The sequence below is a fragment of the Anas acuta genome, chromosome 2 (assembly GCF_963932015.1).
Source record: "Anas acuta chromosome 2, bAnaAcu1.1, whole genome shotgun sequence".
Lineage (NCBI taxonomy): Eukaryota > Metazoa > Chordata > Aves > Anseriformes > Anatidae > Anas > Anas acuta.
The window spans coordinates 25866165-26106886 of record NC_088980.1 but is presented as its reverse complement, the minus strand read 5'-3'; the positions used below and the strand labels follow the sequence as shown (position 1 = coordinate 26106886).

General features: G+C 41.3%; 4 protein-coding genes across 6 annotated transcripts; 2 read left to right on the top strand and 2 right to left on the bottom strand.

Annotated features, from left to right (window-relative positions):
* Window positions 1-9107: 9107 nt before the first annotated feature.
* PDK4 (pyruvate dehydrogenase kinase 4) lies at window positions 9108-18979 on the top strand. The gene is made up of 11 exons (XM_068673987.1): window positions 9108-9371; window positions 9895-10036; window positions 11020-11091; window positions 11641-11825; window positions 12300-12389; window positions 12895-12972; window positions 13580-13656; window positions 14365-14463; window positions 14752-14862; window positions 15484-15597; window positions 16471-18979. The coding sequence occupies exons 1-11, from the start codon at window positions 9203-9205 to the stop codon at window positions 16600-16602; spliced, it is 1269 nt and encodes a 422-aa protein (XP_068530088.1). The 5' UTR covers window positions 9108-9202; the 3' UTR covers window positions 16603-18979.
* Window positions 18980-28259: 9280 nt separating this feature from the next.
* ASB4 (ankyrin repeat and SOCS box containing 4) lies at window positions 28260-44508 on the bottom strand. Its single transcript, XM_068673986.1, has 5 exons — window positions 44125-44508; window positions 40638-40937; window positions 37503-37993; window positions 36154-36267; window positions 28260-34709 (listed from the first exon to the last, which is right to left on the bottom strand). Exons 1-5 carry the CDS (start codon window positions 44336-44338, stop codon window positions 34521-34523), a joined length of 1308 nt encoding a protein of 435 aa, XP_068530087.1. The 5' UTR covers window positions 44339-44508; the 3' UTR covers window positions 28260-34520.
* A 16315-nt stretch (window positions 44509-60823) lies between these two features.
* LOC137852348 (serum paraoxonase/arylesterase 2) lies at window positions 60824-75509 on the top strand. 3 transcript variants are annotated; one of them, XM_068673990.1, is made up of 10 exons: window positions 60824-60981; window positions 63518-63588; window positions 67403-67458; window positions 68412-68577; window positions 69633-69759; window positions 70435-70635; window positions 71290-71371; window positions 71888-72016; window positions 72743-72911; window positions 75260-75509. In XM_068673990.1, the coding sequence occupies exons 1-9, from the start codon at window positions 60908-60910 to the stop codon at window positions 72899-72901; spliced, it is 1065 nt and encodes a 354-aa protein (XP_068530091.1). In that variant the 5' UTR covers window positions 60824-60907; the 3' UTR covers window positions 72902-72911; window positions 75260-75509. The 3 variants fall into 3 exon arrangements, with proteins under 3 accessions (XP_068530091.1, XP_068530092.1, XP_068530089.1); XM_068673991.1 differs by lacking the exon at window positions 75260-75509 and adding an exon at window positions 73034-73871; XM_068673988.1 differs by lacking the exon at window positions 75260-75509 and having other exon boundaries at window positions 72743-73871.
* PPP1R9A (protein phosphatase 1 regulatory subunit 9A) lies at window positions 75490-222598 on the bottom strand. Its single transcript, XM_068673984.1, is given in 22 exon segments — window positions 75490-80856; window positions 81842-81904; window positions 81907-81947; window positions 81950-82025; window positions 83187-83210; window positions 85145-85264; window positions 87900-88098; window positions 91175-91252; window positions 91351-91438; window positions 95569-95869; window positions 96445-96602; window positions 103510-103681; window positions 103789-103885; window positions 105224-105453; window positions 107821-107874; window positions 113067-113222; window positions 121144-121279; window positions 135810-135914; window positions 141256-141376; window positions 141860-141992; window positions 220369-222026; window positions 222388-222598. Coding segments are annotated over 21 exon segments (4020 nt in total). The 5' UTR covers window positions 221824-222026; window positions 222388-222598; the 3' UTR covers window positions 75490-80643.
* Between the last annotated feature and the right edge of the window lie 18124 nt (window positions 222599-240722).

Genomic DNA, 240722 nt, shown 5'->3' with positions numbered 1-240722 from the left:
GCAATGTCTCTGCATCATTCATAATGCTATTCACAGACAGCAAGATTTCGTGCCACCCTGATGAAAATCGTACACTTTGCTCGTACATGAACACGTCAGTTATTATCTGAACCCCGCCTGGTACAGAACATTACAGCAGGCTCTTCAGCAATGCAGCAGATAGCGAGCACATCCAGCCTGTCCTTTGCTGTAAACAACTTTCCTTTAACCTATTTTCAGACACACAGCTGTCAGGTCCACAAGTACTTAGAAAAGCATTTGAAAGGCTGGGCTGAACATTGTTGGTGACAGCTCAGTTTCACTCGTAGCATAGAATAAATCTGTTCTACAGGCATAAAAACTTTATTTTAGGCTAAAGCAAGGCTATGTAGCAGGTACACACAACAGTTGGGATCAGACATTCCACATATTTCTACTGGAGCTGGAAGACACAACATTTTGGCCATGCTGTAAACTGTATATCAGGTGTGAAATTCATTTTTGAAAATGTACAAATGAGAAACTTTCCTAAAGGAAAGAATTGGAAGAATAAGGCAATGATATATTAAAAACACTGGTCACGTTGGTCAGCGTATTTCCAGAAAACATTTGTTGAAATTAAAAGAGTAGGAGAGGGTAGGACAGAAACAGGGAAGGAGCTGTGGAAAAAAATAACTCAGCTGACATGATTGCAAGGAAATTGTTATGGGGCTATTTAAATCGAGAAAGGTGATGCTTTCCTGGCTCTGGCCTGGACCCTCCACCAGTTCCCAGCATCTAGCACACACACAGGCAGTGTCTGGGTCATGGGACATATCCAAAGGCATGCTACTGCATTTTTGGTCCCTTATCAAGATGCTGAGTGACACACTTCAAATGCCACCCTCGTAACGCTGTGGTAATTGGCATGCTGAGTGCAGAACTGTGAGAGAAGCTCCTGAGGGGAGTCCAAAGGTCACCTGCATAGCTGATGCATCTGCAATGCTACCTGCTATAGACTGACGGAGTACCAGGAACTATCCTGTCTTCTTACCATGTCTTCTTGCAAGCTGCTCAATGCAAGTGTAAATTTGGCAATGCTGACAGGTGTTTAAATTAATACAAGCAGTAAACAAAAAGCACCCATAAAGATATTCAAAAGTAGAAAAGATAGCGAGGCACGTGGTTCCTATCGCGGTGCTTAAAAAAGTGCAGGAGAAAAAGCTTTGGATAACCTGCATCTGTGCCCTCATCCATTTCTTTGAAATGTTGGAATGTGTTTCTTTGCACTGGAGGAGAAAGGTAATGGCAGAGGCAGCGGATGGATGGAAATAACCTGAAGTGATTTGTGTTCGGATGAGGATGCCATGGCTCCCTGGAACAGGAGCATTTAGTCTCTAAGGTATATAAATAACATCCTTGGAAAACTGCAAGTTGCGGGTTGTAGCCTTGTTTTATTTGGCTGTCCTAACTTTTAACTGGGGTTCAATAGATCCAATTTTTCAATTTCAGACCATTAAAGAGAAGAAGAAAAAGAAGCTGTAATTTTTTTGTCTTGACTACCTCATGATCTTTTCAGCACATAAAGGTCACCTACAGCAGATATCAATAATCACACTCTTTATAGTTGCCTTAAAGTTCATCATTTTAGCGAACCACTTCACAGGTTACTAAACCAAACCAAATTACTGCTCAGCGCGAGTGAATTGGTGCCTTTCCTATATAATTTTATATGTTCCCTCTGGGTCTTCTCTACTCCAAGGTCTTCAAGCATTTGGCACAAGATTTGAAACATGAACTGACTATAAAGGGCTAGAATTATCTGGATGTTTCAAAAGTACAATTTTAGATAGATTTCTCCAGGAATGGTTAAACATGGAACACCCCCTTTTTACTTGAATGAGAAAACTCTGGGAGTCAAAGTGCTGTAATCCATCTGTCTGTGGGACCGGGGGCAGAAATTTTTCCCACATTTTCAAAAGTACAATGAAATTCAGGATGTTGGTCAGACCTAGCACCTAATTTTCCAAGGCTAAATGGGTTCACAAATCTGACCCAAGTCTCTCAGAGTTGCAGAGTCTCACGGCCTTTAGTAGGCAGCCACAGCGGAGTCACACAAATTACAGACTGCTTTTTGAGATGCAGCCCACCACTTCTCTGAGTCGTTCTCATGGGAAGTGTGGATAACATTTCCATACACTGAAGAAGAAGAGAAAAAAATGTAATGAAGGTTTGACTAAGGTTTTTGGTTTGTTTGTTTGTTTAATGGAAAACATGATAGAGTGTTTCTATTAGTTTACTTTCACAAAATCTGATTGTTTCCAAGGCCTCAGAGAAGGTCACCTTCAATAAAATCACATCCCAATTAGGATTCTTGAATCCATCAAGGATTCCATGTTTGGATTTAATACCTACAATTAAAAGATGCTATGTCTCCATGTATGAGAAGAGATTCACATAGACATCACTTTACATTCATACTCTATCCTAGGACAGCCTAAAATACCCACAGGATTAAATGCAGATAACACCCCTTCAGTGTCACAACACCCATGCAATAGCAGTGTATCTTACTGAGATGATTACTCTCTTCTGGCTGGAGCTACATCTGTATTTTTTGATAAATTCATTTTCACTGTTCCTTAAGATTCAGCGTTTAAGGAGCTGCAAACAAGGAACAGGTTTTCAGGCTTCCACAACAGCAGCAGAGGGAAGACTGCTGTTCCAACAGCGAGCCCAGGGGAAGCACTGCCCTCCCTTTCAGTTGCTGAAAGCCAGCAAGACCTCTGGTGCTGTTCACCAAGTTTTCTCTTTGCTAGTTTATCATCCAGCAATTTAAAGTAGATTTATTAATTGATTTGATTATTAAAATGTCATAACTTCCCTCCAATGCTGAATGAACCAGAGTGTAAGCTTATATTTCTTTCTAGGAATGAAGAAATCCCCAAGTATTCAAACCTACTTAAGTACGTATTAATAATGACTAGCTGTGAAATGGAAGGCTTGACAATTCACACATCAACAGCAGCAGTGTGACTGTATGAAGAGAAATTATAATGTTTCCTATCAGGTGTAAGTAGAGATCTTGAACATTTCAGATAAATCTATTTTTGTGCACTGAAAACCTATATTGTTATCAATGCATCTTTTTCCATTTAAGTTCGTAATTCAATTGGTTTCACAGGAGAGAAAGACATTTCTCACCTCTATTTCACAGACTGTGTTCTCCTGCTAGTATGACTAGCATATTGTAACATACTGCTATTATATGTTACTATTTTTTTTTCCCAAAAAAGGCTTCATGAAACCAATGCCTGCAAATGTGTCGTTGGTTTTATTATTTGTATTAATGTATTAGTTTCCAAACAGGAGGGAATCAAGATTTGCATCTGTGCATATTTCAAACATTTTTAAAACAAATGAACATGCTGATTAAAAACCTACTTTCAGTGTTTTTGAATGTCTAGGGGTCTTTTCCCATACAGAAACTAAATGACTTATGTTTGTGAATGCTTGCATAGAAACATAACCACCGCAATGCATTTAGCATACTGGTGTCATTTAAACCAGTGAAATGAAGAAAAATTAAACTAGTATGTCATTTTATGTCACTTTACATGTATTGAAATCCTGAAAACCAAATACCAGCATAGCTCTGGTTATTTTATTTTTCATTTCCGTGACTATTGGATGCACTACATTGAAAATTTAATTTGAAAATGCCAATGTGGGTAGAGTAATAAAGGACATAAAGGAATTACAGCAAGAATAAAACATACTAATACTGCATAGTGAAACTCTGTCTATTTTGTTAGAGTCTAGTATACCACAAGATTCAAACAATCCTACAACTAATGGAAAGCTTCCCTTGTTTAGGCTTTTCTTAATGTTCCAGCAATGTTGCAGTCAATGATTTACCCATAATTAGAGGCCTGTTAGTCATATGACAGACAAACATTGCAGTACTATTTCAGAACCAGTGGCAAACAATCTTAATTGTGCTGTGCAACATTTTTTTATTATCCTGTTTCTTTACCAGGACTCTTAACACACAAACTTCATTTTCGTATTTAACCGCAGCTATTATGATGTAGCCTGAGGTTATGCATTTCATCAGATAAGAAAAATTTCATTAGCTTACTGTGTGGATACCTTCTGTCATGTGTATTATAGAAATTCAGTCTTTGAATATCTGCAAGTTCACACTTCAGTAATAACACTCATGATGTTGCAAACAGGAAACAAACTTCCTTTGGGTAACCTGAAACACGAGGAGCAGGCAGCATTCCAGTAATACCCATGAACTCACATCTCTTGGGAAAAGATGGCCAGAGAGCAACGCAGCAAGTCCTCTTCTAGATGATGTCTCTCGTCTTGTCTCAGTACTTCCTGGACTACATTTCTCAATTGAGTTCCTAACTTGGACATTAAAAGAAAATAAATTCTTACAGATCTGATGAAAGGGATGCGGAGAGGCAACAACTGTGGAAATAGAATGCTTGCTAAGAGCAGCCTCAGACAACAGCATCAAGGCCAGCAGATACAAAAGAATTAGCAAAAGCATCTCATCTTCACCCAGAACGGCTCATGCTGAAAAGGAAAAGCAGAATGTGTGCCAGTACAAAGCCCAAGACTAGTGTAAGGGGTACAGGTGAAGGTGGAGCTTCTTACTCTAATGGTGTGGTGCTCTTAAGATGTGTTATCCAAAACTTTTAAACCAAACCATTTGGTTTTATTAAATAATAATCTGTTTTCTAATTCTGCTGAAACATATTTGGGGCTTAAAAGCTGTATTCCCCTGCCATCATTCATATTTTCTGACTTAGCTCATGCTGTCCACCTTTCCCCAGGAGCTCTTCTTTAGGGCAGGGCTGTTCAGAGAAAAGGCAGCCTCATCCCATACCAGTAGCTGTCCTGATGGTGCCTTTCCTCCTTTTTTTCCTTCATCATAGAGGATGGCACATGTTCTTCCACAGGAACTGCTAAGGTAGCCAGCTGAGGCTAGAGAAGGGCATTTTTTGTCTAACTACATACTTTAGGTCATCCCCAGCCCACCTGACAATTCACCTGCCTTCCCTCTGCGGTGGGTTCTTGGCTGAGGGTTGCTATTCTCTCACCTAGTCTGCAGCCTCCTGAATTCAGCGCGCCCTAGTGACAAGCTTTTCAGCATAAATACTTGGAGTGAGTCATGTTTTATTGCTGTTTGTGTCCTGGACTTTTTCCTGGAGGTACAGCTACCCTCCCGATTGGTTTTCTCCCTCTTTTTGCTATGCTTACACTCACCGACGGCTTGTCTCATGCGAGTCCCTAGCTACGTTTCCCAAATGCTAATTTGGAAAATCCGCTGCCCTTCCCCCTGATTTTTGAAGCGGTGAACACAACATTTCAGACACGAACGACGACCAGAAGTCAGGGTGTCTCCCACTTGGGGCCGCCCAGCTGCCACGGGCGTGCTGAAGGCTGTTTACAGCTGCGGGCAGGCTGCCGGCCAGCGCCGCGGCAGGAAAGCGATCCAGCTACTGTACTCTTGACTTTTGGGAGATATGAGGCGGCGCAAGCGCCCGAGCAGCACGACCTTTCCCTCACTGAACTCGGCAGCAGGGCCTGGCCCGGCAGCCTGTTTGTGTGCCGCGCCGCAAACTTTCACCTACTTCTGCTATTTCTGTCGGGCCGGGAGCCCTGGGCAGCTCCCGGCGGCAGATAGAAAGACGAGAACAGGAAGATATGACCCTTGTTTGCGGGCTATTTCTGACTTTTTTTTCCACCCGCAGGAATGCATAAATATTTAGAACACAAACGTGTTGCCGGATTAAAGTATCGATCCCACCGCGTAAGTGCAGGGGGGGGAGCCCTTTGCCCGCGGTGCTGCTGGAAATTTCTTTGAGTGCTGAGGTACAACTCACACCCCTCAGTCACCAGACCGCTGCTTCCATTTACATTCAGAACTTCCCAGTGGTACTGTTAGTTTCCACCCTGACATACCGCTCACGCTGGGTCACTGTTTACCCCTATTTTAAAACGCTGACTTGGAAGCTGTCTCCATCCCTAGAAGATGTGGGGAGGTTCCCCTGGTTCCCTGAGGGGAAGAACTTCAGCGCTGCCTGTTGACCTGTTTGGCCAACCAGCCCTGCTAACCACTGCCCCGCCACAGCCAAATCTGACCGGATAATTGCCTTCCCACTAACTGTGCAAACTGGCAGAGGGTTTAGGGAGGAGGGATTCATATTTTGGTCCACATTGAGGAAAAGGCAAGAGAAACTCATCCAAAGCTCATTCCACTACAGAGCAGCAACCCCGCCAGCTGTCATCACACATATCCTGGCTGGTCAGGAGAGGTGTCACCCCAGAACAGCACGTTGTGCTTCTAGCACTCGTTGGCAGCTGGGTGAGGGAGAAGAGCCTTAAATTTGTGTCCCCACAGAGGAAAAGGTAAGGTAAAAACAGCCAAGAGACCTTCTGTCAGACACCAGCAGCACAGCCACTTGTCACGTATCCTGGCTTGCCAGGAACACTGCTCTGACCTCAGTGCAGCACGATGTGTCTCCGGCACCCGGATGGCATACGGAAAATCAAGGAGGAACATAGCTGAGTGCAGAGGATGGCATTTAGGGGGAAAACAGACAGGAATCCACGCGTCAATCATTTGACTGGTCTGGACCTCGCTGTTGTGCTAAAAAAGCAGTGTTCACATAGCTCCATTTCCTTAGGGACAGTCAGCAACACTGCCTAGGCTGTGACTGAGTGACGGAGAGCATTATTATTGCCTTTCAAAACATGCCCCAGGGCAGTTCAGGACAACAAAATATTGAAATAGCAGAAATTAGACCATATCCAATGAATGCTGCAGTTAGGAACCTGACACTGTTCTTCACTATCAAAATGCTGTTCCCTGACACCAGCACTTAGAGCTGTCACGTGCACAGGGGCTTCATGAGGAGAGGGAAATGGTGGTTTAGAGAGGAAAGAAAGCGGGAACAAACAGTACTTTAGCTGGGACAGATGGTAGAGTTATTTGAACTGGTTCAGCTTTCACAGCCTAGTCTTCTTGACATGCAGCTTGGCTGACAGTGAATCCCCATATAGTGTTAACTTCACATATAAAACTTATCTTTCTTGGCCATTACTCAACCAATTGTGTCCCAAATGTATTGTTTCTGTTTACATGAGTGAAAAGTTATATTGCTCAGAAGCTACTGCAAGGTATTACTTATCATATACATTGAGAAGCATTATGAAGGAGACACAGTTCTTCCAGAGCAATAAAACTCTTAGTTGCTGGGTTGTGGATATATAACATTCTTGTAGAAGTTTGCTTTGTTTTGAAAAGCTTCCAAGTTTTGAATTACTGGAGCCTTGCCCTTTCACTAATTGAGGAAGGCAACATGTTTCCTATATTTCCTGCAACTACAGTTGTACGGTTTGTTATGAGCTAAACTGAGCATGCAAGATTTTTGTTCATCCCTTATGGCATTTAACTACCAGAAAAACTATGAGAAAACAAGTTCTGGTAATTAAAAAAAATATGCAAACAACAGGAATTATTTCTAATAAACATTCTTCTGTTCAGAATAGAGAGTGTAGTAAGTCTACTCACAAAGGTAATACAAGTTACTTATACTAAACAGGGTCACCAGCCAGTAAATTAAAATAAAGTATCTCAATAGGAACAGAAACAGTGACATTATAACTTAGAATAACTGCATACTGTAGAAGACTTCTTGACACAGATTTTATTGCAAAATGTTGATTGTGAGATTCTTGCTTTGCCTTCGTTAGTAGCTTTAGGAACAAACTAAAGCAAAAGAAGAGCTGTCATACCCATGCTCCATAATTAAAACAACTGTGTTGGATATTTGCACTTCCAAGAGTCATCTGCAACTTGCAGGTAAGCAAAGTTAAACCAGTCAAAAGCAAACCCCATCATCCTTTCCCAGATTTTCAACTTCAGAAAAACACAAGAAAAATCAGAAAGGTTATGTTTGCTATCATAAGGCGCCTGCATTTTGCTTTATTTCACATTTCATACGCCAATATTCTACCGCTGTGGTAAAACCTGATCTATCTGTTGGAACAATAACAGAGCAATAAAATAATAAACCAGCAAGTACTAGGAAGTAGAACACTAGGCAGTGATAATAGATTAATGACTAGGAAGACAAAAACAAGATAAAGCTTCAAAAACATATCCAATGATAAGCTGAAGTGTTTTCCACTGAGTATCAAAGTATGTAGATTTCTTTTTAGGAATATATCTTGCTTCCCATGAAAAAGCATAAATATTTGTGTATATGTATACAAACGTGTACAGCACTGTCTGTAAACATGTATATATTACATTTGGACTGAAGTTATATGTATGTATTAAAGCTAGGTTATTTTGTAGTGTGGATTTGTATTTTGTATTGTTGTTTTATCGTGGTCATGCTGTTGATGACCGAGATTCAGGATGTCAGGAACTCCTCTGCTGGAAGTTACGCTCTGCAAACTCTGTCTTTGGTGACGTAGACCCAACAGCCTGGGAAAATCCCAGGCAACGCTGGACTTCCAGGTTCTCTCTCCACTAAAGAGGAAAGTTGTTGAGACTTTTCCCAGCACATCTGTGACCCTGGAAGATAAGCTAATAGTGAAAGAGCGGTTCAGCCGATCAATTATTAGGTCAGCTCCAGAAAGAGTAAGTAAGGGTCACTTGGCGATTTGCAGCCAGTGCGTCACTGAAGCAGCTGTCTGGAGGTATTTGGTCACCGTTAACCCAGGTTATGGCAATGACCTACATGTCAAACTGTGTGCTTAGGATCCACTTTTGCTCCCTTTGTGCTTCAGTGTACTCTCCACACAAAGCTTGGGCTTTCAACAACCGCAGTACCCCCTGCATTTAGCGCAGGGAAGAAGCCTGCACACCTCATAGCGGCTCCCCGTTTGGATATCCCCTCCACCAGCGTGCCCTCAGGACCGACAGCAGGACACCACCCCCTCGCTGCCCCTCGGGGGCCTCCCGGAGCACACCCAAGGTCAGCGGCCGGGGCTCGATGCCAGGTGCCGGGGGCGCCCCGCCAGCGGCCGTCACGAGCCGCCTGTGAGGCGAGGCCCCGTCATGGGCGGCGGGGCCGGGCCTGAGGGAGCCCCGCCCGCCGCGGGCTCTACTTAGGGGCGGCGGTGCCGCCGCTCGCCACAGGGCAGCTATAGCCCGACCGATCCCAAAAGATCCTCGGAGACCCCTCAAGACCCTCAGCGACCCCTGGCAGCGATGAAGGCGGCTCGCATCGCCCTGCGCAGCGCGGCTCCCCTGGCGGGGGCTGGCAGCAGCAGCGCCGGCCGTGGCGGCAGCAGCAGCAGCAGCCGGCTGCCGCGGGAGGTGGAGCAGTTCTCCCGCTTCTCCCCCTCGCCGCTCTCTATCAAGCAGCTGCTGGACTTCGGTGAGAGCCACGGAGCCGCTCCGGGCTCACCCTGGGGCCGGGGGGTGGCCGGGGGGGGTGTTTTGGGTGAGGGGAGGCGCCGCCGCCCCTCTCCTCAGGCGCCCTCTGAGGGCTGCGCAGCGGTTGCCGGGCTCTGTGCTGGGCCCTTGATGGGGTTTGGGGCATGGGGGCGGCAGCAGCGAGCACAGAACAGCCTGTACCCGACTGCAGTGCCCTGCTGGCAGCCGCCCAGCCTGCCCTTAGCGGCGCTGGCCTGGAGGAGCCCGTGTTTACAGGGCTGCGGAGGCTCTCCCGGAGGATTACGGAGCCCCACTGGCAAAATGGGAAACCTACAAACGTGCCTCCCTTGGGTGGGCAGCGTGCTGCTGCCCTGCAAACCCACACGCAGGAGAACTGGCCAGCATTGCCATGATGATTGCAAAGGATTATAGTCCTCAAGTCTGCAGAGAGACAGAAATTTATGTTGTGATTTCTCTCTTTCCCCCAACACACAACATTTTCTTTGGTTGGATTTGCTTTGTAGGCTCAACGAATGGATGCGAGAGAACTTCCTTTGCCTTTCTGAGACAAGAGCTTCCTGTGAGGTTTGCAAACATACTGAGGGAAATCGATCTTCTTCCTGACAGATTGCTAAGCACACCATCGGTGCAGTTAGTAAAAAGCTGGTAAGTAAGAACTGCTTGAACTGGGCCTGCAGAATAACACAGCTCCAACAACTTTGTTGTTGTAGACTCTTTTTTGAATAACAGAAGACACTAACAAAATAAACTAGAAATGCAGTTCATTCATCAAAGCTTAAGTGCAAGCTGTTCTACACTTGAGTGGTGTGCTAAAATTAAACTGAAATCGCAATGTGGTCATGTTGTTGTTTTTAAAACATTGCTTAACAGTTTAGAATTTGCTGTTAGAACACAACTCTGCTTTTTAAGTGAGAAGACAGTGCTCTCTTCTCTCATAACATGCACAGACCCTCAGAGTTACATGGAAATGGAAGAGCTGGCTCTATTTTTGTTTGGATCTCTCACTGATGGAACTGTAGCAGAACAGCCATTCTGCAGCAAATCACCTTGGCCCATGCATCTTAGAATTCAGTTAACATTCACCTTGTGGTTGACAGGGTGATTGGATCTGATTTAACCTTGCTCTACTGGCACAACTGCAGCACTTGCAAAGAAGGCTGACACAAAGGGCAAAAGCATTAGAGTAAGATCCAGAAACGTTCATAATCTAGCAAACTACAGTTGCGCCTTTGCAATATGCGTCAAGGCTGTCAGACATCAGCAAAGAGGCTCAAGTGCTTAGCTTGTGACAAAGCTGATTAGACTTGGAAAAACTTTTGCTCAGGTGGCTTCCATTATTATTCATTATTTTGATCTTCTTTTGAAATGCCCCTCTTCTCTAAAACTGTAAGAGGAGCCGATGTTAAAGTGATGTTTTAAATTCTTGTCCGGGTGGCAGGCATGAGAAAACTTGCATGACTTCTAGGGTTCAGGCAGAAGTGACTGTTTCCATGCTTAGATGGAATTTAGATACTTCAAAGATATTTCAGACTCTTAGCTGACTTGTTAAGGGTAATAACTTGGACAATACTGTGTCTTTACTGTTCCTAGACTAATGAAATATCCTATTCATTTTATTTTTTTAATAGGTACATCCAAAGTCTAATGGAGCTGGTTGAGTTCCATCAAAAAAGCCCAGATGACCAGAAAGTATTATCTGAGTAAGTTTTCCATTTGTTTCATTGAGCTTTCAATCATATGCTCTATTTTTCATATTGTCGCTTCAGAAAGATCACTGTCCTGAACTGAGTTTAGTAATTTAGCATGAATTGCTGAGCATCTCACAAACAATATGTTGAGCAATACTGCACATAGATGACCTTTGGCAGCTTGGTTCTGAGGGTGTAGTGCCTCCTGAACTGTCTAACAAAGATCAACAAAAAATATACTTGATGTCGTGTCCCTGCTTCTTTCCAAGCTGTCAGCTAGGGGTCATCTTAACTCCCTGCATTCTCCTGCTTAAACTCTTATGCATGAGGAAGCAGGCAATAAATTTGACATGAGTAATGATTACACTGTTTATATTAAAAATATCCTATTTCTGGTGTAGGTCAATGTAGGTCAATTTAAAAATACAGTCTATTTTTCATTCTCTGAACATTAAGGCTACTTTACTTATCTGTGTTGCTGGATTAGATAAGGACTTTCGTACACAGCTTGCCTTTATGTAGTCTTAGAACAAAGTTCTAATGAGATTTTTTTTTACTTAGCTTTATAGATACACTAATTAGAGTCCGAAACAGACATCATGATGTGGTCCCTACAATGGCACAAGGAGTAATTGAATACAAAGATATGTTTAAAGTAGATCCTGTCACCAATCAAAACATTCAGTATTTCTTGGATCGCTTTTATATGAGCCGTATTTCCACCCGGATGCTCATGAACCAACACAGTAAGTAGAAATTCTTAACTGAGGAAACACTTCATAGAATCATAGAATGCTTTGGGTTGGAAGGGACCTTAAAGATCATCTAGTTCCAATCCACTGCCTTCAATTTAGTGAAAAACATTTTAATGCAAATGTTTCTTAGAACTGTTGGAGATCTGCATCGGATAACTGATGCTGAAAAGTTAAAGTGCATGACTTAAAGTAATGGGAGAACTTACTGTAATTAGACTGTAGTCTAGAAAATAAGTTTTATGGAAAATGCAGGGATCTCCTTTACATCTGAAAAGTCTTTGTATCTACACAGATACTACCACTGTAGTGCTATCTATGCCTTTTTAGATATTAAAAAGGCAATCCACTGCCAGCAAACCATCTTATGTGACTACATGATATGATTGCACTGTTTTAATATAAACTTAATTTTCAAATAGTACAGTATTTGTGATTAAATACAATATTTGTTTTCATCCAAAACAGCACTTCTTTTTGATGATAAATCCAGCTCAGGGCACCCAAGGCACATTGGAAGTATTGATCCTTGCTGTGATGTTGTTGAAGTAGTGAATGGTAAGTGTTCTGATGCCGTAATTTTTATGTGATCAGTATTTATCTGCTTGCAAGCAGACTGGGTAACCAGCAAGTGTAATAGGATGCTGACTGTTTCTTGTTGAAAGAGCTGAAAGCAGTCTATCAAAACATGAGTTTTTGTAGGACAGAATCTAAAATACAAAGCAGCAGTAAAAAATGTCTGAATAAGGCCTAGTAAGTAACAGATGAAGAAGGAATTAAACCTCTGGTGTTGAAATCAGCATTATTTGCTCTTAATCCATACCCCAGATGCATCTGTTTTTACAGAATCACCAAATAGTGCTGAAGACTTCCCCATACTGTTATAATTGCCTACTTAGTCTCAGTTCCAGTGCATACAGTGTAGGTGCAATATTATCATCCCCTGTGAAACACAGGCTTAGTCCGTGTCATGTTAGCAGCTATTGCAGTTAGAAATCGTATTTTGCTATGCATTGGTTCTACAGCATTTAATACTTCATTTCATGTATTTTAAATATTTCAGATGCTTTTGAAAGTTCCAAGATGCTATGTGACCAGTATTACTTAACATCTCCAGAGCTAAAACTTAAACAAGTGAATGGTAAGATGAGGGCTTCTATGTCTCTCTTCCTATTGTGATCAAATTGCTGTGTTTACTCAATCAAAAGGCTCCCACTTCTATAGCCATGATGGTACATACCGGTTGACTTCTTGTGTGGTGGTTCCTCTTCCCTTTGTTCTAAGTGCCTCATTTAATCTACTGTGTTTGAACTCAGATGTCACTGTATCTCTAACACTACATGTCCTGAGGTGGTATTTACAAAGTTGAGATGAGGAAGACTAGGCTGTAACAGTAAAATAGGTTGCTAGAGAGGAGTTCTACTCCTCAGGTGGGAAAGGGAGTCTACTGTGAAACCTTGGTTCTAGTCTAAGCTGCCTGCATGTATCTGATCTTGGGCAGTCTTCTGAATCTCTATTTACTGATGAAACTGAACTTTACTTGAAACTAAACTGTTACTAAGCATGTGTTGATTACCACCTAAGCATTGTTGTGAGTATACAAACTCCTTCGTTTGGTGGTGGTGGGGATATACCCCCAAATTAAGACTTTTTCTTGTTTTCTTGTTTGCTTATTGTAAAAATTGTTGGTATTGTATCCAAATTTTATCTCCCTGCTAAGTATTGCTTGTCTCTTTCTCTTCATCTAGGAAAATTTCCAGGAGAGCCAATTAACATTGTGTATGTTCCATCTCATCTCTTTCACATGCTTTTTGAGCTCTTTAAGGTATGTCAGTATATGCTGTTTCTTCCTTCAGTATTCTGAGCAGGAGCATCAATATTTAAAATATCTAGCTAGACCTGAGTGAAATAGAGCTGTGCATAGGACAGATCTCGAAAAATTTCTAATGTGGGGGGATTGCTTTGGCAATTGGGAAAACAATGACTGCAGTTTGTTGGAGGATATTTGGACACTTTGATGTAGTGGTAACTGGGGGAAGAGGAAGGGAGAGAAGGAGTAAAAGTGGGACATGAGGCTGTGACAACCACTCTGAAAGCCTTTTGCTTTTAGACTACACTTATAGAGCAGTTTTGCTGTAGTGCCTTCCTGTGGAGTAGGAAATGCATTGAATGGGGCTGAACTATGTGCTGCCAACAAGGGATGTGGAGTTCTGACAGTTTTTAGCAACTGTTGAGCTCAACTCTTTTTTTTCCTAGAGACCTGCTGACACTTCATGGATTTAGTTTATTTAAGAGATATTAGCCTAGTTTGGTGTTCATCAAAACAATGTAATCTCTGAAGTGGAGTGGAGTCTTAAGTGTGAGACTTTGGTTCTTGTTATGCTTAGTTGCTAAGCGTCTCTTCTTGAAGCTAGGCAGTGGTAGAAGTGGATGGTAAATGCTCAGCCTCTGCATAATAACAGGAGTATTAAAGTGATGTGATTAAGTGCACAGATTGAATGCTTTCTGATGATGGTAACCTTCATTTCCACAGAACTCAATGAGGGCAACAGTTGAATTTCAAGAAAACAGTCCTTCCCTCTCTCCAATTGAAGTAACAGTTGTTCTAGGACAAGAAGACTTGGCAATTAAGGTATCTTCTTGGCCAGCTACAATATGGGCTTTATGTAATCTTTGGTTTCACATGTCGCAGCAAATTTTATTAGAGTAACTTGCTACAAGTTCTGTGACAACAGATCAAAGATACAAGGCATAAGCTTTCTGCTGATAGCCTACATATAGAGCAATTATCTAACTGGAAAATAATCTGGTGTGAAACAAATAGCACTTCTTACTGCTGGAGGGTTTGTTTAAATACCAACGCTTTAAATATCAGTTTTAGTACGTGATCATAGTTAATTTTTATTTCCTCTTAAATCAGATCTCTGACAGAGGCGGTGGTGTTCCAGTGAGGAAAATTGAGCAGCTGTTCAGCTACATGTATTCCACAGCACCAAGGCCAAGGATGGATGATGGCCGAAATACTCCTCTTGTAAGTTTACTCTAATGCTCATGTTGCTAATGAGGTTACCATAAATATGGGGCAGATTGATAGGTTAATAACAAATACTGAAACCCTATATCTGCCCTACTGCTCTGTGGAGTATATTAAGACCCAGTGTCATAGATCTTAGATCTCTTTAGCATTAACTCTTGCTTAATGGACAAAATGAGTTTTTAAAGGTATAAATGGAAGCATAGTCCTACCTGAGCCTCATTTCTTTTACTCCAATGACAATAATTTACTTGTTCTTCACTTCCTCTCAGTTATTGAACTTAAAAGAAATACTATATTTGCAGAGGCAAGCACTACTGGAATAGGTATAGAATATAGTTACACTCTAGTAATAACCTTCCAGTAATCAAGATGTGCTAGCAAAAACTAGTCAGGGAAATACAGAAGTTTAATGTGTAAAAGTGACACCTGTATATGTACCTTTCCTCCTCAATAGAGATTCTTTTCAAATAGTCAATTTGCATGTGAAACTGATTAGAAAACTCCTTTCTTTTAAGAGAATTACAAAAGACTTTAACAGTCTAAAGTCTCTGAACATTTTCCAGCTGTCTTAAGTCCTAAGAGCTAGTAAATAATTTTGTTTTAATTTCTTTTTAGGCTGGCTTTGGGTATGGCTTGCCAATCTCCCGTCTATATGCTAAATACTTTCAAGGAGACCTAAATCTCTACTCCATATGTGGCTATGGAACAGATGCTATTATCTACTTGAAGGTATGTGTTTTGATTTGGTTTAATAAAATAAATACTGATAAATTCCACTAATGCAGTGAGGTGACTACTTCAGTATCATGAAGTGAACAAATTCTCTGCTTATAAGTAGAAAATGACTTCATTTTCATTAAGAAATGCCAGTAAACTTTCTAACTGGTCCTTAGAAGTAAAAAACAAAAAACAAACAAACAAAAAAAAACAGCTATAACAAGTCTACTTGAATGCATACTGCTAAGAGCTTTAAATCAAATTCAGGGGGTTCCCTGTATTGATAGATTTCATATTTACCGATTCACGGAATATAAAATACCAGGGAAAAGTGAAGTAACAGAAATAGAAAGATGTGAGAAACAGATCCATTTTCTTTACTGTGCTTTTTTTTACTCTGACAACCAGGCATTTTTAGTATTAGTTCATACAGACTTTCCTATTCAGCATCTGCCATATAGCCCATATATGCGACTTGGTTATTAGTAATATTGAATCATAGTCTGGCACATATCACTCCCTAATAAACACAAGCTATTCTTTTAGCAGAAGAATACGGAAGTAGGAAGGGATCACATCTTGAAGCTTCTTTGTACTTCTGTAAAGTTCTTATACATTGCTTTCAGCATTATATTGAAAATAGCTTACAGAATATCTTCTAAGGCCTATAAAAATGCATAAACGTGATTTGAAGTCACGACATTTGTCCTGCCGAAGTACTCATTGCAATCTTAGATGCTATAGTTAACTTGCTTCGGTATCTATTACAGAAACGTTTGTGTAAACAACTTTGTCACTGACTTGGCAGTTGAAGCATACTGTGTCAACTTTTGTAAAGTGGTATTACTGAGAGGGGAAAAACTGAGTAACTCTTCTTGTTTTTAGGCCCTATCAACAGAATCAGTAGAAAAACTCCCAGTCTTCAACAAGTCTGCTTCTAAGCATTACCAAGCTACATCAGAGGCAGATGACTGGTGTGTGCCAAGCAGAGGCCCAAAACAGAGTGCAGCTCTCTGAAGAAGTTGGTATCTGAGGCACCCAACGGGATCAAGCTGGCTTCTCAAGGACTAGTGTTTGGAAGTACTTAGCTACCTTCAAACAGGCAAATTCTTCAGTTTCAGGACTGGCAAAAGAGTAAGAAGCTAAGGATGTTATAGCCTAGGCTGTATGCATTAAATGTGAAATGCTTCTGTGTACTTCGGGCTGAAGAAAATTCAAGTACATATGTCTTTTAAGAAGAGGTGTGTATAGAGGAAATTCAGGCTATTCCTGTGATCAAACATTTGATGTGGTAGAAGCGTGCAATTGAGTCCTGTCTAATGCTTGAATTCTGGATACTGATAAATATCAGTTAGGCTGGTATATATATTTCTCCTAGAATAGATATCAGCAGTTCATCTTATTACAGAACTCCTCAGGTAGATAGTTGCACTCATACTTTATAGCTGTATTTATAACATTTGGAAAATAGCCACTTACCTTGCCTACAAGACTGCTGTTTTATAAACAGTATCCAAATACAGCCTGAATGGGAAAGAGGGGGTGAACCCTTGCCAGGTAGGGAGAGAGTGTTTTCCATGTATAAGGAAGTCCCATTTTAACAAAAGAAGCAATCCTGTATTCCAGTAATAGTTCTTATGTGAAGCCTTGCTCAGAGTTATATTTTAAGCTGTTCATGGAAAGGCAAGTGAAACAAGGCTACTGTGCATAAGGAAATCAGGATTTTTTTAGGGACAAATTGGAAAGCCGCTTATTTGTAACATCCATAAAGTTAGCCTATATCTCAGCACTCTGGAAAACAAGTGCCAAGTAGATTAGAATTTTCTGGGAACTGAAGTGAGACATGCAAGTTGTACTGAAAGGTTTTGGTGGTCTGTGTTATGCAAGCATGGCATGGGGAACAGTATACTTAAAGTGTTGTCCTGTGATTCCCTTTTGTCATGATGTTAGATGACTAGTGGGCTCGATACACGAAACCAAAATCTGCCTACTACCATGTCTGCCAAATATATATCGTACCACACTATCATGTGGTACATGGGGAATTCTCAGCCTTGAGAGCTGGGAGCACTGAAGGTCTGTTTGAAAGTTTTTTAGGAGCAGTGGTGGTGGAGTAGAATGCTGTTCTGAGAACTGTTCTATGTCATGGAAAGGGCTTGTGAAGTGAAGATTTAAAATATCAACAACACTGAAAACTGTAGAGAACAGCAAAATGGGGAATTGCCATAGGAACAGTGCTAGTGGGAGAGAGCCGTTGAGAAAATACTCCATTTTTAGTAAGCTCTTCTCCCTATCCCATCTTTAGATTTTTCCCCTCCTTGTAAGCAAGGTAAGCTGAATGCCAGGATAAAGTGAAGCTAATGGAGGTTACCCAGCCGTACAGTCAAAGTTCATTGGGGCTGTGTAATACTATGTGAATTTTTGTTGACTGATCAGCATTATTATCTTAAGTGTATACAATCCTTGGAAAGAAGTTGCAAATACAGTATTTAAAGCATCTTGTTCAGTTGTATGACAGATTAGTATTTACTGGGCAGAAAGCCACTCCCACTCCATACTATACTGTGAATCTTGAATTTTTAATAGCAATAAGAAAGCAAGAACTAACTTTATTCTAAAAGTTCTTGCTTGGGGTAAACTTCTCAGTGGAAGATACTATTCTGTTATGATGTATTTCTTTCAAAAACTAAACCTTGAAGTGTTGGTGATAATTACTGAGCATGATGACTTAAGTACTGCATTGGGGCCACTCTTATCCCAGTGAATAAGCTGCAATCACCAAAGGTCACCAATTCAGGTATATTTTAGTTCAGCTTACTGAGTAAAATGGATAACAAAAGTGAAATATCTTTGTTTAGAAGATACAGGTGTGAAAAAGCTGCTTTCACTGCCATAATATACTTGAATACTTTGACTTTGTATTGAATACAAGGTCACAAAAAATGCCTAGGTAGTTGTTGTTAAACACAAACAATACTGTCTGCACCCGGGAACGCTTGAATGTGAGTTGTGATCTCATGATATACTGTATATATGTACCATAGCTGCAGCTACCCCAGGTTGGAGCTGTAACTATTTTTAAGCAGCCAAAGCACATGAGTGTTGTAAACAAATGTGTATTAGAGCTTACAAATAGAAGCTTTCTGGATAAGTGTAATTTTCAATCTGTATATGCAGAACACATTCACAAAGCAGACAGATGTGTGTAGTACTTAAGGAACCTATGTGGAATCTCTTTAGTATTAAAAAATACTTAAGGGCTATCAACCTAGATACAATGGTGTCTTTCAACACTTATTGAATTCTTATTCCTGACTTGTAGTTTTGAGCCTTTTACTGGTTTGTAGATATTTAAATAATTTTATAATAAAATCTTTTTAATGGTTGTCTAGTATCTTTCTCTTTTTTCTTTAAAGTCTACTGCAAGCATGGGCTTTTAAATATTAAGTATTAATCAGCAAGTTTAATTATGGCTTTTAGTGTGAGTGAGGTCTGGATTTGGTGTGTCTGTTTTTTTGGGGGGGCGGTCCTCTTTGGTTGGGGGGAGAATTCTTCTAGTAGGTAACTTCTGATATTGGTGATCTTTCTAGTGGAGCTCACTTGTTTCAGGGGGTCCTAAACATCAAAAGTAGATTGAATCCTGCGTTGCTCCTAATTCCAGGAAGTATTTAAGGGGAGATAGGATCTGAGCAATGAGTTTCAATGGGCTTCTTTGAACAACTTTCTTCTAAAAGCTTCAATGACAAAATTACTTGGACCCTTATGTTTCCGCTAGTGAGCTTGTATGAGTGAAGGCAATTTGCTGCCTTTCACCCAACATCCTAAAGGTGGTGGGGTGCAGGAGGATTGCCGACACATCACAGTCACCTTGCTAAAATTAACTGGCTTATGATGCAAGAAGCTTGCAGTGCTTGGCTGTAGTTGTCTTACCAAGCTACTAGGTAACAGCTCAAAATCTGATCTTGACGCTCAGAAGTTTTGAGAGGCATCAGACACAGCACAAGTCATGCGTTTTGTGGTTGCTAAGAAATCTGCCTCCAAGAAAACTGGCTTAGACCTCAATTGTGTCATCAAAAAAACCTTTCAGGTTCACTGGCACAAAGCTGAGGGGCAAACACACTGCTAAGTGACTTGCTTAAGCAATTCTCTTAATGCGAACATCATATTTCTCATCATATAGCATTTGATGTTAATTCCTGATAGTTGATTTGCCCAACCTCAAGGCTGTGATCAGGAATACATATTTAATAATTGCTTCCACAAACATTTTGCTTCCAAAAATGCATCCTGCCCCCACGGAGTCCTAGCTGCAGAATAGAAATAGACAGGTCTTCCTGAAGTTTTGAAGGAGAAACAAACATGTTGTCTAACATAAATCAGTGGTAGTCCCAAAATGAGTGGTTTCAGAGGCCAAGTTGGTAAGCGGATTTTCTGTCTGTCATCACCCACGGCTGCTACTGTAGAAAGGATCAAACTTACTGCCAATGGGAGACTCTTAACAGCATGCACTGGTTCTAACTGTCCAGACTTCCAGTGGGATTCAGTCCTTAACTTCTTCCATATGATGACAAAAAAAAAGTCTGTTTCAGCTCTGGAATAATAGGACAACGGGCTTTTAATAGCTAGTTTGCAATACAATGATGAATACAACGATGGTTAGTGGGCAGAACAGGCTGTACCATAATAAACAGGTCCTGTACAAGTGGTGCTCTAAGAGGCTTGTGTTTTCCCAGGAATATGCTGCATCCCAGATTTTTTAAAAGACAGAGTAACTGTAAAAGTACCTACAAGTGTTTAGCCTGAGAGTCAAGAGGTGAAAAATATCCAAACCCTGGGTGTCTAGCAGTAAATCTACAACTTACAGACTTACAGCTTTGTGTGCTGTTTCCATTTCTTAATTTTTTATCCCACCACCCCTACTGCCAGTGAAGTAGATCAGATGGTGTGAACTTCAAGTATTTTGGAATTACGGAAAAGCACCACCCTGACATACATCAATCAGTACAGGTGTGTTAGAAGAAACAACCCACAACTTAATTGCACCTGGGACTTTAGTAAGAGCAAAGAAAACAAAACAGGCCTGTTTTCCCCATCCACCTTTACCGTGTTACTAACCCTAGAGATAGGACTAGCAGCTTTCCCCTCCTTTTTTTCCAAGCAGAAATGCATGTGCCTGCTCTGTACACCAGCAGTGGCAGGTTCAGGGGATGCACGCGGTGCATGCATGAGCCAGGCACGCTGTGGATGTGGCAGCAGCCCCTTTCTGCAGCGTGCAGCCCAGATCCCCCATGAGCCAGACGAGCACGTGGCCCAGCAGGCAGTGCACGGTGTCCCCCAGGCAGGCTGCACGCAGGCTGTTAGTTCCAGACAACCTCCTGCTGTCCAGAAGGCTCCAGAAGTTGTAATGTTTTTCGTTTTTTTTTTTTTCTTCCTCTGCATAAACTCATTGAGTGGAAGAGGCCAACTCCTGATTCAGCAAAGCTCCGGAGGTACAGCAATTGGCTTGCTTTGAGTACGTCAGAGGTTCACTGAAATCAGCAAATTTGCCCATGGCTGGAAGACATTCTGGTTTCACAGAAGATAAGCAGATGTTGCACTTCCCCCCTTTGCCCCCTGATCTGGACCTTACAAAGGTTCCTGAAGTCAACAGAAACCACACAAAAGCATCCAGTGTTTTCTCTTCCAGCTCGTTAACTAAAATGCTTACACTGATTTTGTTACTAGTGCCTTGGGCACACCTCCAAATTAATCTCCCCGGCGCCTGATAAGGGCTTGTTCGTTATCATCTCTTTCCTATCATTTAACCAAGCTTTCAAATACACCAGACTTTGCCCTTAGTGGGCGATAACGTCCTTCCCATAGCGTTATTACAATATAAGCTTTGATACCTTTGATAAGAAACACTACCAGACTGGAAAAACAATTTTTTTTTTCCCCTTACAGCGGGTGACGGTGGCTTGAGTCATCAGGTTATAGCCCCCAGTAACGCTCTGCCATGAAACCCCAAAGTAATTTTGGCAAACAGAAGGTAGAAGTTGGCAGTTTTTGACATTTCTTGGCTCATCTGATTTTGGGGCTGGGGGGTAAAGGCGGTGGGAGAAGGAGCTGTGGTGTAAAGAGGAGGGAGCGCTTTTCTGTTAACGTCTTTGATTTTGCATTCCCTAGAAGCTGGCAACACAATTTTAAATGCCCATATCCCAGTCCTGTATTACGGGACATAAAGTGGCTTTGCGTGTCTGTGCTGGCATGCGTGCTCGTGACAGAATGACTTACTCAGCACCTGGCCAGGTGCTGCTCCTCCGCTCAGTCAACAGAGAGTGAGCAGGACACCCTGCCGGCACTGCGGCAGGCAGTTTCCATCAGCCCTGCTTCTCTCCACTCACCTTAGAGGGATGAAGGGGCAGAAAAGCCCTGCAGGGAGTCTGAATTACAGAATCACAGAATCACAGAATTTCTAGGTTGGAAGAGACCTCAAGATCATCGAGTCCAACCTCTGACCTAACGCTAACAGTCCCCACTAAACCATATCCCTAAGCTCTACATCTAAAAGTCTTTTAAAGACCTCCAGGGATGGTGACTCCACCACCTCCCTGGGCAGCCTGTTCCAGTGCCTAACAACCCTTTCAGTAAAGAAGTTCTTCCTAACATCTAACCTAAAACTCCCCTGGCGCAACTTTAGCCCATTCCCCCTCGTCCTGTCACTAGGCACATGGGAGAACAGGCCAACCCCCACCTCGCTACAGCCTCCTTTAATGTACTTATAAAGGGCAATAAGGTCGCCTCTGAGCCTCCTCTTCTCCAGGCTGAACAAGCCCAGCTCCCTCAGCCGCTCCTTGTAGGACTTGTTCTCCAGGCCCCTCACCAGCTTCGTCGCCCTTCTCTGGACAAATTCTTTGCTCTCAAATGCTGGATGGCATAACAAGAGGCTGGAACACAGTCCTGTGGGTTTGGAACATTCTCATAACTCTTAATGATTTTTTTTTTTTTTAATAAAGTAGAATAATATGTATAAGTTATCAGTAGCTGCTCCTCTTCACCTCTCCTACATATTCCTTGAAAGAAAGAAAGAAAGAAAGAAAGAAAGAAAGAAAGAAAGAAAGAAAGAAAGAAAGAAAGAAAGAAAGAAAGAAAGAAAGAAAGAAAAAGAAAGAAAGAAAGAAAGAAAGAAGGAAAGAAAGAAAGAAGGAAAGAAAGAGAGAGAGAGAGAGAAAGGATGCCAAGCATCCTCATGGAGCTGAGGGAGAGCTTGGGCTGCCACACCTTAAGTTATGTGAATGTGATACATCCAGATAGGCCCTGCCTGGGAGGCTCAAATAAGACAAGCCAGTAAAAATAAATAAATAAATAATCTTTGTTTACACATTGGGCTTTCCGTGCTGTGTCATCCTAGTTGTCCGGGCCTGAAACTGAGAACGTTGACCTAGGATTCAGCACACCAGGTATAACATCTTGTCATGATACCACATAAATGTTAGTATGTATGTGCCTACGTGTATGTGCCTATGCGAAAGTCCAGCTCCCACTCTAGTGACTAGAGATGATCTATCCAGAGGACCTCTGAAGGCTTTCAGCTCCTCCCAAAGCAGACACCTCCATTTAGCCAGCTCATAGCTCTCCTGGCTTCAGCGGCTGAGCTCAACTGCCTGTGGTGGGACCATGGATACTGGGGGCACATGTAGGCACCTGCATTTAGACGGCTTCAGCTGTGAGCTGACTCCCAGCCAATTCAGTTGCCTAAAAATAGTCACCCGATGCTATGTGAGAAGGCCTGCCTCTCATTTGTCCCTCCCTACGAGGAGAGATCTGCTGCAAGTCCTTTGTCACGTCCGCCAGGCCCATGCACATGCCTTGTATGGATGCCCTCAGCTTTCTCAAGTGTCGGTGAACGTGTATGTTTAGGTAGATGACTCAGGCCCCCTTGCTAATTCTGGGAGGCTGTGGGAGGCTGCAGATACACCGAGTTCAAAACAACATCACCGCTGCCATTGCTGGCCACAGTGGATAGATAATGGAAAATCCCAGGCAATATTTATGCCAGCGGGAACATTGCAGAGGAACCCCACAGGCTGCCTGCACAAGCTGTGTCAGCCTGGAGATGCCTCTGTGAAGCTCATCACCACTGCACTGCATTTCCCATCACAGCTCTGTCTGGGTTTGGGGCTGGATGTGGTGCCACACAGCAGCAGAAGACAGCGAGGCTCATCACCTGGGGCCCTGCACCCTGCGTGGCAGCAATGCAGGCACCTGAGAGCTCTGTCTGAGCTCACACAGCCTGTGGGAGCAACGCTCACTCTGCATGGGACACCCGATTACTTGCTAGCCTGACAGAAAATTAGGAGTTAACTGCATCTGGTACTGACTATTAAACAGTATTAGGCATATCAAGAACCCAGTTGCATTGAAAGCCCTTTTTTGAGTGCTTGCAGCTTTCTCTTTTCTAGCAGCACCGCCATCCACAACACTACTGGTTGATTTTTAACAAATTTGCTGGTAAACAGTCCGGGATACCTGGCAGGGATACTTGTCCTTTCCTCCAATCAGTGTAGCGTGCAGCTCAAACCATAGCACGCATGGCAAAGGATATTGGTGGCACACTGCCACTCCCCTGCTTACAAGAGGTATTATTGGAGGAATTCAACCTTCGTGCTGGGGTGGATCGGATGGTTTATGCCACTCTGGATATTAACGTGCCATTGCTTCACAGACCATAGGAAGCTGTTTGCTCAGGCATAAAACTTAGATTTGGTTTGTTGACACAGAAGAACTTGTTTGTGCGTAGTTAGGACCTGATATAAAATTGTCTAACTCTCCCTTGTTTCTAATCAACTTCACCTCAGGTTTTACATAAACACATGATGAAGAAAGCTTCATTTTGAAAATGTGACCAGGGACACTCTTAAGTTTTCATAATTTGTATTATTTGTGGAGATGACCAGAAAATTTCCACTGGTCCAAATAACTTCATGTGCTTTGCCTCTATGGCCTTGCCCTCCTGTTCCTCTGCTATTCCCATTCCTGCTCTCGTGCCAGTCTGTGCACACTCTGAGTTTATCTTTTGTGGCAGAACGATGGGGACAGTGCATGTCACACTTCCAAAAGCTTTTGATGATTTTTCAAGGCCACTGGATGATCAGTTCACTTAAGCAAAAAAAATCTTATCACCTTCTGCATATTCTCTTGAATGACAACATCCATGCTAAAACAGCTGGAGAAATGGCAAAACTGTTCACTGGAGCACCACAAATTGCTGCAGGGAGACCTTGGAAATTATATTACAGAGATTAGCATTTAGCAGTGACTGAAAGAGATGTTTTTATCCTTCTCCAAAGAGTTGTCCTTGCCTTCTCCTTTCCTCTACAGCAGAATCATATTCTCCACCTGAGAGTATTGATGCTAAGGGAGAGGATGTGCCTTGACTTTAAATCTACACCACTGCAGTCAAACAGAGCAGCAAAGAACCACGGATCCTCCCATTTCCTCCCAGGAATGAACACAGCCACTGCTATAGGAAATGAGAGTCTGGGGGGAAGTTCTGTCCTCAACAGCATGTTCTGTCAGAGGGAGGTCATTTCATTTCATAAGAACAGGGAGGAGGTTCAGCAAAGCTGTTGACAATGAAAAGCTAAAATATATGCTCTTCTTTACTTTTTTTTTTGATGTACGTTAACGCTGGAAGTTTGAGTTTTCTTTTTTTAGGCCAATATTTCTAGCAGAACCAAAATACATTAGTGTACAATATATTAAGTTTTCACTTTTAAAAGTCTTTTTGTAAGGTAATAGCTTTCAGAAGCAGTTATTGTTCTCATTTTTATAGAATATAACTAATATAGCAATAGGGTGTCTATAAGCAGATCCAAGAACTTCTGCTGCTGTGACTATACTTTCCATAGTGAACACTGTTCTCTGTAACATGCTTCTAACCTATGATAAACCTTTATCTTTTCTTTGTCAGGCAGTACAAAGTGTACTATAAATTGTGATCAACTTACTAAGCAATGTAAATTATGAACATTAGAGCAATAATCATTCATTTTTAGACCTCACACTACGCCCACTGAAATCTATGAAAAGCTTCCAGTTGACACCAGTGAACTGTGAACAGAGCCAAAATGGTTTGAGCAGCTGGTCAACAGGGAGACATATCCACTCCTGGAGGCCTCTAGAAGACAAACAACATACTCATTTTTAACTCCTTCAGAGCGTAGGATCAGAGAAGAGGATCACAGTGTTACCTGCCATGTGGGTGGCAAGATGGCATATGCTGGAGGAATTTACAGCTGAATGACACACCTAGGGGGAGAAGAGGAGAATGTGATGTACATTTAGACATTCAAGATACATTGACCAGAAACATGTATGCACAAATGGCCAATTTAAAGGATCGAGCTGGCTGACATCTCGTTTCAGCTTTGTCCCGCTAATCCAATGTGGTGCAACTGGTAAACCACCAAGCTTTGATCTTGAGCCTCTCTATTCAAGCCAGGTGAGATCAAAAGCCCAGGTCCGTGCTGGGAAAGCTTGAGAGCAGAGCTGCTGCTGGCTCTGAGGTGTTAGTGTGTCCCTGCCCAGAAAAACAGTCAGTTTGTCCTTGTGGCTGTGCCACCATGATAAAAGGGCATGCCTGCGCCTGGAGGCAGCACACAGCAGTGACCAGCCACAGCTTGTGCTCATTTCACACAGTTGAGGCTTTTTTAGAAAAAAAAGGATTAAGAATGTCCAAAACCTGAACAATGTGAGGGCCTGCTTCAATAAGGCTAGAAGATTATTCCAGCTGTTTGGGGCTGGGAGCCTAAAAAAGCTAAGCATGCCTCCCATAGGCAGCATAGCCCCAGACACTTGCAAGTGAATGGGCTGGTTTAAGCAGAGGGCAGATCTGCAGCCAGTGCTAGATAAAAGGACACAGAACAGTACTGTAAATAAGGAGAGAACGATTATAAACCTTAAAAATAGCCTTCAGGAAACGCGTGGCTGCTGTTCAGCTGCTGGCTCCTTTGTTCTGCTTACAGTTCTCCATCCTTTTTTTTTTTTTTCTCCCCTTTTTTGGTTTCCAGGACAAACACTGGGGCCGTGGGAGGCAGCGGTGCCTCTCTTGGCATTGCTCTCATACTCTCCAGAGCGAGAAGCTGCGAAACGGCAGGGACAGCATGTTCCCTGCTGGCTGCTCCGGGGACTTGAAAACATGTTTGTGTCAAGTCAGCGAGAGGCCGCCCGGGCCGGTCACGCCACCTCATTCCCTCCTTCCCTGCCTCCCTCTCAAGGCTGCTCGAAGGAGCCGTGCCGAAGTCCAAGCCTGTGTTGGAGGCTGCTCCAGGTGCTGCTGGCAGTGGCATGGAGCCACTTGCCCCAGCCTGGCCAGTACACCCAGCTCACCTGAAATCGAGCCAGGGCTGCAAAGGGCAGCTCCGGCGGGTGCCAGCCACCAGGCAGGACCAGCTGCCACTTAATAGCAAACCCAGCAGCACGGCCAGGCGACACTGGTTTATGTGTCCTGGTCAGCTAAAAAAGGAGCCTTCCTCCTTGTCATCTCCAGCCAGAAAACCTCTGCCAAAGCTCGTGAGAGGATGGAAGAGGGACAAGGACATTAAGGGGACACAGGGTGCACAGCTCAGTGCTGGCCAGGCAGGGCTGGGTATGGCCTGCAGCAAGGAGAGGTGTGTGGGTGCTACACGGAGGGGAACAGTGTCAGCCAGGTGTTGATGCAGTCTCAAACAGCTGGAAAGAGATGAAAGAAGAGAGCTGCCTGCCCCCCAAATCTGCCCACCCACCCTATGAGCAAGGGACTTTGTCTGAGGGCTTGGAAATGCAGGCCTGGCTCTGGGTGGCACAGGCCTGCAGAGAGGTGCAGTGGCTCCAGGCCCCAGCAGGGCTTCCCACCTCCCTTGCTAGAAGAGGGAGCAGGCACATTTTCTGCTCAGAGAAAACCACAAAACCGCTCTGAAACTCATATTAAAAGTATGAGCCCTGGGAGGCTGTAGGCTGCCACAGGGAATGCAGGTTGAAAGTCATGAGTACCAAACATCACCCCCAAACGTGCAGAAGCCAACACGTGCAGGGAGGGGGTGGCATGCTGCTCTCTCCATCTCCATCCTCAAGGAAATTCAGCCCCTGAATGCTGGAGCATGGAGTCACATAAACACTGAAATAATACATAAATGCTGTCTTAAACAACAGGTCTGGGAAGACCTTAATGTTCCTGTGTTAAGCCCTCTAAATAATTTCTTAACTAATCCAGCAAAAATAATTAAGCAATTGTCTCTCAGCTTTATACTGGAATGCTGCACAACCTGAAGGTCACACCAGGTTTGACTGCATTACGTACCTTTAAGACAGGAATAATGCTGTGGCACGTAATGTACTGCGTCTACCCAACAGCTGCAGATTGCACAGTCAGTGTCCTGACATCTGCACAAACAAATGTAAATATAAAAGTTTACTACTTCTCTTTCCAGCTGGTCAAAATTCCTTTAGTTTAGAGGAGTCTGACTTTGTTGATGGCTCATTACTGTCTGTGTGTGCATGTGTATGCGTAATTCATTACAGATTATTTTTAACTGTACCTTCAGTGTTCCAAAAAGCTGCCCCAAACAAAAGCTATCCAAAAATAAAATAAAATAAAATAAAACAAAACAAAACAAAACAACAACAACAACAACAACAACAAAACACATAACAACAACAAAAACAACAACAACAACAAGCAAACCACTATAAGGTGGGAGAGAAAGAAATCACTGAAATTCTGTGGATTTACAGTACACGGAAGGGCAGGGCTAAGGGAGAAATGAACCCAGGTGACAGACTGGGATCCAGATTTCCAGCAGGAAAATGAGAGCTGCTGGCAGTGAGAGGTTTGTTCAGCACTGACACAGGCAGACGACAGAGTGCCCTTGAGTTCAAGGGAGCCATGCACATTTGGAAACAACAGGAGTGACTCAGCTTTGGCAGGTAGATGTAATTCGATGGGTCTCACTGCAGCTGGGACTTCAGGGTCAGTTTTGCTCTGCGTGGATGTTAAAATACCTATGTTACTTTCTGTCAGCTTTGCCCTGACCACAGTGTCATCTCCTCGCCTGGGCTCTCCAACATGCTGTGTGCTTGTAGCCTGCCAAGGCTCTGCCCTGCCCTTCAGCAGCACCTGCGTTATTGTACTGCATGAACCAGTGTCCATGTATTTATAGGTCACACGATTCTGTTCCCTCTTTTAAAGAGCATTATTCTTCAGTAGACTTTCTGCAAGTGTTGCTACTCTTTTGTTCCTGTGTATTTTTCCTCAAATATTAATTGTTATTTGTTCTTTGTCCCTGACCAACTAGTTGTTTTTGTGGGGTTATCAGGAACAGGTAAAGGTTCATTTCATTGACCAAACTTGTCTGCATTCAACACCCTCTCCCCAAAAATAGTAGGCTTATTGCTGTACTCGGGCAGTGCAGCTCCCCATTGATAGTTACTACTGACATCACCTAGCTCAGTGCTAATTGCAGTACAAATAGGCTAAGCAGCTGTATCCATTACGTTGATACAAGGATGAAATGCAGAGGTGTTCTGGCACTAAGCAGAAGGCATCACTAGCCATCCCTTGCTGGAAATGACAGAACACAACAGTGTGCTAGTGGTGTAAAAATCATCATGTGCCCTGCTGTCCTCTTTTCAAATACCTTAATTGTAATTTAGCAGCACATAGAGTGCCTGTGCAAGGTAAAGGGCTAAGAAAATGTTAGCTGTGTATTAAAATCAAGCAGGTCATTGGAATGCATAATGTACATAGTCACCTTTCCACTTCATGTGTTACGAAGCTTAAGACGCATTTGGAGAAATAGTCAGAAACAAATTTCTGAGCCGCCAACCAATTTCGTCTGACAGCTGCTGTATATAGCAATCTTTTCTGACCCACTCATCTGCTGTAGCAGAAGTCCCTGCCGTTCTTCAAATAGAGACTGTGGTAGATCTTTCCACTACTTTAATATAATTCGTAGGGAGGTTAAGGTGTCAGATGCTAGCTAGGCTTTGGCATCTCTGCTAATAGCATGTTCTGCACTGTCATTTAGTAGAAGAGCAAACCCTAGGGAGTACAGGGAAATGCTACTTCCATATCCTGAAAGTAAATGGAAATATTGCTGTGTCCGACCCATCTGTATCTTGCAGCGTCTCAGAAAAGCAGCAGCAGCCCATCAAGAGCCCTGCAAACCTTCCAGCACACTGAAAAGCTGGCATGCCTCTTCGGCTTCTATGAGTTTAATAAAGGTATATAATAGCACAGGCCACCCCAGACCATTTCAATCTTCCTTCCAATCTTAAAGACTGAACTCTTCTATGTTTAATTTACAGGCATTTATCCCTTGGGATAAATGTGATGCCAAAAGTCTTAGCACATTCTGAAAAAAAAAATAAAATCCTATATATGAATGAGCTGAGCCTCTGTGATCATTTTAATTGGTCCAGCAGTGCTTGCAGCTAAAAGTAAAGCTGCCGCCTTTCATGGCAGACCAGACTTTTTCTCCTACCCCCTAATAATTCTATTTCAGATATTTTATAAAAATAGTGCTCAGTCTCACTCTGTTTGGGATATATATATAAGTTCATGTTCGCAACAGTTAATTTGATTCCATCAAAAGTAGTGTATGGGCTGTAACATATTGTCCTATGGAAAGGAGGTGATCTTTCAAGATGGTAAGTGGTTCTGAATAAATAAAATTTCAGTGATGCTAAAACACTTACGGGAATGTATTGGTTTATGTCCTGATACTCTGACTTGGGTTGAAAAACTGTTCTGAATCGGAGCAAAGATTCGACTGGGATCTATCCCCAAGTCTCCTCACACATGAACGCATACACATGCCAATGTGCATGCAGACCTGTGCAGAGTTTGCTCTCTTGTAGTCAGGAGTTTTAGTCCTAACTCTTTCAAGATGATTCAGGCAGCAGCAGCATCTTCCACACAGCCCCAATGACAAGGCCATGTAAGATCATGAAGAAGGATGCAGGCAACCCATCTCCTTCCCCTGATGGCTTTTCAGCTGCTAAGGGCAGAAAGAGATGGAGATCCTGCCTGCCTATGCCATGGGGCCCCTGGGCCCTATATCTGTGATCTGGGCTTTGAACCTTTTCCTCTTTATAATCCAATCTCATCTTACTGCAGTTCACTGAGAGAGGAGCAAGGGATGCGGAACTAATTTGTGCTGGAAGTCCCTTGTGCTGGAGGTCCCAAGGCAGAGTATTGCTGCCTTTCAGCCAAACTGAAAGGCAGCAAAAACTGACTGTTAACAGGTAGCTTGTGTCTGGAGGAGGGCTGGATGGTGCTGACTGTTGAGTATTGCCTTGAAGGACTAGCAATGAATGCATTAACAAAATGCATCATGCTTTAGGACCATTCTGTATGCAGACAATTGTTGATACTCAGCCAAAGTCACCTTTGCAGAGAGAAAACCCACTTGCCATATCTTTAAGCCTTGTGCAAACCATGAGGTCTTGATAGCTCTGCACACAGTAGGAGGCAACAGAGGAAATAACTCTCCTCACCTTTTACCAGCAACAGTGGAAAACTAGCCTGTCTCGATGATAAATGGTTGGCTGGAGGCTGAGCAGGAGCTGATCAAGATGTGCTGCTTCCTTTTCCAATGTCCCGAGTTGCCACTTTGCGGTCTCTGGCTCCTCTTCTTGGCATTAGGCTGGCATGACTAGCAGCAGCAGCGCTGTAGGCTGTGCTGTCTGGGGCTCGTTCCAGCATTTAAAGACAGACCAACTACAAGCAGATGTTTAAAGATTTTGAAGGAAAATACAGTCCTTAACAGTGTTAGGCTGATTTTTTCTTTAGTTTCACCTACATGCTCTCTCCGTGGATAAATCAGTAGGGTTTTCAGTCAAGCTGGATCCCATCATAAATCAGGGTATAGGTTTAAAATTGTTATAAGAGCAATTTAAAAAGTGGATGTCTGTATTTCCATGAACTTCTGAATTATCGCTCTTTACTGGCCACAGAAACATGCAAAGCATCTCTGTGTTTGTAGGTGGCACCTTTTATAAAGCAAGAGGGGTAAAAAATGTAATCTGGTTGATGGCTGTTGGCAAGTCATTGAGGGAACAGTGAGAAGGGGTTGCCAGTGGGAAAGGGCGGTTCAGTCTTTGTGCCCATGTGTGCTTTAAATATTCTAACAGGCTGTGAAGTGCAGTGAAAATTTGCCAGATATGGCTACATCTCTACTGAGAGGCCAAATGGCAAAAAACAATTCATTTCACAGAAAACACCAGGCAACCTTGAAACCATTTTTATCCTATTATTGATCAAGTTCAGACTTTCAGATATTACAACCCAGTGTCTCCTTATTGCCATTTGCAGACATCCAATATGTTGAAGCTTTGAAAATGTAAAAGCATGATCAGGAATTATATGACAACATGAAATTTCAAGGAATCTGCACTACGAGTAATAATATATGTACCTCATAAACCTAAGAAATGATGAGGTACCCCCATGCCTCACATGGGCAGCTCCATCTAGTGCATGGAAATAGAGTACAGTAAGATTAAAAAAGAAAGAACTCTTAAAAAGTAACAAATAATAAGGTTTGCTTACTGTTGTTCTTTCTAACTCCAACAACAGAAGCAATTAAAGTGCATCAATCGGGTCTTTTTTTCTGCGATGGGGATGTTCTCCAGCGTTTTTAACGGCTTGCAAATTCCTATGACTATAATCAGCCTGATCCCACTGTGCTCCCTGTCAGATACCACAATGGCAGTAATCTGGCACCTGCTTGGGTACAAAGCTTGGAAGTGAGGCTGGGTGCCCACAGAATAAAAATTAAGTGTGTTCACTGCAAAGAGGGAGGATCAGAGGGAATTTAGGAACACTGGTGACAGCCTTTTTTCTTCTCTCTCAGCAAGAGAGTCCTCACTACGACAGGTCAAAAAACGCTGCTATTGTTCTGCCTTAAACCTCCCTCTTCCAGATGCAGAATTTCATTTCCAGAAGCAGCCAGTGTGGGGATGTCTTCCAAATAAAGCCAGCTACCTCCATCTGTCTCTTCTGGGCTGCCCAGCTTGCCTCACTGTCAGACTGTTCAAAAAGCAACAAACATTTTCTTGCCTTGTTTTGGTTGAAAATCCTCTTCCCCATTCTTGACTTACACAGATACAGTGCCTAGAGAAGCAGTGGATTTAGATAACTCAAGCTTTCCCTGTCCTTCAAAATTCACTTTAGAAAAATTTCATCATTTTAGTAAAGTACAAGGACCTATGTCACAACTTTATTCATATCAGGAGGCATTTTCTCATGGCCTGTGCTGACTTTGAAATACTCTGTTAGGACTGAAAACAGTTAAATAACTATTGACATTGCTGTCTAACTTAAACATAGACCTGTGAACTAGCATTCAGCATACAAGCTTTGATTCATGAAAACTGAGATGGAAGGAAAGTGATTCAGATAAGGGCTTGATTAAAAATATTGGGCTACATTAGAACTAAATTTAATCTCAGGAATCAAGAGGATGGGTTTGACTAGATATTTGTGATATTGATAGAACACTTGTTAGGCCTCTTACTGCTAATAAGAACTCTTATCACTGTTCTTTCTGCCAACAGATTGATGTGTAATACTAAATAATCTGTACATTTCTTCAAGTGCTATTATTGCCACTTGCAAGACACAGAGGCACTGAACAGCTTGGCCTCTCCTGTGTGTCTGGGAAGAGCCTAATGTGCTCAATAAAATGGGTTTTATCTGCAGGTCAAATCACACATTTGCCCTTGCTGCAGGATACCTAGTGTGTGCCCCTGCATCTCACCCCGTGAACAGGAGACAACAGCTTGGTAAGAACCAAATATTTCCTGCTGAGCAGGGAACCAGCACGGACAGGTCTGAAAGCACAGAGCATCTGGCAGGACTGGTACAACTTGGCCAGCATCTCTTCAGTGTGGAAACACCTTTCAGTTAAGGTGGGATTCTTCTCTCCTGTGCCTAGCTACCAAAATAAAAACAAAAGCAAAACAAAACAAAAACGTGGAATATAAGTGGAATATAGTCTGTGTTAATAGGCTAGGAATATTTTATATTAAATGGACAGAAATGTTTGTGTTCTTCACATATCCCATCCAACACCATCCTGAGGGATGCACGTGTGTAAGCACAGCTGTTCAGCTTACATGAACAAGTCCAGTCCCTCTGCCTTTCTCAACACCAGGATGCAAATTTAATGTAGGTCACACTTAGGGTGGAAACAGGGACAGTTTCTCACTAAGACCTACCCAGGCATAAATATGAATGCTCAGAAATTTCAGTGCTGCAGATTTTGATCCTGTTCGCATACAATGACTGATAGTGGGAGAAAAAAAATAATCTTACAATTAAAAATGATATTATTATGACAAAGCTTTATAAGGTACAGACAGGTGTAGTGAAGACTGAACTAAGACTGAATTCAGCATCAATCCGTAGGCAACTACTGAACTCCTGTCTGTGGTCATGATTCAAAGCAGTTCCCCCATTTCCTTCTGGGAAAGCATTTCTACGACTATTGAATGTACTACTTTTTGACAGTACCCTTTCTTTTACTCCTAAAATGACAGCTGAAGAAAATTACAGTGAAACGGTACCAAAGGTTGCTTGGATTGAATCTAATGATATCTAGCAGGCAGTGGAATAAATACCCAAAGAAATGGAAGCATCACTGACAGGGTCATTGAAGCTAGACTGAACAAAGCATCCAAACGCACAGCCCTGTGTTCGTCTGGAGGGGGCTGCTCCAGCTCTGCCTCCCCACCCCGCTCTGTGGACTGCAGCCCCGAAAAGGGCCATAAATGCCAGCCCAGCTGCTAGCTGGCCTGAGACCATACAGAAGCGAAGGTCTGTGTGAGCGTGGAGCCTGGACCTCCAGCACCACGCAGAGGTGTGTGGATCTGGGAAGAGGCAGGCTGGGGCGCGCAGCCAGCTCTGCTGCAGCTCAGTAGATTATCCCCTCTGGCTCCAGCAGCAAGTACTTCTTCATGGACAAGGGGATGGAGAGTAAGGGGACGCCTCGGTGGCATCTTTCTGACAACATCACCCGAATAGCACATCTGCACAAGTGCATGAGCGACCGCGGTGAGTTGCTGCACACAGTGAACAATGAGTCGTAGAAATCCTGGTACCGCTGCAAAACACGAAAAAAAAAACACAAGAGTATTTTAGGGCACTAAAGCTTCTTTCCTGTCCTCCCTTTCCCCTCCCAACACACGGTTCTTAGCAAGGGTAAAAACCTGTAGAGCTGCCCTGTCACCTTGAGCCGCTCACCGCGGTGGGAATTTGGTTTAGCCAAAATTATGCTTGCCTCAAATACGTCGTGTTTATTATTACGCTTTATTATTACTATTTAGGAGAAAAAGGTCCTTAATGTTTCATTCTGTGTTCACATGATTATTTTTTTTTCCTGAATAAAACTGACCTGAAAAAAACAGTTAGTCTTGCAGTTCCTCTGGCTGCATAGCTCTGCATTAATAATAAAGATGATGTTCCCTAAGCATCACTGACAATGTAAAGCAGACATTGGTATACTTAACTTCAGCACTGAGTTGAACATCCTGAAAAACCCTGGTATTAATCAAGAACTAGTTTTAAAATGGAATATTGGGACTATGCAGATTTCTGAAGTAATAGGATAATTATGTCAAAACCCATCCCCCAATTTGGCACTTTGACAACATCTCTTCCCTCTTTGACCTCATTTTTCATTTAAATTCTCCCTTGTATTTGCAGCTAACCAGTCCTATGGTTAGAAACAGAAACTACAGAAACTTAACCCATGCAACAGAACCTAAATGTCTACCTAAATATATACCTTGTAATATGGTGCTTTTAAGACAATCGCTGACCTGAAAAATATATAAATACACTCACTGGCAGATCTGAAGATACACCAGTCACAGCCAGAATATTTTGCACTTGCTGAGTGCAGGGATATCTGAGCTTCTGCAGCACCCCTGACAGGGAGTGCAGCAAAGGATAATGTCACTATGACACTTTCTCAAAAAAAAAAAAAAAAAAAGTCTATTGAAATCTCCAGGTGACATAGAGATCCATTTATCTTCATTTTATTGAAGGAGATTCAATTTAAAATCAAAAACTTTTTACCCAACATAGCTGGAAAAGCAATATTTTTATTGGAAATAACTTTTTCTGAGAAACTGTATTCAACTAAACTGTGTGAAAACATTTCACAAAATAAATAAATAAACAGCTTGTATGTCCAGACTGTTCTGAACTCTCTTATTCTCTCTTACAAAGATAAACTATTACTTAAAGCCACAGCGTGACCCTGAACATCCCACATCACTGAAATTCCCACTGTCACCAGGACAACACAGAACAATCTGTATTTCTTGAGTGTTTTCAGCAGATTTGGATATGGTACCTATCTCAAAAGAAAAAATCCCCAGTTTTGGGCCAGCTTGTGTGAAGTGAATAATATTAAATGGAGAAGTCCAAATCCTCTGGTGTGTCCAAATCCTTTCAAAAGCATTCTCAGTTTTCTGTGGCCAGGTACAGAGAAAAAATAATAAGCCTGGATTTTACTCAGTTACAACTCATTAAGAGCTTACCTCAAAGACATCATCAGGTATGGCTGCTTTCCACTTAGATGTTGATTTGATGTGCTCGTAGGAGTTGACAACAATCTCCACAGCTCTGGGGTGGGAATGACAGGCCTGTAGCACCTGCAGTCAGGACATACAGAGACCATGAGCACCACCAAGAGGCACTGGGGCTAGCCTGGCTGTGAGGACACACAGGGATGGACGCATCTAAAATCAGCTCTGCCTACTAACTTTAGCTCAGAAGAAAGAAATTGTTGCTCACACCCATGGAATAACACTTTGCATTCACGCTGTAGGATGTGCATTTCTGACCCACACAGCAGACAGGCTTTCACAGACAAAGCTGCAGAGCATCTCTCTGGGATAAACATCATCCTACACATTTTGCAGATGGGAAATGATAGATTGGAACCGAGCCCCACTCCGTGCAATGGGGAAAGGTGGAGGCAGGAAGAGGAGACCCCAGGCCTGGCTCTCAAATACACTCTAGAAAGATGAGTTGTTTTGTTACAGACAGGACCAGTTCATCCTCAGCTCAGGAGGGCAAAAACAAAGGTTTAACATTTTTTTCCAAAGGTTCTGGTTGCTTGGACTGATAAAATTTTATATATACAGTGGAGGGACTGCAAAATTATGCTGAAGGCAAAGGATGAGAGAAAACGAGCCCTGACTAGAGCAAGCTTACCTCATTGCTTGATATAAGAAGGCTACCAGCTACAGTGCTTTGGGCTTTGAAGAGCTGCTCTAATTCTTTGGGAGGGATTTTGCAATTATTATTATTATTATTATTATTATTATCATTATTGTTATTAATCAGCTATGAACCCAGGCCCAGCATTTCCCCTTTTTTCTCACATTTCCTGAAAACAAGCCCAAACTTCAGTGAGATCCATTTCAGTTTGAATGGATTTGTATTTCTAAAGGTCAGATAGTGGCAAACTGAATCATATCAGCTGACCTCCAGTCTTTGGTTGAGGCCATAAAATATGCATTTTGTACAACCCAGTTCAGCATATTGGAGCCAGGTTTGATGAAGGCATGTAGGTTTTCTGAAATGAGAATGTGAATCAGCTCTGAAAAATTAGGCTCGAGCCAGCATTTAGAATTTGGGGTTTCAGGCTGATTAAGAGTGAATTTGGGACCTGCATCTGGTTTCTGGCATTAGCAATGGCAATTTTGCTTCAGGTAAATGATATCAACCTTATAACAGATTTTGGGCATTCTGAGTCCATAGTTGACCGGACTTCTGCAAATCCTGGTACCACCAAACCCTGAAGTTTGGGTCTGTCACCCCCCTCCTGTTTCAGACTTCCCCTCTCTCTATACCCCTGCGCTGTACAAAGCCACCCATTAACCTTGTGGAATTGCAGAGGATATATCCTGGCTGCTCCGTGGTTCAGCAGCAGCTGGTAGCAGATGTCAGGCTGGGCAGCTGGCCGTACAGACGTCACTTTTATGATGTACTGCAGGGGCGCACAGCCGTTGACATCCATGATGTTTGCCTCTGCCCCTGCCTCCAGCAGCATGTGCAGCAGCACGTGGTCACAGTTCCAGGCAGCTTTGTGGAGCGGTGACTTGAAATCCTCATCTCGGCTGTTCACCTCGGCTTTGTAGTCTAAGAGCATGCGGCAGATGAGGTGGTGGTCTGGGCTGTACGTCTGGTCCTTGTAGTGCAGGGCCCAGTAGGCTGCGCAGGCCAGCGGGGTCTCCAAGTGGGCATTGAGGGCATCCACCTGCGCCCCTTGTTCCACGTAAAAGGCCACGAGCTCAGGGATACCCAAACGTGCGACAGTGTGCAGAGGGGTCTCCTCATCCTGGTTGTTTGTTTTTATGTTCACGTTTGCTCCTGCCAAGGAAAGATGATGGGAAAAAAAAATAATCAAGGGAACAGAATCCCAGTTCGGTCAGCTCTCTGCTAGAGCCCTGATACCCAAGGAGATGGTAAAGGATTGCAAATCCTTTTTTTTTTTTTTTTTTTTTTTCCACATCAAAATGCAATTAGCAAGGGTCAAGGATTCTGCATTGCTTAGGCCTCTGGGAAACCCTCAGAAACTTCACATTCTTGGATCCAGTTTCTGGTGTCATAGCTTGGCCCTTGAGCTGATAGAGGGCCTTATCTGAACACTGCTTTGGAGCAGCATTCAGGTCCAAATCTCTGTGTGAAGTGCTTTTTCCTATAAATTAAGAACTGAAGGAAAAAGGAGGTCTTTATTTGTACTCCAGAAAATAGCTCTGCTCAAATCTGTACCCTGAAAAAGCTTCCTGCAGCACCTCATTGACTGTGAGCCTAGAAGGACATTTTATGATAGATCCGTAGATGATTAAAATGAAGTGAAATAAAATAAAATAAAATAAAATAAAATAAAATAAAATAAAATAAAATAAAATAAAATAAAATAAAATAAAATAAAATAAAATAAAATAAAATAATAAAGAAAGTCTCCAACTGAGGATCTAGATCCTGTTTCCAAGCTGTTAGCAGGACTGCTATAACAGCTCTATTTGTGCCGAATTTATTTTCCAGTTGAAGCAACAGCACCATCTACTGTGCACTGAAGTACAGCTGCTGCAGGACAGACGGACAGGAGCCCGGCCCCTGCCTTCTGCCAAAATAGTGCCAGGGCTCCGGATCCTGCAGCCCTGGGACTTCCCGGCTGCCTCCTTCCTTTCCAGCTACCAGCAAAGAAATGCAAATTGCTGGAGGAATAGTTCTTAACACTGATTATTAGAGGAAAGATCGGCGAGAGCCTGTTCCCGAAAGCAAAGCAGAACTGCAGTATAGTATATATCGTGTATACAATGTATATAGTTTGTGTGTATAGTTATATAATTTTATTTACATATAAATAAATAAATACATAAATAAATAAATAAATAAAATTGTTCTCTCCAGCCTCACGAAGCCATAACATGGCCAAAGTTACACTAAAACCGAGCTGTACTGACGGAGAGGGAGAAAGAGGCGTGAGAAATTACCTCTGGGCTGAGTGCTAATCCCACTAAACCACGCTGAGCGTTACTCACGTTACACGGCCCTGAGAGGATCAGCAGCACAGGTCTGGAGGTGGTAAGCAAACCCGGGCACAGATCTGCCCAGCTGGCCACTTGCCCAGCTGAGAAATGGTTAAAGTGCGTTTACCTGAGCTGACCCGTGTGAAAGCACCAGTGCTGAAAGCAGGGTGGGAGATGCCAGTGGGAATCCTTGGGACAGGGACAGAAACAAAACCCTGTCTTTGGCTTTTGGGTGTGTGCACACCTGCCATGCTCTGCTCCAGACCTTGCCCACCTTGAATCTCTGTTTCACGTGGAGATTTGTGTTTGCAGGGTGCTTAGGGATGAAGGCTGGCTTGCACAGTGCTATTATTCACTCACTGATGGGTGGGTGGAGGAAGCCTGCAGAATACAACCTTTCATTTGCAGCATTTTATAAGAGTACATTCGACTTTTAAGCTTTTCCATGGTAGCAAATTCAACTCCTGCTGTCAGGACTGCTTGCTTTGGGCAGGAGACAACTGGCAGTATTTATTTTCCTTTCTAACAAACAAAATAATATGTATCTTTCCAGCAGAAGAAAAGCGATGTGGTTATTCATTTGGGACTTCAGATTGCCTTGCCCACAAATCATGCCTGGGCTCTACATCTCAAGAAAAACCTTCAAAACATGTAGCCAAAAAACAACAACACATGTTTGTATTTGCCATGGCACAGTGTGACAAATAGGGGAATCTGTCTACTTGTAACTTAGGGCTTTTGAACTGCCTGACTTTGCTGTACCCCTTGATATCTGTCTTTTATTAGGTCCTGAGACATTTTCCTGTGTAAAGAACACAGTGGAAGGAACAGCAATTTGTTTATCCATGAGTTATATCTATTCATAACTTCATTTGTTACAGATGATCAACCACATAACGTACATGTATCTTACTCCAGGAAAATTAAATTTTATATAACCACATTTTTTCCCCAGTAGGTGCAGGAGTTTGGTAGCTGGCAATTAAGAGACTGTATGAAAAACTGTATGTTTTTTTCAGGGACTAGTCAAATACAAATGAATAGAATAATTTATTGAGATCAAGGAAATGTGAGCAGCAAAGACAAGGGTAGGGGTGCACTTTCATGTGAAAACTTTTCAATAGTAAATCTAGATGAAGAAGACAGAAACAAAAATAGAGAAGAAACTCATTCAGAGGAGCTCTTCTGCTGAAGGACTGTCTGGGCAGCAGGCTGGAAGCACTGAAATGGGAAACATCCCTGGAGTAAGGGCCGGTGGCCAGGGTGAGGGGAGGTCAGATGGGGTGAGGAATCAGGGCAGGAGAAACTTCAGCTGATCAAAGAGATGGGGAAAAGAAGTCTGGGATGAAGAGGCGAGTCAGCTGGGGATGGGACAGATAAATATACGTACTTTGGCATCTCGCCTCCTAAGGCAAGCCACAAGTCATGCCCACCATCTCTAGTCACGCCACGAGAGACTCTCCAGAGTTTTACCTTACCTCTCCAAATCAGCTGCTGGGCGCAAGGCATGGAGGTTCGTGTCGTACAGAAGTGCAGGGGCGCCTGCCCACTCATTGAAAAGCAGTTCAGCTTAGCTCCATGGTTGCAAAGGATCTTGAGGCACTCGACATTTGCTGTTTCACACGCTATGTGGATTGCAGCTTTTCCATTGGGCCGGCAGTTGATTGTAGCTTTGTGATTGAGCAGGACCAAAAGACTCTCCAGATGCCCATACATGACAGCCAGATGAAGCCCAGTTGCCCAGGATATTTTTAATTTGTAGCTAGGTAGCCAATACCCTGTACGAAATGAAAAAGCGTTACCATCCTTGGCTAAGATTTTCCTTTGGATTATCCACCTACTGAGAACAACAGAGGAGGAAGAAAAGGCTGGAGTTTTGGCTTAATTTGCAATAATTTCACCAGCTAGAGTTTAGTGCACACGTAGTTCTCTCAAGCATAACTTGATTTTCATTAGGTACTTTTTTATGTGCGCTGAATAGCCTGACTTTTGGAGAGATAATTCCCATGTAGATGTACTCCAAAGGCAGCTTTTGTTTTTCTGGTGACCTCTGAAGACTGAATGATGATGATGATAATAATAACAATATTATTATAACAATAATAACAATGCAAATATAATAATATTTATATAATAATAATAACAATAATTATAAAGGTTTAGTGCATTTGAAATGCCACTAGCTAAAAATATGGGGGAAATGGGCTCTTCAGTCTGCCAACAGCTAAACAAGTAAGAATAAAAAGGAGTAAGTTGGAATAAGAAGGCAGTATTTACTCAGGCCAGTGACTCAACAGACAGCTTATCCTGCTGTTTCTGCATGGGAGACTGCAGGATCATGCATGTCAGGAGCTGGATTCAGACTCCTAGTGATGCATTGCACATAGATGACCCCTGGCAATGTGGCTGCAGCTGTATCACACACCTTCTGCCAACTACAGCCCCTGAGGAGCACGGAGTGAGGAGTTTTGATGTTGATGTAAACTTGGTGGAAGAGCCAAATAGAAGCAGGGGCAGCTTAGTATGAAATTTGGCTCCAAAATGTTCAGATTTTTCACGGATTTTTTTTTTAAACTTATAAACAGGTGTAAGACCAATATTTGTTCCCAAGATAAGACTACATGTTTAATGCAGTCTCTGAAGTGATTACTATAATAATTTGTTAAAAAAAATAAATAAATAAATAAATAAATCTGTGCAGAAGAGCAGGATAAATCTGAAACTTTTCTTTCTCCTTTTTTTTTTTTTTTTTTTTTTTTTAAGGTACAGCAGCTGCTTCTTAGCTAGAACGTGCCTATAAAATTTTCTGGGTTTGATTTATTTATATCTACTTGGACAAATGCCTGGTTAAATACTGTTATCAAGAAAAAGACAGAAAAATGCTGCAGATGTGTAATGAGGCCAAATTAATTCAGACCTTTGTTTTTGAGTCTTTAGTTTTATACAGTTTTTCCACCTTAATTTCGCATAGATACAATTTTTGCTGGACTCATATGTACTGCATTAGACAGGAAGAGAGATGGAGAGGAAGGAAGGAGACAGAAACAAACCACTGGTGGCAGAGGGAAACACTTTTTTCATCATTTGTCCCAAAACTGGGTGCCAGGTAGGTGGGCTGTATCCCAGAGTCTATGCACGCAGCACAGCAGGCTGCTGAAACTGGATCCCCAACTGAACTCACATTTGGTGTTCCCCCTTGTTACCAGCCTGATCCCACACTGGGGTGGGCCTGAAGGTATGTAGATGCCAGCCATAAATTACGTGAACAGCAGGACAGTGATCCTTAAAAGCCAAGTTACCCCTTTATACAGCCACAGCTTTCCTGCCTGAGACCACCCTTTATTTCCTTTGCTTGTGGTGCTGCAGGTGAGCATCTCCTACATCCCCTGCCCAAACCCACAGACATCCCTGAGCCCAAGGGGATGGGACCTGGCACTGAGCAGGAAGCAGACACAGGCTTTGCAGGAGGCCTCTTTAAGCTCATCTGTTTCTTGGGGTGGAAACTAGCAATGGTGCATGAAAGGTCAGTGTCCTTGGCAGCTCTCAGCCTCTTTTGCAAGAGAGGAAGCCCCTCTGACACCCACGGCATCTCCTTCCCACTGCATTGCTTACGGCAGAGCTCAAGTTGTTTGAATGGTGGAGCTTAATTTTTCTCCCCTCTCCCTCCCCAAGGAAATCCTCCTCTTAAATCATGGTTATCTGGGATTCAGAACAAAAGCAAAATTTGCATTGTAGCTGATAGGGTGCCTTCTGCCTTTCAGAAAGACACAGCAGGTATACTGCTGTGATTTAGGCCATAGGGTGCATTTATCTCTTTCTCCAAAAGAAACGAGTTAATTCTGGCTGCCAAATGATCTACAATTAAAAATCCCATAGTCTTAAACTACAACCAGAACACATTTTAGCCCGCTGAGGGCAGAAGAGCAGATATTTTAGGATACACTCATCATTGTGTGGGTTAGCTCAGATGCTGTCCCCAAGGGAAATAAGTCATGACTGCATCATCCTCACCCTTATGGAACCAAAAGAACAGCAGCTGTTCATTAAATAGGAGGTAAACACAGAAAAGGGGAAGGGGTGGGATGTCCCTCCCTTATGCCACAGGTGAAAAAAAAAAAAAAAAAAAAAAAAAGTGCATTTGCTGTGATGCTGAGACTGGAGGTGTTTATCTCCACGTATGCCTAACTTCTGGCGAAAGTTGGTCATTGCTGCTTTTCAGATACTCACGAGGAATCTGTTAGCAAGTAGGTATTGAAGTCTGTTTATTTCACCAGACAGCAAACTTGTTTCATTGTTTTGAACTGTAAATTTCTGGAAACTCAGTATCTGGCTGACAGCTGGTTTGGATTTTCTACCTTCCAGAACAGCTGAAATGTCTTCTCTGTTTTTGTTTTTTAATTATAATTTTTAATTTTAATCCAAAATATTTTGATAAACCAGCAAATCCTCACTTTCTGTGAGCTTGAAAAATACAGCTCCTCCTATCCAGTAACATTCAAGGTCCATAGGTTTTCTTTAGCACTCCTAAGCCAAGAATTCACTGTACTATATTGTAAACTGCAAATGGAAAAGACTGAATATTTTGTTTCTGAACTGTCTGTTAATGTGTTGGGGAACATGCAAGACATTTGTACACCACACTTAGCCTGCGTGTGTCTATTCTGGGCTTTGCACTCTAATTCTCTGCAAGGAAATGGCAAAGGACCCCTCTTTCTGGACTTCCCTAAAGCTACAGCAGCTGCCCTGGTGGCGTGGAGGCTGGTGCTGGTGTCTGGCCTGCCCTGCACCAAGCCCTGCAGCACAGCTGATAAGCTCCCCTCCGGTGACCGCGGCCGTATGAGCCTCCTGACATTGCTGCCCATGAGTCAACTTCGGCTGCAGCTTTAGGAGGGGCACGAGGCCACGGTTCCTGGAAAACTACCTGAACCCATCTAATTCCTGGCTTGTGAGTGCTGCCACGTTTACCTTGTTTATAGGATGCCAGGATCAGGTTTTCATCTTCCACTTCAAACACCGTGTCCACGTCTATTTTCTTTTGGTTCAAGAGCTCTTCCAGTGTCTCATAGTCATTGGACTTCAGGGCTTCGAGGAAAGCCTTTTTCACCAACTTTGCAGCTGCATTTCGAGTCATTTTCCTCTCCGTGTTCTCTCCTTCTTTGCATGTCTCCTCCAGATCCATTTCCAAATGTATTTATTTGTGCTGTGAAGAGGGGTACACTGAGGTCCCTATAGCGCAGTTACATGCTGAAGTTCCTGAAGACCAGAAGGTAATTTTATCACTTGGTCATGCTGATCTGCTTGTTCTATTTATATGAGGAGCATTTCAGGCATTGAAATACCACTCTTAGATATCACCACACTCTTTTTGTGAAAGCGAGGACAGACACACTAGCAATAAAACCAGAATAAGAGATATCTCTACAGGCTTTATACACATAAAGCTTCACTAACCACGTGGCCGCCCTCTGCTCCTGCTATTCACTCACATTAAAAGACACTACGTCCTTGGTGCTGTTTCTCAGCTGGAGAAATACTTATATTTCCTTTCATAGTTACCATTAGTGATTTATTGACTAAAGAGGGATGTGGTGCTCACTCTGCAGAAGCCTTTTAGCTAATGCATTTCAGAAAGAAAAAAATAAAAATCCAAGGCACTCTTCCTGTGGGACAGCATTCATCCTGTTGGTGCTGCTTGCATTCCTCCAGCCACCAGGCAGGCCTCCACAAGACCTCCCCACCACGCAGGTCTCACAGATGCCCTGATACATAAAGCCCCAAGGATGGCTGTGTTGATCCAGCCGTGTCTGCTGCTGTACAATGCCCTGAGCAGCAGGAGTTCCCCAGTTTACTCAGGGACCACAGGTGGCAGGTGGAAGTGCACCCAGGAAGGAGAAATGCAAGGATGAAAGGGCTGCAGAGCTGTATGGCCACATTATGGGACAGGGGAGCTCTCTATACACTCACACTCCCTCCTGTGTGACTGCCTCCCTCTTAATTTCATCCTCTCAATAGTGGATGCCTCCACTCCATCCTTTAGGAGAAGAATGCTTGTCTGGCACGAGCAGAGGGACAAGATGTGAACTTCACATCCTATGTCACATCCTTGTTACTCGCATGGCTTTTTTAAACCACGATATTCCTGAGAAGTCATGGGTGAACAGAGCGCCGATATCTGGCTGTCCTCAACAGTTCACCTCAGCTACACTTTCCAGTTTGAAATGGACTTTTGTCTGTCTTTCATAAATATTATCGGATGGCACAAAGACACTCAATCTAGCTGTATAAAGGACCATGCCAGTACATCTCCATACTGCTCTGCCATCTCACCAAGGCTGAGGTGAACAGACAAGCATGTGGCTGTGACAGACTGCTGTGCATCTGCTGAGCCATCATGCTTGCTCTTGGTTGACAACCAAGGTGAAGTAATTTATGGTAGCTTGGCCCATGGTGAAAGAGAAGGCTGATCACAATTACCTCATAGTTGTCGTGGTCCAAGAGGGTGCACAGAGAGTGCACTTCAGAGGCACTACAACTTGCTCGCCTTCAGTACTTTGTGTGGCTCTGCTCTGATTCTCATAAAAATCTTCATTAACTCTAATGAGCTTAACATAGAGAAAGGGAACAATTACAGATACCTCTTGCCTTTATATTTACTCTTTTCCTGTAAGCTGCATTTGGGTCTAACCTTGACAAACCTACTCCCATAAGTACACCGGTTGTTTCAGTACCCTGGTGCTTTCAGCACAATTATATACAAGAATAAGGAAATAATATTATAAAAATAATAACAAAAGATTATTTTTTCACAGGAAGTCAAAATAACTTCTATTTATTAACTTAAAGTGTAGTAAAAACACATTTAAGAATATAAAAATAAGGTAAGCTATTGGTGGAGTAAAAGGAGCAATTTTTACTGTGTCAATATTTGTGCAATATATCTAACTTCCTACTGACTTCTCCGTCACCATACCACAAGGTGGCAGTTTGATTTTGAAAGTCAAAACTGATGTCAACCAAGCCCCAAAGCTGCCAAATATTCTGAACATCTCACTGTGAAACAATGGCTCATTACTTGCTTAAAATAAATAACAGTACTGGTATTAATAGTATTTGTAGGATAGACTTGAGGCCACTGTGATGGGCACTGCAGACACACACATTATATCCTCTAAGAAATGTAGTTTTGGTATTTAGGATCAATTGTCCGAATTACACAGTTAACACAAAAGCAGGTTTTTAGAGGAAAGGCAGCTCCTGCCTCCATCTCCCAAGCCCTCCTTCTGCCCCACAGCTCACCCCTCCTCGTATGAACCACAGGCACACAAACACCTGCACCTCACTGGGGCTGCATCTGTCCCTTGTAAGTGACTGCAGCAGGTCAGAAGAACCAGGTGTGAAGGGTTGCAGAAAGAAGAAAAAGGGCAAACAACACTTCTGGGGCACATGCTGCTTTCCACCTCAGGCAATGGGAGCGTCATCACAGACTTCAGATGGGCTGCGAGGACCCTCTTGGTCAAACAAAGCAGGTTATCACAGGCTTGCTCCAAAGTCCACTGAAGTCAAGGGAAATATTTACACTGATTTCAGTGGTTCATGTTCTTTATTAGGCTGGGCACTGGGCAGCAGAACTGAGCCAGGGAGAGCTGCCTGAAGGCGAGTGCATGAAGGTAACATTGGGGTGATATTATGAGATGTGTGAGTGGTGGCAGAGGAGTTCATGTGAAAGCCAGAGATGTGATGGCTAATAAAAGACAAAGACAGCCTTAAGGAGAAAATGAGAAAAGATATACTGGTAGGCTGTGTGGAGTGTGTCTCCTGGGGAGACTGAAGGAGCCAGGGCCCCCTCATTAGCACCTGCTGATGCAGAGCAATGATATATTGGCAGCTCTACAACCCACACCTCCACAGCAGTGTTGGAACAGCTCTAGCACCACAGAGCTTTGGAGGTGAAGATCAACATCATGAACTCTATGCTGGGGCAGGCAGAAAGCCAGCAAAAGGGAAAAATGCTCCAAAAGAAGAGTTGTGATGCAGCTGGAGTAGTGGAAGAGAAAATACAGGATATACAGGAATATAGAAACCCATCTTAGCTGAGATCCAAGGTGAGCACAGCTCCCCATCAGCCTCTGTACAGCACCGCTGTCCCAGTGGCAATGACAGTAGCGGGGACCTTGAAGCATTGTGTGCACCCCACAGCTCTGAACCTTGCAGCAGTGTGAGCACACTTGGCCGGTGAGGCTTCAACTCTGCCCTTTCTTTGCCTCAGCAGATCGCTGGCTAAAGCAGGTTACTTAGGCAGTAATACTGCAGCCTCCATGCGAAGCCATCTGTGCTGCTCAGGAGCCTGGCATGTTAAGGAGGAAAATGTACTGACGTTCAGGTCTGTGTCCCTGAAGCAAGAAACAGATCATTGAGCTAATCCCACGCTTTCATCTCTTCTGAACAGTGCATGCTCTTAAAAATGCTGCTGCAGTAGTGATCGCAATCCGCTCGCTTTGCTGTGGCTCTTACAGCACCTGCAGTACCAGGCCAAATCCGCCACCCCACTGCCCATGCTGCTTACAAATCCCTTGTTTCTCCCTGGCTGCTCTCAGTTCCCAAACTGGATAAAGCATGATCCTTTTATCTATTTGTATCACACTTCTTTTGGCAATATTTGCACTGATTTTTTTCCTTGTTGTACATCCTTCTGCCTGCTTTAGCCATTGTTATATTTGATCTGATTTTATTCTTCCAGGGTGCTGGCTCTGAGTGTGAAGATAACAAAAATCTTTTCTATGTTCCTTGTTTTATTTCTCAGTAGAATAAAAATAATACAAAAATCTCTTCAGCTGTGCCAGGTGCAAACTATTTTCTCCAGGTGCTCAGCTTGTAAATCATCTTTTGAGAAAAGCCCTCTCTGTAAAATCACCCCTGTGGCTGCTTAACCTGAAACCACCTAAATATCATCAGTTTGGAATCCTCCTCTTGTTCTTTGATGCATTGTTTCACTCTTGTTCTTGTTTGCTAGGGATGGTGGGGGAAAAAAAATAAAAAAAAAAATGACACAGATTCCTCAAAGGCATTCAAACATCAGATTACTGAGTCCCTGGAAGTCAAAATCCCAGAAGTGAGGCACCTTCCAGAGCCTGGGCATTCTAGTTTTGTCTTCAGTAAAGCAAGTATAATTTAGAAACATGTGTCAACAGAGGTGCTTTGTCTTAGGGACACGTGTGTTACAAAACCAAATGTTGACACCAGCAAGCCTGAGTTGTGCTCTCATGGAGCTTCATGACTGAAAACTTCGTGACAAAAGCTTAGCCTATTCTTCCATGGGTTGCTTTGTGGTTTTCATGAGTGCTATTTCCATCTTCAGCTCCAAGGATCTGCTTCGTTTCTGCAGATTGTTCCAGCTTCTACTATCAATGTATTTATTAGGATATCCAGAAGCTACAGGGGGTTAGGGTTGCCTTAGCTACTGATGTTAGGATCTTAGCTCTTGAATTAAGGGTGTTTCAAAACTAAGAAATAATCTCTAAAAAATGACCACAAACAATATAATCAATAGTTTGTTGACCTGTATAAAGTATGAACCAGACCCAATTCCTTTGCGAAACAGTTAAAACAGATTCCACCTTTACCCACACACAAGGCTTCTAGGCTCTCTTTGCTTCAAAGAACAGGAATATTGTAAACAAGATACATCTATATAAAGACAAATTAAAATCTTATGATGAACAGCAATTTCAATGACTGGGAAAAAATCTTACCTAGCTATGTTTAATGGATTTTTTTTCTTTTAGCTTTGTATTGTAGTATCTTACAATATTTAAACCAGCAGGATTTTGTAACCAAACTGACATGAATCTCTTACACTTCTTTCCTCCTGCTGAAATGAAGCAAGGACTATTGGATTTAAACGAAGCCTGTGGAAAGCGTTTCTTTAAAGACAAGTGTTGCTTCACAACAGCGAGACAAAAATAATTCATTGCACACAGAAAGAGCCCCGCAGGTGGCTGTGTCTCTCCCACTCTCTTCCAGAGCTGACTGCGGCTTGGCCACGCTCCCTGGCAGGGCTGGCTCTTGCTGAACTCTGACAGTTGTTGGCTGAAGACGAGACATTCTCATCAGGCTGTTCCCAGCCACTTCTGCCTTGTCTGCTGAAGGGAAATCTGTGCAGAGCTGAGCTGTTGTGTGTGAGATGTTTCCTATATATGTTTTGCAAGTGTGGCAAGGCTCTATAATGCCAGACTTTGGGGGTCAACATACTGATGCATGAAGGAGTATTAATACATTCAGCAGAAGCAGTATGGAATGACTATTCCTGCTCTCAAAGACTAAATTTGAACTGATGTTGAAATAAAGCATGTGGAATAATCTGCCAAAAGGGTGGAATGTGTGAAGAGGGAAGATGAGCTATCGCCAAATAAGCAGTGCATAACCACCAAGGCTAGATGCAGCAGAGATGCAGATAGGGACAGTGCAAGCCTGTGGTGGCTCAATAGTCATCATGCACTTGGGTGAAGGTGCCAAGGGTTTGGTGTATATTTTCAGTCTCCTGTGTTCTCTGTATTTCCCACTGTTCCCTGATAAATCAGTCTGATAAACAGCAGTTTGTTTGTTGCATTTCTAAGCAACAGAAGCTGTTAAGCTTGCTTCTTTCTAGTGTTAACACCTACCTTCCCTGAATGTGACAGACCAAATCATTAGTTGAGTAAGTAATAATACAGCTATGTTAGTCTAAGTAAGAACGTGCATATTAGATGGGGTTTTTATCAGTACGGCACTGGATAAATCTTGCTTACACTGCAGGAATCCCAGCTCTTATTCACAGATATCAGAAATTTACATGAGTGATGCAAGGCTGGCGTGGCCTTGGTGGTATTGTAAGGGATGTAAAGCAAAGGGAATGAGAAGAGAATCCTTACTCTCCCACTGACCATCACAGTGGAGGCTCTATGAAAAAAATTCTTATGTTGTATCGAAAGAATTAAATATGTTGATTCACCATTCTGAGTCCTTTAGCACAAAAGCAGAGAAAACAAAAGCAAATATTTCTCCTTTAAGTTTACAGTAGCCATGATTTACACCAGTTATTATAAGATTCCCTAAGGAAAGAAAATAACTAATGCTACCATTTATCTCCTGAGCTTCTGAATGACTGAACCATTAATATGCTAAAAACATCAACATCTTCTAGTTTATATTTTGAGTCTCCACGTATGGGTGTCACTAATGTTATATGGAATATCTATTGTAAAATTATATTCACTTTAATGAGGTCTAAATGCATTTACTAGACCTGTATAGAAAAATGTGCTTGCAGTATTAAAATAATTTTATTTTCATTTAAAATCTGTTACCATAGTGACCAACCACAATTTCCTCAGTAGCCTTGTCTAAGAATTGTTTGTAGGCTTTATTTTTGCTTTGTTTTATTTTCTCTCCTGCAATCTGTGGGCCAAGTACTCATTTAAGTAATTTTTATTCTTTTTATGACCTGTCCTTTTCCAACCATATTCTCAGTTAAGTCAGTAAGAGTTCAGACTGAGTTTAAAACAAAGGTCATGACTTTGGCTCTTCCTTTTCAATAATTACTTAAGAAATAAAAAGATACAACGCTGCACGCTGTGTGCTTAATTTTATCACCAACAGAGCATGCTAACCTAACATAAGAAAGAGTCCTGAAGTATCAAAAGCCTTGGGAGGCTGGTACCTTTTAGTATCAATATAATAGTCATGTCAAAGATATGCTGAATTGCATCTAAAGCTGAAAAGCACTTGGAGAAAAGCCTCACTATTTCAAGAAGGTTCTTTGTAACCAAGCCTTTTAAAAAATCAACCCACTTATCACTCAGCTGCAGTCCTAATCTTTTCAATAATGTACTTCCTTTTGAGAAATGATAACTTGAAGTGGTGTTTATATTCCTGCTTGAGGCATGTGTCTTCTTCCAGGGAAGAACAGTCTAAGGAGCCTGCATACCACCCTGTTCTCTCCTCGTGAGGCTGCTGGAAAGTTGTTGCACTGGGGAGGCAGTGAGAATGTTTCTGAAGCAACAGTCAGTAGGCAGGAGAGATGCAGTTACTCTTTTTTTGCCATCACCTTTCTCAAGACCAGCCTTTTTATTCTTTTTTTTTTTTTCTTTTTTCTTCATGCACAGAGAAGCATAAGAAAACTATGCAAAGATAGACAGATATATCTTCATGCTCTCAAGTCTGGTGCTGGTACTTCTCCCCACCAGCTGGCTCTGGCTGTCATCTTGGCTCCTTCTCATTCACATCAGTGATGTTTAATGGCTAAATGGGAAAGATCAGCGTGACCTGAGCAAATCCCTCACACCAAATCCCTCTGTAGCCAGAAGAAATATCCTCATCACCATAATCTGTTCTGCTTTTTTTTTTTTTTTATTATTAAATTCAGACAACACCAATTTTTCAACACAGTTTTCTCTTCCGGTCAGAGTCCAGCTACACTGTAACTGAATATCTGTTTTTGGAGATCTGTGCTCTCATGGGAGGGCTGTCCTAACCTGCATAAAGCCTGAGCAGATAGCCTTCAGCAACACGTAAACCACTGCCAGACAGAAGCAACTAGCAAGAAGGTGAAGTTTGCCAAAAGAATGGGCAGATAATATATTACCTGCACTATTAATGAATAAACCAAACAAGTTGTACTCTGCAAAAGCCATCAAAGAAATAGAAGTGACGAGCAATGAAACTGAGGCAGCAACAGATAGGGTTCAACAGAGCCCTTGTGAGAGGGTAGCTACTAAGTGGCATAATGTAAAATATTCCACAACCTCCTATGTCAGTAGCATGTTCTCCCGTGTTTGCAGTAAATGGAAACAGCAATCTGGTTGCTTCAGTGGTTGAATCTGTAAAGGCAAGCCAATCGTGAAAGTGATGGGAAAGACTTAATAGCAGTAATGATTTATGTGAGGTTAACGATAATCCAAACACACTGCTCTCAGCATGGCTGCGTGTGCAAAAAAATATAATTGATTGATACGAAGAAGATTAGAAGCATACAATCTCTCTCTCTATTTATTTTTTTTTTTTTCTTTAGAAACCAGTTCTTGCCAGCTCTACAAAGGAGACTGTGAGGGAAAACAGAATTAACCCTCTGTGTTTCAAACAGCAGGTTCTGCTTCCTGTGTATTGCCAGACAGAATTTCAGCTGGTCTCTGGGCTAGTTTATCCCTTTCTCCGTGAGGTGGCCCATGGTTTTGTGGTATAGTTTCAGTCCTGACTACCGAGAGCTGCACTTACTTTAAGTCACTTAATGTAGATTCCTGGCTGAGTTCCTCATTTTCTAGAGAGTGGGATAGTGGGATGTGTTGTAGCATAATTTTTGAAAAACATACAGGTGTTTTAAAAATATTTAATAACTTTTAATTCTCTTGAGAATGCCTAATATTTAAAGATGACAATGCAAGACTGGTACCTGCTGACTGTTTTAACCAGCTTTGACTAGGCATACACGATGCACAACTCAATAATACCTTTTCTAGAGGCATAGTTTTTAAAGTTCACTACTATTTTAATAGTTTGCTAGCTCTGAGAGGGTAATTTTTTTTTCTTCTTCTATACGTGCAGAACTTAGTGCAGCATCATAGGGGTTTGTTACTAGGACTTCCAGATACAAGAGTAATATAAACATTTACAAGTCCTATAAAGAAATTTCCAACCTTCTTTTAAAAGTAAATTACAGATTTTTCAAAACGCAGTATTTTCATCAATACTTAGTTAAGCCAGCTGATTTTTAGAATGCTTAGTAAAAATACACAGAAATAAAAGTTAATTAGTAAATAAGGAATGTGTCGTGGTCATACTAGAGACTACTTTCAAATCCTGTGAAGAAATAGAACATTATTTTTCTTTTATTATTTATATGTCTTATTTGTCTAACACCCATATCAAACTTGTGATGAAAACAACTGCTGTGCTGTTCAACAGAACAAAATGAATTAAGTTCATCTAACTGCTCGTCACTGAGTAAAGGGAAAGTGCAGTGAAAGAACTAGTTATCCTGCAAATATACCTGATTCTTGGAGGATAGGTCTGCTATAAAAAATCTGTATCAAAGTCAAAATCAAGCAGTGTCTCCTAAAAAGCTGTTGGCAGCCAAATCCTAATACTTTAAACTACACGATACCACGCTGCTCATGCTGTACACCTGCTGAAGGGCTGCTAGGACCAGCCACCCAGGGTACTCAAAGCAGATGAAGAGAAATATCAGTGTTTCTGGGTATCAAGGGTCCAACACCCCGCTCTGTGCACCTTCTAGCTCTTTTTTGTGTTTTCCTTGTGGTGACATTAGGAAGAAAAGGCAAAGTCTAGTTTCTTTTCTAGAAAGTCCGTCATGGCCTGATGCAATTCAACCTGCTGTTGAGCTGAATGAGGTTGAGAGCAGGGTGGAAGTTCACATCAGGCAGTGCTCTGCAGCACCCCATGGATGCCTTCTCAGTCTGCCACTCGTATTTCACCTCCTGCAGAAAGGCAGAGTGCAGAAGGGGTGTTTTTGGACTCTGCAAAGGCTCTGGCTCCACCAAGGCCGCATTCTTTGCTCCTTGGCACATGTTTGCATGCAAGAGGCTCTGATGTAGCAACTCAGCGATTTCAGTGAGAGTTGGATCAGATCCTAGATTTTCCCCACATTATCTGTTCACGCTTTATGCTTAAAAGAGTAAAATAGCTTATGAGTCCACATGAATTATACCTTTACATGTACATACGCTGTTACAACAGTGTATATCTGTATATATCTGTATAACATTATATCTGAATGAAAGTATTATGAGAGCTAAATAACAAGAGCGTTACCATAAATAGGTAAACTATCTTGTATTTAGCAGTGTAACTACAGGAATCTGTTTGCTTTTTCAGACTTACAGTGAGTATAATTTAAATGGACTCTTCCATGGGGCTAGTATTGGTTTTGTTTGCCCTTCTAGCTTAAGTAAATCTTAGCTGAAAGATTTTACACATTATTTTCATCTTAATTCTAGTGGAGGGCGGGTAATCATCCTGTATGTAGGGACCAGATGTTACTTGCATACTCTATATTTAGTTGTCTGTCTCACCCTGTATACCCTGAGGATTAGATATCAGTATGTTTTCAAGTCATTGCTTTATGACAGTATATTTAGTTTTCACATCAGTTGTACCAGAAGGGTTTGAAATTTCAGAAAACAAATCTAGACACAGACAAAAACAATAAAGCAATACCTGCGTAAAGTTCTTCCCACTGAAAGCAGCACTAAGAATGTGTCATTCTGCTTGCTGGTGCTTAGGCAAGCTCGTGGGCTGGGTTTGCAATAACCCAGTGTAACTGCCAAATATCTTTTAAGACTATTATTCAAAATTGCCAGAAAATACGAGCAGAATTGATTCTGTTACTTCTCATGCACTGACTCCTCTGTCTTGCTGTCTTGGCCTCCAGACTGCTTTGCCTGCTTCTAGGTATGCTTCCCATGCTAAAGGCAATAGCTGCTCATTGCAATGCTGCTCTCAGGTTTGTAAACACTTTGCCCAGTACACCAATAACAAAATGAATGATGAAGGGTTATGGGTATGTGTTTACCCATATAAACAATCTCCCTACCACAGCAACTCTGTCTTCTCTGAATCTGTGATTCTCTCACTTCTAAGAGAAGGCCCTTCGCTGGAGCTCCCTGAGCACCCTGCCAACAGCCCCTGCCTCTCCCTGCACATCTCCTGCCTGCAGCTGTACACGAATCTCTGCCTGCCCGATAAGAGAGTGGCTCAGCCAGCTCACTGCACACTGGGTGATCAGGCCAAACAGGTCCATCGAAGACTTGTTGCCATCTCACCTGGAGGTGAGGATGTTAATTTTGGTCTCTGCTGGTCCTGGCTCTCTGAATATTCCAGCCATACACTGCCTGTAGTCTTGATTCACTTGTAGAGTTTCAGGGTGTGTCTGCCATCCCTCCAATTAAGGAGTACGAAGTACTTTCCATGACACAGAATTGATGATAATACTATTATAACATTCTGCTTTGAAGGTTTCCTTACCTTTGAGTCATGTAAAACCTACACAGGCAACACCTACACTTACGTATTTGAAGCAACTCTGGTAATGCAAGAGTAACCAGGACTTGGAGCTGCGAGATTAAAGCAATCTTGGTGGTGTTAAACTGGATTTACATTGATGTAAATCTGAAAGTAGTCTTTGGTAAACGTGGGACAGTCGAGAAAGTGAGGAACCAGGTGTAGGAACCATAGTTCATGAAGAAACAAACACTTCTGTATTTATTCTTCATTTCCGTTTCATCCTTTTCTTTATGCTGCATGGTGCCAATACAATTAAAGAACCCCACATTTTATAAATAAGCTTTGTATACTAAAACCCCTAACCAAAAAGTATCTATTTTAGCACAAAACATCTGAGCACAGTGTGTATAATAGCTTTTCTTGTTTGTTACAAGGTATATGTGTCAAGGCTAACTCCTTCCTTTCTTTGTCTTGAAATATTTTAAAAGCTGCAGAATTTTAACATCTCACTTTGTATCTTTTTACTGGCATGTTGTACTCTGAAAATTCAAAGCTTGAATTTTCTTTCCTGAGCAACTTGCCTGTTACTTGCAACGCATAAAAAAAATCATGGTAGCACAGAAATAATGCTTAATTAGGCATTTCCCTCTCGTTCCTTTTCTGTGTCATTGGGTTGTTCCACTTCAGTGAGCGGCTGTGATGGCATCAATACATCATCGCTATCACAGCAGACAGCAGCGAGCCTCCTGCATTGTGGATGTCTTCTCATAAGGCTGGGCTGGACTTTACCTTACCTTCCAGCTCAGCACACAACTATGTGCTGTGCCTTGAATGCTGCATGCACTGGTGCTCACACCAGTGCAGCCAAGCCTCCAAGAGACACTGACAGTGGTTAATATTTGACAGTGCTTCGAATCTGACTGTTCAGTGTTGTCCTGACTGCATTTTTATCTGAAAGAGCATGAAAGTAGTGCTCACAGAATGGGCTGATACTCTCAGTAGAATGCTTTTGTATTGCCTGAGACCCCGAATGAGCAGAAGAGTGATAACGACAGGAACATGACTCACCTTTACTTGCATTTGAAGTAAAGTGGCTCCTTTATTTCACACACAGCTTTAATCTTTCAAAAGCTGCATGACCCTCTCCCTCCTTTGCATGACTGTTATCAGTCGTGGTGTTTGTTCGAGGCAGCTTGCAGCCAAGACAGCGGGATTTCACCTGTAAGTCTTCAGTATTGTATTGCAAGGCACACTACTAGTTCAGCATGCTTCTGCCTGGAAAAAGGCAGCATTATTTGCTTTATGCTTGTGACAAGGCTGAGCCATGGCAGCGCGATCAAAGCCATCAGTAATACCCTGCACACCCAGTGCTCTGTCAGCAGCAAAGGGCAGATTGCCTGGGAGGACCTCTTTGACTTTTGATTTAGCCTGGCATCTCTCCAGCTTAGCAATTCTGCCACCTATAAAATAATTAAAGCATCTCCCTTCGCTGCTGCTTCCAGATGCAGCAAGAAGTAGTGCTGCACAGCAGACAGTAAACAAGAGCTGTGCTAGGACATAGCCTTGCTTGGGGCTGTTTTTGACAGTGACAGGCTTTGACATCTTGTCATCACCAAGAGCCACTGCATTACCCCGTGCCATCACGAAATAAGCAAAATATGTTCACAAACGTATTTGGACATCCAAATTTATGCATATGCCTCCGGGCTGCTTGTGGCTGGCAGTGCTGGAGTCTTTGGTTGGCTCTGCAAAGGCCAGGTAGAGACCTTGACTCTGCTCTCCTCAAACTAGGGCGAGGATGAAAGCCAGACGGTTTCTGCAAAAGCCTTTTCAACAGCCTCCCGAACAAATCTGTTGATGTCATTTTGACATGGATTTTTCTCAGCAGTTGAGAAAATCGATATACCTTGGTGTCACTACAGGAATGTTTTTTACCTTTTTCTTTGCAAAGATACTAAGAATCTGTATTCCTGAACCCCTTGGGATGCCAACTCTTCAGCAGGTAATTATCATAAATTCCAGCTTTCAAACTAATTGGTGCCACCACATTTACATATAACAGCAAGGTGTGAGCAGGGACTTTGCCTTGCTCTGTGACAGCTGCCCAACAGCTGTAGGAATCTGTGCTCCTTGCTCTTGAATGGGGAGCAGAGAAGTATTATTATTTTTTTTATAGCTCCAGCAAAAACGAAGAACGCAGGGCTTAAGAAATTGCTGAGATCTTTGAGTAAGCAATCTGCAATTTCCCTTTGATCAGCTAACGGGGTTAAAATGGTTTTAGGCCATAGCCTTTGCAGAGATTTTTGTATTTTTTTTTATGATTGGCAGCTTTTGAAGCTCTTTCCCTCATTTTTATCTTTCAGTATGCAAGCCACAGGCTTTGCTTGTGCTTTCTGCCTGATTTCATGGTAAGCAGTTTGCTTGCTTGCCAGATTTTATTTTTACCTGAAGCTGGTGCAGCACCTGCATGTCAGCAACCATCTGCTGGATTTGCCCTTGTCGTTAGTCCACTTCTATGATCTGTGTTCAGCAAAACTGATGGGTTCAGTTTAAGATTTCAGCAGTCTGTCCTCGAGACATTCCACTCTGTGCTGCCATGTTCAGCTTGTTTCTAAAGTTAAGCTGTAGCAGCATCAAGGTTGGTCTCTGGTTGCTTCCTCATGTCTGCCTTGTCTTCATGCCCACATGTCCTCTTCCAAATTTGACTCAGTATTTGTAAAGTAGCTCTCAGACAGTGGCTGCTGTCTGACTCCTCACTGGTTATGGATCAGACTTGCTTTCAATGCCCTCCATAGCTTGGGAATTATTGCTCTACAATCAGTGCAATAATGATCTATTCCTAAATGTTTTTGCAAGCCTCTTCCATCTAACAGTGAGATAACACATTAGGAAGATTTCTAAATTATTAGTTACTTATCATAGAATCATAGAACAATATGGGTTGGAAGGGACCTTAAAGATCACCTGGTTCAAACCCCTGCCATGGGCAGGGACACCTCCCACCACACCAGGTTGCCCAAAGCCCCATCCAGCCTGGTCTTAAAACACCTCCAGGGATGGGGCATCCACAGCTTCTCCAGGCAGCCTGTGCCAGCGCCTCACCACCCTCATTGTGGAGAATGTCCTCCTAACATCTAATCTAAATCTCCCCTCTTTTAGTTTAAAACCATTACCACTTGTCCTATCACTACACCCCCCGACACAGAGTCCCTTCCCAGCATTCCTGTAGCCCCCTTTTGGTACTCACAGGCCGCTATAAAGTCTGCCCAGAGCCTTCTCTTCTCCAGGCTGAAGAACCCCAACTCCCTCAGCCTGTCTTCATGGGAGAGGTGCTCCAGTCTCTTAATCATCCTCATGGCCTTCTTCTGGACTCATCCTAACAGGCCCATGCCCTTCCTGTGCTGGGTGCCCCAGGGCTGAAGGCAGCACTCCAGCTGGGGTCTCAGGAGAGCAGAGCAGAGGGGCAGAATCCCCTCCTTCGCCCTGCTGGCCACGCTGCTTTTGATGCAGCCCGGCAAACAGTTGGTTTTCAGGGCTGTAAGCACGCATTGCCAGCTCACATTGAGCTTCTCATCCACCAACACCCCCAGGTCCTTCTCCTCAGGGCTGCTCTCAATGCCTTTGTTGCCCAGCCTGTATTTGTGCTTGGGATTGCCCCAGCCCAGGTGCAGGACCTTGCACTTGGCCTTGTTGAACCTCATGAGGTGTGCATGGGCCCATTTTGTGTTGATACATCCTGAAATAATCTGAAGAGTCTGGTTAAGTTTGTCACGTCTGTGTTGTAAAAAATGCCATTAAAAATGTTTTAGCTTTTTAAAAGTTGCTCTGGTAACACACATTGTGTTTCATTAATGATTCAAACACGATGCATTTTGAAATAGTTTGTTGTGAAATCCAAATCTGTGTGGACACAGCTTCTGTATCTTATCTCCCAAAAAAGATGATACGTGATAGAGAAGCAGGCATAAAGGGCATATCTTCCACAAGTGAGACATTTAAGGCTTCCACAGGTTTTAGTAGAAATGATTTCCTTTACCTTTAGCCATGTGACTGTTACCTTGTGTTTACTCAGTGAGCTGTCTAATGTCCTTCTACTGTGAGCAGAGAGAGGAAGACTAGACATCTACGGAGTGCTACTCACCTGGTTCTCCACATGAAATGAATCTCCCCCAACATGTTTACAGGGGGCCTCTCTGCTTTCCTTGTCTCTAGAGGAGTCTAAGTGATTAAATCAGAAGAATACATCCCACCTCCCTGCCCTGCTCACTTCCTCCGCTCCCCAGCTTTTTAGATTTTCCCCTGACATGAACTCTACAGCTGATTATGTGCACACAACTCATTTCAGCTTTCAGACATCATTCTACACAGCAGGAGGTCACTCCCAGGTCTCTCCCGTATTTCCCAAAGGCAAAGAGCTCAGGGGAAATTGTAACAGACCAAAGAGCAACAGGGGGTTTCCAGCATTGCTGCAGCTGCTCAGCCAGCCAAGGGGGTGCTGGGGAGGGGGTTGCTTGGGGGCTGACAGTGCCGAGGGGCAGATCCTGGGTTATGTTGAGGAGGTAAGCTGGAGGTAAGCTGCTGAGACAGCCAGGCTCTTCTCTCAGTCAAGGAGGACCTGATGGGCAGAGAGTTCAAGGGAGATTCACTCCCCCAGGCATCTAGAGAGTAGAGTTTTGTGCTTGGAGTAGTGACCGGAGGCTCCTTGTCTAATGAACGCAGAGAAATGGCCACTTTTTCGGGAAGACGTCCCAATCACAAAGTTTTATACTCCTTTCATTGGAATTACTACCTCCATGTAACTGTTTTCCTGCCCTGACTATGCAGACTGCCTAGGTGGTGTGATAACAGCAAAGAAAGCGATAAAAGCACCACTCACTTCAAGAGGAGACAGGGAACTACTTGAAAGAGATCTACCGAGAGTCACTAAACAGGCAAAGCTCATCGAACTGAGCTGAAAAAAAATTAGAAGCTGGGAAAGAGACTTGGGGGATTAATCCAACTCGCCCCTCGTTTTCTTATGCTTCCTTAAGCCCCTGGCTACAGCCGCTGCTGGCTGTCGAGGCAGACACTTGGCACATTATGACCAGCTCTGGTGTCTACTCTTCATCTCCCCTGTGGATATCCACATTTTTTCAGATGAATGGCACCCACTTTTGGGACACTACAGGCAGTAAGTAGTATGTGCTTTTTCAAATTTAACTGCGGTGTCAATAACTAAATGAAAAATAACATGCCAACAAAGTGGTGCTGCAGCGGGCTGAAATACAGAAGAGCTCTGGTGTAAGCCTTTTCACTCTATTGAACAATATGCTCCCAACTGGTCACAGTATGTTTTGTGATCTTACATTGCAATATTTTTGAACATATATAAGCAATATACCCTGCAAGGTGTGCACCCCCAAAGCTCTGCAAGAGCAGCCTGCTGCGTGGGGACCCCGGGGGAGAAAGATGCTGGTGGGAGTGGGGTGAGCATCACCCTTTGGGGGAAAATGGGAGGTGGGGTCACTTTTGAGGAAAACACTGAGACATGGAGTCACTTTAGGAGGGAAAAAGGGACGTGGGTGCTCAGGGATCCCCGCGAGGCCCGAGGGCAGGGGCTCCCCACCCGGGGCAGCGCCGCGCTGCGAGGGGCGGCCCGGGGCGGAGCGGGGCAGCCAGGCCCGGCCCGGCCCGTCCCGGGGCGGAGCGGAGCGGGGCTGGGAGGCGGCCGGGGCTCGGGGCTCGGGGCTCGGGGCTCTGGGCTCGGGGAGCGGCCATGGGGAAGCTGCTGGCGGTGGCTGTGCTCGGGATGGCGGCGGCCCTGGCGGCGGAGCGGCTGCTGGCCTTTCGGTGAGGGCCGGGCGGGGGCGCGGGGGGCGGCCCCGCAGCGGGGGCAGCGGGAGCGGGGCTGAAGGGAAGGGAGCCCCCGAGATGTTTTCCCCTGGTTTTGACACAGCCCCTGCGTGGGTGAGGTCTCCTCTGACCTCTGCGGACCGCTGTGGTCCTGAGGTTGGAGTTGGGTGGTCTGAGAGGTCCCTTCCAGCCCATTGTATCTATGCTGCTCTTCCCTCCAGCTCTCTGAGCTGTACACCTCCAGTAATTGACGCTAATTGCAGAAGGAGGTGAGCACAGCCTGCAGCCAGCCCCAAAAAGCTCAGGACCCCCCAGGCACAGGTGTGTGTGCACCTTGCTCCCGGCCCCAAGAACAAATGCAGTGTTGGAAATTGGGTAAAGCCGCCTCTCCTGCTAAAAGCAGGGTCCCCCAGCATCTGTAGCGCTCGGTGGGTTTTCCTGCAAGTGGTGTTTTCAGCCCTAAGACGGGCAGGGAGCTGCGGCTGCTGATAACAGCGTGCCCTGCAATCGTGGAGGCACAGCCCTCAGAGGAGAGCTGTGGGAATCCCAAATTCCCCTGCTGCCCACCCCCACCCAGGAGGCAGGAATCCAGCAAAGCCTTTTTGCTCTTTGGCTGCGTTTGGTGTATTGTGTCTACGTGGTGTGACACAAAAATCCCTGAAATGCTCAAAAGATAAGGCTTGGAGAACTGTTACAAGTCCTACAGACCTAATTCTTCCAGAACCGGGTTTGTTTATGCATCTGTTGTGTTGCTGGTAGCTGCAGACTGGACTTGAGTAAGACTCGCGCAGCGGGAAAGAAATTCTTGTGTGTTACTGACACGGATTCTGCTGTCGACGACTTGGAGTTGCTAATTCTTCCTTGAAGAAAGCCCTTACCAAATTTATAAAACCCGAGCATGAGTTATACTGTGTTACTGGTTTCCTCAGAAGAATACACATATATGACAGTGTTCATATATACACGAACACAGTGTTCCTATATGTATGGGCATATATGGATTGTATATATGTGAACAATATCTATACGACCAGTATTTATTGTTCATATAAGTACACAGCGTTATCATTTGATAACACTCCGTGCTGATACAGCCCTCAGCTCGCGTCCTGCTCAACGCAGCAGCGTGCTTGCAGAAAGATGCTGGCGGTTTGGAGAGAACTGGGAGCAAAACCAGCAATTGGAGGTGATTCTCAGTCCTGTCAGGAAGAGGAAAGTTCTGGGACTGCTTAGTCGAGAGAAGAGGAGAAGTGAAAGAGAGAGAGGGCTTTGAATGTGTAACAGGCTGCTGCCCAAGGAGGGGGAATGCCCGCTGTGTGTGTCTCACAAAGCGGGACAGGAGGTGGAGGACTGGAACTGGAACAAGGAGGTGGCTGGGGAGAGGTGCCAAGCACTGGGGTGGCACCAGCTGGCAGAACTCCTGCTTTTCTTGAAGCTGCATCCCCCCCAAGTCTGCACGTCCGATGTGTTTTTGGAAGGCCAGCTCGCTATCTAGGCCATCTGGCTTAGTAGCCAGGGCTGCCCGAGCTAGATAAACTGACACATTTTGAAAAAGCCTCTGTGTGTGCTGTAGGCTTGTGACCAGCGTCCTTTCGAATTACTCTCATTCCAGTTCACAAAGTGTTTCCCTGGGAATGCCGTCGGGATATCATCAGCTCTGCTTGGCTGCTGGCTGCGGTCCTGCTGTGCTTTGGGCGCTGCGGGGCTCGCAGACCGCTTGGGGAAAACTCTTGCAAATGGGAAAGGGAAAAGTCCCAGGCAAGCAGCAGTGCAAATGCTCAGCCCAAGGCAGGGAGGGCTGTGCAGGGGACACCGAGGGCAAATGTGGCTAGATTTTGCTGTGGGATCTTTGCATTCAGAGTGTCCTGTGCTTGCAGCAAGTACATCCTCAAGAGGACCGCAGAGTAGGCATGCAAAGAAGGGTGCATTATTAGATGTTAGCCTAAAAGGTTTTTAAGATGAAGGGACAGGGAAATGATTCTTGAGAATCCTACTTGTTAGGATTCAACTCCCACTTGTTAGGACATGAGCAGTCCTGCCTTGCAACAGCACTGCTGCTGCTTTTGGGTGTAGAATAAGAAATGGAGCGAGTAGCTGCTGGTGGCCTGGCCACCAGACGTAGCTGGAGGTTGGGGCAGAAGGTTGCCCTCTCCTCATCGGAAACACTGATCCTAACTGCAGGCTGCTGCCGTGCTTAGGTGGCGGAAACCTGAAGAAAGCGTGGCCGACCCTTGAGTTATTTTGTCATTCTAGCTGTGGTGGGTGGCACAAGCTCCTGAAAGCTTGTGAAACTCCTGAAGTGGGTCAAGCTCCTGGAGATACTCCGTTCAGGAGAATCATTTCATCTCTGGACGCCTGTAACCACAGTGGTGGTTTGGAGCAATTGTTGTTGTCAGGTCTGGGTTTTGCTTATTCAGTAATTTACATCTGATTCATCGCTGAGATATGGCAGGCAATAAACTAAAGACACACAAGGAGTGTTGCTTTTTTTAGAAGTGGCTGTGTGCTGTCAACCTACCCTTTTCTCTTGCAGGAACAGACTCAATGCTGCACGGGAAATCGACCCCGTAACCCTCCCGAATTGCCAGCTCATAAAAGGGATTGGTATGTATTCAGAAACGCCGAGTCCACTGCTTTTGTCTGGTTTTATTCTGAAGCAGGTTGTTAAAGCCAGCTTCTCAGCCTGATCCTGAAAGCGCATTTGACTTTCAGACACACTTTGCTGCTTGGGCTTTCAAGCTAGGGAGAAGCCACAGGGAGAAAATTATACTGAAAAACTAGTTTGTTTGGCATCCTACTTTCTGTCATCGGTATTTAAAGCTTCTGTTCCTTTTTTTTTATTATTTTATTTTTTGGATAACAAGTACCTTGCACACACGGCTCCTCTGCTAAGTCACTGAGTTTATTTGGCATTCAGATGAGGGGGAGCTGGCTGGTGGGGCAGGTGCCTTCAGGTGGCTGTCAGCTGGTGACAGTTCTAAGACGGGTGGAAGCCTTCAAACAACGCCACAGGCATGTGGTGAAGGAGCTGCCCGGCGGCTCCATGCCACCCCCTGGCTCAGCTCCTCATTTTGGGGACGTTTAGGAGAGGACTGGTACGGCTCAGTGCAAACGGCAGAGCTCAGCGCAGTCACACAAAGTGTCTGTGTGGTTTCAAAGACCAAGGGGTCATATTTGTCATCTTAGTCTGGTTTGTGAAGAGGTTCAACAGAGCAGCTGAAATGTTGACTTTGTCCTTCGGGTCACGTGTTTAACACATGAAAATGCTTCTAACTTTTTTTTCCTTCTCCCTTTTGGACAAACCCGAGTATAAAACTGACAGCTTTAAACACACCGTCCGTCTCCCTTCCCCCCAGATTCTACTTTTTGAACTTAACAGAGCCTAAATGGCTTCTTTTTCCCCCTTCCTTACTATTTTCAGAAATGTCTTATATTCTGTTGAAATTTCCATGTATTTTGCATGGGTAATAAAGTCTTTGGATGAGGCTTAAGAGCCTCACCTTTCAGCTTGCCGAGTCACTGTGTTGATTTCGTCAATCTTGCTTCTTCCTCACGTCAGGAACATCTTCGTAAAGTCACATTACTGCAACGAGTGAGTGTGTACAGAGTCCCTTTGCCTGGGGTTACATGCAGAAGAAATCCTTAGAAATTGCAATTGAAAAAAACTTTCCAAGTCTTCAAGACTGAGCTGTAATTTACTCAAACAAGACTCAGGATAGTGCTTGTTTGGTGGTGATCTGTATATACATCACTTCTGAGTAATTATTTTAAGTACATCACTATCTCTATTTTACAAGACCTTTGCAAAATGCTCTGTTGAGGAAAGAAATAGAGCTGGAAATCACAGCCGTAGTTCAGTTTAATTTCCAAACAATATCTCATTTTTGGTGCCTGACATTTACATGGGGATTAGGTGAATTCTGAGAACCCAGCCCTCCTTGGAGGCTGCAGCAGATCAATTTACAGAGCTCCATTTCTGCTTCTCTCTGGGCTCCTAAAACACCAGCCCTTCACACGGAGCTGTGTGCCACGCCTTGGCTCCACTCTGTCGTTTGCTGCTCTGAGAAAAATCAAAAGACAAAGCTAGCTTGGCAGGTCCGGTGTGGTGGAAATAGAAACAACAAAGGGTTGCTGCAGATTTACAGGTTTGCATGTCCGTGCAAACATCTTCGGCAATTCATTTCATGTGACTGGGAGGGCTGAATTACTCAGGGACACTGAGGAGCCCTAGCATCAAGATGCTGCACAGGTAGCACAACTCAAACCAGGGCTTTTGCCCAGATCTGTAAGTTTGCTCACGTGGATGGCTTTGTTTAAGTTGTCTTTGTACCTCTGCATCTTGGTCCTCCTGGGCCATTTTCCTTTAAAATTCTATGATACATTGAATAAACAGCCTGTCTTTATTTTATTCTTTAAAATAGTCCTCGTGGCCTCTTATTTGGGACATAGGTAATGAGCTGGGTCAGCTCTGAGCAAAACAATCGTCAACTATCCACCCTGTGCATGGAAACAGAGGCATCCGGTGCAGTCTATCGTAATTACTCGAAAAGCAATGTGTCAGTAGTAAGGGAAGCAATGAAAAAATTCTCTAGTGGACCCTTTTATTTCTGCACAACTTCATCCTGCTTTCTCTCTCTTTTTTAAGATTTCGATCTGTTCAGCTTTTCAAATATTGTGCAATCTAAGCAAAGATGCAAACATTGAGCAAAGAAACAAAAAAAAACCACCTTGTAGCTCATCCTAAATCTCATTCACAAATACGCAGAAAAGGATGGATTTGTTGAATAAACACTGTCTTCTGAATTTTATGGGTGTCTAATCATGTTGCTGGTTTATAGTAAGCTAACCATATGCCCTGAAGTAATTCCTGAAGTTCAAGAAGTGACTGCATAAATTGCTGGAGAAACGTGCATTTTGGAAGGATTCCTGGGACGCAGGCATGCTGGTCGCTTCCTTTGGGACACAACACTCATTTTTTGTTAGATGCATCAGCAGAACACCACGTACTGAGATAAAGAATGGAATAAATAGTGCTTCTAGGATAGACAGCAACTTTTCGTGGAATCTTGATTAAAAAAACACAAAACCCTACCTATTCCGATATTGTGGTGGACAAGCCCTCGGCGTGGCACTGTTGCCCAGCTGTGTTGCCCAAACTCCATCTGTTTTTGCCACCTAACAAGTCAGTTCCTCTCCCTTCTGCCGCAGGTGCTGGTGAGGGCAGAGCCCTCCCATCACATCCCCCAGGGTCCCCGCAGCTCCATCTCTCTCTCCAGCTCCTGCAGGATGCTGCTGAGCGAACTTTTTCCTGCTTTTCCAACCGTGCTCTCCCTCTGCCACACGCGCCAGGAGCCCAGGAGTGCCCAAAATTTGCTTTGCTCTGCAGTTCCCAGGCAGCAGTGAGTGCTTCTGCAATTTGTAAGCAGTGGGGCAGCGCTCTCGCTTTGCTCCTCTCCCGTCCCGAATTTGTGCTTTTTAACCATCCACTGCCAGTGGGCTCTCTTCTCTCCTTCAGAGGAAGTAAATAACACCTCACACTATTTGCTGGCTCACCAGCGTGGTCTGCCAGCAAACGCTGTCTGTCTAGCTCATGTCGCCACGAGCCTCTTGACATTTATCCGTGTTATCTTTGCAGCAATCCCAGCAAGTGGGGAATTGCCACGAGCCCCATTTTATAAACGGGTCCAGGCTTGTGGAGCCCAAGAGCTGGGGCAAAGAAAAGGAGCTTGTTGCTTAAACCAGCACGTCAGGTAGAGCTGAAAATTCAGAATTTTAGTTGGGAAATGCAGGCTCTAAACTCTGTGCCCGCTGCCTCCAAAGCCCCATTGTGTCACCAACCCTGGTGTCTCACTCCACTGCAGGCAGCCCCAGGATGTGGTTTGGGAAGTCACCAGGCTGGGGTGGCCCCGGTGTGTCGGGATAATGTGGGGCAGTGGAGGTGTGATGGTGTGACCCACGGGGTGCTGCTGATTTGGTGGGAGCACTGAAAGGAGGGGATGGCAAACGTGCTCCTGAGTCAGACTAAAGCTCTGTGGAGAGCACTTGATCAAAGCCTGAAATTGCTGTAGTGCTCTTACTGAAGGGCTTTTATTTTATTTTTTTTTTCTTAGCAGGGAGAAATATTGCAGGGGCTGCGGGAACTGGCGATACTGGAAGCAATTACCCAGTTAAAATGCGGTCTGACTATTCAAGTCCTCAGCTGTTAGAGCAGGTCCTCAGCCAGTCGAGAGCTTTAACTAAATATTTGGCTGTTCATCTTAACGAAGGGTCCCAGCCCAGCCCCAAGGATCAGCGTGCACAATTCCCTTTCGCCAGAAAGTGGCATTCGTGTGAGCTGGGATTGCACTAAATGGGAGTTGTTGTGTTTTGTTTTTTTTTCAGCGGAGAATGTTTAGGTTGTTTTATCTCTTTCTTGCAGAAAGGGGCTCGGAAGACATCGACATCCTTCCTAATGGCCTGGCTTTCATCAGCTCCGTAAGTGCCCACGCTCCCTCTCTGTGCAGGGGCTGTCTGCAGAGGGCAGAGGTGAAACCCGCAGCATGGGCTCCTCTTCTGCCCGCCTGGCTGGCTCCTTGGGATCAGCCCGGTCTTGAGTCGGCTTCACCACCCTTTCCTTCTGCTTGAGCAAGTGCATTTCTCAACACAGAAGTGCTGGTGGCAGCTCTCACACCTGTATCCCACTGCACTTGTGTAACCTTGAGTTTCTTTCATGCTGCTCGCTTGAAATGTTGAAATGCCAACCTCCCCCTCGTTGAAAAGGTGTGTCAGCTCCCCGTCATCTTTAAAAAGCCCACACGAAACAGAGATTTCGTGTGCTGATTGTGTTGTTCCTGATTGTTTCTTTTGGCCTCTAGGCTATAGTTTCTCAAGCTTTTCTTCGGAATCAGGAGGCCTAGGGATTATTTTCTAAAACAAAAGCTGTTTATTTTTGATTTATGTGCTCTGGGGACATGCAGAGAACGATATCATTACAAAATGCATGGCAGAAATTGTGAGCTGCCACAGCACTGCCACGCACCACGGCTTTAGTTCGTTTCTGCTGGATGCGTTTGGCCACGCTGGGCGCCTCTGTCCCCGGTGCTGTGCTTGGTGCTGGCTGATGGGGACACTTGAGGTCTGGCGCAGCCTTTGGGCACCGTGGTGGGGCTGGTGGCACCTCGGTGGTGGCAGGAGGACATTGGGAGCTGGAAGGAGTGGTGAGGGGAAGGCTGTCCCAGCCAGGATGGGTGCCACCACAGGGTAGAAGCTGGTGCCTTGTCCCCAGCAGCGTGGATCCCTCGGCCCTGTGACTTCAGGGTGCACGGGGGGAGCAGAAGGCAAGGCTGATGCACGCTTGCAAAGCCCGAACAAGGCTGCAGTGTTTTCAGTCTTGCGGTGCTCCTGTTACTCTTCATCCAGAAACAACTTCTTATATTTTGATTTTACAGGGCTTGAAGTACCCAGGACTAAAGAGCTTCGCACCAGACAAACCAGGTGAAATATTTTTGATGGATTTGAATGAAGAGAAGCCCAGAGCAGTTGAACTGAGGATCAGCCGTGGGTTTGACCTGGCGTCGTTTAACCCTCATGGGATCAGCACTTACATAGACAAAGGTAAAGAGAGCTTTGACCAGAGATGGTATTAAATCTCAGCCTAAAGGGCAACAGGAATCCCTTTGGGGTCTTGCATTGGAGTCCCAATAGCCTGCGTGCACTTGGTGGGGGAGAAAAAGGTTTCCAGCCATTTGGTCTTTTTGGGTTCTTTTCTAGAGGTTGGCTGCTGAAGCAACCACCTTTGCACGTGGTCTCAGCCTGTCTGAGACAGAAAGCTGCCCTGTATATTGAAAGGGAAGGAAACATGAGAGATGTTTGAAGAGTTGAAAGCCACACAAGGTTTATTTTGCCAGTATACATCCGTCTCAACCTCGGGTTCAAGGGCTTTCAGGAGACACATGCTTCACAGACTAGCAGTGAGCAGACAAGAGGCAGTGAGTGCTCTCCAGTGACAGGTCATGGCCACCACTAAAAGATCCTTATGCTCTCCGTCCTTCCCCTTTTTCCCCTGTCCTTTCACTGAGGCTTTTAGCAAGGCAATAAAAGTCCTGCAAATGCTAAGAAAAAGAGACTCATTCCTGCAGCTTCACCTGCATCCAAAGGCAGGTACCCACCCCCCCCCCCTTTTAGAGAAGTTGGTTGGCAGATAATTTAGGGTCTCACCTGCAGAGGGACTGCAGCTTTACAGGGAGTACAAGAGAAGGCTTGAGGGCAGTTTTCTCAGGTGACATAAATAAACCAAAGTGCCCAAATTTGCTAGGGTTCCAGCCCTCCTTCCCAGCAAGCTGTGGCTATTTCATGTACCCACTCACTGTAGGGCATCAGATTGCAAAACCCAGTGGTCTGGGCACAGAGATGGTGCCCTTACTTCATTTCTCTATTGGTAAAAATTGTAAAAATCTAGTTTATATGGCTGTGCTCCACAGGGTGAGCCCAGTCAAAGCGTAGCTGGAGATGTGGATCCAGTTGCAGAGGCATCCTGTTTTGCTTTGTTACTCGTCATTCAGCTTCTGAAGAGCCAGCGGGGAAATGCACCAAAACCAAGCCCAAAGTGTCCCATGCTAGTGTTGCAGAGATCTAGTGAAATTCATCCTTTTTCCATTTTTCCTTTTAAGATGACACCGTTTACCTCTTTGTTGTGAATCACCCGCACCAGAAGAGCACAGTAGAAGTGTTTAAATTTGTAGAAGATGACAATTCTCTTGTGCATCTGAAAACCATTCGGCATGACCTTCTGATAAGGTACTGGAGCCAAATAGAGTCTTCCCCCAGAAGAACAGTAAAATCCAATGTAGGATGATTTTGGTATTAGAGCCTTATTAATACGAAATATTTTCTCTCTAATCAGCTTTCTGGTTTCTCTTATTGATTACTTCTTATCCTTACCATTATAAACTGTGTTCCTCAGTCTCTTCTATAATGAGATTTTTAATAGTTGTACCACTAAATCACTCGTCAGCTCCACTGCGACTGATGCCAGTGAATTAGCTTGGTTTGGCACTCACTTCATCTCTCATGTAACCCAGTCTCAGCTGATTGCAGATATCAATCTTCAGATACTTTATTAGTCTGAATTTGCGGTGTTGTAAAAATAAGCATGCTTTTAGCTATTTCTTTTTTCATTTTTGCATACAGAGTTTTGTTGGTCTGCACTAATGCAAAATGACTGTAAGATAAAGGCAGCCTGAAAGATAAAGTTGTCACAACTCCTACTGTTTTTTTTTCTGGTTTCCAGCTGAATGTAATAAAAAGAGAAAAATTTCGATGGGCTTGTAGACAGGTAGCCAGATCTCCAGTTTATGTCCTACTATCCTGGTCAGGTTTCACCACTGCATAGTTCTGGACCTGTTTACCTTTCCCTCTCCCTCTTTTCATTTTCTCATTTTCCCTCTTTTTTTTTTTTCATTTTTTTTTCAGTGTGAATGACATAGTGGCTATGGGGCCAGACAGCTTCTATGCCACCAACGATCACTACTTCTCTGACTTCATCTTGATGTTCTTGGAGATGTTCTTGGGTTTAACCTGGTCAAATGTTGTTTACTACAGTCCAAAAGAAGTTAAAGAAGTAGCAGCTGGCTTTTATTCAGCCAATGGAATTAACATTTCACCTGACAAAAAGTAAGTTTCTCCTTGCCTCAGATTTTGTTCCATCAGACACAAGAGTCCTGAAATCCTACTCTGGGCACACAGGAGCTCTGTGGTCAGTGGCTAAACCGGCTCATATAAGGCAAGGTGCTACCTGCAAAACATAAGTGATGCAGAGGGTTTGTAGAACAGAAGCCAAATGTCTTTAACTGCAGGCAGTGTTTCCTGCTCTGCGTGGTGGTTTGTGTACAACTGGAGCAAAAGCTGTTTCATTTTAACCAGCTGATACAGAAGGTTGTGCATATTGCTTGCAAGGATCAGTGTGGCAAAAATTTCTGAAAGCGAGGAAATGCTCTACAGTCCTCAAGTTTGTACCCCTGTGCTAGCCAGTCGTCTGGCTTAGACAGGTGGCCTTAAATTAAAAAAAAAAATAGATCTGGGGATATGACAAACCAAGGCCTGCTTCAGTGTCATAATGGAAGAATTGGCACAGTGTGAAGCTCCATTAGTGTCTCAGCAGGCTGGCTTTGGTTCAGTGCACTCTGGCCTGCTTGAAATTTCTATTACTATGCGAGGACTGTGAGCTGGCATTCCTTGCAGGAAGAGCCAGGCTTACACGTGAGGAACTGACTGTTTTTGGGGGTCTGCTTACTTGTGCACATTGCTAAGAGGTGCTTTCTTTTGAAGGTACATCTATGTTGCAGATGTATTAGATCATAAAGTCCATGTTATGGAAAAGCATGCTAATTGGAATTTAACCCATGTGAAGGTAAGGTGCTGCTGTTCCCCAAAAAGGACTACGTGCAGGTTTCAGACAGATTAGTCCCCGTGAGGCTTCACCTCTCAGCTTGCTCACGTGTGAAGTTCTGATCTGGAACAGCTCCTGCCGTGGGTTGGTGCCACACTGCAGAGCTGCAGGTCTTCACCAGCAGCAGAGAGGGATCCTGAGCGATGTTGGAGCCATGGTGGAAGGCTGCCTCGGCCAGCATGGGTGAACCCACCAAGCACAGATAAAACCAACATGAGCATGGCTTGAAGGCAGCTGAAGGGGGAAGCCCAGACCAGCGAGCAGGCTCCCAGCTCAGAGGAGGGGATAAAATACACTGGGTGGGGGGAGATGGCCCTAGGGGAGGAGAGAATGAAAAGAAATCGGGTTATGTGCAATGAGAGTCGTGGATAAGCCTATTGATAATGACTGCAAATAAGACAGGTTTATACTTTGCTTCCAGGACTTCTGATAGATTTACCGTCTCTCTTTTTCTTGCTTTCTCTCTGTGTTGGATAGACGCTGCAGCTGGACACGCTCGTCGATAACTTGTCTGTCGACCCTGACACTGGGGACATCTGGACAGGCTGTCATCCCAATGGGATGAAGCTGTTCTACAGTGATCCAGAAAATCTGCCTGCCTCTGAGGTGCCTTTTGGGAGATGTCACTGGTCTCTGGGCTATGTCTGTTCCAGGAAGTGGCATTGTCCAAATCATCCTGGTTTAACTTAACATAGAAACAGTGCCTGGCTGGCCTCTCTGAAGGCAAAGACCACGCTGGCTCCCAGCTGAGAGCTTCTGCCCTCACATGGGAAACCTGAGCAGCACTCGCTCAGTTAACAAAACACCAATTCAGACCCTTTGGAGACAACAGAATAATTTCCACTTAGCAGTTCAGTCCGTCTGGACTCCTTAGGCTGCTTTCTGTGCAGCTGTGGCGGCGCAATCAGGTTTTGATGAACTGTGTTAATTACTGAGCCAGCACCTCTTTGCCAAACGAAAGCACTGACTGAGTGCAGAGCAGGGCCAGAAGCGTTCTCTCTGGAACGATTTGTCTGTGCAAGCGCTGCTCATCAGCAGGTGACACTGCAGTCCTCCTTCCCTCTGCACCCAGCGAGGCCCTGCAGACGTTTGGTTTTAGAGCTGTCTGAAGCTCCCCATAAGAATCTTGTCAGAATTATCCCATTTGGTAGCAGCAGATTTAGGATAGTGGGCAGGTGTTTATCTGGAAAAAAAACACAGGGTGAAACTGCTGCAGTATGCAGCAGCTGATCCAGCTAATTCATTTAAATTAAGGTCTGGATGTTCCCTCTGCCCTCGGGGGGGATTTCCACGCGCAGCACTCTCAGTAGACGTCTCCCCCTCCTCCGGCAGGTCCTGCGTATCCAGAACATCCTCTCGGAGGAGCCAGTGGTGACGCGTGTGTATGCAGATGATGGCTCCGTGCTGCAGGGCAGCTCAGTGGCGTCCGTCCACGGTGGAAAGCTGCTCATCGGCACCGTCTTCCACAGAGCCCTGTACTGTGAGCTATAGCTGGTCCCGGGTAAGAGCCGCGGCAGGGGGAAGGATTTTAGTTCCTCGTGGACTCACCTAGATTGTGCTAGATTTCCTAAGGATGAGACTGTTCCAATAAACGTTAACCAGAGCCATGGAAATGCATTGTAGCCTTCCTCTCCAGACTGAGAGATTTACCTAGCGGTAAAGGAGGCGGAACTGAAGGTGAGAAACCAGCTTCTCTTTAGAGTGGAGTGCCTGACGACAGTAACAGAGGGTAAAGCAGAAGTTTGGATGACAAATGACTGAAACCGTCAGACTCCGAATTGTCTGTTGTGACTGGACTTCTGGGTTTTGTCTGAGAAAATTGGTTTTGTTAATGAGAATTACTAACGACCAGTCTGGTGTGCTTTCTTGGCACTGACCCTGGCCTTTCCTAGGGACTGTGCTAGGGGTTCTTTTTCTAAGCCTTCCTGATCCGGGCTTTCCCTAACACTTCAGAAATCAGTGGAAGGAGAATAAATGATATTTTAGGCTCACTTCTTTCCTCTTCCCCTTTTAAACCATTTCCTAACATTACTTCACTTTCATGAGTCTTAATCCTGCTGAGAAAAGAGGGGGCATCGCTCTGGAGTGGTTTCTTACTGAGCCTTCTGGAGGGGGCTTAAAGAAGGCTGTTTTTTTCTTAAGGAGCAGGAAACCAGTCCCAGAGACCTCCAGTGAAAAGCGCAGTAGCTTTTATTGTCTGTCACAGCACAGGGAGCCTTCGAGGGCGCTTTGCCACAGTGACTGGCACCCGGAGTGGCTCCTGCCTGTCCTGTGCTGAGCTCCAGGCGGTGCGGAGCTGATTTCGGTGCATGCTGGGCTCCCACTTCACAGTCACCCATCGGCACTTACCAGCAGCGTTGTACTCTACCATTAAAGGACCTAGCTGGGCTTCCATCCACTGATGTTTTTGGGGTGCTGGTTGCTCATCCTTTTCAATAAACAGAGTTAAGTGTCCTCTGAAGCTGGAAATCACTTCTGTGCTTTGCAGCGCACGCTGCAGGACACCGGTCCTGGCAAAGCAGCCATCTGAACCACCACTTGCCTGCCTGCCCCTGAGCGAGCTCTGCTTGCCTTAGCTTGCCTTTGCTTACAGTCTCCTGGTGCACAGACTGTGCCCACAGATCCTCTCCAGCAATGCCCGGCCCTAACCCAGGGAGCCGGGTGCTGCCCAGGGGCTGCTGTCTGCCTGTGGAGGCTTCGGTAAACCAGGGACTCATCCAGCTGCAGCAGGGGTTCAAGTGGTTTGCTCGCCACAGCATGCAGACGGCTGATCAAGTGCCCCTCCACCGCACAGAACGGGCCCCAGATGAGGACAGCTTCTGTCTCGCTCTTTGCAGAACTCGGCTTTAGCACCAGCCAGCAGCACCACGTGCTCAGCAATGCCATTTACCACAGCTCTGCCTTTGCTGCGCCTTCCTTTGCGATTGCTCTCCCCGCAGGATATTTTCAGTTTCCCTGGGAAGCGGTGTGCTTTCCTTCCAGCGCTGAGGAACACACGGTGTTCCCAAAGCAAAGCAGCAAGACTGATCCGAAGGAAGGGCTCACAATAACGAGAGGCTGGGCTATTAACTCACTAGTGATTAGCCACCAGCATCCTGAGCTAACTCTAAAAAAATTACTTTGTTTGTGTCACTCTTTGTTCTCAAGTTTGAAGCAGTGGTGGTAACAGAGCTGAAACACCGACTAGTCACTGTTTTGGGACTACATTTATGCTAACCCTAACAACCCCAAACCCAACCCTGCAGGCTCAGGATGCAGGCTCAGGATGCTGCTGAGCAGATGCAAGTTTTGGACTTAGAGCCTCAGTGCTGTAATGTACCTATTTTAACTAAGTTCATCTGGTTCATGGGTTGGGGATGCTTTTATCTTCCTGCAGGTGGTGGCCGTATCAGCAGAAGGAAACATTTGTGATTTAGCCACGGGGAAACCCAGCCTGGGTTAGGAGGCTTCCCATCAGATTAAGGGCTGAGTACTTGGCCTAGATTCGGCCAGATGCAAATCCCAGGGACTGGAGTCACTAGACAGATTGGACAGTCAGTGCCCTCCTAATTTAATGCTTTAATAAAATAGAATAAATAAAATAACAGACTTGTTACCATGTCCAGCAGATGAGCTGTACTTTGGCTATGTAGAACGTCCACTACAGCCAACCTACACTTGAGAGTAACACGCTCAATAAACCAAAACTAACGCAGGTTTAAAGACAAACATCGGCCAGCATCAGCATGAAGGCAGCCTATTTGTATATCCACCTGCAAGACTGGATGTACATTTCATCTGCATATTCAGAAAAAAAGGCCGTTACCTTTCCCTACCCTATTTTTTTAACCTAATTTAACATAATTACAGACTGTACACGATCCAAGCTGATGCCTGGGAACCACAGCCCTCTGGCCAGGAGCTGAGATTAAAGCGATCTTCGGCAGCGAGCAGAAGGGAGGAAGGAGCGAGTGGGGCAAGGCTCCCCCCGCTGCCAACCCGGCACGTGCAGCAGCAGCTGCCCCCCGTGCCTACCAGTGATCGTGTCCCGAAACGGCCAACAGCAGGGCAGGGAAGTGAGGACTCGGCACAAATTCTAATAAAGATTCAGGATTTCTCATTTTATTGCATTCGTTGTCTAACAACAATAATACTCATTGGCAAGAAATTTATTTACACTAACAAATTAACTTCAAACCACAAGGCTTTGTTGTTGGTATTTAAACTGTAAGAAAACAAAGGGCCACCATGATGTTTTGTTTTGATGTCTCCAAATAACAAAATATTAAAGAAAATTGTTTTCGGGGAAAACTCAACAATCTATAGAAGTTCGTATTAACCAAGCACAAGGGAACAAGCTCAGACATGGCACTACTGCGTCTTTCATGCAGATGATTAGACACCAAGATGTACAAACGAAAAGTTCAGGATCAACATGCACTTCATATACATTTAACCTCTTTAAAAAACAACAGAAAAAGGAAAAAATCTGAAGCGCAACCACCTCTTCAACCATAGAAAAGGAAACAATGTAAGAAGCCAATTTTTACAGTGAGCACAGTGCATTTTTAGACCCACCTCTGTCAAACCATCTCCTAACGCCTGTGGCAGAAGCACCGGTCCCACTGCCCCTTAGGGACAGAAAACGCATTTTTGTAATGAGGGATTGGAGGGCTTAGTGTCACGGTGGTGGTGTCACAGCTGTGAAAAATCACAGTCCTACAGGTGGAGAAGCTACAGTGAGACACGCGGAGGAGGTCAACGAAAGGAACCGTGCCATCCCGCCGTCAACTGCGATGCCTGGGCATGTCACGGTGGGGGTCATGCACAGCCCCGCTCAGAAACGAGCTGCCGAAAGCGCGCCAACAGAACCCAAAGTCAGGTTTAGAAAATACAAAAATGGGTTTTTCTTCCCAGAATAGTAACACGGACACATCGGTCCTGCCAAGCTCCCCCTCACCACAAAACCACCCCGAGGCCGACACATGGGAAGACCTCCAGAGGAGCACCGTGGGGATGGTTTTAACAGAACTCCAAAATCTCTCCATCTGCAAAATCCTGGAGACCCTACAAAAAACACAAGGGAAGCTCAGGGCGAGGGCTTCACTCCTCCACATCTCCCCCAGCCCCACGGCTCCCAGGCAGCCGCTGCCGACCTCCATGCGGCAGGGCCTGCATGGATAGTGATGGAAGGACTGGTGCCTACACACACAACCCCACGTGCACCTATTTCAAGAGGAATCAAGCCACAAACAACCTGAACGTTTCATTTCTAGAAAGACCAATTAGTTTCCTTATTTTCAGCCGGTACCAAAACGAAACTGAAGCCAAACTGTTCAGCTCCTCTGTGCACTTTGCCCAACTCACCTGATAACGACTTACAAGTTAATTAAGCATGTGCCTGCTTCTTTCAGACGTTTATTTACTTATTTATTTTCAGCATTTTGGCCCACGGCACAGGTTTCCTGAGGTTTTACAGTGAGGGAGAGCGTGGAATGAGGGAACTGCAACCAAAAGGGTCAGCCCCTCCGCCACTGGGTTTGATGATACCGCAGGGGAAGTGGCCACACCTAGAAAGAGCCAGGTCGGGTTTTGCTTTTCCTCTGTAAACACATGGCTAAACAATTAACACACGACTTCATTCCTGCAAGCTTCCCTTAATTTTCAGCACTGATAAACAGTACGGGCTGCACTGCAGGGTCTTTAAGGAGCTACGCCTGTGTGCAAAGCCTTCGTTCTGGTTCTCGGTGACGTGATGGTGCCCACAGTGGCACTTCTTGGCCACGCACAACTAAGTAATGATCCTTCTCCTTCCTACTGTACAACTGGCTTCTGCACTAGTAACAACTGGCATTTCTTTCCCTGGCTTTACATGGAGCTGAATGAACTCTCCAAAATCGCTACACAACATCGCCCACTTCTTGCCTGCCCGCACATGAGCCAGAAGGTGGAGGGGGAGCAGCTCAGGAGGCTCCTTTCCAAAGCTCCCTGTCCAGCTAACTCCCTTCTGCACTGCGGGCTGTGCCAGCTCCCTGCCAGGCTCTGTCCATGCACGTTTGCAGACCAGCAAGGTGCAGCAAGGTAAGCACAGCCAGAGCTCACAGAGGTGGCTTCACCTTGCAGAATCCAACTTCTCCGGGCAGCTGCGTCACCCCCCTGGGCAGCTGACCCAGGGACACGGCTAACGCCAAGCTGCCTGCACAGCTCTCTAAAGTCAGCACATCCAGAGCGGCTCTAACTCCAGAAATAAACAGGCAAAAGTAGGCTACAGTTACATCTGCAGGTGGTGAGCCCAGAGAAAAACTCTTTCCAGTCATTTAGCGTGGAGCATTTGTCTCTTCTTATTACACACACACACAAACCATTAGGCTGACTTAGCACTGGTGTACAGGAAATTAAGTTGATGTGACAGTGATGAGACATCCTCATCTTCTGCTTCGTGTATGTCATTACACAACAAAAGGGGAGAGAATGCAATGCAACTTCAACGATCCTAGAGAACAGGAATACAAGTTTCAAACTGCACCGGTGTTCATGTCTGTAATCTGGTGACATTTCCTTATGTCCCCAAAATGTTACCATACTTAATAAAAGGAACCGCATAAATCTATTAGCACAGAAAGAGGAACAAACTCTTGACATTGCTTGGTTTGTTTTTTATGTGTTGATCAATATGCATTTTATGGTTTTATTTTAAATTAAAGCTACTGCTTTTTAAGTTAGATTTTTTTTTTTAATCAGAGACTAGCAAAGTGAAATTAGCACAAAGCAATAAAACCCACCGAATACCTAAAGGACTTAAGTCAAATTAGTTGTTCTGCAGAATAAGAGCTTGATTTACAAAGAAATTAATGAGAGACTGTTCTAGGCAGCAAGAGGGAAAACTCAAAGTGTGTAATGCCGAGCAGTCTGCTCAGGTTCCTAGGAAAACAGAGAACACAGAACAGGAACACCACCACAGATTACCGCATACAACCACTTAAACATTATAACGTAAACATAATTTAAAATCATCAAATGCATTTTATCAACATTGTATTTAAAATATTAAATTTCCAGTTTCTTCCAGATAACTTCTCTTGAATATAAATTCAAAACCTCCTAAAATAACAGAATGTGAGTTTTATGAGGCTATTAAACATCTGTATATTTTTTCTCCAACGAAGAGTGCAGAAAGATTCATTTCAACATGGAATTCTTGTTAGCAGGTGTATTTTTTTGCCAGTGGTTTATCTCAAGAAAAATATCACAAGCCTTTAGAAATATTATGAAGTATCTCTTACGGTAATTTCATTTTTGTATTTGAATAGAGCATACATCAGAAACTTGTAGAAATTGGATTTGGAAGGAAAAATAAAGCTAAGACTAAATAGATCTGTTGTGTATTAGTTTTGAATGAACTAGGCTCTGTCAGTTGACAGAGCATTTTACACATCATAGAAATTATTACGATCAAAGACATTTAACTCTAAACATTGCACCCCAACTGTTTCAAATCTGAACTTCAGAGAACTCGACAGACACAGATCTGAATGTCATAAAGTACAGAGCAGAAGAGAAGCCAAACTAAACAAACATTTTCTTCCAAAGAATTCAATGTTGGCATTTTTTAGGCCAGCAATTGTTATGTTCAAATTTGTAAGTGTGCATCGACGTCTTAAACAATTCACATGTTAACATGACTAACTAGATGGAGACTGCAACTTGCAGGATGCACAAAAGGAAAGTGATGCTTTTCAAATACAGACACTGCTGCATCCTTAGCTTTGACTAAGAGCAGTAATATAACACCTTCAGCTCCTTGCTGTAGATATTTGCTGGTTCTCTTTCCATTCCTTTCAAGAAATACAGAATATTTTAATGCTGCTCTTAAGAGGCAGTAACATTATCCACTGCTTCTGTCATAGTCAAAACTACTCAGCAGGCTTGGCCAATGGACTCACAGACTGGGATAATAGAAACCTCTGACAGATGTAACAAGACCACTGTTAAACCATCCAAATACTCTACAGCCTACGCTTCAAAATTCTTGTTTCATTAGGGATATTCTTTAAACACGTTAATAAAAACAGTTAATACATGGCAGCTTTGGATTTAGTAACCTTCACCTCCAGGGCAGCATTGATCCTAACAGCAATGTACTGAATTTAATTTTAGCCAGAATCCCTCTTCTTCCTCTTCTTAAAGTGCACTTCTGTAAAAACTGAAAGTCTTTAGCAGACTCTGAAAATGTTTCCAATGACAGCTTCATAACAGCACAGCACAAAACTTACACTTCCAATACTTATTGGAGAATGCATCTGATAATGTGGTGTTTTTCTTGGAAAAAAATACAAAACAAAACAAAATAAGCCCAGTTTCCTGTTCAAAATACATGAAAAAGAAAGCGGAGTGTGCTATAAGAAAGTTGCCTACACACTGGGAGCACAAAGAAATTTATACAGATCTATATGCTGTGCTCTAGTTAGAAATTCATCCTTGCTCAGATACCTAAAGGATAAATGTTATCCTCAGATTTCTGTGTAAACCCACATAATCATTTAAGGCTTTGCCTCCTTCCTGGATTAACTATTGTACAGTTAACAGAAAGAGTTTCACCTCCTGTCTTTTACCCAGGGGGGATGTCAACTCTCCTGTCTTTATCTCCAGTGTATATTAAGAAGTCACTGAACAGTTGTGTTTCCAGAGCAGCGTCGCTTCAAGGTACTGATGCAAGCTGAAACTTACTCCAGTAGACGGAACTGAGTATCCAAACCCAGCAGAGAAGCTGAAGTTCCAGTCAGAAAGTCAGGTCAGCTCCTACCAGGCAGAGGACGGCTCCTTGTACCCAGCTGAAGAAGCGTTCACTGACCGCTTTGACTGGCCATCCTGTTCAGAAGAGGGGAAGCAGTGGACCATGCTCCTCAGCATCATGCTGGTTATTGAAGTGACCAAACACACAGAGCTCAATAGAAAAGAGTAGTTTGGAAGGAAACACCGCCACACGAATATGGAATCTGTTAGTTGTCCACAACAACGAAACGAACCGAGGGGCTGGGGCTGTTTAACATGGCAACAACAACGCGCGTGAGCTGGATATGGGGGAAAATAAAACTACACGATATAAAGTTCCCTAGTCGTCCTATTTATAGCCCCGTTTCTCTGTGCACACTCATGTCATGGATGCAAGAAAGCTGAAGGGGCAACAGAGTGGATAGGAGTTTCTCTTCCCCCGAAGTGCCTCCAGGTTACTAACTCAGCAGCACTTCTGCTCATCACTGCTCATTAGTGCCCTCTGTTGCATCTGATGAACACTTGTCTGTTTTCTTCGATTTCCTCTGCAGTTGCTCTTGTTCCTTCTTCCGAAGCTTTTCCCTTTGCTTTTCCATTTTCTCTTGAGCTTTGCGAGCTTTCTCCAGGGACGCTTTCATTTCCTTTAGCTTTTTTTTAATGATTGCTCTGTCCTGGGAAGATGTCATACCAAGAGCCTGAGATGGGGAAAACAAAATTAAAAAAGAAAGATATATTCATATTGTTTAATTTATCACCAAATTTATCATATTCCAATAATAAATCTTCTCAGGTAGAAGACTGTCACAACTAAGCAAATTTGAGATATAGTCAGATACATTACTGAAGTGAAAGTAATAACTTTTTACACCTGTACTACTTTCCATGCTTTCCACTTGTACAATATTAAAAAATTAGATCTCATTGTAACCAAAATTCTGTTATACTTGTTCCTTTGATCAAACGAGACAAAGAAATATTAAAGCTTTTGCCTGAAGCCATCAAAGTCTACGCAGAACAAGATTTCCCAATTCTCATGGCTATGTCTTACTCAGAAGTTCTCTTGCTGCCTTCTAAAAACCCTGGAGTTAGTGAAATTTCAGAAACACCAAACTTTGACTCTCAGATATGCTGAGCCTCCCACAACTCCTTCCTACAGTTATTCCAGACACCACTAAGCTCATATTTTCACTACAAGAACCAATGCATACTTTATACATCAGAACTGTATTTAGCTCCAAGAGAGTACAATTGGTACCCAGCGTTTGCCTCCAGTATCACAGTAAAACATTTTACAGCTGCTACTCCTGCTGCATTTCTATTCACAATCTTCTCTGAATTGCCTTTTTGTAGAACAGAGCTGGATGAGAAATACACGCATGCAAATACCACTTATACATGCTACCATATGATTCGTGCATGCAAGTATGTGTTCATGACACAAACCCAGAGTTTTCACTCAGCAAATGCCCCCTGTTTCTGGAGCTTCTGAACCTACGTGCATATGGGAATTTCTCGAAGTGCTGCTGCAGCTTTCTACTCCTTGTTTATTATTCTATCTATCACCACTTCACAGATGGGGTCCTCTGCTTTCTGGATTCTTCCTTTTCTCTGAATTCTTGCTTCCTTTAAGATTATCTCCAGTGACAATAAATAATACAGTTACCCCTTGAGTCCAGTTACCTTGAGCTTACTCCCATCCAGCTGAAGAAGATGCTCCCCATTAATGTTTTGGGCACTGAACTCAGGGACACATACTGTTCAAGGTTGAGGCTCATTAACCAGTGGAAACCTGCTGCACGCTCCACTCCTGAACAGCCCGGTTCTGGCAGTGACTGTGTTTTGGAGACTGTCCATCGTCCAGGATCTGTGACAAAAACATGCTGCGTTATTATTAAGGAGGGTAACACCGACTAGAGACAGCATTTTTCTGTACAAACCACCAATGTCAGAGCAGAGGTGCCTGTGCTATCTTTATACTGGCTATAATAACAACTTCATGCCACTGTGTTACCTCTGTACCTAACCAGATACCAGAATTGATGCATGGTACCTAACAAGTTTTTTATTTATAAATAGAACAAGAAAAAGGAACTGGCATTCCCTTTAACCCAAGCAGGGACCAAACTGTCCAGGTGGCAGAGTTTAAAACAGGTACGCTCCTACGCCATCTCGAGACTTTGATTCCCCAAATTACAAGGTTTCTAACGGACGCAGTGAATTCTGCATCCCACATTCACTGATCTTTGTGCTGTGTTTACGCTATAAAACTGGAAATTCAGGAAAAAAGAAAAAGAAAACAACTCAGAAAAACCATTCTAAAAGTTCAAAGCAGTGACACCGAACAGCCAGCGAGACCGATGCTACCCATGGAGGACTATGGGATGACACAGAGGGGTGGAAAGGAACACACAGCGATCCCCACAGCCCTGCCTGTGCTGCAGAGGAGAGCACAGACAAGGCACCAGGAAGGGCAGGTGGGTTTCAGCTGCTTTAGCCCCCCCCATGCCTCCTCTCTGCCACTTTCTTCACCCAGGGGTATGACGGTGGGGCCTGAGACAAAAAGCTGCTCTGTTCGAGCCCCGGTCAGCAAAGCAGCTGCTCCGGGCTGCAGCAGCTGCCTCCTGTTCCTGCAGCTTTCCACTGGGTTAGACGATGTTGGGAGCTCCTGCAGCTTCTGGCCACCCATCTCACAGGGACAGGAAGATGAGGGGTTTAAGCTCTGTCTTTTCCTCCTTGTGTAGCCAGCGGAAGCTCGGTGCTGCTGATGCTAGGCCTGGAGGATGTGCTCTGACACGGACCCTCCTCCCCCTTCCAACACACACAAAAACTGCACTTTGCCATGGCCGTGAGAGGAGAGAGGAACTGAAGAGGACGCGAGAAGAGGCAGTGACAACTGCGTGTTGTGCTGGAACGAGGGGCTTTGCACACACGACACGGTAAAACAAGAATGCAAATCTGCAAATGAGACGACACATTGCCACGCGATGGTCACACAGTTCACCACAACAGCACACTGGTATCTCACCTCATCATCAATCATATCCAGGCTCTGAGTGAGGGAGCAACAAAGAAATGGGAAAGAAAGCATTATAGAAACAAAATACAGAACATGTAACAGCATGTAAAAGTTTGGCAAGGGCAGCACCAAGATTTGCAAACAGATATGGCTACTCAAAAAACAAAGAGATTTCTTTAAAAGAAAATTATTTCCAGAAGCAGAGAGATTATGTTGAAAGCTCAGCACACACATGGTTTGGCAGCTAAGCCTTAAGCCTGAGATTGTGCCCGTGAAACCCCTTGAGCTCCTGGTCTTGACACACTGGAATCAATGGGCCCTTGCCTGATGGCTCCGATTGCAAGAGCAAAAACTCCTTAGTGAGAGGACAACAAACCACAGGCCCAGGGCTCCTCTTGACCCCTCTCCTTTAGTTGTTTTGTCTCCTTCAAATAATTATGTCAATCCGCCCAAGAAGCCTGAGCAAAGGAGTGCTGTCAGCAATGCACCACAGGCGGGTTCAAGAGCAATGGCAGCCTAATCCCTGCGAGGGTGGCTGCACAGCTTTCCCCCTTGCAGCTCTCACTGACCTTGCTGCCTTATTCACAGGCTGCAACTTGGGACAACTGCAGAAGATGGAGAAAACAAATTTGTTTATACAGACCTGTTCGGACTTGGAATTTTAGAAATGTCCAAGTAGAAAATCGAACAAGCCAAATGAAAGCATTCTCCAGTTTTTAATTCAACACTACTGGGAACGAGGGCACTATCACAATCAAATGCATAATATAACTCGAGGAAAAATGATAAAAGAATGAATTGTATTATCACGATAGTATTAATACTAAAGAAAGTGTCAATGATCTCTTTGCTCTTTTCAGTAATTCGAAGAATATACAGATTCCTGTCTACCACTCTCCTGTGATTCTTAAAAACTGTTGCCCTTTATTATCTGCAGTAAGTAACCTCTACAGAACGGTTGGTCTTGCAGACTTCCATTTTGGCAATGATGTTGGCATGGAATGGCTTTCGTTCTTTAAACCTATGCAAAGCATGCCAGCAGTAATAGCACGACTTAACTACTGTCATTAAGGAAAAAAAAAAAAGGCAGAGATGCTTAAAGTTCCTCCTCTCTAGAGAAAACCCTGCTTCAAATCTCAAGTGGGAAATATTAAGTTCGTAATGAGTGTTTATAAGAGAACGAAAGAGCAGGTTTCTCGAGTCCACAGGACACACTGTCAGCTACTGTCAAATTGCACAGCTTCACTGACAATTGAGATAAAAAACAGAATCACAGAAATGTGTTTTCAATATATTATATTCCATTCAAGTCTGTTACCAATTTATGGAGATAGGAATGCTTTTTTGCATTATCACTGTTCAAACATCTAGTTTGATGAACTGAGCTCAAATCCACTGTGTATGTGCAGAGCAAGCACAAAGAGAAGGCAAACTGGATTAACACATACACATTCTAATCACTGCATACACAGGCAGGTACAGGAATACACAATAGCTGCATGTACAGGTCATTAGTATTTTAATGTATTAGGGTAAAATTAGTCTAGGTGAAGGTACCATACATTTCAACCGTATTTATCCAGTGATACTGTATCTTTATTATCTCAAAACTGTCTCAACTATGTCTTTTTTAGTATATGTATATATAGGTCCACATATACATATTCAGTATGTAGGGAAAGTGCATTGAAATACGTGAGGATGGAACATCTCTTAGGAAACCAACTGCATTTTACAATACCGCATAACAATCCTATGATAAAGCCATAGGACCTTAATTTAAAATAATCATTATAGCAACAACAAAATATAATCTATATAAAATATAATCTAGAAACCAAGATTAATTTCCTTCTCCCCTTCTACTGCCTAAAAACATCCCTTCATTATTTCATCAATTATCAAGAAAAATGCCACAGGACAAAGAAAATGACTATTTCCCATCTTAAACAATTTCATCAACATACCTCATCCGATGACAGTGCTAAGGAGTGTGAGAAACCTGGGGTTTTAGGCTCTGCTCCTAAACCACTCAGATCAGCTGAACTTGTGCTGCTGGGGCTGAAGTCGTCGTTGAACGCGAAATTCTGTGGAGAAAAAAGAGGAGTTAGAATGACCAAACAATCTCAAACGTGTAGCTAAAAGGGAAATTTGCTTTCTGTCTTCCAGGTTGGCATAGGTCAGGAGTGATATCAATTATTTATCAGAACAGTAACAATACACGTGAGGAAGCCTAATCTTTTGTATTGTTAATGATTTATAGAATACATAGAATATTTTTTGCCACTGTGTATTTCAAGAGACATCTTTGCCAGCTTAATGTCTCAGTGAGCAGCAAAATGGCCTGAAAGCAATTTATAGACTTCCTCTTAAGATAATGTCTATCATCATGGAGCTGTATTATTGCTTCTGCCGGTTAATCGATAGCATTTTGCTGTCCTCCAAATATTTAGGACAAGCATGGCGCACGCAGGAGTACAAAGAATAGGACAGAGGATTAATTAGCAGAGAGAAGTGAAAACTGCTACTGAAAGAGCAATGAGAATATCCTGTGAACCCACTTCTGATTCTTCCCTCCTTGCCTAAACCTTTAGGAAAAAAAAAAAAAAGGAAATTGAAAATAAAAGAGATCTTCAGATACTGTATTGAATGTTATTGACTGGAATAATAACCATAAAACATTTTTTTCTTAAGAATGACAAATACCACACCTTTTAGCAAAGAATAGCAGAAGTGTGCACATTTTTTCAGAAATGCAGTAGAATTACCATCAGAAGAATACAAAAACTAACACGTTAGACTGGGAAAGCTTGACTTGGGAACCATAAAAAAAATCTAAAAAAGCAACAATGTAATATTCCACTTACATCAAATATATAGTTGATGATACAGACCTCTATTCTCTTTTGAGACCTCTAATTTCTACCCTATCACCTAAATGAGTATCAAACTTGATTTATCTTTGACAATCAGTTTTAAAAAAATGATCCAAACATCAAAACTAAAAAGAACAACTAAAAATGATTCTTTTATCCCCCCAAAAGACAGTTGACCTATTTTATATGAATAAAAAAAAAACAAGCCTTCCAAAACACCATGTCTTGATCCTCTTCAGTTTGCTGGAAATCCATCTAAATAAGTGGTATCATGCTGTGCTTTAAGTCCTAAGTAACAGCATAGATACTGTTAATTTAAGAACTTGCAACCTTAACACAGAACACCAAAAAGCTTTCCTGTTCAGACTTCTCACACCTACTTTTAGAATTAATGTCCTGCTTTTCCTATTTCTTTGCAGTAGATGATAAGAAAATCTGAGCAGGTTTCTCAATATGGAAACTTTTAGACCACACAGCACTCTTGGGCCAGGAGTTCAACAACTCTAACTCCTGCTGTGTGAAGAACATTTTTTTTCCTTTTAAGTACTCTGATTTTTCTTTTAACTCTATTTTGTGTTTCACTTCTACAATGAATTTTAGTGTTTTTAATTGTCTGTGGGAAAAACACAAGATAGCCAAGGCCTGCTAGTAATAATAATGAGAGAGCAGGATGAAGAAAAATTGAACGCAACAACCTTCACAGCCTCACAGTAACTGTAAGAGGGTACGTTTTTTTCCCAAATTGAAAATTATCTTTACATGTTTGTTTAACAACACAAACAAGATTTACATGTCTAATCCTCAAATTTCTTTTAAAAAGAAACCAGGTAGCTGATTATTATTATTATTTTTTATCTTGAGACTTCATCTGTGGTCTTCTCTGTCAATCTGACTTGCATGGGCCAACCTGGTGCTGTTCTCCCTTCCATATGGCAAAACCCCAAGTGTGACCTCGCATGGCTTTGTGCACAGCACAAGTAAGGTATCACAAGCTTATGGCACCAAAAGAAAAAGAAATACCCGTGGAAGTAGCTATTAGGTATGTGCATATGCATGCCTCTGCAGCAGACAGAGAAATTAGATTTCTGATTCAAATTCCTGTATATACAGTTGAGAACCACATCTGTTCCTTCCTACCAGACCGATATAAAAAGTAAATTGCTACAAGTTAAGAGAATACAGGCAGAGAAATATTTTCCAGAAGTGAAAATAAACATGAAAAAGCTAAGTACAGTACTAGAACTAAGGGTTATTTAATGAGTTATCATGCTGAAACATTCATGCACATAGAAGGGAATCACACAGATGTATTAAATCGCAATAGTTTGTATTTGTAGTTCAAGCATCTTCATATAGAATTAAATCCAACATCCAGCATGCATGACGAGCAGATTTCATTATTGGGGGAGAAAAAGGCAAATGATTGACAGCATACAACATTTCTTCACTTGCAAACATCTCATTTGAATACGTTAAGAATGGGTAGGTATTCCCACAATCAGTCCTGGAGAATGCAGAAAATATCTACAACTGAATACACAAGTCTAGCATTTGTTCAGTGGATCCAAATGCTAATTTCCACTGGCACCACTTGTTTTTGTTACAGTACAGCACACCACAGTTAGTTTACTGAATTAATGTACATTAGGAGAAAGACAGAGTAAAAAAGGTAGAATGTGGAATGGTACAATGATGGAGATGCTCTGCTCAGATGAACTGTTACCGTACAATGAACACCATGCACTGTTTATTGTAGTACTAACATATTGGCCTGTTCTTTTTCCAGAAACATGAAGCCAATTATGCCACTCAACACAGTGGGAATAAGGTAGTTTTTATTTTCTACCTTTGACCCTTTTTTAGCTGGACTTATATTTTCAGAGGAAGGTTCGGTTGAGCTGGTAGGTGATGGCAGGTTGCTGGAAGAATTGGATCCCTTGCCACTCTCTCCATACCATGTGAATGGTACACAGTGTGGGAGAGAGGAGGATCGCTCTGATAAAGATTTAGTGTTTGCTGATTTCTGCAGCATCTCTCTGGTGTTCCTGTTTAAGAGAAAGGAGCAGGAATTTGTGTTAGAGTAGAAAATATGAAAAAAAATGCTACAGAGGTAGTTAATTGTAAAAAGAGTGACATTCCATGTAACTGTGACTAATCACCAGAGGGGCATGCAGCTGGTAATGGCATTCTTGAAATCTCTCTTTTAACAGAAGAAGAAAAAAGTGTGTTCTGATTTTTTTCTAACTCAAGCTCTCTTAGACAACATGTATCCAGAGAATGGGAAAGATGCCAACCCAAAAGACCTGTGTTTTGTTGTGAACCAGCTCTAGTCAAGAAGCCACACGTTGTGCTGGTGCCTTTCCAAGCCCTGGTGGTATCTCAGCATGATTAAATAGATCAGAGAGCACTGTCCCAAGCAGGCTCTGGTTCCCAGACAGGTCTGGCTCAGATTTGGACAACAGGCAGAATGAACCAGGTGTGCCTGTAACCACTACGTAGATGTACCTTGGTTACAACACCTAAATACTGATAAGAGATCTAGATTTAAAAATTATTAAATATTAAAAATACTAATATAGAAACTCCTATGCAGTATTAGTTGCTTCTCTCTTTGTACTAACAAATGTTACAATGGATAATGTGATCAAAGCAAATGTAACAGTTATGAAATAAAATGCCTGAATTATTGGCATTTTATAAATATTTATATCATGTCAACAACATAGTATGCAAATTGAAGTTATCTATTCCAAGTGCCTACATCAAAGAACTTATGCGTATGTAATGTTCTCACATTATCTGTATCAACTTCTGTATTAATGTTAACTAAGCCTGCTTCAGAGCTTGAAATTTGCACTGCCCTTAGCAGCCACCAGTAAACTGCAATCATATAAATCTCCCCTCAGCTTCCACCTTCTGGACAGCTTCTAAATCACGATGAACATAATCCCTAGCTCTGTGTATTGTGAAACCTCTTCTCTGTATGGATGAAATGGAAGTTGTCAGAAGGCCCCCAGGCAGCGAAGCAGAACAAGAATCCTCTCTCCCTTTTGCTATATAAAGGTAGATGTGTCTGACACAGTCCTGTGCTCCTTCCTCATGCTCAGATATTGTTTGAGAAAAGAAAGAAAAAAACAATGATGTTGCTTGAAACACCTACTGCCAGTGTGGGGATTATGCATTTTCTACTTAAGTGGGAGATTTTTTAAATATATTTAACATTAGTGGTAGTCTTAGGAAATAATTCAGGATTTTGAGTGCTACTTTTTAGCAATAGCAAAATAATGCTTGCAATATGCATCTGACAGCATGATTAATCCTATGACAATCAGTTGCTCTAAGTAATTATAACAGGATGCTGTTTTTTAATCATCTTCCCTGTTTCAAAGATCTTATACAGCTTTGGAACGTAAAGAAAACATCCTCACATTTTTCTCAGGCAAATTCTGTGGAGTTACTAACAAAGCAAGTGACAAATGCTGTTTAAGAAGTTATACTGAAATAATAAAATTTCAGCTTACAGAGGCACAGTGAGGATTAAAAACGCTTATGAATTTTGAGTGTGAAAGCAGCATTAAACTCTGTTTTTGGTAACTGTATCCAAACTCAGAAATATTCAGTAACAAACAATACAAATAACTGATTTATCAGATGGTCTAATAAGCAGCTGATCGTCCTGTGCTGTGATCTGCTTCCTCCAAGGAAGATAACTATTGGATCTCACAAGCATCCGTAACATACCATGCTGGCATTAGGAACACACTAAGTTCTGTGGGGTGTGCTTCCTACAAACAAGCGTGTATTCCTTTCTCCCACGCCGTGCTTGGTATGTAAATGCTACCCGGTGTTTAAAGCCCTCCTAAAGGCGCTACCTGCCTTGCAGCTATGCACAGGTGCAGAGAATTTGGTTTAACAATCTCTCTTTCCCTCTCTTCCACTAAGGAAATAATGAGCATTAACTGCAGGGCACACTGCAAGCACTTTATGCCAGTGGAATTTCGACTGCAACAGTTTTTCTGACACTCGTGTAGAGGTGGTGACTGCTCTAAGTTCTCTGAAGATCCTGCCAGACCCGTGCAGAACACGGACGTGTGCTGCGTTACAACACTGACAATTCAGTACAGTGTGCCTAAGGGGTAACTCCAGAGTCTAATGTTTCTTCTGCTGCTGTGATTTATGGAGACTTGTCACTGGGTCTCCATGTGTTAGACTGTCAGCAAAACTCCACAAACTGTTACATACTGATTTTCAACTGCATACATTTTCTGAGGAGCATTTGAACTTTGCTTTCTTTAGCTAGCTCTTCTACCATGTAGGTTTTCTTTTGCATTATTTCCTGTTCAGAGAGTTTTTGAGTTGCTATGTCCTTTGGACTTTCAGAATGCATTGTGTTTGCTCAGCATTCCCAACATTTAACTGAATGCTTGCCTCTCATCCCTGGAACCAGGTACCTGGGACTGTGTCAGATTCATCAGTATACAAGGAGAGGCCTTCAGTAAAAATCCACACTAGCTTTTTCAGAAAAGATTGCTTCCTGCCATTGAATGTTCATTTATTTATTCATTCAGAGTCTGGATGCCGATGATGTGGTCTCATCAGATCTCACAATTCCTTGCCTGAGAGCTGGGGACACAGCCAATGCAGTCAGCATTTTTCCTATCTACTTTCAACTTACGATGTTTACCTTCAGAAACAAACTCTTCTGAAAGCATTCCTGAAGTGAGTGCAGTGAAGCTGTAGTGAATATCTGCTGCTCATCCTTGCTCTGGGGGCTTTTGCCAAAAAACAAGTGGAACTGTGTTAAGATTTCTGAATCAATGGTATTAACTTATTCTGAGTGTGTATGCATCTTGTAGGCCAGCTCTAATAATGTATTTCTGCAAATCCTATCAGTGGATGCAATGGCAGAAGTGATGCAAGCCTCCAAAGTGTTTTTAGATTATTGGTTAGTCTTCTCTTAGTTAAGAGATCTAGGTTTCTAAGCTCAGAAGGTTGTCTCAAAGTTTAAAACATATTATCTGAAGGCAGTGAGACTGTTAACACTCCCAACAGCCAGGATGATTAGGCTTTCCCAGTATTTCTGGCATACCATTTCTTACATACTCCATCTTTTACCCATACCTACTGCCACAGGTCACCCTAACAGCTTCTTTCTCTTTCCGCTTCTTGCCCTTGTTTGAACTCCTTCTCAAGGGAGCCCTACAACAATATTAGAAAACATTAGGAAATGTTTTTTTTTCAAATTTTACTTTAATTCCTTTTATTAAATAGTATATTTTAAGTAACAAAATGCTTACCCAAGATCTGCAAGTTTTCGCTTTAGTTTTTCTGCATGCCCTATAGTAGGGAGAGTTGATCTTGCTGCCTGGGCACATGTGGCACCATCTAGGATACATTCGTACATGGGAGAATGTACATTATTATTTTTAATTGCTACTGATAGCTATTCCACTTTCCATCCATCCAGAACAGTTTGTATATCTGTTCACAATTAGATATGCATACATGTACACAATTTAAAGATGTGCATTCTTCTCATTTTTAAGAAGATAGTGTGAAAAGGAATTACAAGCATAGTTTCACAACTTGAAAATACACATGAAGAAATCTTATTTTAATCAAAGAAAATGAAAAAAAAAGTTAATTTGGTTGAGCTTTAGTGAATATGTAGCAAGACAAACAACAAAAAGGATTTACAGGTAAATGTTACAGCAAATCCATTTTTGAACTCAGCTGTTCTCATTTTACAGAAATCATGTGGTATGTGCACTCCAAAAATGATTGCTGAAATCCTTTCTTGAACTTTGGAGCAGAGGGTACTTCTTATGATGGATAAGCTAGGTGATACTTATCTGTTAACTACACAGCTTAAATGAGTATTTAACTTGAAATCCAACCAGTTCTATTAATAATAATAATAAAAAAAGTATTTTAGTCAATAAATTTGCCCTAAGACCTCTACCAATTTCTGATGGTTTCTGCATAAACTGTTAAAACCTAGAGGAAACTCCCTGCAGTACCCATAAAGCAAAAACAATGACTCTAAGTATGCAAAACACCCTGTGAAATCTACGCGGCAGCTAAAACGCAGCAGCTGAAAAAATCAGACACAGTTTCTGTGATTCTTAAGCACAAAGAGTGCTCCCAACTCTTCTAGAGGGAGCAAATGAAGGTCAGTTATTCGTGTCACTTGCGATTTGGTGACTTTACAACGCGACCTCAGATTTACAGTGGCTTTTAACCGAAAACACTGCTAGGTTTGTGGATGTCTCAGAAGTTAAGCCCTCAGAATCAACCCAAAATACCACAGGACAGTGTATGTTGCTTTGTGGATAATATTTGGCTAAGTTTTCATTCAAGTACAAAATCCAGTGTGCAAGTGACTCATAAATCATTATGGAAAAAGCAGGAAAACAAGCCTCTTGAGACATCCATGCTCCAAAGGCCATACTATTTCTACTAGCAAATGTTACCTTATGTTAACAAAAGCACTCAAGAACAACTGACAAGTATCCTCATGTCAAGAAAAGAAAACAAATAAAAGTTCCCCATGAGGAAAAAAAACAACAGAGTAATACAAAATGACAAGAGGTCAACATCTCTTGAGAAGAAACCCACCCCACGGCGGGTGTGGAGAACCTTAGGCAAGGTGCTCTTTGCACCAACTCTACACTGTGCACACTCCTCTCTTTCTCCTCAAAGATCTGCTCATGGTTCCTCTTTCATCTTTAAGGTATACTTTTCATTTAACCACTGTCAAAATTGCCACTTTGGGGGCTAAAAGATCACAATGCCTCTTTTCACACTGTACTCACAGCCAAGTGGAGTTTGGGAGCTGGGGGGTGGTGGGCTTTTGGTGAAACATCTTAATGAAAGTAAATGAAACTATAAGATGCCCTGCTTTAGTGGGGGGCAAATAATAAAAACATTTAGTAACTGGAGGTTTTGCTTCTGTAGTAGAGGAAAAAATCTGTAGAGCTCGGCAGGGACACATAGCAGCTACCAGCTCCAGCCAGCTCCTGTCAGGCTTTTACATCACTCTGCTCCCACTCACACACAGCTTGGCCCAGCTGGAGTGCTTTGAATTGTGAGGATTTGCTGGGAAAAGCATTTATGATGGCTGTGAGATACAGGGGAAGGTGGATGAGCTAGGCACCTGTAACAGCTTTGGCACTGGTTTAAACCTACAGGAGCTTGCATATGTGGAGGTATATATACATGTACTCATGGCACAGGCCACGGAGCAGGACTGCAGGGCCTAGGCAGGAGGGACATTTGACCACCCTGGAAGGCTGCACCTTCCCTGACTCCTTCAAGTTCTTCAGAGAGGGTGACAGAGAGCTGGTTCTTCAGCATAAATCACACAGAAGCCATTTAATCTATCACTTTTGGCCTTCGAGAGCTGGTGTAAGTGATCTGCAGATGATGGATGTGAACGGAGCCTAGCCCTAACTTCTTGTCTCAAGGTCACAACACAGCTGAAGTCAGCCTCACATCGGCAGAGGATTGCCCACAGCGGTCACTTCAGCTGCCTTGTAAACAAGGTTGCACAAAGCAAGCAGAAGTGAAGAAAAAAGAATCAATCACACTTGTACATGAAAAAGTCGTGCTTAAAAGACAAAAGCAAGATTTTCACCATTTTGCAACAGAAGTGATCTCCTGACATTTCAGCTTGTCTACAACATTCAAGATCTCATAAGAAAAAAAAATATGATCTTGCTAAAGCTCACATTTGCTAATCAGAGATTAATCAGTGGACATGCATGTGTTCTCTTTCTATCTCTGAAAAAAAAAAACAACAACAAAACAAAACAAAAAAAACAACTAGCTAAACACACAGAACAAACAGAATGACTCTTCATTTTCTGCAATGTTAGAGTTTGACAGCCCAATTAATAATCAATGAAAACAGTAACACTACAACACTTGTTGCAAAACAACTGCTTTAGGATATAGTTTGTAAAATTTATTAAGTGATTATTTTTTTTTTAATTTGAAAGAAAATTGTTCTGCTTTAGTTTTCACATACCCATTAGAATCTGGGTACAATACTCAGTAGAATCTGGATACAACCAAAACCACTGGTTGTTTATGTAATGATCACAGTGGGGAAGGCATAAAACCCTTCCTTATTTAGACATGGGTTATTTTTCAAACCTAAACTGGGAAGGAAAAAGCAACACACCAGGTGGAGTATAACACCCTATTCCTTACACTATAAGGCTAATCTCCACCAAATTCTTATCAAGATATTTTTTATACATCAGATGTAAATGCGGGAGTTATGTCCCCATTGATAGAATAATTGCATGCTTACAATGAGGAGTCAGGAAAGTCATGTTCTTATGTTCACACCCTTATTTTTCACTTGCAAAATTCAGGCTCAGAATGTAACCCTGATCATGAAGAAGCACACAATTAGTAACTATACAATAGACTAGCAATTTCAGATCCCATCTAAAAACGCCAGCATATATTAACCTATTCTATATTAGTCAAAACTTCATTAATCTGTCTTTAAAGAATTGGTATGAGAGCCCTGTATGACAATGAAGAAAACATAGGTTGTAAATAAATGGCAAGTCTTTTCATTTACACGGACAAACAAAAATCCTCATTGGGTTCTTCTTTTCAGTTAATTCCACTTAGTCAAAAACTATTCTGAATCTATCCAGGCCTATTCCTGCAGCTCTTACTCACAAACAATTTTATCATGTATTTTAGCTGATGTTACAGTTAGAGAATGCAATGTGCATAGGCAAGAATACTAATGTGCTGTAAATTGCTAATTCTGACTTCTCAAGACATCTGAAACAGAGGGCTCAGCATTCTGTGCAATATTGTATTGTTAATGCACTGAATAAACAAGTATTTGAGAAATGTACCTCAACTAGGTATGACTGCATTGTGTTACATCCAGCTTATATTCAAAGAATCTGAATGAAATAACTAGCAATGTGGCCAACTTGTCTAACAAATCACTCTTTCTTTCTATAAATGCAGAGTCCCCAGCCACTGACCTCTCGTTTTATCTAGAGTCTGTTGCCTCTCTGCAATTAAAAGCTACAATCTGTTATTCTTGCTTTACACTCTTTCTGACCCTCCAAAAAAAGCATCTAGCAGTGCCAAAGTCACATCATTCAAATAAGTACAATATGTTAATCATGTTTCTAACACAAAGATGTCCTGAGGCCCAATAATTTTATGTTTTGAAAAAAACAGAGAAGATTTTCTTAAAGGCAACTTCCCCATATCTTTTTTCAGAGTCCTAAGGAAAAAAAAAAAAAAAAGAAAAGAAAAGAAGAAAGATAGCTGTTCCTGAACTCATTTTAACTTTGTCCTTTTCTTATACCATTATACGAGGTCAACTGCAATTTTCTGACTTCCAGGTAGACAAAAGAAGTTATGAGAAGGTGGCCTTCTAGTTGCTATGGTTGTAGTACAAAATAGAAGTTCATAAATTAGATGTAAGTGAGCAAACTGATGCACCAATTTATTGTAAAAAATAATAATACCTTTATCTTGTAAAACATTCCTGCCAGATGGGTGATGCAAAGGAGATGCTTCAGAGCTGTGCCCAGATTTTGAAGGAGAGGAAAGTGGAGTGTGTCCCCGAGCATACAGGGAGAGGACACCTCCTTTGTGCTGCTGTCCTTCTTCTTGGTTTTCAGTTAGGTTGTCAAGTGAGATTGCTGCACTGCTAGCCACTGGGGAGAGGGAGGAAGCACCAGAATCTGATGCTGGTGAGGATGCTCTCATACAAATGGGCAGTGGTGATTTTGAAATGTGCATGGGACTACTGTAACTGTTTGACGGCTGTTGGTATAAGAGATTATAAAGCAGGTTATACCATTTAGTAACCAATCAGAGCAAGGTTTACTTTGAACATGCACTTCTTTTATTCTTTATTCTTCTATTTGTAAGAAACACTTTAGCAATTCATGTCATTCATTACCTTTTAATACCACATAGTGTTGTTTATTGATATTTGCTTTCAGGTAGAAGTCAGAATCAGATAAAACAGTGAGTAAATATCATATCAATTGTGTTAACAAATTAACAAACAGAGAAATGTAGGACTTAAGTTCGTTTCACCTCCTGCATAAATTAAAGAACCCACTTTGCATTATAAAGCACACATAAATCAAGAAGGCCAGGATTCCTGTTAAAAACAGAAAAAAAAAACAAAAACACAACCAAAAAACCCAGGTGTGCTGACTCAAAGGAGACTGGACTCACACATCACTCAAGGGCATTCATAGTGAACTGGCCACAGAGGAATGCATACTGCCTGTGCTACAATGCAAGGACAAAGACAGGGGATGAAAGACTTACAGGGGCAATCTAGCATTCCAAAGGAAGCCTGAGAGAGAGGGCAGAGTCCTTCTCACCTTTCGTTCAAGACTGTCCTCTCCATCAGTTGAACTGATGCTGTCATAGAGCCTTGTTCTCGTTGGCCTCTGCCGCTTGTTCTTCACAGAAAGCTGAGCTCGAGTTTTCAGAGCTTTGGAGTCCAGTCTCTCTGTTTCTGGTACTGCTTCATTGAAATCTGTATGAGAACATGATTTAAAGCTGTTTGTAAAATATGTATCTTTTGGAATTAAACTAGTTTCTCCTAGGATATGGCCTGCAGCTGCTAACACATGCACTTTGCGTGTTTTACTCACATGTGTTTTTGGAATTGCTAGCAGACACACAAAAACCTAAACCTAAACCACTGACAGATCCATATCTAGTAGCTGCATCACAAAGAATCACCTGCAGATTTTAAAATTTAATTGATTTTTCCCATTGTTACATGGTTCCACAGCAAAACAATGTAGTTGTTCAGCACAGCTGCACTAGCCCAGAAAGCAGGTCCAAGATACTCCCCCAGTCCTACTTAAAAGCGCTTGGTCTACAGAGTGCTCCCCAATCACATCTTTAAGCAAAGGAATCCTCATCTCACTGCTGTTCAACAGACATTTTCCAGCATCTGGATGAATATATCACTTGAGACCTAGTAGGCCTAGTCATTTATTCCCAATCCTGCCTTTTTAAGCCACCCGAAGAGGACATACTGGACTGCCACTTCCTTGCACAGCTGCCTCACTAAGCGTCTCCCTTACAACTTCACCAGTTTTGCAGGCCGCTTGTTGAATTACAACAGAAATACCCAGAGCCATCCTCAGGCTGCTCTATATGTTATCATAACCAGAATGGCTGACAAATTTGGAGAACATGACTTGCTCTCTCCTGTACCAAGCGCCCCACAAATAGCCTTGTACAGTATGTGCAAATTATAGACGAGCAACGTCTGTAGTCAGCAGCACACAAGGCGTGATACAACTAGTATCCAAATAATCAGATAACCATTCGGAATTGGACTGATTTACAGGCAGCCTTTCTCAGGATTACGAAACAAGTGCTAAACTCACTCCTTTGGACCTCTGGACAGTGAAACAGCTTGCCTGCTCTGTCACAATATCCTTCACAGGAGGGGAAAGCAGAGAGAAATCTCATCTTCTGGATGCTGAGGTAGTCCATTGTTCAAAGTTATATGTGACAATGCAAATAAGGTGCCCAACTGTTTGCTCCAACCCTTTTGCAAGCAAAACCACATTTTTATTAGTACTGAATCTCATTTGTTATTTCCTCCCTTATTGCTCTGTCCTCAGAACCATCATCTCCTCGTGCAGATTCTTCTCTGCTTTATTCAGAGTTCCTTCGAACTCCAAAAACTTAAGTAAACTTAGCTAAGAAAAATGTCACTGTCAGCACCATGCCTCATGGTCCCTAATACAAACCAATTAATACGAGCCACCTGACACCAATACAGCCCTGCCTCACTTGCTCTAAGACCACATCAGAAGCTACTTTGTCAGGCTCCTTTCCTTAGTGGGAGTCTAGAGGCCACGACTATTATTGTGATTATCACCATGTACTGTAGTTGTCTGTTTCCAACCTTCCAACAGCAACATATTTTGGCAAAATCATTAGCGAAGTAGTGTTACAGTTTTGCAGAAAGACCCCAAGAGAGCTGAAATAAATTTTCACTGCAGGCAACTGCCAGAGATGTTCAGTGAAGTTTATCATGACAATTGAAATGAAATGAAATTAATCCATCCAGAAGAGCTATGAAAGACACCCTGAATTACAGTCATTCAAGACAGGAATGGGATAGCCATATGCCGTATGTGTACATGACAGAAGGGGCTCAATTTCTACCTGATCAGCTAGACAAACAACTATACTGTGTTGAGCAGGACATGGACTGTTAAGTCTGTTATTATGCTGATCTAATAGCTCAAAACCCTCTGAGAGATTTACAACAAGCAGTAATTATCCCAACAAAAATTAACAAGACAGTCATCAGAAGACCTGTGTGAAAGCTGGGAGATGTACTCTGCAATCCTGTTTCTTAACCCCTACAGAGTTGCTGTACTTTCTGAACAGCTGGGGTTTGTGTAGGAGATGTTGTACTCCACCACATGTACTTTAAAAGATTAAAATGCAAAGGAAATCCAAAGCTGCATTATTTTTTATATCATCATAAAAGAGCTGGACACTGACACTCTCACTCTTACTCCCTGTTGTCTTCATACATCTAACTTTCTGCTGGAAAACACAAGAAATTCTGTTTCATCAGTTTTGAAGACAAAGTAGGATTACATATTTCCCCTTTCATCTGCTGCTCAAACACCATTATGTGATGCACAGAAGTTGGAGAAATATTTCATATAAAAAATGGAACTGAGAAGCCAACTCATCTGCCTAGTTTCAAAGTCGCCCCATTCAAGAATGCCTCGTGAGGAAAAGCATACTAAACACTTCATCTACGACTTGCCTCTACAAATAGAGCTGACATCACTGCTGTTTGCTTAGCTGTCAATCATCTATTCAAATGAAATCTGAGTATTTCGGCAAAATTAACATTTTATAAGGCCGCAATAAGGCAAAACTTTTTTTTCACATTTTATGCCAGACAAGAAATAGATTATTTATGGTTTCAGCCTTCTTTTTCGTTTGGCAATCCTCAAACTACAAATCAAATCAGAATCCGTTACGCTAATTTACTTGTCTAAGTACTGCATTCCTAACACACTAATTAATTAGCAGCCAATCTTACTGACATCTTTGCTTTAAACAAAGACATTTAGCTTTAAACAGAGACATCTTAGCCTTGCTGAATCCATCAACTTTCATAAAGCAGAAAATTTCCCAATGCTTTCCATGGCATGATGACCATCTCTCAGAGAATATGATCCAGCCATGGGTGGAAACAGCTCGGTGACTTAACACCGCCACCAAAATGCAGAGTTCTTGCTCTCTCCTCTGTATCCACAGCCCCTAGCTCCCAGTGACACCCTTCCAGCCCCCCAGAAGATTTGGACCTCAGCTCGTCTGCAAGCTGATTGAAATGAGGGAACCAGAAGAAACTATCTGATTTTAGTCTGACATTCCAACTTCTTCCCTTCTTAAGTCAGTTTTCTGTTGTTCTGGTGAATCGAATGAGTGCACCAAGTGTCCTAGTGCTACAGCAGGACAGTGGATGAGGCAGAACCATGTGGTCAGACAAAGGGATGCTGTGGGGTCTCCCAGTTCAACACTGATGAGCTGTCAGTTTAGCTCAAACTGCCTCTTGAAATCAGAGCCACAGATTGACTTAGTAAAGTCCATTACATAGCTGAAGAGTTAGACTCCTTCAAAACTCAAGTCTTTTTGCAGATCCATGTTGTCTTAAAGCACCGCAAGACTTCCAGCAGGGTGTCTCGCTTTTCTTCTTTGTGTAAGAGTTAAACTCTAGATACAGATGAAACTAGAAAATCGTGTAAAATTATGTTTCTGACATTATTTGATAGGATACCTATTGTCATGATTTGAACTTCTCATGTTTTTTCTGTCAGGTGCACACAATCCCGTATACTCATTCTGCTGATAGCCCAAATTATGCAAACCATCAACGTGGCACTGCAAACACTTATTTAACTAAGTGGTCACATTGGCCTTGTTTAAGTGAACCACCCCCTGGGCCTGCAGGTTGCTGCTCCCTCCATGCCGGAGCCGGGCTGTGAGCTCTCAGGGCCAGCTCTGAACTTAACCTTGGTTCAGCCTGCTGCAAAAAAAAATTGCTCAAAAGCATCAGGAAGGGTATTTTCCTAGGAATCTTCTAGCACACTAGGGAGCATGATAAATATCTCAGAAGAATGCTATAACAGGTTCGATATTGCTTGTAGAGACAATCTAATTGGACTTTCTTTCAGAGGGCCTTGAACCACTTCCCTGCAGAGGGCTTCCCTCTGCGTTATTTCAGTACCATTGTGGAGTGGGAAGCAGACCACGTGTCCTCCCACTGTGTTTCCATTCTACATGTACAGGCTGATACATTTCAAAACCTCCTTCTGTGAACTGATGCTGAGCATCCCAGGACACCCAACACAACCATCAAAGATGCTCAAAGGGGCATTTGCACAGTTATCAGCAAGGACTGTCCAAGCTGGTGTCAACACTGAACTGTCCAGGTTTCAAATCCTTGGCTCCTTCCAGATCATCCGTGAATAGCTTGATTCTCTGCCATGGACACAGCTCGTGACCACTAGAACTGAAGGCTTCATCAGCTTTTCTGTAATCTCAGAATAAATCAAATATTTGTAAAAGAAACACAACCCACAGGCTTCTGGTATTCCAATGCAAAACAAAGGACTCTGGGCTGTAACATTTTTGCTTTCTCTCTGTAGCTTCCACTGATGTTCCTGGAAGCCTCTCACTATCAGGTTATGTTACAGCCCGAGGAGCCAGGCAGTCTGACACGATGTCCTCACGGCCAGACCACCTACGGGCAGGGACAGCCGTGCTCCTGTGGGCATGGCAGGCCAGTGCATCTGTTGGCTAGACCCAAATGTATTACAGCACAAGAATATGATAAACATCTCAGTTCACCCTGAAGCAAAAAAAAAAAAAAATGGTATGTGCTTGTATCATTTTAATTTAAGGGATACATAAAATATGTATTTTTACATGAGCTGACTTTTAGGGAAGACAGACACAAGCTTCAGAATAAAAATGACAGGATGTGTCTGCGCACATGCAGTCTCATCCTACAAACCTAAAGCTGAGGCTGAACAAGAAGCGTGCATTATATTGTTTGAATAAAAACTAGAAAAGAGACAGCAGTGCATGTGTCAATGTCACGAAGATGCACAACGCACTGTGCACTTAGGGAATCCTGATCAGCCTCCAGAGACATCATGGGCTTCTCCTCCTGCTCTCAATAGCTCCTCTGCAAGAACGCATGGGGTGATTAGTTATTACACATATTGCCAGACAATGGTAAGTCCTTTTCTTAAAAGGCTTTCATGGGAACAATACGAAGATATAGGCTCTGTCTGTAAATACCAAGTATCACTGCATTACAGACCAACACAGACTTCAGACACTCTGATATAGAATTTACCGGCAAAAGTATAAGGAAGTCAAAGAGTGCCGCAGCATGTTTAGGTATCTCTTTTTTCTAAAGAAGTCCTTTTTCTCTTGTTAAAAGCATGAATTCAGCCTGGAATCTAAGATCTAACTATGGCTTTTCTACTTCCAAAATATCATTGATGATTATCTGTTTTTTCTATCAAAGAATTTGTTTTTTGTATTCAGGTGGTTAAATTTGAGCAGTTTTAAATTCACAGATTGCCCGTTCTAACTCTCAGAAGCACTAACACTGGTCAACATCTTCCCAGGGGAATGTTGTCCTGGCAGCTCTTAGAAATAGAAAATTTTCATGCAAATATGAGTTGAAAAATATGATTAAGAAGTACTGACATAGAGTTTTAATGCTTTAAAAAGATGCTTTTTGATTTTTTTTTTACATGTAGAAATTCCTTTCAAATTGTATACAAAAAATAAAAAGTCTTATCAGCATTGAATTTTGCAGTCTTAGTGAAACAGAACATTCCACTGAACCACGCAAGGTACATATTGAAGAGGATGTCTGACAATGCATTTCAGCTCCTGAGCTGTGGATGTGTGCTGACACTGCTAAAAATGTAAACATGATTTCTGGGAGGCAGGTAAACAAAATACACTTTCCTTCCCTGATGCGATCTACTTGTAACGCCTACTGAGTCTCTATGCAGAAATACAGACTTGTCACCCTGAGTGCTTTCCTGAACTTCAGAGACTTCAGGATAATAAACACTTGCTTTTAAGAAAAAGCTATGTGGAGATTTGTGGAAACCAATTCCACAAGGTCTGTGTATCACACAGTATCACACAGATACTGTTTCAGAAGGACAAGCCCTTTTTTATGTACATACATTATGTTAAAATATAATTCACATTGATTTGTCTGCAGAGCAATACTCAATTTGTTACTCCACACATGAGCTAACTGCTAAAATAGCAATTTTAATAAAACACTCCTGTGATTGCTAGAAATCAATTTAATTGGTAGCGCAATGCATTTTTCTTCATCAGAAAAATAAATAATATAGATCATTGAAAACGAAAATATTTCTAGGAATGAACTCCGGTGCTCCCTTGTCAAAATCCCAGAACCTGATTTCACAGAGTGTCACTAAATACAGAATAAGTATTGCTCCTGCACCAAACGATTTGATTCCAATGCTGTGAATCTAACGTTGGCTTCAATTCTGCATATACCTCAACAGTAAGGAAACACTTGCAGTTGCAGAACTTAAAACTCTAACTGAAGCTATGAAAGTTATGTGTGTATTCTCACTGGCACAGTCTGAAAAAATAACAATTATCTTTTCTATGCAAAACAAGTAAAGGTTACAGTTTCCCTGCCAATAGAATCATAGAATCATAGCACCTATCCACAGCTTACCATTACCGTAAGTTGTTTTGTCTCTTCGATAATGTAGAACAAAGTCTAACAGTTCTAATGCTGTAAATCAGGCTGTGCTGTAGACTACTATTATTTTAATGAACGAACCAGGAAAGATTTTGCATTTTGTTCACAGAAGGCCCCATCCTGAGAAACGGTGAGCTCTACCTACACAGCTGCTTTTGATGTTAGTACCAAGGTGAGATCAGAACCTTGAAAAGATCCATTCAAAATGCTAAATTTAAGCTTGTTTTTGTAATTCTGGTAACTTCGTTCTTACTTGATCTTTGGTGATCGGGTAATTAAGGATGAGTTTAGGAATGCAAGAAAGCACAATTTTCTCCTATTTTATTAACACAACAGAAATTGTGGAATTAAACCTAAATGTTGATGGCATGTCACTGAAAATTCATTTAAGCTTTATGAAATCAACAATGGTCTTTATTAAAACATGCTAGTCACTTCCACTTCTTAATGAATATTCATTGTATAGTTATTCTGGAACTCTTTATTGTCATTATTTGATGAACTCTGGAAAAACAACAGCATTCCTGTGTTAGTATTTCCTTTAAATCCTAAATGATAACCATACTATTTATGTACACATTACAAGAGTTATGAATAGGTTCAAACAAACCTTGACTTAAGCCATCCAGACATGACACTTGCTTAGTATCTAGATTTTCCACTGGATCTCCTCTAGAAACTTCTCCAAAAGATGTCTGCCTTTCAAATATGTTGTTGTTATTGTTAACCTGGCTCCCATTTTGCTTCAGTAGCCTGAAAACTTCTGCTTCCAAGTCTCGTATCTGGAAGAAATACAACACATTTTTAACTATAGCACACACACATCTGTATTTTTTTTCTGTATTATCAGACAGAATTGTCACCAAACCAATGAGTAAATAATACTCACACGAGCTTGTAAGCCTTGAACCTCTGCAAGATGTGCTTTCTCCAAATCTTCTATTTTCTTTCGTTCAGCTTCCTGGCGTTTGATGAAGTCAAGTTCTCTTAGGGAAAAAAAAAAAAAAAAAAGAAAAAGAAAAAGATGTTCTTGCTGTCATCAAAAAGCAATCACATTCAAACAGAAAATAAGATTGTTCTGGTGTACTAGATGTTGGACTACGCATCAGAAAATTCTGTCCTTAACAAATATTTTACTATTAACCTAGAAATAAGTATGAAACTGCAATTAAGACAAAATGTAAGCAATTATTTATCATTCTACATCAATATGCTATGTGAAAATACAAAAAATAAAAAAGTAAAAGTCTCCATTCTGCTGTGGGAAATGGGATAGAATCTCTGTTTTATGAGAGTGCGAGTGTACTTTTTCAGTGAAAGGACAGCCAGAAGTTTTCAGGTACAAATTTAATTTTCTAGTAAGTTTTAAGGAAATCTGTTAGGTGTTTTTAGGAGTCTAAGATAGTTAAAAACCATGGACTACATCTTTTACTAATATAAAGTGGAATAGCAACAGAAAAGCTATACAAGGTCAATCTATCTATTTTTCTTACTTCCTTTTACTTTGAAAATCAAAGGCACTTATGATAAAAAGCACACGACATAACAGTTAGTTCTGGAACAGTCACGAAATTCCAATACAGGTAATGACATTTTGAATATCTTTTTTTTTTTTTTTAAATTGGACAGGGTATTTACTTCTACGCTTCCAGTTTTCACTTGACATTGCTGTACATTTTTGAGTTTTCTTTTTTAAATGACCACACTTCAGCATTAATTAAAAAAATGCTGCACAAAAGAACATTTGGGGAATGGAAACCATTATAGAAATATAAGATGTTATTATTCTTGCTAGCCATCAGGGAAAGAGACCACATGAAACAGAAGGGGGCAGGTAACCATCAGTTAGCTCAACAGCTCAAATAATCGTGGCATCTACAGGAGGAAGAAAAATAAGATGGAAAATGTAACAAAACAAATTGCTTTTGCGTGTTACATTAGTACAAAGCAGGAGTGAATCCAGCTGATATGTCACTATAAATTGCAGCAAACATTTCTAATCAAATGCTCTACTATGATTACTTCTGGTTGTTTGCAACCGCATTTAGTTATCTACTAATCCTGAAACATTCCAATGTGGAATAAAACAGAATATATCTTTATGTAGTTATATTTTTTTTCAGCAATATTAAACTAATACTTGAATAATACTAACGTTTTTGTTTTCAATGAAGACCTTGTGGTTTTCATGATAAAAAAAGTGAAAAATGTTGTTTACCTTACAGGGATTTAATAGTGGGTTGGTTTCATATATCAAAATATATCACATACATGTTTCCTATCTGGCCACTAATTCATTTGCTGAGCCTGGCGTAGCTGCTTACTTTTGCTGAAAATCCTTGATTAATTTCTTTGCCTTGTTATATTTCTTCTCCAGAGCCTGATACTGGCTTTGCGTCTCCTTGAGGTGCTCATTCACTGTGTGACACAGGGTTTGTGCCTCAATCCAGTAACTCTCTAATTTCATCATCCTCTCCTTATTCTCCTCGATGTTCTGCTGCAGTTGGGTCTTCTCCAGCTCCCACCTCACCTTCTCATTCTCAGCTGCCTGCAGCTGAACAAAACAGTATAGATGCCAGTCAGTAAAAAGGTGCAAAGTGCAGCCGAATAGATTAGGATGAGTTCAAACAACAGGAATAATGAAAATCACTGATTAACTATAAAAGTAATATGCCAGCAGAGAAAAGAGCATTTCAAGACTAATACATACACTGATGCATACCATACTCTTTCTCCTAAAATGAGGTAGAACTTTTGCTCTGTGTTACAGTGCAGCCTCATTGATTCTCTGAGATACACTAACACATTTTAAAACGTCAATAGTGGAGTATTTATGTAAACTGCAGGGTTAATCAGCCAGCACTGCAAACGAATTTTGCTCTGTGTATCTTGCTCAGGAGTCTGAAAGCTTTCATACCCTTTCAGACAATGAGAAACATCATATCTGAAGAGGAATTCCAGATTCTATATTTAAGAACAATTTGAAAAACAATAGAAAAAAAGCCAATTGCATTTAATCTATCTGTTTTTTCCCCCAAATTGGAAATCCTATTGAAATCTTACAATGCCTTTTTTCATATCATAATCTTGCTTAATCTAGAAAGCCAAACAAACGAGGCTGGAAGTAGAATAGAAAATTTAACATCAGGTCATAACCTAGGATTATTTTCTGTTTAAGCAGGCATTGAGTTTTGCATCTAAGACTGAAACTACGCCAGAATTATTATGAGGACAAAGAGAACCTGTTATATTTCTCTTGTTTTCTTTAAACTTGCTTACCACATTATAGGGAGCTAATATTAAAAGGAAAACATATCCTTGCTGTTGTAGATTCCTGCCCTTAAAGGTGCTAATTCTGCCAGACATATCAGCACTGTTTAACTTTCTGATCAGTGCGGTTCCACTGCTATGTCCACTATTTGGCAACAGTGAAGTCCAGTGTTTTTTTCCAAGTGACCTCAAAGAAGCCTGAATATTACTGCTGAATTTATAATAATCCTTAGTGCCCGTGTATTATTTTTTTTTTGTTAATTTTTGTTGTAGTTAGGTTTCTTAATTTCCAAAAGCTAGTTGCAAGTTTCAGCATTTGGCACCAAATAATGTTAGGGTTCAGGGTAGGGTATTTTTGCTGCCAGAATTTATGGAAGGAAACCCTGTCTTACACATCCCTGTTTACTTATCAAGACTGCTTCATTTGCTCTTGGCAGTTCTGCTAGCACCACGGACGATGCACACAAAACCAGAATAGGTTGTTTGCAATTTTAGTAGTAACACACATATAAACTAGCCACATTTTCTTTGGCTCTATTCAAAACACCATGTAAAGAAAGAAGTCCAACACAAAAAGATGTATTAACCCTAATCTTGCAAATGGATTTGCACAGATGAATGTTTACACCCACGCCATGAAGTCAGTGGGGCTTGGCACAACCCCAAGGGATTGACCAAGCAGCTCCAATTGTTAGATTGGAACTGGAAAGTAGACGGGAGAAAAGATTTTTGACTTTTTGAACTGAAATAATACAACAGAAATTGTTATTACAGAAAATAGTTGCATTCAGAATTTGATTTTAACAATACTTAATGCAAATTTGATAAACGCTATACAAAATGCATGGTGAGTGCAAATGGTTACTAGAAAGAAACAATCATCTAAAATATTTTTCTGAAGTACAATTTTCTCTTTGTCTTCCTTTATTTCCTTTATAATGTACTCAAACTGAAAAAGAAGGATGTTATTATAAAACCTAATTTTACTCAACAACAGAATTATCAGTTGACTTCCCATAAAGCTTATCCTAATACAAAAATACAATTTCTTTTTATTGCTATTGCAAATTCAATCTAATAACTAGCAACCAATTGTGAGATGTTTTCTGTTAAGCTGGTAAGAACATCTAGAACATCTATTAAAGAGAACTGCAACAGTAAGAAACAGCTTTTATTTTTTTTCCTGTATAAAAAAAAAATAATATTTTAAATCTAAAACCTTTAAATATTTTTTTAAATGTTGAAAAAAGGAAACTAACATAAACAAGATATCTTAACATCACTAGCAAATAAAAAATCTATGAACTTAGGCTTGAATATTCAATCCAAATATAATCTAAAAACCTGAGAAAATGCATTAGAATTGTAAAGCTAGAAATCTGCTATTTAGCCATTATGATATTCCTTAAAATGTATGTTTAATTGAAGCTACACAAGTTGGCAGTTTCTCTTAATAGCAGCACTTAAGATTTTACTTGAAACTTTGAATAGAGAATATACAGCAAGACAAGATTTAGCTGAGCCACTGTGTTTCTTAATCTGCCTTTAATAAGGACGTTGATTTCTCCACCCACATAAAGATACATGTCTTCAGATCTGATTTTGCATGAGGAAAAAAATCAGCGTGTATTAACTGCATATTGATTCTTACCTTCGTCTTCAGCTTCTGAATTTCAGCTTCTGTAACTGCATGTTTGATTTGCAACTAAAATTGAAATATAAAATAAACAAGTGAAGTCACAGAGTACTCCAGTATTTTTAAAGCCTGTGCTGCAAGTTGAATACCTTATTACATAGCAGAAGGCCTTGAAGAGTGCTGCAGTGCAGTAGATTGTAAATTAAAATGTCTAGCTTGCAAAATGACTCAGACTGTGCAATCTAATTAAAGATAGGATGCCATCTAACCACTCATAATTTCAAATCAGAACATCCAATCTGTTTAGCAAAACCAAATGTCTTCTGCTTAAAAAAAAAAAAAAAAAAGAAAAAAGAAAAAAAAAAAAAGATGTTATCCTGCTGGGCTTTGCTCTCCTCTGATGTGAAAGTGAAATATGTCCCAGTGCTGTCAGAAAGTCCCTCGATACTGATTAAAGCAGGCATATTACAAAAGAGCAAATACAGGAATAAGTGATTTAACAACTAAGGGAGTCGGAAAACCTTCAGGGGATGACTCCATGTGTTTGCTCCATGCAAGAGAAAAGGTAAATTGATGCTATCCTTCCCCGCCATTAACTTGAGTTACTCCGCTCAAGCTAGCTAATTTCAAGGGAGAGCAGTTACACCAGGAAACAGTAAAATAACAGGAAACAGCATACAGGCACACAAAATGACTGCAAGTAGATTAACAGCCCTGGCATTGTGCTAAAGGTTGTATTTGCATTGCCAAGCACCGTGCCACAATAACAGGGGCTCTGTGCCGGGAAATGGTGGGTGCTGAGCACCTGGCACCCAGCTGCACGCCTTCCAGGGGATTTCTTTTGGATTAACCTACATCGGTCTGCTCCCCCCGAAACATCTTTGAGTTTGGTTTCCCCCCAGAGGATTAATATTTGCCTGTTTCAGGAATACTCTGAAGTAGAAACTGAAGCACAGCTTCCAAAGCGTAACCACAATCCCAATGGCTATGATCATATGTACGCGTGTGTCCGACAGCGGCCTGCACCCAAATCCCCACTGCTTTGCTGCTTAAGGCACATGATGCTGACAAACTGCTGGCAGGCTCCAAAACCCTACATCTACACGACCATTTAATGTGAACCAGTGACTTGTGTGTTGTTGGGTGAGGAGCAAGGGCACGGGCAAAACCCGAATTTAGCTTGAGCTAACACTGCAGGGAAGACAAAACCTTAGTTCATTATTTATGAATACCAGGAATAGTTACGGAAAAGCATGTTTTACACGGTGGTTACTACTCTTACAAGACTAAAGGAAGCCTTTGGGAACAGTTTATGTTGAGCTAGTGGTGCGCATGAGGGACTTGCACTGCATCACAAATTATCACCTCTTATGAAGCAGCGGTTACATTCTCAAAGGCCAGGCTGTTATAAAAAAATAAATAAATAAAAGAAGGTACAAACAATTCAAAAGAGAAATTCTTTTGGAGAAGAGGAATAATTTTCGAAATAGCAGGAGTTATCACAGAGCTGATCAGTACAACCATCCTTGAGAAAGGCCTAGCTGCTTTTGAAGTTCCATTTTCAGGGCACCTCTTGAACCCTTTTCTTGTGGCAATGCAGGACACACATCCAGTTTGGTTTGCAAATCAGCCTCAACTGATCTAGTGGATAAGCCTAGTCCCTGTTGCTGGAACATTACTGAATTTATTAGGGGAGGAATAAAGGAGGCACTCATGCAACTGGTTCCACCTGAGGAACTGTTCAGGCATCTTCTCCTTCCACCAGTCATCTCTTGCTTACTGTCTCTACAGGAGAATGTGAGCACTTCTAGTCCCTAGGGTTGTCAGCTGTCACTTAAATTGACCTCCCAACTTTGCACTAAAAAGCATTATGAATATTCTGGTGCAAGAGGTTAGTTGCTATTTTTGAGCTCACTCAAGCCAACCTCTGATCTGTAACTTGCACAGACATTGATAACTAATTTTTATAATTTTTCAATTTCTGTTGGTAGTGAAAGACAATGACAAAAAATTATGAAAGAACAATCTCAAAATGTTACGGTGTTTATACAATGCCCAGACCTTTGCTTAGTTCAGGTCATTGAACCTCGCATTCAAAACCTCATTGTTTTGGAGTGAGGTAAAATCAGGGGAAGGATGGACGCGATAGACTTTGCCCTTTGCAGAGTTAATAATGAAATCAAAAAGCCAAGACTTAAAGCCTTAGGCTACCTGCTCACAATCCATTCCCATCTCTAAAAATCCCACAAACCAGTAAGCAGCATTTATACAGCTTATTATGACATACAAATAAACTCCAAATTGTTGCATAAATGGCAATCTGCTCAGGTACAGATGGTTTTAACAGTTATTTTTACACTCTCTGTTATTATGTTAAAAAAATGAATACTGAGCACCCAGTTGGATCATTGAATCTGTACATGGTACAGCAGATCCCACTGAGGCAGAAGAAAAAAGACACTTTCCTGTCAAACAGGCAAATGTGTAAGGTGGACAACTAATTATGCCTGCAGAATACATGAGAAATACTAACACATTGTGGGTTAGACTGAATAGTGGGCAAGGTGAAGGATTTGACAAGCAGATTTGGACTCCACAGTAAAAAATATTGAAGCAAGTTTTCTAATAGGAGAACAAATATACTTTATTCCATGTCCTATATAAAGCCAGACAAATCCTTGGCAGATACTATTTTGCATTTTTGTTTCCTAAGTCAACATAAATCTGTGAAGGCTTCATTTTAACAAAAGATATTTTGAATAATTTTTGGCAAATTAATTTTCAAAGATGTCTTAAAAGCTGATTTTCTTCAAAACAATACAACTTTTTTTAATATACTGAAAGAGAGTATCTTGAATTCATCTAAGACTGTGAGAGGTAGAATGTAATGAAAAGCTAGTAAATGTTAAATACCTGGAGTACAATGGGAATGAAAGCACCCAATAGAAACAAATAATATACATAAATTATTTTGTATAATCATGGCATATAATCATGCTATATATATACATGATACATTATAAATAATTTGCATATAATAATCTCTTTTTCTATAGATTTATAGATTTCTATAGATGTGTGAAATATAACATCTAATTCTTAGTAAGATGTCCCTTCTCCCTACAGATCTTGTCCTTCTTTAACCACCATAGCTAAAATAAAGCTTCCAGCTCTTTCTATAAAAGAAGTTAGAAAAAATGAGACTGATTTTCCTTGTTGTACAGCCAGGAAAACAAGACACGCCAAAGTAGGGTGATTCACCCAGGAATGCCCACCTCTATTCTGACTTCCATTCCAAAAGCAAAGCATTTTCGAAGTATTTGAGCATATTTTTCTTTGCAAATACTGAATTCAACTAATTAGGTCAAACTATTATGTTTAAAGATTATGTCCAACCTACTTGTTTAATACTTTCATTAATCTCCACAGTAAGAACAAGAAAGAACAGTTATTCTTTAAATACAATTCCAGAAAACACTGTGTGGGCTTGTGCAGTGTGATCATGAACAAGTCCTCTAGTGTTGAAGAAATTCAGGGCAAATACCAAGAAAAATACATGCACTCACTCTGCAAGAGCCAACAAAACGCAGCTGTGTACTGTTAAATACAATCAGCAAAACAAAAGTGGCATGCTCCTACCAGCGATAACTGTGTGGGTTAGTGAAAAAGAGTCCACTCTTACGCAGGAACATTTAATGTTTTCTTCTCAGGCTCTTATCTGCATTTAATCTGGAGGATTCCAGAGTCCCTTAGTCCAAATTTAATTCCTTACATCTGCATTTTAAGGCCATTAAGCCAGACAGGTCTACAGATAGCTGCATATCAGTTTGGACATGCTCAAGTACCTCAGTAGCCCAAGTTGATGGAAACTGTTTTCAAGCATAGCTGTATAGGTAAATTATTCAAAGCTCAGTGTCTTGTCCATCACAGCACCTCTGCTTTCCATAGCCCTGTTGCACTGGCACGGTCAGAATGGCAGCATCTTACCACCGCATTGAGAAAATCATTATGCACGATGCAAAGTATTAGAAAATGAAGTCAACTGTCCTGCTAATTTGCATAAAAGCCTGGACTTCAAAGTATGGAGTGAGAAAATTATCAGATAACTAAACTAAAAAACTTTTAGGAAACAATTATGAAAAAACAGTAAGTATCCAGAAGGTACAGAGAACAACACCAGAGAAAGGAAAGTCTGGTTGCTCAGTGACTGATTACTTTTTACATATTACTCTCACTGGAGGCGAGTAACAATATACATTACACTTCTATAAAACACTGGTTTTGAGTGGAAGGAAAGGAAGAAGAGAGGACAGGGGAAGAAGAACAAAAAGTGAGCCTCTCTCTTTTCAAACTTCTGTCTGGGCCCAGCTAGCTTATGCTGCCCAAATCTCCTATGACATTCTGGCTCCTTAGAGCATCTTCACTGCATTTAGAAAGAAAGATGATCTTTACTGTCATTTATTGTCTTTATTACTCTGGGTTTGGAGAAATCCACCTGTTCCATGTCTATTTGCATCATGGTTCAGGAAAGTTCAGCAATAAACCACATTAAAAGTACAACCTAAAATGAGGAAATGTTTCTCAGAACTTTGGTATGCTACACGAGCTCAGTGACTGTGATAAACATCACTGATAAAAGCTTCCGTTAGTGCCAGTGGATGCTATACAAACTCTACAACCACAGAGGTTTGGTAAAATGCCAACTTGAAGCAGGTCTGCTTCCCCTGTATAGCATCTTTTTAAACACATAACTAAATATATAATACTGTGTACACTGATGAGTGCTGCATAATGATGCAGGAACTATGCAGAGTGCTGCATTTTCACTGAAATTTAGTATTCATTATTTGATTTTCATGATCACTTTTGATTGGAATCGTACCAGAAAAAAAAAAAAAAAAAAAAAAAGAAAGAATAAAAAAGCAACCTGCTGGTAATGAATTAACTTACACTTTGTCTTCCTGGTCAAAAAATGCAAACTAAGTGCTGAAGTAGAATAACTTTTTGTTCTGAAAATTAAATTATAAATTATCCTCCATCAACACAACAGTCCTTGAAAACTGATGTTAAAAAAATCAGTAAAACAGTTCTTTCTACTTCTTTTAAGCAGAACTTTTACAGCCCTTCAACAGCACCAGCTAGACAAACAGCTAGAAATCAATGCTAGTATTTAAGAGAAATAACAAGCACTGGGCAATAGGATTGCTAGAAATCTAATTCCAGTAAGACATTTCAGAAATATTTTCTGATCTATAACTTACCTCTTTGAACTTGTGAGCTAGCTTGCTTGTGTCCACATCACTGGGGGAGAACATGTCATCATTTTCTGGAAGATCAAACACTTCGATAGCCATGTCACCTCCTGGAAGGACAGGTCCCATGTCTTCATCTTCTTCATCTGTAGCATATTCCCCTGTCTTAATTTTATAGCATTTAAGAAATTCTAGTTATCATCTTATTAGGCAGACTATTTAAAGACTAATAAAGCTAGCGGGCAAATACAGCATACTGAATACAGGAAAGGTTATATTTTTGTTCAGATATAATGCAAGCAGTTACAAATTCTATCAGATAAACTATAATTTCACAGTAGTATTTCAGAACATTAAGAGAGAGGAGAAAAGCATATCTTAAGCACTACACATTTCTAGGGGCCAATTACTGGTAATACAGTTTTCATCCTTTTACAGATGAAGCTTTCTTTTCCATAGAAAGAACTCTCCCAATTCATTTCAAACTTAACAAGGAATCTTTTCCAAACAGAAATGGAAGCCAAATAGGATGGATAAGATTTTGACTGGCCTTTTTAAAGCCATCTGGAGGTAGAAATTCTCCAGTGATATTCCACACTGAATTTGAAAATCCATTGGTTTGTTCTTTATAAACAAATTCATGATATGAAAGTGACACCCACACAAAAAGACAACAGCAGAAAAAAGAAACCAAGTGTCAGAGACAAGTTTAGAGACAAGTTAAAGTTTACAGAATTTCCACTCTGAGTAAGGAGCTGCTTTAGGTAGCTTTAAACAGGAAATGGGGGTGCCTCTTGGGCTAGTAAACCACAAGATGTGAACAATTTGCTGACAAAACTCTAAAAAAATCATAACCCATAATCAGTATCTCCAGATTAGACAAAAACAGTAATATTGAAGAGAAAATCTTGCAATCTTAAAACCCAAGTTGCCTAGACAATCTTTCACACATACACCTGTACTCATCTCTTCCTGTACCTGATGTGGCTGGATACCTCTCTGCTGCAGCGGGGCTCCCTCTGTAAGCTGCAGTACATTGCATACGAATCACAAATACTCTGCTGGCTATGCAAGTGTGTATAAACATATTATAAAGCAAACACTTCCTTCAGGGCTACATCTATAAAGCATGGGAATAAATAAGCACATGGAAAAGGAAGGGTGGGAGAAACGGTGCAGTCCTTCATAGGTTAATGTAGTAATGCTTATAACACTGAGGTTTTGACAGAATTAGACACGTGTTTCTTCATGCCCTTTCGGCTCCTGATGTGAAGGTAAATAAAAAATAGTATCAGAACTGTATTCCCAGTAGTGCTCAAATTATTGATTAGTGCCATTTTTGTCAAAACAACTCTTCAAGAGGCAAGAAGTCAGATGTCCGAACAGTTCAAATCTCAACTTCCTACCTTCCCAGCTGTCATTTAAGCTTCTGTCTCTGTCATTTAAAAACTCATGCACAATGAGTGTAGATGTGTAAGTTAAAAAAAAAAAACCAACAAAACACAAACAAACACAAAGCACACAGAAAATACAGAATGATTTGGTAAAGTAAGTGTTAAAAGAACTGACATAAAGAAGGCAAACCACCAACATGTATGACCCAGCTGTACTTTAAATATGTCACTGATAAAGCGAGCAATTTCTTAGGAGAGTTATCTCAGTCTGTATACATAAGTGGATATATATTCTGCAACTGCATATACACTAACCATTTATTTTATGCATTGTACGTGCACTAAGAATCTTTCTCTTAACCCCCCCCCCCCCCCCCCCCCCCCCCCCAAATGGCTATATGCAGTTTCTGTCTAAACAAAATTATACAACTAACTTTCCTTGCTTTTTCCAGGAACATGCAACACCACCTTCACGTACTACCAGGGAGGCAAGAAGCCTCTAAAGAACTCTAAAATCTCAATGAGATTTCTATTAAATGAGTTACTGTGGGGACAAAATACTAGCTAAACTCATGTACTGTCAATTTTGCAGTCACTGTCTCTGAAAAGTATCTAAGGTGATATGCAACTATCATTTCTCCATGAAAACAAACAAACAACAAAGCATCTTGGCTAGTCCATCTGCAGTGGCGAGGAAATATCTGAAGCATGCAAAGAGGAGGCATCTTGGCTCAGCTCTGTGTGCTTTTTAAAGCAATATATTAATTTCATGCAAAATGCGTTTTTAGTAAAAGAATAAAACAAATGGGTTTAGTTAAAAATGATGTCTCCAGAGACTTAAACTAAAAAGGAATATTTCACAGAAAAAGAAGAAAAGAACATTTAAAATGGACTAAGTTATACTGGGGAAAAAATCAAGAACAGGCAATATTCTACTGGTCTCAGGAGCCCCAGTGTTTGGGGAGGGACATCAGGCACATTAGAATGAGCACAAAGGAAAATCTTGCTGTACAGACTGAGTGTTGATGGGCACAGTCATTTTTGCTCCAATTAATACAAAAAGTAGTAATCAAAGCCAAACTCTGCAATTTGGTGGAGTAAACAAGACAGTGGGATGACACAAACGCATTAGAGAGCACAGAAATAAATGAGACTTCGGCTCTTGTCTTCAAACGATGTTCCCATCTTACAATCACACGAAGCACAAATAACAGGTTCAAAAGAAGTGATGTGTGCTTTACAGAAACAGAAGTTGTAAACTACAAAAAACATACTTTCCCTAAACGAATTCTCGCTTTTACCTGACATGAACCTACTAACAGGTTGTTCAGACCCACTGCCAGTAAGCTAGAATAAGAAATTTAGTGTTTTACAAAAGCAGACAGACAAAAGTTATTTAACTCAAAAATAACAAAGGGAACAGCAACTGCTTGAGGTTCCTCACAATTCGTTATGGTTTTGTAGTTGACAACAATATTTTTTGTACAGTAGCTAATGAAAACCCATGTGCTCTTTAAACAAAACCTCAGTCTCTTTAGTCTCTACAGGTGAGCAAAATTCATCCATGGAAAACAGGTGAGCAGAGGTCTATTTATTGTTTCAAAAGTACATAGGCCTCAAGGTTTCCCCATCCGCAGGAGTAGCTTCTGCTCCTAGCCATCTAATTTTGCTATACACTGTCACAGCAAGCAGCATGAAATTATCTTTATGAACATGAACTGCGTTTCCCACTTTAAAGGGGAAAATACATTATTCACATTGTTTAACTGTGTTGTAAATTCTTGAAACAGGCCGAGCCCCCACAAGCAGAAAGGAGCAGCAGCACAAGCCAAGAAAAGGCAGACAGACCTTCCCAAATCACCATAACAAAGGGTGCATCAAGCTAAATGTTGTATTGAAACTCCCCACAGTCAGGAAATGCCATTTGAAGAATTATAAAAATAGCTCGAACCCATCTCTTCATTTGATATTTCTGAGAGTTTACACTAAATTCTTTCAGAAGAGCTATATAATGCTACTGTATCAATCCTGGCTTTTACAGAAGTAATTCATATTAATGATGGAAAAATTGCACTCTGAGAGGCCTTGTCTCACAGAAGTATTCTTTACATTTTAAGACATTTAGGCACACCGTACCATTCTTCTTTTTGCCTGTTTTGTGATATTCTCCAATGGTTTTAATGTTGTTTTCCTCTCAGAATATCTTGATAAATAAGAATTAAAAATGAAAAAGTACTCAAATGACTATTAGTGTCATTCAAATACATAAAGATGTTGTTTCAAAGATGCCCTACAACCACTCGTCCATGGCCAGAGTGAACAGGATTTGTCAATATGATAATAATTTCACATCCTGCATCACTTCAGGGCAGCAGGTCATCTGCTTCATGTGACTTTCGTCTTTCCGTGTTGAACACAAAGAAGATGGTTTCATGTTCAAACTAAAATTCCAAGAAATGTCATAATTTGACTACAGCATGCCCAGAACACTGTGTTAACACAGCAAAGTCAAGAGGTTTCAGTCAAGGATACAGATTCGGGTTTTATTTAGCAGGCTAGCTAGGTGATACAATGACAGTGCCTATTTGAAAGCCTTCAGGTCTTGTTTTTTGACAGGATACAACAAATTAGAATGATGTGGGATTTTAGGAAGCCAGAGGAACTGGTGATGAGTAAAGTTTGCAGCAGGCTACCTAGCGGCAGCACCTGAAATGCCATACTGTCCAATATTTGAGCTATCAGCAGCTCAGAGGGAAATGCCATTTACTGCACGTACTGCTAGCACTGCCAGACCTAAGTAGTACATGAAAAATTACAGATACTGCTGGTTCTGCTTCGCTCATAGGAACATACCAACAAATTGTGAGCTGCTGCACATTTATCCTGCTTGCCTTTGCATGGATCCCACTATGCATACCTTCTTTTTTTTTTTTTTTGAAAGTGTTTGTCACTTCTGCCCAAGTTCTTGTGTTTCCGTGCAAAGACATGAATGACGCAGCATTTGAAAGCATCTTACAAGCTGTGACAATGTGCAAATCATTGTAGTAACAGATTCTCAAGTATATGCAGGACACTTCAGGGTTCGCACTACTTTTACGGTAAATGATGCTTCTTTGAGAAACACAGTGTTAGCATCAATCTTCCCCACCAAATAACAGACATGCAACATTCCTGCAAGGTGAATGAGAAATTACAGCAGGCAAACAAATATCTAATTCAGCACATGACTGAAATCCAATGCATGCTGGCTGACAGAAGTCAAAATTTTCTCAGTATTGCTGCTATATTACATAACTATGATCCTTCCAGAATAATTAGATGAAGTTTGGGTTACAATGAGGACTATTAACCCTCAAACCAGAAGAATGCCAGCCAGCTGGTGACACAGCAGAATACCAGGACCTGAACGTGCCTGGAACATGCTCTCTTCCTGTGATTTGGTCAGCTCACGACTTTAAAAAACACAGTCATGTGTAGTGACTCTAGGACTCAAACCCAGATTGCTGATTTCCTGCTCAGGAAACCTGATAAGCTTTTGCTGTCTTTGAGGCTCAGAATCTGACAGCTGCAATGGAGGGTTGATAATGATCATTTTCTTGTATATTTATGTAGTGGTGTCGTTGGATATCCATGTCACCACATTTTAAGAACTGTATGAAAATGAATGGGATGGTTTCATAGCTCTGAGACTGAGCAACTCTTGTATAATTCTTTGTCATCTCAGCATGTCACATCTTACACTGGCAATCCACATTTTCCTGAGCTTCATACAGTCAGAATCACTATCACTGTGAGCAGATAGACTTGAAAGTGTAAGTTTTTTGGTACATTTGTGGATGCACATTCATTCAGACAATGTAAACTGGCATTTTCTTGCACCAAAGATGCCTTGCATAACAGAGCCAAAAAATGCAAGGCAGTGGAGTCTGACATACAGCCACATTTGCCCTAGCAGAGTAAGGTAAGATCAAGTACTGATGTTCATATTTTACAGTAAATAGAGCAGAAGTGTTTGTGGTGACCAAAAATGTCTTTGTACTGTGTGGAATGTGCATTAGATCACATTACTACTTCCAATGTGACAATTGCCTGGTTGCAAATTAGATGAGTTTACTTGCAAGGCAGTCAGGTGACAAAAAAATAAACCACACTGAGGACTGCTGCAGGTTCCCAATACTTCTTTATAATACTGTTAATTAAGAAGGAAAACATGACCTACTGCATACTTCAGCAACTACACTCCATCCATTTATTCTGTGAATAAGGCTTACCACCCATCTCCCATACACCATCATGTGGGAAATGGGTATTAAACTTTGGTGATCCCAACATTGTTTGTATTTGAGAACTGATGCACTCCTGCATTTGTTCTGAAGCCTAATTCCTTCTCCTACCAAAAGCGATTTTTGATGACACTGGATCTCCTGCAGCAGATGTCTCTTCCTTTCTTCCTCCCCCTTCCCTCACATACTACATAGAAGTCCCATTTGCACTGCATAAACTAATGGGCAAAACATACAGATCATAGTCACAGATGTGGCCATCACCCCCTGTGTAACGCTATAATAAGAAAATCATGCCTTTAAGCCTGTTAATTATTTGTACTACCTTCATTTCTCTATGAATAGAAAACGCTTCTTGCATTTAACATTTTTCATGTTAAAAATTTATGTGGGGAATGAAGCTTAAGAGTTTTTAACTTCTGAATTGCAAAAAGGACAAGAAGACACATCACAGAAAGTATCTGATACCTAGTTACTCCTGTCCTGTTTCACTGCTGTGCTGAGAAACCTTTGCATGGTCACCTGTATGAAAGTGTCACTGTTAGCATCAACACAGCAACAATACCTACTGAAGGCTGAGGTACCACCACGATCAATATTGATCCACACAGATTTAACAAGGTTTTCTTTATTGTCAGATGCTGAGTTCTGACATTTGCCTGGAGCATGAGGGCCAGCAAACCAAACCTTTGAGATTTTTGCAGGTGGATGTGTTCTCTAAGTAAAAGGCTTAATGCATCAGCTGCCCGTGTAGGTCTGCCTTCAGCTACACATCCCTTTATGTGTACATCAGATATCTAGGACACACCTCTCCTGCCAACACAAAAGCCACCAGACTATGTTTAAGACAAAAACGATGTCATGGGTCTTCAAACCCTGATGTCAACGGCATGCTGTGATGAGTTGTCTAATGTTCCAAAGGCTGGAGGGAATTGTCTCTTTTTTATTTCTGAGGCAAGGATAGATTTCCTTCAAGAAACTAATCAAGATCTTGAATTTTAATTCTAGGTTAAGCAGGAGTTAGAATAATAGCATTTTTCTATTGGTTGAGGAGGGAACAGAGAGGATATGGACTTTCTAGCCTTCATGGTCTTGCACAAGCACATGTACATATTCATCCCTAATACATACAACTTTCACTTATATGAGTTAATTATGCACCTATGATGGGATTCATTCTAACACATATTGAAAAATTTTTATTTTTAGCATCAGTGGAAACTGAAGTAACTGAAAGCATCACTGGGGCTAGATAGGATTTTACTAAGTTTTCTGGAACACTTCTTATGATCCTGACCTATTGCTAGGTTAACAGTGTGTTTCAAAATACTCTCAGCCAAGCATATCCTTATTTTACTTCAGACTATTTTTCTTCCACTTCACTGCTTAGAAGCCTTCTCTCAGGACCTAAAAGAATACTAAACTGAATTAAATGCATTGCATAAACTCTCTATCCTATCTCTCCTTCTCTATCTTCTCCTTCCCCAAATAAAAGAAAACAAAATTTTGGCCTGGGAAAAAACACAGTAATACATGAAGTCTGAGATTGCAAGTAATATTGTTCAAGATAATGTGAAAGGAAGGTGGTATGCTTGAGCTATGTGGAAGTGATTGGTTACACCAACTGCCTTTTATCCTAACTCAACCTAGCAGCTAATTTAGGGGTAGCATAGCCGTCTCTGAAAAAGATCTCTCATTAATCTTTCTAAGTATCTTGACACTCAGGCATACTGGGAATTTTAAGAGAGCTGGAAGAATTTATGAAAAATAACCGAATAAAGCTGATAGCTTTAGAACCTTTGTATTGGAACATCAGGCACTAATCATGAAGATCAATAAATGCTTCAGACAAGGTAGATTAATTCTGCATTGTGCAGAATAGCTGTTCACACGGAAACAATAAACAGTGCATGGAAGGAGGAGTCTTACTGGGAATTTTCAGAACATTTCTTAATGTTCTGAATAAAGACAAACATTAATTATTCTAGGAAAAAATGAAAGGTCTAAATCTTTCCCAACCCTGTAGAAGTTAGAAGGTGACTTTTACCAGTTTTCACAAACATACAAAAAAAAAAAAAAAAGGCTTCAGAACATGCACAAGCAGATCAGTTTTTTTCCCTGATCTCAAACAAAGCAGGCACCTTCAGAAGAGCACTGATTACAGAAGCATCAACCAATTTGATATTTGCTTTTATGGAACAAAAGAAATCTTCTAAGTCCATGCTGAAAAGCTTTGCAGTAACTTTGTTCTTGAAATCAGATTGACTGCCAAACCCTAAAACTCAGCAGCAGGGGTAATTGACGGGTGCATAGTTGACCTCTGTGTGACAATTAAAAAGCAGAAACCAGGAAAATAGAAAACAGAACATTAAAAACCACTGCATAATGAAACACTAGAAAGCGAGTTACCTCATCATCATCTGCATCATATTGTGCATAATGCTGTTCCAGGAGCTCTCTCTGGCGGCGTTCTTGTTCTAGAGTTTGGCTGATCAGCTGTGCAACCTCACTCACTTGTCCTGGTTTTTCTCGTCCAATTACGAACCTATAAAAAAAAATTTGAAAAAAATGATTATTCCTATTGTTTTACCAAAGTTCTTGATTTTTGCCTGTTTTTAGTCTAGGGAGTGGCCTTTTTCTTCACAGACACATGGATGTGATCGCTTTAAACGTGCTCCGTGGACTCCTGTTTGCCAGAAGGGCACCGCGTGCCAGACACTGAGTGATCAGACCATCACGGTATTTATGGGATGAAAAAACAAAAGTGACGGTGACCACTAAAGCATTCACTCCAAATTTCTGTAGAAAAGATTTACTGAGGTTGAACTCCACAGATACAGACCTAGAGCAGGGCAATTTTTTTAAAACAGTATCAGCTCTTCCAGTCCCCTAAGAGCAGCACATTTCTTGGAGGCCTATGGCGGTGCAGAGGCACAGTACCGGTATGGACAAACTTCTGACAGCTCGCAGTGAAAGGAACATGTGCTAGGGTAACTTCTTTCTCCATCTTCTCGTACAAGACATTTCTGAGCTTTTCTATTTGCCTTTCTATTTGCTGTCTATAACAGAGAATCTATTTCCACATTTTTAAACCTGACAGATACAGCCTCCCTAACTTTAAACTGAATTTAAGCTTTTATTTCATGAACTTCAGTTGCTAGGGAGCATTTTTCTCCACTGTGAGCTATCATTGAACACTGGAAGTGTATTTCCTTGGCGTAACAAAAGACAATGAAAGTTACCTCTTTTTCTGGCTGAGACTTAAAATTCTGCTTCTCAGTTTTGCTTTCCACAACTGAAATTCAGAGTTGGCTTTGACTGTAACCCTTTTTTAAGCACAATGGCGTAACCACAGTTAGGCATTTTGCTACCTGTAGCATTAATTATAAAAATACATGCTACGGTACTAACACTGTAAAATACTGAACAAAAGCACTATTTAAAAACATCAAGTTCAAGGAGTACTTTCTTAGCAGGCTAGAAAGACAATTAGGCAATTACAGATGAAAGAGTTATTATGCAGAGCTGAAAACCATAATCAAGTGACATACTGCATATGATAAACTATTTGTTTCCACAACATCTGGCTCAAAATGATATATTTAATTTATTATTGGTAGAAGTGTGCATTATATCCCGTGTTAAGAAAATGATTTTGATTAGTACGGCCTCTTGCTGTCAATGTCATTTGGGATTTGGCATCCATGAATAAGCCAAGTTCCTGTGAGTGGATGAACCTGAATCCATTTTGTATGCCAAATGATTTGTCAGACTCTATGAAGTCAGGCACTATAGAAAGGAACACAACATGGAGAATATTTCAACATCACCAAAATACGCAAGTCAATAATTACTTCCAAAAGGTGAGAATGAGTGACTCTCTTTGAAATGACACAAGGTGCTCTGAAAATAATTTGCACGAAGGTGTCTTAGTTTAAAAACATTAATAAAAAGTAGAGAAGAAAACAGAAAAAAAAAAAAAACACTCAAGTAAATAACATCATTTTAATCTTGATCATAGCAGATCACAGTCTGGCACTCACATGCTACAATTACAAAACATGACAGCAATGATAAAGACCTGGGGCTGAAAGAAAAAGAATGTTTCTTCATGGCCTCTGTTCTTCATCTGTTCTGCACACTGACTCATAGTCGGATCCTGTTCCCTCTGAATTTTAATTTTACAGCCAAGTATTACAAAGACTAAAACAGCCACGCTTTCAGTCTCAAATGGGAGGAACAATGAACTTTCAATATTACTACATGCAGTAAAAAAGGATCCAACCCATACTTGCCATGTATTTCTCTCCTCTATGTAAAAAGAAATTAAAAGAGAATATGGAAAAAAAAATCTTCTACTTTAAATAAACATCTTAAGCAAGGTTATGCATGAGCGTATTATTTGTACGCAGTAGAGATAGCATGTTTGTAAACACACAAGGGAGATCACAGATATGGTAAATTATGGAACTACAAAAAATAGTAAAAATATCATATTCCTTCCTGCCCTCTGCCTGGTAACTTCACCTCCCTTGGAAAATAAGATACTCAAAATACTTCACACAATCATTTTTTATACTGAAGCCCTAGGACAGACAATATGTAATGGAACTGAAGTTTGATAACGCCTGATGATTTGGGATTAATTCATGAGGACTTTGGAGTTCTTACACTAGAAAAGGAAATTTTTCTGGTTTCCAGCTGAACTCCATTTGCATATTAGGAATGACTTTGACCCTGTAGACTGTATTACAATAATATTTTCATATAGACAAGGAAGTTCAGGTAACAAATAAAGCTTTTTTTTTCCTCTCATCCCAAAGACATAGACAGTTTATAATGATTTTCAAGACTTGAATCACATGTCAGAATGAAGTTCCTCAATGACACCTGAAGCTGTTAGATGACATGAATAAAAGCCTCAAAGCAATGACAAAATATACAACAAATGCTTTCCAAAACAGAAATATGCAAGGAATCTTTTATTTTCCTATAATTTATTGCTTTAAAGTGAAACGTTTCCAAAGTGTCTGAAAATAAATATTTAGAAGCATTGAATCTGTGATTGATGTGAGTTCTAGGTACAGGATAGCAAACTTGTGAAATGGAGTATAAGGTTGCAAACAATTACAATTTTTACATACAAAATCAAATCTTTTGATATGTTACATTCCATGACCTTAATAATACTAAACCATATATTACTTAATGAAACTATACTATATATTATAATGATGTTTAACCTACAGCTAAAATAACCCATAAAGTATAAATTTGGAAATGAAAGAGAGAAGAATAAATATCCTTCTCCTAGAAGGAGAAGCAGTTATTAAAATGCTAAGCATGAATTAGATCTTTAAGCCCAGAATGGCTTTAAATACAACTATCATAATCTGAAGTGCTTAAGTATGCAAAAGAGACATAAGGTTGTGATTCACTGACCAGAAAATTAGTCACTGAACCATAATATGCACACTTCAGCGAAGTGGCTAATTATGTATTTCCCATCACTCCGCCTCACCAAAATTAAGCGCATGCATTTCAGACTTGATTAATTAGTCTCAAGGGCCACAAGTATTATAACAAAGACCTATAAATTCTATCAGCAATAATGTCTTTAAGAAGCTGGTTATGTTTCTGGATATGAGACAAATGAGGGTTTTCAAACCTTTAAACCTCATCATGACAATATTCCCCTTAATTATTAAAGTCAGGAAATGCAAAATCCAGCAAATCTGCAAAGCTGTGCTACAAGCCACAACTATACTAAATCTCAGACCATTACAGATTATTTCTGATGCCCACAAAACTGGAAGAGAGGAGAGAATGACACTGAGAGGCAGGGCATAAGCTGACCTTGATACTCACAGTTGCACATGGTATAGCTGAATTACCAGCTGTGAAATATTCTCTGTGGTCATGGTGTTAAGATAAACAGGGATAAGGCTGGGAACATAATTAGTATTTGACTCTATTTCAGAAATAAGAATATCTAAAAAATACAAAATCTGGAGAAATTGAAAATTAAAATGTAGTATTGGTAGTTAAGAAAAACATTCTACTGAAAGTGGCAGCAACACCAACATATCCTGCAATCCAGTCAGGATTTAATGATTTTAAAGCAGACCCAGTATATGGCTTTCTGCATATATGCAGCTTTTATTAAATAAGGATCTGCAGACCTGTGCTTCTTGAAATAACAAGTGTATATATATATATATATATATATATAAAACTAGCCATGGGAAACAGAAACATCGTTGTAAGAATTAATTTAATTAAATAACATTTCCATTCTCCTAAGTACTTTCATACTAGCAAATGTGTAGAGCCAGCAGCTCTGTGACACAAACCTGAAGCTCTATAGCATGGATTTTTAGTGACTTATTCTCAATGAATGATTTCTCCTAAAAATACTTCAAGCATTATGTGCTCAGTTAAAAATAATTTAGCTTCGATTACTTAAATATAACAAAAATTAATTAATTAAGAATAAAACAAATTCACTTCAAGAAATAAAGAACAGGTTTTTACTGCAACAGGATTCACAGTGACATTTTATCTTCTAACCCTTCCTAAAATATAGTTTAGTCAATAAAAAAAACTTAGTAAATTTCATTGAATTTTTTTTTACAGATTTTTTCTGAAGACTGGTTTAAAAAATGGCTTCCCTCTGAGCTCTAAAGCACAAAGCTGCTTCTGCTACCATTTATCTAATTTATTTCAAGATGTCTTTAATTACCTACCCTGGCTGCTTCCATTACGATAATAACCATATAATTAATCCAAAGAGCTAGAAGTGGTATGAACCCTGTAAGAAGGCAGTTTTATTTAGTTTCAGCAGTGCAAGCTGGAACTCGTCACTTCTTCACAAGATGGCAGCCTGCGACATGTAGGTCACAGACTGGGCATCAGGAATTCACCAACTGTGAGGTGCAATTACAGTTGTTCAAATAAAATGCTCTGAAACTTCAGAATCATTCAGGCTCTTGGAGGCACTGAATGGTTTGGGATGTATGGGAGCTCTGGGCCACCCCAGCCCTCCCCAGCTCAAAGCAGGGCCATCTCAGCCGGTCGGTCTGGAGCGGTTTTGAAGCCAGGGACGGAAAAATTCTGCTGCCTTGTTGGGGAACCGGTCCCAGTGTTTGAGTTACCTCATAGTGCATTTTATTTTTGGATAATATGGAGTCAGAATTTCCCTTGCTGCAACTTCTGTTCACTGAACAAAGACTCTGGGTTCACCCTTTCTACTGCTTCAGCCTGCACAGGTCCCTCTGTACAGCAGCTCTGCCCATTAGCCTACTGACCACTCTTCCCAGTTTCTATCACCTGCAAGCTCCTAAGAGGCTTTCTGTCTTACGTCTGCCAGTCCACGCAGCCTGCCCTTGCATCAGAGACAGGCACACATGCAGCAACCTGTAAAGCTGTTAGCTGGAACAAAGGGGAACTGAGGGCGAATGGCAGGAGGAAGTAAATGAGGTTTGCCTGGAGATTAGTGATGGCAGTGCCTCGAAATGAGCACAAGCAAGTGAACAACTCTGCCTGGAGATCAGCACCCAAAGTAACATGAGGAAGTAACCACCATCGGGAGGTGAAAGGGGCAACGACTGAATGAAGTCACCCAAGGTCATGTAAGAAACATCTGATGCAGCAACCCCTGCAATGCCCAGCTCAGGATGTTGACATGAAAAGCCAGCACAAAAGAGAGAACTATGGTGAAGATCCTCCACAGAGCCTGGAGAAACAGCTGCCAGCACGCTGAACTGCTGCGCAGAAACTCTGTAGAGCCTCCGTCCCTGACCCCACAGCCAGGATGAAGTAGGCTATGTGCTGTACCTCAAATGTGACGATGCATAGCAGCACCCTAAGTTACCAGTCATTTCAGCCAGTTGGGTGTCCTTTTGCCCAGTCAGCACTCAGGACAGGTGTATGGGAACACAACTTGGTGTGGCCATGGCAGGAGCTGTGGGTAATGTGTAACAGTGATGAACCAAGAATGAGATGTGCGTGCAGTATGTGCTGCCAATTGCTGTTGTTGTTGAAACATTATTTTACTAACTTTGCTTATTTTTGAATTAATTTTAATTTTTAAGTATTTCAATCGAACAAGGGATTATCGATTTCACTTGCATAACCATACTCACAACGACTGATCTGCTGCCACAGCACACGGTGACAAATCTGGTATATGGTGCATGGGCAGCTGGCACTAAAGGTACAGAGAACCACATATGAACCCTTGCAGGAAACGTGGAAATGGCCCTGCAAGAATGTCCACGTCATTAATAAAGATATTAAATAGTACTGACCCCAGTATTCATCCCTGAAAGAATGCTACAAGTAACTGTCTGCCAGGCTTTATAATACTGTCCATAAATAGACCTCTAACACTCTGGACCAGAAGTCCAGTCGACTTTCCACTCATCTTACAGACACTCTCCAGTCCCAATTTCATCAGATAGAAGGATACTTAAGGGGATCACGCCAAAAGCCTTGCTAAAGCCAACTTAAAATCTACTGCTCTCCCCTCATCCAGAGTCAGTCAGTGGAAAAACTGAGGCAATCACTAATTTATCTCCAACTTTTCTGCATCCATGGTTTCCTACTTCTGTTGCTTGAAACCCATCTTGTCGCCCTTCACATTCTCCACTAGTTTCAACTCTGGCTGAACTTCCACGTTCCTAATTCCGTTCCTACATGCTCAACAACACTGCTATGCTCTTCTCAGGTAGCTTACCCCTGCTTCCACTTTCTGTGAACTTTGCTTTGAACCTTATCTGAGACAGCAGTTCCCTGTTCATTCATACTCTTCTGTCACACTTGCTCAAAACTATTGCACTACTTTTATGGTCCAAGGAGGGTGTCTCTTGGGCTCTTTTACCTTCCAGGTCAGTGTCCCACAGCATCCCGCCAAACAGATCCCTGAAGGAAGACAAAATTGCTCACCTGAAGTCCAGAGTTGTAATTCTAATATTTATCTTCATTCCTTTCCACTTTTTATACTCCGTTATTTCATAGTTAATGCTGCTAAAGCTGCCATCAACCTTCACTGAAGAACTCAACAGTCCTTCCCTATTTGTTAGTAAGATTTAGCACACTGCTCACCTCAGTTGTCCCACTGAACACTTGTGTCAAGAAGTTGTTTTTGATACACTCCACAGGTACCCTGGATTAATTGCACCCAACCATGCTGCCCTCGTGGTAGATGTTGGAGTAGTGTAAATCCCCTGTAAGTCTCTAACCATAACCTCTGAAATCACACGTCCACAGAGCCTTGTGACATATTCAGGATCTTCTTCAGCGGTATCAGTGGTGCTGGTGGAAGAGCAGCAAAATAACAGCTTAAGGGCCAGAAAAGACTCAGCAGTCTCTCCACAACATCTTGGATATGAGTCCCTGACAAACTATGCTACTATCAACACTAAATGGTTATTAGAGTTAGACAATTAGAAAGTCATGTAAAAAAAACAGCAATATTAATGCACTTAGATTAATTATTTCCCCTAGAAATCAATTCTAGGCCAGGGCCTCACTGACACATTAGCTTTATTCAGAACAACTTCAAAATTAGCCAATGGATTCAATATTTTGGCACCTCTCCAGGTTCTGGTCCTTACACTGCTCTGTGCTTCTGAGAGCCCTGCCAGGGAGCGTTCTCTTCCATCTCCTCCATCCAGCCTGACAGTTTCCCAACACATCGATCGTATAACAGTTTTTCTTGTATACACGATAATCATTTAATCAGCATTCTCTATAGCACCATGCAAGCCTTACAGGAACGTCCTCAAAGAAACAAACTTGTAAGTCTATGCTTTACCTTTCCTGAATGTAAGTGAAGCACATGTGCCAACTCTGTTCAAAAGGTGCAAGTCCCATCTGGGAATGTTTCTACAACTGGACTGCATTTTGGGGTGAGATCTGCCTTTCCTCATCCTTACCCTCGCTGGTATCTGTGGGAAGCCAATCCAGGAAGGAACTGTGTATGGGTCAGAAGTAAGCTGCTGAGTTAGGACCACATCCACAGTCCACATAATTCCATGGCCCAGATTCTAGCCAAGCTGAACCACACTCATAGCACAATCCAGGTGCAGCCAAATGCTCTTATAACACCATCTTTGTGGTTTGCTGAGTTACCCTGCAAGGATGAATGTTGGGTATTTCTGCCCAGCTGTCACAATGTTATATCAGATTTATCAAGGTGCACCAAAACTTGCTAGTAACTTCCACAGCAAAACATATTTCACTTAGAAGGATGGAAGAAATTAGCTTAACAAACATTTATGGTGGCATTTTGGTTGCAGTGGTATGTTACTATGTTTAGATTCAAGCGACTTGAGGATAAAGTGATTCAAAACCTGTCAAGTTGTTCCTTTTTGCAAAAAAAGGAAAAGAAAACCCGTTCCTTATGAAATCCAGCCCGATTAAATCTTATTATTTCATGTTACATGCATTTTAAAAACAATGCTCTAGATACCTAGCAAAATAGTTTATATCTCAGCTAAAATGTTTGCGTGAAGATGTATTTATATATTTCATGCTTAAACAGAGAATATCCTGTCCAAATGTGCAAATATTCCAGTAAGTAACTTACCATAAAATTCAAACTAGCTAGATCTCGGGACACAGGGGCTATGCTTATGCCAGTAAATTTATCAGTGCCAGGAAGGGCTCCCAAGCATTAGTTATTGGTCATCTATGCTGTTAAATGACTGGAACGATCTCTGGAACTATTTGGCCCGAGTTAACTAGTACTCTACAAAATAATATTCAGACACAGTCCAGGAGGTAGCCCAGGCTAGGAGCTAGCTTGGATGTTTCCAACAGACAGTTTGGACATGGCCACTCTGCTCTGCAAGGTAAAAACGCTGAACAGTGTGAACACAGAGCACTCTGGTGCCAGCTGGCTTCGGTGCCCACGGGCAGTCTGAGGCACGCTGCACCTACTCGAACAGGCTCAGCCAAGAAATACAAACAGCACTGCTGCACATCCAGCAAAGCACTGATGAGTGCAGTCTTACCTCCCCAGTGCTAAGGGGTTCACAGTGTTCATGAGTAATTTTTCACGTTACGTTCAGCATGCTATGCCTAGTAGTCTTGTAGCATGGTTACCAGTCCTGATAGGTTTTATATGATGTAATTCTTTGTAATACTACACCAAAATCAACAGGAGAAATTCACGTTGTTTTGGTACGAGGCACCACAAATTAAGTTTCTACTGGGTGCCTAATTCAGGTTTATCAAAGACTTAACAATCTGCTCAAGAATCAGAACATCCACCAAGCACAAATGGCTTCTTAAGCAGCTCTTTATAAAGTCCCAGCACGACACGCAGCACCGCAGAGTAAAGGACTTTTCTTTCCTTCTTTCTCTCTCCTTGGCTCCAGTACTTGGATTCAAGGAAACAGATAATGGCAAAAAAAGGAAGAACAAAAACATCACCTCCAGCCAGAAGGAAAAAAAAAAAAAAAAAAAAAAAAAAAGGACAATTTAATCCAGCTCTCTGATTCAGACACAGAGGTAGCATCTTTTGCTTTTGGCTGCTGTGTCATTACCCGGGACTGGAAAGAAACAGAAATCTCTCCTGTGTCTTCCGCAGCATGGATCTGCATGGAGTATGGAGAATGCCAGCAAAAGTTTAAAGGACACAGTTGTTTCACAGGACAAGAGCAAAGGCAGAGAAATTAAGAAAGAACAAGAGAAAATCTGCACAGGCAGGCACACTGAAGAAAGAAAAGATGATTATCTAGGGAAAGGATTCACAGAAATAAAGCAATGCTGTTCATGCTTACCGTGAGCAAATATTGTTCCCCACAGGGGTAGACGGCTGTTGGCTAGATCCTGCTGTTGACTTCATCTGTCCTCTATACTGTCTGATTGCTTGCAAAGACACAACTATTTAAATTACCTTTCCAGATGTTATGATGTTAAACAAAAGTAACAACAGGCATGCAAATTACTGTTTTCTGAGATAGTATATTCTCCAGAAAGAAATCAGTTCAATGTTGGGGGAGAAACAGGCTGAAGAAAGAATAAATGATTTATCAAGTTTGTATTAATTAAGAAGTGAATATTTTAACTTTCTGCCCTTCAATTGCTCCCTGTGTAAGAGCTATCTAAAAAAGTAAAAACTTCATTCTTGCATTTCAGATTCCATTTGCACTACAGTAAGAGATAAAGAAATTAGGCTATGAACTGGGAATATGGGCTGAGACAAAGTCCTACTTTGAATTAAAACTGTCCAGAGAGGAACAGGCACAAAATGGTAATAAATGATTCTTTATGAGAACAGAGAATAATTAATAGTAGAGAGCCTCAGGGTTTGACTGCTATTGTTGGAACCTCTTCTTCAATGGTCTAGATTAATTAAACAGCAACACAGCAAAATTTGCTAACTAATTATTTAGCTTCTTAACATCGGAAGATTTTGAGACATTTCAGAGGAGTTTAATTAAACAAGAGTTGTTAAATTCACTGCTGGGTCAGAATTAATACAATTAACTTCAAGGTGGCGCCTATCAAGAGAACTGTTACAGGTTTTACCCAGGTTCTGTGGGGCTCCCTGAGAACTCAGGAGCTGACTAGGAAAGCACCATGAGAGCAACCGCTCAGTGCCTAGCAACAGTTTGGGAAGCTGAGAAAATGCTTAGTGGCATTCAGAAGACAGGATATGGAAAGGAGGACACGGAATTTAAAATTTGCCTCTCTAATAAGACTCTGAATTTGCTTAAATCTCTTAACAGAAACCTTCAGAGGAAAGCAGTAATGATAAAAACATACAAGCAGCATATGAAGGACTGGGATTTTCAGACGAATCACTCTCATACAATCCCCTTTCTTCTTATCAACCCAGTAAGACTTTCGGGCACCCTGACCTCCTTTCCTGGGACCCTGTGCTTCCCACATCTGCATAGGCATGAATCTTTGTCTTCGGTGAGGCTGCAAAGTGAAGTCACATCCCCCCAGTAATTGTTCCTTCATTTTCCAGACCCTACTGAAAACACCCACTTTTGTACTAGGAAGGACTGAGACTAGGCACATATAATAAAAAGCTGAAATTTTCTTTGTAAAAGAACTAACTTTTCTCTCTTGTAGGTGTGTTGAAGAAAAAACAAAAATCCCTGGAGGCATACAACTTTCCATGTGAACTTTCTCTGACAAGGACATTAGGGTCCCTGGCATCCTTGCATTATGATGAAGAATCATCAGAGGGATGAGTGAGGTCATCCAGGCTCAAGATCACCCAAGCAACTTCAAAGAACTTTAGGTCTGCTACTCAGCACCACAGTCCATGAGGAAACAGCAAGCTAGGAAACAAAAGAATCCAGAGAAGCTCCACGACAGGATGGGATTCCCACTGTCAAGTTGCCTCCTTACCCTGTATTTCATGAAAGGAGGCACTGCTTGCAAGCTTCATGTTGATGGATTAGGTCCTAAATGGGTCAGAAGACGCACTGACCAATTAGTCACACTAGTCTGGTGCTGCCCTCTGACTGTTCCATGAACCCTATTAGAGAAGGACGACGCTCAATGAAACAGAAAAACAACACAAATTTCGAAAGAAAATTCCTCCTTTACACAATCAAAGATAAGATGTTAGTAAACTAAACAGTTAAGCAAAATTACAAAGAAGACTTGATATTTACGTGAATTAAAATAGCATTCATAGTTGCATTTGCCAGATTAGAGTCATGGGGATACTAATTCTTAGCCCTAAAGACAGAAGCTGATTGCCAGCTGGGATTATGGAAGAATTCCCTCTCCTTCCTTCGTCTCATAGGTTACCAGACTCCCATCTGGTGGGTGCTGATTATCTCTCTATAAAACACTGTAAGAAAGAGTTGATGAATTTGTTATTGGAGAAGCCAAATTGGTTTGGCCAATGATCTTCTATTATGGTATGATAACTCTTCCAAATAGTTCAGTGCTGGACGAGGTAATAATAGATGCTTATATTTGCTCCTTTTCCCCCTCCCCCTCAACTAGAACAGTTCAAAAGGTAAAAGTCATGTTTTCATTTTCACAGATTCCTTACTATGTCAGCTACAGACAGTTTGGATACATTTTTCTGGCAGAAACATTGCAAAATCTATTCTAGGTCAATGACTTCCACTGTCAGGATAATTCAAAATGTTCAGAAAGCTCAAAGGAGAAAAATAAATCACTCACTATTGGCATTACGCAAGCTTCCTGAAGAGGTATTGACTGCATTTATTGTAAAGAATTAAGAAGTGGCTTTAGTGTCATTCCGTTCATGAATGTCCTTTCCTTGCAGCTGATCCCATATCAGGGACACCAGGCAGGACACCATGATCCCATGCAGGACACCAGGCAGAAGAAAGGCACACACATGTATGCGATAATCACTAAGATAACTATGCTTACTATAGCAATTCTATAAAACTCACTGAACTGACATCGTTGAATAGCACACGTGAGTTAAGTATGTGTGCAAATTCTCCAGTGAGGGACGGACTCATGAAGATGCCTTGTCTTGAACTGGGCAGGGTGTGAGTGTGAGTACGTTGCCTAGCCACTCGTACTTCAGAGGAGACACCACCATCAGGAAAGGCAGCAGGTATTTGTACAGCAGGTCATCTGGAGATGCAAACAACCTTTTCCAGTACTCTCCTGCTTCCCCCAGTGACATGGATTATTAATGGCAGCTGCCAAGGGAAGACTGCACTCAGAGGTCACTAGAACTGCTCTTCACACTTCCAGCAGGCAGCAACTAATGGCTGGGGGTGTGTGAGTGAGGGAACCTGCCCAAAAGATCCCCTTATATTGCTCCCAAGGCTCCAGTTCAAAGAGAGTGGACATCAACAATTTTTCCATCTCAGCTCTACGAGTGTACCTGGGAAAGCGCATCTGACAAAAAATAACCATTCTCTCCACAAAACATGCAGAAGGCAGGGCCCTGGTATCATACAGGAAAGGAAAACAGTCAGCAAGATATAAATGCATTATTTCCTTTCATATCTAAATTCATCAATATTAGCTGTAGCTTACTTAACAAGCAAATGTTTAAACCTACAATAAGAACAAAACCATCAAACCATCCTGAAATCTCCATCTCCAAAAATAAAAGCTTTCTGGAACCATTTCTAATTTTGAACAGCTAAAAATCAACACAGCCCATTAGTGTCAGCGGAGCATCTGACAGCACGGCCCTCAGGATCTGACCAGAACCTGGGCAGGACACTGATGCCACACAATGCTTGGCAACATCATCAAATCTTGTTCCCAGTTTATAGGAAACCAGGAAAAAAATCATGCATTTCTCAGCCAGTCTGTGTAAAACAGAAGAGTGATCTTTCTGTTTTTTTCTCCCATTAAGTTTTAAATGAAGCAAAAATAGAGGCAGTTGCACCACACTCTAGCCATTTCTTTCCTCTAATTATGTATACATTAGTAAGAGGCTGCTAACCAGACAGTATGCCAGTATGCACACAGATCCTTACACATCTATTTTAGTTAATAATATATAAGTATAATTTTTACTTTAATACTAAAGTGATTTTTTTTTTAAATCTGGTTGTGATACTAATGCACACGGTCATTTTTCCTGTGAAAATAGAGTATCTTAAGCTTACTTATGAGGAAAATACAGAAGCTCACACATCTCTCCTTGATAAACGAGACCTGTCAGAAACCAGCTATCCTTGCACACAGGATGCCTACCTAGTATTCTTGACAATGTGAGATCTACAGCAATGGAGAAACACTTTTTGCAGTGTATTGTTTTATGACAAAGGGGGGTCTAGATTACAACCAGTCTGACTGTAATTCATACACCATGAGAAGATTCTGGGAGCACTCTGTGTGAAAATCACTTCACTTTTCTTCCTTCCTCCAAACCCGTTATTTTTCCATAGAAGCAAGTATTCTATTCTGTAACTTAATCAATAATAATTTCACAGACCAAGCTGATTATGCTAGTACTTACCTTTTTCTTTTTGTTCTTTTTTTGAGTTAAAACATCAAACAGAAATTACATATAACGTTTGCTTTGTGTACTGAAACACAGAAGACATTATTCTCTGTCATAAGGATTTTATGTTCAGACGTCCCAGCTCTGCAGAAACCTAATAAAGTTGATACTCATTTTTATAGCCAACTTGGTAGGAACACTCACAGCATGTGTGTCTTCACAGATATATGACCCATGTAGCTACAACTGCAAATGTTATACAAAAATATATTCACCTGTAATTATGCTATAATTTTTAAGATTTTTTTCCTAAATAATCTCTTTTAATAAAAACCTTGATCAACCACCCCCACAACACTTTGCAGAATACACATTCCAGTATTATTCCTTAATGTTGTGCCGGAACAGGCATGGGATTTCTGTAGAAACCTTCATATAACATCACTGGCTGGGGGAAACTGCACATCTTACATCCAGTAGTTTAGTCATGGTTCAAAAGAAGTCAGCCCCAAACTCATCAATTAAATGATTCAGCTGTACTCAATAGAGAGGATTTGGAGAGCAAGCTGAAGGGTGCCTACAGAACGGTTGCTGCTTTGCAATATGCCAAAGATACTCCTGGAATTATTTTGTAGAGTTAAATGTTTGCTGAAATTAACAAGCTATTAAGCAGAAAAGCTATGTGACAGAACATGTTTTTAAATGGCAAAACAGTTCATTTCTCAGGAAACACTGTTCTTATTCATTTACAAACATTTTACAGTCTTGTATTTACATTCAGTTTCTAGGCTACTAATTATTTTACAGATGCTTGCAGTGATGCCTTTCAGTTAACCACAGCCTAGGATCAGACAGTCAGAATCCCAGAGAGGGTGTAGGGACATGGGGAACTCAGTGAAAGAATACTGGGCTGTTAATCAAGCCAGTACTCGCCACACTACAGTGCCCAGTGCCCTCCTCCCTCAGAGGCTGCACTGGGGAACCCTGGTGGGCTCACTACCTTACTCCTCCAGCCCTGGGGCTGTAGTGTGGCCAGCAGAGAAGGGACAAAAACCTCTGCTTCTACCAAAATAGACCGACTCTCCTATTAGAGAAACCCGGTAATCTTAAGTACTTAACCACCACTTCTTACTTCCGAAATACTCACCTGACTTTTCCTTTGGTGTTTCTAAGAACAGTCGCGGCAAAATTTTGTGTAACACCAACCAAACTGATGCCATCAACTTCCACAATTTGGTCATTCACTTGGATCCTTTCAGAGGAAAAACAAATATATAAATAAGTTAAGGAGTTCCTGGTGAATTCTCAGCAAAACTCAGCATACAGATTTTTTTAAAAAAATTGATTTTAAACAAAGACTTTAAACACAAAGTCATTCATAAAATGACTGAGGTAAATATCACACACGCAAATCAAAAGACTTTCTTCCCTGAATTGAGCCTGTGCCTTCCAACATAATATTGGCAAGTGCTAGGAAACATCATCAAGGGAGCAATGAAGAATGTATCTGTCTGCCCTTGCACATATCATAAATCCAGGTTCAAAGTTACCACTACAATTAACTGCATCAATCATCCAGTCATTTTCCGTGTATATAAATACAGCAATACAAATTCTTGCATTTGTCATATGACTTAAATTAAATGAGATACTTGAACAATTCTTATATCATTCTTTCCAAAGCCAATTTTGAAAAACAGCATAAGACATAGCTCTGGTATTTCACGCTAATGGAAAAAAATGTGGTATTTAACTAAAACAACCTGCTCATCTGTAGAGAAAAGAGCTTGTGCATCAGACTTAATTGTGACCTACTCTCTTAAAATATTTCATCTAACTTGCTTCAAAAAGATGACTTCCCAGTGTAAAAGAGATCATGGAGCACACAACGATAAGATCTAGGGCTGTTTTAACAAGGACTATCTGTTTGAAACCAAATGCCAATTTCCAGTTGATACACTGTTCGATGCAGGAAAAGTTAGGAGGAATATAAAAAGCGCTGCTTTATCTGAAACAGGCATAGCTCTGAAGTCCCTAGGGCTGGCATAAGAATCATCTGGATTACAAATATTTGGAAGGAGTACTACTATATTAAACTGTCCTCTAGAGATACACAAACTCCTACAGCTTCAAAAATGAAAAACAAACAAACAAACAAACAAACAAAAAAAAGCATTCAGAACTAGTCAAAATGAGCAATTTTCAAGTACTTACATAGATGTTACTGATCCAAACAATACGGTTTATAAAGCAACCAAGAAACAGCTTTGAAAATTTTCCATTTTAATTATATGAAACTAACTAAATAAAGCAATTTAATTTCTTAGGATATCTTAGTGATAAGATTTCTTTTCAAAAACAAATTTTCACAGTAGAGGCCTTGAAAGAAGATGAAGCATTTTGACTTGGGGAACACATTTCACTGTAAAGTCTGAGCCGATGCTTTGCAGTTGTACATGTGTTCAAGCAGTGTCTTCAGTTCTTGGGACTCTGCTGATGAGTAAGAATTACAGAATTTATTCTTTGGCAGCCTCACAACACAGAATGTCACTGTGTTCTGGAAGGGTTCTCCCTTCTGTACATAAGGAACTCCTATCTTGAAAATCACATCAGGCATTTAAATCTCAATTTTTATTTTTATTTTTTGTGAAGCATTTAATAAATACACCTATCACACTGGTATCTATTGTATTTGGATACTGTAAAAATTAGTATTTTTACTGTAATTTAGCAAACACGAGGAGCAGTCAGATGGCAGCAGGTGTTCCAGGAAAGGAAGTTTAAGAAGCTGGTGCCCACTGAGGGGGAAGCTGTCACTTTCTTGGCAGAAAACTATATGGTGGAAGAAGAGATTCCTTTGTAATGGCAGCTTAGCTCCAAAACTTTACAAACTTCACTATGCAATGCTAGTACTGTTCACACAGATACACAGCACACTATTTCAGGTGAGGAAATGTCATCGTAGAGAACTGTTGTCTGCAGCTTTGTCCATAGACTGCAACTGACTGATTCCATTTCTCTTTCAGATTTTGTTTCTCCTTTCTTGCCTGTACGGCTCCTAAATTCATTTCCAGCTCTTATTTTTATGACCATTGTCTTCTGAACCTCTCCTTTGGTGCATACACATATTTTAATTATACATAAGCATGCATATATATCACACAACATGCAATTAACATAATTAGCATTCAAATTATATAATTATGTTTAATTCAAAAAGAAGTTCCCTGTCTCTTGCTGTGTACTTTGCTGCATTGCCCAGACCAAAACACTCTCACAGCCACGTTCTCCTGGTGGTCTCCCTCTGCTGCGGGCGGCCCCTCTCCAGCCCCCTCCCAGTGCAGCTCCGGACTTTCCCTGTATCCGAACCCCAGCCCTAACCCCCACCGCGGGAAGAGCACCAAATAAGCCACTCCACCCACCCTCTAACCAAAATTGTGAGGAGCCTTCCCTTTTTTTGTTGGAAAGCCCCTTTACAGCCCCCTCCACCTGGGGCTCTAGGCTTCCTCTGTCTCTCAAATCTAATTTCCAACATGAAAGAAGAATTGGACTCAGCTTGGCAAAGCCTCAATTGTAAAGGCTTAACTGATTTTACCACTAATGACATTGGTAATTTTTCTGATAATTATTTTCTAATGGCCATGACTTAAACCTCTGCCTATGTAAAGCAGCACTTCAATAAACTAGCAACTACAGAAGTAAACCAACTAAAATAAAATAAATACTCTCCTAATTCTGTATGATGAACTTGCCTTGCTCTGTATGATGAACTGAAAAATTTAACCTGTGCAGACGCGAAGTCCAGAGTATTTTTCAAGTTAGTAACTATCTAATGTTTCAAAACAGTTGTTCTTGATGTTCTCAAAATACTCTGAAATGACTCATCACCATATTCGCTTGAAAGAAAAAGCTATTAAATTAGTCAAGAAAAATTTTTTCTTATTCGCTCTAAGGACTGATGTTCTATTTTACACACTATTAATAATCACTCTTATTACTTACTAACGTGCTTCCATTTGAATTTATCTCAAAGCACCCTCCTTGGTTAAAGACTGCCACAAAATGCCTTTTAATATGCCAACTACACACTTACTACCTGTTTGTTTTTATCAACTTGGATCAAGCCTGTGCTTCCCAAATATTGAGAAACCTTTTTGTACAGATTCCAGGTCTCCAAGTAGTTTCTATCATGAGTTGATGGGTCTTGCAATACACGATCGAAATTATCCTACAGGTATTAGAATTGTAGAATCAGTTAGGTTGGAAAAGACCTCTCAGATCATCTAGTCCAACCTCTAACCTAGCACTGCCAAGACCACCACTAAACCACGTCCCTAAGGACCACAACCACACGTCTTTTTAATACCTCCAGGGATGGTGACTCTACCACTTCCCTGGGCAGCCTGTTTCAATGCCTCATAACCCTTTCAGTGAAGAAATTCTTCCTAATATCCAACCTAAACCTCCCCTGGTGCAACTTAAGGCCATTTACTGTAATTTATTTATTGCAATTTATTTTAATAATAATAATTTATGTATTGCCATTTATCGCAATTTATCATAATACTTAAAATGATAGCTTCAGAGAGGCTGCTTGAAGATTGCTCTTCAATTATTCAGAGTATCTGATCCAACCACTGAAATACAGTTTCATTTCCTGTTTGGAGACTTTGATTTGCTATCAGTGTTAATGATTAACTGGGCTTTTCACAAAGATGAAGTTAACAGGACCCTTTACAGTTGATGCACTTTATTACAGCACCGGCTGCTCCTGACTGAGAGGATTACATATCCCCTTCTCAAGTGAATGATCAGTCAGGCTCTCAAAGAAAATGAGAGGGCTATTTCTCAGCTGACTGAACATTCAGCCAGTTGAAAACCAACACAAATATTAGAATAGACGAAGAAACATATATTTTTTTTTTCTCAGCTGACAAGCTCCTTTCAGAAGCCATCTAGGGAAATGAAAGAAGAGCCTTGTAATTGAACATTAACTTCTGCAGCCCACTCAAACATGTGAATAATGAGCGGAGCAGAAAATACAGATCATCACAGACCAGGTGTGAGCTACTCTGATTTTCAACCATAGATTTTCACACAGAATGCCAGTAGTGAGCTTAATGCCTTTTGGCTGAGCTGGAGCATACCTTTCAGAAAAACTTTAACTTAAATTTAAAGTAATGAATGAATCTATGACATCTTAAGGTGTCAGCTTCTCTACTTCCTTTCCTGATTTTTTAAACCTGTGATAAATCAGTACTTGGCATTCAAGCTGGGGTCTTATTGCCAAAATCTGTTAAGATACCTGCAAGCCCAGTCTGGAAAAAGCTATGCTTTAATAGTTTCAGAGCAATGTTATTAAACTCTGCAGACCCCTGACAGGTACAGTCTTCTGATTTAATTTGTGTAGGGCTTCCACAGCAGAACAACCTTCTGGCTGGCATTTTAAGTACACAGAATGGGTAACGCACACCACTTCCATACTTTGCACAGGATGAAAAGTTGTATCAGTAAGGAAAGTATTATTGCAATATAGTTTTTAGAAGACAGCATAGACTTTAATTTAGAGTTTATTCTGACTCTCTTTACCTGTTATTGTGGTTAGTATTACTTGTAACTACCATTACTAAACATTATATTAGTCCATTTTTACATAAGTAGAGAATGCATAATTGCTAATATATCAGTTAAGTAATATTTTAATTGTATGCAAATTTTCAAAGGAATAAAGCAATGAATTACATGGATTGGAAGATGTTTAAGAATACCTTTTATCATTAAATGATTACACAGTAAAGTGCTTTTCTAACTTATAATGAGAAATTATGGCCTGATTGTGGCACGTACTGTTTAATACAGAGACAACTCTACCCCATATGGTAAGACATACTGTATATTCAAAAGAAATTCTTTGAACTGCATGTACTAAGTAAACAATTCTACAAGCAGACAGGTTTTCCATGAGCACTGTAGAAGACTACAAAACCCAACCCATTCCTTTAATGGGCAAGATTTATGGTGCAGCTTCCTACTGCAATCAAGTAACGCAGTTTCAGTGCTGCAGGGGTGAAAACTGAACTTTGGAGAAGCATGCATATTTAGAAATACAAAGTAGCAATCTGTATTAGTAAGCTTAAAAGGGAGGTACACTTAATAAAAGTTAATAGCTCAGAAACACCAAACTATTTTCCTAATCACATGTTGAGCAGAACTCTTTTTCATAAGTACTGATTATTTAAAGCTGGTTTGAAGCCAAAAGAACGTGGGACCTCAAAACCTTTGAAAACTAAACTACCTTCAAAAGAAATGTACAATTTGGAATCTCCAGCTTTACTCACATTAAGGAATCTTGCTTTTCAGGCAGTCACAAACACATATTGGCAAATCTGTTCTCCTTTAACCATTTAAATTTTGCATCAAACTAGTGTATTTTCAGATGTAACTTCAGGTACTTGAACCATACCAATAAAGTCTCAGAATTTTACAGCTTTCAGTTACCATGATATACATTAAACTAACAACTCTTTCTGAAGAAAAACATAAAACATAATAATTATTGCCGGGAAAGTTTCCAAATATTGAGTCTAGTTTACCTGCCATCTCTTTCTGCTGCTCCACCTTCTGTTACTGTTTTGACAAATATTCCCAGTTTTTCAAGGCCTGCATCTGCTCCGACTCCCATTCCAATAATGCTTATGCCAAGTCCATCTTCATCTGTGAAAAAGGTAAGCAAAGGCAGAAACTTCTTACATTTGATTTATACAGTTACCTTGTAGGTAGATATTTGTGCTTTGGTTCATCTTGTTTTTCCATGTAAACAATGTTAATTCCTTTTGATTCCCCTTCAACGACTTGTTATTCTAGTGTATTAATTGCACACAAAAGTATTGCCTTTGCTGTATGAGGAGCTTAGAACAACAATCAAGATTTTTATTCTGCCAGTGGAGAATGAAAACATCACATAAACCTCTGTGTGCCATCATGTGTTAGGGCATGAAACAATTTTCTTAAGAAAATACAGAATTCCACATTTCTTAACTTCTTAATTCCTTATTAAAAAATTCTTAAACTCCAAAAAGCCCAGGTCATTAAAATGGATTCATGGAAATTCACGATAGGCTGTGTAAGCACAAGTGGACTTCCTCAGACCTGCAGATAGGTTTCACATGAACAGGAACTGACACTCAGACTACATACCTTTTTCTAGTTCAACTGGGAAGAGCTCCAGCTTTTCCACACGCTTCTCAAGTTCATACTCAGCTGATGCAGCTACTGGGTCAACTTCATCGTTTCTTCTGTCATAGTCTTCATTGGAATATGTATTGAAAACCTGTGGAAACAGACCAAAAATTACTCAACTATCTACTCCAGAAAAAGTGCCAATTTGTGAAAACAGCTATTGCTTTTGTCCTGTGATGTTGCAGAGTTTGAAAAGGCTTTTTTAAAGGCTTTTTAAAAAAGGCTTCTAAAGCTTGTTTTCATAGTTCAGATGCCAGAGTTTGCCAACCTAATTCACTTAACTGCCCACATTTGGCAGTAATTAAAGAATACTCATTATTAGCAGTAATAATTTTACTGAATTTCAGTCCCACACTGTATCATGTTTGTTAAGTCAAAGAAAGAAAAATAATTTTCCGTATCTCCTCTTTCCTCTTCACAGGCACCCTACAGAAGGTTCTATTACAGAATCACAGAATCATGTAGGTTGGAAGAGATCTCCAAGATCACCGAGTCCAACCTCTGACCCAACACCAACTAGCTCTATCACAGTTTTTCTCACAGTGTAAAACACTGCACCATGGTGTATAGCTATACAGCTATTCTGAAGGTTGCAGGAAGCCTTTTTTTTTTGGCATATAGCTGCACTTAGGGGCGACTCAACAGCTGCCTACGGAGCCAGGACACCAACTTGCTGCCCACAGCCATGCCAGGAGCTGAGCTCCTCTCCTCCTGAGGCTCACCTGCCACTTCCACTCGTCAAAGACAACAATGGACTTTCAGTACAAACTAGGTACCTATTTCAAGAACAAAGACTGGTGTTTAATCTGTTACTGTTAAATGTAGATAAGTGAATACAGAGATAGTAAGAGATACGATACGTCAGATGGCAGTCTAGAAAAACAGAGAAAAACATCATGATTAGTCATGTGAAACAACTTCGAAGGTTTCTTTTGCGTGCCTTTCAGTAATAATGACAACAAAAGTGAATTTAGAAAAAAAAAAACACACAGTAGATTACATTGCTGCTGACCCCAGTGTATGTGTCTCCCCTATCCAGCTGTTTGTCAACAGAGGCTGTGAGCAACTGACTCCATTTCTGAGACCAGATGAACGCACTTCATGCTTAGAGAAAACAAATTTTTAAAAAACAATCCTGCTTTCCATCTAATCAACAAGCCAAGTGAGAAGAAGAAACAGTGATGACATACCTTCACTGGGAGATGCTGACTGTCCCAGAGAAGGTAGATAAATCCGTGCCAGGTTTGCTTGGCAGACCCTCCATCACCTATAAACTAACAGCAGTGCCAAGGAAACCTTACAAATACTCTGGGAAATGGAAGAAGCAACCATGTGCAAGTACTGATAAAACTGTCTCATGCAATAAAGACCTCATTGAAAGGCTGCTGAAATTTACTGCACATTGAGTTCTTTTAAATAGTGAATATATTAATGTTGCACTAAAACACTCTTCTGTACCACCATAAGTATGGTATCTGTATGGCTAACACAAAACAGCTGCAAAAAAAATTTACAAAAAGATGTTTTGTTCAGTGGGAAACGTTTAACAAATTGCCTCTTCCAAGAAAACTGACATGATGAACATTTTACAAGAACGCACAAATATATCTTGCATTGTTTGCTAGCAATATTGATGCAAGCAAAATTCTGTTAATTCTGGAATAATGATCCTAAGAAGCCTTCACAAATGTATCTAAAAGAAATGGAAGACAGGTCACACACTGAATGCTGTGCACTGCTGCTCTCAAGCCCTCCCCTAGACTTCTGTTTGGGGATGCACCACCTGCATCCGCATCCCGTGCCCTGGGAGGGCCGTGACTGATGCGTTACCTGCAGCTCCTGCTGCTAGCCCCACGCAGCATTTGCACTGCCGGTTGAAATGCAGAAACAGAACAGAGGGTTTCCCTGTGCACTTTACAGCCTGACAGAGGAATTCTGAACAGCCTGTTGTTGCTCTATGTTTTTCAAAGACTTTTTGTTTTTCTGTTTTACACAAGAAAAAGCATTCTTCACCTTACATATCACTGCTCGCAGCTTCTCTGTGGGTCTAACACTTGAAGAGAGGAAGAAGCATGAACATGTTTTTCTATGTAGGCAGTGGCCAGCTAGAAATCAATGTGCAGATCTAATGTATATAGGCCATATGTAGTGAAAAAGAAGTAGGTACAGGACAAAAGGCCATCCCATTTACCTTTCTGTTTACACATCTCTTCCCTGCCACAAGACTAGATCAAGAGCCCTCTCCCCAGCACCTCAACTTGGTGGCAGACTTCCAGAGGTGACTGTTAGCACTACGGGGTCCAAATCCAATCTTATTTACACTGACAATCAGCATAAGGATCAATTGGTGAAGCTATACCCAATTACAACTTTAGTGAGCTACAGTTTGACCACAAAGCCCCTAGGTCTGAAATGCAACAGAGTCAAGTACCGGTTAAGAAGCACTGCTGTGAGTTTAGCTTGGATTGTCTAATTTATCAACCTGATAAGAGAGAGAAACGTGTGTTTCAACTGTAGAACAGAGATGGATGTTATCGAGGGAAATGGAGATACAGTCACCAGCTGACAAAGGATGGCAAGAGAGGCAGGTAAGTATTGCTTGGAGAACACACAGATTAGATGAGGGTGAGGTATGGGAAAATACTTTATCACAAAATTAGTATGTTTATTACTCGATCCATTTTCATCATGTTAACTGGCCCCACTTGTTTCCTTTTGTTCAATGACTGCCATTAGTATATTTCAGCAGCAGCTTCAGGTTTGTTGCAAAGAGACTGGATATGCTTCAGGAACATTTTCTTTTAAAGCCTCAAATCATATATTGACCTCTTGTTTGGGACGATCTTTATTGAACCCGATTAGACAGAAACCATGGCTTATAGGATCTTGCTTACTTCTGTGTAGTATTTATATTTGTACAGGAGAAGTGAATTAAGGATAGTACTGGTGGTGAATACTGTTACCATTGTCTTTAAATACAACATGCCACTCTTATCTGTTTTCTTATCTAAGCATTTAAAATGAGGCTGTAGGATCACTGATAGCATCAAGGTAAAAGAGTCTGTGTTTCCTACCTGGCATTAACTCACCATACTTTGTGTATTGGTCATACGATCTTGCCCATTGCCCTCAACGTGCGTTTTTACAGGAAGAAAGAGGAAATTCTATTATGCCATTTACTTCATTTGGCACGATCACATTTAATGGTTGACTGATTCTATTAAATGAATCTACCAGTATTAAAACTAAGAAAAGGAAATTCGTGGTTGGATTTTTTTTCTTTGTGACAGTCAATCCTCCATAGTAACGTACCGCTTGTTCGTACAGACATGAGAACTGTCAGTCAAGACTTCAGTCTGCTAAAAATATAAAAGTTATGTTTTTTTTTCCCCCACAAAGTATGTTTAGCTTAAGTAGGCCTACTTCACCAAGTCTGTCACCACTGTGTTTCCTAGAGCATGCATAGGGTTGCAGATTTACAGCAACTCTCCCATCGCCTTGATAAACCAGAGCTGGTTTTGCCCTCACACTGGTTAAGTACCACTTCAAGGAAGTCTACTGAGCTGTTTCTTAAAGCTTTTTTTCGGGAATATTCAATTCATCATCCTAATCTGTGCTTGTACCTCTGAGTATTTAGAAAAAGCAAGTTTTCACAGAATTGATCTTTGACATTTACAAGAATTTACAAAAACACTCATAAGCACAGGAGGTGACAACCTAACCAATACTCGGGCTAAATGTGTGTGTCAAGATCACCAAAGCCTGGGGAACTGACTGGTTCACCCAGACACAACTGTTAACAGAACTTTTGTCTTCGCTAATGTGAAAGAGAAAGGGTCATCAACAAGTCATCTGGCACCAAAAAAAACCACAAACTGTATGATCCAAGAAGCCAATATTATTGACGGGCACCCCGGGTGGCACTGACAGCAAATCCACACAAACACATACGTGACCGCTTGCTTTTCTTTCCAAGAGCAGTGACAGAGCACAGTCTAGAAGACACACATCACTAACTGCAACAGTACATGTTGCAGATCCTAATTCAGAAAAAGAAAAACATTCTGGATGTAGTAATCATTTTAATGAATAAGACCAGAAAAACGCAACAGCAGTTGGAAACCGATTCTTCTGGGGAAAAGGAGAAGTTGTATAGGAAACCAAAATTGGAGCATTTTCTTGCAGCTCTCAAGTAGCAAGAATCTTTGCAGAAATTTGCTGGCAGTAATCAGGAGGTAGTAACAAATTTTAAGGAAGTAAAAAAAGAGATGAGCTACGAAGAACCACATGTGCTATCCTCCCAACTAGCCAGCTCAGTGCTGTGTTCACCATGCTATTAGTGCTGCATACTGTAAACCCTGCAACGTAAAAACTGACTCGTGTTAAAAAAGTCCCAAAGAGACTGAGTATGCCCTGTATATGTTTATACTTTCTTGCCATGTTGTGCCAAGGAACAAGACCTGATCCCTGGCCCAGGCTCTGCTGCCTGCCTGGCTGTCTATGACTTTTGTCGAGGGACTAGTGCCTGATACGGGGAATGAGCTGTGCGTGAGCTGCATGCTGCTGGCACCTCTTTGCAGCAGCTGTCCTACCACATCTGCAGTCACACAAGTCTTTGACACACTTGCAGTCTCTCTTACGGACAGCTTGTGATCACACGAGGTCATCCCACCTCAGGAGCCACTGCTGGTGACCACTGTGTGATGCCTCCTATGAAACCATGCCTTCCACCCACCGCTGCTGTTGCAGTGATAATGCCCACTCCTCATGCCTCTGTCCGGAAATTAAAAAGAAACACCTAAGCTCCAACCCACTCAGCTGGATCACCATGCACAGGAAAGCAGCACAGCAGAAAATGGCACAAAACACTCCCAGGAAGTCATGCCTCTGGCATCAGTTCTGGGGCAGGGAGTAGTTGTCACGGCCAGTACCTCACTGTAACAATGCCACGTAAGAACAAGGGATTGCTACTTCCCCAACATTTTCTTCTTTCTGAAAATTGAAGGGTTTTTTGGTTTCATGGGTCTTGCATGGAGCCATGGTTGCTGCTACGGCAGTCACGTAGCATCGAGAAAATGAATGTGCCTCCTCAGAGACACACCTGATGCTCATCGCTTCAGTGCAAGATGCTTGCTTTAGTACACACAACAAGCTCCATCAGAGTGATAATTATTATTATTAACCTCCTCGTGTGCTATTTTTAAAACTTGAAAAATTTGGCACAGCTTTGTTCCCTATCTTCCTTGCATAAGCAGCAGCACACGAATAAATCATCTCCCTCCACGTCCTGGCAAGAAGCCCTGAGAAGGATCAGGTGTTCTTTCTGATATACAACATTACCGTGCAAACATCCAACGCAGGAAGGTGAATAATTACAAAAATGCCTTACAGTTTATCTTTTTATTATAAGGTATCCCTAGGATGCACTATGTATTTCGTGCCAAGGTATGAAAAGGCCTAAGTGCTGTGGAGATAATGACAGAGGACTCTCACGTGGAGGGAACAAAACTTGGCACAAACAGTGTCCGTATTTGGGGAGTGCAGATCTTACGAGCACAAACTCTGACCCTTTTCATCACCCATTGTCCCCCCAGGTGAATAAACTTGCCCTGCACTGAAATTGGGAGAAAACTGAAAGGTACAAATGCTAAAGACAACTGATCGCCTGACACTATGGATGCATCCTCTGTCAACCTTCATTACGACAACAGCAATAACAATTTCCTTCTGCTGGTTCTGCCACGTACACCCCATTAACTTTGGGAAAAGATGAAAACTCTGAAGTTGTCTTTAATGCAGACATGGACGAAAAGCATAAATATTCTGTACAAGAAGTATTATTGTTAATTTAATTATAGCTACAGCTGGAGTTTCAGACTGTCTCGTTTCAGTGATTGCACAGACAAGTTCTGTTTTGACTGGTAGCAAGAATACAAATGAGGAGACATTAATTACACCATTTTGACAAAGGACATTCAGAAAAACATTACAAGCTGTGGATGACACCTTCAATACTTTCTTGGGTCTTTAAGTCTCCAAAAGCACACAATGGCACCTCCCTACCACCTGTGAGGAGGAACAGCTATGTTCCCAGGTTTGTTGCAAACCATTTCAGTCATTTTACTCTCAGCTCCTATTTTAAGAATATACTAAACCAGACTGCTGGGCTTCCTCCACTAAGGACAAAAAATTCTCTTGTGGGGAGAGAAGTGAGGAAGAGCAGGTGTCGTTCGAGGAATCAGACGTGTTTATGGCCACGGTGCTGATCTGCTGTGCTGAGCTCCAAGCACAAGCAGTTCGGAGGAGTGTTCCTGTGCTGCACGCTGTGAAGGCAGGAGGCAGATGAAGTGCTGAGGACAACCCCTCCTGCTGTGCTTAGGAAGCTAAATAAGAGAAAAAAATCAGTTTGACCATTCGTTATCTACTGCTTCAAAATCTCCTTACAGTATAACTTCAGAGTGGAGAGGAAGCTCTGACAATGTCCGAAATGGGTGATTTGTCTTTGCTTTTCTCTCAAAGAGTCTTTTTTCCTGTGATGTGGTCCCCTTGTCAAAGCAAAAAGGAGTGAGTCAGTGAGAAGGAGCTGACAGGGGCTCCCTCCAACCCTCCTGGCTTCGCGCTCCCCCCAAACCTGCGTGGGCATCAGCTGTCACACACGCTTCGGCAGGGAAGCACCGAGGAGATGAATCTTCCCAAGAAGCAATTGCAGGGATGAGACACAGATGGGAATTAGACAGTCGCAATATTGAAAGAAGCTGATAGTCTAACAGCAAAATCAAGTCTGGGCTTTCCCTCAGAAAGCTCTGCAGGAGAAAGATCTGTTCTAGGCTGCCTGAAACTCTGGCAAAAAGAACTGTACAGAATATTTTAGCCCCTGAAATCCTAAAAGTATCTGGGCCCCAGACTTCTCAATCCCACAAAGACCTCTTCTTACACATGACAGAGCGCCAGGAGCAACTGCTGCCATGCATGATCAAACCATTCAATTTTTGGATGCGAAGCTGGAAAATATTACCTCCAGATACTCTTTTAGCCAACTAGCACTCACTACCAAGTCTTCTGGCTATTAGCATGGTCCTGAAGACTGTGCCTAGTAAAAACCAGCTGTGGCACTGCCTGGCAGCACTGCCACCACATCTCAGCAGGCATCCATGCAGCTTCACTCCCCTGTCCACAGCAGCATATGCTGCATATGGCCAGCCTGTGGGCAGAAGCACCCAGCTGATGCTGACCCCAAAATGTGCTTGGCACTGCCCACAGGGACACAGGCATCTCAGTGCACAGGTTAATCACTTGGCATCCGTCACGCCTCTGACACACCTGGGCTTTTGCTTCCTAGTATAAATGGTTAGACAGCCAGCCAGACTTCATTTTTGAGCTCATTTCACTCGAACTAATATCCTCAGTTTTACACAAGGCAGTTTCAGGCCCAAGCACAGAATTGAAATTGTTTTGGTGGCGCTGATGGATCATCTCCTGGTATCAACGAGGAAAGGGTGCTCATTCTCTCTGACCTCATTACTGCATTTGCTAGGGTTAGATCAAGAGGTCCAACTGCATCAGCTCAGAAGGACTGCAGGGACTAAAAATAACCCAGCTAAAGTGCTCGAGTCCTTCCAAGAAGAATACATCAATGTAGAGCAGTGCAGGGAATAGCTCTTCCACTCCAAATCCCTTACCTGAGCATTTATAAGCTCTCACACAGTGATATTTAAAACATTTGTACCACTTATGGTTGGATGGAAGTCTGTCAAATATGCCCTCATCTGTTCCTCACCGGGTCTCCTCGTAGCTAGATTTTAGGGCTGCAGCACTTCCTAACATTTTTCAGCTTTCTGATCACTCCCAAGTCCTATGCGTACACCTGCTCTGAACTCCAGCATAACTTCAAATCCCTTTTGTAAGAGTTAGCGGTTAGGTAAGAGCCTGCCAGAGCAGATGAACAGAGCTCTTTTTACTACACCAACTGCATTACATGATATTTATTGACATGACGCTTAATGCTCCAGTATAGACGGATTTGATTTCACTGTCATATTCTTCTGTGACTCTTCAGTGAGATTTGACTTCTCCTACATTGATCATCATCATCAAATTTGTGACCAAGTTTTCTTCACCCTTTGCCCAGACAGGTTGAAACAACTCGATCACTGTGAGACACCACTGGTAACCCGACTTCATTATGAAAAGTGACAACCTGTCCCACTCTTTCTTCTTCTCTTTTAATCTGTTACTACATCAGTCAGTGACCTTTCATTTAATCCGGTGACAGTTTAATTTTCTTCAGAGTAATGAAGATGCAGTGAATGTCTTTTTGAAAAATATCAGAGTACCAGACAGATCTCGCTTACCTTCTGTCCTGCTAAAGCCTTCACAGTACTGTAATGAAACTGTGAGGCATGACTTCTCCCTATGAAATGATTACACAGTCTGTACATGTTTCCAATAATTTTTATTACAGAACTCTTTCTACCAATTTGCCCAGCATATAAACTAGCAATCTGTGGTTTTCTGTCTTCCATTGGAGTCTTGTTTTTTTAAACCGGTATTATCATGCTGCCTTCCTGTCCTCTGGTACTGAGGCAAAGCAGCACATTTCACTCTGTACTTAATACTCCGGTAATTTCATACTGGAATTCATTTGCAATTCTCGGGTAAACATAATTTATTTCTAGTGGTTTATTACTATTCGTTTTTTCAATGGTATACAATTTCTTCTACCAAACTTTGAGATAATTTCTCTACTTAAAAATATCTTAATGCAGGGACTTTTTGTTATTGTGAATGGCAACGCAAAACATCCATTAGCGTTCCTGTCAGGGCAAGTAGCTTCCCTAAGCAGTCCTGTAGCATCTTGGCAATCATTTGGCTTTACCAATTTTCTAGCAAGCTTCCTATTCCAGACATTTGAGGTTTTATGTTTTCAGCAAATCATTCTTCAAAATCTTTTTTCTTCCTTCTTCTGTTCCTGCAGCCTCGCATACTTAGGAACTACAGACTGCCAGGTTATTATCTTCAAGTTATTAAATGACCTGAGTTGGGATATTTAAAACTGGCTTTACCGTAATTTTCATCCTGTATTTTGAATACATGAAATGTCCCGGTTTTGAATAAAGGCATGACTTGTTTGAGATAATGCTCTTACAGTGACTAATCCAAGAGGTGGGTAGCTCCCTAATGGCTTCTCTTCTTCAGTAATATCCATCAATATTTGTGCACCAGAGAAAAACATGATGTGCTCCTGATACGTGACTGTGCATCCAAATTCCAGAAAAGAAACTCCACTTGGGGAGACGATCAGAAATGTACACAGGATGCATCTGTACCAAGGCACACATGGCAACAGCCTGAGGAGGGGAGAGCGGTGGTACCACCAGCGCCTGTCCTGCCAGCGGGGGTACAGCTCTCCTGGGTCTGGACCCCTGCACCAACAACTCTCACTCCCAACAAATCTGCTTCCTATCCCCTCTTAATGTACTTTACAACATCTTAATTGCAATATTCTATAAAAAGATTATGTTTGGCTATATTTTCAGGCCAAATCCATAGCATGGCAAGCTTTACTAAATACAGGCGCTAACCTAAAATCAGCAGTAACTACTAAATTATATACTCAAAAATGTCAAAATTACTTCTCAGAATTACAGCATTGAATAAAAATATATTAACACCTGCTATGCCATGAAGCCAATATTTTCCATTCCTACTGTAATTCATAAAATTAAACTATTATAAAATAGAAGAAAAATCTCATTAAGCCTATTTATGTTCTTCATTTTCTGTTAATTTATTTTCTAATTAAGAAAATAACCTAAACATATTTCTAACTCATTCTTTCTGTTTCAAGTATAAACACCAACGCCTCTTACTTTTTCTAGTAATAGTCCTTATCTCCAAGATCATGTTGTGTGAAAGACATCAACTGCTTTCTCAGCCCCACCTTCTTCTCTCATAGAACACAGTAAGAACTCTATGTAGCTCAACTTTGACATATTGGTAGAAAAATGTGGCCTCCTTAGCACCTTTACATCAAATAGTAGGCCAAATGTTCAGATTTCTGTTTCTCCATAATCTCAAATTTTCTAAGTTCAAATAGAATTTTCATCTCATCCCATACTGCTACTTGGGACTCAGTTCAAAGTGTGATTTTTTTTTAAGTATCTGTTTTTATTAAGTAACTTCCTAGATTCAGAGAGGTTATTTACCCTACTAATTATTACTTAATCCATTTTTGTACTAGTTTTGTTGCTGATGTAATAGTTTTATTACAATTTACATAACTATTTGTCCACAGAGCAGAGAAATACAAAGTCATTGCTGTTGGAAATTAGATGTGTGCCCCATGTGAAAAATTCATGCCGTTACTCTTAAGATAGGTCAGAATAATTAGGAGGTAAAAATAAGCACCAGTGCTGAAGAGCAGCATCTAAGTTAATACAGATCTGATCTTCAGATTAGGTCTAAAAAAAACATAAACCATTCGGTTTATATTGTGTCATTAGAAATGATTATTATACGATAAAGGAGATTACGATCACCTGAAAATACTAGGTTTCATATCACTGCTATACAACTCTGCTCATTAAAGGTAAGTAATTTTTCTAAAGTGATAAATAGCCTTTCAGATGTAAATATTCTATATTGTGTGTGCTACTACAAGGATGGTCAATGAGGAGATACAGTACTCTCTTTTCTTAGGGTGAGCTTTCCTCATGTTTGAAGGGGATCACTCCTTTCTGAAAACACCGAGTCAGGAAAAAAAATCAGTTCAATCCCTACGAAACAGAAGTTGTGTGGAAGTATTGCTCTCTAGATACCAATTCTTGTTTGACTCCATTAATGAGCTTGGGTTAACAGCACTGCTGCTTCCTATACCGGGGAGGCACGGATACCCCTCTGACTTCACCTGTGTTTTTTTATTGAGGTGTGTTTTTCAAAGCCTCAGCCTCTTTCTTCCACAGCAGCGTGTATTGCTGACCCTGACGGAGATAATCTCCAGCCCTCTGCTAATTACCCTCATGGTCATTGCCAAGCAGCATTCCTCTTTTTCAGAGATGTTGGAACATGAGATCCCTGCAAAGCAAAGAGAGGCAGAACAATACTTGAACAAATGATCTCACAGAACAAAAGCAGCTGAGATGCAGCCTGCCCCACAACTCCTGCTGAAGGCAGTTCAGAAACAGAGGCTGAGAATGGCAGAAAGAGAAGAGGGTGCTCTGCAGCTCGAGAGCAAGCTGCTATTCCAACTGTGTCCACTGAATGCAAACTCCTGATGAAAGGGAACTTCTTGGAGGCTGTAATTTTAACGGGGATAAACTTTGCAGTGGCAGAATAGGAACTTTCCCACGTTGCATCCATTTAAGGTTGGTCAAAAGCCTGTTGAAAACTGGGACTGCAGCCCTGCACCAACAGTCTTCTCGGGGAGGTTTGGGGACTTGAGAACAAGATGGGGTCCTCTGAAACCAAATTAATACTTATGTACTTAACAAGCTACAAAAACCACAAAGCTGATCTGAGGACTCTGGTCTTTGTTATCCATTCCTGTACCCTTGTTTGCCACCTTGATCTAGCACACAGAGAACTGTGAGGTGGAGACCGGGCTCAGGTTGGGGTGAGGCCTCGCAAAGGGCTTGGCCTGGTCCCTCCGGGAAGCCCCCTGGGGAAGCAGCAGTCCCACCCCACCCATCTTCAGGGACAGCACACATGCCATGAGAAACACAGAAGACATAAATCATTTTTTATTTTCTACACAGGCAGCAAATTATGGCCTTTAGAGTGTTGCAGGCAAATATGCCTCTAAAGCAATGTTGGAAAACCTCCAGGTATTTCCCCATGGCAACAGCCCCTAATCCCCCCAAAACCAGTTCCCTCGATGGCAAATACTGAATTACTTCAACACACAATGTTTTATAATGTCTCTCTGCTCTTTTTTTTTCATTTTAAACTCATTTTCCATGCAGCTCTAGGTTGTACCTGAACATTATTACACTTACCTTTTGCTGAAAGGCAGACTGAGGAATGGAGAAAGGCTCTCCCCCCTCCTCAGGCTTTGCAAGATCTCTGCTGCTAAAACACTGTTCTCTGGGAATCCACAACTTTCACAGCTATTCAGCTTGCTGTGTCTCAGTTTTGTCTTCATAACTGAGTGAAACAGCATGGTGCCCTGAAACCTTCAGCTGACAAAGACATCTCAATATTTATAACTGAATATTCATTTTTTTTGCATACACTGATTATAATGCAATGAGTTGATTTTTTTTTTCCCTTTCTATCCTCACTATTTTTTTCAGTCATTACCATTATTACAAATTGGAAATTCCAATACCATCCTGTTTTTCTCCAACGTTAATGGTACACGCTAAATGATTTTCATTGAATTGTGCTTGATGAGTTTTGCAGATTTTAGATCTAAATCTTCTTGGGCAGCACGCTACTTTTTTTTTATAATGCAGAGAATTGGAAGCAACACTACAATGGGATGAAGAAATGATGAATGAGGTGACTCCCCAGCATCTTAATCATTAAATATGAATCCCATGGAGACTTTTTAAGTTTTGTGTACTTTTAGGTATGCTTCATGTGTAATTCCTTCCTTTGTCCTGACCATGCCTTTTTTTTACGTCTACTTTGTATTACTTTGTAAACATTTGTAAAATTTGTAAACATTTACATTGCAATTGTTTAAGTCTTCCACTGCCTATTTTTGTTGGTAATCCACAGTTTAGAAATAGAGAAGAAAAAAATAAAGGAAAAAAAATCAATTTTTCTTTCATGTAGCTTGACAGTCACATGCCCAGAGACGAGCTTCACTGCACTACACTTCCATAAAGCTCAGGGTTCCTCAGAAACCTTCTCTTGCCAGACCTCCTTCACAGATCCTAGATAGATCTAGGTACAGCAATTTGGCAAGTTATTGCCTAATGCAGCCTGGTACCTGTACATCTCAGCTGCTTTGGCTGACTGTAAGTCCACTCCTGTTTTGGGGCAAAGTAAAAACATTTGTCTAGGCCCTGAGAGTCTCTCTGCAATGAAGTGAAGAAGCAGTTCCAAGCATACATCTATAGATACACTGTATTAAAAAATATATTAAACTATCAGTGAGAATATTTAAGAACAAAATTCATTTCAAATGCAACAGCAGATATATTTTATCACTCCCTTGGCATGCCCTTCTATTGCCAAGGTAACAAACTAGCATGTTCAAGAACTCCTTGTATTTCTGAATGTGAAAATAAGCATGCAAAAGAAAACATTTGTAGTGAACGGAGTCTGACAAATTAATTACAATACAGTACAGCCCTATGACACAGCCTGTGAGGCAGACCTTTAGCATCTGAACGGGTTCAAAGGACAGGAGAGCATGAAGCAAAGCTACGATTTCTTTCTCTAAACATTCATTCCTGAATCTGCTGCGGTATTTGGTCCAGATCCTTGCATCACTGCCAATTTACATAGTAACTGAGGGTGCTATTTTTCTTCTGTCTTCGTGAGTGCAACACACGAGCTGGCCAAGAGCAAATAATGTTTCTGGTACCAATTAGTACAGCCTGCCATACAGTAGCGATGTCACCATGAATCAACACTTCAGTATTTCTTCTGCCAGCAACCACTTGCTCCCTCAGTCTAGAAGTCAAGGCGTCCAAATGCAAAGTACAAATGCCACTAATGCTCCCAGAGGCAAACAACTGAAACAAAATATTGAATATTCATAAAACATTCTTAATTCTAGTTAAAATGAACCTCATCAGAAGAGATAAATTATGTAATCTGCATATTTGCCAAAAATAATTCTACAGAAATAAAATTTGACAAGCAATTCATTTTGTTCATTTACACATTTCAGAACTGTTAGGAGAATAATTTGGAGAATAAAAACTATGCAAGAAAGTGATCGTGCACATTACATTTGAAGACTTTCTGAATAAATTATACAGAGGCAATTCATCCAATCCTAGTTTTATTGTGAAATTATGACATATATTATAAACAAGAATGAACACAATGGTATTAATACACAGTGCTATCTACCCCTTTAAAGCAAAGAACAGAACAGGGGTGGAAGAAAAGATTTAGATGGAAACTGTCTGACTTGGTGTCCAAGTTTCTCGGTGTATATCTGCATCTGTTCTGCTTTTTAGAGGTGCAAATGTGCAACTACCCAGAAGGTTTTATGACTCTCCCATATACATTGCCTCATTTCTACCTGATAGTGCACTTGGTACTAATTGATACTGCTGCAGATGCAGCAAAGCCTGAATGACCAACCCAGCAAGGAGGCTCTCCAGCGCCATCAACCACAAGAGCTTCAGGCCAAGGCACAAGAAGAAAATGCAAATGCATGATGCCCTTTGGTGGAAGCCCTCCTGAATCTCTAACATTGTCTTACCATCACAATAACTATGTTCATATAAAAATAAAAAATAAAGAAATGCTTGGCTATTTTTTATTTGAAATTCTTTTATTTTATTTGATTTTTTTTTTTATTTGAAATTCTTACTTAATGAATTCTTATTGAATGGCTTAGCAACATAAAGATATTCCCACAGTGTAAGAAGCATGTGGGAAATTCTGTTATAATTGACAGAAAAGACTCCAAGAAAAGAGAATCTTGGAGTTTAAGAAAAACTCCAAGATGAGATACACTCTTCCTTTGCAGAGTGCCAGCACAGAGACTACTCATTACTTAAGTATGGGGCTTAAGAGCTGAAGCATGGTTTAAGTATGACACTAGGTATTAGGCAGCCCTTCCACCACCCTTCTGTACAGGGTAAAGATAATCCCCCTGCTGAAGGTAGCATGTTACTGAGGGTATTCACTTTCTACTACAAGCATGTATTTTTGCACATTGACTAAAATGCTCATGATTTAAAAAAATATGAAGCCTTTTCTACACTATTGCTATATTCACGTTAACTTTACCATGCAACAATATAAACGAGAGCAATTAATGCAGTGTTGAATTCATTTGGTAGGTGTGTTGCATCCACTCCCACCAAAAACCAGCCGCTCATCCTGTTAATGCTGTTGCTTGTATATAAAAATGGACAAACAGGCAGAAGCTAAGAGGATTAAAGGAAAAGCTTCTGTAACGCAGCAAAAGGTTTGCTGTATTTTGTAAACATCCTTCCAATGTAAAGTGCAAGGCAGCAGTCTCGGTGCCAGATCGCTACTCAATTACTTCACATCATGGATTTACCAATCCCTTAATTGCACCTGCAGGAAGAATTCATTTTGGCTGACTGCATTTCTTCTAATGATAGTTTCACATTCATACTGTTTAGCACAATGAATTGCATCCTAGTAAGATGTAAAAAGTGCCTGGAGTAAGCAGGAGAATACTTATCCATTAAGCATTCCGACCAAGTGTATTGTATTACAGTTAACCACTCCAGTGCTTCCAAAATCGGACAGTTTGTATTTCCAGAGGAGTTTATTCTCCCTAATGCCTCCCTCCTAATGTTGTACGCAGGGTAAAAGAGACTGACAGAAGCCGAGAACAGGGGTTCCCTGATCTGACCACGAAACTGGTTCAAACATGCCAGCTGTAAGTGCAATTTAAAAAATGGCATTAGCTGAGCAAGAAACAGAAGGTTGCAAATGTGTGCATACAGTAGAGCCGAATGAATAGACAAAGAGAAGGAAGGATCACAGGGATAAGCCGGTATTAATGAACAAGGCTAGCTCGGGATGAGACTACAGCAATAATGCCGTAAAGTGGGGATTCAGAATAAATACATTTAAAGTGACTTGATTCAAAACTGGTTTTGGACGTTTTTCAACTTCATCGTTTGCTACAACATCAGCACAAAAACTGATACTATTCCCTTGAGATCAATACCAAAATTGACTTTATCAACGCCAAGAGGAAGAGATACGTGTCTATTCTATGACTGTTTTCTACTCTACTCCTTATACTGTGAAAGAAACAAAATGAGCACAGAAACTACAATGAATCTACAATGAACTTTACTTGCATGTAGTATTTACACAATATTACTTGTGTTCAAATTTTCTGCATAAGTTCTGATTTTACAGATGTTTCCTACCTATCAATTTGTAGTGGATTTGAAATGCTGGAGAGCCAAATGCAAAGCAGAGCATCTACTGCTGTCCATCCTTACAAAATCTTTGTGGAGCTACATGGAGCCCACTGAACACATGGCAGAAAGGCTCTCGTGCTGCTTTACAGAGCCTTTACTGCTGTGATTCTCTAAAACAAAGCCAAAGACTTTGCTGGCCCCATTGACACCACCTCCTTGTGCAGAAGGGTTATGTGAACCTTCTCCACCAATACCCGATGGGAGAGGAAAGAGTTCTGACTCCTGCCATGCTCCTGTCATTCAAAATGCATTCACATTTTGCTTTGGTTTTGTTTTGTAAAGCATTCTGGTATTCATTTGTTGTTGTCGCTGCTGTTGTTGTTCCCCTGCAGTGACACATTGCTTTACTGTTCTGGGCTTGGCCACCACCTCCCTGTGCGTGTCTGCATGGACCCAGCACACACAGCCAGGTGGGCAGAGCAGCAGGTGGGGCACCATGTCCGTATCCATCCACTGCAGGACATGAAGACAGATGTGGGCATGATGTGAGCCCACAGCTGCCCCTGCCACCCACAAGCAGCGAAGGCAGCCATGGAAGTAGATGTACAGCCAAAAAACTCCCAGGTCTTTGTAGCTGACTTAACTGCTCCGAGCTTCTCAATTTCCAGGCTCAACTTCTTGACTTGCTTCAGACAGAAATAACCAAAGCTCAAGACAAGTGAGCTCAAGACCATGCTAGTGAGGGAAAGTAAAATACACGGTGCAGCCTTCTGTCCAGATGTGACCAAGCGGAGGAGGAGAAAGCTCTGCTTATCATTTGCAGAAATGAAGAACTGTAAAAGTTTTGGCAGAGCCTCTCCCCATTATGCCAGAGAGGGGAATGAAGCAGAGATGTTCACCGGAGGGCAGGCCAGTTATTTTTCATACAGCTGGTACTGCTGGTACTCACAGTAACTGCATTCTGGTTGCAAACAGCTGCACATTTCTCTTTAAAGTAAAGCAGACAGCGTTTAGTGGAAGCTGGACACATGCCAGACAACAAATTAAAACGGATATAATCTGTGTATGACAGCCTATAAACCCAGTACAGTAAGCCTTGCCATAATCTTAGCAGGATTTTAAGAGTTACCCCAACCTAAGACAATGAATAAAGAGAAAATACACAAAGATCTCTAAAAAAAATTATGACACTGAAATATTTTTGTTAACTAGTTTTTATCATCTTAAAAAAACAAAAAAAAGCGAAGATGTGGTCATTGCCTAAATTATCATCTGAGGATGAATCAGAGGAATTCAGCAAACTAATCTTACAAAACTTTGCTAACACACATTTAAACAGATAACCTACATTTAAAACAGGCAATAGATAACCTCAGCAATTTTTAAGAATCTCCAAGTAAAAAAACCACGTGTGTCCTTGTCCATGCTTTTAGGAGCACATCTTTTACAACACTCTCTTATAGTTACAGTTTTAAGGATACCCATCAGTGCTGGAAGGCTCCCTTTTTTGATCAAAATATACTTGATTTAACTTTTGTAGATCAAATATAAGCAAAAATAGAAAACAATGTAAAACAATCTTTGCAAGTCCTTTGATATTAGGAACAAAAGTCAGTACTAGCTCAAGAAAACCAAAGGCAATGAATTTAGCATTCACTGGCAGATTGTACATGACAGAGACAACAGGTACAAAGCGTATGCAACTCCTGGATGTGTTTTACCCCTAAAAACACAATTGTGAATAAAGCCACTGTTTTGGATGAGAGAGTTAGAGACAAGGTAGTGTGGGAAAATAAAGATGTGGTTGGACATCGAAACAGTCTGCTAAGCTGGTAAAACATTTATCTTGAAATCTTGAATTTTAACCTTACTGTTATTGATTAAACACTGAAATTCTAAGGCAACAAAAGAGCACCGCTTCCTCACAAACAAAGTATTTGACAATGTAGCATAACATGATTATTTTAAAAAAGGCTTTTCTGTTGTACTAATAAAATGAATAACCACAACCACAGTTCTGTGTATAAATCAGCTTGATTTTTATCTTTCTATTTCTTGCAATTAAATAATAGAAGCCATGGTGTTTAAAAAGATGCTATCAGCCACTTTGGTCTCGAAGGAAAGAAATGTTTTCTTAAATTATGGCAAAAAGACAGGCAAAATGATAGAAAGGTTTGCCAAAAGTAAAGATTCATCCAAACATATATATTGCTCAAGACCAACAGGGTCAGCCACATACAGGTTGTGCAGATCCCCTACCTGAGTCTGGACTGAATACCACACCGTTTGGAGACAAGGACCCTGCACATTTAAGATAGGTTCCCTCCACTTTTTTAAAAAATAAAAGGCAAAATATTGCCTCTTTGGAATTCAAACATCTCTAGAAGCATGAACGCCTCCATTGCAAAAGGCATCATAAATTCAAGAAGCTACAATAAAAAAGAAGAGTGCAGAAAATATTGGAGAGGAGAAAGGCAGTCAAGTTTCAAATTGCAACTGCAACACTGGGGAGTGTAGGGTATTTATCATTTTCCTTAACTTTCCAAATAACATTTTAATCTAAATGGCTGAACGGTTTTGCTGCCACAGGGAACATCAGCAATACGCGGTTGTTGCAGAAAATGATGCAGAGAACTGGGGTTTTATAACAACAACAGTTAGTGAAGCCTGGGTGCCGGTACTCTGAATTAAAACCAGATTGAACATACCACGCACGTTTATGCCTATTTCTCATGAAAGTACACGACATTCCTTTAACTCAAGTTTTAAAATATTTTATCTGATTGAGCAGGCCTTCTAAAAGTACCATTAAAGTAATCTTACTTCACCCACATTTACGTTGAAAGCCCACCTATCTGACCAGAAGGGCAGCTGTCCTAATCTGCATCAAACTCAAGCTTTCAAATGGTGAAGATACGCTATCTTCCATGCCCAAAGCTTAATTTTATTTATGATAAATGTCATAACTCAATAAAGAAGGCACGATAAAAATACAAAGTGTAATTCTTATGTCTTTATGCTGTTAGGGCAAGCTAAGCAGCAGGAGATTTACGGAAAAGCCATCTTGCCTCTGTTTAGGAAAGAACTTTTATTTTATTAACCCAGGAGACTTCTCTGAGCTTTTTCAAGGACAGGTGCTTGAAAAATACATGCACAAAATGGATTTTATCATGTGCACACAAACCAAATTTTAGATACAAGAGTGGTTCTTCAAACTCAAGCTCTGTAATTGTTGTACCCAAGTCATATGACTTATACTGACTTCTGCCAAAACAGATCAGGACAAAAACCCTTCCACTGAGCAGCATTAATAATTTTAAAAATGTCACTTTGCCTCACAAAAATCAAATGCTTGATTAACTAGCGACTTATCCAAGGAATCAGGAGGTAGCTAGCAAGAGACTACTGCTACCTGATAACCACCTCTACCAAACCAGCACTGCTCTTGCCTAACAGACCACCTGCAATGGAGATATTGCCCCTCCACTATGGCTGAAACCCCTCAGGAGGCTCACTAAGCCTTCATGGTTGTGAAACACAAAGCCACAAGCCTACTCCTGGGGGCAAAGCAGGCTAAATCTTGCCCTCTGGAGTTAAAGCAGCACATCCAGGACAGTCGTAGCGTACCACCCATCCTCGGTGCTAGAAACAGCCTGAGAGACTGGAAGACGTTTTTCTCGAGCGATGGTTATGAAAAACTGTGTGATGCTAAGCAGTAAAAGCAAGCATTTTACTACTTTCTAACCTATTACTGACAAGGTGAAATAAAATACACACCAAACCATTTGTGTTACCTCCAGTTGAACCAACAAAACAGAAAGAGGAAGAAACCTCACATCTGGCACTAAAGCAAGAGGAGGCACCACTCTCCATGGGCTCATTCACTTCTGTCTGCTTTTAATAAGGTCTTAAATCACATTTTTAAAGAAGAAAATTTAATCCACTCCGGAACAAAATGCTTTCCTGTAATGGCCCCTTAAGCAATGAAAACCCAGTAGCACAACTTTACATTTTGAACTTTTTTTTTTGCCTGCAGTTTGGGTCTCCAGGTGGGATGCAGTGCCCCAGCAGTTTTGTGATGTGCTTTTGTGAAATTCTCTGCACGGCATCCAAACTCCTCCTGACAGTGCCGCAAATGACAGAGAGGAAAGATGCAGTTCATCTACCCAACGAGCACCTGGGCACCGGCTAACAGCAAGGTTGAAGGTACATATTTAGTACAGAGTGTGGATTGTGCATGACTGCACAGTATCAGGGAAAAGGAAAAATTACTTCTGCAGCTGGGATTTTTCACCAGAGGGGCTGTAGCGGCACAATTTTCTGCATGAAGCACATGATCTGAAAACCAAAATCACAACTTCAAAAGAGGCACAGCAGTGGGTTTTTTTTCGGTGAGATTTAGAAGTACATCTAAGAGAAATGGAACAGGAGAAAAACTGTATATTTCTGACTAACTTCAGTCTGGTGGATCGAAAACCTGCGAACAGAATGAGGCTGGAAGATACAAAAATGTCTTGATGCAAAGTTACAGGGTTATCAATGGCATTCTCTATTCTAGATCCAAATGGTATGTTTAAATAAAAACAAGCAGGTCATAAAAGTAATATATAAATGTAATTTCAAAAATACTTATTTTATTTTTATGCATGGTCCAGAGACTCCTCTTGTGCTCGGCTGCAGACCCACAGCACCCCGGGGTGCTGCCGTCTGTGAGCAGGGCAATGAAAGCAATGCTCCCGGGATGCTCATCTCAGCAGTGCCTGCAGGACAGGGGGAAGGCTTCACCTCCTTCATGTCCAAGGAGCAACTGCAACATTTCAGGGCAACTTTACCCACTGAGCAAACGAATTCATCGTATTTAATCAACTCAGTGTCAAAAGGCGAATACTGCTATCTGAGGAGTTCTGTTAACCTAAAATATTCTCTCATTTCATGACTGTTGAAGTTTTATGCTGTGAAATAAAAATATTTAAATAGCAATGTGAGGCGTGTAATAGAATAGCAGTAATCCATCACACTTGCCATATCTGAAATACCTTTTTGAACAGCCAAGTGAATGAACGACACTGTCTGGACAGCTGGGTTCAAAGCTGAAGATGGGCGTAAGGGCTCGTCCTGCCTAACCATCACCTGGCTGTTTGATCTGTGAGGACAAGTCTCAGCACTAGAGCAGCTACACATTATATCTTAATCACATTCCTCTGCAATGAAACGATCAGCATCAAGTTCTGACCTGAAAGTTACATAAATCAGTTTATTTTCCTAGAGGATGGGATGAATGCAGATGAAGAATTGATCATATTACTGGTCCTCTATCTGTAACTGAACTGGTCGAAACTATATTTTGTTATATGTTCATATCATGGATGAGACCAAACTGATATTGATTTTTTTTTCTCTACAATAAAGTCAGAAGAACTCAATTTAGAACGAGATATTAAAAACAAAACAAACAAATGAAAAAAACCCTGCCCAACAACCTGCCGGTAGAGTAATATTACAAAATAGGTATTTATAACTGTCCAAATATCAAATTATATACTATTACAATAATGCTACATGAACGTATTTATTGTTTTCTCTAGCCATCCATTAAAAAGACCTTATTAAAAACATGTTTTCCCAAGACACGCTTTTTTCTCTAACTTATGATAGCACATTGTACATCTAAAAAGCCATCGTCTCTCTCATGAGACATTCAGCAATTTTTAAAAAATCTGTATTGCATTTACATCACATAAACATACTTCTAATATTCAAAACCCAGCAAATTCGTTATATAACATCCTTGAAAACTATTTGTAGGATTTAACAGGTAAGGGTGTATGTAGAAACATCTTCATATAGGGTGAAAATGGCTGTCAGAAAGGATGCAGCCTAATATACAAGTTTTAAATACTACTGTTAACATTGCAATATTCAAAACTATTTTAAGTGCCCCAAATTCACATTTCAAACAGACATATTTCAAGTCAAATTTGGGAAAGAGGGGAAAACAGGAAGTTGAGAACAGACCATACTTTATATTTTTAGCCTTTGTCTTGATAAACTCAAAAAGTAGATGCTCCCCAGTTCTATAAAATATCTGCAATAAAATGATACAGGTATAAAACCAACTCATGACAGAGCACGTCTTTGAGTTTTGTGTATTTGACAGTGTGTGCCACCATTAAATTCCTATTAATAAAGAGGCTTTCATATAAACTATGTTAGGATAATTGTAACATAATAATAGTTATCACAATACCAATTATTATACATAATATATATTATTAATGTAATTAAGGTATTATTATATAATAATTGTATAATTAATGTAATGTATATTATTAATGTATATTCTCATTATATTATTAGTAAGCAGCTATTGTGAAAGACATCCAAGTTATATAATTATTTCCCATTTAGCCAAAGTCTAAACTCCAGGAAAATACATATACCTACGTACATGCATTCATTAATTTTCTTTTATTTCAAAAAATGTGGCCCCATCATAATTTATTTTATTACTACTTCCTCACCTGCCATCCAGTAACTGAGGAGACCAAGTATTTCACCAGTCAACCTAACAAATCGTAAGCACCACTGGCATATATTCTCGATCCTATGAGGTCTTGTGAGTCTGAAAGTTGTGCAGTGGATGGAAGCAGAATTGAAGGAAGTAAACATATGAGTTCCTGTCATTTAGGGCAGATTTAAGTATTTCACTTTTTGTGATTTCAGCCCCTCTCCCTCCAATCCTTGTGGTGAAGACATGCATCTGGAGTATTCCCCTGCCACTATGTTTTAGATGCTGTTTTGTATCAGCTGATAAACTCCAAATATCTTTCCCTTCCAGAGAGAAGCATGCAACGATCCCACAGAGGACCATGACGGGGTCAGTAACCCACGGGATGCACAGAAAGTGACCCAGGCACGCAGGCTTGGCAGACCTGGGTATGATAACAAAACCACTTTTTTCTGAACCTTTTTTTCGGAACCAGAGACACTTACTAGTTCTACTGTAGAAATAAAATAATGTAAATGACATGTGATGGTGTGTTTTCCCCAAAACAAGAAATTAGTATTTCTTGGTAAGAACATGACTTCTTAAATCAAAGCCTGCGCTGTGGCTGCTGGTCAGACATGGTCTAGTAGAACGAGGAATTACATCCTTAGCTTTGTAAACTGAAGGCTTGTCTTCAGCATTTTAAATATCAGTGCTCTTAAATATTCCTTTCTTTTGACAAATTATATATAATTTTTCTGAAAATAAAGTTTGATTGCAGTTGGTATATCAATAGCCTGGCAATCTCCTTTTCCTCACAAGCCCATGACTGCAAGTACTGAAATAGGCAAAGAAGGATCAGAAAGCCTTAGAAAGATATTTCCATGAGAATATGGTTGAAAAATATGAAATATTTTTGAATAAAAAAAAAAATATTATGAAAAGTGCCATGCTACAGAAGTTATTGTGTAAACTATGACTGCCTAAAATGTTCTTCCAACAGAAAGACAACTGAAGAAAACCAGGCTTCAGAGATGAGGGATTTTGGAAGCTACCACAGCACACTGAGATACTTGGTCTGAAGATACCCGTTCGCTATGCTCTGAGGAAACTGAACTGCTGCTTAAACTATATACACACATGCACAAAAATAACCTGGATAACCTAACGCCGTATTTTGTTCTACAGACCTTTTGTAGAACAGTCTTTTTTTCTACAAACAGCTTGTGCAATATGGACACTTCTTTGCCTTTTTCTCCAAATTCCTCCAAAGAAATGCAGAAAAGTTGAAAACACAGGGTGTAGGTAAGGTATCCAGAAGCAGGGAACATTAAAACCACACAGTAAAAGACTTAATTAGAAGAAACGGCCAAAATACAAATTTAAATTACAAGCAAATTGTTGGTTTTGCATATTTAAGTCAGAAAATACACGTGCTGAGAGAAATTGGTCAACCTGACTGGTCAAAATCACAAATCAAACAGCTCCAGGCTTAGCTGGAGTGGTCAAGAGTGATTTCCAGAGAGTCTCATCAGAGACCTGATCTGTACAGAAATGGACAGATAAGAAGTAATGGATGAAAAAAGACCAGAATCAGATATGTGACTAAACCACTGCTATTTCAGAGCTACTAGCAATGGCCCTTGGGGCTCTCAGTAGCTAGATATAATAGAGAAAGGAGTCCCAGTATAATATTGAGAGTGTAAGGAGGGATTCAAACCACCACCATCCCCACCCAAACTACTCTCATACAACTGGACTAATACAAGCATACTGAAACAAGCTTCACCCCCTGTAAATCCATTAACGTCATGATAGCAAGTTTAAAGGCACTCAGATCTGCCTTCCAAACAAGTCACGGAGACATTTCCAATTCATTTCAACAGTCAATATCAGGCCATTAGCCAGTGGTTTGCAAACGCCTACCACCCTGCATTACAGATTGTTGCTATGCAGGAATCACAGGCATACACTGAATTGGAAAGTTCAGAGGCTCTTCCAATGGTTCTTCACCTGTAAAGGCATCTAAGCTACCCAGGAAGGTCCCAGGTAATGCATACGTGTTTATTTAATTTAAGGAAACATCGCCCTTTAAGTATAATCAGGCTTCTCAGTGAGACAGTAAGTCTAGTCCTGCCTGCAAACATTGTATTTCTCAATTACTGGTACATAAAATGCAAAGATGAGGTTATAGGCATCTGATGCCAAGTTCACTTCCAAAAAATTGTTTGTAGACAAACAGGAATAGCACAGAGATTTTGACTAATTCCTTTTCACCCTGTCCTGCTTCCGACCCAAATACACAAAGGGACCAAGATGAATGACATATGCCACTTACCAGCAATTTTTAATTTAAAATTATTTTCTGTATTTTTATACCAAAGAACAACCAAATAAGGCTACGCCACTGCTCTTTTCTTTGTATGTGGCTTCCTCCTTCAGTGTCCAACACAAGAACATTTCCTTGTCTTTCCTATTTTTCTTTCTTATTTTTTAACATTAAACGTTTAGGAAGCACAAGATGCGCATTTTCTGCACTTTAGAGCAGATGTTTTCCATTTTCTTTGGTTAGCCAAATAATCCCTTAATTAAATATCTACATAGAGAACCCTGAGAACTGAATTTAAGTTTTAAATCACGTATTCCTCTACTTTGTTATTTAGCATTTACTCACCCTGCTATGTAGACACATTGCATATAAAACTATACATGGCAAACATGAACAGTACTGATTCTCAAAAACAAAATTGTTTTACAAGATCACCATTTAAGTCACTATACTTGTATAATTTATTATATCTGTATTTCTATATTAAAGGTGAAACAAACTTAATTTGTCAGCTAATTGGACAACCGTACTTTTACAGTGACAAGTAGAAACTAATTCCCAAATGTTGCCCAGACAGCAAAAGCATAAATGCTGACCAGCGAACAGCCCTCATATTGAGCCTTTTACTCCCACTGTTTACTGAAGGCATTTCAGAAAACAAGCAGAAAAAAAAGTGACTATTATCCCTTAGTTAAAATGCATCATATATTCAAACAGTAAACTGAATACTGAGATGAACTCTATTAATGAAAGCATTCTTCAAAATAGATTTCCAACATCATAGCACTGCATTTTTTCTCTATTAACTTTTAAGAGAGTCATTTTTCAAAAAATAATTACACGTTTATAAATTACAGAAAAATGACCTCAACATTTCCTGTTACGGATAGGAGACTTATTTAGCATTCATATGGGAAAAGTATTTAGAAGTCTGGTTATCTGTCCCTCAACATACTTCTCTAGAGTATAACATTGGATCAAACCCACAAACACGTTTTTACTGAAGCAGAGAGGACTGCAAGATTAGGTTAAAGTTACAGTATCTGTATCCTTTTCCAGGGCATCAAACACGAGGTAATCCTATTATTTCCTAATGCACTGACTAATTTATTTGGCATGTTAAAAATACCAGCAGTTCACCTTTGCTCACCAGTGAGGACCCTACAATAAACTGCCAGAGTTTCATGGCATCTACCAATTATTGACTGTGATTTTATGTTCAGCAGTTAGCTCTCGAATTAAAATCCAGGAGGTAGCACAGTTAGTAAGTGAAAGAAGGAAAACTATATACCATATTAAACATGTTAAATTTAGAAAGACAAATTTCCCCTCCAGGAACGAAGTTTTGTAATAAAACGCCTAACAAACATGTATAAATATAATATAGATTATATTAATCTATAATAAAATTATTTCAGTATTGATGTTGATTTATATTTTTGCTTTGATTTTACATATTTATATATTATATACAAATATTTAACATTTGTATGTTGATGTTTTCCTATTAGAATATTAAATGCCTATATTAAATATAATTTTAAAAAAGCATGACATATATAAAATACAACTTTCACAGTGAAGGAAAATTTGGATAAATGACAAGCAAGTCCGTAATGTATCTAAAATAAAGGGTGTTGTATTTCTCCTCAGTGGATTTTCTGCGGTTTGGGTGCTTTTACTTGTAAAGTGATCGCTTGGAGAGTCTCCCAGAATCTCCACGGAGAATCCAGGACAGACCACCCCAACCAGCACGCCAAACGAACACACAGCCGTCCCAGCCTGGGCCTTCAAATCTACTACAAATCATTCCTGGAAAGAGAATATCATGGAAATTTTAAATTGATGCTAAAATTGGTGTTGGCTGACTCAAGTGGGTCTGTAGGCGGTGTGAATTCTGCAGCACAGAGAACTCGCGGCAGCTGGCAGGCCGAGAGCTGCGCTGGAGGCCCCTCGGCTGGGGTCACAAGCCTGGGTGTGGGCAATTCCTAGCAGAAGGCAGGGAAGATAAGGCTCCATGAAGATGCTCAGACGTTGGAGCAGGTTGCTCAAAAAGGCTGGGGAGTCCCCTGGCGTTTGGGGAGACTCAAGGCTTGCCCTGAGCCGGCCTCAACCTGCTCTGCACCAGGGCAAGGAGAGGTCCCCAGATCCCTTATTTACAAGTCCAGCCAGTCCATGCTTCTGCAGATGAACACAGCAAAATCTAGTGTTTACACATCAGGTAATTACATTTAGAAACACACCGGCAGGCAAGATTGAGGTAAGTCCCCAAAGAAAAGCTTGAAAACATCTTCTGAAGCGTTTCCTAAGAGCGAAGTACCACATGTTGCGACTGGCCATTACCTGCCACAAGGCTTCTCCGTGACCCTGGCTCCTTCCTGCCTCTGAAACCTGGCTGATGGAGTCAGCCCCAGGGGCCGACTGTCTGCTCCGCTTCCTCACACCACACGTGTGCCTTCTGGCCTGCTCGGTGATGGTGACTTCTCTCCGGCAGTGCTATTTTTGACTGCCCAGCACCAGCCTTCCCTCTTAGGGATGTGCCAGCCATCAGACGGATTTAGGTACACAGCTCCCGCTGCACGATGCTGTTCTCTCTGGCACTTTCTCATGGAAGTAAAAGTTATTATTACTTCTCATTTCAGAAACCTCATACTCAGGGTGATTTATTTTCTCTTCCCACTACCTGTGTCAATTACCATGCATAGTTCTCGCATTGTATTCAATGATAAAAGAGTATGTCCTAAAGCCCCTACAAACGCCCTGCAAACGCCCACCTATCAACAACATTTCATTCAGGGATGAGTGGAACTCATCAATTAGTTAAGGAATTTCATATTTCACCCACATTTTTTCCACCTGTGAGCTCTGTCAGACAATCCTTTATTGTGATCCTATGGTTTTAATTTCTCATAAATAATAATGCTGTATTTGTAATCATAGAAATGTACTCTATTAGCTATTTTAAAATGGCACCCTGTAGGGGATACGTAGCCCATGAAACTCAAGAGTCACGAACAACTCAATAGCATGCAACCCTGCATAAGAAAAGATTTCATTATTTATTTCTAATACATCTGAAGTCTGCATAAAAATTCAGCTCCCCAGCTTTAACTTCAAGGAGACAGAAATAGGACTGCCTACAAAAATCTTCCATTTTTCCACAAGCCTTGCCGGAGAGCGTGAATTTTGCTTTTGTATTGTTCTTTTTGCTAAGAAGCCTACTGAGAAAGCAGTATTTGGACTACTTTTTAATTACTGCGTAGATATTGCTGGAGGAAAATCTATTAATTTTAGAGATTATTATAATTATTTAACTAAAACTGGCAATGAAAAAAGGGGGAAAAAGTCTTGTATTTTAAAAAAATACAGAAAACTGATTACATCAGTGCTTGAAAAATTTACATTTGTATCCTGTGGGTTACTGTGATCTACTCAGACAATAAATAATAAACAGACCCTGCCGTAGGTCCAGTATGTGGTCAGTAAAGGGCTGATATATCAGGAAAGGCTTAACCTAGTCTCCCTCGCCTGTTGAGTACCTAAGTGGCTTAGCAATTTGGTGCACTCTACAAGTACAACATTAAATACCGTGTCTCCATGCAGTTCTCATTGCAAGTCCCTATGCACAGGAATCTAAAGATTGCTAATGATCTGTAATCCAAAAACAGAAATAAGAAAGAGGTGGCTAATCTCTTTGTGAGGCACTCTCCTAAAGATTAACAGATGACTAGACTGCAAGAATATTAAAGACCAAAAGCTGAATGAAAGCGACTAAAGGTATTGTTTGCTTTGCCTTCCTTTCTTAAACACATCTAATTAATTAGCATTTTTAATTAATTGGCACTATTTCTTCATGGCAAGTTCAACTAAGAAGTTACTCAGATTCTAGTTCAACTTTTGGAAATAAATGGAAAGAAGGAGTCTCCCTCATTTGTTCATAGTCTGTTTTATATAGAAGGGTACTTCATGCATCCTATCAGGGACAAAAATCCAGGACATTATTATACTTAATCATACAGTGCAGATATTCTCTCGCTCCTCTCTTGCCTGTTTAGGAAAACAGCAATATTTCAGGTTGTGCATGATGTGTTTTTTCTTATCTTTCTGCAGTCTCCTAAGGTGCATTTTACATTATCACTGCTTGCATAAACACCGTGCTTTCTCAAATGCCATTACTGCCGACAACTACCATCACAGTTTGACGTCAGACACACTGGGGGGTCAAGTGCTTCACATAAAATTTTAATCTGTTTCCAAAAACATTTCTTTTGCATCACCATTGATGCAATTTCTGCAAGAAGCAGAGGAGAAAAACATGAGCTTCAGACTGTTGCACTGGATTATTCAGAAAACTGTTCAGTAGCAAACCAAGGTGTTAGCAATACCCTATCTAGACTGAACAAGGTAGTCACACTGGCTAGTGGGATAAACAGAGACATAGAAAAGTTACAATTATAAAATAAAAATTGGACACGGAATCAAGAGACAACAAAACACTGAATGGCATCTTCTAAAATAGACTGAGAATTGTTTCTTTAATCTTTTATTGGTAATGTAAAGATTGTCCCTCTTACAGACAGGCCTCTCTGCTTAGCATGTTGAGAAAAGAGCTAAGGCATCCTTCCAAACAGCTGCATTTAATTCAGCAGGAAAACTCCTTTGCATTGCACATACTGGTTAAATGCTCATACACCTTCAAGCACAGCTCCCTTGAGCCCTGGTATAGCACTTCTGCCCCTCTTAGCACCAAAGCCTTTTCACCTGCTAGCTTTCAGAGCAAAACCTCCCCTTGTGTTGGACCCGCTCCTTCCAAAACTAGCAGGGAGAGCACAAAGGCTTTGGCTCTTAAAAGAACCATGTCCTCATACAGAAGCTGTCAATGCTCCCATTTACAGTGTTCCTAGGTATTTTTGCTAAGCTATAAAAAGTGCCTCTTTCAAATACATTGTACAAAGAAGGAAGTCAAAGTTTATTGTCTGCCTAAAGTTAATTTCAGAAGAATAAAATTTCCATCTCTTTCATTATGGAAAAAAGCATCTACCATCATATGCAGACACTAAGAAAGGTAAATCACTGAGGTCACACTTCTCCATAGTTGCTTGTTCAGATCTTCTGAGTACTCATCCAGGCACTAACACAAAGCCTGGTGGCACTTCTGGGGCTCTAATTAGCATTCTGTTCCCTCAGTGGAAGCTTCATATTTGACTCAAAATCCTTTATACTTATAATGGTGGTTTTTTATTGCCAAAGTAGTAACAGAAGAGCAAGAGCAGATTTGCAAGACAAAATGAGCTTCTCACCATATCGCAGGTTGGACCAGTCTCAGCACCAGTCCCAGCAGTGCCTTTTAGCCCGGTGGTGACAGTGCTGACCATGAGTGTTTTACGTTTGGAAGAGCAACCAGGACAACCCACCTCTGACAAAATGATCTGAGAGCAGCAGATCAGTCCACCTGAGTTTTTAAAAATGCCTGCCTCCAGTAAAATTTGGATGTACTCATAGCTACCTGACGTGGAACTAGTGAAGGTTTGCTTGTTGAAGCAGAGGCTGAAGCCACAGCCTGTCTGGCGCTGTGCTCCTGCACAACCACGCTGCTGGAGGCAAGGCTGGGAGACAGAAGGCAGAGAGGGGAAGAGATCTGGGAAGGCCTCCTCTGGTCTAAACATCAGGCTGCTGGGGAAGGATTTAGACACACTCAGCGATGGGTCAAAGGACCTTTGAGTTGAGAACAGCATCAGTTCATTGCTGCTCCACAATGAGATAAATGAACTCTCCTTCTTGAAGACAACTCTCTCAACAGAGTTTTTTGGCATCCTTTTCTGCCCATACCCTTTTCTGGGCCAGATGCATGGAGCCCCTTTCCTTTTCCCTACCCCTCAGCTCTCCAAAACCACCGCAAACACAGGCTGATGGCCAGAGATGCCACCAGGGGCTGCCATGCTCCCAGCACAGCTGGTACTCCCAAAGGGATGAGATTTATCTATGTATCTATGTTGGTAAATAACAACTACTGCAAATGATTTAAAAGCACAGCAGACTGCATGCCAGAGCTTGTGCCTGTGTGCAAGCCCTGCTCAGTCTCACAGGACAGGTACGGCTTTGCAGAGAAATGATGCCTGCAGACATCAAATAGGTCACTGCCATTTAAAGGAAAAAAAGAGATACCAAAAATCTGCTCAAGTCTTCGTTTAATAAAAAGGGATGGGTCGGACAAGAAGTCAAACCAAATGCAATTAACCTTCAGAAAGACTAGCGCTGTAAGATAAAACAAAAGCTGATCATATGCAGAAGGAAGATGTGCCATAAAACCTAACCTTGAATCAAATATTGCCAATAAACTAAAGCTGACTTCCAGCACATTATTATATACTTCTGTGTCTCTAAAGGCCTTTTCACCCTCCACAATAGTCCACTGTAATTGTCACATGGTAATCAGATCTGTTGAGTATGCAGGAACTTGCTCCCTTTCAAAATGTTATGCTGCTTACAAAGGATTTTATTCATTAAAGAGATTAATAGCTGTTCTTTGAACTCCCTCTCCTTCACCCAAGTCTGCGCGGACTGCCAGGCCAGTGCTGACTGAAAGAGTTGAGAAGGGCTTCAGGAACTCGCCTGGGAGGACAAAAGCGAACTTAGATGAAAAATCTTACTGGGTATCAAAACTGAAAAGAAATTCCCAAGCAAATATGCTGTCCTTATTAAAAGAGACAAGCCATAAAAAACACATTTTCAGTAGAAATATGATGATGATTTCTTGCTCTCTATTTCATGCACTTGAGAATCAGATGATTCAGCCTATGGTTAGGAAAGCTCTTAGATAACCACGAGGAACGCATCACAGAAATCTCCACCACAGACAGGTGAGCAAGGACCTTGTTGTGTTACAAGAGTTTATCCCAACCACAAGGAATCCGCAAGAAAACAAGCAAGGGCATACTTATGCTGTGTTGATACTTAATCATTGCCTTGCTTTTAGGGAGGGGTTGTTCACATAGGCTCCCTGCACAGATGTGAGGTAGTTACTGATAAAAAGAACACAGAAATTCTTTCTTCTTTTTCTGTTTATAAATGTTTTATTCGCCAAACTTTTAAAATTACATTTTAAAATCACATCTGAAACCTACTGGGGGAAGCAAATATAATAAATTTGCATTTATTCAAGCATATAATTTTATATGCATTCTGATGTCCACCTCAGTATGAAAAAGGGTCTGGAAGAGAACTTAAAGGCTGTGGATAACAAATGCTCACTGCAAGCTGAGTTAAGTACCTACATTCCTCTAAATCTAAATTGTTAAATTTAAGTAATTAAAGAAAATGACTATCTTTGGAATTGCCATTATGTCCTTAAAATATTAAATTCATTTATTCTAAATTCAATCCCAAACAGATAACTTCTAGCATTAGAAGAAGCTTGAGAAATGTCATCCCAAGGCTGTATTTTCCCAAAAATGCCTTAACATCTGAAAATGGCAACTTACTGCAGGATAATTTTCTTTCCCCTTCCCGTAGCTGTAGGTAATTTGATTTTGGTTCAAGAAGTGACATTGAGGAAAGCCCAGGACTCTTGTTTTAAGGGAAGCAAGTCTGACCAAGAAGTAACAATGCCAAAAAACAACAAAGGACCGCTGCGAACTAGTGGCTTCCAACTTAATTTCTATCTTGGCATGCCATCTGGGTGTTTATTCAATTAAGCCTCCTGCTAGTTCCCATTAAAGCACTGAACACCTCTGATACACAGCAAACTTTGGGCAGAAATGAAGACAATGAGACAGCCGTCGTGCACATCCCACCGGCAGAACTTCCCTGGCTGGCCTCAGCAGAACCCCAACTCACTTGGCTCAGTACTTGCCACAGGAGCTCCCGTCTAAATGATGAATTCATCTAAACTGAATACAGTCATAATTAAGCATGGACAGAAATAAAACATCCAGCTGATTTGCAAGTAAACGGCACACGGCAAAATAAAAGCAGCTATCACAGCACCAAGAAATATGTAAATGAATGCTGAAGCACAGCCGCAAGCCTAACGTCGTGAAACTTGGGTTTGAGGCAATCGCTGCTTCTCTGATAGCTATGCCAGACCCATTTGCTCCGAGTCTGTGCCATAACAAGAAGAAAGTCGTTAATAATGGCAACGAGAAGTCAATGAAATTAATAGGGACTTGTAGGATGTTTGCCCAGATGCAAAGATCCTTCCTGCTCGAGCAGTCTGAGGTGCCATGGTGCTACGTCAAGCTGCCAAGCAGCTCTTCCATGATTGTTTGAACATCTGGGAGGCAAGAAGAGCCTGCATGCTCTCATTTCCTCTTCTTAGGGGACAATGGCTAGCTCTGCACATAAGAATTAACACTAAAAGTCCGGAAGTAAACAGCACTCAAGGTATTTTAAATGGAGAAATCACATTGCAATCAAATCCAAAACAATAGCTAGTTACAGCTTTCAGAAGAACGAGAGCAATGTGCAACAAAAATAAGGCTACTGCTTCTGGTTTATACAACACGTACCCAAAATAACAGCAACACTTTACTGAACGCTTCCCACCTGCACTACAGTCCATTTAATGGATCAGGACATCTATTCCTCAAAACCCTGCTTGCCCCCAGCAAGACCCTGAGGGAGCACAGAGCCCAGGCTCCTGCACAGGGAGGCTATGGAAGATGAAGGACTGCTGGCCCCAGGAGACACCAAACCTCCTTAGGAAAGAGAACCGTGGAAAACAGACAGACAAAACACCTGTAAAGCACATTTTCTCCTCAGATAAGAATTCAGTCCACCCTCTATTCCAAATCCATGGAAGACTTGCCAGCAGCAGAGAGGTTGTTTCATTTCTGCTTTTTCTTTTTTAACCTGCTTATTCCAAATTAGAGCACTGCTGGAGACTGATGTCCCGAGAATGGACCTGGGCTTCAGCTCCCCAGGTCCTGACCAGCCCTATCCCTATTCCAATGGGGAACAGAGGTTTTTAAAACAGAGGTCTGCGTAAATGTGGTGTTTGATCTTAGCAGCAGCAACAAAACATGAGGTTGAAAGGGGATAAAAACATTTAAAACTATGTTTTTCACATGTCTGTTTTACCGAAAGCCTGCATCCAGGTGGTGACCCTGCCCACCCTGTGCACTCCAGCAGGATCCATGACACCGCCACCAAGGGCTTTCCATGATCAGCAACATGTGAACTCAGGAAAAGGGCTATTTTTGTTCCGTCACAGCTCCTTTACTGGCTCTGATTTTCCCTAAGCAGCTCAGTAGCTCAGCAGACAGCTCCAGCTTATCAAAGCCGAGTGACTCTGCTGAACATCACAACCTTCAAGCAGCTGAGAAGTGTCCTCGCTCTGCTCACTGTTCCCTCTATTTCACCCTCCTGAACCTCTTGCTTGAAGCCAGTACAAACACGCAGTAAACATCCCACTAAGTAGGTGCCAGGCATATTAAAACGTAGAGAAGTAGCCCCAGTTTGTGTAACTACAAGTGCTCCAGAAATCCTCAAGGGTCAGCTGGTTTAGGTTACACGCCCCACATTTTCTTTCCTTCTATTGTCAGCCATTAAAAAAATCACAAAACCAGAAATACATGCCAGGGAAGGATAAGGGATGTAACTGTTCTCGTAAGGCAGATAAAAAAAGAACAAGGAAGTATAGCACACAACAGAAGGAAGCAAAACAGAAATGACCCCTCGAAATCCTGAACAATGAACTCTGCTTGTATTTAAGGAGATAATAAGGTGACCAACCCATCAGAGTACGAGTACAAAGTTAGGTGTAGAAAGTGAAAGACCAAGCTTTCATTACCCAAACAAACGATGCCACTAAACCATTGGCAGGAAGGCAAGCGCAATCCATAAACAGGAGGACAACCAGGCACCTTGCGTGCTATAAATACTGAACAAAGAAAAATGATCATTCATTCTTCATGACAGCAGCCACCAGATTATACATTAGCAGTGTAGACGCTCAGAAGCAAAACTACAAAAATACTCACTGAAATGGCCTTTGTTTTTCAGGTGTTTTAATTAACACACCAGTTTGGGGTGCTGCTTAAGTCCACTCCCAAATTAATTACAATTCTAAGCTGTGTGTACTTGGGTGCAGGCAAATCTCCTAACTCTCATTATGTCCACGAACTAACAACAGCACACTCGAAGGCTAATTTAGAAAATCAATTTCCAGTATAAAATATTTAACTATCTTGGGGGATTTACTTCCCATACAATTTACCTACAAGATCTTATATATTTGTTTTGGGCTATGCACGAGCTCTGTATTTTCCCAAGGCAGACAGGAGGTTGTGTTTTTTTTTGTTTGTTTTTTCTTGCCAATTTGAAAAGATTAAATGAATTTTGCATGTATCTGATTGCTCTTCCTTAATGTATACACAAAAGCAGTGTGCTATGACCTGTGCTGCTGTTCTTGAAGCCGTTTTTCCACCAACTAATTGCTCCACAGTACACTGAAACATCATGCTCATGTGTAAGCACCTTCCTGATCAGGCAAACTTCATTTCAAAAGCAACTCGGAAAACCTGTGACAATTTACTGAAGGCAATCACATCAGTAACAAAGTGAAACTCTTTCATTACGCTTCCTGTGCAGCCTGCATTTGGCTTGCTCTGATGTTTTGGAAAAGTAGGAGCTGTTTCAGAAAAGCGAAACAAAACTGGACTCTCCATGCAGATAACATCAACAGACACACGCAGCATTCCCCTTTCCTAGTAGTTTTGGTAAATCCATGGGTCTCACGTAAAGCTTGAAAACAATGAAAGCCACAGCCAACCTGAGGCAGAATGGGCTTGGTCAGACAGAGGGAAATTCTGCAGAGGGGCATTACCTGAACAGCTGGGTTATTATTAACATCTCTTCTACATTTGGGGGACCTAACACAAAAATGTAAAGCTGCAGAACTATCTCACTGGGAAGAAACCACCTGCAGAAACCCATCCCAAGAAACTTCTGCAGGGAATGCATGCTAGCACAGCTGGCAAAATCACTGTCTTACAGGAGCAAGCTTAGTTTGCTAACTTTGCTTTTAACCCAGGATATTTCCTTTCATTTCTGTAGCCTTTTATTTTTTCCTTTCCTGTCTGCTTGTGCTTTAAATAGCATTTGTTGGCCTGGGACGACACAGAGTCAGATTTCCTGAGCAGGGACTGTGATTTTTATATCAGCAGCATCTGATCCTGTGTGTTTCCGGCAGATAGAGCAGGGACACCACCTGATTTCTGCACTTGTGCTCTGGATGTTAAGTACCACCTGAAAGCCTGAGAGATCGCAAATCTGTGTCTTTGTGCCAGGTAAACTGATCTCTAAGAGTCTGCAATAGATAACTCCCCTTTGTGTGTGTGTGTGAGGTTTTGTAATCCCAATTAGCCCTGTGGCTTGGCGCTGTGCTGGAGGTAAAAGCACGCAGCCCAAGCCCAGCGAAGGTGGACTGAAACCACAGGTCAGCAAGAGCAACCCATGTCGCACCTCTGGAGCTCCTGGCTCCTCCTAGGATGTCTGATCTCCATCAGGAGAACTGCTCTTTCTGCAATTCATGATGAACACTTTTTATAGCACGGACTAACCCTTGGAGTCCGCGCTGCAGCAGGAACTGTACGTGTGTGTCAGCACGGTACCTGATTTCTGAAAAATGTAATGATCATGTGGAGATGGTGACAGATTTATCCAAGCCCCTGTGTAAACAGGATTCGGAGAAACAATGTTAAATTGAGTTATGTGACTTGATACAATCAACACCTTCCGAAATCCAAATCAAGAGGGAACACTGCAGCATTAAGTTAAATTACTGAGTTCAAGCACAGGTTATCCCCTTCACCTTTAGTCATAACATAAATCCCTTTGGAAAGTATTAATTTCTGGCTGCTTAACGATGATGTTTTATACAAGTGCATATTCAACTCAGCAGGCCTTTCCAAAATCCCAGCTGTGACCTAGTGTTCCTACTGACTACTTCTGACAGATAAAGTTGCACTGAAGGTTCCTGTAAAGTTTTTAGATGTGTGTGTGACAGGACCCACAGAAATAGAGGCACTCATGAAAACTGCTTTGATTTTCTTTTGCCAGCATCTTCTCTCATTTCTTTCATTGGAATGACACTTACTGTCTGTAATCCTCCACCAGTCACCCTGCTGAAGTCCCCCCCAGTCTTCTCCTTTGCCCTATATTTTCCCATTCTCCTTACATGACATTACAAGGGAGCGTGTTTATGCCACGTAATTCCAGGTTAGCAAGCTGGCTTTCCTCTCGGAACAATGGGAGCAGCACCTCCACCCCATGACTCAGAGCAGAAACCTGGTGAGGAGGAGCATCGATCCGAACGCACGCCCCCAGGAGAAGGGACCACAAGTGCCTAGTAGAGGCTGTAACCATGATGAGTGGTTTCTAGACACTGCACGTTGGATATGTTCCTATTTCTTCCAAAAGGCCAGGAGGAGAGAGTCAAAGTACACAGCCAATAATTCAGAGCAGGATGAAGAGCACATTGCTGCTTAAAATCACAACTACAGAAAGTGGAAATCTGCTCACAATGAGAAGCAGTGATGGGGAACATGATTCTAAGCACATCGTTCTTCTTTTTAAGAAAAAAAAGAAAAGGAAAATATTCTGATTAATGCCTGCTCCTCCGAAACTCACGGGTCTGTAAGACAAGTGATCTGCCAGGAACTTATTTATTTATTAAAGGGAACTTCAAAGCCTCACTTACAAAGCAATCATAGGAGACAACAATTCATATCCAGACGAGCTCTTAACAACCACCAAGACCCTTCCAAACCATCATCAGGGCACACTGGAAGAGTTTACATGGACTGTCAGACAACTGACTGAAAGGTGTTGCTCCTTCCTACATTTTTCCTTCCAGAACATGCTGAACAAGCACTGCGGTGTCTCACACTTTGCCCTTGGAATAGATTTTCTGTGTGTGGCATCTGCTCCAAAGATTTAGCAGAAATCTTAACAAATATATTACCTAGTATTTTTCATCTGTTCACTTCTAATAGGACTGAGATGAAACCCATTTAATGCCTGATTCTACAGAGATTCAACCAGACCTTGATAGATTTACCAATCTCAGCGGCTTTTCTAAGATTCCTGAATCTCAAAAGCAGATGAAACAATTTCTGATGGTTTTCCATTTTGCTATACTGCATTAAAAATTGCAGCTTGAAGCAAGTTCTCACAGCTGAATTAATAGCTCCTGGAGACAGCTTAAAATGGAAAACTCCGATATAAACTACAGCATCAACATCAAGGTTAAATTCTCACAGCATCTGAGCCTTTCAGCAAGGTTTTTTCACATGTTTTGACTGTATTTTCAAGGCCCAGTTTTCTCCAAATCCTGTTTGGACCTCACGTGCTGGTTTTACACAGGAGCATCATATGAGGGCAATTCTTCAACTGCTGCTGACTGCCAACGGCGCCTTTGCTTTTACCACCAGAGTAAGGTTCTTCTGATCCTTTTAAAAGCAAACTTGCTTGGAATTGAAAAACAGAGAGAACAAGCACAGTGCTTCATACAACTACTCTCGTCTTTGCTGACAATCACAGACATGTTTTTTTGCTATGCAAAATACAAGACTCACATTTCAAAACATATATGTCATTAATAAAAATGGATATATTTTCCTCCACACAATCAGCTTTTCTCCTGAAAAGTTAACAGAAATTGAGGGAAAAGGAACATCCTTCTGTTCACCCTTCCCTCAAAGAAATAACAATTACCTTGTAGTAAATGTAATTATTTGTCTGAATTACAGAGAGAACATTTAATTTAAGCAAGATCGTGTTATTTAAATGACAATCATTATTGGGCTTGCCCAAAGACATTTTCTCTCCATTGCAAAGTCATTAAGGACAAAATGGTCAGGAGCTTTTCAGATGGTATGCATCATGGTTGAATACCATAAAAACAGTAAATATACAGCCTCGAGTTTAATGGAGAGAATTCTGTAAAAGGCTACAAAGAGGTTCTGGAAAGGTCCCTTTATCAGATTCCTTTCAGCTGTTTTAAAGCATAAGCTGTATATAGTCCTCTAACAGCAGATACATTTGCCCAAAGGATGCCATCAAATTGTTTTCTTACCTAAAAATAAATTTTGCTTAATGCTTCAATAAATGTTTGTACACACACTTAGCTCTCCAATGCCTCCAGGTATTTATGTGCAGCACACAACCGTGTATGTGCAGGAGCACGTACATGCTTGCCATGCTGAATTTCTCAATGCAACCCTTAGCACTCCCATTAAGGTCTTCTAACACTAACGAAGAAACTTTCCTGTCTCATGCAAAATGCTTTCAAGTGGCCTCTAAGAGTTATTTAGCTTTTCATTTTCTGAATACATAGCGGTAATTTATTGAAATTTTCTAGTCCTATAATTCCTGGAAGTTCTGCTGCAACAAACTCCTTACCTATCAAGGGCTCCAGTACTACTTTCCTCTAATACTCTGACATGGGCTGTGTTTACTTCTCCATTCTCATGTAAAACATATTGGACAACACAACAACTTTCATCCCCTCAGAGGGAGCATCTGATCACCGGTATGCTCACTCAATTCCAGCACTGAATGCAGCCTCCCAGCTGAGCAGATGCAGATTTGCTGCATCCCAGGAAGGATTAGAAAAGCATTGCACACTTTTCAATGAGTATATGGGAAAATTGGTGTCACGTTAGTCCTGATTTGGACTAAAAACCAAGAAGTGAAGAAGTTTTTCTGCTTGCCACTGTGCCATCCACAGCATTTAAAGTGTTTTTCCCTTAAACCAATTAAAGTATCAAGATCAGGATAGCAGCATGTCATCACAGTATCTACCTGGAGGTATAAAGAACCAGGCACATAACAAAAGCCAGGGAAATACATCTGATTCATATTAAGAGTCACTCCAAGTATTCTAATAGGCTGGGTATATTTCTAAAGAAACATAAAAGTTCAGATTTTTTCCTCACTTCGGTACATATTTAGAACATCTGAGATTTTCCTAGAGGAAGAGCAGAATATACCAAACTTTCACTTCAAAATAAAAAAAAAACCTACCTTGAACAAAAATAAGTAGCTAGATCTATTTTTAGCATTCTACATTATTAGAAGAAGAAATAATTGAAAAAGACATTTCCCAAATGGCTAAAAACTACCACACACTGAATTTCATTTATCTAAATTATCAAGAACACTTGGAAATATCTGTAAATTTCTCAAAAACACTTGGAAAATCTTAAAAAGAATGGATTGCTCCATGATACCCCTAGAAATTTTGCTTGCATTCTGTGTAGTCCTTACTTTTTTTTTTTTATTTACTTAAAACTTTCCTGAAAATCACGGTGACCAAGATAGGGAAAACCTTCTGGTCATTGCTTGCAAACACCTTATTCTTTTTAACTGAGAGTTTGATTTAGGGCTACCTTATTTAAAAAAAATAAATAAAAATGCATCATAATATCTCTATAGCAAGTAAAATATATATATATTAAAACCTTGCTATGTTTTTTTGCTATTTTTGTCAATAAAATCCACAAAGAACTTCAGACAATGAGTTCTTCATCATGTCTCAAAAAAAATCTTCCCTGATAAAGAAATAATCCTTCTTCCCATCTTACCAGCTGTTTAATTAGCAAACAAAATGCAGCACTAACAACCAAAGGCAGCAACCTGCCTCCAGGTGCTGCAGAGGAATGAAGCTAAAGCTTGGGGGATGTTTTGGGATGGGCTTGATGAAGATCTGCTGCGATTTGATGAAGCTCTGCTGAAACTTGCAGGCTGCACCCAAAGGATGCTGTCCTCTCTCCCCCTTGGCTGTGCGTGTCTCCGTCTCCTTTACACTCAAACTGGCCATTACACAATCGCATGCTCAGAGATCAACAACTCAGAAAGCTGCGTGACTTTATGAGGGGATAAACTGCAATATCCCACAGGAGGTTCTCTTTGAAGGTCCTGATCTACTGCAGTTTAAAGAAGCTGAACCGGTTTTAGTAGGGTGAGTTACTTCCTCCTGCTAAGCTGTAACAAAGAGATAATAACTTTGGACTTGGACATATGAACACACTTCTCCTTTTCTTAGTTGCTCTTCCCATGTTTTCCCAGAAGTTCTCTCTTCTAGGCCTGCCCTCTTTGACTCCTCTCTGAGACGAAACAGCAAGTGCAAGTAGTTTGTCTGCTATTGCTTCTGGGGAAGGACGGCTGCTGCTGCTGCTAGCATCAAGGGCGGTCACCTACCTGTCGTAAAGCTTGTCTCGGATCTCGAGCCTAGCAGAGGTTCGGGACAGGAAACACAGCCTTACAGCTCTTGTATGCACACTTATCAAGTTGCTGATAACAACGCAGTCCCAAATAAATCAAAGAAAATGAACAAGCTGTTAGCTACAGGGGGCACTTCAATGATTCAGTCATTGAAGACTGAAAAAATATTGCAAGCAATTCAGCAAGACACCCAGAAAGAAGAAAATGCCCTCAATCAAACAGAAGTCTGTCAAGTGAATCCATTCTATCTGAAGGGCTCTAAACCACAAATAAACCTTAAAAAAATTAATATATATATATGTTTACATGAGTCATAAAGAAACATTTTACATTAAGTTCTCAAGCCAAAGTCAAGAACACTGTATAAGTTTATTTCTATTCTGCTCTGTTTTGCAGCCTCTGGGAGTTGAGTTCATGCAAGACTTGACCAAAACGTACTACGGGCAGGAGCAGAAGGTGCATCCACTTTCTGTTAATGTAAATCACTGATATCTTTGCTGAGACTGGAAAAAATGCTGCTGTCACTGCACTTTGAGTTACAAGAGCTGGAGTTTTACACGGTACATGTTACTTGCTAAATCATGATTACAGCCACACAAAACCTGTGTCTATGCAATCATGTCTTAGAGCACTTCCTCGAGGAAAAATGTGGATTAAACTTAAGGTTTTACAGGGAACAGTTAATTTCATGAACTTTTGCTCCATCTTACCCCTGAGAAAAGGCTGAGACACAGCAGCACGCTGCAGGTACACACCCCACTCCTCAAAGTCTCTGCTACAGAGCGATTGTTTTCAATTCCATCAAGTAACTGAATCAGAATACAACACTTCAGAGCCATTATTAGATTCACATCTACTCCTACTTCAAGAATTATTTGTTATTCCATGGAGAGAGCTTGCAAGGGTTCTGTCCTAATGAAGCAAAGGTATCCTTAAACTGGGTCTATAAAAGCATGCAAGTTCAGTCATCATCATCATAAGCTCCTCACCGATAATATATACAGTAAAAATTTTACAACGGTCAAAGAAAATGTATTTATTTTGCATGATGAGTAAGTGTATCCTCAGCTCACTGTCAACAGAAGAGCCAGTCTCAAGTCTAATAAAATCGGCTGGTTTTGACACATACAGTTAAGACAGAGAATTTGAGGGTGCGAGTGAACTAGACACATGTAAAAATTAACTCAAAACAGCCGAATACTCCAAAGTAAGAAGTCCTAATAAGACTTTCTAAAATACTACAATCTGAAAACAAAACAAACAAAAACAATCCTTTTATATTTTAAGACCTCACATTTAAATACACACGGATTCCTCTAAATTGCATTCTTCTCTTTTGTTTTACATTTTAAAAATATTTTAGCACTAGTCACTAGAGTTAAAGGAAGGGCAGTAAAGACACTTTTCTTCATGCCAGTCCTATTATGCCTATTTTGTACTGCTGCCTGCTTCAGCTCGTATTTATTACCAGTGGTTGTAAAAAGAACCTTTCTCTATATAGATCAGAAAAGCTTTTACTTCTATCCTGCTTTATCTTAGAAATTTGCTACCTACTGCTTTGTACTGAGAAATGCATCCACATGGCACATTCTGTTTTATGTGAGTCTGCAAACATTCATGACATAACAGCATGAATTAGAGGTTGCAACAGTTTTAATAAACATTTTTCCTTTTATAAAAGCCTAATGCTGAAATTGTATTCCCTTCTGCCATTTGAGACTTTATATTCAGTGAGTTCCTGCTTTCCTAAATTACATTTTCTCATGATACAAGTGCATAACTTTACTGTGTAGGCTGCAAATCTGGTGGGAAAAAAAACATTTTTTAGAAATGTCGAGTACTATCCGATTATCATTTTGTGGCAAGTTTTCCGCCTACATTAAAACCCACAGATAGTAAAAGTCAAAAGGAGCTGTGTTACACACCAGCTTGGCTCCAAAGGGAATATAATTACTGCTTTTGTGCTGAATTTAGTGGCTTTTTTTTAACCACTTTACATTTCCAAAACTGAGCCCGGAAACAACTGTATTTTAAACCACTTGTGTTATATTAAAATATATGTTTCCCAGCAGCCATGTTGTAAATTTTCCCAGTTACTCTGGATTCGGAATATTCCCAACTGCTCTACAGACGTAATACTATTTCTGGTTGAAGATTAATGGTTAAGAATATCGTCAGCACCATTTTTTTAAAAAAACATCTACAGCCTCACCGGTGCTGCAGCTATTTGGGCATGGGATGAGTACCACCAGCATCGTACCCCAAATGCTGGGCATCTCACTGACCGCAGCTATGCCAAAAATGACGTGCTGAATGGTCACAGCACTTCCCTTGCCACTCCAGAGCATCGGTGCATTGACACCGAGCACTGCAGGGTAGGCAGGCAACAGGGCAAGCTGCTTGTGGGGCAGGATCTGTCTGAGGCTGGACTCGGTGATCTTGAAGGTCTCTTCCAACCTAGATGATTCTGTCTCTGTGATCCATCCCAAGGAAAGCCCAGGCTCTGACCCTGCACAAATTCAAAGTCATACAACTCAGTTCAAAGTGGAGATGAACGCAGCTCTCAGACTTGGCTTCAGGGGATCTGGGCTTCTGAGCGAGCAAGCTTCGGGGCAGCTCCTTGCTTTGACTTCTATTATACAAAGTGTTCTGCAAATAACAGCAGTTATTTCTCCGAGGCAATTAGACGTGTTTTAAAAAGAACCCCTTATATAAGCCCTTCGCAACTGAGGAAAGAGCAATTAACTTGCATAATTGTTAGCTGGGACCTGTAGTTTCAGCAACGCAGCTCAGCATGCCTTCAACACGGCCAGGCATGGCCCGTTAAATAGCACGCACCGCGAAACGCTGCCACCGTGGGGGTTCACCCCCTTTTTATGGGCACACAGCCCCATCACTGCAACAAACGGAGGGCAGATGGAGGCAGAGACGACCTTCAAGAGCAGTCCTCAGATGCCAATGTTATTTCCATAAATTTTATTCCCCTCCTCAAGACAGAACATTTCTCTGTAGTATTATGGTTGGCTGAGCAGAGCTGGAGGAAATGTGAATTAAAAATCCCATTAGAGCGGCGCACGTCCGACTCCATACAAGTAATGAGATATAGAAATTTCCATACGATCTGTGCTTAAATAAGCATCAAGGGAGGTTTGGAACACAAGTTGAAAGGTATGTATTAATCATTAGAAGAGAAAATTTAATTCAAAAAAAAATAAAAAAAGTAAAAATTGGAAAAAAAAATCTATGTGAATCTTTTGGGCAAAAATTAATTTGGGGGGAATAAAGATCCCGTTATTTGAATATTTACAGATACTCAACATTTTATTTATGACCCAGCACTGCTCTGAGGGGAAAAGTGATGATGCTGTGCTGGTCATGTTACCGCCTCTCCACTGCAGCTTCAAGAAGGCAGAAAGTCTTAACGTGCTGGGTCATCTGCCCTGCCATCACCCTGATCCCTAACCTCATGTTTCTGAACTCTACGTATGGGATGCTCCTTTTTTCCCCCTTCTCTTCTCAGCACTTAACATTTGTTTCACTGCAAACAGCACCTGAATGTATTATTTAAGTACTGAAGCAACTACATGTGCAAATGTATGCTCTTGCTCAGCAGCTCTTCTGCACAATTAATTATTGAAAACGTAGTACAAAGTGTTCAGAAGCAGAAAGAACAACCTGGAGGTTAGCTGCTTACCTTCACTGGAGAAAGGTGAGGCTCAGTCTCCATTACTGAAACTCTCTTTTGGTAACTAAAGCAGCCACCTCACAGGAACATCTCATGTAGGCATGCTGCAGCAGCACAGAGCAGGATTTAAAGCAGTCCCATTCCTTTGCACATTTTAACACACTGCAGTGCTCAATGAAGTCTGGTTTGCACTGACGGAGTCAATCAGCCAAGGGAGCTCAGCGCTTTAATTGCTCTCGTGTAAAATTACTTTGTTCAAATGTTCCTTATGCACACAGGGCAGGTAATCAGTAGAACTCACTAATTCCAAGGCTGCTTCAAACCTGAGCCTCTCTCACCTCTAAGCACCTTAATATTAAAATAAGGTACCTTAAACGGAGGATCATTATAGTCCTGTCTGCTGGATGCAAGATGAATGTTAAAAACCCTCTGCGCTGAGTCAGTGTGAGCAGACACCGTCAGGGAGTAGTGGGAGGGCAGGCGGTCACCATGTGTGATGCTGAAGCACAACCTTATGGCCTCTGGTGCTGGGCCTGAGCCTTCATCTGCCCTCCCGTCCTCCTCCTCGTGCCCTGCCTGGTGGGCAGCTCCCACCCCGACCCACCTCCCGTCAGCGAGGAAGGGTCAGGATCAAACTAACAGGGGGAAAATTAGCACAGCACTACACTTCAAATGCAGGACTGTATTTCCAAAAGCAGCCTGTGGTTTGGGGAGCAACTGCTTCCAAGTCCTCCGCCTGAGATGTCTCGAGCGCTATTTTCATCTCAGCTGAACATTTACTGCTCCCCTGGAAATTAGCAGGAGAGGTGGGTGCTCAACATCTCTGCAAAGCACGGCAGTGCTTCTGCAAGGGAAAAAATGTTAAATCTGAAACGTTTAAAATTAGGAGATCTAATTGCTATCCAATTTTAGGAACAATGCCAAACAAACAATATCTTGGAAATAAAACAGAAAGGGTAAATTAGCTTAAAAGAACATGTAGGGAAAAAAGCAGCAGTTTGAAATGCACATCGCTTCCACATCCACACTCTCGATTTTTCATCGCCTTGGGGATGTGCCAGCATGCTGAAAAGATGAAAAACAACGTTCTTCCAAAGGGGTCACACAGGCAACATGCTACCAACCCTCAACAAATTAATAATACAAATGGTTTTACATTTATTTGGGAATACTTTCGATTAATAGGGCTCCTTGAAAGGTTGTTGGATATTTTATTACGGCGACATTTCTACTCTGCATGTTTCTGCGTGCAATTTATACTCTACAAAAGATCTATTTTAACACAGGAAAAGACTCCACTAAAACTAGGTATTTAGGTCATTTATATTACTGCAGCGAAGCGTCACTTATTTCGTCTGATACTCCTAGCCGTTCTGTCATTTGCCAAGAGTGATGTTTGCACTCAGGAAACTGTGGCGAGTCAGTACAGGCAGGCGGGATCTGACCTGAACTGGCACCAGGGTTAGGACTTGAACCTTCACTGCAGGCTGAGCTCAGCTTTCCTTCTCCTCACCATGAGTCTAGGATCGGCTCTCAATGGATGCAAGGAAAGAAACAAGGAAGGAAATTTCTGCTCATCAATGAAAATTTCGATTTAAAGATTCTGTGCAGTGAGGTATTAAGCAACACGAGCAGAATATGCTGGACAGCTAGCAGAGAGTTTAAAGTGACCACCCAGGCAGCCTCTGACAGAAGCTGAAAGGCACCAAACACCTGGTTTACAGTCACAGCACGTAAACAACAATCACAACTTCGTCCCCGTCAGCTCTTGGGTACCCTGGGTCTTCCCCAGCTCTGCCTGCCGTAGGTGTCAGTCAGTTGCCTAAAAGGCAAACCATTGTTAACAATAATGTTTGGAATTGTACAAAAGGAATAAAAACCTCCATTGCCGCAGCCTTTAGGCCTGAGGAAATACAGGATGAAGAAGCCGCTGGCAGCATCCTCTTCAAGTTTGTTTAAGGACAGGTGGGATTCAGTCACTGCTGGATGGACTAGGAATAGTTTGTCAGGAAGGGAGGAAAGGAGAGAGAGCCGCTGAATTGCTCTCAACACACGCTTGCCTTCAGCAGAGCTCTGGTCTACTGCCACAGGGCTCCAACACTCACAATCTTTTGCAATCTCTTTGGACATGATTGCAAATAAAACCCAGGAATGAACAAATTTAAAATTGTGAATGTTAGTATGTAGGTAGAACTCTAATATTTAATATTTATCTAAAAGCTACTGACTTGTGTCTTGTGCAACTCAAGCAGCAGTGAGTAAGCTTGCTTATGTTTGCTTTTTTTGGTGCATTTTCAGGTAACCACAAACTGTATCCATGGAGGATGCAAGTCCAGAACAATAAAACCCATAGAAGTAACAGCACATATGGTTATAACTATAACAGTTGGCCTACAAACTCTTCATTTTCACTGCCTGCTGGACTTTCTGCTCTGTAGATGGCTGCTATCTTCCTTTTGCTTCTTGTTTCTTCTGTCAGTATTAAAAGGATGTCATCATCACAACTTGCCTTTATCTCCTGCCACTCTCAGCTAGGGATCAGACCAATCTATACTGGCATTTCAGCTAGCAAAATTACTCCAAATCCCTTTCATTAGCGGACAACTAAATAATGATTTCTCTCAGGTGGTAATACTTCTTGTCACTTTCCTGCATCCGTGTACTGATAGTGGAAAACAATGATGCATCCTAAACCTCACCAGCACCGACGGTATCATGGTAATATCCTTAATAGTCTTCAAACTGCTTTCCTTTGAACAAGACAAACAAAAGAAATCCATTTGCTCAGACCTTTCACGAACTGCGCATTTTGAAACTTCAAGTCAAAATAAAGGGCATAGATGCAGTGATCAAAGAGCAGCTGCTAGCTTAATCCATCAGTAAAAGGATCCAAACAAAAGCTTAAACTAGCAAAATGACAAGAATGCAAAACGTTGAGGCTAGAATTTCCATTCACGGCAAAGGAAAATGTTCCTCTCAAGTAACTGCAAAGATGTAAAATAATCTGCAGACATTATGATGTTTATGAATCCTCAGCTTCGGAGCAATTCATTGACAAAACCATTACAATCTACTACACAGCAAATGTAGTGTCTTTCCTGAGATTCATGCTACTTCTCCTTCACTGCTGCTAAAGAAACTGCCAGATTGTTGGGCTATGGAATTAAGAGAGAGTGCAATTATTTTTTGTTAGTAAATGCCTTGTGAATCTGTTTATTTAATACAATCCATGGTGCAGGTAGCCAAGTGGAACAGGTCTGATTTACTACAAATAATGAGACGATTTTTCAGGAAAAGTTAATGTGAAATGCCTGAACTAAGAATGAAAATTACAGTATGGGAAGAGCAGGTTACAGCCAGCTCAGAGACGCAGCATAACTGAATGTATGAAGAACTCTTCCCAGGCTGACACCTGAATTTGAGAGCATAGTCCACTGCTAAAGACTTCTGTCCCCAGAGGCCTGGGAACAAAGCACTTGGAGCAATGACAAGGTCATATTTAAATTGCTGCACCTACAATTACAACGGGAAGAACACCACACACCTTTTTTATAGAGTCATTTCTGCCAGGGCTGTTGATCTTTTATGTTAGTGAGACGCAAAGAAATTTTGCAAACTTTATTTCCAACAGAAATTAAGAACCCAAACCAGTGCTTTAACAACTCCTGAATTTACGGAATTGGCAATGTGAACAGGAAAGAAATAAGATGGTGGGAGACAGGAATTTTTTTTTTTTTGTACATAGGCAGGATGAACACAGGAAGGCAGGAAGATGACTTGCTCCAGACCTCCTTACATTAAAAGGTACTGGAGGCACTGACCGCTGATGCACAGCCTTGTTGGTACACGCTGCATGTTGAGGGTTTCTGAGGTTGCATTCAAAGCCACAAGGTAAAGACAGACCACTGAGGTCTCCTAAAAGACATTTGTCCAAGTCTGTGTTAAACACTTAGGCTTCCCAGTGCCCTGAAATCAAAGTAGTCAGTCCAGAGCAAGCTCACTTTAACCTTAGTGAAGCAACAGAGCTCAACAAAAGCACATTTTTGACTCTTAGAGCATTCAATTTTTGAGCACTGGCAAACAGAAAGGAGAGCAAAATCGCCTTAGTGATGATTTATAAAATGTAGCTACAAGAAACTGATTTTCACCAAGATATATTAATTCAAATTAACAATTAATAAAACTTAATGTGCAATTTAGTACTTCTTGGCTGAATATGATGTCCTATGACACTTGGTCTTCCCACTTGCTGATTCACTATAACCAAACTAGGAATCACTTCATGGCCGTGACTACATGCCGGCCAGCTGTGTAGCCTAGCCCATAAGGGAAGACGAAGACATGAAGCACCTAACTGCAGCTCCCTTGGGGCATTAAAAAAGCTAATTTAAAGTCAAATTTATTCAAAACACTTAACTGGTAAAAATACAATATTCTGGTATTTTAAATCAAGACTAAATGTTTCAATTTCTCCTCAAGAGTTCTTTGCAGCAATTTTCACTAAAACTAAGTAATTGCGGATTATTTTATTCTGGGGATGCAGTCATCATTTTCCAAAACGAGATATTTTTGACCAAACACACGATCATTTCATAAAAAATATAATTAAGCCAAGTTCACAGCGCAAAACTATTCATTCTTTAAAATACAGTGAATAATTGTGTTTGTTACTGTCTAAAAGTAGCTCAATAGACTTCAAAACATGGACTTCCAAGATGATTCACTCTTTGGAGAATAATGCTCCCTCTTTTAAAAATAGCACTGCTTATCAATAAGCAAAGGTAGTGTTTTATCAGAAAAATCTGACACCCACCAGAGGACACAGTCGAAGAAACACAACCTGGATGCTTTACAAACCTACCAGCAATTTACAGACTATCAGACAGCCTCTACATTGATCATATCGTTAGCTGGTGTAACCAGTCTTACCTTGGCAACGTATTATGGGTTTTACCCTTCAATATGTAGAATTTGCAGGCTTTTGGAGCACACAAGAAATGATTTATATTGAATCTTCTCTATATTTTCGCGTATCTTATGTTTCTCCATTTTCTTCCAATGCCTGTGCTACCTACATGGAGCAGAAATCTGTGTCTGACCTCAGAACCACCTATAATTCAGTACGTGATTCATACAGACATACAGTGCTTTGCAAGAGGAGAAAAATATACGCAAGTATGTGGTAATGTAACAGAGCATACTAATAAAACTCTCCAACTCTGCTTTAGCGTGGTTTTGAAGCACACAAATTCTTTTGACTTACAGAAGCGCTCTGTCCAGTGCTCCATCACCCTCACAGTAAAGAAGTGCCCTCTCATATTTATCCAGAACCTCCTGTGCTTCATTTTGTTCCCGTTGCCTCTTGCCCTGTTGCTGGGCACCACTGAAAAGCATCCAGCCCTGTCCTCTTGACACCCTCTCTTTAGATATTTGTACCCACTGATAAGATCCCCTCTCAGTTTTCTCTTCTCCAAGCTAACAGGCCCAGCTCTCCCAGCCTCTCCTCATACGACAGATGCTTCAGCCCCCTCATCATCTACGTAGTCCTCTGCTGGAATTGCTACAGGAGCTCCACGTCCCTCTTCTACTGAGGAGCCCATTACTGGAAACAGGACTCCAGGTGATCAGCTATTAAAATACTGACAATTAAATGAAACTAAAATGGCAGTGGAACTTCTTAAAACTTTTAAGATTAAACTTTTCTGTGCAGGGAGTCCTTTTTATTCTTTACTAAAACGAGGAAGCCAAATTCACCTATCACCAGCTGTAAGAGGCAGAATCAGGTGGAAAACCCTTACATGGAGATAATTAAAATGTAGGAAGGCACTTTGATTTAAGCAAAGCCAGAGTTAGAGGCAGAGACAGAGTGATTAACCTCTGAAGCCCACCAGTTTCCTTTACCAGCCTTAGATATCAAAATGTGAATGCCTGTAGCTGAGCTAGCTAGCTAAACTAGCTATGGCTAAATTCATGATTAAGGTAAAGAAGAAACGGGGCCATTTGGAATCCAGTTCAGCTGTTTCAGACATCTCCCTGAGGGATGATATTAATTACACTGACTAGGCTGACTGCACTGTCATTGGCTATAAACCTTAAGGTTACTACCTCAGATCAGCTTTTACTGACTTCTACTGCATCTACTTCTAGTGAGGTAGAACTCACTGCTTAACAACATGCATTTCTCTGTACTTAAGGTCAGAATAAAAAACTACATGTATGCTGTGTGAGACCACCACAATAAAAAACTGAGGTATTTTGTCTAGATGAACTTCAGAGGTACCTTACTCATCTCTACCCACGACAATGTGAACAAAAAAAAGAAATACCAATGGATAAGTAAAACAGGATTTCTTTTTTCTCCTTGTTCAGGCTGCCTGTGACCTGAAAAGACAGCAAATCAGCTGTTCATGATGGAAAGCTGGCTCATGATACATTTGCCTAGAAACGCACATGGTGAAGAACACAGCAAAGGAAGGCAAGGTGCCTAGCTGTCCTCTGTAGGATTTATCCCTCTACTTTTAGATAGCATTCACTGGTGCAAGCACATCAGAAGTCCCTGGTTCCAGGTTTCTCAGTTCAGTTTAATTAACTCCCCTGACAGAAAGCAGGATAGCTCTGCTGTAGTTTTTCATAGAGAATGAGCTTAGCTATGCAAACAGAAGTATGCTCGATATCAGTGGCATTTTAGAGCTGACAAGTTTGTCAGCTCTAACACGTTAGAAAAATCCATAGCTCTTGTGTGATAAATCTGCCAAAATGAAGTGAAAAAGCATGCATCTGCAAGCATTAATTTCTTCTGTCACTATCTTGATCCAGCACATAGAAAGAAGCTAAGGTATTTCACTTAGGATGTTATAATATGGGCATAATCCTGAAGGCACCTTCTAATTTTTGGACCAAACTCTGCTACTTCAGGGTATTTGATAATATCTTTCACAAATGTACTGTAGCCAATCTTAAAACTACCTGTATGCCTTCTATCCTCATATGAAGATTCAAGGCCCATTGATCAAGTATTAATAACTGACCTCTATTTTCCATCCTGAATCCACTCTCATAATGGCTCTCTTTGATGCCATTTCTGTCAGCTCTGTCCACCTGACCATTTCAGTGCAAATTCAAGTTTCTTAAATGCAAAACCCTGGAACTCTAAACAATTGCTCAGCCTAGTTTTTCCCAGTCCCTCATCACCTGTACTAGAAATACCTCAGCATACATCTCTAAAGACACACTCAGAATCATAGAATCATTAAGGTTTGAAAAGACCTTCCAGATCATCTGGTCCAACCATCAACCTACCACCAATGTCACCCACTAAACCATGTCCCTAAGCACCACATCCAACCTTTCCTTGAACACCCCCAGGGACGGTGACTCTACAACCTCCCTGGGCAACCTGTCCCAATGCCCAACTGCTCTTCCTGAGAAGAAATGTCTCCTCATTTCCAACCTGAACCTCCCCTGGTGCAACTTGAAGCCACTCCCTCTAGTCTTATCGCTAATTACCTGTGAGAAGAGGCTGACCCCCAGCTCTCCACAGCTTCCTTTCAGGCAGCTGTAGAGAGCAATGAGGTCTCCCCTGAGCCTCCTCTTCCCCAGACTAAACAACGCCAGTTCCCTCAGCCGTTCCTCACAGGACTTGTGCTCAGCTTCATGGAACTTCTCTGGACATGCTCCAGGGCCTCGATATCCTTCATGCAGTGAGGGGCCCAAAACTGAACACTCGAGGTACAGCCTCACCAGAGCTGAGTACAGGGGGATGATCACCTCCCAGCTCCTTCTGGCTATAGTATTCCTAGTACAAGCCAGGATGCTGTTGGCCACCTGGGCACACTGTTGGCTCACGTTCAGGCGAGCATCAACCAGCATCCCCAGATACTTTTCCTCTGCACAGCTTTCAAGCCACCCTGCCCCAAGCCTGTAGCGCTACATGTGGTTGTTGTGACCAAAGTGTAGGACTTGGCACTTAGCCATGTTGAACATACTCCCATTGGCCTCTGCCCATCGACCCATCCTGTCCAGGTCGCTCTGGCAGTTCAACACTTTCCCCCAATTAGTGTCATCGGCAAACTTACTGAGGGTGCACTCAATTCCTTCACCCAAACCATCAATAAAGATATTAAAGAGGATGGGCGCCAACACCGACCCCTGGGGAACACCACTGATGACCAGTCACCAGATGGATTTCACTCCGTTCACCACCACTCTCTGGGCCCAGCCATTCAGCCAGTTTTTAACCCAGCAAAGAGTGTGCCTGTCCAAGCCATGGGCTGCCAGCTTCTCCATGAGAATATTATGGGAGACTGTGTCAAAGGCTTTGCTGAAGTCTAGGTTAACTATGACAACAGCCTTTCCCTCATCCACCAGGCAGGTCACCTGGTCAAGGAGATGAGGTTGGTCAGGCAGGACTTGCCTTTCATGAACCCATGCTGGCTGGCCTGATTCCCTGGTTGTCTTGCACATGCTCACACACACTGCCTTTAAATATAAATTTGCAAGATAGACACATAGCCTCAATAGACTTATCATATAAATCCTATCACTGGCAAAGAATAGAGGTATTTCCTTCTTTCTCCTGAATTTCCAGGAGGTATCAGTCATCAACCTGAAAGTGCGTAACAGCACTTCTGACTGATTTTAACTTCACATCTATTACACCAATCTTCAAGGTCTGCTGGTTCTTCTTTCTTTGTGTTGTTTATATCCACAAATTTTACATGATCAACTATCTCCACAGTTGCTTTTTTGTCATCATCAGTACTGAAAACATTCTTCAACTCTTGAGAAAGTCTATCCAGCAACTTCTCACTAGCTTGACTGCTCTGCTTTCAACACTGACATGACCTACACATCCAATTTGCTACCTGCATTACAACTCTACAGCACCTGCAGGTATAAAACTGCTCTTTTTTCTATTTAAATTGAACTTACACCAATGCTCAAAACAAGTTTCACAGCTTCACAGAGTGATTGAGGTTGGAAGGGACCTCTGGAGGTGACATGGTCCAAGCCCCCAGCTCAAGCAAAGCCACCAACAGCCACTTGTTCAGGACCACATCCAGACAGCTTCTGAACATCTCCAACATGGAGACTCCACAACTTCTCTAGGCAGAGCTCACACACAATCTCATACTGAAGAAGTGTTTCTTGATGTTCAGATGAACAGGAGCTGCTGATTCATATTCATCTCCACCAGCACCCTAGGTCCTTCTTCACCAACTTGCTTTCGAGCTAGGCAGCCCCCAGCATGTCATGGTGCCTGGGGTTGTTCCTCCCCAGGTGCAGGACTCTGCACTTCTCCTGGTTTAGCTGCATGAGGTTCCTGCCAGCCCATTTCTCCTGCCTGTCCAGGCCCCTCTGGATGGCAGCACGATCCTCTGGTGTGTCCACACTCCTCCCAGCCTTGTGCTATCTTCAAACTCACTGAGGGTATGTGCTGCCCCATCTTCCAGATCACTGGGGAAGACGTTGAACAGGACTGAGCCCGGTATGGACCCTGGGGCACACTGTAGGTTACTGGCCTCCAGCCAGACTTCACGCCACTGATCACCACCCTCTGAGCTCAGTTCTTCAGCCAATTTTGAATCCACCTCACTGCCTGCTCACATCCAGCCCCTACTTCATCTTGTCTGTGAAAACGCTACAGGAGACAGTGTAGAAAGCCAGACTGAAGTCAAGTCAGGCAAGATCCACCGCTCTGCCCTCACCTCCCAAGCCAGTCACTTCTTCCATCACAGATGGTTACCAAGTTGGTCAAGAATAGCTTCCCCTTTGTGAATCCATGTCGACTACTCTGGATGGCCTTATTTATTTTAAATGTTTTTAAAATACTGGAAAACATCATGTCTGTAATCAGGACATCAGTAGATAAAAATGACATAATTACATCTTTTTTTTTTAATGTAAATTTACATCAACGGAGAATATCTCATTTCAGTCTAAAGCATGTTTTTTCTGATTTCAGGAATAGATTTTTTTCCAAGTAACAAAGCAGATAACATGTCATTCACACACTTTTTTTTTTCCCCAGAGGCAAGGGGAAAAAGAAAAAGAAAATAGTAAGAAAATAGGTTCTGTGCATGCTTTCTAACTACATCTTAACATTTCAAGAGATTTCTTATGAACTTTAACAACCACTAAAAAATCCCTCTTAAAACCTATTGCCAAATCTTTGGTCTCTAATTATTTGAGTCCTAGTAGGTAATTGTAAGTGTACTAATCAAGCAAGAAAAACTGCATGACTTTCTAGCTAAGTATATAAATCCTGCTCTCAAATATTTTTCCTTCCAATTAAGCATGTTTTAAACTTGATAAAGCTTACAGAGAAAAATACTATTGAGAATTCCAGAAACTCTTCTTACTCCAGATTTCAGGATGAAACTTTTTTTTACCTGAATTCCAGAATAAATAATATCTAACAATCACATATAAGAATTCTGTTCACCCTCAGGAAATGTTTCAATGACCTGAATATGTCAGAAAGAGGGAGAAGCAAATGACCATACTGAAAAATACGTGAATGAGAAAACAGTAATCCAGCTATTTACTGTGCCACTGTAAATAATTTTTACCACAATTCAGCATATGCTTAAAATTACTTAATTACTATTTAAAAACCATCTGTGATTCACAATAGATGATTTTGCTATATACACTGTCATAAAGCATCATCTCAAATACACCAGGAGGCAAAAGCACAGATAGTTCTGCCTAGAAAGTACAATATCGCTGTGAAGTCTCTTGGGAGACAGAGAGCTTTCTCTTATCAACACTTTAATTTTCAAGAAAAGCAACCAGAAATAACAGATAAGTAGCTTTATATTGAAAATAAAATACCATTCTGATTTTCAGAATAACTATTATTCAACTTCCATGTTTATAGTTAAATCTGAAAAAAAATAGTTTAATGAAGTCTCGTATCATTGGAATAAAGTACCAGGAGATAGGGAGAAAAATCAGTGTTTCTATGCTGTGCCAAAGAGTCAACTTTTAGTGTTTATTTATTACATAAGTAAAAGAATGAAATTGTAATAGCATGGAGATTGGCAACTGATCAGTGAAAAATGAAGGAGAAGGAAAAGCTAAAGGGGAAAAAAAGAAGCAATATCTTATTGTTCCTTTTCTGGTCTTCAATGAAATACTAAGAAAAATACAGCTCTCAGGAGAGCCTACCCCAAGGAAGCTGGGACTGAACAAATCACTAGATTGGGTATCAAAGGAGATGCATGGCCCATCCTACTCGCCAGCTCCAGGGCAGTACCACCGTGTGTGCGCTGAAGCTCCTCTTGGTGACACTGCACAACAGCTGCTCTACGCCTGTGCAACCAGATGTTTCTGAACTACCACTACACAGCTGCATAATTCAACCTCCGACGTCAGCGTACAGCTTTGTTCTTCTCCATTATTTTTTTTGTTTGCTTGTTTTTGCATGCAGTTGGGAGATATTTATATCTTTTCAAAATATACAATAACATTAGCCCTTGCTGCTGTGTTTTCAAGGGCTAAAATGAAAAATAAGCACAATGTGTTACTTGAACTTAATAAAAAACTCTGAAATACTAATACATCTGGAACAAAGAGATTAACATTCTTCAATTAAGACAGAAGAAAGCTTGCTTCAAATTGATTTGCACTCAGTACATACTATTTCATCAGTTCAGAGATTAGATGTGTGGGTAAACTGGTTTCCAAGGTAACTGGACTAACCATGGGGAAGTCATCAGGGTGATAAGTAATTCAAAAAATTCGGAAGGTACCATGCGGAAATGGAAGTCATTGAACTGTGGCTACTAAGATAAACCTGAGATTTACTTATTTTACATAAAGCAGAATAGGATTATTTAGAACAGTGTTTCTAATGTTTAAACTGCAAGGTCATGAACGGTGCCTAAAAATCTGACATGCAGCCAGCAGGGAAGGTACAAGGAGCACAAGCATGAAATCACTGACACACGAGCTTCAGCGCTCGTGCATCCCAAGCTCTCTCCAAAGTTTTTGCTGCAGTGCTATCTGGTAATCTAGGGTAAAACAGCAACACAGACCCCCAAGCAGCAACAGGGAATCTGCAAAGTATTATAACAGAGAAAACAGCTGAAGAATGAGTGTTAGGGCTTGGGAGTTAAGTTCTGCAACAAATGCCCCTGAAAGAAAGTGAACTCAACAAACCCGGGCTTCTGAAGACTGATAATGTTTTTTTGTTTGTTTGTTTTGTTTGTTTGTTTTTCCCCAGGTTTAGAGCTCTAGGCAATGCAATTCTTAGAAATACAGTGAGATAACAACAAAGCAAAACATTTTGCTTATTTAAATGTTTAATTCTTACACGCATGCTTAAGTATCACTAAATACAGTACTTGAAGATTGCAATTTTGGATTTGGATACCATGATTCAGCAAATGTTTAAATTGACTACACAAACTAGAAGGAATGAGCTTTTCAGCCAAAAACAAAACAAAACAAACAAAAAAACCCACCAAAATCCTCCTATCATTTGGAGCAAAGTAAAACACAACTGAGTAATGAAATAAAAATAGGCTGGCTGTAGATAATACTTCCTAGGTGTTTGCTTCTCGTCATGCACAAATTGCACAGCGTATACCAAGTTGCAATATCAATCCATACTGCAATTTAAATTCAAGGCAAAAACAGAACAGAGTATCAGTCTGCAGACAGGGTTTTCAACTGTAGATATGCATACATACACAGCGGAATAGAAGATTTTGAATGCAAAAGAGGAAATTAAATTTTGAAGAGCAATAATCAGCAACAATGTACCTAAAAAAGTAATAAAAACAATTGGCCATATGTGTAGATGTCCTCATCCCTAACCCATCCCTAACCACACACCCTCCCACCATGCCCAGTGGCAGCGCGGTGCTTTCTGAGCAAGCTTTGTGTGGAGATGGTTTACAGGAGAGACCCCAGCGAAGCACCTCCATGTGGAGGTCAGAAAATTTCCTCCCGGTGCACCACCACCCTCCTGTACCCTTTCCTCTGGCAGCACAGGGATGAAAAGACCATTTTCTTCCACAGAGGTGGAAGAGGGGCTTTCTGCAAAACCCATGGTGGGGCAAACACTGATGCACAGCCAGGCCCAAGGTCACAAAATGGTGGGTATGTGAGGGACAAAGTCTGTCTTTGGGCAGGGCCTACTCGGGCAGCTCATTTTATTTGTTTTAAATACATCACTGTGGCACTCTAGATGCGAAGGATTTGCTGTTGTTACTCTATACTGTGGGAAAGTATGTTACTTTTTTTTTTTTTTCAGTGCTCCAAATAGCATTTCTGAAAGCTTTTGAAAAGACATGGGAAAGAAAAGACCAGTTCATATCTGAAATACTTCTCAGAGCTCAATCCTCTAAGCTGCTTCTCAACCTAGGAACGGCATCACCTACTGCAAAAATTCAGGGTGCTTCTGTTGGAATATAAGCTGAAATAGCTTTGCACTCAATGCAAATATCCCTAAATCGCATGAAATTCTTGTACGCTGTTCTATGCATCTCGTGTGCTAATTTTCTAATTTTCAGTACCAGAAGTTTGATACAGCACCAAGATAACCTTGGCATAAATATCTTGTGCAAAAATATCTTGAGCAGATTCAGACACAAAGTCCTCCAGGTTATATAATGACTCTGAAAACTACTTAAAGAACACAATAAGGAATACATTTTCTTAACTTATCCACAAAGAGAAAAGAAAGCCTTCTAGCTTGCCTAAGGAGAATTCACCACACTGGCGGAAGGCATTAATTTTGGCCTCACTAACAGCAGAACTCTACTGCAATTCTACATCTGCCCACAATTTAGTAAAACAAAAGCAAAAAAAAAATCTTATCAAAGTCTGGGGCACATAACAGTACAAAAGCAAAAAAGACAGGCCTTATGATCTTGGTGATACTTCTTAAAAGACTGGAAGTCCAGAGAGCTTCTCAATGGGATGGAATAATGTTGTTTGTTTGCTTAGTTCAACATCTCTGCAACAAGCTTCCCAGCACTTTCAGTCATAGCTTAGCACAGGAAGAGTCACTGTACTTGCTGTGTAAACATGCCTTAAAACACCACAGGAAAAAAAAAAAAAAAAAAAGGCCACCATCTGTAAAAGAAGTAGAACAACATACAGCTGCCTCTACAGAATGGCACAGAGATGAATCAGTCATCCCCTGCAACTGCAGGAGAAAAATCCCTGATCCTTTAAATGTTGCATTCTTCAAAAAAGCTTACCAGAAGTCCACACACAAGCCCCAGCTTTAGTCTCCGGTCTAAGGAGAAGAACACACACTTAACTTAGTGCCCCAAACAGGATCCTACATACTAAATGCAACCGTGAGAAGAATTCTGCCTTTGAATTGGAAGTCTTCTAAACTATGCCATTCAATTGCCATAAATCAAATGTTGCCAAACCACCAAGTAAATTCTACAATACTATTACTTCTCTCTGTTGTACTGGATTTTTCTAAGAACATAGCTTACTTATAAGTGATTCCAAAAAATTGATATTGGGGGGGGGGGGGAAGATGTCACTACATCAAAGCGCATCTTTGATTCCTCAGCAGAAAAAATCATCTGGTGTTCACAGTTGCTTATTGAATATAAAATTATTAGTAAAACCTATATCCATCCATCAGCTATTGGACAGGCAGGCTATGGAGAATTCATTTGGCTTATTTTATGTAATGTTTAAAAGAAGAGAAAGTATATGACTTCATGGCAAGGTAAATTAGTCTCTTATTGAGCACCAAACTGATACAAGACTACCTTTGGTACCAATCTGCCTAGTGTAATTTTAATTCAGGTACACCAAATTTATACTGCTGCCTGCAGCAATATATACACGTAGTCCCCATGATGCTCCCCCAACTCTTATCTCTTCTGTTTCCTGTACGTAGCTTGATACTGTAGTACAAAGCAAAGGGGTACAGATTTTGAGAATTGTAATTTGTTTCCTACTTCTGTTGGCCAAGCATATAATTACATCCATGACAGCTAATATTTTCAAACAAGTATCAAGTCATATTGGACTACTGCTGTGAAGAAAGTCAGCACTATCATAAAAACACTAGGAACTAAAAGTGCACGTTAGAGCTGCTTTCTTTTACCTCCTGTGTAGAAATTTCAGTTTCAGTTCTGCCAAAGATACCATTGCTAATAAACCCACTCTTGACAGCCGGAGTTACACGTGAGCTACAATTCTGTCCAAAGTACACATTAGCCACTTTTTTAATTTCTGAAGCCTGCCTTCACGTTTACTGGGGAGCTATTAAAATTAGAAAGGTATGTTTTGGAGGTGTTGAAGACTGCACAGAAGCTCTCTTGAATCCAAACAGTGAAGGGCAGAGCAGTGGCTCAGGAATGAGCCACTTGAAGAGATGCAGCTGCAATCCCTGGTTCTGGCCACAGACCTCCTCTGTACCTGATTTACCTGTAGGTAAGGGATCATACATTGTAATTGCAAATCACATTTTATTTCTGACAACAGTTCATTGATATCATAAGACTCCCAAAAAGCAGTTATCTGAATTTTAACATGTTTATTTAGCATTAAAATTTGAAGCTCTCAGTTCTATCTCTTCCACTAATCTCAGCAACATAACTAAGAATTACTTCATTTTCCTCCATTTCTCGCCCTACTACATTATCTATGAGGCTGATTTATATTCATTATGCAGACAAGGAGATATTCTGGTCACAAAGTGAATAGCTCGATAAGGCTCTGACTGTATGGCAGAAACAGGGCAGCTTCAGGACATGAATAAGAAAATCTATCCTGGTCATCCAAGGTTCTCTATTCACTGATGTTTTATTTCTTTTTTTTTTTTCCTTGGGATTACACCTGACATTCAACTTGCATTAGAGTAGTAAAGTTTAATATTATTCTTCCTCATCTCCCAGGCACCGCTTTCAAATAAATTAATGGGAAAAACAACCTAAAAAGAAGTCAGGTTTCAATTGATACTGCATTTGAAGAAAACAGCATGGAAAAGCATCCAGAAGAGGAGGTGGTTTGAGAAACAAACACTGTTTGTTATCACTAACTGGGGACTATACACAGTAAAGTATTTATGGTCTTATTTGCTGGTCAAAGCAAAATACAACATTTTTGTGCTGACTGAATTAAAAATCTGGAGTTGAGCCCTTAAAATCCCACAACATCCAAAGGGAAATTAAGTTGTTTTAGGGATGCTGCTTCACAAAGTAAGCGTAAGCACCACCATGGCCCTACCCTAGAGTCGATATACCGAGTACTGCAGCCTCTCTAACCTCTTTTGCTACTTCCAGTGTACACCCCTAATAAGAGCTACAAGCAGATGCCTCCCTTTACTCAGGAATCAAAGCCTGCAACTCCCTCTGGAAGGCAGGTGACCATCACATTTAATCAAAAGAAAGGGCAAGACCTGGCTCTCTTCTTGAAAGCCTATCCAGGAGAGGAAGAGATGGCAGTGGTATGCCTTTACAAAAAGGGCCAAGTGGCTTTGACACTCAACCACTATGTGGCAGTTGTATTCAATTACCTTTAAGTTAAAGAACCATTTTTAAATCTATTAGCTCCTTATATATTTAATTGTAAGGAGTCATTCAGCAAGCCTTAGATCAAAAAAAAAAACAACCTGCCCTCACTGTTGAAGGGGAATAGACTACATAGTAAGCTCCACGATCTTTTGTGTTCTTTCCAGTGGCAGGATCTGCAAATTCTTTCTGTAGAGATTGTGGCTTTGGTCCCATGTTCAACAGAAAGAATAGAAGAGCACACTATTTAACCTACAGCATGATGTTTAGGTAGAAGCCCTTCTGCAAAATGATGGAATAAGGTCTGAGTGCCTCCCCTTCCTATGCACTTGCTCTGAAGATGGTTATTCTTCTTCCAATTTATTTTATTTACTGCCTGCACAAGCCAAAGTTTTTATAAGTATTGATTACAGATTTGCAACACACCTGAAGAAGCTCCCAGCCCTCACAAGACAATGCATACACACTCCAGGATCACTAAACAAGAAACCCCATTAAGCAGTAACAATAGTTTTCCTGGCATCTTCTTGATCAGCTTAGAGTTGAGATGTGATCGCACACAGGAGACTTGCTGACTAGTAATTAATCTCATCAAGAACTGCTTTCAACTGAAGGCACTATGCTCTCTTTCATGAAACTGATGGCATTTGTTAGAAGCTGTCACCCAAAAATGCATGATTTTTTAGTTATACATAGAAAGTACTGAAAGCTAGAAACTTTAAGTCATTTGGTTTCTTTTCAAAGTAGCTTTATTTATTTTTTTTTTTTGAATGCTGCTAGATACTGAAACTGCTTCCAGCAAAGCATTAGCTCATCCTTTTGTTACCATGACATATACCTGAAGCAGACTCTTTTTGACACAGCTCCTGTAGCTGGTTGAAGGGACCACCTTGCCAGTACTTGGTATAATTAGCAGGCTACATGCTCAGCACAGTGTTTTAAGACTCCTTGCAAAACAGACCGCAGTTCCCAGGGTTTGCTGCTTTAGGAGTACAATCAGAGCAAAGAGTAAAGGCCAGCCCAGCCCACAATGCTCAGATTTTGTTTTTTCATCGCAGGTATTTTGCTGTGGCATTCTTTTTTTGGTTCTCTCTTTTCCAGCAGATGAGCTGTCAAATCTTTCTCTTACAGCAGACTGTAGACAAACCTATACACTTTTCCTTAACTATGATATGAAATTGAAATGTCTTTGTAATGCAGATCCACTATATCAGTAAGGCAGGACTGTAAAACAGAAGCATTGCTAAGTCATTTAAGTGGGTCTATAAATAAGTCCACGTTAAACTTCTACACTGCTGGAGTTAATGAAAAAAATCCCATATCCATGATGTGTATCTTCTTATGATCTTAGCTAAAAAGTACCTGAAAATATCACTGCTATGCTTTTAGCACAGGTGGGAAGTGCACTGGTAATTCACGCAGAGGTTCTCTGAGGTTTTACGGTTGCAATTATGCATGCATCTTTAAGAAAAATTCCCATAAGTCATCTCAATTTAGCAAACTTTTTAACACTAACATCATGTTTCGCTTTATTACACCACTCAAATTTTTTATGGTCTGAACTTTTGCTCACTCACATTTGCTCCTTTGCGTTTACTTGCTGTCACACACCTGTGAGAAAAGGAGGCAAGGGCATGTCAGTGCAGCTGTTATCCTGATGCACACTCTATCCATCACCACCATAGGAACAGAAAAACTAGTATCTGTATGCTTCGTCACTGGCATCATCCTGTCTGTACAATTGCCTTATCACAAACGCATGCTCATAGCTTATTTTCTGTTCCCAAAGTGCTAACCAAACGATGCAGAAGACCCAGCACATGACTCAGATGTGTTGTAATGACAGTCTCCAGCACTGTCATCTGCCCACCCCACACAGTGTGGTTTGCAGATGCACTAGTGCAGACACACCATGGTGGTGAACGCCACCATAAATTCAGGATTTCCTCCCCTTCCGCTGTCCCCGTGGTTGGTACTCCATCATGTGCTGTCAGAAATCCTTGCATGCAACCTCAGTGATCTGAATCAGAGCCAATGCTGTACCTACTGAAAATCTGCTGCCCGTACGAATCAACTAATTTACTGATCAAATTCATGACAGAAGCAGGACAAAGTGCTGTTCAATATCAGGGAGTCCCTAAAATATCTTGTTTCTGATGCTAACGCTCTGAGTTCTGCATCAAGCACACAAATAAGGATATTAGCACAAACAGTTGATTCCAAAACAGGTATTTTAAACATAGCTTATTCTACAGTTGCATTTTTTCCCACTTTAGGAACTTAATAAAAAAGGAGGTCTAACAGGGATCACCAGGCAGTCATCCTTCTCCTCTGCTGCAAAAGATAAAATTCTGACCTTTGGTTTCTAAGTAAGCCAAGCCAGTCTTTAAAAGACAGCTCATATTCAGAAAGCAAACAAGAGGAGCTGTATCTTGGAATTTCAGTGCTAATGAAAGACAAAGAATTCAATCTAGTATTTCATGACTATAGTACCAGCCTTGTTAAATACAGAACAAAAAAATACCTTACACCAGATCACACCATACTTACGCTTAGCAGATATTTTTACTACTCTCTCCTAGGAGATTTACCTTGCACTGTGAATATTTTTGCAGATAAAGCAAATCCCACACCCTTGGGAGCATTACATTTACCATTAAACAATAATTTACAGTGTTTTTAAGACAAAAAATTTCTCTTTCAAAACCTTTTGATGAATTACTATTACAACATTTTACTAGTCAAATATCTGCATACACAAACAAGTGTGTTCTTTTGATTTTTACTCTTCTGGGTGAACAGGTGTGTATGTTAAAAAGCAGATCTACCTATAAGAGCTGGCCAGGTGAAGCACATAATCCCTCCAACAATGCCCAGAGAATTCCTCATCCACCAAATAGTCCACCCTTTAAATCCATCTCTCCCCAATTCGGAGATCAGGAATGTCACGTGGGACTGTGTCAAAGGCCTTACAGAAGTCCAGGTATCTGACATCAGTTGGTCTTCAACTGATGCAGTCACTCCATCAGAGAAGGCCACCAGAACGGTCAGGCACGATTTGCCCTTGGTGAAGCTGTGCTGGATGTCTTGGATCACCTCCTTGTCCTGCATGTGCCTTGACATTGCTTCCAGGAGGATCTGTCCCATGATCTTCCCAGGCACAGAGGTGAGGCTCCCGGGTCTGTAGGTCCTTGGGTCTTCCTTTCTAACTCCATCAGCCAGTTCCCTCAGGACCCTGGGATGCATGCCCTCAGGGCCCACAGACTTGTGCCTTGATTGATCCAGTCCTTAATTTTTACCCACAAGCTCTCATCCTGTCAGTGCCTGTTTGGGACAATTCACAGGTATTTCCCTGTGGCTTCCTGAAGTGCTGGTGTCCCCTGGTTCTTCTCTGTCACTCAGAAGTACATCGCTTTCCCTCACTGACTCTAGTTTAAAGCTCTGCTAATGAGGCCAGCCAGCATGCCACACAGGACACTCTTGCCCCCTATGCTCAGGTGTGCCTCATCTGGTGTCAGCATGCCTGGACTCTCAGATGTGCGCCTAGAATTGTTGAGGTCAAAACCCCAAGCGTGGCACTAGCCACAAAGCCATTCACCTGATCCCTTTGTCTCCTTGGGTCCCAGTCAACAATAAAGTGGAAATTCCATGTATTCCTTATGTCCATTGCTTTCTAATTAGTTTCTTACTCATTGAAACATTTTTATGTAGATAAACCTGATAATATACTTTAAGATAATATAAAATATATTTTAGAGCCATACCTCTTACAAAGAGGATGAATTAGGATCTTTGCTATAAAAATGATAACAAAATAAAGACATACAAAGAATTTACATAAAGTGCTATGTTTGAGTAAAATAGATAAAGTGTGATGCCGATGTGAAGTTAGGAGATAAAGTGAATGAGGACATGAACAAACTGAGAATGAATGAAGCTGCTTTGCATTTACAAAGCTTAGCAAGTTAAATCTGACATATAAATGCTTTCATGCTTATCTAGATCACTTGTATTGTCATACCAAAACATACAGCGTGAGACAAAATCACAGCAGTTACACAGGCTGCAGTATTTTAATGAACATTGTCCCACAAAAGAAAGCAACTTCCAGTTAATAAACCAGCAAATATTAATTAATCGGTTCAAGTGCATTCCTGAGAGCACACCAGAACTGCCTTCAGCAGCTGAGCAGAGACAGATGCAAAATGCAGTACTGCTAAACTGTTACAGGCAGAACAGACGTACAGTCTACGAAATCCAACAGAATGTTTTTTTTTCCAGTTTAAATCTGAACAAAATGGAAACAGACACAGGGATCTTTTCTGATTAACAACTGCTTCCATGGAAAAAAAAAAAAAACAACAACACATATCACTAACAGAAGATAAAGAAATCACACAAAAAAATGCACAGACAATGCTTTACCAAAATAAACTCAGTAAGAGAAAACATAAAAGGCACCACAGAAAATTCTTCAGTCTTTCCAGTGACTTTGCTCTATGTAAAACAATGACAAAAATTCATAAACTGATAGTTAAAAAGAAAAGAGAAGCTTCTTTTTTCTCTACTTTTTAGAATGTAATGCAAAATGTCAAGTATGTAGCCCCAGAAAACAAGGTAACAGAGAATAAAGACTGAAATGATGTCTTAGGCCATCAACAATAATAACTGCAGCCTGGCAAGTACCCAGAATCAATATAGGGAAGGGAAAAAAAAAAAAAAAAAAAGAAAGAAGACGACCAGAGACCAAATCTAAAAAAAAAAAAAAAAAAAAAAAAAAAGGCAGGCTGCAACACTCAGATAACATCAGGAAGTCAATTGAGGTAAAGCGGTAAAGAAAGGTTCAATTTCGTTTTTCAGATAACACCGTACCACGGGACTACTGATGCACTGGTAAACGGCATGGATTAATAACAAGCATTCTCCAGAGCTTAGAGAGACACAAGTTCCAGTGGACTATGCAAATAAAAATAAGTAACAAAAATCATCTATGAGCACAAGAGACCTGCTTTAAAAGATCAACTTTTAAGCCAGAAGTATAAAGAACAATTTGCTCTATAGTCCTGTTTTTCTGTTTTAATCCCTTTATTCAAAATGCAACTCCAATAAAAATCCCACTAATCTCTCACATGTTCTTATATCTTGCCATTGGTCGTGTCCGGTGATACCAACTTACTGGGAGATGTTGAACTTGATGAAATCAGCAAAATGCTTTTTCCCATCATTACTGGAAGGATTTCATAGGTAAACTCAAAAATGTTAGCAACTCGATGCATTTTACTAAGTAACTTTGCAATTGCAGTGACGCTGTACAGCACAGAGCGGAATTATTTACCAATTTAACCACAGGTTTTGAGTACATGACCACACCTGAGCATTCATGCTCTAATTCTCAACAGAGCCAACACAGCTGAGGGACAGGCGGCGAGAGGAACATGTATTTAGGCTACTGGCACGTGTAAAATGTCAGCAGGCTTTGCCTTTGCTGAAAATGAACAGTACCCATCAACAGTTTTATTTTTCTTCAGGTTCTTTTGAATGTCTCTTCTTAGTCATAAATACTGAAGTAATAGTACTTTTAAAAACGTTTCCCGAATCTTTTTGTATTGTTAAGTATTACTTATAAACTTAGGTCATTCTGTTCATCCTATACAACAAAGTATTTACAAAAAAAAACACCTTCAAACCCTTTTTTTAGATAGCTACTTTGATTGACAAACAGGAAACATTGCTGTGTCTAAGTTTTTGTTAACAGGAAATACTAAAAGGCTATGAATAATCTTTAAGCTAAACCCACTGTCTGTTGGGGTAATGTATGTACATGTATATATGCACAGGGATGTCATCCAACTTGTGTCACTAACTGAGGTGACATCCTGTGTGCCATCAAATCAACAGAGCTGCAGTTCTTCCCTTTTTTTTTTTTTTTTTTTTGCAAAGTGGCAAAATGCTGCATCTTCTAGATACTTCCTCATTGTTTGAAGTCCAGAAAAATTCATCTCTGTGCCCATGTTCTACGATGAAGCACCATCTGCCATATGGTTCTACAATATTTAATAGTGAAATCCTCATTAACAATTAAATACAAATTATCAACACTGAAAAAGAAGGGATAAAGTTTGAAGTCAACTCAAAAAACAACCCAGGACTTCCATACCTAAATGAGTTTTATGGGAAGGAAAATACATAAGAAACCTCTTCATCCCAGAAATTTATCTGACCCCACTCCACCATAATTACAGGTAACAATTATGGGCTAAAGTTGCGCCAGGGGTGTTTTAGGTTGGATGTTAGGAAGAACTTCTTTACCAAAAGGGTTGTGAGGCATTGGAATGGGCTGCCCAGGGAAGTGGTGGAGTCACCATCCCTGGAGGTCTTTAAAAGACATTTAGATGTTGAACTGAGTGATGTGGTTTAGCGGAGAACTTGTTAGTGTTAGGTCAGAGGTTGGACTTAGTGAACTTGAGGTCTCTTCCAACCTAGACAATTCTGTGATTCTGTAATTCAAGCTGTATTCAATGAGGTCTTGTTAAAATATCCATGTATGTTTAAACAAGGGTAACTATTACAAGCAGGGAATGTCAAACAGGAACCGCTGCATCACCTTTGGATTTCCAAGACCTTGGATTCTTATTGAAATAGAGAATCATCTAGGCTGGAAAAGACCTTCAAGATCATCAGGCCAACCATCAACATCACCTATCAAGTCCCACCACTAAGACAAGTCATAACATGATAAATAGCATGAGAAGTCTCTTAGCATATTTTACGAATGACAAAATTTAAAGAATTAATCTTGGATGCAATTCAGCTGCTTCCTTTGCCAGAGGTCACTATCAGGAACATAACTACTTTTCTGATGTAAATGAAGCCTTGATCACAGGGTGGCTGAGGATGGAAGAGACCTGTGGAGCCCCCTGGTCCAGCCCCTGGTCAAAGGGCCAAGGGTTGGCCACCCAGAGCAGGGTGCCCAGGCCCACGTCCAGGTGGCTTCTGAAGCTCTCCAAGGAGAAGAGCCCACAGCCTCTCTGGGCAATGTGTGCCAGTGCTTGGTCACCCACACAGCACAGACGTGCTTCCTGATGCTCAGGGGAACCTCCTGTGTTTCAGGTTGTGCCCACTGCCTCTGTCACTGGTCACCATGAAAAGAGCCTGGCTCTGTCCTCTTTGCACCCTCCCTTCAGGTATTACACACTGGAGCGATGATCACCCTGAGATTTCTCTTCTCCACGCTCAATAGTCCTGGCTCTCTCAGCCGTTCCTCAAAGGTGAGATGCTCCAGCCCATTCACCAACCTAGAGGCCCTGAGTTGGACTCTGCAGTGTGTCCATGTCTCTCTTGCACTGAGAAGCCCAGCATACCCGATGAGGCCTCACCAAGGCTCAGCTGAGGAGAAGGATCACCTCCCTCAACCTGCTGGCACTACGACACACTGCTTGGTGTCCACCAGGACCCCTCGATCCTTTTCTGCAAGGCTGCTTTCCAGCCAGGCAGCCCCCAGCACGTCCTGGTGCCTGGGGTTGTTCCTCCCTCCTCAGGTGCAGATGATCTTGGCCCTTCATGAAGTTCCCGTCACCCAACTTCTCCATTTTGACAATTTTCAACCTACCTCCTGTCTGTTCATCCAGCCCACAGTTCATCAGCTTTTCCACAAGGATGCTATGTCAAAAGCCTTCCTGAATTGAAAGCAGACAAGCTCCAATGCTCTCCCCTCATCTACCAAGCCAGTCATTTCATAGTAGAAAGTTATCGGGTTGGTCATGTGTGTCTTCTCCATTTTAATGGTCAAGACTTACTGGTAATGACTTTATCACGCACTGGTACTTACAGACAGTAACTTCTAGTAGTCATTTTGGACCTACAGCTACTAAGGATGGAAACTACTTTACTGGCCATAAGGAGAGAAGAAAAAAAAGTTTACAATTCAATTTAAGGGGATTTCCCCCTCCCCAGATCTTAAATATTAACACAAAAGCAATGTGCAAAATACCAAGAATGCAGTTTTTAGGTAGCTTTCCAAGTTAATAGAGGGGATAGAACTGAGCAACTACTCCAAAGGAAAAGGATTGGCAAAGACAAATAAAAAGCTGTGTGGTCTGGTAGCTCATGGTCTTCAACACCATACTGAAACATTATTGGTTTCAGTAGTATACTTCGCCACATTTCTAGCTTATAACTACTGTTTTTTTGTTTTGTTTTTTCCCCCTAGAGTGCTCAAAATCTCCAAAATCAAGAGTTTTCCCTGGTTTGCCCTTATATAGTATTAAAATATTCTAAGTGTTTTGTTTAGTAAGTCCAAGTACAATAAAGTCTACTGGACAACTACCCACACTGACATTAACAAACAGGTACATTTGGCTTCTAGGAAAGCAGAGCTATCAGTAAAATACTTGAGTATGTCAGAATCCACACACCTACAGAGTCAAAATATGTCAATATCTGAATATGTCAATCTTAAAAACGACTGCAAGCTTAAAAAGATGTGAAGATGATTACAAGCTGGATAAAACCTTGAGAGGTTCATTTACCATGGAGGCCATAATCTAGATGAATTAGACAGGAATTTGATAGTATGACTTTTAAGAGCCTCTATAGCTCACTGCCTTTAAACAAATAATGTGAATACTAAATGCATAATACGGGAACGTTATCAACTAAAAGGCACTAGGCCTACATGCAGCACAGTCAGAATATTAAAAGATATCCTTTCAACGAGAACCAGCATCTTATGCCCTTGAGACCATGCACTGAATAATGAGGTAGATGGAGACTGCAGAGAGGAACATAGGAAAGATACAGATGTGCACAGGCTAAAAAGCACTGCTCCATGTGCGATAACACAAGGCAAACCTCTCGTAAGAGCTCAATTCCCCATTCACACCTTCCCCTGACTTCATCATATGGAAATACCCGAGTGGGCTGACAGGTCCCCTGGATCGGTCCTGGTGAGCAAAATCAGCTCCTGCTCTCACTGCCCTATGAGAAGGGCACCGGAGAACAACAGGTATCATTTTGTACCATTTAACTGCAGGAATGGCAGGGACTTTTTTTAACAGATTATTCGTGGCCTGCAAATTCAACAGCGCTGAAGGAAATTCCATCCCTCAATGGAATTAATAGACACTGTTAGACAATACAATAGCCTACTAGGAGCATAGGAAAAGAGAAGGAAATTGTCTGTGTCATTGCCTGCCATTACAATGCTTTAATCCTACTTGGAAAATGCTCAATTCCACCTTAAAAGGGGAACACTGCCACTTAGCCCTCAGGTGCTTTTTCTTTATGAATATACCAGAGATGCAATTATGCTCTTTTTCAAGACTTTGCCATCCCTCACTGAGCAAGATAAATTTATTAACCCCCCTGTTTTATGATGGAACTCACCACGAAAAGGAAAGATTAAGAGCAGCTAGTTGCTGCAGCTCTCCTGCAAACCCACTGGGCTAAAGCAAAATTCAGCACAGTCCTGATGAAGTCTCCTTAGTGAGTTATAAAAAGACTTTCAGAAATTCCCTACCGCTACCAAAATATGTTGCTTCATGTATCCAGAATGCCATTTCCCGTCCTCACAGCTGCATTACGCTGCGGGTTGCCGCTGTCATTCTGCGAGAGCGAGTCGCAGGGTGGCTTTCTCCTGAGCTCTCTCCCTACAAATGAGGGAGTTTGCTGTGAAACTTCTTACCCATAAATCCACCTCCACAGCTCAAGTCTGCCCAGTCGCCCGTATTTTACTGCAATCCTTCTATGCAATGGTAGGCTTCCCCACTTGCTGCCATAAGCAAGTGTCATTAGCATGCTCCCACTTCCAAAAAGAGAACTACTGAAATTTTTAACAAGGTCTTCCATCTCATCAAAGGCAGATACTAATTTAGTCTGACATATGCCACCTCTCATAAATCCATCCACATGTATTCCATTTTTCCATTTGCCTCCCTGCCTTCAATTATTCTTTTTAAAGTTTCTTCTATTGCTTTGCTACAGAAGAAAAAAAAAAGATTAAGAATTTTCAAGCTGCCAGAACCACCTCTACTACTCTATTCTAAAAAATAGCTGCTGCATTTGCTCTTTTGCAGTTAAATTACCATCTCTGTTTTGATACTGCTGTTAGTTCTGTGTGTTTTGAAATGTTTGCTACAAGACTTTCTGAAATACAGCTTCCTCCCTCCAGCCCCCATCAAACGTGAGCACTGGGAACTTTAGACTTCATCTTCGTTTCACTCGAAGAATTTCCACTGTCAGAGTTTCTTCCCATACACCCTTATTTCAGTCTTAATCATGACCCTATGTGCAACATGACCAACTGCATCAAAAATGAAGGCAAAACATTAATATAAACCAGGGATGATAGTTCTAATCACAACCTCCTGCTTACTGCATAAAACCCCGCTTCCTGTCCTGTTTTGTAGTTAACAGATAAAAAGCTTTCTATTTCTTGGATTATTTTCCTTTACAAGGTCAAACTCAGCTTGATTTCTGGCAAGATCCTATTCACACTTTAAAACTTCTGAACTATCTGACAACTTTCATTTTTTCAAACAACCCCTTTTGCCACTCCTTGCAAATTCTTGGCTAGCTTCTGATATTCTCCTTGGCTGACTTTTCTTTTAGTCGGGTCTGTGATTCTTCTGCTCGTGTACTCTGCCATTTCCTGGGATGCAAATCCAAATACAGGTTTTCTAATTCTGAATCATGGAGGTTCCAAGAACCCAACCTTAATTCCCTTAGCTCTTTGTTTCACCTAATTTCAGTCTATTTCCCTACAGCTTTCAGTCTGCACTTCCGAAATTCAAAACCTTTAATTGGAAAACCCTTTAAATTTAAACCGCGTAAACCTCTGATTCATTCAACCAACCACTCAATGTAAACTTGGTTTCTACAAACGGCTCTTCTCGAATGTCCCCAGTGATTGTAAACCCAAGATCTAAGGAACATTATTTCTGTTTAGTTCAGCAATTGTGTGTGAACACTGCATCCAGGAATAACCAGTCCCTAGACCTAGTAATGAAATTAAACTCTCCACAATATATTGGGCTAGAATAACAGCTTAATTGTATTTACTGTATTCCAATATAATTTCCTGAATATTTAATGTAAGAAAACTTGTCTGCACCTGAAATTACCATGTGCAGAAGACTGATTCAGTGAAAGCATACAACCCCACCTCAATAATGCACTTCACATGAGATAACCATGTAGGAGAGACTTGTGCTGGAATGTCTTATCCCTTCCTCGTTGTTCTTCACCTGAGAGCATCCACTCTTCGAATGCTTCGTATTTACAGGAAAATATTTATCGTTCCTTTCCCTGACAAAAGATATTAAAGGTTCTGCCAAGATTTCTCATAACAAACGTAATTAAAACATAAAGCCAGGTCCCAGAAATGCTCTATATATTGTACCACCAGCACAAAGAAGTTTTAAGTTGTTAACTTTTACAAATAATGAAAGTTAGCATCACAATCTCTGATAACAACACAACACAACCTACTGTATGACTACCCTGTCTGTAGAGTTCCCTATGCCTGAAAAAATGCATAAACTCATGTTATGTGCCAGAATATGCATAGCTCAAGCTACCCAAACAATAGCTCAGTATCTCAAACTACTTTACAAACGGGGATTAATAGAGTTGTTAAACATCTTGCTGTCCATTTTACAGAGCTCAAATACCAGCATAAAGGGTTCAGTGACTTATTCAATATTACAAGAGAAATCAGTGCCAGAGCCTGAGGCTATTTAATTCCTACTTTCGTGCTTCAGCCAAAACCACCTTCCCTCTCCTAATGCTGTAACCAAAGCATGGACACAGGAGCTAGAGTGGAGAAGCAAATTTAAGGAAAGAGCAAAAATCCCTTTGTGATTTCAGAAGGAAGCTACGCATCTTTATTTATCTGTAAAGATTCTTAAGCAACCCACTCAAAAACAGACGAATTTCTCAGATTCTGTACTCATTTTAAATATAACATAGCCTGCAGATCCTTCTGCAAGTCCTGCCTTTGACATCCACCTCCCAGAAGTGCCCTAACTCATGCCAGGACTACTTCATTTAGAGAATCATAGGCTCACTGAGCCTTGCAGGGAGATGTGGAGATCATCCAAATTCAGCTCCGTATTCACTTAATCGAAACACGAATAGAACTATGAGCAAGGCAGAAGCCTGGGACTGTAAAATGCTTGTGGACAGGTTAACTCTGACGTATGACTTCCTGATCCAAAACAATTCATCAACATCTTAATAGCCATGGGTAAATACCATACTAAATGTTGAATCAGCCAAGAAGTATTTCCTTTCTCAACACCAAGACTTGAAAATGTTTTCAGCATACCTTATTTTGATGTTTATTAGATAAAGAATAATAATATTTTGGAGAGTAATGATTTCCAAAGTAATTATAGTGTCAAATTGTTTCAGACTCATTCTTCACCATAATTCACAAACCTGAATATGTTTTAATGAGAGAAATGGGGAATAACTATAGGAAAAAATTGCTCCTTCAACTGATTTTTAAATTAAAAAACAAACAAAAAAGAACAGCATACAGTTCCTAAGAAATTTCAGGACAACTTCAGTAAATACAACTGTCATTTATACTTTACACTAAACTACGGTCATGGTACTTCTTGTAAAACCTCTTCAAAGGCTCACTTGAAAAAAAAAAAAAAAAAAAAAAAAAAAAAAGAGAAAAGCACGAATTCAGATTCCTAAAGAAAATGTGAACCAAACACAATCCAGAAAACTGAAATGCCATACTCACCTTGCACCACAGAAGAGAGAAAGAAGCTATGAAGCACTCACAAGTGCTTACAACCCCTTTGTGTAAAACTAGTCGAAGCATGGAGGAGACATCTGCAGTATCCCTTCCATTCCTGTTAGCTTCCCTTATCCCTAGGGACACCCCTCGTCCCACCACAAGTTGCCTTCCCCAAGCTCCTCAGCTGGGCAGGACAAAGTCAGAGCAGCAGAAACTTGCACAAGGAGGGTCAGCAGCAGACACCAAACAGCTTTAAATGGTTCAACATGTACCTTGTGCCAGGAAGAGGGCACTAACTGAAGGTGTAGCCATCAGCTACCAAGATACCATACTTGGGGGAAGAAAGCGAGGTGAGCATTCATCTTCCACCCTAATTCCATCCAGGACAGAGGAAGGATGGCTCATAAACATTTATGATTTGGACAATTAATACACTCCCAGGTGCCAAAGCATGCAAAGATACGAGGTAATAAATTGTGCACTGCTGGCCAACCTGCCCAATTAGCCTGCAATGTTTGGGAAGCAGCAAATTTTGTGTCCAGAGCAGGGCTATGAAGCTGGTGAAGGGCCTGGAGCACAAGTCCTGTGAGGAGCGGCTGAGGGAACTGGGGTTGTTCAGTCTGGAGAAGAGGAGACTCAGGGGAGACCTCATTGCTCTCTACAATTACATCAAAGGAGACCATGATGAGGTGGGGGTCAGTTTCTTCTCCCAAGCAAGAAGCCACAGGACAAGAGGAAATGGCTTCAGGTTGAACCAGGAGAGGTTTAGGTTGGATATTTGGAAAAATTTCTTTACTGAAAGGGTTGATAGTCATTGGAGCAGGCTGCCCAGGGAAATGGTAGTGCCACCATCCCTGGAGATATTTAAAAGACATATGGATAAGGTGCTAAGGGACGTGGTTTAGTGGTGAGCTTGGCAGTGCTCGGTTCATGGCTGGAAGAGATCTCCAAGATCATCAAGTCCAACCTCAATGATTCTTTGACTCTTTAGCGCCAAACCCCAGTCAACTCTGCAAAACTCAACTAAAGACCAATAAACCACAGGATTTCTGCTTTTGTTTTCATAGAAAACCATCCTGGAAAACAAAAAAACATTTGATTGTATTTTTGCACAACCGCTCACACCAGTGATGCGACGCTCCAAACACCAAGAAATTCCCCAAGCCTGCAGTGACCCCCGGGCAGCCACCTACTCCAACACAGACAAGATCAGCAACCATAACACACAGTCCTAGAGCAGAGCACGGGATCCGTGACAGGGAAATTACAGGCTCCAACAGAGCAGAATTTCAAGTAACCCTTGACTTGAGCGCTTCTCTTCACAGCAAGTTCCTAAATAAGTTTCCTGCTCAAGCAATGAGCAGGATTCAATCTTGATCAGTGTGATAAATAAAACGTTATTTGTTCATCCTCCTGCCTATATTTCAGTACTTCTCATAGTCCAAAGCATCTCCACTTATGGGACAAAAGGCCTCCCCTACATGCTAACAGAATCTCCTTCCATCTCTTTGCTCTTCCATCTTAGCGCTCTTCTCATTTATTTCTTAAACATTTACCTGAAAATTCCCTTGAAAAAATAGTTTAACCATCACTGATTTAAAGACATTTATGCTGTCGAGACCCTTGAGTGGCACTCACTACCCACTCGTTTTGCAGGATACACATTCAAATGCCAATTCTGTTAATTATTTCAGAGCTCACCTGTAGAAGGAGAGAGGAGGAACAATACCGTGAAATTCGCACTAAACATCTCAAGTTTGGATTGGACTTTTAATACTGCTGTGCAGCAGAGTAGCTGAGCACAAATTGCTCCATTTTAACACAGGCAAATTGGTTTTCAGCAGTTCAGAAAATACTCCTAAGTTGCTTTGTGTTTTTTCTCTCTCAGTTATACTATGCGTAAGACAACTAAGAAAAGTATTAACAAAAGACATTATGCACAGTAACACATTAAGTTGTCAAGAATGGAAAAATTCTTACACAGTTACTGTCTCTTTGGCTAGTGAGCATCATTTCCATGCGCTGGGCAGCTGAAGAGAGTGATCTGCTAAATCTGTATGCCAAAAGTGCGAGACGGGACAGAGCACAAGTCCCCACTGACCACTGACACACACTTGCTGGACAGAAACTGCTTATCAAAGATGGATGTTGACCTCCTAGCAGCGTGCTGAATTAGCAAAGCTGTCAAAGAGGCAACGTGGGATCCCAGAGGACCACAAGCTCCCCAGGACCCGCAGGGTTTTCCCCAGCTGCTCTTCCCCAGATCCCTGCCCACAGTGATGCCATGGCCGAGGGAGTCACGGAGCACAGGAGGAGAGGGAGAAGGCTAGGCAAAAGCAGCTTTTCATTTTCCACAGCTTCTGCTGTGCTTCTTCCTCTTAGCGAAGCCTTCCTCGAGGTCTCACTTCTGCTTTCTCCACGTGCCCAGCGGATTGCACGTGTCTGCGGCGCCCGGGACTAAAGCACTCGCATGGGATCTCCCAACCTCTTCCACACTCCTCTCTACATGCAGCTTTTATTCTGTCTTCCTGCCATCTACAATGCTAAAATAATTAAAGCAATGATTCTTTTACTTTGGGTAAGCTCGTTTAGAATGCTCTATTCCTAAAGCCATGACAAACGGACTCTCTCATTACTTCAACAAACAATTGATGGACTGTTACTATCACTTGATAATACATAACATGAAAAAAATATAGCACAAAGATCTCAAGAAGAAAATTGTTTTATCTAAATAAAAAGAGAATATTCTTGTAACATTTGGGCATGATAGCATAATTCAGACAGCCTGCAGTAATACACCAAAGCAGCAACATCACTGTTAGCTCTTTCGAAACTGGAAAAGCAACAAATCTTAACATCAAGAATAGTATCAGTGTAGTTGCTTTCTGAATTCTTATACTGTGGAACTGTAATAAATATTATAAAGCAACTTCTATGCATGATTGATAAACTTTTCAGAAGGCAGAAACATCATCTTGTCTGTTCGGACAGCCTAAGGGGAAAGGGGAGGGAGGGGGGAACTTCCATAATCCTTTGTAATACAAGTTTTCTCTACTTCATCTCCAAAAAATTTAAAGAAAACGGTCTAGTTTAATTACATGAATAATCCAGAGGGAGCACAAACACTGTTTGAATTCTTGGTGAATGACACAAGCCTGAATAAAATACTAACAACAACAACAACAAAATCCATCGTCTTGGCTCTGGAAATTTGTTTCAGTGTAAAAAATGGTATTTTACAAGCTCAAAGAACACAAGACCATTCACCTTCCTCCACCCCCCTAATAAACAAACATGGAAACCTGGTTACTTCATTCAGATTAAGAAAATATGCAAACATATATACTTTACCCTAACACAAACCACAGATGGTGATAAAGCAGACTTTGCAAATCACATTCCCTCATGTTCAGCAGTGACACTTGTTAGTTGATTTAATAATGTTCATTAATAAATCCTCACAACAACAGTAAAGTGCATCTGAATAAAAGATTTTTAATTTAAGAATGTGTACATTTCAAGTACTCCACCATATCTTGCTTTTTCAAGAGTCATTTCTGGAAAAATGACTATGTTTTTGCATTGTGCACTTGAGACCATTTGCACCGCTTGGAAATAAAATGCTTTTATAACACATCCCTGAGACTCAGTAGTCAAATGCTGGTATAACAAAGCACAGCTAGGTATTCCTTCCTAGCTGGAAATACCCCAAACAGCCCACATTCTTAGCCGTAATTTCAAGGTACTTAAAAAGAAAGCAGAAAGAACTCTGCAACAAACCCAGCCAGGTATTTTAGCCAAGTGGCTTTTACCTTTCTGTAGCCTCTCACTTGCACTGACATATACTAAACATGCATAAATTAGGGTTTAGTAAAGTTTAAAAGAGTGAAGATGCTACTAGAAAAGACAAGAGCAATTCAGAAAGGACAGTGACGGCCCTCTGCTAGTGAGGGAGAACCACTCTACAACAGTACACTACATCTCATGACGCAGTGTTTAAGCGCAGTGACTTTAAAGAACATCTGAGGAGAGCCGAAGAAAAGCCATCTGATCTAAAGGAGGCACAATTTCAGATGAGAAAAAATACAACGACCAGCACAAAGGCCACCAAATACCCCCTTCTATGTTTCACTGCGTGATTATAGTTAGTCGTGTAAGTCAAAACATGCACGTTAAAATTCTCAGAGTTCATAAGCCTTGCTGTCAGTCCCAATTTCTGTGAGCTCAGTCAGCCATCAAGGAGCCTAGGAAATGACACAAGCTCATCAGAGCTCAGCTTCCTTACTTCATTTAAGGTTACGCTCGCTGGCTGACTGCAATAAAAACATGTACCGAGAGATCCTCTGCAATCTTTTCAGAGCCAAATTCAACTGTCAAAGCGTACCTCATGAAAAGCTGTGTTTGAAAATCAACCAAACCGCAGAAAAAGAATGTAGGAAACTTTACCTTAATCGGAGCACGGCTGAACTGTATTTTTCTGTTGGCTGGGATTTCGTCTTCATCTGGCAATCCATTAATTTCAGAGTATTCCATATCAGGCTCGTAACAGTTATTTTCATCACTGTCATCCTGATCATCCTGTTCGGTACCTGTCTCTCCCCAGTCCGAGTTATACCTCGATCGTACCCTATACACATTGTAGTCAGAGTGCATGTACACATGGGAACTCTGAAAATTATTCACATCTTCATGCACTTCTTTTTCACTTGCATCATCATAATGGGTGTCGGTGGCATCCGAAACGGCATCTGCTGCTAAATCTGAAACTAAATTTCTCGGTGTTTCTGCAGCTTCAGGCCTATCAGCGATGCCCTCTGCATGTTCTGACAGTTCCTTTGGTCGCAAGGCAATTTCTGCGTCTGTTTTTGACTTACTCCTCGCAGAACTGTCCACACATCTTTCGCTGTCAAGTACCGACTCCTGTTGACTCCCCACGGAGCTCTCACCAGGGTCAGCACTTGCTTCTGCATTCTTTTTTATTTCTTCAATGGTTTTTGAACCTGACGGCGTGCCTGTAGACACCTTCTGTCGCGGTGCTGACGGCGCGCTATTCTGCTGGGAGTGCTCAACAGACATGGGGCCTGCAGCCGCTTTGGCTGGCGGAGACCACGTGCTGGCATCCTTCAGAGGACTGAAGCCCTCGAGGTTTGCAACAGGGGAGGAGATATTTGCGACAGTGGAGGAGAGGTTTAGCGGGTAGTGACCAGTTACCGAGTACTCTTCGTTGTTCTCTGCCTTTTCCAGAACGATTACGTTGTGCGCGTCAGCGTTCTCAAACACGGCGCTGAGCTGACTCACCGTTGGGGAGACGGTCTCAGTCCTGGGGCTCAGGCTGTCCAGGGAATCGGTGCTGCCCCTGTGAGACTTGGAGCTGCACCACTCATCCGCGAGCTCGGTGGACGCCGCTTTCTCTTTCTTTGGGGAATAGCGATTGGAGGGGCCCGTCTCGTGAGCGTTTCGCTCAAACATCTTCCGAGTTTCGGTAAACTTGGAGTAAGAAGGGCCATCGTGGATAGTATCGAACCTACTAATCCTTTCCGAAACGGAAGATTCCAACTTTACAATTGAACCGTCTGTTTTTTCTACAAATTCTTTGGGCCTGATTCGTCTTTGAGGCGATGGAGGGCCACCCTTCCCCCTGGTCTTGGGGGCAACTCCAGCGCTCTCCGTGGGCTCCATGCCCATCTGCATAAACAAGTTCTTAATCCTATTGACATTTGAGCCATATTTCCTTCCCCTGCTCTGAGAGGCCTCTCCTTCCTCTTTCGTTTTTTGGTCTCCATCTGATTTCGGTTTGTCAAAGGTGCTTTTCAGCGCCTGGAACTCAGTCCTGTAAGCATTCCTGTGAGGAGAGGCACTCCGGAGGGTCGACCTCTCTCCCGAGGACTCCGTTTTCATCATGTTTACTTCAGGGCTGCAAAACCAGCTCACATAGTTTCCCCGGTGCCGCTCTCAGTCAGCTGCTACAACCGAGATCCTGCTCGGGAAGGGTTTTCCTCAGGAGGCAGTGCCCTGCAGCGGGGCCATCCTCGGGAGAAGCTCTGGAGGCAGGTCCCTAAGCACACAGAGGACAGAGAGCTTCGGAGGGTAGCAGCAGCTTCAACCTGCAACAGAAAGCAGGGTTCCCTGAACCGGCAGGCACTTGCGCTTCCCTAAATCTCAGCCCTGATTTCCCTTCGCGGTTATTCGACAGATTTTACAAAAGAAGCGGAAAAAAAAAATAAAATAAAATAAAATGCCAATCTCACGCTACACCGACACGTGGAAACTTGTCAGCCCAAAACTTTTGCACGCTGAGACATTTGCGAGCCGGGGGGGCACCGCTCCGCAGTGCCCGGCTCACAAAGAAGGACGGTGCCACGGGCAGGCAAGCAGAGGCAGCATGGAAATGCTCCTCCTGATAGCGAATTTTTCCCAAAAATTAAAAAAAAAAAAAAAAAAGCCACGAACGCCCGAGTTACTCACGAATAACCATGGCAATGCGCGCATCGAGCGAGATGGAGAGATTCATGCAAGCGCGGCGGCTCCGCTTCCCCAGCTCTCTCCGGGAAATGGTAGCGGTGCCATCAAAGGCGAGGCTCTCCCCCCCCCAAAAAAACGGGGCTGGCAGCTCGGGGAGCTGCACCCAAACTCCCCGCAGCACCCGCAGGAAGGAGCCGGGGTCGCGGCCGCCCCCGGAGCCCATCCCGGTGCCTGCGGGGCTCTGTCCCCGTCCCCCCCCCCCCCGCCGCCCATTTCCTCGCCCCCGCTTTGCCGCTGGCTGCGGGCAGCCAAGTTCAGCCCCGGAGCCCCCCGCACACCCGCAGCGCTCCCCTCCCGCACCGCCAGCACCTTGCGGCGGGGCCCCGGGGAACAAAAGCCCGGTGCCGGGGGGGCTCCCCCCGCTGCTTTACCCGGCCGCCCGCTCCTCCTCCTCCTCCTCCTCGGCGGCTCTGCGGAGAGCTGACGGCAGCCGCCAGCCGCCCCAACGCCATTGCAGGCGGCCGGGGCCGCCGAGCGGGGGGGGAGGAAGAGGAGGAGGAGGAAGGAGGAGGAGAAGCCGCCGCGCCCCGCCGCAGCCGCCCCCTTCCCTCCCTGCCTCCCTCCGCCTGGCACGGCTCGGCCCGGCCGCTGACAGGTGCCTCACCTCCGGGGCTAGGGAGAGAGAGAGCGAGGCAGCAGGCGGCCGGCAGCCCTGCCGGGTGGGCACCGCCGCCCTCAGCTCCCCCCCCCCGGCCAGGCTCGGAGCCGGGGTGCGCAGGGCGAGGAGGGGAAGGCTGCGGGGCGGGAGGGGCGGCTGTGGAGCCGGCCGCCTTCCCTCGCCGCTGCGCCCAGCCAGCCACTGAACCCTGCCGACACGCAGGGGAAATGCGGCCGCAGCGCTCAGCAGCTGCTGGAGGGGACAGGAGGGGACAAGGGGGACGTGGGGGGACCGGGCAACTCACAGCTGGCGGCCCCATAACCTGCTGGCCCCCCGCCACCCACAGGGTGCCTCTAGGTGATGGGTAAAACCGGCAGGTAATCGCCTAGCGACTCCCAGGGAAAGTTCATTAAGCTAATTGCAGGGAAACGGCCTGGAAAAGTAGTTGCGTAAACATCCGGAAAAAAAAATAAAAAATAAAAATTAGAAAAAAAAAAAGGCCTGGAGATGTGCGAATTGTGCAAAATAATTATTAGGCAGACGGAATGATGGAGGTGCCAGGGACTGCAAATGAAGACATCGGGTGTACAGCCCTGCAGACTTAATTCATTAGCTTAATGAGACTGAAGCGTGGTGTCTACACCCTTAAGTGCTCACAGGTGCCGGTCTCTGGTTAATCTAATTGGCACCAAGGGTGTGCAGCTCAAAATGTTCCCCTCCATATCCAGCACGCTGAAATTGACAGGAAAGCTGTGAACCTTTTAATCGTGGGCCGTGGCTTGGCTTCCCCTTGGGATGCAAGGAGAGGGGCAGGGCAAGAAGCCAGGGGGTGTCCGCTGCCCTGAGGGCCGCTGAGCATCGCCATGGCATGGCAGAAGGGTGAGGGAACGCTGGTTTCACAGCTTCTTGGGGTGAGGAGACCTGTGGTGGTTGCCTGCACCAGCACGAGAACTATTTCAACTCACCAGGACACCCCCTGTTAAATGCCAAACCATCAGAGAGTACCGCAGATCTGAGGATCCTGGCAGGGCCCTTCTGTTGGTGTGATTTTGTAGCAAAAAGCCTGTAAGAATACCAAGAGAGCTGCTTGACTCTTGAAGAGACAAACGGAGAACTTCAAGCCTCCTTGGAGAGGAATAGGGACACAGAGCAGAAATTTGAACATTTTGTTTCCTTTGTGATTTTATACTGAATATGCAGAGTGCTTGAAGATCTTAGCGTGTACAAGATGTGTATGTGGAAGAGTTTTATAATTTACATTCACAAGCAAAAAAAGTGACACAAGCAAACACTAAACAAAATGAAATAATTGAAGCAATTTTAAAAAGACTAATTAGCACCTACTTATGTAAAGATATCCACGACCATATCCAGAGCCATAAATGTTGTTTAAATTATTTTTACAGTAGAAATTTGGCAAACAAAATGGACATTTCTCCCCTCCTAATAAATATTTTTAACAATGTACCCAAGAAAACATTCATATTATTTCATGGCAGAATAGTGCAAACTCTATGCTATGTCCTGGTGGAAAGCAGGGAAACTTGCTGATGCTCACAGCAGGAGCATACAATAGATACCAAGCTTTCCATGATGAGAAAGATTAAATATTACATTTTGGTTCTTCTTAAATGTGTTGTAAATAGGCAGCGTAGCAGTTCAAGCAGACACTACCCAGCTTTCACACAGAATCCAATGCAAAATTATTTTAAGTAATGTTATGTTCCACCAATGCCACCTCATGATCACAACCACCACGACTTGTAGAAACTACTGGCATTTTTGGCTGCTCAGTCAGAGACCGTTTGGACCTTATTTAGGGGCTCCGACTTTGGCCAGGGACATCTAAGCTATTCACACACATGAATCACTTACAAAATGTTTTTCAATCCCATCCTTATTTACCTAGTGTCTATGTTAAAGAGCATTAATGTAGTCTCAAGGATAATGAACTGTATTTTGTTTTGATTAGAACATCACTTTCCAAGAGAGACTCTTCATATGTGAGCGTGGCCTTGCGCCTAACTATAAAAATCACAGTTGTGTGTCCTTTTACATTTTCAGTATTTCTGTGACAATCCGTTTAACTAGAAGGTATTTTTAGACTCTGCTAAAGCATGACTGACATTTCTGTTAATTCCTGAGGAACACTAAAATGCTGCACAGCATACTTCGGGGAAGATAAGAGACCAAGGTCCTCCTTTTATGTTAGTATAAATTCAGACTAACTTCACTGAAGTTACAGAATTACTCAACTTGCCAACCAGTGCAAATTTAAAACCTGTTCAGTTCAGTATTTACCTATGCTAGAAAATGGCTAGAGTCATTTTACTTGCGCCAGAGTAACAACTCCATTCAAACGATCATGAATTTGCGGATATGACAGGAAGAGAGACCCCAGCTGTTTAACCTGACAGCATCACTTTAAATTGCACTCGTTATCTTTTTAAACCATTTTTTACACAGTCCTCCAAGACTGAAAATAATTGATCTCCAGTTTATTTTAGATGTGTGAATTATATTTACTTACAAACAAGACTATTTGGATGTCATTGATGGGTAGTTTTGAGTCACTTCGGTGCTTCTAAGCTACTCAGGTTTTGAGATAACAATTTATTCATGCAGCAGAGTGGCAATCCAAGTTTTTCTACGTGGCTCAGGCAAAAGAAGAAAGTCATTCCATCATCCATCTCCTGTCAATGTCTTTCAAGTCCTGAAAGATAATATCTGTATTCATGGGAGTAAATGGAAACTATTTCCCTCCTCTGATCTTTGGCTAAGAAAGCCCCTATCTGCTATCCCACCAGGCCACTGCACAGGAGGATTGACTTCCTTATACATATCACAGCATAAGCAGAATTGAATTCTATTTTTAACACTCAGACATGATTTTTTATTATATAATCTACTTTAAAGAAAAAGAACAATATATTTATATATATAAAAACATATACAAAATATATATACATTTTGGAAGATAAGGTAAGTTCAAGTTAGGGTAGACCCTACAAGAGTAGCACCAGACTAAATTGAACAACAAACAGCTGCAGTAAGGATTCAATAAGCTTTAATTTCAAATATTTACAATGTGTTACTGCACTAGGTGTAATTCTTCTCCATAGGAAGGCATTAATAGTTAAAAATGGGAGCTCATTAATGCCACTAATTTGGCAAGAAGATTGTGCTGTTTTTACATAGAACATGTCAAGCTACTTGAAAGCTCAAGAATAGAGTCAAAAAAAAAATAAAAAGAACTTTGTCCTGAATGAGCTGAAGAAAACCAGAGGTAATGATAACAAAACTGCATATTCTAGCAGTTTATCAGAAAGGCAAATATTAGCATTATGAGGGCCTAAACTCAGACTAGTAATAGCCTTTTCTCAGTTGCAGCGAGGAGACCATCGCATCCAGACTCAAACATTCCACTTTTAAACCATTTAAGAAATGTAGAGTTATGGCTAGAAAACAAAATGGAATTTTCAGAAGGGAAAGATGTGAATTGCACTCTGTGTACAACTAGTTATTGTTGAAATAGTGGATTTGTCAATATTAAAAGCTAGAAATCTTAGGAATGCTCAAAAGAGCTGTGTTTTGAGGTATGCAGCCTCCTAACACAGACTCTCAACGTGGAACTCTGAATTTTCAGCACAACACTGAAAATTATCAGTTACCAGCCTAGCTAGATTGATGCCAGCTAGTTGCAGAAAATACACGATCTCACGGCAAAAGACTACATGTTCGGTCTGCTAGGAGCTTACTAAGAACCAAACCCTGGCAAAACTTCATGCTAGGCTCTTTGGGTGGAGAAAATATTAGAAAACTTTCCAGAAAACAGATATTTGACAGAATGAGTAAGATACTTATTTTGGTATGGTGAATGGTACCTGACACACACTTTGATTCATCAGACAAGCATCATATGTAGGTACATGGCATAGAGAACTCTGTCTCCGTACCAGCATCAGCAAGAAAGAGTCAGAGCTGGAAAAGTTAGTGCTCTAAGAGATCCAAACCAGGATGGCTGAAATCTCACATATTCTTTGTTTACATCAAAATCTCACAGACCTCACATATCTTTACAAATCTCACATATTCTTTGTTTACAATGTAGAAGTGTTCAAGGCCAGGCTGGATGGGGCTTTGGGCAGCAGGGGGGTTGGGAGTAGGTGGTCTTTAAGGTCCCTTCCAACCCAAACTGTTCGGTGATTCTCTGTGTCTGTGATTCTAAATAAGGTGGTTATATTTTCCATAAGTGTCCCAGTCGATTAATCAGAAGCAGAAATAATAGATTGTTGGGAGCATCATAATAATTTCATGATTAATATTGTTTCTTAAGGTACACACTTTCTTATTATAATAAAATCATTTTTCTGTTGAAAAGAAAAATTTTCTTGACAGAATCTAGAATAAGGAAAATAATTGGGTTTGTCAGTCTGTGCAAAAGCATTATCTCAGAGTGTTTCTTGTGCGGTAAGTATCCCCTATTATTCTTAAAGAAAGAGCACTTAGTGAGCCAGAGGAAAACTGGGAGAACAGGGAGAAGTACACCGGATGCTCAGAGCTTACAAGTGTACTTGATACAATATAACACACAAGTAAATCTGATTACTGAGTTCAGTAATCATTACCTTGCCTAATCAGATAATGTTTTGTGCCATGAGGAAGAAAAGACGGCAATTTTAGCTTTCATTTTTTCCAAGTGACTGACCATTCAAATTTAGTTGTACTTTGGAGCCTTCTCTCATTCTGGAAACAGCAACAGATGACTTCTCAGAGAGGGAAACAGAGGCTGGAGTTCATAAAATGCAGCACAACAGTGCTGCCTCGCAGTGTGAAATCCCTTGGCAAGCAGGAAAAATATTTGTCTGGATTGCTCCACCCTGAAGCTGATGAATATGCCTGGATTGGGGCTCACATTGTAAATAACCCATCTCAAGCTGTCCAGGTAACATTGATCTGGCTGCATTCTAGATGTATCTGTTTCACCTTTTTCTTTTTAAAAACAGCAATTAAAAAAAAAAAAAAAAAAAAAAGGGCAAAACAAAAACCACACTGCTGTTTAGCTAAGAACAGTCATCTACTATTTCTAGACTGTACAACAAAACACAGCTTTCCCATACCTCAGTTACCTGCCACATACTTGGATTGCATTTCCCCCTGCCTTACAGGTACTGTCTTGCTAATACATCCTCAGTGGAAATACTCTCTCAAAGCTGGATTTGGTAATCAGTTTAATTTAGTGCACAAGAGCATTCAGTACTTAATTACTATGTTCTATACGGCTATACAAAAGTAAGTCAGCTTAAAAATAGTCAGTTATTTTGGAAAAGCTGTGCTCTTTGCCAAAGCACAGAAGCCCTATCACTATGCTGCAATTGCTGTAAAGAAACTATAAAGAAATTCAAGTTACCAGTTAGAAGTGCCTACAAAGAATAGCTGTGAGCTAATAATAAAGCACTTGTGTAAAAGGAAAGAGAAATCATAAAGGGTGACCAGTTCATCACACCATTAAAAAGAAAAATGAGAACACTGCCAACACGTCGAAACACAAAACGTAAGAATTAACAAATCAAAGTCTACAAATTTACAATGACATCTTTAATAAAGGGTAGGAACGCTCACGTTAATCAGAACAGAATTACAGAGGAATAGGATGACACTGATATTTTATAAAACAGAACAAGCAATTGCATTAGTCTGAAGAGAAAAGCTTTTGAGGACCTAGGCCTTTCTTTGCCCAAGACAAAAATAGACAGGAACAGCTCCTATCACATAGCCAGCTTGGAACAAGCAAAACCACCAAGCCACCAGGAAAACAGATAAAGGAAAGATCACAGCTCTACATGCCGAATAGCAGGTCTAATATGAAACTCTCAGGTGTCTAATATATATATATATAAATCTTAGATGATGACTTTCGAGGTGAGTGAAGAGCAGCTCTTTGGCTCTCCCTATCGGATCAAAGGGGCAACGCCTCGCTTGTGGCAGATGTGTTTTAATGTATTGGTGTGAAACAACCTGGAGTGGAAAAAAAGTATGATTTCTTCCTTGCTCTTAAGAGTTACGTTCCATTAGTTGTGTAATTATAAGTGGAAAGGTGCATCACTAGACAAGGGAAACCTCTTATCATTTCCCTGTTGAGTCAGTGAGAACACAAAAGTAAGACCAGTGATAAAATGATTTTTCTTCTTTAAGAAAAAATCAGTTGAAATGCTGAGTAGGTGCAAGCTACCAGCAACACAAGATAGAAGGAGAATGAAAAATTTTGTTACCTGGAATAGTTCTACTTTTTCTTCAAGAAAAGGGCTGCATTCTGGAAAGCTGGGTTAGTTAAATTGGTGTAATATAGATTTCTAGTAATCACAAAGCAGGTGCACAACTTCTCAGAGAGAAGTTACCTATCTCTAGACGAATTTGAGAAGCCATGATTTGGACCAGCAAACATTAGAATAAGCCTGCAAAATGGGTGTAGGCAATGGACCCCTAGCTCTGCAGAAGTGTCTGTCTAAAACAGAGGCTAAAAGGACTCTTGCTACCACAGAAAGGTATATTCACGCACAACCCGCCCATCCATTTTCACAAAACAAATTATGTCTGATCTGGTCATTTGTAACTTCACTGTGAAATGACAAAGAGACTGGAGAGCTCCAGTGAATGGCACTTGGGCCACTGTGTATCAAGTGCCCCCTGTCAAAGGTGACCATTTTCATCCATTCAGGAGTCATGCACACGTTAGCACAATAACAAGATCACTTAGTAAATAACCTAGTAGCAGGGCTTGGACCAAGGCATTTCTATGTGCTATTGCCTGGGCAGCAGCCGGAGATACTTCAGCAAGGCTGCCTGAGTGTGCATTTGCTAACAGTAGCAAATATACCAACACCAAGAAGCCTTTAGCGAGTGAGTGGGAGTGGATGCAGAACCAAGAAGAAACAGAATGCAATTTTTAAACTGTTTTAGCAACAGTTTTGTGTAATTTGAACAGTTACAGTGAAATTCTTTATAACGGGGTCATATAAGTTGTTTTTCCTCTGTATCGTGCTGGCATTGCTATATATAATACACCTCTTACCAATGACCAATATCTCCAGGCACTATCTCGTGGTCTAAGAAAATGGCTGAGAACAAGGGAGGAGAGAGGGCTGGACCGAAGGGTGAAGGAAGGAAAAGGAGATTACAGGGGTTGAAGCCAGTTTAGACCTGCTACCCAGCAGTCTGTATGAGTTTCATGCTGTGCCATGTGAAAGAGAAAACACAGTGTTTAGGAATAGATGGTGAGGAGGTGGAGGCAGAAGGGAAATACAGATGGGTATAAAACTGCCAACGACGTGTCAAATTTGAGAAGTTGCTAAGGAGTGCATGAGGAGCAAAAGAACTTGGCCCTTTTTATTATCCATCAATTTAGGTCGTAATGGAGCTTTCAGATAAGGAATAAGAACATTTATTTAAATCTCTACAGCAGTTATGTCTACAACACGGATATTCTCTCTAGTGTCTGCCTTTCCTACCAGGCATGAAATTTATCTCCAGCTGGGGTGGGTCATACAGCAGAAGCACCACCTAATCAGTCTTAAAAAATCCCTGCTGTAGGTAAACAGTTTTGCTTAGTACTTGAAGAGCTCCAGCCTGCCTCGTAGTTGGAACAAGGAAAGAAGTTTTTAGAAAGTAAAAGGAAAGAGGAGACTCAGGCAATGCGGGAACGATTAGCTGTTGTGGCAGTGCTCCTCCCAGACTGCACAGAGGACTGAGTAAGGACAAAACCCTACAAACAACAAGGAAGTTACTGGAATGGGAGAGGAGAAAAGAGCACTCTTCTGGTCTGAGAGACTGCTCGGTCAGCTTTGCACAACTGCCCTACGAGAGCACGTAGAGGTAGTGAAGAGACTGATCTGATCAGATAAAGAAATTCCTTTGTTATTCCACTGCCAGGAAAAATATAAGTAGATATTTAATGTAGTATGAGGTAGTAGTAACTCATGGTGCTACTACTAGTAATGCACAGTGCCATTCAGCGAAGGAAAAAGAACACGGTGCACCAAGTCTTCAGAAACAGCTGAGAGCGTGGGAGTTGAGATCAAACCTAAATTCACCAGCACTACAATTCGCCCATGCACGATGTTCTAAGCAGTTTGTAAGTGCTTTGGAGAGGCCATCTAAAGCTATACATAGATGCGTGCCTGCAAACGGGTACCACATTACTATCTTGGTAAAAAAAAATACGAGGATGCTAGGCATAAGTTTAACTATGATCATTTTTCACTTCCCACAACTGTAAAGCTGCCAAGTCCTGCTAGATGCCCGAGTAAGAATTTGTGGACTGCTGGAGAGAGCATGCACCAAGTAAGGGAGTTAAGATTTTATTTTATTTTTTCAGGTTTTCATTGTTCTCCCTTGTCCCTGGATAGCAGATGACAGCATTATCATGGATGGATTATTAGTTGACAAGAATATTCTCAGGAATTCTAATTATAAAAATTAGGCAAGTGTCAGAACACAGGGCAAACAAGGTTGGCCTGGTGTATTAACTGTTTTAAGCTTTAAGCTTAAAAGCACAACTGAGACAACTTACCAGAAAAAAAAAATAATAAAATAAAATAAAATAAAATAAAATAAAATAAAATAAAATAAAATAAAATAAAATAAAATAAAATAAAATAAAATAAAATAAAATAAAATATTTTTTTTCTATTGCAAAGAGAAAACATTAAATTCTGCTGTCTTAACTACTGTAAAATTCACATTGTATTAAGATATTACATTCTGCTTTTTAAGAGGAGAAATATTAAGTCATCAAATTATTCTAGGGCTTCAATGAATTCATTATGTGTAAAAATTATGGGACATGCAGTAACATTGTGGATGGATGAAGAGAAGACAGAATGTATTTCTGACTATATCAAACCATCCTCATCACACAAAAAGGAAATGTCTGCAAACCTCCCAGACTGCAGAGAGCACTGGGTTGTCTGAAAACTAATTTTAGAACTCTGAATCTCTACTGTAAAGGTAGAAACATGGGCAATGCACACATAAGGGTCAGCTACTTATTTTTAGGCAGGCCTTCAGATTGCTGCCTGAAGCATTTCCTATTGCTCTTAAACGTTTTGTTGTTGTTGTTGTTTTCTTTTTATTTTATTTTAAACAGATTTTCTGAAGCTTACAAACACAACAGCCGACATAGCAAACTCACAAATAGCCAGCAGAACTACCTGTTGGTCACAGAACAAAATTGAAAGAATTTTGAATTATGAGGGGGCAAAGGAGGAGACATTGTAAGGAAATACAAATGTATATGTTACTACTTGGACCTTAATTTTAATATACTGAGTAAAACTGGGGTTCAGGTAAGTAAAAGGGTAAGTAAAGCATCCTCCAACTGACAGTATGCATCTTATGTTACTCTGAACCACAAAAGATAAAACATGGTAGTGATCAAAAGACAGGCTGAACGAGTTACTTTAGGATCTCCAAATACAAGTCGTCATACTTTTTCTCCCCCTTCATTTTTCTGGTGTCTATTCACACAGATATGCTTCAGGAAAACTGTTTAGCTTGGGTGTAAACAAGCTTATACTGTTTTCTACATTTACACATGGCACTTATCCTTTCTGTCCTTGTGGTCTATGTCCTGGCAACCAATGTTAGCAGGAACTTTAGGGATTCAGAATCTCAAGCCTGGACCTTTATTTTTTTTCTGACTTTACTCTAAAACCTTTGCTCTTTCAACCCATCCTATTGCAAGAAGGAATGATTTCTGCTAGTTTACACTTTGAGGAGACTGAATTCCTGCCCACCTCTCTCCCTTTCCCTTTCTTCCTGTCTTGTTTCCTCTTTCCCTTTCTTCCCCTGTCTTGGTAGATATAAGCCATTTTATCCAGTGCTCAATGGAAATCACTGAGCATGCAGTTCTCTTTAACTTATTGCCTTCTCCATTTCATTTTTAGTGAGTATAAAGTTAAAAATAAATAAATAATAAAAGCAAAGCATAAACTTGAAATAAAATATCTAAGTATCTGCTATTAATAGTTAGAGATGCACACTATGTCTCAGATTAAAACTACCTGTAATGCCTTTTGCCACAGAATATATGATGATCCATGATACATACCAGCTATCCTTGTAGTCAGAGAATGTAATCCTAGAAATCTTGAGTTTGATCATGACTTCCATTTCAGCAATAAGTCAATAACAAGGTCCTCGTGCACACAAGACCAAAAAGAAAATGAAGAACTTTTTGCTAAAGAAATAAGAAAGTTCTCAAGGAGATAAATCAGTAGGGGTATGATCATCAGGCCACATAGGTGGGGAAGTTCATGAAATTTTGTTGTAGGAATGAGTCATGAATTCTTCACTAACTGATTCATCTGTAGCACATGAAATTTTAAAGAGGACACATACAGAGCAGTCTGTGTTCTTCATGGAAGGCTCAGAATTGGAGAAGAAAAATAGATGCTACAAAGGAGAATTAGATTTTTAAAATTAGTATGGTAATCTTGGGTGTGATTAAGAGCATGTCAGCTTAACTTTTCATCTTCTGAGAGCAGACCATAACTCATCACAAAACAGACATTGTTTTTGAAGTAAGAGTAATTGTTGCAGACTACACTGACTTAAGATGTTCTGTAAGTAGAGATTCACCTTAACATGGAAACTGTTCACTTCTCATGCACTACTGGCTGCTCTTTGTTACTTTTGGAGAAGGGAATTGGGTTTGTATTTATTTATTTATTTAACACACCTTACTTAGGTGTAATTGACTCTCTTATTTCAAGCCTATGGAAAATAAACTGTACGAAGTAACAAGTTAATGGAAGCCAGTATTTTCTTAAAAAACAGAAGTCCGAAATACTGGGCTATGTCACAATTACTTCTATGTACAGTTTGCAAGCTGATTTTGTATATTTAACCAATGGCAAGCAGTGGGAAATTACAGAGCTGGTGCTCATTTTCAAGTGCTTATTTCTTTGTTTAACCAAGCCTGTACAAACGAATTCAATGAAATCCCCGCCAGAACCCTAAGTGAAATGTTAACTCTTCTCAAACTTACTGAATGGAAATGGATATAGACCAAAACCAGGAGTTCTGCCACAGGACTGTGCCCACGGAGGTAGAGAATGGTGGCCAAATTCCCATGAACAGAGAAAGCATAACCTGCTCTACAGTAGGCAGGTGTAGGAACTGTCCCTTTTCCCTGCTACTTCTTAGTTGAGCTAATCACAGCTCATAGTAAACACACAGGAGAAATCTAGCTACCAAGCCCCCCCTGTGGCATCATCTTATCCCCCCACACACAGTGGTCTTCCTCTACAGGGCTACAAAGCAAAGAGCAGCATGAGAAAAGCTTCTGCACCTCCCACATCGGGATGCCATGTTTATACAGAGAAAACAAGGAGAAGGTCATCTCCGTGGCCCTTCAGCAAAGAGCCTGTGGCTTTGCCTGCCTGAACAAGGGGCAGCTAAGCTTGTGATATTGTTCTCCTCTCTTTACCCATGCACACAGACAAGGGTTAGGTACACAGGGCCACTGAGGGAAAAGCAGATGAGGAGGGGAAGCCAACAGAGCATTTTTCTCTGAGGCTTTTGTTTTGAGAGGTCAAGGAAGCCTGACAGCATGGTACAAGTCTCTCAAAATACAGTCACAGACTCAGTCTTCCTAGAGCTTGAGTGGGAGTGCTGGTGGGAACATTTTGCCCCTTGAAAAGAGCGCAGTATAAATCCCCAGCAGACTGCTGTGTTAAGTCACAGCCATGTTACAGAGGACAAAAATGTAAACCCACTTATTAGACTAGATCATCTTCTAGCCTAAGTCACCGTCACTTGAGTCATTCTGCACCAGGGCATCTGCTGAGTTCTGTTCTGTGAGCCTAACTCCTCTGCGACAGAAACTGAACACAAAACAGCCTTTAATCTCAGTGCAATCAGGAACAGATCAGTCCTGAGGAAGGTTATGCTTCCAACATACCGAATCCCATTTGTTTCTTGGGTGCTGATTTTCCTCTTCCTGAACAAATTCCTTGCCTGTTGCTCTAGGATCTTCTGGTCTAAGACTTATTTCTTCCCTTAAAAATAAATAAATAAATAACATAAAATAAAAGATAATTCAATAAGTGTTACAATAAGCAGAAGACCTGATATTTTTTTAGATACAGACAGTATCATTGGATGCTTATGCAATTAGAATAATTAATCCTGGGATATGTCATTATAAGAAAAACAGAAGATAAGAAGAAGAAATTAAATAGTTTAAGCAGCAGCTGGAATAATGATAGATGGATTGTAATTCTTCAGCTACTTCCCACCATTTTAAAAGTTGAAGTCAACACTAAGACTAGTCTTTTCCACTCTTACTTACCTTATTTACACTTTTAAGGTTTACATTTCATGGATTTAAGGACTTTAAGGAATAGAGACCTCTTGTGTGAAATACTTTTTAGTAGTAATTAAGTGACTTCTTGCTAAATTCTCTAATAGCTGTCTCAAAGGTTTCTGTGGAGTAAAATATATTTGGCATGCAAAATTGGAAGAGACAACATAAAGCATACATTGCATCATTTAAATAAACAATAAAAATATTATTTGTTTATACAAGGCTACATAAATATGCAAGACTTCCCTGACAGACCTGTCTGGCCAGGTCATTAAAATAATTCTACTTTAATGCCTCTACCCTTCACTGGGAATCGGACTTTTTCTTTTCTTTTTTAATTTAAAATGAATACTGTAAGTCTTGCAGATAAAAACTTGCCCCAGCATATTGACATTTAACATGAATGTCACAGTAACAAGCTCCTTTTAAACAACTCTTGCAAGATTCTGTATAATCCCTTTTCTAACCTAGTTTACATTTTAAAAGCTCCTGGAAGCTTTTCATCTCATAAGGAAGTTCAAATAGTAAAATACAGTAAAACAAAGATGACTGACAAACAAGTGTGATATCAGACAGCAAGCACATGGAAAACAGATTTTTAATGATTATAAATTAGTTGTTGCTTGTATTTCTTCAAAGACGCTTAGATCCTAGTTTACTTACTGAGAACACATCATTTCCTTCGATAGATAAGAAAAAAATGCATATGTGATAGTCTTGCCTTCCGCTGAGATAGATCACTTTACAAAAGAGTAAATTTTGTATTAGTATTCACTTACCAAGATCTTCAGCAGTGAAAAGAGCTGTATCATTAACTCTGACTTGTACTGTGTCAAAATAAGATGAATTCCAGCAGTGGGGCATATCACGTGCCATTTAAGATGGATACAGCCCTGCATTAATCAGCCAGGACTACCCAAGTACATCTCTAATCTAGTAGAAATAAAAGCTCTCAAGGGGAAAAAGATGGCCTGGTACTTCAGTGCAAGGTTTCCTAAACCATCTACATTTGTACAATGAACTGCAGGAACTGAGGGTCCGGTGCAAAGAACACCACAGGATATAACCATAGCTACTTGAGAAAGTCACTGCAAATTCCAGATGTGATTTCCAACCAATTTAGCAGCACACTAATCTACACAAAATATTTATTTCAGTGAGATTAGTCTAATTAAAATGAATTAGCCAACTTAAAGTTGGATTTTAAGTACAGTTTTCTTATGAAGGCAAGCCTACTTTCTTGGAGTGTTGCCCACATTTATCACACTTGGACATTTTGTTCACAGCAGACATAACATTTTTGATAATATACAGTCTGTAGGATAAAGCCGCAGCAGTTTGTCATGGGTGGGCTGATCCTCGCCCACTTGAGTTAGACAGGTTTCGTAGGACTTGTGAGAACAGCAGAGAGCTTCTCTCATGATTAATAAGCACGCAGCATTGTTCGATCTCCCAGGAAACGACGCTGTTTGATTTGGGCACGCTGTCATGAAATATCAAGTGTATCAGCCCTGTCCTTTGTTCCTCTATCTGCTATCAGATGTTTAGGAACCACCACCATTTCTGCCGTTTTTATATGATGATCATTGCATTCTCTCTCACTGCACCACCCAGACCTTCCAGGTAAGCAGCAGCTCTGATACCTCCAAAAAAAATACGAAGTGCTTGAGATTTATGATTCATCAGCGGTAACAGTCTTTGGTTTCTCCTCTAATAATCATCTTGCCTAAGTGTCTGCAGTCAGCAATTAGGGATCTAGCTCAGAGAACATTAGGGAACAGAGTGTTAAGCAGCCTACCAGTATTAGTGTCTGGTGGCTCATTATCATACTCCACATCCACGAAAAAAAACCACAAGCCTGTTTTACAGACTGTAGCAAAGAGAAGGAGCAGGCTCTTTTCCAGCATCACTTCAGTTAGGTCAGATCGTCAAGCCACACTGAATTTCAGTGATGTCCTTCACTCTTGGATGTCGGGGCTAGTATAGGGCTCGAAGCAGATGTAAGAACTGGGTAAACACTTGTTTCAGTCAAGCATTAATATGTGAATAAACTCTGCTAGGCATTAAAAACATGGAAATACTCTTCACTTGCGTTTACCTTTGATCATAAGGCTCATATTGGGCAGTAAATTAACATGAAGATGTGTTAAAACATTCAATAAAAAATACAATACCGGAATTCAGGAACAAAACTATCACTAGTTTGCACTTTTAAACTTTACACCTCTTTTTTGAAGGGTCTCTGTGCACGGCTAAGGGTGCCCAAACAAAATGACCCCAAGACACAGTGTGACACTTCACCAGAACCACATATTCCCTAGCTGCACTTCATCTGCCACCCCATCCAGCTACTGTACTTGGTATTTCTTGATATTGCTACTAATACAACTGGGTTTTTATCTCAACAGCCCATTAAAACACTACTTAAATACTGAAAAATCATCTTACACTTTTTTAATGCAAGCGTTTCATTTTATTTTAGCTCCATCCACAAGCTAAGAAAAAATACTTACAACTTGAGTCCTGGTTTTTAAATATAGTAATTGCCTACAGTGTTTAAAACATACTAATTACTGGTAACAGACAGAAATGGGATTTCTTAATTTAGTCACTGGATTAAATCATTAATCACGTCCATGTCTGATATATTTTACAATGCAGAAATAACAATGTCTGTTCTCCCTCAGGATCTATCATTTCAACTAATTGGGCCAAAATTTTTTTTCAAACACTGTAATAATGTTCTATGTATACACTTTTCTTTTTATCTCTTATGTTTATGAAACAGAGATCAAATCATTGCACAAAAGTGTATGTTAAGTACTTAAACTGTAAAATGGCAGAAAATCAGAGGATGGTAAAGAGTTTAAAAATGAGATTAAAAAAAAATGAAATTATTTAAACATATCTTGCTGTTTACCCTTCTTTAGTTCAAGTTTTGAATTGAACAACCCTCACTGTAGCCAATATTCAGTCACGGTAAGGAGCACTCAGTGTTGTGCAGAAGCCTGGACAGATCACTTTTGGAGAAAAGTCAATGCCAGCACCTGGAAAGCTGTTCCCAGGATTTCTGCAGGACCATTTAGCAGCCTCTGCTGTGTTGCATGCACGAAGTAGCTCTGTACACCTGCCAGGCTTCTCGTCAGCTCACCTCCTAGTGACCACAGCTCCTTCCTCATCTTCCCTGGCCTACAAATGTTTGCATTCAACAGAGAGTTTCCTTTTCTATCACTCAGGAAATCAAAAAGCACAGGAAAATATACTGGTTTTCCCTTTCACTCCAGCTAGTATGAACCCTACAGGTATACAATGCACACTTGGCTTCCTTCCAGAGGCCTTTTTTTTTTTTTTTCCTTCCTCTCCTTCAAAACAAAATAAGCTCTAGTGCCTCCCATTAAACACTGGAGAAGTAAATCTTTGTCCACTGGTAAAAAGCAAGACTATTATTTGACTGTTTCGAGACTCATCAGTTCTCATTCTCTGGTTCCCATGGAAACTATCCCCAGTGAAGTTTGAGAGGGGCTATGTGCACAGCAGAAATGCCGATAATAATGGAGAGAATTAAGTTTCTGCAGGAGGAAATCTTAAGTCATTTTGAAATTTTGTCCAGGCCTTGGATGGCAAATCATCGGCTCATTTCGTTTCTGCCAAATAAAAATGAAGAAATGAGTATTTTGCAATGATGATTTTTAGTTCTTGAGATTTTAAAGGAAAAAATAGGTATTGGAATAAGGAAATGTATTTTCTCTGAACAGGGATCAGTGTAATCAGCGTAAAACAAAAAGTACACTATTAGGTTTAAATTAGTCCAATAACAGACAATGTTTTATGAGAGACTGTACATCTAATTTTATGGGTAAAATTCTGTCATCAGACGTACATCTACAGTCTCTCCTGAATCACTGAGACTGTTTCACTGAACCTGTGCTATAAATTAATTTAACGGAGTAAGAATTAATATATAATTGTTGGAAGTGGCCCAGCATCGTCAAGAGAAAAGACAGAGGTAAGGGGCTACATTTAAAAATTCAGAGGAAAAAAAAAGTATGAGAGCTCTATTAAATTCTGATCCTTGATGAATGAAAGGCAGTAGGTTCAATAATGACAGTACTTCATAAAAAATCCTATGCTTAAAATTAAATCTAATTATCTTCTGTAGAAAGAAGTTATGCAGATTTAAAACAAGCTCGATGATTGAAAGAAGTGGTTATAACGATGAGCAATGTTACAGAGACCTGACTATCAGGTAAAGTATCACAAAAATTACAATTAGGAACTATTTTATTTGATTTGGAAATAGAATTGGCACTAGCATGGAGCCCTACTCAGACAGAAGTTAAAGCAAGCCAGTTAAGGCTGCAATCAACACAGACCTTGAACACCTCCATAACTGTATGGCAATTCCAAACCCATAAACCAGTCAGCTGCAAGTGCTTACTCCAAGGGGCACCTCTCATTTAAACCTAAAAGTTTCTGAAACAAAATGCTTCTGTGTGAGCCGAAAATGAAGCATCTTGGTAGCTGTGTCACTTGCCTATTCCAACTGAAGACCCTGAGCCCCCAGGCTCCCAAGGAACACGATACCTGCACTGCCAACATACCAAACCTCCAGCAGGAGCCCAGAGCACTTCACAAAATGGAGAGGTGAACATTTCCTTGGGAAACACAGGCAGAGAGAAAGAAATGGTGGCAGGCATTCATCTTCACCCAGCATCCTGCTGGTTAGCACGCTCACTGGAAATACAGGAGACAACCAGGTTGAAGGTTTTTCAGCAAGGGGTTTGTGTCCTGCCTCAAAAACGTGCTTACACACCAGACTGGGAGGTAGGCTGAGCACAGGGAGGGGAGCACAATGCATGGAGGAGGAGAGTGTGTAGCTACTACCCTGAGTAGCTACGGCTACCACCTGAACGACAAGAACATGGGTTGCAGCCCTACGACTGGGTTTGGTGCTGAGCTTAAAACGCACAAACAAGTCTGCGAGCTGGGAGCGGAGTCCAAAAGTTACTCCTCCCTGCTGGGAAAGCCAGGCCAGGAGTCATCCTCCTGCCGGCTCGAGGCCTCCCGCATTCCTCGGGGCCTACTCACACAGCCTCAGCACCGCTCCCTCCCAGCCCCGGCATCCCCGTCAGGCACTTCCCCAGGGCCTGGGAGACGCAACCTCAACCTGCCCACGCGAGCAGCGAGCCCTAACAACCCGCTCCGTGTACTGCTCCAGGTCCCGAGCTGCCTAGGAGCGGTGTGAGGAAGAGGGAAACCACCAGAGGGTTTTTTCGCCTTTATTAGGAAAAGACACAGAAGGATGAAAAGCAA

Excerpts from the sequence above, each read along its gene's own strand:
- ASB4 (XM_068673986.1), bottom strand. The coding sequence starts at position 44,338 with ATGGATCTGGAGGAGACATGCAAAGAAGGAGAGAACACGGAGAGGAAA. Across the intron at positions 40,938-44,124 it reads CCTGGCATCCTATAAACAAG|GGTATTGGCTACCTAGCTAC; the intron begins GTAAACGTGGCA and ends CATTTCGTACAG. Across the intron at positions 34,710-36,153 it reads TACCTGATGATGTCTTTGAG|CGGTACCAGGATTTCTACGA; the intron begins GTAAGCTCTTAA and ends CGTGTTTTGCAG.
- LOC137852348 (XM_068673990.1), top strand. The coding sequence starts at position 60,908 with ATGGGGAAGCTGCTGGCGGTGGCTGTGCTCGGGATGGCGGCGGCCCTG. Across the intron at positions 63,589-67,402 it reads CCAGCTCATAAAAGGGATTG|AAAGGGGCTCGGAAGACATC; the intron begins GTATGTATTCAG and ends TCTTTCTTGCAG. Across the intron at positions 72,017-72,742 it reads AAAATCTGCCTGCCTCTGAG|GTCCTGCGTATCCAGAACAT; the intron begins GTGCCTTTTGGG and ends CTCCTCCGGCAG.
- PDK4 (XM_068673987.1), top strand. The coding sequence starts at position 9,203 with ATGAAGGCGGCTCGCATCGCCCTGCGCAGCGCGGCTCCCCTGGCGGGG. Across the intron at positions 12,390-12,894 it reads TGTTGTTGAAGTAGTGAATG|ATGCTTTTGAAAGTTCCAAG; the intron begins GTAAGTGTTCTG and ends TAAATATTTCAG. Across the intron at positions 14,863-15,483 it reads ATGGCCGAAATACTCCTCTT|GCTGGCTTTGGGTATGGCTT; the intron begins GTAAGTTTACTC and ends ATTTCTTTTTAG.